The 270,085-nt window shown below is 42.5% G+C and overlaps 16 protein-coding genes across 18 annotated transcripts; 12 read left to right on the top strand and 4 right to left on the bottom strand.

Annotated features, from left to right (window-relative positions):
* Window positions 1–5,979: 5,979 nt before the first annotated feature.
* LOC139209482 (protein Wnt-7a) lies at window positions 5,980–12,521 on the bottom strand. Its single transcript, XM_070839204.1, has 4 exons — window positions 12,451–12,521; window positions 11,585–11,811; window positions 8,654–8,925; window positions 5,980–6,462 (listed from the first exon to the last, which is right to left on the bottom strand). The coding sequence occupies exons 1-4, from the start codon at window positions 12,519–12,521 to the stop codon at window positions 5,980–5,982; spliced, it is 1,053 nt and encodes a 350-aa protein (XP_070695305.1).
* A 1,055-nt stretch (window positions 12,522–13,576) lies between these two features.
* fbxw12 (F-box and WD repeat domain containing 12) lies at window positions 13,577–17,862 on the top strand. The gene is made up of 10 exons (XM_070839203.1): window positions 13,577–13,703; window positions 13,805–13,842; window positions 14,394–14,560; window positions 14,646–14,770; window positions 15,271–15,477; window positions 15,565–15,729; window positions 15,891–16,101; window positions 16,717–16,898; window positions 17,040–17,170; window positions 17,314–17,862. The coding sequence occupies exons 1-10, from the start codon at window positions 13,593–13,595 to the stop codon at window positions 17,411–17,413; spliced, it is 1,437 nt and encodes a 478-aa protein (XP_070695304.1). The 5' UTR covers window positions 13,577–13,592; the 3' UTR covers window positions 17,414–17,862.
* A 119-nt stretch (window positions 17,863–17,981) lies between these two features.
* ptpdc1b (protein tyrosine phosphatase domain containing 1b) lies at window positions 17,982–21,365 on the bottom strand. Its single transcript, XM_070838954.1, has 9 exons — window positions 21,326–21,365; window positions 20,758–20,923; window positions 20,490–20,570; window positions 20,270–20,388; window positions 20,055–20,192; window positions 18,928–19,943; window positions 18,399–18,581; window positions 18,205–18,315; window positions 17,982–18,116 (listed from the first exon to the last, which is right to left on the bottom strand). The coding sequence occupies exons 1-9, from the start codon at window positions 21,363–21,365 to the stop codon at window positions 17,982–17,984; spliced, it is 1,989 nt and encodes a 662-aa protein (XP_070695055.1).
* Window positions 21,366–25,359: 3,994 nt separating this feature from the next.
* On the top strand, window positions 25,360–68,991 carry LOC139209956 (protein bicaudal D homolog 2-like). 2 transcript variants are annotated; one of them, XM_070839888.1, is made up of 11 exons: window positions 25,360–25,859; window positions 43,186–43,398; window positions 52,299–52,451; window positions 53,376–53,590; window positions 53,678–53,924; window positions 55,713–55,970; window positions 56,107–56,310; window positions 56,421–56,957; window positions 57,509–57,660; window positions 63,252–63,483; window positions 65,170–68,991. In XM_070839888.1, the coding sequence occupies exons 1-11, from the start codon at window positions 25,620–25,622 to the stop codon at window positions 65,215–65,217; spliced, it is 2,499 nt and encodes an 832-aa protein (XP_070695989.1). In that variant the 5' UTR covers window positions 25,360–25,619; the 3' UTR covers window positions 65,218–68,991. The 2 variants fall into 2 exon arrangements, with proteins under 2 accessions (XP_070695989.1, XP_070695988.1); XM_070839887.1 differs by lacking the exon at window positions 65,170–68,991 and having other exon boundaries at window positions 63,252–65,010.
* Window positions 68,992–74,021: 5,030 nt separating this feature from the next.
* On the top strand, window positions 74,022–125,394 carry fgd (faciogenital dysplasia). The gene is made up of 19 exons (XM_070839762.1): window positions 74,022–74,318; window positions 105,218–105,388; window positions 107,094–107,295; window positions 107,477–108,083; window positions 111,206–111,295; window positions 113,765–113,901; window positions 114,670–114,826; window positions 115,037–115,175; window positions 117,080–117,138; window positions 117,680–117,826; window positions 117,920–118,012; window positions 118,114–118,193; window positions 119,140–119,170; window positions 120,060–120,164; window positions 120,651–120,704; window positions 122,027–122,128; window positions 122,300–122,428; window positions 123,474–123,614; window positions 124,700–125,394. The coding sequence occupies exons 1-19, from the start codon at window positions 74,297–74,299 to the stop codon at window positions 124,943–124,945; spliced, it is 2,712 nt and encodes a 903-aa protein (XP_070695863.1). The 5' UTR covers window positions 74,022–74,296; the 3' UTR covers window positions 124,946–125,394.
* Window positions 125,395–136,740: 11,346 nt separating this feature from the next.
* On the top strand, window positions 136,741–142,533 carry LOC139210360 (sushi domain-containing protein 3). The gene is made up of 5 exons (XM_070840394.1): window positions 136,741–137,179; window positions 138,842–139,036; window positions 139,839–139,986; window positions 141,113–141,280; window positions 141,376–142,533. Exons 1-5 carry the CDS (start codon window positions 137,095–137,097, stop codon window positions 141,707–141,709), a joined length of 930 nt encoding a protein of 309 aa, XP_070696495.1. The 5' UTR covers window positions 136,741–137,094; the 3' UTR covers window positions 141,710–142,533.
* Window positions 142,534–142,653: 120 nt separating this feature from the next.
* LOC139210362 (caspase recruitment domain-containing protein 19-like) lies at window positions 142,654–147,435 on the top strand. The gene is made up of 6 exons (XM_070840395.1): window positions 142,654–142,778; window positions 144,759–144,904; window positions 145,013–145,169; window positions 145,889–145,957; window positions 147,013–147,078; window positions 147,240–147,435. The coding sequence occupies exons 1-6, from the start codon at window positions 142,772–142,774 to the stop codon at window positions 147,362–147,364; spliced, it is 570 nt and encodes a 189-aa protein (XP_070696496.1). The 5' UTR covers window positions 142,654–142,771; the 3' UTR covers window positions 147,365–147,435.
* A 3,098-nt stretch (window positions 147,436–150,533) lies between these two features.
* On the bottom strand, window positions 150,534–158,410 carry LOC139209300 (ninjurin-1-like). The gene is made up of 3 exons (XM_070838950.1): window positions 158,369–158,410; window positions 153,017–153,254; window positions 150,534–150,676 (listed from the first exon to the last, which is right to left on the bottom strand). Exons 1-3 carry the CDS (start codon window positions 158,408–158,410, stop codon window positions 150,534–150,536), a joined length of 423 nt encoding a protein of 140 aa, XP_070695051.1.
* A 1,581-nt stretch (window positions 158,411–159,991) lies between these two features.
* Window positions 159,992–202,042, top strand: LOC139210081 (serine/threonine-protein kinase WNK2). Its single transcript, XM_070840046.1, has 30 exons — window positions 159,992–160,639; window positions 174,972–175,144; window positions 175,395–175,615; window positions 175,705–175,862; window positions 177,656–177,744; window positions 178,206–178,425; window positions 180,370–180,646; window positions 180,732–180,847; window positions 181,186–182,100; window positions 182,744–183,826; window positions 183,906–183,944; window positions 184,467–184,661; window positions 184,845–185,276; window positions 185,722–186,021; window positions 186,234–186,277; window positions 187,324–187,483; window positions 187,575–187,691; window positions 188,554–188,724; window positions 188,995–189,046; window positions 189,313–189,411; window positions 189,821–190,629; window positions 191,085–191,142; window positions 191,247–191,320; window positions 191,492–192,156; window positions 193,401–193,627; window positions 193,820–194,044; window positions 195,342–195,440; window positions 198,322–198,366; window positions 198,887–199,191; window positions 199,330–202,042. The coding sequence occupies exons 1-30, from the start codon at window positions 159,992–159,994 to the stop codon at window positions 199,678–199,680; spliced, it is 8,367 nt and encodes a 2,788-aa protein (XP_070696147.1). The 3' UTR covers window positions 199,681–202,042.
* A 427-nt stretch (window positions 202,043–202,469) lies between these two features.
* Window positions 202,470–214,939, top strand: brpf1 (bromodomain and PHD finger containing, 1). Its single transcript, XM_070839374.1, has 16 exons — window positions 202,470–202,655; window positions 203,956–204,737; window positions 205,069–205,258; window positions 205,359–205,646; window positions 205,998–206,515; window positions 206,710–206,899; window positions 207,021–207,152; window positions 207,617–207,745; window positions 208,292–208,883; window positions 210,159–210,467; window positions 210,583–210,861; window positions 210,957–211,104; window positions 211,831–211,964; window positions 212,690–212,805; window positions 212,925–213,079; window positions 213,775–214,939. Exons 2-16 carry the CDS (start codon window positions 204,001–204,003, stop codon window positions 213,956–213,958), a joined length of 4,101 nt encoding a protein of 1,366 aa, XP_070695475.1. The 5' UTR covers window positions 202,470–202,655; window positions 203,956–204,000; the 3' UTR covers window positions 213,959–214,939.
* Window positions 214,940–216,880: 1,941 nt separating this feature from the next.
* On the top strand, window positions 216,881–223,571 carry LOC139210192 (uncharacterized). The gene is made up of 17 exons (XM_070840188.1): window positions 216,881–217,009; window positions 217,269–217,284; window positions 217,378–217,485; window positions 218,283–218,371; window positions 218,508–218,588; window positions 218,686–218,785; window positions 219,220–219,368; window positions 219,460–219,528; window positions 219,633–219,699; window positions 220,629–220,810; window positions 220,894–220,941; window positions 221,038–221,083; window positions 221,189–221,340; window positions 221,450–221,515; window positions 221,602–221,653; window positions 221,772–221,879; window positions 222,082–223,571. Exons 1-17 carry the CDS (start codon window positions 216,923–216,925, stop codon window positions 223,041–223,043), a joined length of 2,382 nt encoding a protein of 793 aa, XP_070696289.1. The 5' UTR covers window positions 216,881–216,922; the 3' UTR covers window positions 223,044–223,571.
* A 1,471-nt stretch (window positions 223,572–225,042) lies between these two features.
* On the top strand, window positions 225,043–232,693 carry LOC139209672 (interleukin-17 receptor C). Its single transcript, XM_070839474.1, is given in 15 exon segments — window positions 225,043–225,305; window positions 226,514–226,541; window positions 226,634–226,768; window positions 227,016–227,135; window positions 227,246–227,358; window positions 227,974–228,217; window positions 228,408–228,541; window positions 228,647–228,709; window positions 228,808–228,865; window positions 228,965–229,197; window positions 230,311–230,358; window positions 230,466–230,517; window positions 230,710–230,805; window positions 230,888–230,926; window positions 231,204–232,693. Coding segments are annotated over 15 exon segments (2,274 nt in total). The 5' UTR covers window positions 225,043–225,182; the 3' UTR covers window positions 231,992–232,693.
* Window positions 232,694–234,589: 1,896 nt separating this feature from the next.
* On the top strand, window positions 234,590–238,995 carry LOC139209911 (protein disulfide isomerase CRELD1). Its single transcript, XM_070839810.1, has 10 exons — window positions 234,590–234,706; window positions 234,803–234,885; window positions 235,301–235,411; window positions 235,699–235,790; window positions 235,967–236,146; window positions 236,255–236,350; window positions 236,447–236,530; window positions 237,059–237,154; window positions 237,245–237,385; window positions 237,490–238,995. Exons 1-10 carry the CDS (start codon window positions 234,590–234,592, stop codon window positions 237,708–237,710), a joined length of 1,221 nt encoding a protein of 406 aa, XP_070695911.1. The 3' UTR covers window positions 237,711–238,995.
* A 3,344-nt stretch (window positions 238,996–242,339) lies between these two features.
* On the bottom strand, window positions 242,340–246,072 carry mbd4 (methyl-CpG binding domain protein 4). 2 transcript variants are annotated; one of them, XM_070840004.1, is made up of 8 exons: window positions 245,910–246,072; window positions 245,442–245,766; window positions 244,600–245,357; window positions 243,655–243,720; window positions 243,413–243,547; window positions 242,964–243,113; window positions 242,701–242,804; window positions 242,340–242,619 (listed from the first exon to the last, which is right to left on the bottom strand). In XM_070840004.1, exons 2-8 carry the CDS (start codon window positions 245,750–245,752, stop codon window positions 242,545–242,547), a joined length of 1,599 nt encoding a protein of 532 aa, XP_070696105.1. In that variant the 5' UTR covers window positions 245,753–245,766; window positions 245,910–246,072; the 3' UTR covers window positions 242,340–242,544. The 2 variants fall into 2 exon arrangements, with proteins under 2 accessions (XP_070696105.1, XP_070696103.1); XM_070840002.1 differs by having other exon boundaries at window positions 245,926–246,072.
* A 104-nt stretch (window positions 246,073–246,176) lies between these two features.
* Window positions 246,177–265,335, top strand: ift122 (intraflagellar transport 122 homolog (Chlamydomonas)). Its single transcript, XM_070840052.1, has 29 exons — window positions 246,177–246,274; window positions 247,068–247,134; window positions 247,228–247,312; window positions 247,399–247,477; window positions 247,571–247,647; window positions 247,768–247,834; window positions 247,923–248,069; window positions 248,918–248,993; window positions 249,855–250,046; window positions 250,464–250,602; window positions 250,989–251,191; window positions 252,177–252,314; window positions 252,557–252,721; window positions 252,961–253,158; window positions 253,431–253,571; window positions 253,947–254,000; window positions 254,462–254,623; window positions 255,448–255,614; window positions 256,811–256,982; window positions 258,265–258,367; window positions 260,107–260,247; window positions 260,355–260,452; window positions 261,554–261,654; window positions 262,816–262,981; window positions 263,114–263,231; window positions 263,321–263,449; window positions 264,069–264,145; window positions 264,272–264,436; window positions 264,611–265,335. The coding sequence occupies exons 1-29, from the start codon at window positions 246,231–246,233 to the stop codon at window positions 264,695–264,697; spliced, it is 3,558 nt and encodes a 1,185-aa protein (XP_070696153.1). The 5' UTR covers window positions 246,177–246,230; the 3' UTR covers window positions 264,698–265,335.
* Window positions 265,336–266,120: 785 nt separating this feature from the next.
* Window positions 266,121–269,381, top strand: LOC139210085 (rhodopsin-like). Its single transcript, XM_070840050.1, has 5 exons — window positions 266,121–266,481; window positions 266,717–266,885; window positions 267,082–267,247; window positions 268,516–268,755; window positions 269,253–269,381. Exons 1-5 carry the CDS (start codon window positions 266,121–266,123, stop codon window positions 269,379–269,381), a joined length of 1,065 nt encoding a protein of 354 aa, XP_070696151.1.
* Window positions 269,382–270,085: the final 704 nt, after the last annotated feature.

The raw sequence follows: 270,085 nt of genomic DNA, 5'->3' as shown, positions 1-270,085 counted from the left end.
TTTGTCCTATTCTTTATCTCATTACCATCACTGAGGCTGACCTCAGAGCAGAGCACCCAGCTGTGTTCCCCTGCCCTACAGACAAACCTCTGACCCTGTGCTGAACTGTAGGATCATCTACCACTGTCACAGCCTCATCTACCACTGTCACCGAATGACCTCCACGACTCTGAGGTCGTTCGGTGCACATTACCTATTCGCTTTAGTTCCGTTTAGTTTTTTAAGTGGATTAGGAGCTTAATAGTGACTGTGCATGCGTTATAGGGGAATAAGTGACGAATGGAAAAAATGAAATATATTTAGAGGAATGAACAGAATGACCTGAGATACCACCTGTCAGACATCCCAACAGAGGCCTTTACCTTGTTTACAGCCAACACTGGCTATTATTTACAGGGAGCCAGAGACATAAAACTTCACACAAGTGGTTATTATAGTTCATGACATCAGTGACATGAACTGTGTAGAAATTAGCCACTCGTGAAGGCCACGTTTTGAGTAACACAAACAAATTGTAATGCAGAACAATTCTTTGCCTGTTGTTACAGCAAAAATCTTTTTCTTTCAGTCTGCTGTGGGATATGCATTGGAAAACAGAGTGAAACAGAGATAACATGATTGAAAGGGTCTGTGGCACTGACTTCAAAACACTTTTGTCACCTGCATTGTGGGATACATATCAAAAGAAGTACTTTCAGGTATCTCTTTACCTCTTTTGGGTTGAAGGTGAGGGTGTTTCCATATCTTGGCAAAGCATGAGTGAAGAGAGGGAGAAGATTAATGATATAATAGCTCTGACCACACGGTTTAGTTATTTAAACTGGCAGCATCTGCTCAAATTGTTTCATAGCTTTCTGCAATGATACATTTAGGAACGTGTCTGGACAGGTTACAAGATGCTAGAGGAAAGAACTCATTGCAACTCCCTCTGAACTGTTCAGCCAAGAGACATGAGCGTGGAAGCTATGACACCATCTGTAAAGTACACGCAGAATGTTTACTTCCCAGCAACTTGTTTGTGCACTTTCCTTTGTTGACAGTCGAAGAAATTTAAAGTTGAAACACCAGCAGCACAACTTGATTGGGTAATTACCTGATATGTAAATGGAAAAGATCATACTTGGCTATGTTTCCATTTCAGTGTTGTTTCTATTCTTATTTGAATGTTGTGTCTTGTTGAGGTGAGCAATTGCGTGGAAAAGGTTTCATAGTCAGGAGGTAACCGAGGAGCAAAGCCTCACGAGCAATACTGTGGTTTATCATAAACCTGCTGTCCTGCCAAGCCAACAAAAAAACAATAAAATCAAGGAGAGAAGATGCCAGTTTCTTCTTTTAGTCAGAGTGAGAATCTGGCTGGCTGTCATGACGCTGGATGAAGATCAGTGATATTTCCTAAGCGTCTCTGAGTCTTACGGGGTTGTAGTGAGTTTGGTGTTTTTGTTCAAAACATCCCGTGTCAGGACGCTCGAGACGTCGGAGGATTACTGTAAGCTTAGCTCGGGTGACGTCTTGTGGAGGGGGGTGGCTGGGGGGGCAGGTATGAGGGCCCTCCATAGCCCTGTTCCAAACCACTCCAAAAACAAGGAAAAGTATCATATGGGGTGCCCAGATCATTTGAAGATACAACACTACGCACCATCAAAGGCAGCGTTTAACACACTCACTCAAAGTTCTCATTACTCCATTTCTCAGATGCATCACTGTTCCATGATTACATATTTCAAAAGCTTTCAAAGGCAAGTTAAGTGGGCTGGTATGTTCATTCAAATCATTGTAAATGGCTCCTTCAAAATCCCCCCAAAGAGCTGCAGCCTCCAGCCTGTGTTCTTACCTTAATGCCGCTGACAATGCCTTGAAGCTATTTGACCACTGTGTTTACCTGTAAAAATCAGATAGGCCATGGGAAGTCAGATAGACCCTGTGTGGGCCAAACAGTTGTGGATCTCTCTTGTGGGGAGTGGATATTGTCAGCTATCTCTGGCTTCCATCGCAGAGTCTCAAGCAGTGCGCTGTTAAGAGAGTGCATGAATGAGTTCTGCACCCATACAGTATCTCTGGAATCACATAAAGACAACCTTGTGCTCTGCAATTTACTGTGCAGCGCTCAGGTGCTTGTGCATGTCTCAACCAGAGGAAAAACAAAAGTATGACTGACATAATCATGTGTCAGAAGATTTATGGTCAGAGAGAGCGAAGGGGAGAGAAAAACTGGAGAGCACATTTTCTCGCTCCTCCTCCTCCTCCTTCAAATTATTGTCTTTAGTGCTGTCCACTTGTTTGAGTGAAACGTTGGAAGTTGTTGAAACAGAATGGTGCACACACACACACACATAGACACACGCACAGCCTTGTGTGTTAATGAAGGTGCTTAAAAATGAATGATTCACTGATTCTTTTACTGCGAAATTGTGAGCCATTTCCTTCTACACCGGTGTCATATTTTCAAGTCGTCAAAGGTTTATTTCAGCAAACTAAACACAAGATGTTATGTATTAGAGTAGCTGTCTTGCACACAAAAAATAGAACAGAACACCCAAAGAAATATAATATTTGTATATTGTAATTAGGTTTGGGTTCATAATATGAATTGCAAATAAACCCTGAATTCTATCACTGTTTTCGACAAACATCTGCATCATCAGGTAGATTTTTAATTTCAGCTATAAATCTGATCACCGGTGCAGACTACTCAGATCTAATGATAAAACAGAAAGCAGGATGGATCTTGCTTAAATACGATTTAAAAGGCTCGTTGTTGGCTTTGACGCTAATTGCTGGCTGGAGCACACGGCTGGGCCGCCCTGATGTAACAGGTCATGGGAGTAGATAGGGAAGCTGTGGCAGGTCTCCAGCAATAACACAGGGAGTGAGCCAGACTACCAACTATAAATCTGCTGCTACCGTCAATTTCCAACTACTGCAGGTGACGGGTGAGTGCGTGTGTTTGTGTGTCTTTGTATGTGTGTGTGTGTGTGTGTGTGTGTGTGTTTTCATAAACAAAACTCCAAAGGGTAACGCAACCCCACTTCAGATCAACATGGATATTACACCCCAGAACATCTTGGCATGGGCCAGGTCCTGTTTATGGAGAAACACAGCTAAGAGTATAATTAGCATTTCAGTGATCCTGCAGGGTGTCTGACTTAGCCTGCGATATCAAAGAAGGTGGTATTTTGTGCTTGTGACTCAATGGGGATGAGGTGACTGAGGCCTCTGTTTTGCACCTGACTGGAAAACACTGCAGGTGGATTATCTGGAGCAGTAGCTAAACTTCATTGTTTGGTTTAAAAAAAAAAAAAAAAAGGCATGTTGTGCTGTAAATAATAGCACCGAAGGTTTGATGGTGTAAATCCTCATGATTAATCCGCATTAGTGGAACCTACAAGGACACCTTGTAACCTTAGAGCACCACATTCGAAGTATCCACACAAACCTGGGATTTTGCCCTTGTCATTCAAATGGTAGATCACTGCAAGCAATAGGAAATAAGTGACACACATAAAGGGCTCTGAGATATAAGTGTTTTGTTCATTAGGTAATGTGATGTGCATTTTACACACAAAACCCTAGTTTAGATTTAACCAGGGCTTTTTCAGCAGCTTCCTTTTCTTATGCGTGAGTCTTTTGTAACAATATTATGAAAGCTGAAAGCTTTTGTCAGACAGAGAGAAGCCTTTCTTATGATCCCTTTACGCCCTTTTCTCTTTATTCTGGACAGACTATCACTGCCAATGATACATGATACGGCTAATCTACTGTAAATTAAACCTGAATTCTCTTGAGTCTCTGCTTTTTAGATTTGAAACAGGAAAATGGAAGAGTTTTAGAGGGAAAATGTCCACGTGGAAATGCTTCTAAAATACAGAACAGGTGAAAACTTTACAGGCTACATTTGTCAATCCCAGGAGATTATTGGGAGCAGGTTTCCCGTCAACACCTTGGGCCCGTCTCCCCACTCCACTTCCAGGCCGATGAGAGTGGAATCCGTAACGACTGTGGGCTTTAGCATCGTTAACATTTCCCTGACACGTCGGCCGGCCTCTCTTGGAGACCGACCTGCATTTTCTCTGCAGCGCTGGAGTTGTTGTAGCAACTAGTGGCCCAGGAGTGAATGAAGCAGATGTGCGAGTCATCTATCACCTGACAGCTCCCACTCCCCCGACTGAGCAAGTCATCTCCGTGACAGTCTGCCCAACCAGTCTCATCAATTACACTGGTACCCTACCATTAGAGCACAAACACTTTTCTCCCCTGACACATTCAACTGCTTCCCAGTCGGCGAGATGGGCCCTCAATTAAGCCTGAATAACTTTCCCCTCTCAAAGGACGTCTCTCTTTCTGCGGCTCTCCTTACTTGTAGGATAAGCACTTTGAAAACTGATTTATCTCCATGGAGACCATATATTCGAAAATTTGTATCTCTATTTCATGACTTTACGATTGCTTGATGATGATGCAAACCACAATATAGCTACCATTAATAAAGATTTACTTTTATGTTCACATCTAACTAATGACTTAATTGAATCCTATATAATGAGCAATTAAGGTTATTTATCTCCACTGTTGCTTTGCTTTATGGTAGGAAAATGTTAAGGTCAGTATTACTTTTCTTCAGCTTTGTACACTATGTCACTTTTTACTAATATCTAGCCTTTTACAGCACATTACAACTGTTAGTATAACATAAAGGTATGGTTTCTACGTACGAAACCATTTATTCTCTTGTCATAATTAGAGTGATACTGACTGTATGAGGAAGCAATAATGGAAATCATGTCTTGTTAGTGTTATTCTTTTCCTGTATTCCATCAGTAGTAGTCATGAAACGCAGTAAACACAGACGTTTGAACACAGACACATATAAACAGTTTCTATCACTTACAGTATACAACTATGGCAGTGACAGCAGGGGCCAACTTACATATATCAGCTTTTTTTTCCCACAAGGATTTAAAAACATGTGTCGGGGTCAGAACATTGAATATGCAAAAGATATAAATAAGACATTCATATAAAAATAGGTTTTTACAAAATATACTCTATTAACCAATATTTACCAAAAGTGGAGAATGTGCCCATGTTTTTGATGAGTGAATGACTCCTGTTAAGCTAAATCGGCTTGAAGTAAGCAATGCCATTGAAGACAGTCAGTAGAGCGTACAGCCTTCTACCTCAACAAGTGGGATTCTCTAGACTAGCAGCAAACAGAGGGAAGACAAACTCATGAGCAGGTCAGAAGGTCAATGTGAGTAGCCTACAGCAGTTTCATCTGGAATAACATTATTCTAAAACACGACACATTATTCCAGGCAAATTCAAATCCAGTGTGTTAACAGTGGACACGTTTTGATTGCTTTAATAAACTAAAACCTCCCAACATTTAGTTATTTTTTGATCCATAATGGACAAAATCAGTAGTTGTTTTATAGAATAAATTAATATTAATTATTTTAATTCTCTAAATACAGTATGTTAAATATTCCAAATGGCTGTGTCATTTCATCTGTGCACAGAGTGAGAACTACGGCAGCGTGTCCTGCCCAGCAATCACATCCGCCATAATTCATCTGCATTGGCAAAGTCCATTTCCTAAATGTCACAACGTGTCCGTATAGCTTAAAGTCTTGACATTTCGCTTCACTGACTCACACCGTGGTCACCCAACATGTCGGGGGGCAGTTTTTCCCTTAACGCTGTTTAGTCACACCGTTTCGACGCTGCACCCCCAACGACCACAACAGTCCGAGAAGAGGTGTGAAGAGCTGTGTGTGCAAAAGAATCACGACGCCCCATCTTCAGCTTACTGCATACACAGTACAGTAGCTCCTCATTGTGTATGAAAATACTGTAATAACAGCCTTCTTGTAACGTTAACAGTTCTAGTTTGTCCATGAAAACACAAAGACATGAACCCACAGGCTCATCATCATCATCATCATCATCATAACTCACACACAACATATCCAATAAATATTCTCATTTGCATGTGTACACCTCTGTCCTCTCACTGCAGGTGTTGCATTTCACATAGCAGCACCACAGAAACTTGCAGTTGCATTGCCAGACGCGGGAGTACTGGTGTGTGTTGTATCCCCGGCCACAGCACATCAAGTCACAGCCGCTGATGTGCTGCATCATAGTCTTGTTACACACCCTGCCCTGTGTCCCCAGGCTCCCCGTCACAGCGTCCGCCTCACAGTAGTTAGGCGACTTGTCTATGTACACCAGGTCTGTATCCATGGGCTTCCGGTAAGAGTAAGGCTTCTTAATCTTGAGGAATTTAGGGCGCTTGTTGCGGCTGGCTTTGACTGGCTCCACATGCACAGCGTGGGCATACTTCTCCTTGAGAATGTAGCCGAGCTCGCGGAACTTGGGAAGTGTAGTCCAGCAGGTTTTGGTGGTGCAGGAGCCCGAGACACCATGACACTTGCATTCCAGTCGCATGTTCTTCTCCAGGACCTAGACACACAAAAACGACTTAGTCACGTATGAACAACCAACAACTGTTAAAACACGCCAGTGATGAGTGATAGTCGGTTAATAACAACCATACTAGAGTATTAAAACCAATTATTGCGCAATTTACCAGAATAATGATTTCACAGTTTTATCTGCTAAAGTTATATTTTTATATATAGTTATATTTTTCTGAATTTAATTGTTTAAATTACAATCAATGCACTGTCTACATATCATGAATCTGTGGCCTCTTTCAAACTGTCTCAATTCAAATTTCAACTCCCGCACTTCGAGCCAAGTGACAAACGTGCAACTTAATAACAATGTGACTGACAAATACACTACTGTTGGGGATTAAATACAGCCCCACCACATAGCTGTGCGATACCATATACACAGAAGCCAAAATAATGTATCAGATTTCAGGCTCTGTGTGTGTAGTCACCACACACAACACGAAAATGTCAAGAGTGACTGTACAAGGCGCCGAGTGACTAGGATTACTGCTAAACCCTGAGCTGATGACAATGAGAAGTGCCATTGACTGAAACTGGAATTTTCTTTAGCAACAAGGTCAATTGCCATTTCCTTTTGCTAAAATGCTGGGAGTTTGGTATTCAATATGGTCTCCCAAAGCCATTGGCGAGATATTTACGCCTCTGAGTTCTTGGCAAGTAAACTGTAACAGTAAAACCCAAATACAGACGTGTGAACAAGAACTGAAAAAAAAAAAAACTACTTTTCCTTAAGCAAACCACTTCATAAAACCCTTGGCTTCAACTCCCTAATCCATCAGTTGTCCTGTGACCAACACTTGTGACAGCCTTTGTCTGCACGTCTTCAACCAGGGAGCTGTGAACGCGCTCCTGCTCAGTATCACTGCTTTTGATTAGCATAAATAAAGGGGGAGGGGGTGTAACTATCAAAACAGAGAAGCCATTTATTAGCAGAAAGAAGAGAAACGAAGTAAAACCGTGCAAAGTTTGAATCCACAAGTGCAGTTTTTTTTTCCCTGGGAGGCAATTTAGCTGTCCAGATAAGCCAATTTGAATTCATGGTCCTGAAACGCACGTAGAAAATGATCTACCGAGTACAATTGTGTGTGAGGAGGCTTTTCAGCCGTTGTCAGGATGGATGTGTTGGTTGTGTGAATCAGGCTATTTTGGCACAGTGAGACACACACAGAGAGCGAGAGGATATGAGTTAACTTGGGCAAAGCTGCTTCTCTATTCTTGACTAGCTCCTACCTCACTTTGGCTGTTTGGCACATCATTCCACTCAGTCTCTAACCTCTAGACTTACTGGAGTCTCTTTGTCACTCTGCAGTGTTCTGCAGCCATGCATGCAGAAAAGCCATCTAATGAACAGGTTGAAAAAAAATCATGTAAACCATCCTTTCCCTAATAAATCTGTATCTTATCTGTCTATGCTGTATGGTAACTTTTTGTGTGTTTTATTCTTTTATAGTATATATAAATATATATAAATAGAATTGCTTGACAGTAAGCATGGCCAAATGCATAGAATACTAAAATTAAAATAGTTTTTGACTTGATGCATATCCAATCTGGACTTTATGTCTGAGGTCTGAATTAAAACTGTGGATTAGTATTATGCAGGTGGAGTTTGTATAGATACATTCCTGTGTAGAGACACATACTACTCAAAGAAAATCGAACCTAGTAACCAAACAGTAAACATCTCTGTGGTGCATGTACAAGCACATTGCACCTGATGTGGGTTTATGATATTGGTGAAATTGTGGGTTGAGGATTGTCATAAAGGTAACTGTATACTGTCCCAGTGGCGCAAAGCATGGGGGACTGGGCTAATGCCTTTTTGTACAGTGTCAATCTGTTTTCAGTGCAGAGATCTGGGTTGTAATCAAATCCTGCCACTTAGACTGCTCTTCCCCTAAAAGCAGCCTTTTATTCCACTGCTTGTTCAATCTTGGCCCCACTGCCTAGATCTTTGGCAAGGTTCGCCCACCCCACATCATGGCAGAGGCTGTTAACACTTGCTGAGACCAACCTTAAACTAGTTAACCACCAGTTAACCATTACATTTAGTTTTCTCTTATACTGAAAGAATTTACATTTGGAGTCGGGAAAACATCTTTTGCAGTGAATTCTGTGATCCCTGGAGTCACTGTGCAGAATAAAGAGACATAATCCTATCGCCTGTCACTTACCTTGCGTCCCACCTCATTATTATGGAGGTTCATGAGTGTCCTTGCGTTCTGTTTAACCTCCCGAGCGTCAATAAATACTTTGGAGAAGCCCAGGCCGTAGCTGATGTCTGCTGAGCAGCCTCCCCACTTCCAGCCTTGGTCTTTACTGTAGAAACCCTGCTTCTCCTTGTCACAGCTGCAGTCACTCAGGTTACCCTGCGTACAGGCCGCTGTAATGGCGTGGGCCACCCCTGCTGCAATGATGGCGTAGGTGAACGCAGCCTCTTTACTGCCTAGGGGAGCAGAAAAAAAAGGTGATGAATAAAATGTTACTATATTAAGATTTTTTTAAAAAGAGAATGTCATGGTGTTTCTCCTCCACTTTAAGGCAAATACAATAAGTACAGGTTTTTAAAAAGGAAAATGAGATTAATTATTAACAGTGCGTGTGCTTACATCACAGTCTTTTTGACATATCACTCAAGGGCTGCACTGTTTTGAAACCTGACCAGGAAACTGTCCTGCCCGTGAACCAAAATGGCTGCAGGTGGTATAGTCAACAAAGCAGTATGAATAAGAGGGTTGTCGGCAAAGGAAGGGCTATTGATCTGCTCAGAAACTGTCACATTCTGTGTAAACTCATAAGGCACTGACATCAGAATCTTCATCCTGCCGTTATCTCGTTCTAGTCCAGCTAACAAATCATTGACACACACACGGAAATATCGACAAATCACTAAAGGTTAATCTGACAGGAATCATATAGACAAAACCCGACACAACGTTCTCAAATCAAATAATAAGCCCAGAGCAGAACGCCACAAAGAGAAGGTCTAATAAATCTTATTCAAAGCCTTATACAATGCACACAGAGCTATGCCCTTTCCTTTTAATAAAATGTGAAAACAGCCCATAATGTAATAATTATGCATATTCATAACAGTAGCCTTCGTTAATGTTCAGATCTGTGACTCATTATGCAAACAGGAAACTCCTGATAATAACATCCATCATATCTATGTGTAAATAAACTCCTCTTGTCTCTGTTTGTTCAAAACAAATATCATCCTTTCTTTGTGCTTCCTCCTGCCACCCGGTTCACTATGTAAAGATGCCATGTTTTTGATAAACATCTTGGATGTGTGCCCTTGCCATTGAAAAAAAAACTCATATTGAAGCATCAATTATGTGGACGTTTTTATAGACTTGATGGGCTCCGAGCCAAAAAAGAAGGTGTGTCAGTGCAGTCAGCCAGTTCTGACTGCACCGTTGTTAATTTTTCCCCTGCAGTTCTGAGTGCATGGGTTCACCACAAGAGATGGCATGAATTCCTTATAACCTTGTAATGAGAGGTGAAGGATATTAAAAAGAGAGTAGAATTCAAAAGCCAGCGTACGTTGAACTAGAAGTGCCAGTTCACTGTTCTTCTGCCATGTTTGTTTCTCTTTCATCTCTGCAGAGTCATGCACCTCTCAGTATCCAGCCTCTTTATATGGACCTCTTTTCTTACAGCTTAGTGTAACTCCAAAGTTCAAGAGCAAAAGTGGCTGAGGCCTAAAATGGCTCAAAGCTGATGCATTACCCATAAGCATTATGTCAGTTCACTGGTCATTCTTCCTTCGCTTTAAGAACAATTGAACGCTACACAGCTCCACTCAGCCTGGGCATCAACAATGGCATTCATTTACAGCCATTGGCCTTCTACGTTAATCCGATCAGTGAAACCAATCTATTTGGTATGGCTGTCCAAGCCATAGACTTAAACTCCTGTCTTGGAAACACAGACCAAGGCTCTTGATGAGCTAAAAAACATTCATTCATAAAGGAACAGATTGTCACCACTGTTTTCATTTCAACAGCATGAGGAGATAATCCTTTCTTTCCAGCAGCAGCCGGCAAGATGGCCTCAAACAGCTGGTCCAACCTACTGACCATTGTATACAAGGGCATTTGGATTTTTTGTTTTATTTCAACAGTTCTGGCCCAGGACAGGGCTAAAATATATTAAAAATTCGTATTATTTTAGGTTATCGTGGTTATCAAACTCTTTACACCAACTGTAGCAATAAAGGCATTCTTAGACAAATATCATTATACTTCATTAAAGCATGTTATGTCTTCCTGGTATTGGTAGCCAGCAGTCTTAAATCCATTTTATCAGTCCACAGTAGCCGACAATAATCCAAAAAAACTCCAGCCGTAATTCCAGTATCCCCTGAAGTTCATCCAATCTTCAGAAGATACTTTTGTCTCAGCAGTAGGAACATCGATTTGAACTAATTTGTTACTTTCAGGTCTTGCTACCCTTCTTGGCTTTGCCCCGCTGTAACTTATACCCGTGGTAAGATCTACGTCCTTACAGTGAGAGCCACAGCACCCATCACTAGACAGGATAAAGACCAGTGAAAATGTGTCTCCAGAGACTCTGCCGGGCTGAAAAGAAAGGCTGCAACATTCACAAGAGCTTTGTTACAGTGCTGGCTTCAGATACCTTTTATACATGCTCAGAAAGCCCCGCTCAATGAAAAGTCTAGAGCAAAACTAGGCCTGATGTAAATGACACTGTCTCCTTATGGGATGCTCCTCATATTATGGATGCAATGATGCAGGGCAGGCATTCATTTATGAGCAGAAGAGGTTTATCTGGTGCGGGGTTTGACTGGTGATCAAGAGCACCAGTTGTTAGATTACAGTTTGTGAGAAAAAGGTAAAGGTCATGGATGCATGACAGGGTAATAACTTTGAAAAACGTGTTTTTTATTTTTGCAAAGTATCATAAATTAACGTCTTGACTATTTTTGAGGGGAATCACAAAACAGCCAAAGGTTAAGACAATGCGCATTTTACGCACAGCGCACACAAATGCGCATCTAGGTGACTGATGAAATCATGTTTACTGCTGGAAAATAAAAGTTTAAACTTGTAAACAAACGTTAACAGACAGCAACATACCCACTTTCAACTCTTTTCCGAAGACTGTCCTCTCTCCAAGCGCAGAGCAGTTCCAGCGCCCGTTTTTGAACTGAAACTGACACTCGTTGATGCCCATTTGGGCTCCCTCTCCGATGACGATAATGGCATCGGGGCGACTCTGGCAGATAATCCGTTGTCTGGGAGCCAAACCGGGGATCTTGTTACAGATTATGCTCGCACCTAGGGCCACCACCGACGAGAAGCCACTGTGAATGGAATACGGATATAACTGAGAAAAAGTAGCCTTCAACCATTTATTTCTCCCATTCTTAAAAATGGTTGGTTTTAAGATGAAGTTTTTTTACCATAAAGAGTTTACATCACCATTTAAAATTAAAAGCATCACGGCTGTTTAGTTTATTAAATACTGGTGGATGGTTTTAGACCAAATGTTAATGTATCCCTGCGGAAAATAGGCAGTGTTGCTCGGATTTACGGGAATAAATTACATTTTAATAGTATAAATTATGACCACAATGATTTGTTTCACTGTAGAAGAGATTCTTCAACATGTCTGGACTGAGGTGCATCACTGGACTAATTCTGTAAATTACAGACTACAATAAAGTTGGAGATGATTTTGAGTTTTATGCCGGTATGAGTTAACATTTTAAGGTAAAGTCTAATGAAGGAAATGCCAGTGACAAGGACGCAGCTACGAGTCTGACTGAGATAAGTTTATACGCTCTTCCTTAAATGTTTTATTTATCATTTATACATTCAGCTGCTTTTTGGATACAATTGGAGATTTTTTTTATGTATTAATAGTTATTGAAGTAGGCTGTTTTGAGTTTGCGAATAACCAACAACAAACTAAACTCTAAAGAGAAACAAACGCAGCTCACCCAATTTTCAAATAAACAATTCCTAGACAAAGTAAAACTCTTAAAATCCAGCGTCGTGTTCTCCGACTCATTGCGGCCCCGCTCTCAGTTTCATGCAACGATTTGTAGAGCTGATGAGTAACTCGGTTCGCTTATTCTCCGATCGATCACAGCCCAGGTAACTCCAGAGGAACTCCAAAATGAGCACACGCAAAAAAAAAAAAAACCCCACAGTACAAGCTCGAGAAGTTTTACAAATTGTCGGCTAGGGTATCATCCAAACTCCTTTTACGTGGCCCCCTTTCGCTGGGCGCTCTTGTCATTGCGAGGGTGTCACAGGTAACCCTTGGGGTGAGCAAGTGCGATTATGTCTTTCTCACAGTTCCTCTGCTACCCGCAGGTCTTGGCTATATATCTGGCTCATCTAACTGGGGCGTGTTCACAGGAGACATGGGGCCCTGCTGAAGAATCCCGCCAGGGCTGAATCTCAGCACACACACACACACACACACACACACACGCACATACGCACACACACACACGCACACACACACACACACACACACACACACACACACACACACACGCACACACGCACATTTACGCACACGCACTCCTGTTCACTACTGTGAATCCACCTTGACTGATTGGGATGACTTTCTACTTGGTTATTAAGTGGGTCAGGGCTCAACAGAAATAAAAGATTTTTTTTTTCCACATGTGCTAAAAAGAAGCATTACAAAATTATTATTTTAAGTAGATGAGATGAGTTACTACCTGAACACAGACCCAGACTGAATGATAGGCATGCTCTGTCAGGTAACAGTAGGCTAAATGACACATTTATGAGATTTAACGCGTGCATTTATGTCCTGTAGATTCATTTTATATTCAAAAGCAGGAATCCGTCCTCTTCTTGGTTTTTTTAATAATGCATCTGGTGCCGCTTTACCTGCAGCGCGCGTCTGCCCTGCACACCTCTGTGGACCCCCTCCCTTTTACAATGGCGACATCTGCTGGCGCAGTGGAGACCTTGCAGGTTGAAAGCTAAACAAACCGCCTCCCCTTGTCCCTGCAGTCTTTCCGTAGCTTTCTAAAAACTGAACCTCTGCTGCCTACACATATCTATAGTAGGGAGGCAGTGGGTGAGGGGGTGCTGCATTATGGATGACAGTGTGGACCTTCATCACCCGCACTTGATCGGTGATTGCCTTATTCATATTTTTACATTTCTGCCCGAGGACGGTTTAATCAGTGCCTCAAGTGTGTGTAAGGTAAGGAGTGTCCAGTTTGCGGAAGTAGCTGAAGAGCAACAAGCGCGACCATATTATGAATCCAACATTTGTCTGACTTGATTACATTGATATATTTTCAGGACTGGCGTGAAGCTGCGGAGACTCCTTGGTTATGGAGGTGAGCTTAGTCTGCACTTGAATTTCTGCCTTTTTATGTTCATGTCGGTGCTGGAAAGTAACTAAATGCTTAATTTACTCAAGTACTTAAGTAGAAGTTGCAGGTACTCGTACTCGTTTTTTGATACCTTTAGTTATTTGTTACTCTGCAATTTCAAGTTAATAATACAAAGTATAATTAACAAATGAATGATGATGTACTAATATGGCTGAAGATGAGACTTTATTGATTACTATGTGAAATTCACAGGATGACCTGCAATATATATATATGGTAGAAAAATAAGGTCTACACTTAAACCATACACACCTCCATGCTTCTAATATAATTCATATTCTTCTTAAATTGGCCATTTTGCACAATGAGTGTTACCTTTTGTACATTTTGATGACTTTTGTACTTCTACTGTAGCACAGAATTTATACACTGTGGTGTTGCTACTGTTACTGAAGCAAAATATCTGCGTACTTCTTTCCCCACTGGATGATGCACCTGTGACTGATATTTCAAATTAAAACATAATGTTAAATCCACCTCTGTGTTTCCCTCAGGAGGATGTGTCTGCAGCGCTGGAGTTTCTGTAACTTTGCCGACTTGCGGAGTGAACATGTGAATCACTCATGGAAGAGATACTTCTTGCGACGTTGCCATTTAGAGGCGAAGATGACGAAAGGCCGATCAGGAGGTTACACCTGCAAAAGCCTCAGAGGACACACAGGTATGCTGTCCCTGCCTGGGATCTCCTTTGTGTGAGTTCATCATGCCTCTCATCTCATTTGTATTTCATACGTGCCGTCCATCAGGCAGGGTGGTAGGCTTGGTGTACCTGCAGGGGAATTCTGCTCAACGTCCTGACCTCTGGAGCAGCAACGCCACAGTCTGCAGCGCCTCTGCTGATGGTACAGTCCGAGCGTGGAACATCCAAAATGTAAGTGCAGCTCCGTCAGCACGTCATCCTGCATTCTCAGCATAATCATGTTAAAAGTATTTTGTACCAGTGAAAATGTTGTCTTGTTTAGAGGCAGTTTGATTAAATGTGTATTGGCATAATCCAGATTTTCTGTATATTTATATATATTTAAGTTTTAGATTTATTTTGTACCCATTGTCTGAAATTGATTGTATGACTTTCTTACAGTATTTACAGATAATGCCTCAGAAAACATGTAAAACTGGGAGTGACAGTGTTTCAATGTGGGTATCATACTGCATTCTGCCGTTTATCTTCACTAAATCAATATGTAGTGCAGTCGTGTCACACACACGTGCCACAGCAAGCCATGTGTATGCAGGTTTCATTCCAGCAAAACACTACTGACACACATATTCTCCTGTAGTTCCCCCTCCTTGGTTGAAAGCTGTAAAGCCACTAGAATAAATTGCCTCACCAAGGCATTTACATGATGTTGCAATTTTGTTTTCTCCCAGGGTGAACTCCTGTGGTGCAGTCCTGTGCAGAGTCCTTTGACGGGGATTGTAAGTGATGAGCAGCATCAAGTTGTGGTCACAGCAGACTCCACGGGACTCATCAAGACGTGGCAGGGTCAGACTGGCCAGGAGTTGGCCTCCTTTTCTACTGCATCCCCACACTGTACATTACTACCGTACAGTATCAACAACAACTGGTTTCTAACTGTAAGCAACCTCAAAACTTCCTGGTTTTGTAAAACCAGACACGAGTAATTTTTAATGACATCTGCATCTTATTGTGTTATCTTCCAGGTTGGAACCAGTCAGGGATCTGTGTGTACACTAGCTGATTCAGCTTTGACTAAACAGTCCAGCGTAATGGTGTGTGACACCTTTAAAGTCAACACACTGCTAGTTTCACCTGACAAGAAGTGGATCACGGCTGGAACCAAGGACAATGATGATTTAAGTCCAAAGGTATTTCTTGTTGTCTTTGACAGCCTGACTTCATGTTTGTGTTTCCTGCCTGTTCTCGTGTGTTTTCTTTAACCACATTACGTCTCTGCGAATGACACAGTGGGAAAAATACCTGTTCACAGGTAAGAAACAGAGATTTCTGTCATTTGGTCTGTTGGCAGGTGATTCATACTGAGAGTCTGACCTCTCCCTCTGAGGACGAAGATCCTCTGTGCCAGTCTGTGCCAGTCACTGGGTGCCAGGCTGCTGTCTTCATACCCACCCAGCCTGCCAGACTGGCCGTCATCCACCACAACGAACGCCCAAACAACAAAGCCCTCACTGTCTTTGATGTCAGCATTAAAAGGACTAAGTACAAGTCAGAGATCCAGGGTGAGGACTGAGATGTGTGCAGGTTGACTTTAATATGCTCTAAATGTGATACTGAACCTTAAAATACCCAGTTGCAGTCTTTTGGTTTATCATTCACGGAAAATCCACTATTAAGTGCAGATGTTGTTAAGTTGTTTGTATGGATGCTGCTATGAGATCCATTTGTCATTGTGTTTTGCTTATTCCTGTTGTTGACTGGTAAGCCAAGACTACAAGTTCTAATACAGCTATAATGGAATTTAACAATAGAAAAATAGTCACCCATCTGATTTTAGTGCCAGCTACTCAAAATCAGAGAGCGAGAGCCTGTTACTCGAGTATTGTACAGTGATGTTCAATAGATACTGAGAGAAAATAAAAAAAAAACAGGAAAGAAATATAAATTTCCCCAGTGACAGCAGCCTCAATAGCCCAGCCTGCAGTGTACCTGCAATGTAGGTAAATATGAATTTCCGTAGAACTGGAGTTGGGTAGCCCAGAAAATGTGCATGACAACTGCATAAAAAAGAATTAAGTAAAAATCCTGAAATGTATAGTTTAGATGTTTAAAAGGTGTAGTTGTCTTTAATTCTGTAGTCTGCTTGTATAATTATTTTGAATTTCTTCTCATCTTAGTCCAGCAGGTGGAGTCCTTCCCCTTGAAACTGAACAGCTGGTCCTCACATATCCTTTTAGAGGCCAAGGACAGCAACTGCTTAGTGCTGGCACACGGCCAGGAGCTGTGGGTGTACTCTCTTAAAGGTGCTCTGCTCGCGAGCTTTAAAGAGCATACAATGCCTATCTCCTCTATGAGTGTGGTAAGCTGTTTCCTTATTTGGATTTCAAAGAAATATCCCCTCAACTGTTAAAATTCCTTGTTTTATACAGTACAGCATACCCCCTTGTGTGAAGTATAAGTGACTGAACCAGACCAGTTAACATTGTCTTCACATTCACAGGATAGCTTTCGCGTGGTGACGGCATCCCAGGACCTCTCCTTACGGGTGTTGACGTGGAGAAATGACAGGGATCATGGACTGACCCTGGAGAGCCGATATCACTTACTGGGAGGCTCTCACACAATGTCCAGGTACTGGATGCTGTATACTTGTGTATGGCTCTACTGTGTCAACAACAGCCAAGTTAGCATCAACAGTTCTCTTTGTGTCTTCGCGTTGTCTTGACACTAACTTCCTAATCCTGATCATTTATGCTTTGTGCTCTGTGTCCTAGAGGGTTGACTCATGTCGCCTGTGACTACTCCAGCATCGTGGCTTCAGCAGAAGGGAAAGACGGGAAAGACGTCTTAAAAGTGTATTCTTTCACCTCCTGAGCCAAAGTACCTACAAGCAGTTTTCACAACATAGGATGGAGGAACATTTGCTTTTATTATGAACTGTTTAAAATATATGCCTATATCAGGATGCTCTTTGGTAAGTCTATGCATAAAGAAAACAGAAAGTAACACTTATTACAGAAACACTATGTTAAGGGAAAGGCAATGTTACACTGAGTGAACTACATGCTTGTCAAGAAACAAGAAGCCTGTAACGGTTTACAGATGATGTTCTATAACTACTCTTGTGGAGCTGAGGTATGTACGTGTTGAATGTGACCTGTCTTAAGGCACAATGCAGTGCAAAATATGTGTCAGTCACCCATTCATCAGTATGTTACCTCCACTCATTACTGATAGATACTGGCAGAAAATATTGAGGTGTGTTAGTTGTGTATTAGTTACACTTATCTACATACCATAAATAAATATTAATCCCATATTGACAGAATCAGTTATTACATATTAAATGATTTTGTCACAAGGCACAAAAGCATTTCTTTTCTCTTTCATGCCCCCACATCGAGGTACAGGCCGTGCACCACAAGTCCATGACTAGTCGTACCTATGTTAAAGCGAAAGGAGACACAGGAGCCTTGTCTGCTTCGATGGCCAGACTTCTCATGTCCCAAAGGACACACCGTAGGACTGTAGTCATGGATTCGTACACTTTTCTTCCATCTTCTGAGTTATTCTCCACCTGTTTGAAGGCAAGCAGTGCTCTTAAGTTGTTGAAGCAAAAGTTGTTGAACTGAATCCCAAATAATCAGATGTTTTGGTCGTCTTACCCTGGTAAAAGCCTTAATAGTACGATTCAGGAATGCATTTTCAACCTCTTCTGGTATCACCAGCATATGAGCCATACAATCTAGTATGCACATTAATGTTTGTTTAGAGGCCTGCAAACAGATCACATAAACTTGTGAGCTTAGTTTTCCAGGCAATTCATTGTAGTGTTGCTATTGTTTCAAATGTGAATCACCTGCTCAAGTGTATTGAGGACAGTCTGAGCATCAGTGTCGTTGGGATTCAGGGATTTGGCTTCTTGGATGGAGATGACCGGCTCTTTAAGCTGCTCCAGCCACGCCCACATGAGCCCAGTGAGGATGAAGGGATCCCGCTCCATACACAGCCTTTCCCAGCCACCACCTTGGTTCAGCTCTGCCTGCACACATTGGGACAGTCATGTTAAACCCTGTCTGCCTGTTTGTGACTGAGGCAACTTATCCAGACACATTCTGTCAAGCTGCGATGTGTAGAACCTTTAGGTCATTATACCGTCTTTGAAATTATTCTGGACATGGAGGGTCTTCTTTGACACTGCACTCTGGAGTCACCAAGAACAAAAGCATTTAATAGTTCACATTAGTTTGGACTAGGGTGCATGCAGTAATGTCTCTGTTAGGGCTGCGTTGTCATGAACAGTTGATGTTACTGACACTTTAGCATCAGCCATTGTGATGGAGAAGTTCAAACATTTAAATAGCATACCACTAGTGTGGGTCACTTACCTGCCAGGCCAGGACTTTGACCTTGTGCTCCTCATCCCCATCAAGAAAAAGCTCCACTGCCAGGGCCTGTGCCACAAGCAGCCTCCTGGCCTCTAGGGACAACTCTGACTGCAGGGTGATGAAGGGCACCTCTGACTGCTCCTCTTCTTTTTGAGACTTCGTCCCATTCATGGCCAACTCTTCCCTCTGCACTGCCTTCCACCTGGACAGCATGCTACCCTTATTTCCGCGTTCATCGTTTCCCACAGACTCGCTGCGTTGGATGGTTTTCCGCTTGACTCTCCTCAGCAGAATGGATCCACCTTTCTGATTTTCTACGTTCTTGATTTGCCACAGTGAGCCTGATGAGCTGTGTGAGATGTCGGACATGTTGCTATTTGAACCTTGAAACTGGGTTGCAGGTTGAGAGGCCTCATGTGCGCAAGTGGGCATGTCAACGTTACTCTGTGACAAGGACCCGAGAGGTTGTGTGAGGAGGTTGAGCTGCGAGCCCAGTCGTCTCAAGTCGGACTCACTGTAGCTCAAACTTTTGCGATGGTAGAAGATGGCCGGCTCGTTGAAATGTCTGGGTAAGGTAGGAATACCTGGCAAACGGGGCTGCTTTGCAAATAACTCAGGGCCCATCTTCTCAATGACACTGAGAGTCATCTCTATGTCATGAATGTCAGGGGCCTCCAGAATGTCTTCCTCAATCACTTGCCGATTCTCTGCGATGTCCAACAGCAGCCGAGGCACCACCTGGACAATCTTTGGCTGGTGCCTCAGCTCCTTCCTCTCATAGCCGTGCAGTATGTGTCTCTGGCGGTTCAGGTACTGGGTCAGGGTAACTGGGCTGTATCGAGGCTCAGCGCAGGAAAACACACTCCTCAAAGGGGCAAGGAACTGAACGAACTCTCTGACACAACGCAGCTGACCACGGGTCTGGATGGAATTGGGGCGTTTAGCGCGTACATATAAAATAGCCTGGTTAGCAGTCATCCTGGTTGTAAAAGCCAAGAAACATGCCAACAACACGCCTGTGGGGAAGAAGAGGGGAAGCCTTTCATTGTATGTCGGATTGTACAGCTGAACGATCAGACTGTCCTGAAAAGTCAAAACACATTATGCAACGTTTCTCACAAACCTACCTGTTCTGCCGAGACCAGCATGACAGTGGACTGCAACTTTTCCCTCCTGCAGTGCGAAGGCCATGACCTTCACCATGTCCAGAATGGTGGTGAGGTTGGCCACCCCATAGTCACTCCAGCCAAAGTTGTAGAAATAAACTGAAATGGTAAGATGCTTTTAGTTAAACCAGACCGACAATACTGATTTAATGAATTTTATTGTATAAAACACTCACTGTTGTTTTCCATGAAGACCTCTGGGCGGTACGAGAAACCGCTCTCTGGCTCCAGAGGGTTTCCGCAGCTGGCGTGTTCACCGGGTATCTGTAGGTTGATCACTGTTTTAATACCATTCCTTGACACACAAACACACACACCAACAGAGACATGAACACTTCATTATTCTCATCTCAGGCAGGAAGCTGTTGAAAGACATTGAAACGAAGTTGTGTTTACCTTCTGAATTGCTCAATGACATTATACTTCTCAATGATTTCTGTTGAAGGTCTGGACATAGCAAGAAGATGGTCACTAACCCTGAAACAATAGAAAATCATTACTGCTGTGCATACTGCGTAGTAATCCACACCCTTCTCAGTCCATGTTAACTGGACAGTCCATGTTTGATGGACTGAGACGAGAAGATATAAAAGCTCCTGGCTGATGTAGATCATCTGCTGTTTTGCTGTATCACAGACTACTAAGTTAGAACAAGCATGTGTACCAGGATGAGTAGAGGCCTTTTATGGCCTGTTGGTCTTCACTCCAGTAACTTGGGTTGTCGTACTTGCAGGCTTGACCTCCACATCCAATTGAGCATTGCATATCTCCAGGGATGACATAGCGTATTGCTTCTCCTATTATTGTGTACTTTGCCCTGGGGGCTCTGACTGCAATTATTATAGAGGGAGAAGAAGAAGAAATAATGATATCGCACAAAACGTATTCAATCTAAAATTGGTAAACAGGTAAAATACTATTAAAGTCCTATGAGAAGGTGTCACATCCTTAGAAACTATATCAGCACAGCACACCAAATGTAGGTGGTTCTTTAACAAAATAATAAGATCATCAGTGGTGAGTGCTCACTTAGAGTCTAATCCTGGTCTTGCATTGTGAGTATGTCATCAGAGCATTGCAGTATAGATAGCCACTCATCGAGCACAAATGCTTTTTAAGAAGCATTTTGGTTGCGTACAAATCTGTAAAATATGATAGTAGCTGAACACTTAATTGACTTTTACTCTTTAACTAGTACATTTTACTGATGACCAATTACCATCCTCACTTACTGTATTCCATCAGAGTTCCACCTTTTTCATGGAGTGCCATTATCACTCAGGCTGTCATCCACAGTCATAGCAGAGTCTGCACACACACACACACACACATCTACCTTATTATATTATACACTTTAATAATATGCATTCTGTAAAGAATTGATGGAAATATAAGAAATGTAGTAGCCCACTGCAACCAGTTTTCTACTGAATCGCAACAGTTTGAGACAGTTGAGATGACAAGACAGCCTACAAATAATATTCTAATCAAAGATCAACACCATACATCATATTCAGTCAAATGTAAAGCACACATAATCCATTTTAAAGGATTGTCAAGCTGCTATTCTTAGCTGGTAGCTCATCACAGTACAAACTTCATAATCACTCCTCAAGACCAATGTGCAGAATCATCAGCTTTGAATTAGCCAACAAGGAAAGAAATGCAGCCAAACCAAAATAAAATCTATCAAAGACAGATTTACCTGTATCAAGTGAGACGAGCTGCTAACCACCATCCCAGAACGCAAGTGGTTCACAGCTGCAGTTGCCAAAATTTCTGACATCAACCTCTCACAGCCTGACGCCGTCCTTCCCTCTTCGGCTCTGTGGAAAGTCAATCCTGTGGCCTCGCTTGATTTGATTCTTATCAGATTATCTCTGTGTGGAAAGTACACACAGGATCCTCCTTTGGGGAAAGCTATCTATCTCACAAGGATGACAGATCAAGTACGGGGGTAAATTAACCTGAAGGATGTGTCAAAAAGCAGCAGAGACTGTGTCCTTTGTAATTACCGCCATGATTCCTCCTGTCTGCGGCTCAGGGGGTAGTGCCGGGCTATTCCTGACTCCTCCTGGATTATGCTCCTAATCTTATTATTGTTCAGGTGTAAAACAGAGCACCCACTCCTCAACAATAACTGAATAGAATAAAACAAAAAATTAAAAAACACTGTAGCCGCATCACTATTCCCTTCTGATGGACTGTTGAGATACAATGAGCTACAATACGTCTGTGTGTTGCACATAGTAAACCTGTCCAACTGCTCACCTGACCAGATACCATGCATACTGTGTATTTTAATAATCATATGCATGTCAATTGTGAATAGGTCTGTAAAGATTTAGGATTTTTTGTCATGACAGTGGTCAGAGGATTTCTGAACTCACCAAACTAGAAGTGTCCTACTCTGCTGCAGGGATCTTAGTGACACAGCAAGTAGATAAAATCTGATTGGCTTATCTTTCACCTCGCTAAAGCTGGTTACTTTTAGGTTACAGCGGAGAGATCAGTCGATGATGTACAGCATTTGGCGAGACTGCAAAGCTAATAATCCTAATGCAATCCTAAAAAGCTGCTCTCCTTATTATATTCAAAAGGGACAGAGACCTTCTCTGGATTTCCATACCTACAGTGCCGGTCAAAAGTTTGGACACACCTTCTCATTCAATTAGTTTTTCTTTATTTTCATTATTTTCTACATTATATATTCATATTCAAGACATCAAAACTATGAAGGAACACATCTGGATATATGTGGTAAACGAAAAAGTGTTGAACAAACCAGAATATGTTTTATATTTTAGATTCTTCAAAGTATCCACCTTTTGCTTTGAGGACAGCTTTGCACACTGTTTTTATTCTCTCAGTCTGCTTCATGAGGTCGTCACCTGGATGGCTTTCCAACAGACTTGAAGGAGTTCCCAGAGGTGCTGAGCACTTGTTGGCTGTTTTTCCTTCACTCTGTGGTCCAACTCATCCCAAACCATCTCAACTGGGTTTAGGTTGGGTGATTGTGGCTAAGTCATCTGACGCAGCCTCCATCACTCTCCTTCATGGTCAAATAGCCCTTAAATAGCCTGGAGGTGTGTTTGGGCTCATTGTTCTGTTGAAAAGTAAATGATGGTTTCACTTAGTGCAAACCATATGGGATGGCATGTAGCTGCAGGATGCTGTGGTCGCCATGCTGGTTAAGTGTGACTTGAATTTTGAATAAATCACCAACAGACCCCCAACACCATCGCACCTCCTCCTTCAGGCGTCACACATGTAGAAACCGCTCACCTTTTCTGTGTCTCACAAAGACGTGAAGGGTGGAACCAGAAATCTCAAACTTGGACTCATCAGACCAAAGTAATGATAATGGGCTGATTTATCTTTTTATCACAATAAACTTTGTTCTCTAAAGCTAACGTTAATTTTTGTCTCCGCAGTCAACCTAGTTGTCACAGAATGTGACAGAATTGCGCTGGCATGTGATTCTTCCTAACAGCACCCATTGTGCTTACTTTATGGGTTCTAAAAGTTTTTTGTGCTTTAAAAAGTTTGTGTCCATCAATCATGTGTGTAAATACACCAGTAAAACAGGCTTGAACAGTACTGATACCTAAATCTGCACCTCATCAAGCTGCAGAAGTTAAGTGACAATGTGCAAATACTACTACTGGCTCATTTCTGGGTGAACTGAATATGCAAGAGCAGTTTTCTATGTCACTGTTTATTTTATAACACATGGCGCTTGTCCTTTGCTGGATGGGATGCTTTGAAAAAAATCGGGAGCTTCAATTAAGAGCATAACCACTTCTCCAGGCACCCCAACAACAATGATAATCAGCTAAATGTATGTAAAAATGTACTTAAACATATCTTTAAGTAGTAAAATGGCCCATGTGAGTGTTATATTACATAAATCACTAGATAGCTAATAAATGCATTGATGTGTTAATGCGATTTAGCTTGTCGAGGTGGAGCTCATCTATTTTGTATGGTGTTAGATAGTTCAATCTTTAACAATAACTAAATGTATCATATCTTATAAATGTATCATAGGTTTTGTACATGAAATATTAATCTGCAAAGCAGCTAGTAACTGTAGTTGTGATATAAAAAGTTCCAAATTAACATATACAAGTTTAAGTCTAAAGTAAAGTCCAAGTCCTGTATGTCAAAATTGTTTGTTTGCAAGTAGCCTACTGTACTCGCGTAAATGTACTTGTAATGTCATTTCATTACCATTGACAATAGATCTTTTTCATAGCAAACATTTTGACTTGCCACAGCAGACAAAGCACAGGTGTAGCAGATAACATTAATGATGACCCTGTTCTATTTAAGTGTCCAATAGGCAAAGCCAGTGAGTAAGCATGCACAATACCAGGATCCAGAGACTACGCAGCCATCTTTAATGTTATTAATTACACCTGTGGTTGTTGCTCTGCATCAACATGTCAAAAGGAGTGAAAATGGTCTAAAGCATTGAGCCTATCATGTAGGCTACACTGCATTTCTATATATAGGGCATGCAAATCATAGCAATAATAAGCAACAATTCATAAAAGCATACATTTAAGAATAAATACATAACTATAAATAAAAATATTCACTTATGGTTACAAATTGATTTAATTTAGAGTGAATATATATACATATAATATATACATTTTTCCGACAGATGGCAGCAGATATTCATGTGGCAGCTGCCACAGAGCAGCCATTAGCATGTCTGTTCGTTCTATTTCTATGACAACGAGCGGCCGGGACAGAGATTTCCGCGCTCCACATAAGCAAAGACACAAAGCCTAATGGGAAATGAGTTAATTCCTGGCCTTGGCACACCCTGTGCGTTGACTTTACGTACTATATGTACCACATTTCCCGACAAGCACTGCGGCCCGGTAGGAGCTGCCCCAGCTGGTTAAACGGACCATTCAGCTGTTTCAAACAAGCCGGCGTTGATACCGTGCGCTTACCGGAAGTTAACTGACTTTGCCTTCAAAATTAAAAATATGAGCGCGCTGAACTCTTAGAAAATAATCAATAGCTTCTCACTCGCTGCGTGTTCTTCCTTAAATCTATTCTATTATAATTTCTACACGTGAACGAAGCAAACTAAATTTACAACCATCCATAGCCTGGGACCTGTTTTGTCGACAGGAGTTTTATTTTGAAAGTAGAAACCAGAAGTTGTACATCCTCTTTTTTCAGTCTGAGCAGTTGGTAGTCCAGCTCCGGCGCTTTTGCCCCGACAAGCCGGGGGAGAGGAGAAGAAAACGGAGGACCTCAACGATGGAGCGTTTTTAAGAGATAACTGCGAGCTCCCCCGTCGGAGATAAATTGAACAGAGTCATCTACATGACCAAAGAAACAAGACCGGCAACGAGAAACGCAAGCGTAACAATCATGCAATTTAAATACAGACGAATTTAAGCAACAGCTTCATCTTCAAGGTTACCACGTCTTGAAGACGCCCCATCACCCCCGTTGTCGCAGATCAGCTGGCGTACGTTGTTCGTCGCCGGTACCGACATGTCCGTGGAAGAGCAGGGCTACCCAGACGCTATGCTGTTGCTGGAGGCCGGGCCGGAGTGGATGCGGGCCGAGATCGAGCGTCTCTCCCGGGAGCTGACTGAGACCACGAACGAGAAGATCCAGGCGGCGGAGTACGGACTGGCGGTGCTGGAGGAGAAGCAGCAGCTCAAACAGCAGTACGATGACCTGGAGATCGAGTACGAGGCCGTCAGGCAGGAGGTGGACCAGCTCAAAGAGGTAGGCTGTATTTGAAAATCACGAAATATGTCTGAGAAAATATAGCAATATCATCTTGTAGAAATGGGCTCTACGCAGCAACTCTGAAACCATTAGCCGAGCACGTATTTAAGGCCATCTACCCATTTGTCACAGTGTCAAGTAGTTCCATTGACATTTAAAAACATTTTTATGATATATGGTCTCATTAATATAATATTCCATATAAGGACTTGGCTTGCTGTGGCATTTGGACAGGCAACAGCATTAGAATAGCGAGCTGCTTTTCATCCTACAAGGTCAAGATGCAAGATGAGGAGAGGATGCTTCCTCAGTAGGCAGCTCATCACCCCACCCCCTCCTCACTCAGGGTGTCCCCCATTGCATTGCCACCTTTATTTATTTATGCAGCTTCTTCAAGGCATTCCTGTCTGACTCATAGCTAGTCCAGGCCTGGCCTGTTTCCATGCCGTTTTCTGCAATGTCTTAATCTTGAGTAGATCTGCCAACTGTACAGATATGACCATCATTACACGATATGATGTACAGTAATTGGTTTTTGGTTCAATTCTGTTCTTCAGGTAGTTTAAGTTTTTAAAATGACATTTACATGATGAGATTAAATTAAAAACCAGCTCTTTTAGATGTCTGATGGGCTTTAGATATCTTGTCAGAGTGTCTCTCGGCTCAAAAGGGGAACGAGAATTACTAGTTTAGTCAGAGGGGCGGGTGTAGGTTTGAATTTTGAACCTTCCCGCTCAGAAGGGAGAGATGAACAACTCTCAGAGGAGACCAAACGAGTTACGACCGTTTGGGAATGGAAAGAATGTTGAGAGTGACAGTTCAAGCTGCACCAGAGAGGGAGATAAAGGATGTGTCTGTTTGTGGCCGGACACACTCCCTACTGTTGTATCACACTGTGTCCGATTTTCTTCCCCAGAGCAGGAGTTTATCGCTGTCCTGTGATTTAGAAGGAGAGAAGTATGGCCTCAGAGTGACGTTAGGCAGACAGTCCTGCCAAAGGCTGCGGCTTTTGGACTCTTTCTGTACCCACAAGTTGTCATGGGGGGAAAAAAAAGCAGATTTCTGCTTTGACGCATGCTTGTTCATGGTTGCTCACATCCTCATTTGAGATGTGGGCTTTTCCTGTGTCTTCCCACTAGGCCTGACAACCAATAGCTGAGAAGGCTTAATGGCAAACCCCTTCTTTCTTTGCCAGAAATCTGCTCATCGCTCCCTTGGGTTTTTGTACAATTCAGTAAACACATGCAGGGAGGTTTTTGCTTCTCCCTCTTCTCTGTCAGTCTTCCAGTGGCCTTCTCTCTAGTCACTGTTGTTGTTGCTGAAAGGAGGAGATCTCATGGCTTTCTCAGCAACTCTCGCTCAGTTTCCCATGCATGTCTTTGGCAAGAAGGCCTACCTCTGCCACAGAGGAATGACAGCAGAAAGCTCTGAATAGCAAAACAGGCTGAAAACCCCCTCAAAGAGTAACCATGGCAGCAAACTAAAGCACCTAAAAAGGAGAGGAGATATTTGTAGAGATTTTTCTTGGTTTTTCGGAAGCACACCAGTTTTTAAGTCTTGTTTATTGTGAGTGTGGTTGGACTCCTAGGCTGTGTCTGAGCTTTCTCTCCGTCTCATAATGGAACACAAACATCCATCTGTGAGGGCAATAAACTCAATTGTTTGCTGAAAGCTGCAGCAGAGGTTCTTTCTTTTGCCTCTGGGTTGGGTTATACTGGTTGTAGATCACTGGTCAGATGTTAACCTCTGAAAGACTATAGCTATGCTCCCTTATCCCTGCACCCAACCCCCCAACCCAGCCTGTGTATGAGAGGCAGAAGTGATGCTATCACAAGAGTAATACAAACACATTCTTCTGACATCCCTCTCCACTTCCTCTTTTTTGTCTGTAGGGAGCAGACGGTAGTGGGGAGCAAACACAAGATAAGCCACAGTCAGAGTCGGGACTAAAATTAAAGCTCACCAGTTGTCAGCTTCCAGAGTCTTAATTTATAATTCAGGATGTTATTGCAGTTGTGAAAAGATAAATGTCATATCAATCACCCACACAGTCTTCTTCTGCTGCTCTGATTTGTTGGACATTTTGAAGTAGGTAGGTCAAACTGACAAGTGTGGCTTTGTCTGCAGCTGTTACAAAAGCACATAAGACAGATATTTCTATGGTCAGGTATAAATGCCACGACTACTATTTACACTGACTGTGGCAATGTTTGGTCGTCCCTTTTCTTTTCGAGGACTTGGAATAGATGGTCTGAGAGATTTACGGAGTAGCTGGACACTGAATCCTCTCCAACGACCCCAAACTCCTCCTCGAACTCACTGGTATGCACAAAAACAACGCGAAAAAGAAAAAAGCTCCGATTTATGTGTGTTCACAGTGATTGTAAATGCTCAGATGGTCACATGCATGACAGCCAATCAGAAATCATCGTGACAGTAAGCAAACGTCCCCTGCTCTGTAGCCAGTCGTCACCTCTTCACCAACCCTTGGACGGGACACTAATACTCACACCCCCACGTACTCGGTCGTCTTGAGGCAGGAAGATTGAGGAATTCTGTGCACCATTGTTGCTTAGTAACGGCACAGCTCTGGATCTTAATGTGAGCAGCCGTGCCGCCTCCTCAGCAGGTGCTGCTTTCCTGAGTGAGTTTGTGGGTGACTGCGGAGGGATCATCTCACAGCTAGCTAGAGGAATACATGCACACACTGTGATTGGTCATAACTATGCTATGGTTAATTGTATTCATAAGATGTTCCTCTGATATTGCTGTCGTATTTGCATGTAAAATGTATCTCATGGTCTGTCATTGGCGTACTCCTGGCGCACAGATGGGACAGGGTCACCCCCCTGCTTTTACCCTCCAACCACAAAATTATTCTTCGCCCATTATTTGCTTGCCTTCATCACTAGGGACAGACTTCTATATATATGTTGATGTGCCCATATATCCATGTCCATCTTCTCCCTCTTTCACTTCACTGAAAACGAGGTAAAGCACTAAGTTGACTGCGTTTAGTGATGGTCACCATTTTCTTATAGCACACTGGCCCACTATTTGCGGTGTACTAGCCTAACAACACTACTAAGACTTTCCATGTCCACTTGCTGATCGTTTTTATGAACTTTTCCTCAAAGAAATTTTTCACAATGAGTAGGCTGATATTATATCTTAAGTCAACATCTGATTTGCACACAATAAGCAGCTCACCCTTCAAACAATGCTCTGATGAAGGCCCCCATGCATACTAGCCTGTAAGTGACGATATGATTAAGCCACCTGGACTTTTACCCTGTTATCATTCAGATTGCAGTCTCAGTCACAAGGTAAAGTAGTTAATGACATTACACTACATTCTAGCAGTGCAAGAGTGTGAGGCGGTGTTTCCTTAGCTGTTGTTGATATTCTTAAGGTAAGCCACTCACAGATCATGTGCCACACCTCAAACTGTTAATGCAATTCCAGGTGACGTGCTTGGTCCTCTGGAGGGCTTGATGTTAAGTTCCTTTCTTAGGTCTTTGTAAGTGTTCTGAGATGGAGCACAGTGGCCACAAAGACATCTTCTGTCTAAAGACACCAGACCCAGAGAGCATCCCAAACTCCTCACTTCTTATTTATTTTTTCTGATACCGGTGCTTTCCATTTCAGACAATGGACACTTAGACCATGGCACTTTATAAAAGTTTAGAGCTCCTCAGGCACTGGCGCGGGTGTCAGAAATCACACAGAAGTCATTCAGTCGCACCCAGAGCTTGTTCCTCCCCTGCAGCTCTCCCATCGGTGTAGCGGCAGCTGTGCACTGCGTTGTGGAATTCAACCAGACAATCAGAACCGTAAATATTGTTAAGCTCAGTCAAACCTGGGTTATCTGTACTCAGCTAGCTGGCCCTTTGTGCGTTTGAGCCAACTGGGGTTAACGGGTCTTGGGTGTCACATACGAAGAGAGGGTTAAATGCCAGCAGAACACAGTGTATGACAAAGGAGAGATTGAAAGAGGCGACCCATTGTGGTTACATTTGAAAGGATTGGTCACTTTTGTCCCTTTTGAAATGGCAGATCACTAAAGGATATATCCCAATGTCCTTAAACAAAGATATCTGGTGTGACTCTAAGCCCTTTTTGTGGTGTTAAATGGGTTGGACGCTGATTGGACGTCAGTAGAAAATACTAGGACACAAAACCCATCTGGTCCCTTGTATGAGGAGTCATAAATAAAGTTTGTCTCATATTATGGGATTGCCAAACCAAGCTATGTTTCATCAACAGCTGCTCATCTCTCCCAATCTTTTTTTCTTTTCTCGCTTACTTCAGCCATTTTTGTTGCTTATCACAGCTCCCAACCCTTCTTAAGAGTTCATTTAAGGCACCATACTCTGTTGTCTTTTTTTCACCGGGCTTACAGTCTGTGTTCAGTAATATTTTTTTCTTCTGTCTGTGACCTAGCATATCCTAAACCTTTCAGCATTGTTTGGGGTAGTCCGATCGGTCCTTTTATCCATAATGTCTTTTGCTGGACAGCAAGTCTGCAGTTAAGGGGTAATCTTTTCTAAATGGCACTAAATAAAGTCCCAAATCCCCTACCCTCTAGGCCTAAGAGGATGAATCCCAGCCGCTATGCACAGGGCTTACGGAGGTCTGGGAGTCTGCCAGGCCCAGGCACACTCGGCAGCCACCATAGCCAGGGACAGGTAGGAGCATTTTGGGGCAAAGCTGCACAGAGGGTGTCAGGCTGTCTTGGGAACCTGCCCTGTCCTTCCTGTCCTGGCCCATTAGCCTATTCTCGTACCTGCCAAGCCTAGCCGTCTGTTCTCAGAGTGCTGTTAGGTATTTCTGCATTCTGCTATATGAATCAGCCAGGATGTGCAAATTATTTCCTTGATCAACCACAGAATAATTCTGTGAAGAAATATTCATTGTAAAATTTGTAAAAAAAAAGTGTCCAGACATGCTGGTCTATCCACAGGATCCACTCACATAGACTAATGCTGCCCCCGGTGTCACAGAAGGACAACCATATGGTATTGCAAAGTAATGAAAGAATCATCCCACCCAGTTTTAGGTAAAATGGCCAGCTGTTAATCTGTAATGATTTTAAAAGCTTTTGTCCTTAAGTCTGATAAACAAAATACCATCAGCACTCGTCCACAGTTCAAGTAGAGGCCACAGTTACTCTGGTGCATTTGTTGGAGGCTATTTCAATTGTTTGGGCCTCTTGGAATGTTTTTGGTTTCATGTCTAAAGAGTGGAGTGTTTGCACAGTGTGTTTGATTGAAAAAATACTTGCAAGTCCTGTATTAGAAGAGGACTGTGCAGAAAGAACATATTAGGTACTCTTGGTCCGAACGAGTTTGTTGGCTGTTTACTTAACTGAAGGTCCTCAGAAACTTACTTCAAGTTTTCCCCCCCAAGCTGCCTGAAGTTTGCTGCCTACTCATAGAGGAGCATAGCTTTGCGACTGCTCATGTGAATATTGTGAAATCTAATTTTGTGTGCGTCATCAAGTCACACTTAGAGACACTACCTTCTGGCTGCAGGAAATATGGATGAAATGTGTTTATAAACACAGCAGCAATTAAGTAAATTATTTTATTTTGATTTATTACTGTACTTCATCCCCCATATTGTGAAGCCCACAGTTACAGTTATCATACACAACATAATCAAAGAATTGAAACGTGTATAAAGATTTTCTAAAACGTTCACACAAGTCAAAAGTGCGTGTATAGAAGCTGTATGGTAGCCCAGCAGGGTCATGATTCTAGCAGTGTAATCCAATTATGGAAGACTAGGGCCAGATCAGGCAGCAGTCCAGGCTAAAAGCAGAGGATGAGATCATACTAATGGCTGTATTCCTTCCTCCAACAATACAACATGGTTCACTAAGGCCATAAGCCAGTCTCCACCGCATGACGACGATCAGCTATTAGAAATCTGTCAACAAAGACGCCAGTGTGCACGCACATGACTGAGCTAAATGTGTGTGTAAGAAACGCACTGGCTACTTATCCCTTCTGTCCAACATGTCCGCTTTATTGTGTAGTTTCATTGTATCTCTTGCATCGCGTTCTGTACTGTCACAAACTGATTAAAACCAAACCAACCCTCAGCTTTACTTCTGTCACCATGAATAGCCTATTTTAAATATTTAGTGTGTTACATTTGTAGTGTTGATTAAAGGTATTTGTGGGCTTTTTCATAGCTGTGTTCTCTATCTGGAAAAAGCACTAACCTTTGTGTTGGGTAAGTTTGTTCCGCAGTAATACTATCTTGCTGTGTACGCTTTTGGTAACTTGAGATAAAATCTTATGTAATATTTGAGATAGATACTCCATTTTCCCATTGACTCACATGGTCCAGTTATCTTGGACCATGTTCGACTTAACCTGTTCATGGTAGGGCCATATTTATTTGTGTTGAGACGCAGGTGTCTTATATAAACAGATGAATCAGCTTGGCATGTGGGCAGAGTGTAAGTTTGCGACTGAGTTTCAGGATCAGGACCACAGGTTGTATCAGATTGCCCACAGACCTTCCTCAAGCAACATGATCGACACAGAATGACGCCATCACATGAAATATGTCAAAGGCCTCTCCAGAATGCTTGTTTATGGTTTGGATAATAAATCTTGAGTATGGGCTTCCTGTAACCATACAGGAGTCCTACTGAGCAAAGCTCTTCTCAATCAAACCTTTCGTCTTCCTCCTATTGAAACAAAGACAGAACTCCCCTCCGCTGCCCCCAGCTCTGCATCCTGTTTACTTGTGAAGAGGCGGGCATATGAAAAATGGCCCTGTATCAGTCCGGATATGTTTAAGTGAATCAAAGGAAATGACCACATGGGGTTCATCTGGCAAGTCACATCTGTCACCTGTGTTCAATACAATACAGTTTTTTCTAATGAGAGGATTGTCCTCGTCCCTCACTATGCTGCATTTCCATATAATGTTCTAGTCATTACCACGGCAACAGAGACAGGAGGTGACATTCACTAGTCATGTAGAGTCACCTAGCTTCAGATCGCACTTATTAAAGCATCTTGTGCCGCAAACACTGGAAAATTGAAATTGGTAGATTTTTCCATGTGTGTGGGTGTTCAAAATATGTGCTGAATCAAATAGTTGGCTTAGTCATCAGCAGACTTGATTAACATCCCATGCAATGAGATCTTTTTAAGATGGTTAGATGTTTATGTATGAATTTATAAACTCTTAAACACACAAATGTTCTTTTAATGACTGCTGGAAATCAGAGGTCCGTTTTTTCCACATATTGTGGGACACTTTACTTTCCTCAACACACAAAGAGTATGCCTTTATTTAAATTTTCCCCAAGGGGTATTTTCATCCCCTTGAGATGAAGACAATTTCCCTATAAAATAAAAGATATGATATGGGCATGCAACACCCCACATTTATTAGCATATACGAAGAGCAGGAATAAGCTTGTGGTAGCTATTAGTGGACAGATGGTGGGTACCCCAGCCCCACCCCGAGATATACACACACATGCACACATATCCAAAGGATGTGACTTGCCCCACCCATATCCTCCAACTAAAGAGGAGTTTTGTTGTGCAGTTTCTTCTCTGCTGTTTGTCCCAGGACATTCTGTGGTTTGGTGCAGCACATGAAGAGGTCAGGGAAGAGATGGAGACAGATAGTGCTCTCTGTTTACACGAGTACACCCCTCTCTAGTTCCTCTGACATTCTACATAGTGCACTCATCTCAATTATATCCTGACTGGCAGAGTGCTGCCTCCCACCTCACCTAAATTAATTAAACCAGAGGACAGATTCTGAGAAGCATCTCCTCGTTTTAATGGGCCATCTATTCAAACATTAACAAACCCTATTTTAAAGGGTTGTCCCTTTGTCCTGGGGATCCTTTTAACCTTAGCACCACAGTGCAATCAGAACAGCGGTATGTCTACATTCTCCCCACATACCCCACTCTCCACCACCTTCCTCCTTTCCTCCTCCTTCCCCAGGCTCCTATTGTAAATAGGCTAGTGGGTCTGGGTCCCCCTTTTGCAGTGTGATGTACCCGAGTCTCATGGAGCCCACGCTTTGAAACCCTCAGGCATGGTTGAACAGGGCAGAGAGGGCAAATGGGAATAGAAAAGAGGTAAAAGGGAGGGGTGATAAGAAGACTGTTGTATAGTTAGGCAGGGGGCTGCCTGTACAGCATTAACAACATTAGAGTTTGGGCTCAAAGAGAGCAAGGAGAGGAGGGGTTTTAATTGGATGTGTGCCAGTCTCTCAGGGGTCCTTGAGAAATGGGGATAGCAGACAGAGAGAGGCAGCGGGCTTTGGATGGGAGGGGCAACGGGCAATGCCTGCGTTTCCTGTGGGACCTAGCACATTCTCTTTTTAGGTGGTTGAAGAATAGAGGTTCCTCTATCAGCTGTCACAATGAGTTTAAAGTGCTGGCATTGTAGATAGAGAACAACCAGCCATCTTTTTGTACAAACATAGCTTAAATATGTATCTCATGAAAGAGTTGTAGGCTGTTTTCCAGCTTTTGTTCAGCACTGACTTTAGAGCTTTGTGTTTTGGCTTATCTGGCATATTTTTATTATTATTTTACGAGAATGCTCTGTTGTTAGTGAGGCATTATGTATTGTACAGTAGAGGTTTTTTTTTTTTTAACCCTGAATGAAAGAGCCTATTGTGCACTGCAAACCAAAGACAATGATTTGTCTGCTGTATAGAGATGCAGTTTTCTATTCAACCTTCAGTACTTTATTTGCACACAGATATGATCCATTATGTGCACAGTGGTGGTGAGGCTACAGAGCCCCCGCCTCATTTTTTTTACCTCATATGGAGGGCTAGCCAATCTGACCCAGGATTTAACCTCAGTGGCACAGAGCATGTGAACACACAGTCACATACAGGATTTAATTACTGCAAATGGTGGAGGGAGGTCATTAGTCTCTGTCTGGCTGGGAGCAAGACCAGGACCTGCCCAAGACACCATCCTCTGGGGTTTTGGAGGGTGAACGGAGAGATAGGAGAGGGGAGTTAGGGACAGCACATCACAAGAGACTGGGAGATACTTTTAGCCTTGTTTGACAGAGTAAATCAGGAGTGAGGGCTTGTCGTCTTCAAGTGGCAGCATATGAAGCACCTTAGATGGAAAACCTCAGGAAGAAGGCAAATCGAGGTTCTGCAGTCCCTCCCCCATCCTGTCAGTGCCTCCCCCTGATTGATTGGACATGTCTCAACACTGCTGGAGTCTAAGATGATGGGGGGTGCATTAGGGTCTCAAACACAATACTAATCAAATAAATGATTATTGGTAAAGTTATCACTGGCAGCCTAAGGGTTTGTTGAGAAAACTGCTTCAATTAACTGTGAAAAAACACACAAACAACTAGATTAAATGTCTACTTCACCAACCCCCTTCTTCCCTCAAACCCGACCTTGGACTCCTGGAAGGAAATGTAGTCACATGTGTGTATCTGAGTATACAAATGTATGCATACACGTCTGTGTGTGTTTATGTGTGTGGCTGGCCCCAGCTGTGGCCCCAGCTGCTCCCCTCCCCTGTCATTTATGTCAGTAACAACAAGGGGCTGTTCAGCGGTGGAAGTCACATGTAAAGGGTTCACAGGGAGCGGTGTCTTTTGGGAATCATTGCTGAAATACACACTAAATAGAGACTCAGGCTTGGCCAGATAGCAAAGAGCAAAAACAAAAATACTTCAAAGCAACCAGCATGCTCTTTGTGCAAAACAAATCTCATGTAGGACAGGCATGGGACACGGGTAAGGACTGTTGCCAGAGAAAGAGGGAGGAGAGCAAGCTGTGGTAGGCAGAGCTCCGAAACAGCCATCTGTGCCAGTGGCGGCACCCCCCCCCCCCCGCCCTGCCTCTACTGACAGCCCCTCGCTCTGTCACTGTAATTGGTATGGTAACCATAACAACGGCTGTTCCCCTGGGGTGTGGGCGCGTGGACCTGGGAGATCTCATCCAGACATCCAGAGTGTCAGGCAGAAGGGGAACCAACAGGCTGACTACAGGCAAGCACAGATAAGGCAGTCTTTGCATTGCAAATGATTGAGGTTGTGAATGCCCAAAGCTGGAGCTGGTATGGAACAGAGCCGTGATATGGGCGATGATAAAGAACCCAGACTGCAGCTCAGACGCCGATATGGTGGTGCAGTATATCAGCCCTATTGAATCTCTGCTCTCCCTCAAGAGGCCGGCTTTTCCCTCAATTCTGTAGCAGATTTAGCTGCCGAACAATAGACCCATGAACAGACAGGGATAAACAGATGCTTCCTTGTGGTTAATTCACTGCTAAGATTATACACTGAAGACAAAAGTAGAATTTAAGACCCTGTGCGTCTCCTCCATCGCACAAGACAGAACAGATCATTTTTCATTGCTTCATACAAGAGAGAAACAAAAACAGTAACTTGAGTCAAGACAAATGTTCTCAGGAAACACTTCACTAATACTGCTTTTTCTATAAATGTTGATGGTGGAGCTTGGTTTGTTTTTAAGCTTGGCTTCTATTTCACTCACAATCGGCATCAAAATGACCTTTTCTCATTACACTACCTACCCTGTAGCACGTAAAGCCACCTTCATCTTATATATCATATACACTGAAGGCTAAATAAACTGTGCTCAGAGTAGACCCAGTTTCTTAAGCGTACTGCTTTGACTGTTTTGACCCCATAATAACAAAGGAGCCAGTCCGTTAACACCCACAGTAAAAAGCCTCAGGTCGGACTCAGACAGTGTAATGACAGTGTGGTGCTGGTTTTCCTCCTTTTGCAGGTGTTTCACCTGGCGTAAAGGGCTTCTATATTTTCTCTGAGCCTCTGCCTGAGACGTCTGATGAATTTAGATTAGCGCCATGTCCGACCACGAGTCCTGACCTGATCAAAGGCCGACTTCACACAGAATCTTTAACGCTGACTTCAGATTAGTGGCCTATGTAAGTCGGAATAAAATATGAACTGCGGTTTCCCCCAGCCAAATCTGATGAAAGAACTAACTAAGGCTTAATCATTACAGCTTGATGTAAGCAGGGAGAATTTATGTAGAGATTTTGTATCGCTGAGCTCCTGCTGCCCAATTAGGCTATTCTGATATTTATTATGGTTGAGGAGGACTTCTTCAGTGAGGCGTGTAAAGGGCCTCATGAGTCTGATTAGTACATAGTTCCTGTGCATAGACCTGTGTGTGTGTGTTGTGTGTGTGTGTGTGCTTTAAGTGCATGTGTCTACATTCTCCCAATGGCTCCATCCCCTCTGGCGTTCACTCGTTCTCGGTCCTGCCCTGCAACTCGGGAGATTCACAATCTGGCACAGCTTTGTGGTTGTTTTAGGATGCCCACGCCCCCCTCATCACGAGAATATAACATTCAGCCAGTCCACTTGAGGCTAAATCATTTCACGGGAAAGTGTCTTGTAAAATCGTATATGGGTATGTTTCTCAAACCTCTGCTTTCTTATTCTCTGTAGTGTATTCCTTGCCTTTGGGGTGCAGTGTATCCCCTGCATGTGTTGAGCACATGAGTTGCATGCAGTGTCAGTGGAACCCCCACACAGCTTTGAACTCTCACCTTTTCCTCCTTTATCTCAGAAAGGGAGAGCAAGCCTCAGCATGGCTGGAGTACCAGGTGCTGCAGCACGGCTGACTGCAGGGCACACTGAGAAAATTGGAAATGCGATGTGTGTATGTGTATTGAGTGTATGAAATTGTCCAGGCCTGTGTGTGAATAATAGCCCAACAGCTCTGTGCTATGCAGTGAATCGATGTGGCTCTGTGCCAGGCAACAGCTAATATCTCTGCCTCCCTCGCATTTCTCTCCCTTTTTTTCCTCTCCCTTTTCTTACTGCCTCACACCTCGCACACGTCAAACTGTCGAATATGACACTTTCTTCTACATATTATAGAATTACTGCTCTTATGGTTTTGACATAGAAAATCCCTGCTTGAAACGTCCGAATTTAGAGGTGCAGATGCAGTGATAATTCAAACCAGTGGAGAGTTAATCATAATGTCTGTGGATTTGTCAAGAGTTGACAGCAAGTCCTTGTCTTTTTCATTTCCATCCCACTCCCACTGAAGAGTAAAGTCTGAAGTAAATAATTAGCGTCTCTGTTACTCATTACACGAAGTGTCATTGGCTTTGGGATAACCTTCAACCTAATCAACAGCAGTGCTCTCAGTGAATTCAGTTAACTAAAACAAGCATACACTGCCACATGACATGGTTTGCATTCCTCACAGAACAATGTTAGACAGCCTGTTGACGTGGAAATAGCACAGTATGGTAACAAATGCTAAAGAAATGAATATAGTGCACTGAAGCTGTTCAGTGTAGGCGAGTAGGTCAAGCTGTAGTGCTGGGTCATACTATGTATGTGTTGTATGAAGCCACTGGTTCACCAGATGCCTTTTACTGTGATTTCCAAAGAGATCTGTATTATGAACGGTTGATAGTGGGCAGCTAAATATAGAATCTGAACACACACCTCGAAGCAATCTGTCTCTTCGAGGTCGCTAGCTGCGCAGTGGCCTGCAAATGGAAACGGAGAGACAGACAGAGGTAGAAAGACAGCATGTCTCTGTTTATTATCACAAACTGTGGCTCCACGTGAGCTGTGATTCACGAGGCAGGCGAATCCATTCAGTGTGTGTGTGTTTTTTTTTTTCTTTTTTTCTTCTTCTTCCTGCTCCACCGCTCTTCCTCCGCAGCCTCCTACAGTGATAACAATGACCAGTCTTCAGTGTTGCTGGAACACCGCTTTGGCATCCAGGGTCAACCTCAACACACTCACCATCTGTATGAATAACTAAACGGATCGAAATGACACAGTGTTATATTGTTCAGCAATCATCACAGGCTGTCTTTGTAATAATGCAAGAATGCTGCTGAAGAGACTGAAACTCTAAGCTCATCATCAGCCCACTCTGGTCCAGGAGTCTTGCCAAATGCATTCTCATATCTCATTTCTGCATCTCGAGGTTATCATCTATCGCACAGCAGGCATGTCCTGCTATGCTCTATCTGGCATCATCCGGTGAGATTATCATGCCGGCATTATGCTTCAAAATCGGTGTTTGGATAAGGAAAGCCCTCTCTCTGTGTTTTTTTTTTTATTCTGTCCTCTCAGATTTAAATGTGAGCTCTACCCCCCACTGCATGCAGATTTTATTTTCTATAGCTATGCAAAAGTTATTCTCATTAGATGAGACTGGGATGTTAGTTGCCTGTCATCATGGGTCTGGTTTTACTCTCCCCCAGTCTGGCTGTCTCTGGGTTTGTGTTGGTGCATGTTTTTCTTTTTATTTCATCTGTATCTGAAGGATGTATCAACCTGCTTACAGCTAAGCCAAGGATAACGTTAACTTCACTATTCCAAATGCAGGAATGGAAGGTGCAGCTTCTTCCAATCTGGCTCAGCAACATTAAAAGCTCCTCTCCCTGTCTTATCCTGTTTCCATTTCTCCATTTCTGTCTGCCTCTCCTCCTGGTCTTTGTGTGACAAGCTTTACTTTCCTATTAGATCCAGGCTGTGAGACCACAGGGGGGCTAAATGGAAACTTTACCAAGCAGATCCAAATCCAGAGAGTTTTATAATTAGGTATTGGTCCTGAGGCAGGATTTTTAAAGGAAAATAAACTCATTCATATTGATTGAAATACTCTTCCTGAAAGTTCTGTGTACAGATCATGTGTCTGTGTGTGTTTTAGCTTTAATGGACCCACTGGTTTTGTCTCCACTCCAGAGGGTCTGCCGTAGCTATATCACTGGAGACGCCTCCACCGGCTTACTATTCTCACTTCATGCCACAGAAACACTATTCTCTGCAAGCAGAACCAAAACTGAAAATAGAATTTTAAATGTGGTTTACTTCAGCTCCACAGGGCCTCTGAGACTCAAAGTATTGATCTGCCTGTCAGACCCAAAGCCCATCTCCCCTGTGCTCTCGACTCACCGGATCAGAGAAGGATGCGCAGGAGGATTCAGAGCCGGGGAAAACCAGAGTGAACTCTGTGACCTACATTCGCTCTGCTTTAACTTCCTCTACCATGGAAGGTGTTGAACATTAGTAACAAAGCTATAGCCATCAAAACCCAGTGTTTAGCATTTCCCCTCTGTTACTTAACAGGGATCACATGGCAACAACGTGTGATTGACTAATCAGCAGACTTTGCCTCTGAAGGCTGTATCTTTGGTCAGCTTAATGGGCCAAGCAACAATCAGACCAAATGCTTTGAAGACATACATACAATAAGTCTTTATTAAATCCAAGACTTTGCTGTCAAACAACATGCTCTCATAGCAACATTTGTTTTGCTGAAAGATAAACTTACAGTGGGTGTTAAATAGACTTAGTTACCCGAGAAACCAATGTTTTGACAGGCTTAGCATAAAACTAAAAGCAACATGGTCCTTCCTTAAATTAGTCTGCCTTCATACACCCACACAAGAGTCTTTATTTATACCTTTGAAAGTGTCCATGTGTTAATCCAGTGACTAGGGTAGTCAGATCCTCTATTATGGTGTGAGCAACAAATAAGGAAGAGATGAAAATAATTCTGACAGCGGAGAAAAGAAGAACTAAGATCATAGGTGACTCGTCTCATTTTATGAACTCCTCAGTCACATGGTGCTTTTGATCACAGTGATAATGTACTTTGATCTTTTCGCATGGCCTAAAGTATGAAGAGCAGCTCAGCAGGATGTCTCACCTCAGCCCATAATGTATGCACTCAACTGGAATCAGAGATTCGGTTCTGGAGACGGATAAATCTCTTAAATTATTGACTTTTCCTCATATGGCGTCATAATGTTAGCCCTAGCCTTCAGCGAGGAAAATCTGTGAGGAAATCCAGTCCAGACAGCGTGCTAATGACTAAAGATCTGCCTTTGATTAGCTTTACAAGAGAATAATCCATGCTCACATGTCTAATGTAAAACTGCAACATATGGCAAGCTAAAGATGAATTATAAATTGGGTGGGCAGCTCACTGTAGGATTATAGCCTTGGTCGCATGCGCCCCCAATTTACCCTCCCCTAAAAGTAGCCTAAACCCACGCTTTGGGAGTTGAGATTAAAGGCAATGGGTCAGTGGGTTTTGGCTAGGGACTCTACTTTATGTTTGAAGGAAAGGCCTCTTAGATTGGATTGATTGGAGCCCATTTGATATCCACTACGCACCAAGATTATAATGATGGGATTCCCCTGGTTTCTGACTGGGTTAATCCCATCTCTTGTAATGACTTTCTCATCAAATACAGTCTCCTGCTGATCGATGGCGTGTTTTTTGGAGTGGAGGGAGGTGGTGGGGAAGGTATGAGAGGAGTTACTTAACAGATACTCTGTATGTAGAGTAACTCACATTCGTTGTTTGAGAGAGTAGAGTAGAATCGTTGGCCATGTGAACCTTGGTTTTAAGATTGCAGAAGCACCTTCCAGTAGTGTTATTCTTATTTGATATACTAAGTGCATATGGTCCAGTCAATGTGTTGAAGGGTTGCAACTAGCTATTGTTTTCATTCTCATTTTCATTTTTTTTGATGAATTAATTGTTGACCAAGAGTATAAAACCAAAAGATATTAAGCAAATCCTGACATTTGAGAAGCAGAAACAAGGCAATATTTGGCATTTTGCTTGAAAAATGACTTGCACTTTTAACTAATCGTCAAAATATTTGACAATTGATTTTCTGTTACTCAGCTAATCGATTATTCAGCAAATTTGAGCTCCACTGTGCAGGCTTGTTGGTATTTTATCTAGTGTAACTGGATTGAAAATGCATGCAACTATCTGCTCATCTAACCAAGTGATAAAGCCTTGTGACATTCTTTTATCACATTAGCACAATCAAATATGTGCTAAAATGCTGAGGTTAAAGAGGTTAGCCAATAAAAAGTCATGCGATGAGCTTCCTCATGTCACTGACAAACGTAGCACCATTTCAAACTGCTGTTGCTTCTAAAGAAAGCACATGGTGCCTCAGCGTGAGAGTAGATCTGTTAATCATTGCCATCTCCCAGTTTGGATCTTCCCTGAAATGTGAGCGATATTACAGCCACCCTGCACGAGACATGATGTCATGCACTTCTGTAACCCATTAAACTAGTTTTTGCGCACTCACGTATTCGTCCTGCAAGTAGGCCAGTTCGACTAATACAAATTTTCAGATTTTCCATTCTCTAAAGGAATTACTGGGATTAATATGATATGCAATCAAACGGAGAAAATCCTGTGGCAGCCAGTCACGTGCAGATGTAAGAGGGTAGCAGGTCAGAGAGAAGAGAGAGAGTGCTCTGCATCTGTAAACAAGGTCAGATTCAGGGCCTCAGGTGATTTCAGATTACTGCCTGCACTCGAGCTGTGAGGCAAGATGAGAATCAGAATTTCCATCGGATCGCTGGTGGTTACAGGATTGGAAATGAAATCTGTAATCAGGGGGTGATTATTTTGAGAAGGGAGAGTAGCCTAACCTAGATTCTGCTACAGTTAAAGACTCGCTCTCTCTCTTTCTCTCTCTCTCATCCTGTCTCTCTCTCTGTCTGTCTTTGTTTGTCTCTCTGTTCATATTCTGCTGCCTTGCAGGCCATTAACCAATTAAGGTCAAAGACAGCACTAATAATAGTAAAACAGACTTTCATATTGCACAGTCAAACTACTGTTCTTAGCCTTTCGCCAGAGAATATCTCCCTACAGAGGGGGGAAGCCTTCGCCTGTATGTTCTCCGTAGTTTTTTAATCTTCAGAAATTTCATCCCCTTTGGGCAATCCGTAAAAATCAAATAATATCTGCTGACCTTTCATCATCAGCTATGATCTCCTAAAGTATTAAGAGCATTAGAACACAGGCTTCTCTTGATCACCCATGCAGACACCAGTCCATTTGCTCTACTTTTCATGTTTGGTTTTCCCATCTGTGGAGTCACTGCCGAGCACGTGCAGGGGAAGCCAACGTCCTGTGGGTAGGGGAGGGAGAGCGAGGGGGAAGATGGGGATAATGTAGCCCAGATGGAGCCTAACTGATTATCTCCAAGGGGCAATGGCAGTATTTGATAAGGTTTTTGAGCCCTAGACCCCAGCTGAACCACCAGAAACGGATATTAGTGTCTTTGTAAAATGGCTGAATCACAAAGCAAACTTTTGTCTGTTACAGTTGTGATTTTTAAAATTTTAATAACCAGTTTATTCCCTGATTTACAAAACTCTCTAGTTTGGCTACTTAATAGTATTGAAAATGATGAACAAATTTTCTTCTTTCTTCTTTCCAACACCACAGCTGCTAAACAACTACTTTTCTCCCTTCGTTGTATCTCCAGGCCTTTGGACAAGCCTACTCCAACCACAGGAAGGTGGCAGCGGATGGGGAGAGCCGTGAGGAGTCTCTTATCCAGGAGTCGGCCTGTAAGGAGGCCTACTACGAACAGAGGGTCCTGGAGCTGCAGACCGAGCTCCGCCAGATGCGCAACGTCCTCGCCAATACCCAGTCTGAGAATGAACGCCTGAACACCATCTCCCAAGAGCTGAGAGAGGTAAGAGTGGGGGATGCACAGCCAGCGCACGCTACACATTTCACGTTTGAAACATCAACACAAGAGGACGGGGTAGAGTCACTTCTAAGAATATTACTGTTCATCTGTAGACGCTGTGTTGTTATGGTTGTGTTCCCTGCGTCAATACTTTGAAAATGAACTCACTTCTGAGTGGAAGCAGAGGGTTGTGTCTGCACTCGTTTGCCCGCAGCTTTTGAGAACAATGGGTGTATTTGTTGAGTTATCGCTTGATACTATTTATCTGTCTGAAGCTGCAGAAAAAACAGATATTCATCACAGGTCAACGTCAAACCTCATGCAGTTGAGCCCAGGTGGAGACTGGAGCATAGAGCTTTTTACTTTTTATTGAGTGCAAAGAATGCAGTTTCAAATAAAGAGGCAAGTGAGTTGTCGTCTCAGAGCACTGGTCCAAAGGCTGTAGGGCACTGCATAATTACTGCTCAGACTGGTGTGTTGCTGACATGCTAAGGCAAGACTAATCACACTGTAGGACAGAGGCCAAGCTGATCGAAGCAACACCCTAAATCAAGCCTAATGTGATGTCCTCCACTCCTATTGTGATACAGGGTGGAGTTATGGGAAACATGCTCTATTTCACAATATGGCATGATCCCACATGAATAATTAGTCAATTAGTGTCTTAAATTTGTGTTAACAGTTGTGTGACATGCCTCATTATAAAACCCAACCTTAGACGAGCCCTTTACCAGCCCTCTGTTAACCGAAATCTGTTTTGCTGAAGCATGACCAAGCCATTTCCCTAAATGGGAGCAAACCCTCTACAAGGGCTAAACAAGTAATCCAAACATTATCTTGAATATCCAAATCGCAGGACCTGCCATTTTTTGATAAAGCTAAACTGTGTCACAACATACTTATATAAATGAAGCATTGTGGTGCTACAGAGATGCCCTGAGTCTACAAATCATATTCTCCAGACATAAAGGAACATTCTTGTTTGGCACAGTCCCAAGGAAAAGTCACATACTCATTTTTATATTCTTTTTAAGTGAAAATAAAATGCAATGATTACCATCCCCACCATTGTGACTCATATTGTTGTATGAGTCACATATTATTATTATTACATATTTAATGAATAATTTAATGAATAATTAAATAATATGATTTTTTTGCATATTGCTCAGCCCTACTCTACTGCAAATTCCAGCAAACATTTTTCATATTCTACTCTCTTAAGCTTCCCTGACTATCATAATGTGAACCTTTATTGTCTGCGCCCCACTTTGGACAATGTCTGACCTCTTCACTGCTTCGATTTACATGTACTCACAGCTAATTGACCTCATTCGTAGAGACAAGAGGGCAGTGCAGAGCGTGGGTGGTGTGCCTTTGCCAAAGGCCGTGCGTGTGTGGTGGAGCCACAGATGATGGGACTGAATTAACAGGAGAGAAGTACAAGTTGAAATCGCACTGACTGAAAGAAGTAGGAAGCTTCGAGGAAGATTGCTTGACACAAAGACAGGGAGACGCAGAGACATGAACAGAGTCTGACAGGAGGGCAGAGAGGCTCTTGCTAGAATGATAAAGAGGGAGTTTGAAGTAGCAACCTGTTTGAGGGGTTTGGGTATAAGAGGAGAGAAGGAACAGACTACACATTCTTGGTAGAACTTGATTTGTTTGACACTTGCAGCTCTAGGTAGGGGCATCACGTACAGGAGCTCCATTTTCTGGACGTTTAAGTTGTTACATTTTATTTTGTTTCCAACATTACTTGTCATTCTTATTTTTTTTTTCTGGTCTCCATTCTCTCATCTCTGTATAATGCTCTCACTATGTGGTAGTTAAAGTCATCAGTATTCCAAATCTTGCCGTGTTTGTGCACACCAGATTTAGCCGATCCACTGTTTTGCAGGTCAAGTTGGTAATTCCAGCGTAATTGGGAGGAGGGCGAGTTATAAAGGGGGCCCCCCTCCTGAGTGAGTCTTAAGTCTTTTGCAGACAGCGGCAGGAATCACTGCTGTTTTCTGAGTCGCTGCTTGAGACAGATGTAAGCAGCGTTTCTTACTGAGATTAATGAAAACGACTTAAAAATGGCATGTCCCTCACAACGACTTAGGTTCCGGAAAGCTCCAAATTCCACTATAATTAGGTCAGCTGCTACTCAGCTCTACATCTACGTTGGTATAAGTTGGTTATTATGGAAGCCAGATGTCCAGGCCAGGCATGTGTTTGTAACAGAACATGAGTTCCCCTGTTACTGCCTGCAGTCATTCAAGAGTCACCTTGACCATGATTACTGTCCACGCAGGCATTGTGTCTTTTAAATCTCCCACTTGAGGTTAAAAAACTTTATTTGTATGTATATATTCATCATAGAATTTGAGAGAAATAGGAACACAGTGTTTGTTGCATGTCTGATCTACAGCTCTGTAGAAACTGGTGTTGCACTGGTGGCCTGCATGATAGTTATTCTGCAGGTGTCATCCCCATTATAGTCGCCCTGATGCAGCACCATGGGCCCCAGCCAGCTCTAATTGGTTAGATAAAAGGGGCTGGAGTGTAAATCGCACCATGTATGGCAGATAATGACACCCTTCTAATGGTACTTCTGTGGGTGCGAGGAGGAGTGTGTGTGGCAGGCAAATGGAGGAAGCCTGGGCACTGAGGCTGGCATTGTGACCAGGCCGACAGGACTGAAAGAGGCCATTGTCTCCTGGGTTTCAAATTAGCCCAAAGGCTCAGGCAGGGAGAGAAGAGGGGGGCACTAGGAGGCGATGAGAATGGTGCGAAAGAAAGCGAAGGAGGCCTAAAATCTGTTGGAGAAGGAGAAAGGCTTAATGAGAGTAAATTCAGCACCAGTGGAGGACGGTGGTGGTTTTTCTCAGACTAATCATACAGAGTCGGGAGGATAATTGGATGACTCAATTTCAACATGGAATGCAACTGACAGTTGGGCTGTAATTGTTGCCTATTGTGTTTGACTGAAAGGGAGTTTTTCTTTGACCCTGCGTGTCCCCAAGGTGCCTCAGTACAGCCAAGATATGTTTAGAGTGAGAGCTTTCATCACATCAATACAGCTGAAGGAAGGCTTGCGAAATACGTACAAGATGTAATTAAACTGTTTGTGGCTCACAAATCACTCTAGATAATGTCACCATCCCACTGTTTCACAGATCTGGAAGCTTCTGTCAGTGTAAAATGGCTTATGTCTCTGTACAGGCCAATTCATTCACAAGCATTTAGTTACAGCATTTCAGCGTAATGCTTTTATCACATTTGAACCTCCCAGGCAGTCTCCCATGCCAGAAATTCAAATGTTAGCCCCAAGGAGTGATAAGACATATTTCACTGCAGTGATATAGTCTACAGGATTAAGCCTCCACAAAGAGCCAGTAACACTGTAAGGAGGCGCGCTCTAATAGGCATGACTTCATTAAATTCAATCTCATGGGTTTAGAGGAATGTGATGGCTGCCATTATCCTCACAGAATGGGGATCCCCATTGCCTGCCTCTCAGGAAATTATCAAGCTAAGCCAAAGATAAAAATGCTAAGAAACGTTATTGCTGTAGGTCTGTCTATCTTTACTCTCTAGTCACACTCATAGAAACTGTAATGTGTTTCCACCTCAGCATCACCACGATTGCTTGTGGCACTCTTCTACATTTGCGTCACTCTGCATGCTGTATTGACACACTAACTTTATTCAATCACCATAATGTGGGGCCCATTCAAATGTTAAACATGATTGGTTCTTCCTCACAGTGGATGGAGCTGTCGGACAGGCAGCCCCATTAATTTAAGTGCTGTTTCAATTGGCTGTAGTAAACACCTGACAGAGAAGTGGGGCATTGTGAGAGGGGTGTATCTGCATTGATGGGATGAGTTTTAAAAGGGTGGAGAAAAAAAACAGAAGTTTAAGCTCGATGAGAGGACGGCCATTGTCGTTATTGCAATCAAAAGAAATTGGAGTGCAAGGCTGCTGTTGGCAGTGTCTGGATCATGGATCAGATTGATGTGAAAGCAGAATGTCAGTTTCACGTCAGTGTAGAAGCTTCACTTTGATTAGTGAAAGGTCAGAGTTGAGTGGTAAAGGGATCCGAGGTGGTTTGCTCTTTGTTCCCTATTATCTTTGTCTGACGTGATACTAATGTAATAAGACTTCCAGAAGGCTCTGGGGTTTTGATGTTGAGTGCCTGCTAATTTCTTGCGACATTCATGCAAAGACAGATCACCTCCTGCTCTATGCTAGTTGGAGGGAGGGAGTAGGTTAAGGAAAAGATTGAAAGATTGGTAGGAAAGGTGGGGAAAAAAGGGACATATGCTACTTCAGTTTCCGTTGTTGCAGCAGCCATTGCTACCACTGCTGTCATGAGGGGCCTTAAACCCACTCCAGATGTTATCTGGGCTATCTGGCCACAGCACCCAACATCACTTAATCTTATTTCCACTTCAGCTAACTGCCTCATGTGCCACATGTCTCACAGATTGGGGCTATTTTTAGCCCTTAAGAGGGGCGTATTTTGAAATACATTTAGAAGATTTGCAATTGATCCCTAATAATGTTTGTCTTTGGGTATCAGCTTTAAGGAAACTCTGAAAGCAGGTCATTCTTGATTTAAACCCCTGGCTCATAGCACCAAAGAGGTTTTTCATGTCGGATCAATAGATGCTAATAAATCAACAGCATCCATACAAACCAGCCTACACATTCACTTAGACTAATGGCTGTAAACACGCTCACATGCACATTTCTCCACTCTCATCCAAATGACCTCAAAATCACTAATTCACTGTTAAGTGCATGGAGGCACACTTTCACCCTGTGGGCTTTGCAGCAGTCACACACTGAGCTAAATACCATCAGCCACACACTCACACGGTTCCTTTCACTTTTTTTAATTTTCTCATTGTAGCGTGCGACCTTGACTTTGGTTCCTCTCCCTGATGGAGCGATGGTAGGGTGAAAAGAATGACAACTGCTCGCAGCGAAGGGGAAGATAAAAGTAGATCTGCTTTCACCCACATTCTCCGCTCTGACAGGAGCAATAGCCCCCTGAGCATCATTAGTCCTTTGCTCTGCTCTGCCCTGTCTGAAGTTATACTGGGGGCAGGTTGAGTTGTACTTCATCTGTGATTCATGTCTCGTCTCTCCAGAAGATGATCCTGGGATGTTGGCCTTGATAGAGTCAGATTTAACTCAGGCTGACGTGACCTTAACATACTGCAGAACATATAGGACATATAAAGTGTTTTTTTTTTCTCTTTCATTAGCTCACTGAAGCCCAAAAGTGCTCCATTACAATATCACTAGAGCTCTACAAGCAGATGTGAATATGGCCATCCGAGTCCGCTTCTTTTTATCTAACACATAGATGTGATGGCACTAAAGTCCGATATGTGGAAGGAATTCAACTGTGACTGATACATGGCCTCTAAAAGCACACTTACACACTGGGAGGGGAGAGGGGAGGAGGGTGTTGAGAGCAGTGATGTTGGAGAAATGGCAAAATAGAGGTCAGTGGTATTAGAAAGAGAAGCAGAGAAAAGGGGTAAAAAAACAAAACAAAAAGCAGTATTGACCTGCACTTGGTGTGATACCATCTGGAAGCCTGTCTGTACTTTGGAGGAATAGTAATTTAGGAAAAAAAAATCCAGTGCAAGCGCATTTTTACTAAAGTGCAAAGTGTGCAGGATGGAGAGTGAAATGGAGGTCAGTGGAGTGAGAGAGAGGCAGAAAGATGATAAAAAAATATATATTTATATTCAGCCTGTCTGTGCTTTTATATCAGTAATGCAGTACTGTGCCATCTGGGATTCTGGGCAGCACTTTCAAGGGAACCAAACTAGGGGTTAAGAAGCTAGAAAATATGGATTTTGCGGAAATGCAAGCTGGATTCCTTGAGAGTTATTAAGCGCAGAGCAAAGCCTATAACAAAGAATTAAAACATTCCTAATCTACACTTGTGTTAAGCCTGAAACTTTGCCACCGTGGCTTACTAAGTGATGGAGCTATTTCCCATAGGTTATAGCGGCTCAAACACATTTAGAAATTACTCAGAGCTTTAGTGAGATTTAAGCTGGCTCAGCCCCACTGTGCTGTCAAAAGCATTTTAATGGTGAAAAGAAAGCCTTAGAGTTGAAAGTGAGAGAGTTCATACGGTATAGCTGGAGGAATCTGTGACCCACAGAAATGTGTGCTCTCGTGACATTTTTCTCAACACTGTACGACCCAGAGAAGGTTCACTGGAGCAAAAACCTGCTCACGCTTTATCGTGCATATACACACGCACTCACTAGTCCTTACTCTGCTTTTAAACATCAAATATATCACGCCTATCCTGCAAGTTGATGGTATGGCCGTACAACTTGGTGTCTTCACTGCCACCCACTGTGCATGGAAGTGACACATTTGTGTGTATGTGTGTGGGCGTTTTGAAGCAGCTGCTCAGACGTCACCTGTAGTGACAGCAGGCAGGGGGTCACCACTAACTACACATAGGCCTGAGGTCATGAAAGACGTCCCGCTGATGAACTCCATGTTGGTGGCACCTCAGATGGCCTTCACCCCACACACCGCTGTTTCTAAACCAGCCACCCCCCCACACACACATTATTACCATTTATCCCAGGAGGGCCGCGTGCTCCTCATATGATTAAATGTCATTCAGACTTGCAGGAACGCACATGGCCACCACAAACCACTGATGAGTTTACTCAAATCAACCTCTGTCAGACGGCGGGGCAGCAGTCTCTGAGGGGCTCAGTGCGCCAGAGGATGTGGAAGCAAGGTGAAAGGTCACAGCCCTGAGATGCATTGTAATCAGATTGGAGGAGGATCTTAATCAGGTTCAGCGGTGTCCTGTATTCACTGGGACCAAGCAGCACTGACCCTCCAGCTGAGGCGCATAACCCTGGCCAGGAAAAGACCTGAGCAACCAGCTGGCACAGCTTTGTTGAGTGAAAAACAAGAGATTACTCCAGCAGCGTAATGATTATGCAGAAGGTCTTTGTGAGATAACTGTGTATATGCTGTTTGATACTCCAAAGCTGACAACTATAGCATTTGAGTCTATCAACTGACTTACTCCAGCACTTTTTAAAATTTTTGCCTCAATTCAGCTCTCTCTCAGAAGTCAGGAGCCCTGTATCAAGGCTTAGAGGTGGGACTGATGTGTATTGTGAGCTCATGCATTATGCAGTAATGCACTCACATCAGGGCCTTCGCACAGCAAACACCCACGCTCATTAGACATGCGCAAAACCCCTGATGAATATTAATGCACCTTCAAACGTCAGCCTCAACGCAGCTCTGCACATAGTGATTAATTATTACGCAGAGCAAACGAGGGGCATGTACTCTTCATCAGCGGGGATTTTGCAGCATATTTGTCCATGAATTCCTCCCTCAGTAAGCTAAATAAGATAATTCAAATTACAGAGCGTGATAGTCTCCTGTGTCACATTAGTGAGATATTTTGGAGCGTGAATTATTGTTGATTATTACAACAGCTGTATTATTATGTAAAAATGTTACCATCATTGTATGATTAGGAAATTGTCTGTAATGCAGACTGAGCACATAACTGTTGAATCACAGCAATGATCCACTAGTTATTAAAAGGTGTTTCTCACCGTCAGGGTACCTGTCACCACCAGCTTATTACCCAGTCATTAAATTCTGATGAGCATTCTGAGAAATTCTGCGGAGCGACAGTCTCCAGGATTGCCCTCCTGTGATCTAACCCTAACCCAGACAGAGAAACGAGCAGCACTGCATTCACCTGCACACACTCTGAAAGTTACATGCTCGCTTGCACACATGAACATTCAAGGTCAGTCCAGACAGTGCTGAATACAAAGATCTATTTCACGTGTGTCTACCCCCCACTTTCTCACGTTACATACACACACATGTGCATGTTCATTTATTCAGTTCAAAGAGGGAGAGGCCCACCCTCCTTCAGCGAGTATCCCCTTACTTCAGAGCCTTTATCTGCTACTTCTCTAAGAGCCTCCGGCTAAGATGTCCCCCACCCAAATGTCCTGTGGGGCTCTTATGTTTTGGGACGAGTCAGACAGCAGGAGTCTGGGGCCGTGACAAACCTTGAAAGAAGAGTGCGGAGGGTTAAACAGGGCGAGAGGTAGACAGGGTAGTAATGGACAGGTGGCTCAGTAGGGCTGATCGGATCCTTCTGGCAAGTGGGGGAAGGGCATGTCTCTTTCCTCTCTAACCTTTATATAATTAATGATGCCTCTCCTGAGCAGCAACAGGAAGCAACTGTACTTACTGAATATGTACTTACACCAGTGCCAACAATTTCTGAGAGAACACAATGTTTTTGTGCATTACCTGTAATAGCATCACGTCACTGGCACGCAGTTAAAATATCACGTCAACTAAAAATGAAAAACCAAAATTTCAGATTTGGGATTCCTATTGGCATTCAGAGACTTTTTGCACATCTTCTAATTCCCATGATATCCGCACTTGTGCTCATTACCTGTATCCAGTGAACCAAGCCTAATAGAGAATCCGACCATTATACAGTGCTACCTGGCCATTGAACACCGGTCACCATGAGAGAGATAAGTAGGCTGCAGTCTCTTTGGTGCCATCAGAGCTGGCAGGCGGGCACACTTGTGGCCCACTGCCCAGAGAGACACCTGGCACCTGCCTCCCAAACGTAAGCAGGCACACACAGCAAACACACACACAACGGGTTTGGCCAGATGGGAGCCTTTTCTTATCCAGCGAGATTTAGAGTGTTAAAGAGCCAACATGACACAAACAGTTACACTAGAGCAACAATATCTAGTCAATCACCGTGTCTCCTACGATCAGTCAAACAAGATTGAAGTAGTGGTCACTGACAGCTCTTCCTCTTCTCCCTCTGTCTACCTTTGGCCCCACAGAATAGCCAGATGGTGGAGCTCCAGAGGAATCAGCTGCGCGATGACATCAAGGAGTACAAGTTCCTGGAGGCTCGTCTGCTGCAGGACTACACCGAGCTGGAGGAGGAGAACATCTCGCTGCAGAAGCAGGTGTCCGTGCTCAAACAGAGCCAGGTGAGGACAGAGCAGTGCTGCAGCTCTGCAAAGTTTGAATCACGTAAACAGTGAGAGTGTTGGGGGTTGCCATCTAAAAATAAGAAGAAACTGGTAGGAGAATAAGTGCAGAATGGCCACTTCTTGGTAAACTGATAGTTTCAGGCAACTCATCCAAGTACCTTTTTTTTAACACACATATATTTACTATTTACTGTCATACAGCTTCTTAGCAGCCTTACAGGCCCTCCTCCTCCCACACATCATCTGTCTGTCTCCTTCTCGCGCTGATTAGACTGCAAAGAGAAGGATGAGCGCTTTAATATTCAGATTTAATTATGATAATGAAAACATCCTCTGACACAGTAAAGGGATAATCAGCCTCTGTTTTTTAATGCCTGGAGCTGCCTACTGGTTGTAGAAGTGTTTGCCAGACTCCTTAACAACTCCAATTCTTCAGACCAGAGATTCTAACACGTCATGGTAGAAATAACACTTCCTGGGTTTAGTCACAAGAATGGAGAGGAAAAATAAATCCCTTTTGCACATCTGCCACTATAAAATAAAGATGAATTTGTGAGTTGTGAGTTGTGAGAAGATATTTCCATTTGATTATGCTTGATCTGTTTATTTTCTCCATAGGGACGTGTCTTCTTGAATGATGTTTTCTATGTTCATCACAGAGAGCATGAAACACACAAAGGCGGCTCGCACTTTTAAACACCCACTATAAAAAGGGTTCCCAAATCCAATTAACTTAAAATTAATTAGAAAGGGAAATCAAATGCATATGTTCTTGATTAACATCATCTTGAATAATGCCATTCTGTTTGATCAGCATGTGAACCAGCCTGAAAGCTCCATTTCTTTGAAGCTGCATCTAGTTGTATCTATTTCTCTGAATCTAAAACTCATTAAAGGCGCTCCCTCTCCTCCCATGCCCAGGTGGAGTTTGAGGGTTTGAAACACGAGATCCGCCGTCTTGAGGAGGATACTCAGTTCCTGAACAGCCAGCTGGAGGATGCCATCCGACTGAAAGAGATCGCTGAGCGTCAGCTCGGTGAGGCTCTGGAGACCATCAAGACTGAGCGTGAGCTGAAAGCTTCCCTGAGGAAAGAGCTCTCCCACTACATGAGCATTGGAGACACTCTGTGCCACAGGTAAAAAGAACACAAACAAGGTGCTCACAGGCCTCAGCAGACACTGAAAAGAACACCAAATAACACCGTTCCCACCATTTCCCTCAGCCCTCTCAGCATTTCTCTGGACGGTCTCAAATTCAGCGACGATGCCGCCACTGAACCTAACAACGATGAGGCTCTCCACGGATTCGAGAATGGCTTCACCAAACTGGCCAATGCCATCACCTACGACAACCGCATCTCCACACCCAAGAAGGAAGAGCTGTTCCATCCTGCGCCCAGCCTCGTGGACGACCTGCTGAGCGAACTCAACATCTCTGAGATCCAGAAGCTCAAACAGCAGCTGATGCAGGTTTGTTCTTCCCCACCATGGAAAACTGAAAATTCATCTGCAATCGAATTTATTTAGTGAATAAAATGCATTGATTCTGCACACCATTCATAGTTGATTAACTGATTGCAGAAGGAGCAGATTGCTGTTACAGTTTGTGATGTGAATGACTTTTTTCAGCTAGATATGTGTTTACTTTGTAAACATGTATTCCGTAAAGACAGAATCGATAGCAGGCAAATCAGAGTCAAAAGAAGTAAAGCACTTTGTTCCCTTATAGAATTAGATTGGTGAGATGCCTTTTCTTGTTTTCTATTGTAAAAATTATTCATCATGTTGTTCTCAAAACAATCTAGATTGACAGTAGTTACTCAAGACAAAATATCTCAAGACAGCAGGCTACGCATTTAAGTAGGTCGGAGGTGTGTCTGAAAGACTGAGTAAGTCAGTGGAGTCTTTGGGCCACATCCTGACCCAAGCTGCAGTAGGCATCTAAATCCCCCTTCTAGTAAAGTTAATCCAGGGAGACACACACCCTTTAGGCTCCACTGGGCTGCGAGGCAGCGGGTGGTGGCACCAGTGAACCTGCCATCTGCTTGCTCATCACCCCATGAGTCCAAGGCCACGCCTGATTGTGCACCATGGTTACCAGAAAGTACTGTGAACCTGTGGATAATGATTGTTTTGAGGTCTAAGGGATTAAGGATTTTTTCTTACTTCATCAAACACGAGCACAGTTGCTGGATTAATGTGTGAACTAGAAGTCAGCTCAGGTTCTCAACCATCGTGGTGAATTTGGCAGGCTGTGACAAAGCCTTGTGTTTGATATGACCCAGAAGCATGTCGTACTGTATGCTGAATCTTCCTATCAGGTCATTCCACAGATTCCAGCCAGGAATCAGAGCAGAGGAAACAAAAAGCTTCCTTTACTTATTTAGCCATGCTGTGCCGCCACACCTACCCTCATCTCATTTTATTGACCAATGCTAGACATCTCCTGAGAAATTACCCCATTAGTCGCTGGTAATTTGAAACAACATCCAATATGGATTCTGCAGGAGTAGGATGGGCAGTAATGTCTGTCACCTGCCCACAAGCCCCTCTTCAAATTTAAGTTATGTTGTATATATGAAAATATATGAGGTCATCAGTGTGAGCATTAACTTATCTAAAATAGTTATTTTTTAACTGTGACACTGCAAAATGTGTTATGCATTATACAGTTTCATACTTTTTATACTATTGTAACACGCGGTATGTGATACAAGGGAATGTTAAGAAGAGAGCTTTTTAACATGACAAAACATCTTAATCAAACTTTCCCTCTATTTTTGAAATAAATCATAATTGAAAATTCTGCTTTGATTTAAAAAAATGCATGCAGATGGGCATGACTGTGATACTTTTGTATTATTTACAGATCATCCTCTGAAATAGCTCAGTGCTTATATCAGCACAACTGCGTGCATGTGTGTAAGACGACCCGTTCAGTGTCTCTGCCAGCACTGAGCTGAGCCCAATCCAGCAAATTGTCAAGGTCACCCTGACGCTGATGCTGGGCTACTGCCTCACATACCTTGGCATCTCAAGCCTCATAGTGGGTAGAGTTACCACATGACAGATAATCCATTGATTTCATATGATCTGTTTTCTAGACAGGAACCATTCACGTGGTCAAGTTACCAAGAAATCTAAATGTGAAATAACATGTGCAATAAGCCAAGCAGAGAGTACTGTATTTTCATGACAGACATCCAGTATGATGACCTTGTGTCTTATTGCTATTTGTATCTCTGCCTCTCCCCTCAGATGGAGCGTGAGAAGGTCAACCTGCTGTCCACCCTGCAGGACTCCCAGAAACAGCTAGAGCAGGCTAATGGTGCTCTGTCAGAACATCAGGAGAAGGTCAACCGCCTCACAGAGAACCTCAACGCCATCCGCAAGCTCCAGGCCAGCAAGGAGCGCCAGTCTGCTTTGGACAACGAGAAGGAACGTGATAGCCATGAAGATGGAGACTACTACGAGGTGGACATCAACGGACCCGAGATTCTGGAGTGCAAATACAAGGTACCTGTCTTCTTATAGTTGAGGGTGGACAGGGCTAATTGTCAGATTAAACTCAACCCAAACGTCTTACAAAGCATGCGGTCTTTGTTTATACCCAGCTTTTATATATTGTCAACCATTGCTCTTGCTTCGCTAGGTTGCTGTCTCTGAGGCAGGAGAGCTGAAGGAGGAACTGAAGACTCTGAAGACAGAATACCAGGCCTGCCAGTCACGTTACGAAGAGGAGCGCGGCCGTCTGGAGAACGATGTGACAGCTCTGGGAGAGAAGCTGGCAAATCTGGAGAAGACAAGTCACACGGAGAGACAAGAGAAGGCTAAGCTAGAGAAGGAGCTGCGCAAGGTGAGATGTTCTTTATACTGACATTGTGACAAATGGTGAGTTTGGTGTTTTCATAAACTTTGTTAAGAGAAAAACATGCCTAACTGACATATTTCTCTCCGTGTCCTCAGTTGAGTGATGTGGCAGGCGAGTCCCAGGGCAGTCTCAGTGTAGCACAGGACGAGCTGGTCACCTTCAGCGAAGAACTGGCCACCCTCTACAACCACGTCTGCATGTGCAACAACGAGACACCCAACCGTGTCATGCTCGACTTCTACAAGGAGGGTAAGGGTGGTCGGAGCAGTCCAGAGGGTCGTGGCCGCCGTTCTCCCATTTTGCTCACCAAGGGCCTCTTCCCTGAGCCTGGTAGCGACGGAGCCCCTTCACCAGTCTCCTCACTGCCTTCTCCTGTGTCTGACCACCGCCGCGAGCCCATGAACATCTACAATCTCGTGGCCATCATCAGAGACCAGATCAAGCACCTGCAGCTGGCAGTGGACCGCACCACCGAGCTGTCACGCCAGAGGGTGGCCTCCCTGGAGCTCGGCACTGTGGCCGACAAAGACAAAGAAGCCTGCATGGAGGAGATCCTCAAACTGAAATCCCTGCTCAGCACCAAGAGGGAACAGATTGCAACCCTGAGGACTGTCCTCAAGGCCAACAAGCAGGTCGGTTGATCGGTTTTCTCGTTTATACACTCAGAATGTCTGTTTAACTAGCTGTGTATCGCTCCCAGACATTTGTGTTTTTTCCTTGAAAGACAGAAACAGAGGAAGAAGGTGTGAGCTATTTGAGGCCTATTCAGCTGTTGCAGCAAATGTGTTGGAGACGAGATCTATAACAAACACTGGTGGGGACAGCCTTATGATGGCAGCTGTCCAGAGTGTCTGTGGGGTTTGGTTGGGAGACATAGCCCTCCAAAGCGCAAAGAACCATAACCCAGGCACACAGTGCAGTTTAGTTTTTCTGGTAGCCCTTTATAGTGTGTGTGTGGTTACCCGGTACCATTGGTGCACAGACATTAAGGCCCCTCATAAACCACACACCTATGGTCTTTAAACTAAATATAGCAACTACAGGCTGCTGGCCTACCTTAATAACGAGGAAAAACAGAAGAAAATAGGCCATATGGTCCATTACGAGACTTCTTATGACAGGAAATACACTCCCGACGCCTCGCAGCTGCTCTGACCCTTTTGTTCTTCTCGTCCACCCACAGACAGCTGAAGTTGCTCTGGCCAATCTGAAGAGCAAGTATGAGAACGAAAAGGCCATGGTGACTGAGACCATGATGAAACTGAGGAACGAGCTCAAAGCCCTGAAGGAAGACGCTGCCACCTTTTCCTCTCTCCGAGCCATGTTCGCCACACGGTAAGAAACGTGCCGCCTTCTGCTGAGAGGACATCACTGAAAAATACGTCTCAATCATGACACAGAAAGTCATTTATCTGACATACCGTTAAAACCTCACAAAATATTAGTCCTCTTAATATTTATATATAAAACGAGGCACGATGCAGTCCTTCTCCTTTTTTTCCACTGCATGGTATGGCTCAGCTCAACTTGGCTCAACTCAACTTGGTCTTTGGTGGTTTTCCTCTAGCAAAAGCAGTGGATAACACCTGGTACATTTTTGGTATCACCTCCACTGAGGATCCAAGTGAGCTGAGCCAGTACTAAAAGGTGGAGTGAAAATACTGCAGACCACTGATTGGTCAGTGAGATTTATCACTAGAATCATCACCTGCTCAACATGTGAGACTGCATACAAACCCAGCATTTTTAATCAGCCAAAGCTACCATCGATAGCAACTGCTTTTTAAAAAATTTGCATTCACTCAACCCTGTCTTGGAAAAAATGGCAGCCTGCAAAACCGTGCTGTGATCAAACAGCCGCATATCAAGAATCAAGAGCACTTCGGTATCCTCCATTGTTCCTGTGTGTTTGTGTCACGTTGAAGATGATGGATGAAGATCAAGCGGCGTTGCTATGACAGTCGGCTGAGTCCAAAAGCTAGCTGAGCAGAGTAGAGTAGAGCCGAGCCGAGCCGAGCCATACCATGCAGTGGAACTATGGCTTTTGTTGTTTACCCATGTGGTTTGGCATGAATCCCAAATGCTGCCAGCTTGCTGTGCTGCTGTAGATTAGCAGCAGTAACACACCAGACTTTGTACTATTCTTAAAGCTATTGCACATACACCATACAAAGACCATACACAATATACCAGGTAATCTTAAAATAAGATTATCATCATAATGCCATGTCCATATTTACCACATGTTGGCTATGCCTCTGTGGTATTATTGTAACATGACATGTTTAAGGAGGCTATTGTTGAGGGCATTGTTTGTTTTTGAGAATCACGGTCAACAAGGGATACTAGCTTTGATACTGACTGTAGAGCACAGAAGGTGCCTAATCTGGGTATCATTTAAATATGTCACTTAAGTAGTGTTTTTGACCAGTGATTTAATGTGTGTGTATGTGTGTGTGTCAGATGGGCTGACACACTCACTAATCTTTTCTGATTCCGAAGAGAAGTCGGTCAAAGGTTCTGTGCATAATCCCTCCTCATCTTGAGTCTGGATTACACATTCACCCCTCAACACATGGTAAACTAAATGCTCACACACTGTTTATTTGTTTGTTTGTGTGCATGCATATTGGGAAAGGTAAGGAAATGAGTGCTAATGCACTTGTAGTATATATTTTTAGATGTGATTATCGGGATTCCACGGTGGATGCACAACTGAATTTCTCAGTTGCTTTTCTTCTCAGTGATTTTTTTTTTTTTTAAAAGATCATTTTTAAAGATCTTTATGTCCACTTGTGTGCTAAACATCAGCTCTGGTCCAAATGGCTGCGCTGAGATGCTGAGACAGTCTTTCCTTCCGCATTTAAGACTCCACCAAAATCTACAGCAAAGCTCAAGCTGTGCAGGGGGAGGAGAGGTAGAAGTGAAGGGTGTGGACAGGCAGCATTATAGAACCGAGGTTTGAGAGCCTGCAGGGAATGTGTGGGCAGCTCAGCACCCCTCATCTTACCCATACAGTAATTCAATACCCATCCCTGAAGTGCACTTGCTGATGTAACTCCATATACCTGCAGTGTCTAATCAATTAGTAACAGGAGGAAAACTCCTCTGTCTGCAAATATGAATGTGTGTGGTGTCATGGGTTTTTGGCGCACTGCAGAGCCACATGGTAAGAGGATGGAGGTGTAATTCTAAACTATTTGGACCAAAAGCAGCCACGGCGAGAGAGAACCAGATCTCCAGAACCTTCTAATGCCATTATTTTTTACCCCTTAGGGTCCATGAGTTGTAACATCATATTCGCTATGAAGAAGCAGAGCCATTGTGAAGTGTCTGTGTTTTTAAGCCTCTCTTGCTGGAGAGGCTTAAGATACTGACAACACATTACAGCTTGCTATTCACCGCCTGCATCAACGCATGTGTTTTCCTCCTTGTGCACAAAGCACCTTCCTTGATGATGATGTTCTTGAGGCTCTAATCCCAGAGGCCTGTCACTGTTCTGGTTGTCTATGCATGAATTGCATTCGGTCTGTTTATGGGATTTCTGTATTGGTATGTAAATCCTGTCCTATACTGCACAGAGTTGGGTCAGGGGACTCTTTGAGAGCCTGGGGGACTCGCCTGAGCGAGGTTTCCCACACTCCCCCCCCCTTTGTATCGCCGTACTTCCTCAACGCCAGACACCCGGTTCTCTAGTCATCTGGAAAAGAAAGAGAGGAAGGGGACAGGCCTTTCAGTTAAAGCCCACTACAGGAGCCTAATTTGACAGTCTTTTCATGGTAATCACCACTCTGACAAAGTCTGTAAAGGTGGATTTCTGAGACGTGGAAAACTCTCAAATACAAATGTGTGGTCTTTGACAAAAGCGGAGAATGATGGGGTTAAAATTGAAAGAATGTTTGAAGTTTTGTGGGAGCCTTTGTGATGCTGTGGTCTGTGCCTCCTTATAGATTAGAGTTACTTGAGATTTTTTAAGTGCGTTTTGCTCTGTGGAAATTTCATGGGAGAGACACAGGGTTGAATTATCTTCTATAAGTATCTGGACATGCTTTTCTCATTGTTAATATATGTGTGTGTGCCTCTCCAGCTGCAGTCTCTGGTGTCATGTTAACAGTAAGCTCCTGCCTCTAACATTCCTAAGACATGCCTCGACATGCTCTCGGCTCCCGCTCAGCATAACAGTCAAACCATTACCCCAAGTCACATTTTCTCCTCAAGCTACACCCTCAGTCACCTTGTTGCTCCGTTGTTAGTCATATTCCCTCGCCATCACTCTTTCTTTCATTCTGTTCTCGCCTCCCCCCTCTCTGCTCTCTGTGTGATATCCATCCCACCATGACCAATCAAGCTCCAGACAAGACCACAGCTGAGCACGCTGTGAGTGTGTTTCTGTGTTTTTGGAGACATTATTGATTGTGAACCACGTCTACTTGAATGTTCTAGGAGGTGAGCTTTCCTTATGCAACCATAAATGCCACTGGCTTCTGTTAGCAGTCACAGCAGACTGCAGATAAAGTGTTCGTTTGTCAACGATGTGAAGCTGATGACTATTCATCCCCAAAAGACTAGCAGCCAACTCCCGGCCCCCCTCAGCCATTGTGACTTCTATTGTATCCCCTCCAGTCCCTGGAATAGACTCTTCTGTTTTTCTCCCGGGAAAAACGCACGCCCTCTCACCCCCCATGCAAGAGGGGCTGAACAGTCGCACCAGCCCACCCTCCTCTTCCCGGGTCGTTCCCCCATCTCATACTAGGTTTAATGAAGCCGAACTGATCCCTATTGTCTGGGTGTGTGTCCCACTGGGAATCAAACTGCATACACAAGAGGGGGGGTTTTGGTGTATGTTTATATGGTGGTCTGGAAAGGCCAGAGTTCATGTGGCGCACAACCACGTTCAGGATCACACACAGCAAAAACATCTGCGGCCACTGGTTCTTTTTGGCCTCAGATTTTGCATCCAATAATCACATTTGGTGGGGGAATGGGGTGGCCCCCAGTGCAGCGTCTAAAAATAGCAGTCCATATCACTTAAATCAGCCAGATTTTCTGCTTGTTTTCGGAAAATATTTCATGACTGAACCATGAATTCATATCTAAGTTGGAGGTTTTTTGTACAGTGCAGCAGTTCAGACAGCCAGTAAACACTGCCCAAACAATAACATTAGATCGCATATACCTACTGGGCAAATTACAGGTATGGTTTGCAGACATCAGAATACAATAGATGGCCCGACATAATTAAGATTTCTACATTCTTGTGGTTTTTTTAAGCCTGCAGAGTTTGTTATAAGTGTCACCACAGGTTTGGGTGTTCCCAAATAAAGTAAATGCATTAATACCTCGCTGAGAAAAGGAGTGGGGTGAGGCTACCTGTCAGTTGAATTCTGTCTGAATGGTTTTAGTGTGCACGAGGCGCTGCATACTAACATAACCAACCCCTCCCTTCACAGAGGTGTGTCGAGTCATTACTGGAGAATGTCTCTCAGATTGCTTTGTCAGCAACACAGAAAGTAGGGATGAGAAAGATGGGGAGTGAGAAAGTGACTGATCCAAGCAGACAGGCGGAGACAGCAGCAAGGAAGCAGCTGAGGGGAGAGAAAAAAAAGGCTTGAGAGACAAGATAAGAGCGAGGAGGACGTGATTGAAAGAGAGATGAATGTAAGAGCAAGGTAATGAAAAGGGGAAAAGCATGAAAATGAAAGGCTAGTGCAACGATGGCAGACCCCCATCCTACACAAACACACACACACACACACACACACACACACACACACACCTCTCAAAATCCCTTTGGGGTGACACAGTTTTAATACCTATTGAGCCTCATACACACACACACACACACACACACACACTTATACAAGGGTACAGGGATACGGGTGATAATGTCGCAGTGCAGCACCCAGCAGTAGGCAGTCGTCATATGTTGTGCAATTTAGCACATAGAGATGGGAGAGATGGATAGATGTGATACCGTCTCACTCCAACTGGAAAAGTGGAGAACAGGTGTGAACAGCTAACCCCCCACCCACCCACAGCTTGTTCCTCATGTGACGCAAAAAGGATCTTCGCAGCGACTCCCTAGGTTAATGCTTTCATCCTTTGTTTATGTGATCTATTCTTAACGTCCATGCGCTGTGAAATTATCCGGAGAAGCTGTAAGGCACACTCGGATGTCTCAACAGTTCATGGATGTTAGTCAAACCCTGTAGCAGTAGTCATATAAACCCCCAAAATATTCATTTGTATGTTTTTTTAAATGTAGAAATCAAAGAAAATTTAAAGGTATCAAGTAAATTTTGAAGTTGTCCTTGAAAAGTGGAATAACTTTTCAAGGAGGGCACAGATCAAGTTAACTATGTAGCAGTATTTACATATGATGTGTATTACCAGTGTATTACAGTGATGGCAGCTGTGGACAGATGCAGATTGTTACTGTATCTTACTGTAAAATATCTGCTCAGATTATTCAAAATGAGCTGAGAATATTTACTTGGATGAACTTTGGTGGAGGGAACAGAGAAAATCATCAGATATTGATGCAGCTCTGTAAGTCTTATAAGGTTTACACTGTGTGGATCAATGGCTCCACCTGGTGGTGGCAACAAAACAGTCACTGCGTCACCAGGGGAAAGGTGAGGATGAAAGTGCTTCAGCTGTTTTGCTCATGATTGTGGGTGTCAGTACCTCAAACATGCTCAGATATGCATATCACACATGCAATAGCTTTAAGGCAAGCATAACAAAAAGCTGGCTACTTCTTTGCTGCATTGGGGCAAAGACTGTTTGGTATTCTTTAAACTGCCAGTGCCCCCTTGTGGTAGCAAAGCACTGATGGTGTAAAGACATCTTGGTTCTTCAAATCCAGTGAGCAAATGTGTACCGATCTTAACAGTTTTCTCTCTCTCTCTCTGTCTCTTGTGCAGTTGTGACGAGTATGTCACTCAGTTGGATGAGATGCAGAGGCAGCTGGCTGCAGCAGAGGATGAGAAGAAGACCCTCAACTCCCTGCTGCGGATGGCTATCCAGCAGAAACTGGCGCTGACTCAGCGCCTGGAAGACCTGGAGTTCGACCACGAGCAGGTCCGCAGGGGGGGCAACGCCGGGCGGTCTAAGACCCGCAGCAGGGCCACCGGCGGCAACTCCAACAACCCCCACGTAAGTCAGAGTCTCACCTGCTCTGGCTCCGGCCTACCAGAGCACAGCAGTGCCATGCCCAATGGCATTCTGGGAGGCCCCGTGGTCTTTTGCAGCGAGAAGTACAAGATCTACTGCGACTGAGGCGGCTGAGAAGTGCGCAAGGGACTGCTGTGTACAGAGGGGAGGGGGCCCACGGGCCAAACCCTCCCTGCCTTAGTGTTAAAGAGCCCCACTCGCTCGCTTAGCTCCCTGGCCAGCCTGCGCTCCTCTAGGGACTGCTGTGTGACTAACCGGCTGCTCATGTGTGCTATTGTTAACGCTTAGGGGAATGCAGATGTATGTACAGTATGCACTAGACGTTTGGACTGTAGTAGACATATATGGCATGTGGATCATAGGGCCCTGGTCATATTGGGGGTTTTGTGGATATTATGGAGTGTCTATTCTTTCCTCTGTCATGGTGCTGTACGTATGATGTAAAAGGTGGCAGCTTTCGTGCTTGTTTGTTCCGGCCCCCTAAGTGTATTGCCTGATAACAGTAACACATTGTGGGGGTGGGGACTTTTATAAAGAGGATGTCAGTCTGACAGTCTTGTGGCTAAATATGACATCCTCTGCTCTTCAGCTTGTCTGTCGGCATCGGTGCTCCTTTAAGAAGAAAAAAAAAATGCCCCTTCTCACCCTTGCCTCTCCGTCCTGGTCCCCCAGGACTGACCTGTGTCCAGCTGCCCACTGTTTAATCAGGTCACTCTTTCAGAAAAAGAAACTTGAAGAAAAAAGAAGTAAGATATGCAATCTCCCCCTGCTTTCTCGCTAGGGGAGCACCGTACGATTCTGCACAGAAATTCAAATCTCATAAGTGGGTTGGCTGCCGGTTTTATGATGGAAATGTTTGGGCAGAAAAGGAGCACCTGTGACCGCAGGTGTTTTATTTCAGGATCATTTTGAAGCTGTGATGCTAGCACACCAATACAATAGAGTGAGAAGAATCGCATGGCTTTGCAGCTGAAAACGCTTATTAAGCTTTTTTACTGTTGTTCTGTCGTCAGGTGTGTGGTACAAGAGAAACCCATGTATAACAGGGCTCTACATTGGTAAAAGAGCGAGTTATTTGGTGTCTGGTGAAGTACAGGAGGGATATTCCATGTAACCCATTATGTTGCGATGGATTCTTTCAGAGCCATATTATAAGAGAGACAAGAACGTTTGACAAATCGATCTCCACACCCAAATTAAGTGCACTTCAGCACAGGTGCCTCAGGTTCCTAACTTCTCTTAAAAAGGAATAATGATTACTGTGAACAGAGATACAATATAGTTTTGATCAAAGATGATTTTTTAAACATGGAGCAAATTCTAGAAGAGCACAAATCAAAAAGGCACCCACACGTGGGTATTAAATCTACAAACGAAAACCAACCAACCAACCAACCACTGGGCAAAAGTGCCTGTCACCCAAACACTTGATATATTCATCTATCTGTTGATGTAAAGCCCTGTCCTCGTGTCTCAACTTGAGCTATCACGGTTCTTTTCCTTCTCTTCCCCCACCTCTATCCCAATTCTCGATTTTTTTTTTTTTTTTTAGAAATCTCTCAGAGCTCTCAAATCATTTCTGTGTGGTTATGTGGCTGAAAATCCTTCCCTCATGTCTCTAATCTGTGTCTTGTTGCTCGGTCGCCATAACGACCTTCTCTCTTTTAGATTGTCAGCAGCTTGCTCCCCCAGCATCACCACTCACCCTTTAACTAGAATGAGGAATTGTGGGGAAAATTGCCCTCTGAATATTTTTGTCAGGTAACGTCCTCACGTACATTGTGCTCCTGATATTTGCCTGTGTGTGTTTATGAGCGTTGCGAAGGACCCTCATGTTTGTCTTATGTTTTTAAACTTTGCAAATGGAGGGTCACTCATTTCTGTTGGTTTCTTTGTTTTTTGGTGTGTGAGGACAAAGCAACGTACTGTTTTAATACCCACTATAGCTTTAACCCCTTGCAAGCTAGCATTACGCAAATAGGAAAAAAATATAAGTGGGGCTTGTGTTCAGTAAATCCATGTACTGCTTGTGGATCATAGACACATTAGCTTTATGATGCTAAAAGCAGGGTTGATGTGAGGAAATCCTGCAAGGTTTATTAAAATTTCTTCTACGACTAAGCTATATAATAAACTCTATATTCCTAATATGATCATGTTCAGGTTATAATCTTGCAGGATCCTACTACAGTATTTCTTCCTCTCAAATATGAAGAGATGAAGCTTAATAATTCTTCTGAAAGCGGTCAACCCTGCTTGAGTGTGCATCCATAAGGCACAGCACACAGCATGGAGACAAGGCTATCGTACACATTAGGGGAAAAAAAAAAAAAGAAAAAAGGAACCTCCGTAGAGGTCAGTCACTCTTAATTTTGAGATTCACTTAACTTGCAAGTGTGACATATTCTGTTTCTATCAGTTTGCGCTGACTGAGGAAAAAGTTTGGGGAGTAGAAGAGGGAGAACTACTCATGTTGTAAACCAGCTCCTGAGAGAGGAGATAAGAAAAGTCAGACATGCTGGTGAAGAAAGACAGGTGTCTGGCTTAGAGCAGACTTTGATACTGTGGAGAAATGAGTCCAGGGGTTTCCTGAGGGAGAAGCTCCTGGTCATTTTTTGGAGGAAAAATTAGAAAAAAAAACTGAACACTGGTTGTTCAACCAGAGGACATTGATTCAAATTAGTCGAGCCTCTAACCCTTCCCCTTGTATAGGCTGTGCGGAATCACAGAGCAGATAGATAGATACCCAGGATGTGATCGTGACTAGGCGACCCTCTCCGTAGATAGATAGATGGATTCCCACTTCGCTCCTCCTAGTTTGAAATCAATGTCTGGCTTATCTGGTGTCATAACGGCATGCCACCTAAAAAGCTCCTCCTACCTCTGCTTGCAGGCTCCTCCCACGTCACCTTTAAGTTTTACCACACACAATGCATCTAGTTTCTGATTTATAGTAAGCCTGCATGTCAAAAACATAACCCATTTTACATTAACTTGCATGGCATATGAGAAGCACCCCTCAGCTTTGACCTGGGTGGTGGGATATGGCTTCAACGAAAGGTCGTAGGACTCGTGAGTCACTGGCTTCCTAACTGCACCCGCAGGACTATTGGTGGTGAATGAGCTCTCACATCGGCTCCTCAGAGACATATTGACAATGTCAATATGACAGAAAAGCTTCTGACATAACATCGGCTGCCTCAGGGCTCCTAACATGGCTCCCGTTGCTTTGACTAACTTCAGCCGCCGTCTACTCTGTCTGTGTGGACTGAGGTGCCGAACATGTTAACAGTCGCTCTAAATCGACCGGTTATGCTAACGCTGATCATTTGTTTGTTTCTCCATTTTGCAGTAATTACAGTAGTTCTGCACCGATGATGAGGTACCAACACAAGGTCCATTCGCACTGCTGATTGAGCTCGTCGAAAAAGAGTTAGCGCCAGTAGGCCATTTGGACTTTAGAAAAAACAAAGCGTTAAATGAAAACACTGATTTCCAGTCAAATCAACTGTCCTGCTTCATCCTTATCTCTTCTAACATGTGATGTCTATCAGAATGTCACTTGGTCTCACTTTTGCGTGCTGCTGCTGGAAGCCAGTTTCTCACAGGTTCGATGAACTGATTGGCTAATCTGACCCTCCAATGAAAAGCCAGGCGACATGGGGTTGTTTCTCAATGTCAACAAGCTGTTTTGTCTGGTTTCATCTATATATATTTTTTTTTAGTTTGTTTTCTTAATCTGTGCACTTTCATTATATAGGACTATTATAGACTATTATTAACCTATAGGAAAGCGTGGTAGTACTATGGTTTGTGAGTAATTCAGTATACATTATAAGACTATAGGATTATACGTCCTCCTGAATCAGCTGAACTCAAGTAACAGAAACTATTTACTCTAGTAAGCGCTCCACAAGCCACAGACCTACTATTATGACTTTATCCTCAAGATTTTATCCATCAAATAATCATTCTTGAATTATTTTGTTACATCATATGTTATGCTGTTGGTTTTCTTTTGTGTTTGTTCTACTGCCATGTTCTCTACAAAAAAAAAAAAATCCAGGGTGATCAAATTCTGGGGTTTTTTCATGTATTTATTATTCCTAGGAATAGTTCAAAATAACGCAATGAAACTTGACAACGCTCTGACTCAAATAGGTAAGTTGTGTTTTGGGAAAATTTTGAGTGATATGATATGCTTTTCCTAGCTTCTTACCGAGGGCGTTCCACTGAAACGGGATCACTGGCTTTCAGAATTCTCTGCAAGTGCGACAATTAAATTCCAAATTGGAATTGTTTCATTCTCTCTTCGTTTATCGTGCCAAATCTTGGTACACCGTTTAGGTTGAAAAGAATCAAGACTGGGAAATAAGACAAGCCGTCACTGAGAAAGACGTAGTGCGGGCCATGGCTCTCCGCGCAAGCGCCAGGGTTTTGTTTTTGGTTTGTTTAGTTCTTCGTTTCTGACCAGTAGTGCCTTTCATTGTTTCAAGGGAGAATCTTAGACTAGCATTTTATGTTTTGTTTTTTATAGGCGAGGACTTTGGGTTCAAAATGACTGTGAGCAGCAATAAGTGCAAAGGGAATTTTCCCCCGTCTGCATGAGTGAGGTGATAGTTTTGAAATTAGCTCAATAAAACTGAAATTGTATTGAATTCTGCAGGTCAGTGATCCGCTCAATAAATTCAGGGGTATTGAGAAAAGGTTGTTTTTTTTTTATCAAACTTTGGGAACCAAAAGAAATCCCTTTGGCCTCCTGTTATTGAACAAAATGCTCCAAGCATCTGTAATGTGTTGGGGTACATCAGTGTACTATTGGAAACATCTACGTATCTCTAGCTTTGTTTGGTGAAGGTAATGTGATATCAATAGTATTGTTGAAAAATGTGCAGAGAGCGCATTTTATCTTTCTTTTTGTTCAATTTGAGTTTTGTTTGTTGTTTTTTTTTTTTTTTTTTTTTTTATTCTTGAATCTTTTTTTTTTTTTTTTTACATCATCTTTGAGCATTATGTTTTCAGGAAACAGAAAACAAAATAAGCATCAACAAGCTTGAATAGTGCCATTATAGCCAATGCTTGTTTGTTGAGGCGTTAAAGTTACCAATATGGACGAGAAGCTAAAAACACATAAAAGTGCAATTCAGATACTGTTTTACATTTTTCAAAAAAGAAAGAGGTTTTCTGTTTGCTGGAAGCTATAGCATTGTGATAATAAAATTAGCTGTGCAAACTTTATATTGTCATATTGTGTTCCAGTATTGATCCATAATGAGAGTTTGATATCTTTATATGAAATAACAACTTCACCTGTATGTTTGTATTTATTTGAACTGTCATGCAGTACTGTATTATTATCAATAATGTGCATTATGATTAGTGGCATATTGATTACAGCTAAATGTCATATGCATGTTTCTCAGTCATGGAACCTTTACACAGAGTTGAAAACAAACATGTAAACTTTTGTCAGGGTATTAAAAAAAATGAGGAGAAAAAAAATTAAAAGACAAGAGTTAAGTCTGATGTATTACTGCTGAACTAATCCTATGAAAAGTGTTTTGTTTGTTTTCCAGTAGAGAGGTGGTATGTCTGTGTAAAGGTAGTCATACTGGCTAAAAATCAATAAATGTGACTTCAGTTCCAAAGCGTTTCAGCGTTGTTATTTATGGCTCCGCCGCAGCAGCGGTACGTGAAGGGTTAACCCAGGAAGTATATGGTCTGCAGCCCCAGTGTCTCCTCAGAGTGTTCCCAGCTGGAAGCCAGGGGCAGGGGAACTTCCCAGCTGTCTGAGCGGCTCCAGGACATGATCACATTTCACACAATGCAGAAAAACACTTCCACCACCTACCACCTACCCCCCTCCATCCCATTCCTCTCCCTCTGTCTCTCCATCTTTTCTCTGCTGTCTCGCTTAAAACTCGCTCCTCCCTCCCTCCCTCTCTCTCTCTCTCTCCCTCCTCAGCCTTTCTCCCATTTCCCGTTTCTTTTCCTTTCCTCCCCTCTCCCTGCCTCCTGGAGATACACCCACACACTGATCAGAGCCAGTTTCTGTTGACCTTTTGGTACACCCAGCACTTCCTGTCCAGGCTCTGGAGGCCAGCGCTCTGCCCAATTAATGCTACAGTGAGTTTTTTTTTTTTTTTTTTTCTTCTTTTTGCGGTCGTTAAAAATGGAGGAGAAATGCTCTCAAAAACAACCCATACTTGAATTAAAAAGAAGCACATACATTTAGAAAAGAAGACCCAAAGTGATTTTTAATGATACTCATTAAGCCAAATAAATTGTTTTTATTTTTAAATGTTGGAGGAATTCTTTTCATACAGGGCAAAGTGAATATGGGATATCTGACTCTTTTCTGCTGTAGGTTTGATCAAGTCTGCATTCATACCGTTTGGAGCTGAATGTTTCAACCATTTATCCATTAACTTTTGCAATCTAATTTGAATTTTCTGCTCACTTGCTAACTAGGTTTCACGCACTGTCAATCACAGCATGTGATGTTCAGGTGTTAAAACTGACTGTTTAGTAAGAGGTGTTTCCTGTGCTGTCAGCTTGTATAACTGCTGTTACTGTGACAGATTAAATACCAAGATTAGCCGAGCGACGCCACAATTTTCCCCCATACCCTCAGCCAACTGCATGGATACACCCTGCTTGGGAATTATTAATTTAAATATTATTAAAACAAGACTGAGTTGATTTGCTCTGAAAGCTACAAACATTGCTCTGATGAAGGCTTCGCCGACACAGTCCCAGCACCATAAAAGGGCAAGTGTGTCATACTGATAGAAACCATTTCAACAGTTTGGCCCCAACAGATAATTCCTGTCCAACTCAGAGAGGCAGTCATCTTTAATTTATCACAGAAATGATCAGATCAGTAAGGTAAGGGCGGAGGGGGGTTCAAACTGTTCTGATGGAGGGTTAGGGTTACAATGGCCCCTTAAGAAATATCTATCAGAGATATACTTGAGAAATGAAGTTCAAAGCAAACCCAACGACTTCCATCTTGACTGAGCCGTAACAGCAAAGTGGCACAAGTTGGATCTAGTTCAAGTTGAGGTTACATGCAAGTGACATATTTAAAAAGAAGTGCAAACTGAATCAGTGGAGGCTGGGATATCCTAACTGTTAGTCTCTGCTATGGGTCAGTCGCCAGATAATGATAGATACTACACTTCCCACAATGCAGCTCTATAGGGTTGGGTTATTTTTCAAGTCGGGAAAGCTCCCTCCAGATCTACAGAACAAGTACTTACATGTGTAAAATCTGTCGAGTGCCCCTTTAAGCGAATGCACAATTTTGTGATTTCAGAATGTGCTCGTAAATATGTATAAAACAGCACTTCAGTCACAGTAATGAGAAAACTTGTACTCTGCAACTTTCAACCATTTATCTGGAATCAATTACATTAATTATCATGACACCCACACACCGCTGTGATTCAGAATAGAGAAAGCAGTTGCTGTCATTTACCATATGCCTCGCTGATTGAATGTGAATGGCAGAGTATTAATGAGAGCCAGAGGCAAGAGGTCATTTCGCTGACATCACTGTAGCAACAGTGGAGCCTTTGTTGGTGCCAGTCTCCTCTTATATCCTCCCCACCCAGGGCCGCACTGGCAGTGGAAATATGGGTCAGTGGGATTCATTCCATGGCATCAGGCCTGCTCTATTAATATGCAGGTGCTGTGATTAAGGGGGATTCATGCAGCACAGCAGCTGTTTCATATCTCAGCTGATGCACTATTAGATTTCACCACTTGGGGTCCCTACAATACAGTTGTTGGCTCCTTCATGAGCAGCCTGGAAGCTTAAAGGCTGCCTTAAGGTCTAGCGCTGGCCTTAAAAGAGAGACAGAGTGAGTGTTCGCACTTACAAAGACTCGTCTTTATGTGTATCAGCCAGCGCTGTCATGTGATGAATCCATGTGGAGCCTAAAGGGACTGAGGGTCGTGATCAGCTGGTCTGGAGAAGCAGCGCAGATCAACAACACCACACACGCCTCACATGGATTCGCTTCAAACACACACACAGTGATGCGCACATTTCTGAAGAGGTCTACTGGAGCAGTAATTATACCACTGAGCACGTGAACATATTTATGACCTGTGGAGCGTGAGCTCAGCCGCATGATACATTAAAAACATTCCTTAGTCCTGACACTGGACGCAGGGTGTGAGTGTCCTCCCATCTGTGACTCATGCATTAACCGTTAGTCTCAAGATGTCACTATTGTCAGTATTGTCAGTACTGTCAGTATCGTCTGTGGCATTTAACTGATGACGTGTTGATTCAATCAGTAAGGGTTTTTAATTTACACCTGAAAAACAGGAAAGGAAGAAAGACTGACACCCCAGGCTAGAGTGTGATTAGTCATATCATTGGGGCATTTACACCACAAGCGGTTCATATAAGTGTTAAAAGCACTATGTAGCTCATCTCACACTCATCTGTGTCAACTTTCGCACCTATGCTTCGGCTTGGCTGCTCGTGTGCCACTCTTCTAATTGTCTTTTTTCATATATCTCACTCTATCCTCGCCTTTCTCCCTCTCCCTTTAATTCCCTTCCCCTCTCCCCCTCCCTCCCTGTGAATGCTGTTCTTTCTCTCTGCTCTGTGGTTATGAGTGGAGGAGCCCCAGGGAAGCGGAGGAGAGGATGTATCCCATGGGGCTGTTTGGTGCTCTGCTTTCTGTGGACCAGCATGCCCCAGACGGGCTGACAGGCACTCGGAGGCACTAGCAGGGGCACCGGGCCCCTGGTCTATTTAAAACACGAGTTCAGTCATCCACAAAACACTTGGCCTTTCAGACTCTGCACTGACATGTTCAGAATCATTCTCTAAAGCAAAGAAAACGGCTAAAGCAGAAGGAGGAATGTGTTCGCTATTCTTGCTTGCATGTGCTGTGTATTTGCCAATTATGCGATTAGTGTGCGGTGAGTGAGCTGGTATACATGTGGGGAAGAGGTGATATATAGATACGGCTTCTCAGAGAGGAGCGCAGGTCAGTGAAGTGGTCTATTGCCTGGCAAGCAGCCAGACATGGAGCCATTATCATTAGAGACCCTGCTGTTGTCCATGTTGATCTGAGGCAGATGAAACACGTGCAGCAACAGCTCCAGCCACAAAGGGGGTTAATGATGCGTAGCTGAGTCGACACGGGTCTCAAAAAGACGTGGGGCTGCACAGATAGACTGACACAGAGGGGTAAGGAAGGTTAACGGCCACACACTGAAGATTGGTTGGAAAGCGTCACAACAGTAAGGAAATATAGTGGCACGACTGACACATTATCACATATGACATTATTAGATTAGACCCTGTTACTCATGCATCAGTGTGTGAGGAGCATTTTACTGTTGCAGCTGGTTGAGGAGGAGCCAGTCAGGTAGTTTAGTCCAGTTGTTCCCAACAGAGGGGTCACAAGCTAAATCTAAGGTGTCATGAGATGATTAATGAGGGCGGAAAGAAGAAAAAACAAAACGCTGCTGCTCAAATTTCTATTCACGTTGTGGACTTAACTCTAATCCCGGCATTTTTGGTGAAATATTTTACATTAATTTGACCACGCTGGCCCTCAAAGAGTTATTTAAATGAGCCAAATCTAAGAGATTTAGAGGGGAAATCACTTTTTCATCACTCATAGACATCTGATAAGTGACAAGGGGCCCCAGCTTGGCACTTTGTAAGGGTCACAAACCAAAAACACTGGGAAACAGTCTTTAACAAAGCACTGTATTTTATGAGGGCGTCATGAGTTTTTATATGTTAAATGTTAACCTGAAAACTGTACTTAAGTAAATGTGCAGCCACCACAAGACAACAAAGTCATAATGACCTTTAATGGCCACAGCACGTGAGGAATTACACTGCTTTCAAAGAGTAATACAACCAAATACTATCAGACTTTGAACTTAGGAGAGTACACTTTATGACCATGATGATCTGCAAATCCAAGATTTGTTTCCTCCATCTGTCAGTTTTTCATAACAATGATTCACAGAGGCAGCTGACAGCATCCACTCAGCTGGCTGGAAACTCAAGATAATCAATTAAAAGATCAGCAGAGAGCCTGAGCAGTGACATGGAAACGCAGTGCCACTGAGTATTCGTGTTCCCGGCTCTTTTTCCACGCTAATAGGCAGCTGTGGACTTTTTTCAAAGCAGAGCTATCTCTTGAACTAGGCCTCATCCTGACTTCACGTGACAGCCCATGTCATGCCTCTGTGCCGATGGGCATGTCATGGCTGAAAATGCAACATCACTCAAAGATAGAAAGCTGCAGTTTAAGTAATGGAGTGAAAATAGAGTAAGCTACCCAGACTGCTTTACAGTCTGGTGGTGAGTTAACGGCTCAAATCAACTTGGTTATTGTTTTTTCCACTGCTGATGTTTCATTCTAACACTCAATGAATGGGGTTTGTCGGAGCGCGCCTCGCACCGTGAGCGCGCATTTTCTTTTTTCCAGCGGCACAGAGGAAAGAGTCCTGTTTCTGGAGAGGGAGGAGAAAGGACTACATGAAGGACTACAGCGCTCTTATTCTGCACAGAAAATGACCCCGGCTAATTCTCTCGCGTCCGTCAGGAAGCCATGAAGTGTCTTTAGTCTGTACGTGGGTTTTTTTTGTTTGTTTTTTTTTCGGCGAACAGGAAAAAAAAAGGGGGGCTCTGAAGTGGAGGCGCTCCTCCGAGTTCAGTCCACCGTACGCTGGAGCCGCTGCTGTTGCCAGTTTCTCCGAGAAAAAGACGGATTCAGCAGAGAAAGAGCGGAGAAGAAGTTTGTGCAAGATGCAGGGGGTTTCGGCTACTGGTAAGTCAACCTCTGTGATAAATAAAGGCGGATCTCCCTCTCTGTCTTCTTCAAGAACTCTCTGCGGTTTTCCGAAAGTTGTTTCCAAATGGCCACGGCTTGTATTGCGCACAGGGTTTGAATTCCGAAATGCTTTTGCCAGCTGTCAACGGGGCAGCTGCGGGCCTTCATCAACTCCAAAACAACTCAAAGAGTTGTTTTGCTCGTTCGGCTGCTTCACAGACACCCAAGAGAGGAGCATTAATGGTCTATTGGAGGCTTGAGCTGACATGGCAAGAATGGGAGCAAAGTCGTGCCAAACCCAGAGAGAAGGAGCTCTGACCTCACAATTGCCCCAATCTGACGCAGCTCCCTCACACACACACACACACACACACACACACACACACACACACACACACACACACACACACACACACACACACACACACGAATACAAGAATATCTGTTTAGTAAGTACTGGAAATCAAATGCTGGTTGTTATGATGCTGGTTAGAAGAGGAGTCAGTCAGCCTCCTCCTTTCTGTAAGTGTGTGTTTGTGAATGTGGCCATAACAGCTCCAGTGTCTCTGTGTGAAATGGGATTTGAGTGGAGGAGAGAGAGTGCGTGTGTGTGTGTGTGTGTGTGTGTGTATGTGTGTGATGCAGGGCTCATGAGATTAGAGATGTGTTGAAAGTGTCTGCGAGTCTGTCTGTGTGTCCATCTGTCTGGGAGGATGGTACGAGGACTGTTTGGTGTTTGAGGAAGAATGTCTGTGCCTGTACGTGTCAGTGTGTGGTTTTCCTTTGCAGTATGCGTAGAGATATTTTTGATTATGAGAAGCATCTCTCAAGTGCAGCTCTGCTCCACCAGCACCGCCACAAAGAGATGGGTACTTTTTGTTATTCTTCTGCTTTCTTTCTAGATTGGCTGTTCATTAATCGCCGTGTCCAGATCATTGTTCATGTGCTGTGTGTTGGACTTTGCATTGTCTTGAGGTGACAGATCTGGGGCATTTGGTTTAATATTCCTATCAACGAACCACAGTGAGTTACAATGAGAGCCAAACTCCACAGAAAATTCAGCTAAATCTTGAGATCTTTCAGAGAAGCCTCGGAATAAAGTGCGAGCATGCAGACAAAGAAGGGGGAGGGTATAATAGAGAGAGTGATAGAGATGAAGTGCTGATGGGACGATATCAGGCTGCAGCAGAGGTGAGCTATGCAGAGAGAAAAAGAGTGTTTGTTGTGGGACTCGGGGGAGGAATCGATCTGCCGTCCTCCTGGCTGACTTTCTTTTTCCGGCAGTCCAGCAGCGTATCGTCTCTCTCCCACACACACTCTTTCCCAAGGCCTTGCTCCTTTTTTTTTTTTTTTTTTTTTTGCAGTTCCCTGTTTCTCTCCCACACTGTCCCAGATCGATCTCTGCCCCCTATCTCTCTGCCTGCCTCAATCCCCCTCCCCAACACACACACACACACACACACACACTCAGGGCTCTAGTGCTCACTGCAGCCGCCATCAGATGAAATATATCTACTTTTTTTTCCTCTTTTCTGAAGTTCCCTCAGCTCTATTCCTTCCACATGGGAGCCCAACCAGCCTGTGCACTCTCTAATGCTTATTTTAGTGTTTATGATGGGAGGGTCAAAAAGGGTTGTAGGCTGCTTGCATCAAATCATCGGAGAATCTATTAAAATAAACCACATCACAAACAAACTGCGGTGGGATAGATAGCAATGCCTCTCAGTTTGAATTCCACCTCAATCCTCTGACTTGTTTCCAACTCCATAAAGCTCTGTGACAGACTTCACCCCCAGTCTCGCTCTCTAAACACTGTCTGCCTCACACAGAAGTGGGTGAACGTCTCCTCCACAGGGGCAGAACAATGGTGGCCCTCGTTTAGCAGCGAGATGCTCTAGCGTGGATGTCCTGGCTGCCTGTTTAGGTTATTTATCATTAACAAAAGCTATTGGGCCTGACTGTGTTTAACTAAGCCAATGTAAACATCTCCCCTCAGAGTTAGATAAACACAGGAGCACAGGAGTTGGGGAGGAAGATGGTGAGAATATTATCTTCCCAGCTCCCCTTGTTCCCACTTTCTCGAGCTCGGATGTCCTTGCTGTTGCTCTCTCTCACTTTTATGATCTTGGTTGACAGCCAACAAGCCTTTGCAAGATTGGCCCATTGGCCAGTTTATCTGGTGAGGACAGAAACACAGTAATAGTCCATGTAATTCAGACCTATGCTTCTCCATGTTAACAGTTACTACTGGTAAGAAATGATAGGTGATTAGTAACGTGTCTGGACAGGAATTTTAATTGCCATAGTTATCGTTATCTAACTCCTTGTGGGATAACCTGGTCCTGATTGTTGCAGTCTTTAAGGGTGTGTGTGTGTGTGTGTGTGTGTTTTGTTATGTCTATGAAATGTACCCAAAATACAGTAGTATGAAAGTTGAACTATTTTGAACTACTAGTAAGAAGTTTCCCTTTCCATTTAAGAAGTAAATGGGTGCTGATGGAAGACACATGTTTTCCACTTGCTGTATGCATTCCCGCTAATATTACCAGTGCTAGCTGTTTTGTGGTGTGTGTGTGTGCAGCCTACTGGCTATTTTCAGACATTAGGTCAGGAGCTCAATAATACAGCAAATGTGATGTGTTTCAGCTTAAACTTTTTGGAACAATTTCTTTGCCGAAGAACCACCAGGCACTGCCTCTGCCCACAGCTGGTGGAAGTCTTGTCGTCACAGTGTCGATGGCTTCTATGGTTTGGTAACATCCCCTTTACAGAGACCACAACCATCTGGCAACCTGCTCGATAGATAGGTGGATAGATGGATACTTTATTTATTCCCTAGGTGAAATTCAGGTATTCAGTAGCTCTCACAGTCAATTGATAAACTGTAAAATGGAGAAATATTAAATGAATAATAGTAAATAATAAGTCTGAGTCGGAGATGCTGCACAGACACATTGGGCAAATGGCAAAACACTTGTTTGCTAAGACATGGCTCCAACAAATACCTTCACCTGCAATCACAGATTGGCATTTTACATAACTCTTTATGTACAGATTAAACGCATGACATACGTCGCATTAGCTCGTCAGCCTCAGAGGTGTTGGTAGGCGTATTTTTTAGCTTCAGACGGAGCCAGGCTTGTTTTCCCCTGCTTAGAGTCTTTATACTAAGCTGGGCTAATATTATATAATATATTAGATCAGCCCTGCCAAAGTCAAGCTCCAGTCTTTACCTCTGAAACGATGAGTCTATCTACTTAGGATAGTGCGCGTTGGCTACAATCACTTAACGTATTGTTAACACTGAAACAAGTAATATACTGTCGTTCAGTTGGATGATTTTGGTGTTTACATTCTGGAGGTGGCCAGCAGACCAGTCACCCAACATCTGGGTGTATTCCCGTAAGCACAAATCTCTTCATCCCCCTACATTTCTCTGCTCCTCCATCGCTCTGTCTCATTCTGTTTGCATGAGTGTGTGAGACAGCATGACTCAGTGCCAGGGTCATTCAGAAGCTTCAGGCTCGTTCCCGGCCTGCCTGGGTGTCACATTGATTTTCCTAATGGTGGTCATGTGTGGGTCCTGCTGTTGCAAAGGCTTCAGCAAAGACGGCACTGCAGTTTGTGTGTGTGTGTGTGTGTGTGTGTAGAAAACGGGCCTCTGATGTGATTCGCCCCTTTTCTGACAGGCAGTTTTTAGGTGTTTTTTTCTGCACTGCTTGACCTGAAGGAGTCCCATTTGAAAGTTTTTGATCAAGCTTTTGAATAGACTATAAATGTCACTCATCACGTTAAGTTGTTTGTGTTAAATGGTTACATGTCTACCTGTGCAGAAGATAAGATGGTGCTTTATTAGGCTTGCTGGTTTAACATTAGGCTGATGAGGCCCAGAAAGCACACGCGAAGCATGTTCACAGTGTGAATGACTTTACATAGGATTTAAAGAATTAAAACTTAGCCAGGTGTGGGATTAGAAACTGGTTTGTTCTGATGTACTTCCCACCTCCTATAGCTGCAGTGAAAAGTGGTAGTGGTGTTACACTGACACTCCTGTTCAACAGGTTCCTTTTGCTCATTGTTTTTGTTCATTTGGAGGCACGCTGCTTTGACAGGTGTGTTTTCAGTTGTGCTGTAGAATTGTCACACCATCAATATGCGATTATAAAGCGAGTGTAATTGTCTGCTATTATTAATTAACAAAGAATACCAACACACTGACAGTAAATTTCATCACATCCAGCTGTTTTCTTTGGTTGGAAATAGCACCACAGTACTTCCTAACCTTTTTGACTTGTGCCCCCTAAATGTGAATAATATCTGCTTCTTGCCCCTGATCATTTGTGACTCTAATAATCTGTGTTACAGTCGTAGCCACAGTTGTGAGGCCTTGAGTTGTAGTATTGGAATCCCTGTGATGCAACAAGCAAGTTGCTGTTTTAAACAACTGACTCATCTTTCAACAGAAGCCTACGAAGGTTTTTAGGGCTGAGCTTAAGTATGCAATGAGGCAATGCTATGAAATTATCTATTTTATTTTAGGAATGGGTGCAAGCGCAACTGACTTTATAGCCACATCAGAGGACCACAGCACCACTCAGTGTTTTGTCAGATTGATAAAAGTGAGCTGGAGTGTGGCGGCAAAGATAGCGCTAGTTAAAAGCCACATAGTGTTTGGTATTAGGATGTTTCTGTTCAGAGTAGCAGTGCTTCCTGCACAATGTGTTTATACTGGAGGTCTCTTGGCTTATAGTAAGGTCTGGCTGACACACACACATACACACACAGAAGGCGGAAGTGACCTAGTTTTCCTAAATGGTACCAACTGTGGAGGCCTTCTAGAAATGGACAGAATTACTCGGTGTCACCGGGTAAAGGGACTGACATGTTAGATGCTGAACATTACCCCAGAGACTAAATCAATCTCATCCTGGTCGTCTGGACAGGGCACATTGTGTGTATGTGTGCCAGATGTCTGCGAGCAGGAGTGCTTATTGAGGATCACTGACTGACTCTCTGTGGCCAGTCTAAAAATGGCAACAAAAAAAAAACATCAGCAATTTTTGCCGTAAGATCTGATAAATCAGAACGGAGAGAGGGTTCACCACAGAGGCCGTTCACACTCCAAAAGTCTTGATTTTTGTCTCAGTCACAGGATGAGGAGGTCAGTTTCCCCCCAGCCTTCTCTGTGTGTGTCTGTATCTCTCTTCTCCAGTCTGCTGTCTGTCTGGATTGGACCTACCCTGATGAGGGGGATTTTCCTGGGAAAGTCATATGGAAAGAAAAAAACAGCCTTAATAGTAAAAGCATGTTCCATTCTATTTCTCTCCCTTTGTGTGTGTGTGTGTGTGTGTGTGTGTGTGTGTGTGTGTGTGTGTGTGTGTGTGTGTGTGTGTGTGTGTGTGTGTGTGTGTGTGTGTGTGTGTGCATTTTATGAGTTGAGCTCCTTTCTAAGCACACTGAAGGCATTGTGTTTTTCCTCTCTGATCATCAGAGGAGCAGGCTCTCTGGAATCAGGGCTTCCTGTTCACACTGGGGTGAGGCAGGGGGATCTGGAGAGGAGGGAGGTTGGGAGGTAGGAAGAGGAGAAGGGGAGAGAGAGACGGAGAGACAGACAGAGACAGACAGAGAGAGAGAGCGAGCCAGGTGGAGGTCACCTCTAGGTTAGAAGGAGAGCATCAGCATTCTGATTCACAGCTTTAACACCAACACAGAACCCTGAATGTGACGCTTGACCCTTGAGAAATTGTACATATTGCATTTCATTCACAACCACATAGAATAGAATAGAATAGAATAGAATAGAATAGCCTTTATTGGTCATTACACATGGTACAATGAAACGTTGAATGGCATCTCTGTAGCAATAAAAAAAACAACAGGCAACAAAATAGACATGGGACATACAGGACAAACAGTAGCATACATGTAAATAAAGGTCTCTGATGAAAGGGCTGCAGTACTTCAGGTGTAGTTTATTACTAGACAGCTATTATGGATGTTATTTTGAGTGGTTTAGACACACACATACGAAAGATAGATCTGGTTATGTTGTTTCTTATATGAATTTATCTCTGTAAGTCAAAAACACCAATGGGCTACACTGTTGTCCTGGGTGACTTTCCTGGGTGATTCTCTTGTGCACCAAATCCTGAAACTTGAAAGTAGTCCCTAATAATAAATACACGGTTTTCTCCTATTTAAGTAAGGTTTGCACAAAAGTGTTTATCTGAAAGCAAACTTTGCTTCTTCAGTAGGAGTTTTCTTGGCCTTCATGCCATAGACAAGCTGGGAAAGTCAGACAGTATTTCAAGAATGACCGTTGTGTTGGTGGTTTTGGTCTTTTCATGTGAATTGTTTAAAATAACAAAAAATATATATATTATCACTAAGGCCAATTATTATCAGATTTTTTTTAATGATCACATATTTATATTGAAATCTACTATTAGTCAGGCTCTTGTATTGAACATTGTCCAAAGCATGTAGTACGTTTTTAGATTTATTATTTATCATCTTCCAGGCAGATTGATTTCTCTATTGATTGAAAGTCTTCCACAAATGCACATTAGGCTTGTTATTTTCTGTCAAGGTTACTTTATTTTATGTGGCTTGCTGTTTATGAGCAGGAGCTGCTACAAAAACTCCCTATGGTCGTGCTTTCAAGGACAAATTTGAGGGTCAGCTGCGAAGAAATTCAGCATTAACAAGCCAAACACTGACGCTGTTAAAAGAATAGTTTGCTGATTTCTTGCATTACTTGTTGTCTCCACAACAAGACCAACAATAAGCAGCCCCCACTTGCAGCAACATGTCCACATGCAGACGATATAACTTTGACAATGAAGTCGATTGCACATCTTAAATATCCGGAAGTTGATTTTTATACCACAGTGTGAAATGAAACCAGTGGCTGCCTGGAAGAAACTGACATGATAACGTAATGATAAAGTAATGTAAGCTATGCGTGATTTGCAGAAACGTGCATGTCCCTTTTAGACTTTTCATCCTGGATATCTTTCAGCTAAATTTAGCCCACCTCCCTCTCCGCTCTGCTAATCACCACACACACTCCACCATTCACAGTCACTCACCTGATGGAGCCATAAACCATGCCGTAAATGTCTTCCCAGTCTGGCTGATTGCGGTCAACAAAGGCGGCCTGTGTTGAATTCTCCATGCTGTCTCCCCTGGGTGCCCTTCCACCCCCTGCTCTGCCCTTCTGTTGTCATTAACCATTGTCTCCCGCTCTCCCTTTCCTCTTCCTTCCTCCCAGCTCGTATATTATTGTTATGGAATGAATCGCACAGAGAACTCGATTTTGCAACTCAGACCCAACACCAATACTTTCCTTTTTTTTAAACCTTAATGCTTTACACTTCACGGTGGGTTACACACACACACACACACACACACACACACACACACACACACACACACACACACACACACAGACTCGGGGCCTGTCGGTCAGCAGGAAACTCTTCCTCGCTTTATTCTCCTCTGCTCTGACACAGATTAGCTCCCTTTTTAATGACACGGCTGTTTGAACACTCATCGCCAGAGAGTCAAAGTTTTATTGTTAACAGCCTTTCTGTATTGGATGCACGCATTTCATGGCCACCATTGAACAGTCCTTACTGCTACGTGTGTGTTTTTGCCTGAGTCTGAGTTAGCATGTGGTATTACCGCTGTAATTTGGCGTTTTGATGAGGAGGCCTGCTGCTGTCAGTGGAAAAGCTTTGCATTATGATTTATAATGGCTGCAGATTTATCCACCCTGACTAAACCCAGGCGCTCTTGGAGTGATCCCACAAGCCTGAATCTCAGCTCTTTTTTAGTCACTCATAAAATGCTGACTCATGAAATAAAGCAGAGGAGACAGCTTTCCCTACACTGTCTATGAACTGCTGTCCTTCATTTATTCAGACATGACTTTATAAAGTCACAGGCAGTGATTTTACTGGCCACGTTTTTCCCAAAAAATCTGTGCCGCACTGCTGCTGTGCTGAGTGTGCTGCTGTTATTTCACCACTAGATGGCACTGTTATGTCATTTAGTTCTGTATTTCACTCAGCAGCAGTTGAAATCGTGACCTTCTCTTTAGCATGAATTTGAACAAATAATCACTAGACTTCTTCCTGTAGGAGTCAGCTCAAAGCAGCAGCTCCCAGCCCGGGGGTAGGGACTCCCACAAGCACAAAAATGTATTCTTGCAATAAAAAATAGGATTATTTTTCAGATTTTACTCAAATCTTAGTTTTTTTTTGTCTTTTGGGATACTGGGTGATTCTTTTTTTCATAGTTATACCCATAAAGGTCTTTGGAAACAGCTGGTGTTTTTTCTTTTTTAGTTTTGTGTGCTCTTTTGTGTCATCTTCACCCCTTTCTGTTCTGGCTTACCAGACAGATCTGGAGCTCAGCGGCCGAGCTGCTCTCATTCTGGGTGACATCGAGGTGTTTCACACTGAAGGTCACCCTGGCAACAGCAGGCTGACTCTCCACTGTCTCCTCGCCTTTCTCCTATTATAGTCTGCACTGCCTGTCAGCCATTTATCATGTTATACTACTCTACCTCTGTAATGACTTTGTGAAACAGGATAGCACCATTTTATGGAGGTGAGATCTGGACTTACCACTGAAATGGCTGCAAGAAAAACATCACAGTAAGATGACTTGCGTTTTTCTTCTGAAGTTGAGAATTTCCCCCCTCCCCATGCGTCACCTAGATCCTTCTTTTGTTTCAAACCATCACCAAGGGAGTTGAACTTGTGAGTTTCTATGGCCCGTGCACTGCGCCGCCCTCTCCCAGCATGCCTTGCACCAGCCCCAGCTCTCATCACAGGACAGTCATAACACCCTGCGCCTAATGAGGAGATGAGAGCTACATCCACACAGATGGATCCTTTTCCTGTGGCCCGTTGTGGATTATCTTCCTCAAACAATTATTTCAGGCTTTCAGCATTTTTTTTTTTCATCTCATCGAGGCCCTAATTCACTAACAAGCACATTATTAGATTTATATTGATTCTTAAAGGTCAAAATGCAATAAAACAACAAACTGCCCCAGGCTGCTTGGCATCTGTGCCTGTGTGTGTGTGTGAGAGAGTGTGTGTGTGAGTGTATGTGAGTGTGTGTGAGTGTGAGTGTGTGTATATGCATGTCAGCTGATTCCTTGAAAAGCTTGCTCTCAGCTGATTCACATGCCCAAAGGTAAATTGTGTTCCCTCTGAAAACATCCTTGAAATGTGAAATGCATGTACTGTAGGTTGTTAAACTGCCATCTATCACTGTGCAGCTCTTCAGAGCTGAATGATGAGTCTCATTAAGCAAAGACACACACACACACACACACGCTGGCCCTCTGCAGCATGACTCTGCTGCTGTGTCTGTTTGTATCCAGTAAGTGATAAACAAAAATAAAAACGGCTAGACGACTAGACGTCATCCTCCTCCAATCTATTTGACAGTTTGGAGAGTGTGCCAGCAATACACTTATAGGTGAAGCACTCATGACTACAACAAGCTTCAACCCCATTACAATAAGTAGCTTGTGGGTTTGCTTCTCTGAATGACACTCGGTGAAAGATTGCATCATTGTTGTATCTAATCCAGTGGAAGAAATATGATCGGAGTGCTCCTCTCAGTTGCAGTGTTTGAAATAGCCAAGCTGTCGGAGGTATGAATGCGTTGACTCATTCACAACTGGAAGCTTCGGATGTTTTGCATTCTGTCTTCGCTCTATTATTTTTCTAGTTTTTGAATGTTTGAATCACAAGCATGCCACTGCAACTCCCCTTAATGGTGACTCTAGCATGAAAGTTGTTGATAATGTACTTAAAAAGCCCACCTTTCGTTGTTTTATGTTTCTTATCAGTTCTGTCTCCAGGTAGGCAGCCACCTGAACTATATCACTCAAACAGATTCTACACATTTCTCTCCAGACGGAGCTCTGCTAGTAAACACAATGAGAGGTAAATGGTGTTGGTTCTGTGAAGCGTTGCTCATTTTTCACACCGCTCTTTTGGGTGTGCTTTACTTGCCAATGTGTGATCCATCATGTCACATCGCTGCTGGTGACAAATGCCCTCGTCTGTATCGCTTGCTAGAGACAATCGAGTCAGTCACACACACACGTACTCGAACACTCGAGCATGCAGACCTTCGCCATCCATCACCTGCTACCCCTCTGCACACCATGTCGTCTTAATCTTGACGCAACACATGAAACCCGAGCTTATAATCGTGGTTGCAGGTGTTCTGCATCGAAGCTAAAAACTGAGCAAATTAAGTGGAAATGATGTGTAATTGAAAGGTTTTGTGTTTCCCTGCAGAAGGAGGTGTTTGTGAGGTTTCTCCGGGCAAAGCTAGCCGCGCTGCATCACTCTCGCTCTATTTCTTTGACCCCATGTAACTCAAATTTTCATTTCATTATGTGCCAACTTTTTCCTCATTTGAACTATTTATTTTTACTCCACGTTTCTCTTTCTATCTGTGCTGCACAGTAATCTCTACTGAGCCGAGCATAATCACAGGCCATCTGGGCGCTGTAGGGAGAGATGAGCCTGCAGCTCATCAGATGACCAAACCCACCGTGGGTGGACACACACTCGCGTGCACGCACTCACACACACACTCAATCACACCTTTAATAGTTACAAACCATCACATTTGTGTCCACTTCCATCACACCTTTGAAGACCATACTCAAGGACATTAACACCATCTAAATGAAGAAGCACATCATAACACAGTGGAAATAAGCAGTACAGCGTCAGAAAACAAATCGCACCTCTTTCAATGCCATGTTATGACATTAAACAAGCAGATTGTTGAGCTTTGAAGCTGGTCAAGCACAACGGAGTGCTGCAGAGAAAAAATACAGGCATTATTAACTGGATCTCCAAAACCCCAAAAAACAATATGTATGGGCATGTGAGTGGTTTATAATTTTACACAGTCTCTCAAAGAGAATATAAAGGGATCCAATGTAAATAAAACGTCCATGTTTATTGTCTGCTTTTTTATTGAAATTCTGACTGCAGGTTCATTGTAAAACATCCCCCTCTGGTTTGATAGAGGCAGCAATGTGAGAAAAAGATTTAAGAAGATTTAAGGTGTTCAAAACCATTGTAATAATAGTGTTATAATATGATATTGTGTTATAAAAAATATGACTTTCACATCATTAAAGCCACTCCCTACATGCCACCATAAACACCAGCAGCACCGCCGGTATCAAAGTCGTTTGTCGTGGTATTGGTAGTTGTTTGAAAGGATGTGGACATTTGTATACAACAGTAGGGGACAAAGTATCTAATTTTCTCCTCAACAGCTTTCTGCTCTGCACCCACCATCTTCACCGTGCCCCTGGGCTCAGACAGCATGGGACCAGTGTAGACATACAACTTCCAGATCTCACCACCACCAGCCAGCACTATTTTAACGGAGCGTGACAGCGGGTCTAGTGCATCGCTTTTCTGTTGGGGGGTAACATAGATACATGGATTATGCCAGGCTCCAGCCTCTTTGTAATTCAGATAAGACCTCTCTAGTCCCGCAGAAAGGTTTAAATATTAATAATGAATTAAAAGATTCTCCTCTGGGTGAAATATTAATGACTTCTTCTTTAAAGTGAGGCTTTGACTCCTAAGAGAGGGAGGATGGCAGTGTGCTAGTTAGAGTAATTTAAAACATCTCTTTGATTTTTAGCTGTGTGAGGAGTTAAGGTGTGGATGGCTGTCGGGGTCAATATTTGAGAAGCAGATGTTTGGGAATAACCATTAAATATACTTAAATTCAAGAACAAAAGAGTCATACCAATTAAGTCTGGCACATAAGACCACCTGTCTACATTCATAACTATTTATGGCGAGGCTTATTTCCTTCTGAAAACTCTAATTGATCCCCCCCTTGAATCTTTGAGACTGCAGTTCCCCTCAGAGAAAGCTGATCTGTGGCCTCAACGTGAATGTGTGTCAGTAACAGTGGAAGACTGCTGCCGTGTTAACTGTGTCCTTCCTCAACCTCTGACGTCCTCTGAGGTTTGTCTGGATGTTGTGTCATGCTGCCACTCCAGGACCTTCAGAGACGTGTGAATGTAAAAGATATTCATTTCCTAGCTTAAGCTTGTGTATATCTGTCTTGTGTGTGTGTGTGTGTGTGTGTGTGTGTGTGTGTGTGTGTGTGCGCATCAGCCAGAGCGCTAGTGTGTAGATTTATTCATATGCATGCATGCATGCATGCCTGCGTTGTCTTTCTGTGTGAGGGCTTTTTGGAAAAATCCTGCTGTTGGGTCAACATGCTGTGGAATGTGAATTGTCTCCATGACAACAGCCCAGTGTCCTCCTTCCGGCTTTCATCCGCGGGGTGCGTACCGAGGCAACCAAATCAAGTGTGCCATGGCACCAGCCCACTGATTGATCTGAGTTATTGAAAAAAACACATGCATGTGTTTATCTATGCAGATTTCTGTACCAAGTCCCCACTGACTCTAACTGGGCTAAGTCCTCAGTGTCCCCGCTGTAGGCCACGACTAGATGAAGGGAGGAAAAATGTGTGTGTTTGTGCAGATCAAATTCTGCACAGTCCTTTGAAAGCCAGTTGACAGAAATCAGGCAGGCATTCAAACAGCGTTGAGGCAGTGTTTTTCATATTTTGACAGCATTGTTGTGTGTGTCTCTGTATGCGCTGCAGAGCAATGGACGCTGGTGGCTGATGAACTGTGACATCATGAGCTTCAATTTCTGATCCACTAGAGGGGTAAACATAGACACAAGATTTGTTGACTCTGTCTCATCGTCTGACCTTATTTTTTTGTCTTAAATAGAGGAAAAACCATCTTTGAGTCGTATTTTCCGTTCCTGCCCAACTGTCTGAGCCACACGTGGATGGAAGGGAGTGTGTGTGGTTGGTGATCCTGTTGGGCAGATGTGTGACAGATGCCGTCCTTAGGTCAGTAGAGCGAAGAAGATTTAGACTAGTGTTAGTCGTCAATATTGCAGTGAGTTTGTGTGTGTGACAGAGGCTGCGAATAATCAAAGTCAGTTCTTTGCAGACAGATGGAAAGAGATCATTGTTGTAATTAGTGAGAGTGGTAAAGGGTGACAGAAGGGCAGAAGAACCATGCCAGCGTGATACATTTTCTTCTATCCTCTTGTACCAGTCATCTCTATCTCTGTGGACTCATTCCAGGCTATAACATGGAAATCAAAGGCTTCCAGTTGCCCCCTTTTAGAGACGAATGCCACTTTGAGCAGCGATCTCTGCCTTACACGAGATAAAAAGAGGTAACAAGATGGCGAGAGGTTCAACATTCCTCCCTAACCCACAGCTCACATTCCTCTCTTTGGTGTAAAGAGGGTGCATGAGCACCATGCCTCATTAGATAACCCACAAAGGCGAGGCTCTATTCTTATTTGAAATTGGTTTTTCCCCTTATTTGGATTGCCCTGCGGGGTGGCTGCAGCACAGATTCTTTATCTCGTCTTTCCCTCATGTGAGAATATTTCACCTCGGCAGGTTTGCCGGGTTGAGCAGCGAGCTTTATTGCTGTGGAGAGCAGCACCTGTTCCCCCGTCTAGTCCGATGCATAATTCACTGTGTTGAGAATTTCAATCAGTACAGCGAGAGGTGGCCTATAACACGCCGCTGGAGGTGGACGTTGTTATTGTCGCCACTTCAACAAGAAGATCAATCGGTACCCATTTTAACCCAGTCCCAACCACTCTCAACTCGCCTCAGATTTTAAAGCTCCTGCGCTTCCTGAATCTAAATCGAACGCAGCTACCCATCCCCCCCCCCTTTACATTCTCCCTCTCTTCCGCTCCTCTCCTCACACATAGCTTTAAAGCCCCGTTTCCTTTAGGAACTGGGGATATTCCAGCAGTGTTTCCATGGTTATCGGTGGCATTCGTCTGTGGGTTCAGAGCTGGTGTCGGGCAATGTCACCCTGTCTTTCAGGCCGATGTCACTCCAGCTATTGAGTGGGAAGAGGGGGAACGGGAGAGAGATATGGAGAGGGGGGGGGTGTTGTTGTTGTAATTATATGTGCATATGAAGAGGGCTGGAGCAGCTTGGGCGCGTCATCCTGGCAGCTTTTGTGATCCACATGTCTGTGGGGGGAAGTCGCACAGAGACACGGATGTACTCCACAGAGACTTGTGGTAAAGTGGCTCCCCGAGGGATACAACAACATTTATTATTTACACATGAGGAATACAAATTATTTCTAGAAACAGTAACTGATGAAATGATCAATCGATTAGTCAATTGACACAAAAATGACTTAACAGCAATTTTGATAATCATTTAATTGCTTTAGTCTATCGATCGAGTACAAATGCCAAATATTCGGTGGTTTGGATTTGCTTCTTTTCTCTGTTGTAAGCATCTGATTTACAGGGAAGAACTATCGAAACAGGTGACCTGACAAGTTAATTGGTTGATTAACAGGATAATAATCAGCAACAATTGTGATAATTTAATGTTTGAGTTATTTAACAAGAAAAAGAAGCTAAACATTTGCAAGTATTTGCTGCCTTTCAGTGTTTTAGATCATAATAAATTAAATCTTTTGGGTTTTGGGCTGTTAGCTGGACAACACGATCAATCGAAAGCAAATGGTGAAAAGCGTTTTTCACTAATTTCTGATCTTTTACGTCGAGAATAATTAGTTGCAGGCTTAAAAAGACCACTCCATGTTTCTAATGAATAACTGAAGAATTTCCTCCAAAACGGTCCCTCCTCTCCAGTTCACTCATATCTTCACCCTCACACTCATGCAACAACTGCGCAGGCACACTCACTGATACTCACACACACTTCCCCCATCTTTCATTCAGCTACTTCTTTCCCTCTCTCCCTCCTCCACTCTTCTCTCTCTCACTTAACTCTCCCCTCCCTCTCCATCTCCCCCCTTTTCCCCCTCCCTCCTCCCTTCAGTGGGCCGTCATTAGTTTCCATGGTGACAGTTGGGCAGCATTATTGCCGGCTGAGAACTGCTCCTGGGTTCCTTTCAGAGCGGCGGCGGCTGAGGCATTGTTTAGTCCGCTGCTCTGAATGGTGCGGGGATCAGGACGGGGAGAGCGCAGGACAGGAGGAGCCCTTTTTTTTCGGGGCAGGGACAGTCCGTTTGTAGAGGGTGGGGGGAGGAGGAAAGAGGAGGAGGAGGAGGAGGAGGAGGGGAGGAAAGAGGAGGAGGAGAGAGAGCGAGAGAAGCAGCGTGGTGGTGGTGGTGGTGGTTAGAGAGAGCCGATGAGGGAATAGGAGTAGTAGCAGTAGCAGACTCATGCCGTCTCCCTCAGAGCGCTGCTAAAAAATCCAGGCCCCTCAGACAGCCTGCTCGTGGCTCAGTGCTGGACTAGATCGGACTCTGCTTTTTGTGTTCATGCTTGTGTCGCACAGCAAGAGACGAAGGGACCTACTGAGATTTCAGACAGAGAGGGAAAACAGAGGAGACATCGAGGACAGATGGCAAGCTGAGTTTAGCTGGTGAGTTACTCGTGACGCTCCATCGACTCTAAATTGTAGATTTAAATGTATATTTACGTGGAAATGAACAATTTGGAGCTTTGACAGAGATGTGTTATTGCTTTTGATTTAAGGGTTTGTAGTTTGTGTGTGTAGCAGGTGCTGCTGCTTTACGAAATGCAAGTGTTTTCTAAGCCAAACCTCTGTCTGGGTTATGTTTGGGTGGGCTTGCAGATGTCTGCTGAATGTGGGCTAATTCTCGCTGCCCTCTGAAATATACATGCCAGTCTGCATGTTTTATTGAGGACGTACATTGGGGGCAATTTTCTGCTGCCTTGATTCCTGGATTCCCTGCAGTGCTTTTTCATGGAATTTCTTAGTGGGACAGCGTACATGTGTTTCGGTTCTAGTTTGTTTAGTTTTCTCTTTCATCTATAGCACAGTGGGTAATTAGGAGTGAGAGCTGAGCCCTCTGGCTCCTTGAACAAGTGATGTGTGGTGAGTAATGTAGTGAGCAACGAACAGTGCCAATGTTTTTTTAGTTCATGGCTTCTGTGCTGTCTCTCCAATAAACAGCACTCAGACTATTTGCTTTTGACAGTTTTGAGTCAATACAGGATCAGTAAAGGAGAGGTCGAGGTGCTGTTGTATATATGTGTTACAGTGATGACCACTTCTAGCTCAATGATGTCATTACTTAACTGTGACTGCATGACACTGACCTCAAAGATGATTTAAAGCTTAGCGCAGCCACTACTCCTGTATTTTGTCGATTCAGCGCTGGTATTTTAGTGTTTGCATTCAGTCTCTTAGGGATTTTTTTTGGCACACTATAATTTAGCTGACTAGGGAGTTGTCTTAAGGAGCGGGGAGTCTGAGTGTTTCCATGACGACCGGCAGCAGCTGTGTGAGCCGAGTGTGTGGCAGACACTGTGGCATTGCCTAGAGACTGTGAGACTCGGTCTAATCAACGACCTTTTGACCCAGATCAATGCAATGTTGCTGAGCCAAGCAGCCACAGGGTCTGGCTGACATATACACTGTAGTACAACGCCAGTGCTGCGCAGCTGTACGGCTGCTTACATTTCCTGGAACATCGCAGGCTTCACTGCCGTCAGAGCGGTCTGATCCTCTTAGATTGGTGGGAGTATTAGAGTAGAAACAGGCCTCTCATATATCAACATAATCATGTCCATTAGACAGATTTATTCTAAGTGTAATTAAAGTCTGACCTCTGAATATCCGAACCTCTGCTGGCCGTGGATTCCTAATCATGCTGTCCTTGAAGTGGGGTTATTTTACATCACAGAAACCACATGAAAAAGGGCTGAGGACAAGACCACAGTATAGAGGGGAAAAGGCTGCACAAAATACAAAAGGTTATTAACAGTATGTTTTAGTTTTACCAGTGTCTCACGATCATTATCGGCTTTTATCTGAGTTATCAAAGCATTCCTAATTGTCAGTGTTCAAATGTGTGATGCTTTGCTTCAACAAGTGCAAACGTCTTAAACGGCTAAAGGCAAACAGACGTAAAATAAGTACATCAGCAAAGAAAAATGCAAGTCAGAAGTGAAAAATGAACTGAATCAGCACCTTTGTGACAGTCTCAACAAAAACAGTTTATCATGAGCTGTCAGTCACTAAGCTGGTACTAATGGTAAGGCTGCTGTGGAGAAACTCTCTGTGCTCAAGGCCAACACACAAAGACTCACACTGTAACCTTGTGTGAAAGGCAAAATCCTAGAACCCCTGGGCAGTGGAAAAAGTGGTGAGTCATGTTTCACCCTTTTTCCTGCGTCTGGACAGGTTTACTTTTAGAGAAAGCCAAAGGAAAGGATGTCTTTAACCCACAGCGTCCACAAGTATTTAATGCAGGGTGGGTCTGTAACTGTGAGGGCAGAAAATTCTGTGGGAGTCATTAGATACATCTGTACTTCTGCATCCGTACCCTTCATCACAAACTCTTTTCCCTGTCTTTCCTCTAATGGGATGAGGGCGTTGTGAGGGCTTTTCGATGATTTTGTCCACTTAATGTGCTTTTCAACTCCTCAAAGTCATTCTGGTGGTTTTTCGCTTCATTCCTTGGTTGAATCAAGAGGAAGGAAGAGCTCCATATTGGTCAGAGATTTTGGGGAACTTGTGGTGATGCTGACCAAGTCACACACAAACAGAAAAACACACACATGTGCAGATACCATGTTAAACAGTCACCCTGATTAGTGTGCTCCATCATCCCCGTAATTATACCCACAACTTCCTCTTTACCCAGGGCACCTGGGGTCTTCCTCCACTGAGAGCTGGTGATGGCACTTCCTGTAGTGTTGTCATGATAATTATAGGAATCAGCAAAAAAAGAAATGTCAAGTGATTAGATGATGATGGATCAGCACACGCTGCTGTCGGCTGCAGCGTGTGCTGCAGCTGAACCCGCTAACCGCTGTCTTGCAGCCGTCTAAATACAGCATAGTTCCTGTCTGATGATACGCTATCAGTTTGAACTTTCACTTACTTTCTTCAGGTTGGACAGTAAGACGTGTTTTGTCTTCTAGCATCACGTGGGTCCTTACATCTTTGTGTGCTTATGCCCGTGTGCGTGTGTCCTATACCTCTCCATTCGCCCTGTGCAGGCAGTCGGAAAGTGTTAAGAGCTCTCTTGTCTCCAGTGAAGCATGTGTGTTGTCTTTGTAAAGAGACATTGGCACCAAACAGGAGGAATAGAAAAATCTCACGCAAACACACAGCACGTTCACAAACACTCTCCTCCCGGCAAATTTAATCTCTAGTAACATCTTTTAATTTGACCTACTTTTGCAGGAGGGGCCATTTGCCTAATCGTCGCCTCCCGTTTTAAAACCACTGCTCACTTCAAAAGCTTAGGTTTCCAGTGTAAATGCTGGAACTGTCTTTGTAGTTGTGTCCTACTGCTCTGGAGAGGATGAGGGATGGCTTCCAGAGGCCAGTAACAAGATATTTAATGAATTTCTGCTGCAGGGCAAAGTGTGAGTGAATGTACGTTGTGTGTGTGCGCGTGTTGTTATGTCTATGTGCTTGTTTGCATGCTTTCGTGCACATGAGCCAACAGACAGTTTTAAAAAATATATTTTCCTTTAGGGATGTTTGTCTGGATAATTATTCCCTGCCGTATTCACTTCAGGGGAGAACTTTAATGTCTCCTCGTAAAGTGGAAAGTCGGTACCTGTGCACACATGGAGCTGCTCGCAGAAACTGGGGAACTACCATAAATGGTAAATTTCAGGACAGTAAGCTGTTCTTAGTGATCTCACAGTTTTTGTAGTTCACAAAGCTTGTCTGATGTTTCTCTGCAGCAAAAATGTGGAAATTGGGAAACATGGAAATGGGAGAGAAAGAAAAAAAAAATACGATTATGAAATATGATTAGAGGATTTATTTGTTGCTTGTTACTGAGATCAAGCCAACTGGGGCTTAGCACCACTTCACAAAACTCATGAATTGTGTTTTACAAATCATGCTGCATTTTTAAGTCTCTCCACTTCAATTCTGTGTAGAAACTGCTGTTGCCCGGGGTTGTTTCCATACATCCCTGATGGATCCTTGACGCTGGCCGACAGACACCAAGTGGCAGCAATAACGATGCGCCTGTAATTGGGCCCTTTTCGATAATTCCTTGCCTCACCCTTCAGACCCCCTTGAGAGACAAGCTGTTAGATGACAGGTGGGCAGAGCTGCCTGCCGCAGGCGAGTGTGGCTCTCTGCTGCTCATCCTATAGAAATTCAGGGAGGGCTATGATTTAGCCCAATGGTCACGTGAAAGACGATATGAAGTATCTGACTTTGAAAGGAGTGTAATCAGACTTGACAAATGGTATAACAGAAAAACAGTACTGACTGCATAAAAAGGCAATTTGCAGTAGATGGAGATTTACAGGCTGAACAGAGTGTAAATAGATCTTAGCTTCACTGACATGGTAAGTTTAATTTGTGTGAGGATTTTTTATTTATATTTTATTATTAAGTTAGCTTTTTATTGCAATTAGCCACGTAAAACCATCTTAACCAATAAAATAAACTGTATGAGTCACTGTAGCTCACAAGGCAGTGGTGGACTATAACTAAGTACATTTAATCATATGATTAAACTACCCAACAGTATATTGTAGTTATGATTAATTGAAATTATACTAACCCTAAACATCATGGATACAGTAATATTAAAGCTTCATATATAACAGTAAAACACTGACAGGGACATTTATTCTCCAGAATGAGTCCTGTTACTTTTCATACTAAAGTAAATGTAGCTGATAATACTTTTACTAGTGGAGTATTTTCGCAGCATGGTATTGCTACTTTACTTAAGCAAGTGTCTGGATATAGTTCTTCCACCACCGCAGCAAAGACCAAATAATAATTTAATACATCATCAGACTAGTTTCAGTTTCAGTTTCAGTCAGACTCATTTGCACAATAGATGAAAGCGACTAATCTCATTGCACATTTAGTTGGTGGTAATTGATCAGAACAGCACAACACAAATTCAGGTTTACTGTAGTATAAAACATCAGTATGGTGTATTTAACTGCATAGAACCTGCTAAAAGGACATTCTGTACCTTTACTTTGGTGAAATCTTCAGACTTGAAATGGTTTGTCAATGTATACATGGTTAGAAAATTAATTGGCAACTATTTTGAGAATTACTCCATTATTTAAGTGAGAATGCCAAACATTTGTCTCTTCCTGCTTCTCAAATTTGAGGATCTGCTGCACTCAAGTGAGAGACATTTTATAGACCAATCAATTAATGGATTAATGGAAAAAATATTAAGCAGATGAACCTAGAGTTAGATCTATATTTCATACTTATAAAGGCTACAAAAGGATCGTTTGATGTCTTGTCTGTACATGAGTACAAACCGGTTTGTAATAAACGCAGATTTTATTCCCAGAGGAGAAAATCTGTTGTCTGTGAATTGATGCAGGCTGAGAAGGTCGGCTGGATTATAGCTCAATCATGTTTAACCATTTTGGTTCAATCTCTTTACTCCATATACGGTAGCTCTGAAGACAATTTGCATGCAGCAGCATCTCTATTTTGGGTTTTAGCAATGAAATCAGCTTCCTATATTTGACTAAGAGTATAAGACGGCTCAGGCAGTCCTACTGTCTCTTGTGTGGGTATACTAACAGGACTCACTGCAGTGTGGTGCTGTTAGGGGAAATACTGGAGCCATTAGAGAGGAAATAGGAGCCTTTATTAGTCTGTCTAGTGTACACCTGGCTTCTATAACAGGCCTCTCCTTGTACACACACATCGTGTGTGTGTGTGTGTGTTCGTGGTTCCTGGTATGTATTGGCTTCTTGCTCTCATGTCTTAGCTAATTCTGTGCTCCACAAACTTCAGCTTGAAAAAGTTTCAGTAATTTAGGTTTCCATTCAAGGTTCTTCCTACACAGAATGTTAGTTTGCATTTTTCCCTCTTTGGCATTGATAGGTACTCTCAGTTTTCAAGAGTGACTCATCTAACAAATTGCAGTGAACAAGAGTGTCAAACACTTTCTCTTGACGTTTCGACAGACTGACGGGAGCTGCTTACCTCAGATGCTCCTTGCTGGAGAGTGCCCATTGCTGACACTGCCACTCGGGAGCCAAGTGACATTTTGAAAATGATTCTGACGTCAAAGAAGACGCGTCGGTGTTGAGGGCACAGTGACCTTTTTGTGTGAATGTTGGTAAGAGTCCAGTATGTATCAGCACAGAGGAGCAATGAGAGGGGAGGAGACTCCCCTGGTTCCTCACCCTCAACCTTTCTTTTTCACCAGCCCAACACACCCTTTCTGGATTAGACCAACCAGACTGGACTGAACTTGACTGGAATGGGTAACACATTGACCTGTACTGGGTAGGGCTGTCCCGCTCTGGGACACTTTGACTGTCAGCAGCCTCAAAGACACTCCCCTCCACATGCTGACATCCATCCTGCCTGGAACAGATGCAGGGTGGTGCGGTGGGCACCCTTCCACCTGACCCAGTACTACCACACAGTCCTACGAATGGAGGCTGAGTCGGGGTCCACAGGACAGAAAAAGCATAGTTTTATACTGTATAAGTAAAAAGTGAATGCTTGTGGCTGTATGAATCAAAACTGTGAAATATCATCAGCATAAAGAAAGATAATGTAATGCCCAAATAAAAGGGGTTTTAAATGGACATTCACTGGTATCAGCATAGAAAATTAAATGACAACAATTCTGACAGTTGATTTGGGCGTTTCTAGACATTTATCAGGCAAAAGTGCCAAATATTGACTGTTTTTCTCATTTTATTATTAACACTGTAAATTGAACACAGGGCATTTGGCTTATGGCATGTATTTGGGTGAAACAATTATTTTTTTAATCAATCAAATTATCCAGACATCAGTCAATAATTGAAATAATCATTAGTTGTAGCCCTGAACACAGAACAGAGAACCTGCCCTCATCATAATTTTCCTCTCAAGGCAAGAATGAAATGATTTTCCAAAACACGCGTATATACACTGGAAAGGCTGGATTCAGTTGTCATGCTCTGCATACACCACTTCCCTCTAGTCTTCTGTGGGGGAGGTTGGCTTTTCCAGAGGTGTAATTCTGTGGCCATGAGAGGTGTGATTTAGTTGCCTGTGAAATGTTCGCTCACTATGGGTTGCTTTTTATTTGGGAAAGGGAACGATTTGGTCGGCTGTGTTTTTGGTAGCTGCTGAATGTTTTTCTGCAGTCGCAGTGGAACACTTTGCAGCACGCTGTAAAACAGATCACAGCAGTGAAATGTTTGCAATGTTGACATGAGTTAAGTGTCAAAGTAAATTTGTGGGCTGTGGCGACCAGGCTTAGCGACGAAACAATGTATGCATGTGCATGTTTATGTGTAAGTGTGTGTGGTTCTCTCCAGGAGACACTCTACTCAACATCCTTTAATGTCTAATTCATCAATCAATCAACAATTAATCAATCATGTGGTCAGTCACATGGCTGGTTTTTAAGTGGTCCTGTCCTCCACAATGATTGGATAAGTCCATCTATCAATATATGGTAAAATAATCAATGCATTCACGCTTCGGAGACCTTCAGTCAGCTTGAAGACTGATCAGGCATTGATCCAGAAGATTAAATTGCATAATACTCATTACAATATGGCCTTCTTAGGACAGGGAATGATTGAAATTTGTTTTGAAAATGCTATTTCAGGCTTTGGGTGCTGATGACTCATGGAGCAGACCTGTGTTCGTTGAGACCTCCCCCACCCCCGGTGGGAATGGAAAGAGCTGGAGTATTTTTCCAGCACCAGCAGTTAGAAATCCCCCATGCTACTGAAGGTGCGTTAGTGTTTAGTAACATGGACCAAGAGGAAAAGATTCGCTCTCCTGTTCAGCTCTGACCTGATTGTTGTGCAAAACGGCCAGTTGGGTTTCAACGTTACACAGTGAAAGCCACTATTGAGGGCTGCTACAGTAGGCTTCAGTAGTTTCTGGGACACTTGGGCAGTCATCTCCACAGGCAGGTTTGTAAACCCCCTTGTTCTCCTGTGTGTGTGTGTGTTAGTGTGTGTGTCGCCCTAATTGCCAATCTGTGGCTGCTTCCTTTACAGTAATGCTCTGGGCTGCTGTACCGCACTGCGTCCAGACAAACAGAGGCTTACTTCTCTGCGCTGTGCCTCATAAAAGTCCTCTTGAAGCGTCTGTGGTCGAGGGGGGAGGCTGTGAATAAGAGTGGCCAGAGAGCAACCGTGCTGTCAGGTCACGTGTCTGATCATGACTATGAAATTTTAATCATCCTTTTGTCACGTCCTCCCATCGTTGGGCTACTTACTGTAAATTCTGAGTGTTCTTCTGTGAGTTTCACTGTGCAGCTGACGGCTGAATTAAATGGCCTTGAGTCACACTGTAGGAAAAAGGTCTCAGGTCAGTGACTGTGTGTCTTTTTTCTATGATGCATCCAGTCTGACCCACATCATGCAGAATATTCATGTGTGCGTTGTCAGAGTATTACATTTCCTGGCTCTGGCTAAGTGCTGGCTGGTGTTTCCTCCTCCTTCTATGGATGTGAAGGACAACAGATGCTTTCTGATTTATTAATATGTCAAGACATTTGTCAGTCTGCTTTTGTCAGGATTGCGTGTCAGCTGAAAGCAAAAGTAGTTCTTTATAGCTCACCCTGACCTACCTACTATATTAGCAATATAGATCAGCATTGTTGCCATGGCGATAGCCTCATCTTTGGTTTTCTCCGTGCACAGTGAAGGAGAATCCTTTCTGGAGTGACTTGATTTAGTTTGGGCCTCCACAAGAACGATGCCTCGCTGATATTGACTCATCAGTCTTATTTATGTTTAGTTTGCTCCACTTGTTGACTTGTTAAAGTGTATCATCTTAGGAAGTGAAACCAGATGGGCCTATTTTGCCTACTGCTAGCTTGCCAACGCTCCTCATCATCGTTCTTGCCTCTGTCTCTGACTTTCTAGCAAAACCACTCAACTGTACTTTATCTTATCCCCCTATATTTTTACTAATTTGTGCTCTGTATTTGCTATGACTTTCTTCAACACTTTCTAGCCATCTGCTGCCTCCTCATCCTCTTTCCCAACAGTCTCTCCCTGTCTTATCTATCCGAAATCTCATGGTCCTAATCTGTGGGAGCTGCTGAAATCCTCCCACTTACTGTGGGAGACATGTCAGTGTGCCTGCTGTGCCCACTGACCTGATTTAGGAGGAGAAGACAGACCTAACAAGATGATTTGCCCCCCACCCCCTTTGCCCCCAGCCCACGGGAAGCCGCGATACCAGTGAAACTTCAGGCGCAGCTAATTTATTAACACAACAAATAGTCTGTGCGGAAGGTTTTGCACTATTGGAGGGTTTGACAAAGAGAGCGTGATTGGTTATGACAACAAGGCATGATAGGAAATAGATGAATATAGATTTGTAATCTGGGGCCAGATGCTACTGTACGTGATTGGATAGTTGCTTATCCTTCTGTATGTGTGTGTGTGTTTGTGTGTTACTAAACCCTTTGGTGAGGTGGGAGTTGGAGCCTTGTTATTCTGTGAGGGAAATCTGCTGATTGTCAGAGATTGAGGATCTGGTCTATTGTAGATCCTGGAGCAGCTGTTGTTGTACTGACACCAATAGTTCCTCTTTAAGCTCTGTTTCCTTTCTCGTATGTGCATTTAGATAGATCCACTTAAAGTGATGCTCCACCCAAACTCTCGTTTCCTATCAAACACTCATGCACACAGACTTGTAAGGTGTTGTTAAAGATTTGTCCCTTGTTGAGCATGTCGGCTGCAGGCAGCTTGAAATCATGGTGGTTACAATCGATTTTAGTATTAGTGGTTTCATGGCTACCAAAATATTTATAAGCTATAAAATATTATATAATATAAAATAAGCTACCAAATATTTACAGAAACTTTTCAAGCCATCCTTCTCTGTATCACACTTTTGTAAATATAATTTCATTGTCTTTTATGTGATTAAGGAACCTGTTTCTTTTTAATATCTACACCTTTTAAGGGCAGTTCACTGTCCTTAGGTGTGACACTTGGATAAAGTATTTTCGTCTCTAGATAGATTTCAGGCTCAAGGTTTTAACCATTGGGGTGATATCTGAAAAGTAGATCAAGGTCAGAGCACTCATTACTGTCTCCTGCTGCACAGCGAGGGAAGAAACGGGGCGAGGCGAGAGGATAGAAGGGGTTGATATGGAATAGTAGATGGCATGGTGTTAAAACTAATGGGGACGGTCGACCTCTCTGTCATCTCTGCTACCTTTTCCTCTCTCTGAGCTGTTGGTTTGTTTCTGCTTTCTTTACTCTTCACCCTGTGTTGCTCTTTTCTCCTCGTTAAAGGAAACCAGTGTCGAACCATATATTTGTATTCATGGCTCCTACTTGTACTGGCCACTAAAAGACACACTGTCCTTGGAGTGATAACAGCAAGCAAAATCTACATTGTTTCTTAACTTGTAAAACTCCTTCTTCTCCTTTGAACTCCGTAGGTCGATGGCCATTATAAATCTAAGAGCCATTAGAATGAGACTGCCTCTATATCACTCAGTCTTTTACAGTAACAGACTGGAGAAACCAGATCAATATGATCCTGGGTGGACGGGAGAGAGAGTGAAGCACAGACAGAGCGAACGGAGCAGAGGACGTACAGTATGTTTCAGGCAGAGAATTTGATGGTGATATGAGAATAATGAGGTGCCATACCTGGAAAAAGTGTCATTGGGATTCAGCTAGGTCTTGGTGGGGAATCGGGGGGCGGCTGTGGTGGGAGCGGTGTTGTCATCTCAGCCTCACCAGGGGTTGGTTTGAGGGTAGGAGACCTGATTGACTGGCTGCCTGACTGGGGACATCTGAGTGATCTGTCTCCCAGACAGCACTGGGGCGAGAGGACTGTACTCAAGGGATGATGGGTAATAAATGACTCTGAGGGGGTCGCCTCAGGGCAGACAGTGACTGACAACCCGCTTGGGTTGTGCAATTTTTTTTGAGTCTGTGTGTCTCTTGGGTGTTTGAAGAAAAGGAGAAGGAACAGGAAGTTTGTTCCAAAATTTCACTATTTAAGATAAAATGACAATAAAAAAAAATAACAGCAAAACTGATGAATGAAATAAACAGTTTTTCTTTAGAAAAAGAAGCATGCACATGTCTTGTAGCATCTGATTGAAATATAATACTCCTTCTCAAAAATAGGAATAAGCTTGAACCAAATATAGAAATGGCACATGCAGTCAACATCATCCTCTGATGAAAAATGAGCGTGTCTGCTTTCTCTGGGAGGATCCTAGATCATCATCTAAAATTGATGAGATGAGAGAATATTAATACAGCATCCATTTTCATCCAGGTTTTCTTAGTCAAAGAAAAAAATCTGACCAATCTGCCTGCCTGCGTAGCGCTAATGTCATTACAACATAGGACATTCATCCTCAGTAACAGATGTGATGCTCAGGGACGCTGTGGCACTAGTGCATAGAGTGTCAAATGCACACATTAAAGCCCTTGTTGCATAAAAAGATGTTTCAGCATCTTGCTTGTGTTTCCACACTTACTTGAAATGATCATTTTACATTACATTACAACTAGCGCCGTGTTAGCCTTTCCTGCTCAGCTTCCAGACCAAAGTCGGGAAGCACAGGGGAGATGTTTGTTTTCTTCCAGGGCCAAAGTGAAAACGACACCCAGCCATCATAATGTGACTGATTAGCTAAAAGGCAAGGAAAGTTTATTTGTATAGCACCATTCCGACACTAGGTAAGTCAAAGGGTATACATTGAAAATACATAAAAATTGCATATAAAAGACAGTGAAAACACAAGGTGAAAAGAGGTTAATAGATGCTTAGAGGTAGAGAGAGAGAAACTGGACGTACTGGACCACAGATTAAATCTGAGCTATGCATCTAATCTATATTTTAAGACCTGATTTAAGTGAGGTGAAAGTATTCTCAGGCCTCGGGTCTTCAGGAAGCTTGCTCCACAGGTGGGGAGCATAGAAACTAAAAGCTGCTTCACCTAGCGTGGTTTTGATCAGCGTAGACCTGCATCGGATAGATTTCGAGGTCTGGATGCCTCATAGTGTGCAAGTAAATCAGACATGTATTTGGGAGGCCAGTACAGTGATGTAAGTATTAAGAATTTGCTAAATTATTTATTTATTATTTGTTTATTAATCATGGCCTTTCCTAAAAATCAGGGTTCAGGAAGAAGCTGTCACTGCAAAAAAGTGAACACACTGAAACGCAGACTCGTACATGTGGTGTTTCGCAGTGACATGAGAGGAACATTCCTTAGGTTTTTCTCCTGTGACAGCATCACAGTGTCACCAGAGATTTGTTGGGACGTACAGAAAGAAGGCGAGAGCGCCTTGACGTTTCCAGCATGTCCCTGTCGAATACCTGAAAGTATCTGAATATTTCTGTGAGTAGCATAGCAGCCCTCCACTATGTTTAGAAATACACTGTAATGCAGTCTTTCAGGTTACGACCCAACATTACCGCTGTGCTCTCCAGGGGTTTAGTTCTTTTCTAAGTGACACGAACAGGCAAGATACACATCCTATTTGGAACCTGGTTTGCCTTATTGAAGTGATGCGTACTGACTAATAGGGATTGAAATTGTTTCTGTAGAAAAAGGTTGTCACGGTAACCCACAGACCACAGGGTGCAGTGATGATAATGTCCTCGGATGTGTAATTCCTGTCTAATTGTCCTATTCATCCGTCCCTCAGTAACTGGAACTGAAATAGAGGAAATTAATGAGCTCAGATCAGTGTTCTCCTGTGTGTTTTCACAAAAGCTCTCTTAAAATTACACAGTTACAGTATTAATCTCATCTCTTGGATCCCTCAGAGTCCAAATCAATTAGGTAACTGACTCAGAGCTTCAAACGTTGTTTTAGTTGTTGTCAGATTTGGAAGAACAGCCTGGCATAGTGAGTATTATTATATTACGGGCAAAGTTACAGACTGCGGCCCAGTTGTAAAAGTATGCTGGGATTGCTGGCTTCCACAGTGACACACATGCATGTCACTTTGGCCCCAGGAGGAGGTACTTGGATCAGGTTTGACAGGTGAAAGGACAGGTGCAGCTCCTCGAACACACCTGGGAAAGGACTGGTGAGTGTGAGTGTGTGTGTGTTTGGGCGTTTTGCAGGACCGAGCTTTGAAGAAGTTTCTAGGGTGTGTTTGTGTGTTTGTTTGCAACAAAGACTAGTCTCTGCTGCACACGCGCACTTTGGCAAACTGGGAGGGCAGGATTTGTTTTGATTTAGACTGGGTTGTGGGGGAGATTTTTCCACTCAGTTGCTCTTTGGACTTTGGATATGTGAAACTGAACAGTTGGAGGCAAGGTAATGCTCTTTAACCTGCTTCTCTCTCAGAACATATTGTACAGTTGATTCATTTAGGCTGTATAGTCTTCCCAGTTCTGTGTTAATGTAAGCTTTATTGTCTAGATAACTTTGATTAGAAACATTTTAGAGATCACTGTAATATAAATAGTAGGTTAGAGATTTAATTTACTGCTTCTTTTATTTAATTTCACAGTGTATTTCTTGGGCACTGGTGAAGGATGATGTGTTGAGGTGTTTTTATCCGCAGTTTGTGAGATTTTAATTAAGAAAAACTGTGAGTGTCAGCTCCTCTCTATGCTGTGTCGTCAAGTTCCTGCTTGTTGTCAGGCAGTTTCATATGAGGGCCACGTTTTGCTCTCAGGTAACCATGGCTACAAGGAGTTTCCATAGGTACCAGCCCCTGTGCCCTGTCTTCCACTCCTGTCCTGTTTGTTTTTCCCAGGAGCGACCCCGGCCCGTCTCTGGGTCAGTGAGTTCTTCGCTAGGCAGTCGTTTGGATGAAGGATGTGCCTTGTTCACTTGATCATAGGTCCAGCCTTTCCTCTGACTCAACGCACGAGTCATCGCTGATTTAGAAATCATGTTAGCTGAGACCACAGCAGGAAGCTCACCAATATCTCTGTTGCCAGGGACCAAATTCAAGGAAAGTGAATAGAGTGAATGTAAAACCTACCTACTGTAAGACACTTTTTTTTCATCTCTGTATTCAGTGGAGTTCAGAGAGCTGTTTGCAAGCCTCATCTTTTCCCCTGCCTGCTCTTATTCCGCTGTGGTGCAGCGATGATGGGAAAGCCTGCAATGTGCCACATGGGGCAGACAGCGTAACAGGACTCATTACTGACTGATTTCACTCCTTCCACTGCCTGCAGCACGGCTGAAAAACACCAAATTAGATGTGCCGGGACTCTAGTGGGGGACTTGGTGCAATTTTTCGGGCTGTAATCCAGTAGAAAAAGAGATGGGGCGACTTGATCAAATCCGTGAGCCTGAAGGAACTGAGATTTTTATCTGTAGTTTGCATAGTTATTAAAGTAATCTGCTGAGGATCATCGCTTTATTCTAACGGATGGACACATCAGATAACAACTAAAGCTGCCAAACACACAGGCTGCCACGGTATCCACAATAAGTTTCTCTAGAGCACATACAGTAGACAAGACACACACACACACACCCACAAAGCATTGTTATTGTTACAAAAGCCGGCTTTCTTTTCCCTTGACTGGACTTCAAAGCCGCATTCATATTATAACGTCTATCATGCATGTTGTCTCTCTCTGTGTCTATGTCAGTGTCAGTTGGACTGTGTTTACTATAGAGCTTTATCATTTTCATAGTTTTTATTTTATTTTCCCTAAAAATCTTTTAACAGTGTTTACTTTTAACAACTAAACATAATAAACATTCCAATAAAAACATATAACACATAATACACTAATCTGTCACTTTTTTCACCACCTCCTCTAACCGGAAGATTCTTATCACAAGTGGATTTCTTGCAGCAGCCTATGGGTGCATCGGGACATTTTCTTTTTACATTTTGGTAATATTCCATGTTTTTGTGACTCATCAAATCACAGGAACAGACCAAAACCAATAATGAATTGATCTTGCCACACACAATAATTGTCTGTACAGCTAAAGCCTGATAAAGCTTAGTCCAGTCAAAACACATGAACCACATCAACCACACACATAAAAGTAAGCACTTATGTTTTACTTTGAAATCCACAGCTGAAAATAGTCCCTAAGAAATGCATGTTTTAAAACCAGTTTGCATGATGTTGGCTAAAAACTATAGCTCAGTTTTTTCAGGAACATATTTGGCTGTTTTGATAATGAAACTATATATTTGTGACCTGTTTTTCAAAGCAGTTATTATCAATATTTTTTATTTCTAAAACACAAAGCGTAAGACATTATGAAAATGTTGTGACAATGTTAAAGGGGTCTCTCTTAATGATGAAATCGCAGGGAATTTTCACCTGAAACTGCACCTCTGCTTCTTTACATTGCTTATTTTTAGGTATAAATCAGTAAAAGCTACTGGAAGGAAATACCGCCCAGGCTTTTCCAGAGACGGTAAAGGTCATATGATCTAACCAAAATCAGCCGTTCCCGTCAGAGAAACTTTATTGTCCAATGGAAAATTGTCTTTGTTGTGCCTCACACATATTCTACATTATTGAGCGACTCAGTCTATTTACAGACAGTGTCCAGAGAAGATTAGATGTAGTAAATTGGATACAGACCTATCAGCAAGCGTGAGAGGAACCAATATGCAGCCTGTGCAGCTCTGTGCTGCCTCAGGCCTGGTGTCAGGATCGATGGTGCAGAGGTTCTCTTCTCCTCTCTGGTCCCCCTGCTCTCTGTCAGAGGGCGACACCCTGAAACACACACTGGGCTCAAGGTCGTTCACCTAGAGTATTATCACTGTGCACCACTGCATCACTGTAGCAGGATTACGCAGGGTCATGTCGTGTGTTTCGATGAATCTCATTATTATTGATCAATGCCTGATATTGCTTTTTTTCACATCTCTTTTCTGCAGACCTCCCTGCCTCCTCTCTGCAGTACCAGTGTGGATCAGTGGACTATCTGTGTTCTCCACGGCTGGTAAAGAAAGGTCCGACCCCCAGACCATGTCACGACAGGCCTGCCATCAAACCTCGGCCCCAGCCCTCCACCTCACCCAGACCACCAACCGCACAGAAACCTCAAGGTAAAGTTCTGTGACAAAGTGTGGCCCCTTCAGTGCCAGTTTTAACATCAGGGCTGTCATCGTAATTGAAAGGAGCAGCAAGATCAGACCTCTGATAGTGAACCGTCAATTCATTCTGCTCTGACAAACACTTCTCTGTGACATGGTTCGTGTCCGCTGGCCAGCCTCACTCTGCCACTCACACAGCTCAGTAGGTCACCTCTGCCAGAGCTGCTAGTTTAAAGCAGGTCAGTGGCTCCCAAGTGTTTACGATGGGCATCATTTGAAGGATGCTAAATATGAACAACATGTGTTCTGCTTTGGGAATCACTGAAAAACATTGTCGGACATTACACCATAGACATGGCCCCATTATTTAAGTAGCTCACATATATTGTAAGGTTTGTCAACCATGATCATTTGATCATGATTAGCATCTTCACATATACGGCTAGGTGACAAATTAAAACCAGTGTAATTGATTATTTTCTTTACAAAATGTCAGAAAAATATGAAAAATTCAAAGACTCAAAGTCAAAGACTCAAAGATATTCAAATTACAATGACACAAAACGGAGAAAACCAGTGGATCCTCATATTGGAGGAGCTGGAACATGAAAGTGACTGAAACAATTAAGATTTTATCAGAATGGTTGATGATTGTTTGATGAAATTTTCATGCTTATGCATCTGCATTCATTATGTTTCTGTACTTGTTGAATCCCTTAGTTTTAATGATGGCCACATGCGGTGCTGCATCCAAATAGATCCTGGCCAGTGCTCGTACAATGTTAGCTGCTCTCTCAGGATGAGTTACCAGTAGGATGAGTTACCAGTAGAATAAAAGTGATATTTCAAAATAGAATACCAGTAATATAAACAGATCTCTTTTTAGTATATAGTAATTTGAGATGGAAAATGTGTGTTTTTTTACATTTTATAGACGAAAAGATGAATCAATGTGTGATAGAGCACACATTTTTTTCTTTGTTGAACTGGGAATGAATCATGATCTAAACACAACCCTAACACAAGTCTTTCCAAATGACAGTTGAAAAATTTTGAAAATAATACATCTCCACTTTCAGTCTCAGAAGAGATAGGATCAGTGCTATCATTTGCACGTACTTTTATCATTACTTGTTTGTCAAGAAAAGTCTGCTCAGCTTTTCTTTCCCTATTAGTGACGCACACAGACAGAGGAAGGGTTTAAGCTAACAACTGTAACATATCATTGTCACATTTCCTGATTTGTGAGACATTAAGTCTTCCGAAAAAGAGATGTATGCAAATGTACAGACTTGACTGAAATAGTCAGACCATAGTGTGCAGGCATGCATGAGTGCAGTGTGTATTCTAAAGACAGCTTTGTCATTTCTCTGTCTGCTCTTTTTTTTTTATCTAACTGGAACCGCAGTGACTTACGCACGCACCCATCTCAGCATCCTGTTCTGAAATAAGGAAGTTGGTAGAAAGCTGAAGCTCAGTGTTGGTGTTGCTCTGCACCACTACTCTATGTTTCTAACTTGGACTGCATTTTTTTTTTGCCTTTCGGAGTTTTGTCTTTTTTACAAGAAAACGAGCAGTCTCCACTCACGGACTCAGCCATGGAGGTTTTCTCACACGGATTTATACGTGTTACCTGATTTTATTTGGTAATGTCTGCAGCCTCATGCTTCTCTCTTCCTCTGCTGTTCTTGCCTCGTCTGGATCTCCGCTTCTGTAGTGCCCCCTAAACCTGCGCACCTGCTCGCCCTTGGGCAAGACAAGAAACCTAAGAGGATCCCTCCAGCACCCTCCAGGCCCCTGCCAGCTCCCCCTCCTCCGCCTAAACCAAAGCCCAGCGTGACCCCTCCTGGCTTGGGAGCACAGCCACAGAGAGACGCCCAGAAGGTGGGGCTGCTCATTGAGAGGTTCGAGAATTCAAGGTGAGGCCTTCAGGAGGGAAATTTCACCTGAAATCTTGCTTTTGTTGCTCATCAGATTCATATTTTGCTCTGTGATGGTTTGGCTGTGTGGATGTACTAAGAGAAGTTTCATTATGTTAACTGGTCTGGCTGAATTTTAGTGAAAAAGGAGTAGGTGTAACAGTATTTCCTATTTTCCCAGGGTGCCCATCCTGGGGGTGCTCCCACGGTCCCAGCTGCATCTGTGCCTGAGAATGGACACTGCGTCTGACATCACTTCTTCCTGTGGCCAGGACACCACGGCGAAGGTTGCAGGAGACTCCTCCCCTGTGGACAAACTTGCACTTGGCACCTCCGAACGGACTGACGAGGTATCTGAACTTTCCAGCCTGGCGTCTGTGCACATCGATGGCTCAGATGACGCCCCACTGGACGAGGATGACATCACCCACAGCGTTCGTTGCCTTGATGGCGTGGAGCGGGAGGAAGGCTCCTCCCATGAGCTCCTGGACAATCCGGACTCCTCAGAGCAGAACGGGAAAATCCCTAACCGGGACAGTGGCATCGACAGCCCGTCCTGTGCCGCAGAAGGAGAGGTGTTCCCCAACGAGGACGCCATCGACGAGGAGGATCATTACGACAGCGTCACTGAAACGGAGAGCGTGTCCTGCTGCGTTACCCTTGGCAACAAGAGGGATTCAACGCAGGATGAGGACAGTGACTTGGATGAGGGGAGCAGTGGAGAAATACACTCTCTGACAGACACCCAGACTGGGTATTTGACAGATGCACACTCAGAGGCGCACAAAGTGAGTACCTCGCATGCTTAAGCCTCATCAAATCGTTACCATAAACCTGAACAACCATAATTTAAAGCTGAAGTGGTCATTAATGTCTCCCAATCTCTTCCGCCCTCCCACTGCGGTACAACTATCACTTTTCAATTTGTATTTCATGTTACATAACAATAATTTTCAGGAATTTTCATGGCATGTTTAAATTGAGCACATCCTGCTAGTTTAAAAGCTTCATCTCAGACAGTCAGACTGCCTTTCATGTAGTGGAAAAAGTAGCTTGTTTCTATTATTATCTCAGCCTGGGTGAACAATTTCAAAGAAGACTTCTGCATGAAAGAGACACTGTAGACACTGTTGCAACCTCAGTTTGACGGTCACAAGTGACTGACTTGTATCCGAAAGCAGCCTCTCCGTTGCATAAAAGGACGAATATCTGCTCAAAAGCTGTAACAGGAGCTTGTGATGGCTGCTAGATAAAATAGTCCAGAGACTGATATCGCCCCAATAGCTGAGCTTAAGTTTCAGTTTTCTCTTGTCCTTCAGTTTGACTATTGATTGTAAACAACACTGATACCTCAAGGAGTGCACACACTCTTCCAGATGGCCTATATGTGCTGTCAATGTTAACCTGTGTCGGAAAACAGCAGCATCAGAATAAAGTCGTAAAATATACCGGCACATTAAAGAAAAAGAGACACTGGGGAAGAGATTTGAAAAGCAACACTCAGATAAAAACATAAAAAATGTCAAGCATGTCAAAAAAAAAATCAAGCTTTGCTGTCGTGGTTATTAGGAGAAGGTATCTTTCGCAGTACGGTGTTAATGCTGTAAAACACAGCCAAAGCTCCAATGACTTTCGCATGAATACACAAACACACGGCCTCTGCTGACCGCCCACACCCGCAGTCTTTTGGGGAAAGGTATCTCTGCTCTCCAGTGCTTCCTGATCCCAACCCTGCTGTGCAGATGAAGGGTGTGTTGTTGTGTGTGTGCTTCTGTGTTCGCATGAATGTTTGTGGCGCTACAGCTGACATGTTGATGAATATATAATGACAACTGTGCCACAGAGGATGTGGGTTTTCAGTGGTGTGCGTTGCGAGAGGTTAGGAGACTCAAACGTTGTTTTTGCTGTTTTGTTCCATCACCTTTGCAAACAATGAAAATTTTATTTTTGTTAGCATATTAATACTTTATCATGCTTGATTTTCACACCATATTCATAATGTATTTCAGTACATAAGCTGTGGTGAAAGTTTCACCCTCCCATCTCTGGTGTGTGTGTGTGTGTGTGTGTGTGTGTGTGTGTGTGTGTGTGTGTGTGTGTGTATAAGAATGCAAGTGTGTGTGTGTGTATTTATGTGGGAGACGGCTGTTGTGAAACACCCACATTGTCGCAATAGCCTAAATGCTTCGTGAGCCTGATGGGTGCTTTACGCATTGGGATGAACTTTCTGAGCAACATCATTTCTAATGTTTGTTCATGCATTTTTTATGTCGTCTCAGACTCAACAAATCGCAACAAGAGAAAGAGACAGATCTTCATTTTCACCACATCAGCTATGATGTTTCACATCAGTTTCATAGGTCAACACAGCTGAACTAAAGCAGTGACAAAAATAAGGCTTTGTGAATTATGTTTCCAGTTATCTGCTCTGGATGCTGCTGACTGTTGCCTCAGCTATAAGCTTTAAAGGATAAAGTCTACTGATACATTATATATAGTATATATTTTTCTTCATTACCAACTAATCCCATAAAAAAAGACCAATTATGATTTGATCCCACGACACACAGTGTTGTGTGTGTGTGTGTGTGTAGATAAACCTTATTATAGCTCATGTCTTTGTACCATTAAGCTATATTGTCGCATGAACAAACATCAGTGAGCCTCACCATTTAACTGGGTGATGTGTGCCGTCATTATAAGGAATGAATGGATTGCCAGCTGCAATAGTCCGTAATATTTTAAAGGTATAGCTTTGTTTGGTTAATAAATAAATGTGCATCTGCATGAAACACTAGTTTTTTCTTTAGTATTATATACAAATTTATAACGACTGACCTTTACTAGCATTACTTAGAGAAACATATTTCAGTAAATAAGTTTTCTTATGTTTATCATATTTAAATCGTAATAACAACATTAATGACAGAGGAAAGAAAAATGCTAGTTCAAACTCCCCATGTTTAGAGCAAACCATTCACACAGTTCAGTATCATATCAATAATACAGAGGAGTAGGAGTGCAATGCAAAGGATTCAAGGATCAAGGCTACAAATATTTTTAACTTTTACAAGCAAAGATAAATTAATGAAATTAAATGGTAAAGGCATAATTTTAAAAAAAACACAAGTTGTCGGCAATCGGAGGTCAAAATGTTGACTGACATAACATTATGATGTCAGAATGACATTAGCAGTCAGTTTTATAACATCTAAGTGATCCATTTAAAGTGAACCTCAGTTTCTCAACCTGAAAACACATCATGACTCAAATCTGATGTATAAAATAGGGATGATGGGCATCTGATGAGAATCAAGCTAACAGTGAAACATATGGTATATATTGACTGATATGAAGTGATGCTTTGATCAGATATTGTCATAATTAGATGTGGGACTACAGCATAAAGGCTGCGCAGCTGAACAAAATGCTTCTCAGGGATAAAAACCAAAACAATCTTGTGATTACTTTTACGGCAAACTTTTTGTTTAAATACAGTGTAATATACCCATTTCATTCTTGTTTTACACTGATTTACCAACAGACCTTAAATATTTGACAAAACAAACTAAATAGTTCCTTTTTAAAAAGACTTTGCTATAAGAAGTAGTACCACATCAGGGAGGAAGTGTTCCGATTGACTGGCGAATAATGTGTTGATGTGTAGCTTAAAATGACATGACTGTGGACTTAAAAGTCTCTCTGACTTTTGTTGTCTAGATTAAGTCAGTCACATAAAGCAATTCTGATAGTGCCTTTCAATGTGTGCATGATCTTCAATTAATTATGTGGGGCTATAATTCTTAAAGAACTCTGTGGATGCTAAAAAACTTAATATGTACTTAATATGATGTCTTTTCATGTTCTCATGCCTCAGGTGTAACTCTTGGTCTGTGTCTGTTTCCCTCAGTGCTCAGAGGCTCAGAGGCTCCTGAACATTGCCAAAGAGCTTCTCCACACTGAAGAGGCCTACGTCAAAAGACTCAACCTCCTCGACCAGGTAAGAGGTCGTGCCTTCATACGCGTCTCTTTTTCCGTCTGTGTGTTTCAGAGTGTGACAGTTTGGATGCCTCCGGCCCAAATTTCAATCTCCTAAGTGTGCCAGTGGTTTTAGTGATTGAGATCAGGGCTGAGCTGGATTAAAACTGGCACTGTGATCCACTGAACAACAACCCTTCCTCTGTTGACTGGATTAGTCAGAGCAGTGTGAGCACAGTCATGTGAGAAACTTCGTTGAGTGTGTTTAAATTTAAACATGTGCAGCATAAATACAACTTTGCCACCACGAACCTGAGCATGTGCGCTAACTGTGTGTGTCTATAAAGCAGCACATATTGATGTGTGTGTTGCAGTGTCATGACCTCACAGCGGAGTGTGTAAATCCTATGGATTAAAGACGTGTGTTTCCTGATTCTTAGCTGGGTTTATAATAAGAAATCTCTTTAAAAAACATTTTGGGCTCAATAATGTGACCCAGCTTTAGCTGTTGTGATTTAACCAACTTTTTTTTTTATTATCAAATTCACAAATATTACTAGAAATCTATTTTTACTATTCAACTCCACATTTATTTTGCACTTTAACTTTTAGAGAACGTATAGAGAACTTTAAACAGTTCTCTAAACAATACAGAAACATACTAAGGCTTTTAAGCAGCACTTCACTTTTTTGTATTAATCGCCACTGACAAAGGATATGAGATCATCATTGTGCTGCCATTCAAGGCCAATAATCAAATCGGTGAAGCCTCCAGTTTATCCAGATTCGAGGTGTCTGGAGCAGTTTAGCACTGAGCTCAACTTCTCTCAAGGCTCATTTTTACAGGATTATTTTCTCAATTAATCTGTTAGTCATTTGGTCCATAAAATACCAGGAAATAGTCAATATTGCCAATTACATTCCCAAACCAACATGTTGACATATTCAGATCCCTTGTTTGATATGATCAACAGCCCAAAAATTAAGTTATAACACTGAAAACAAGTAAGTAAGTAAGTAAGTAAGTAAGTAAAGCATTTGAGCAGCTGGAACAAGGGATTTGTCATTAATGCTTGGGAAATTATTTCAATGATTACGTTCTCATCAAAATTATTACCAATCAACTACTTGTTTCAGGTCTAAATCCAAATCAATTTCCTGTATTTTAAAAGCCTTTAGACCCCGATTTCCATTTTCCTTTCTATCATAGATCATGACCACCTCCTGTACTCTGCGCTCTTGTTTGATCATCATCATTTTTTGTAAATGGGTTATTGTACTTTTTCAGCCTGTCTGTGATGAGAATTTACTCCTGGTGGTTCAGCCTTCTTCCTCTTTGTTAAGTTCATGTGGTAGAGGAGATGCACTGCCAGCGTATCACAGATCAGTCATGGTGTATTTGTTATTGAAGGTGGAGAAGCCTCACAGCTAACTTCCTGTTTTTGTCTCACCACTTTCATATGACAGTGACATCCATGTAAACAGTAGCACTGTTCTGTCGCTGTAACTTGGAAGCGAAAGGCAGTTGAAGTGATGGGTGAAGCGATTTATCAGAAGCGAGTTATGACACACACCAATTTCAGAGCCGAACTTGAACATTATGAGACTGCTACCGCCAGATTAGATGTTAATCCCTGCTGGCATCAGTTTATACTGGTGCTGAAACAATTTGTCGATTCATTATTGCTATTCCATGGACAAATGATTGATCACTAACAGTTATGGTGGTGATAATTATGTCAGTAAATCATTTAAATGGGTTCCCCAGAGCCACAAAGGACACAATACAGCTGTTTTCACCCGCTGAGTAGATCTAACCATGACTAGTAAACTGATTTTGACCATTTTAAAGATTACAGTCATTTATTAATCCAAAAATGCCAAACATTTGCTGGCTCTAGCTTCTCAAATTTGACGATTTGCTGCGCTTCACTGTTTTTAAATAATTGTAAGCTGAAAGCCTTTGGATTTTGGACTGTTGCTCAGAAAAAAACAAGCCATTGGAAGCTGTCACCTTGGACTAATAGTGATAGATATAATCTTTCCAATGTTTTCTTTACTAAACAATTGAATTGAATAAGTAATTCTTAGTTCCACTAACAAAGATCATTAGTTACAGCTGTCATGTTTTGTATCAACGGTTGTTTGCCTGAGATCATGAAATTATTTCTAAAATGTCAGTTACAAATGTCTAAAGTTGTTTTTCTGTCAAAGTGAAATCAAAGTGATCCATTTATATTTTATAGTTTATCTAGTATACAGGAGTGCTCCATAATGGTCCATGAGCAGTGAAGTTATAGTCCGCCTATATGGAGTTACTGGTTACACTTAAGAAGCCAAAGCTGGAGAAAATGAGTGTTTGTGGGTAAAAAAAAACATGGAAATTTCTCTGTCTTTGTTTACATGCCTGCTGAATGAATAGGAGCCAGATTTGGAGGGTTTGGAAACATTTGCATGAGTTTTTGTATACATGTGCTTGTTTCCTCTGCAGGTATTTTGCACTAAGCTCACAGAGGCTGGAATCCCTCAGGACGTCATTACAGGGATCTTCTCCAACATCTCCTCCATCTACTGTTTCCACGACAAGTTCCTGCTCCCTGAGCTCAAGACACGCATTACTGGAGAATGGTGAGGAATAAATACTTGGCAGTTCTACGGCTTTCCGACAGCTTTAGTGTAACGTTATTCTGGAGACGGTTTGGCACTGTGGTGGTCAGTTAGGCAGTTGGTGTTGGCTGTGAAACGCAGACAGCTGGGCAGCAGTGGACAGCGTTGCTGTTAGGTTTTCAGTAGTGTCGGGTTCCTAGGTGGTGTGTTTTTGGTGTGTTTCAGAGTGAAAAAAAATGTTGAAGCAGAACGAGGAAGCAGAAAATCTACCTCCAGTGTGTGTTAATGTGCCAACATTAGGTTCATAATGTGTTTGTGAACAGTGCTACTGCTATTCTCCCAGCAGGTTTTGAAGATCTTCTTCTAAGTTGTAATTTCTAGCATATGCATTTATAAAAACTGACATAAACGAGTAGCTTAATGTTCAGTGGCTGTCAACAAATGCTTCTGAGATTTACTAGAGCTTTCTAAAATGGTAGCTTGATGTTAAGAGACAAAATGAAAATACTGACAAGCTGAACTTGCCTTCAGAATGGATAGCAATACAATGGCAATACTTTAAAATGATCTTTAGACATGTGAAAGATACCTGAAAGTTAAAAAATAATTCTTTTTAGGCATAAAACATACAATCAAGATTTTTTCTTTTCTTGTCGTAATCAAAGAGACATATAATACTACATCAGAAATATGAAGTTCTGGAAGAAAGTAGCACCTACTATGAGAGTTTGTTTTTGTCCTGAGAAGGTGTTTGTGTGTTAATCGGTGTGTTTGTTGTGTTCGCTGCAGGGACTCCAACCCTCGTATTGGAGACATCCTCCAGAAACTGGCTCCGTTCATGAAGATGTACGGAGAATATGTGAAGAACTTTGACCGAGCCATGGACTTGGTCAACACCTGGACGCAGCGGTCTTCACAGTTCAAGAGCGTCGTCCAGAATATACAGGTAGGTGCTTGCATGTGTGGTCTATTGCCAGTATATATCAGATACATAATCAGTTTTAGAAGCAGATGTTTTTGTTTTTTTTCTATTGCTCATTTAACACATTTAGTGGATTGCAGCGGAGGTATGCCATCTCTGAACTCCACATTACAAAACCTGCTTTTCTGTGCGATTAATCAGTTCAAATCTTTGTTTCTGTGTTTGCACCAACAGAAACAGGATGTGTGTGGGAATCTGACGTTGCAGCACCACATGCTGGAGCCGGTCCAAAGGATTCCTCGCTACGAGCTGTTGCTCAAAGACTACCTGAAGAAGCTGCCTGATGATGCTCTGGACCGAAAAGACACAGAGAGTGAGACACTGAACCCACACACGCACCGTTCAGTCACGACTGAGCAACTGCAGTTCGCAGAGCAATCTCCCAGTTACAGTTTTCCATCTTCTTGTCAACCGTTTCACCTCTGCTTCACCTGTGCTGGTGGAATATGTGATTTACTTTAAACTCTAAGCTGTAATTATTTTGATCACCGAGGTGCTTTTTCATGGTGTCACGTCTGTCAGAAAACAAATATTGGTGTGCGAATGCTGTCACCCCACAGTGCTCAGTAGTTCATGATTTAATGCACTCACAATATTGTTTATTATTTATAGTATTTAATGAATTCTTCAATCCTAAAATGTCAATGACGATGCTTTTAATTTTCATCTTTTTAGTTTGTAATTGTAGTTTTCTTTATGGATTTTGAAGCAAAGTGGAAATAGGCGAAGAATAAGAAATGTCTAGATGACATTGCCTTCAGTTAGATAAAGAGCAAATGTCTGAACTTGGTTGGACTGAATCTCCATTGCAAATGCGAGTGAAGCCATTCAGCTAAAAGTGATGCAATAATTAGAGGTGACATGAACACAAAAAGGTCACTGAAGAGACCAGAAAGGAGGTGAACTGATGCTGATGCAGATTCACATTCCGAAAAGCGCTGGTGAAGCACATACACTCGGGTTGATAATGCACAAATGAAGATGTGTGGTTATCCTGAGTTATGTGGCAACATGGCTGTATGACAAACCCTAAGGGCAGGAGGACAAGGAGTAGAAAGTAGGAAGCTGTAGAAACTGGAGCTCCTGATAAGCTTTAAAGCACCATGTCGATATCTGTCTTCACTGACAGAGTGATGGTTCGTGGCTAAAAGACTCAAACTATAAGCCAAAAATGAACACTAACCCTCCACGGATATCGCTCCTTGATGCTGTTTACACAGCTAAAACCTCATTTGTAAGCGACTTCATGAGATTTAGCCAACATGATACTAGAATTCATGATGCACATCATCATAAAACCAGTACAGAGAAACTTAATGTGCCACATGTTCCTGATAAGACAGAGATCAGTTCAGGTTCCACAAACTGGCTCTTAAAACAGCTATAACTTCTTCATGCTTTAAAGAATTTGTAGACCCTTGATTTTTGCCAGAATATTTTAGAAAATGTGGGGAATCTATGTGATTGTGAGTACAGCACAGAAAGTAAAATATAAATGTGCTCCTCTTTAAGATGAACAGTTCTGAGGTCGTGTGGAGACCATTACAATTAAATCTATCATGAAGATGGCAGGACATTCAGCAGCTCCACTGCCTCCTGTTACACAATTGTTTGTATGACGCCTGTTTGACAACTTCATTTCACCCTGGTGCTTCGAATAGGTCTTAGTGCTCTGTGTAGTTTCATCCACTGCCTGGTAGAGACATATCACACACTTTATGTCAGTGCGTCACTCTTATGAATTACATTTCGCATGAGCTAATGTGCTCCCACATCCCTGCGTCCATTTACCTGAACATTAACCTCAACACACTGTGCTGTTTGGAGTCTATGAAAGGGGTTTCACATCCACTCCTGCTGAAAAGCACTTCATCACAGTAGTTTTGGCCTCATTTCCCGCGGCTGTGTGTCTCTTCTGTTTATGTAGGCCATGATTAAGATGGCTGACTCAGGTGCTCACAGGCCTTAGTACTAGGCTCTCTCCTGGCTACAAGCCAGCCTAATGCATGCAGCATGCTCAAATGGAAAGGGCATGTTTAGCATTTCATCCTGTTGAATTTAACAAATCTTATTTTCCAGTGAGCAACAAACATATTACTTAGCAATTTGCAGTTTAACTCTTTGATAATTTGAATGCCAGTTTTACTCAAACATGATCTTATCGTTGTTATTTCTAGGTTTTGTGCTTACATTTGTGTGTGTGAATGCTTGTTACAGAGGCACTGGAGCTAATCTCTACTGCAGCTAACCATTCCAATGCAGCAATCAGGAAAATGGTAAGACTTTGCTCAACACTACACCTCACAATTTTTTTTTGTTTCTTTTTGTTGTCATCACTTCGTAAACTCTTTTCAACACACCGTCTCATCGAGCTTTATAAAAAGCAGATAATGTGTTACGCAATCAAAGAGTTGCTGATGCTGTATTGTCAGTCAGCAGCGTTGCAAGAGTTAGTCTGAGGGAAGGAACAAGTTGAATTAGTACAGACAGGAAGTTGCCGTTTCCTGCCTCGAGTTTCAGAGCTTGAAGAAGCCTGACTGACTCTTTTGACGCTCATCCTCTTTCCTCCGCCTGGCCATGTTACTCAAATTTCTCATCTTGCAAACAACTTAAGCAGACAAATGTGTTTATGAATCAATAAAGAAATATAAAACCTGCTTTCTGCATTGCTGGAAAACCAATTAATGGGAGTCTTAGCTGATAACGACCCCCTCTAGTGGAGCTTGGCCTGTACTGTAGCTCCATCTGTCCTCTCACTCCATCAGTCTCTTCTCAAGGGTCTGCTTTCCTCATCCTTCTGTTGCCTAATGTTTCCAGGAGAAGATGCACAAGCTGCTGGAGGTTTATGAGAGGCTTGGAGGAGAAGAGGACATAGTCAACCCAGCCAATGAGCTCATCAAAGAAGGACATATCAAGAAGATGTCAGCCAAAAACGGAACAGCACAAGACAGATACCTCTACTTGGTGAGAGGCCCGAAGTGTTAATCAGAGAAATATCATACTGCGAGAGGATCTTTGTAGACGTGATTATGTGATATTTTTCTGTCTCCAATCTAGTTCAACAATATGGTGCTATACTGTGTGCCTAAACTCAGACTGATGGGACAGAAGTTCAGTGTCAGAGAGAGGATCGACATCGCTGGCATGGAGGTGCACTTCTTTTTCTTATGCTGTCGCATCTGTTTTGTTTTCAAGCCTTTTATTTATTCTGGTTGATGCAAATCCAATTGTCCTCTGTGTCTTGACCTCAGGTGCAGGAGAATGTGAAGCAGAACCTTCCTCACACGTTTGCCATCATCGGCAAGCAGCGTTCACTGGAGCTGCAAGCCAGGTAGAGACATAATAATAAAAAGTATTATTATAATGATGATGATGATGATAATAATAATAATAATAGCACTTTACATAGAGAGCAAAGAAGAGGCATGTGAATCAGCTATCAGAGGAAAATTCTGAATGGAAATTTGAAAATGTGCTCTTACTGTATAAAATGCAGTTCCCCAAAGTGTTTATTATTAAATAAGACACTATCATTAAAATACATTATGTTAAAATCATATGACCAAATGAAAATATTAATTAAACTGGGAAATATTTAAGGACTCATTATAATTTAGCAAATTCCTATGAAAGAAGAAAAAAAAAAAAGAAAAAAACCCCAAATACTATTCAAGTGATGGTATTTTTTTCCAGGTGACGCTTTGAATTAATGTCTTTAATGATGTTACTTTTATTGCATAAAGTCACTTTTCGTCACCTCTGCTGCCCAGCAGCATCACCAACAGCGAGCTAATTAGCTAACTCCTGCTGGCCAGAGGAACTAGTGTGTTTTTGCTCTGAAAAACAGTTTTGAAAATACTGCAGAAGTAACTCAGAATTAGACAGCAAACTGTTGCTGTTAAGGCTGGCACTTTCCATAATTATAATTTCCGAGTTCACAAACTAGCTTAGCTAATTAGCCGACTAGGTAGTTAGCATGCTGCACCACCTCTAGCTAGCTAGCTAGCTAGCTTCTGTTAGCTGCTGCTGTAAGTAAACACACACACAGTAACTCATCTCTCTTTTACTCACCCTCAAATATCTGCCTGTTCTGAAGCTGGTGTGTGAACTCAAGTTATGATTATTTATTTCATAATATGAAACACTTTGGGGCTCCATACATTACAGTTGTGAACTGTGTGTGTTTGAGGTGAATATTGGATTATAGTGCTAAATCATTTCATAGTGATGGTCTGTATTTTTGGTTGAAATGAAATAATCTTTTATTTGCTTTACAGGACAGCTGAGGAGAAAGAAGACTGGATTCAGGCAAGGATCACCCACGTGCTGGCATACATATAGTAGTACACCCACGCACAGATGCAGACTCTGTGTCTCATGCAGCATTTTGGGCCTTTGGTAGCTCTGCTTTATTAGTGAATGGAATTAGCTAAGATTTCCTCTCCACACTCAGTCAGTGTGTTTGGGGAATTATATTCTCAAATAAAGCCGCTCATTATTGCTCATTTAGCCCATTACAGCAGGGTAAAGCTGATTAAAACATTTTGCAGACTGGAGGAGGGTTTGAGTGTTTGACAGAGCGGGTTTGGGAGGTTTTATGTGTTTTTAGACTGTATGTAAGCACGAGAGAGGGGTTGAAATAAATAGAGGAGGCATTCAGAAAAGTGTAGGAGACTGGAAAGTAAACACAAAATATTTTGGAGGGAGAAGGAGAGGTTTTTGCACACTCCTAGTCTGGCAGGGCTCAGGACTCTGACACTGGGCTCGAGGCTCTGGCAGTAGGAATATGATGCTTTTGCAGCCCTAATAGTCATTTATTTCATGTATGATCAGGCCAGTAAGCATGTTAGAGACAGAGATAGATGCTGTCTGTGTTCCCTAGTCAGGCAGGAAAAGAAAAGGTGGTTTTCTACCTCCTATCATCCTCATTTTTTCACTTAAATCCTTTGAAGCTAAGTTACAGACTCTGTAGGATACATAAGATCAGACACTTTTACATCATGCTGTCATTCTGCAGTATAGCATATTTACTCTATCACTCATCTCATGACAAGCACGAAAACAATAAATGCGCTCAAATGCAGACGTACCCGATCACTAATCCATCTCTTCTTTTTGTTTTCCCCTCACTTTCTCTCTGTGGTCTCTCCCTCCCTCCCCGTCTGTCCTCTAAATCTAAATCTCTTCTGACTCTCAGGTGATCCAGGCCACGATCGAACGGCACAAACAAAACAGCGAAACATTCAATAAAGCTTTCAACAGTTCCTTCTCCAGGGAAGATGACCACCCCCCTGAGTCACCGGTCAGTCTCACACACACACAACCCCCCCCCCTCCCCCCCCCCCCCGAGTTCATTGATCCGTCAATTAGTCGTCATCCTGTGTAATGAATCACGGGAGGCTACTGGTACACCAAATGAGCTCGTCATAGTCTGGTCTTTATCTGCCTGAACAGCCCTCCATCCATGGATGAGGCAGTTTCATACACACAAAATGCACGCATAAAGAAGCTCTTTCTCTCCATCGCTGACAGCGTCTGTGAGTCTCTTCTCCCAGAACTCTCTCATGACCTAATAGGGAAAGCCCAAGTCAAAGTGTATACAAAAGCTCTTATGGATCTGCTTTGACCCACTTTGGGCTGGCTGGAGATGGACGCTGGCCAAATGTAACTTGACACAAGCCAGTGGACTACGTTCAGAAGGTCCACTCTGACATCTAGTGGTAGAAATATCTATCTGCAGGCAGAAGGTGCTGGTGCTCAGTTTGTTTTGTTTTTTTCTTCTCCTCAGGGTCCCTGGTGCAACACATCCATCGACTCAGATGGTGAGAGACTGCATGAAAGGGTAAGACACCTGGCATGCTGGTGGTACTTATAGGAGCACTGGTTTACACTGCACTGTCTCTGGGGATCACATTTTAGAAATTTTGTTCCCTAAAGCCTTAATCCTCCAGTGGGGCTCAGGCCCCTGGGACATTTGCCCACTTCGCCTTTGGTTAGTTTACCCTTTTAGGTATTATGAGTATTTTATGGTTTATTTAATTTGGTTATTGAAAATACACTCTGCAATGTAAACACCTTTTTTAAGTGCATAATCAACTGCTGATTTGCATTTTATTTCAATTTTCTCCATGATTTTCTATCCCTGTAAAATTTTTTCTGAGCTGCTAGAAGACTGCATTTAAAGTTATTACAGGGCCAGTGTCTTCAGATTAAAGATTAAAAGACATTTTATGTATATATATATAAGTTTAGGGTTACTCCAACAAAGGACCAAGGCATTTCAAGCTTTGGTTTTATTTTAACATCGATTGTCATGAAGGTTTTAAAAGTTGGGTGAGGTATTCTGTGAATTATGTAAGGCTAAATCCAATATGGATGTAAAAGGGAAAGCTGTCCTACCGTAACAGGTTCAAAAGAACACTACACGGTCCATCAGAACAAAATTTGCTGCCCTTAATTTATTTTTTGTAAGGATAATAGCAGAAGTTAATGAGAGTAAAATGTTTGATAAAATGCTGTAAAATTGACAACTTTCTGGACTGTTGTTAGTCCACGAGCCATGGTAGCACCTGCAGGTTATGTTTTCAACCCAACCCACACAGATTTCAGCTGAATATGCCATGAGAAGAGGCTCAATGCGGCTAATTAAGTCAATGCACGTATGTGGGTGAACTATGGGAGTTTGCAGGCTAAACAGAAAACAGAAAGCTTGAAACTGAAACAATGCCTCTGTCTATTTTTGAAATAACCCCCCTCTTAATGAAACAGACAATTTGGCTGATAAATGGACTCAAAGGATTCACACAAAAAACACACAGCTCTTGTTTTGTTTTGTTTGTAAAACTCAGTAAGGATAATGAGCTTATGTTTTTTTTGAGGTGCTTGTGCTGTGAGGTTTTGTGGTTATCCTGACAGATATGTTGATGTTGTGGTGATGATAATAATGCAGGGTCGACAGTAACAATGAATGAATGATAGCGTGTCTTTGTGGGTGTCTGTCTTTGTTAAGAAAAGGAGAAATGAACAACAGGCAGCCAGACAAACAAAGGATGAAGCAAGACGAGCCGTCAGACATTCCTTTTGGTGCAGTTGTGCTGAAACTGAACAGGCTGAAGACCTTGACACATGACTCCTGTGTTTTTTTTTTTTATATATATTTTCCAGAAGAGTTCCAGGAAAAAGGAGAAAGAGAAGCAAACGTGTAAAGGCTGCAACGAGAGCTTCAATTTCACCAAGCGCAAACACCACTGCAAGTCCTGTGGAGCGGTGAGCACAGATGGAACAAGAAAAATTTGAACAACGTTTGGTCGGGTTTAGAAATGAAGGGATGGAGGGAGAAGTCAGGGAGCAAGTGGAAAATTTCTCTCGGACAATTAACTGCTAACAACTGCGCGGCCTCTCAATGGCGTCTCTCCTTCTCTCTCTGTCCTTCTGCAGGCCATCTGTGCAAAGTGTTCTAAGACCTTGGACAACAAAACGAGCCGCGTGTGCCCGGAGTGTTTCGAAGCCAGCCTCAGCCTGGAGAATCTAGGCGTTAGTGAACAGAAAAAGAAAGCTGCGCCTGAGGTGAGACATGCACGTGGAGACAGAAAACACACACACACACACACACTGAAGATATTGAGGAGCATAATAGTTTATTTTTCTGCCTCAATTAATGCCAGTCCAATGAGATCCACATCTCCCAGTATACAAACAGTCAATGTCAACCAGGGTTCAGCAGCCAGACTGCACTGCTGGCAACAAAAAGAAAGACAGAAGCACAGTAGTGTATTTACTGAGTCCAGCACACCATCTCTATTGCACACTATGTCATTGTGTCGTCTGAAACCATTGCACACACATATAAACACGTTGTACACTTGCAGTACATGTGCAATAATGAATTAACACCAATTCACATTGAAAGATCAACTAATCCCTCTGGATGACTAATGTTATAATGAGATCTCAGCTTAAGGAGGACCTGCTGACTCGACAGTCTGGCTGCCTCAGGTGTCTGTCTGGGTTGTTGTCGATGGGTGTACAGTCTACTCCGATTACACTGACACGCTGACAACCACACCACTTAGATACAGTATGTCGTTTTAATTGTCCAAGGATTCTGAGAGTTCATTCAGGCCACTGTCTCAGTGGCAAGACCCCCGGGAGAGAAAAAAAAAAGCTCATCTGCAGTAAAATGAGTCACTACACGGGGGAGCTGTAGGCCACACACGGGGTTAGACAAGGGGCAGCAGGAGCTTGAACACCTGTCCATGTTCAAATCTCACTGTGTCCTACATTGTTGTTACGTAAGGCCGAACAGCGGAAGACCTGCGCTGTCATTTGCTCATCAAATTCAAATCCCTAAATTCTGATGCTGGTGGATTTCAATGACAAGCTAATTGAAAATTAATAAATGCTATCTTTAGAGCACCTTTCAAAGCCGGCTCACAAAGTTATTTATATGAAAAACAAAGTCAGTTCCATATATCATTGACCATTGGACTGCCAGATCTTACACTGAAGAGATGTGTTTTACAGCTATCTCACCTGCACACTGGTGTTCTTTACTATTCAACAGTAGTTGGCCTCTTTATGTTATGCGTCTGTATTGTTGTGCCTGTTGTAGAAACAGACATCTCTACTGGTGGAGAACTGCCTGCTATGCAGTCACCTTCAAGTGCAGGAGAAAGGGAAGAGCTGGATCAAGATGTGGGTGGCTGTCACTAAGGCTGAACCGCTAGTGCTGTACTTGCAGAGCAGTGGACAGGTAAGAGTGCTCACACCTATCTCCGCACATTGGAGGTGTTTATGTGTCGTATTTTAGCTGTTAATTACAAAATATACCACATTTTCCATCACTTTTATCTACAGTATTTTATGTACTTATATACTCATCCCTGTATTTTCTTACAGTATAAAGGTGAATTCACATTTGGTTCCCCTGTTAAGTTAACCTATGTACAAATAAAGGACAGTAAACATTGCACAATTTGCCCCACATGGCCACACAACCATTGTGTCTCAGTCATCGCATTGCATTTCCGCTGATCCACTTGGTACAACTGTCTGGCCTCTCTGTACATCCTGCATGCTTCCTCTTTTTGAAGCAGGACATCTGTACAGTGTAGCGTCTGGGTACATCAGCGAGAACGTGTAAGTCAGATCTATCCAATCCTGCCCGTGCCAGGTTGTCTGTGCACTGTCTGTGCTCTGTAGATTTGGGCCAGGAGGATTTGGCTGTCCTGAATCTGACTCCAGGTATAGCTGTTGCTGTCAGTGACGCCGCTCCACTGTGTGGCTCGGCTTTGCTTTGCACTGACCAGATGAAGCAACTCCTTACAGCAGTCCCTTGAAGTCTTGGCTCTGTACGTAGCAATAAATCTGCTGAGAACATCCCAAGGAGATGCATATAACGAGCGGTTTACATGATTGCTGAAAATAAAGATTCCCCAAAGCAATCATGTTTGGAAAGCCTTTCGCTGCAGACTGTGATGCTCTGTCATTCATAGCGGATGGCACAGAAGGGAAGTCAGCCTGTTAAAGCCTCCCCGGTTTCATTTCCAAGACTAATATTCCAATCCCACCGCAGAAAGCTGCCATTCCAAAGATTAGGATTAATGTGAGTTGGATGAGCATTTCCTGATTATACAGAAAGAAAGAGGGGGAAGGGAGAGAGGCGGACAGGGTTTACTATACATGCCCGATGGAACACATTCTCCTGCGGTTGAACAGACAAGCTGTCACTTGCTGTTTTTACTGTGTGTTTCCTCAAAAGAATGCTTATTCAAGGGAAACCCAATTTTAGGTATTACCTGTTTCCCTCTGTTTGACTTATTCTACTAATTTCTGCAGGACTCCAAGGGGGCGCGGGCAGTGCCTCTCCCGGGGTTCGAAGTGAGCGCGGTGCCGTCATCGGCGGTCGAGAAGTCGGAGGTCAAGCACGCTCTACGGCTCAGTCACACCCATCAAACTCTGCTCTTAAGTGCCCAAGATGCAGAACTTCAGGCCAAGTGGATGGACATCCTCTCCAAAGCTGCCCGCGGAGAAACGCCCACAGATGCATCAACGAGCCTGACTGAACACAGGAAGAGCCAGTAGTGGCCCTGCTGGAGCCACAGGACTCGCTCCCCCCTCCCTCCCTCTCCTGTGTATAGAGCACACATTACTTGAATTCACTTTACCTTGGCACTTTTTGTTTTGTTTTTTTCCCTTTTGAAAGGACCACTCAATCCTTCCTACGCCACTTAAATCCTATCCTCATGACCACACGGCTACTACTTCTTCTCTCCATCTTTCTGTCTCTCTCTCGAGCACACACACAAACAAGAAGAACTATGCTATCAGGCCATCAACGCCACTGTATGTATGTGTGGTTAGGATATTTTATTTCTCCCAGTGTTTTCAACAAGCCGGCGAGGACTAAATGTTTTATTTGTAATATAGCTGAAGAAGGTTCCTGTATGTTTTTTTTTTTTTTTTAAAGATGAAGTTTCTTGTACATTATGAGACTGTGTTGTGAAGCATTAAAACTTATATGTCCGTCTTTCCATTTGTGCGAAAGTATGTATGTGTGTGTTTGAGTGCGAGTCCCCTCCCGTGTTTAATAAGTATTGAATGTTAGTGTAAGAAACCTGCGCCACCTCTACGTTCTCTTCACTCCTGCAGGGGACACAGTGGCAGTTCAGTGGGTATTGTACAGTATGTATACTATAGTGCGATGTAAGGAAACAAAGAAAAAAAAAGACATTTTAACTTAATAAGACACAGAGATGTGTACGCTTGTGGCTGGCCACCTGATGCTCCCACTGTCGGCTCCCTTATTACAGACCCTTCCCTCATTCTTCTCTCTGCTATACTTGTAATAACTCCCCACCATCGCTGTCTGTGGACTCTGAGACCTCTAATCTGAGTCAGATCCAGCACATTTCCCCCCTCTCATTGTTGTGACTTGTCCAGATGAGAGTACACAGCCAAAATGGGATCATGTGGCCTCAATTCTGACCCTGTGATGCAGGTTCAGTCCCTCAATATCTCCACTAGTACACATGCTAAATAAATCCTGTCTCTTTTTCTCTCGCTCTTTTTCTCTCTCTCTCTCTCTCTCTCTCTCTCTCTCTCTCTCTCCCAGCATAGCAACTGTTTGCCCGCTTCTCTCCCTTTGGTGATGTGATGGAAACCAAGTACTGTACTGTAAAACTGTTTATTCTGCCTTGCCCCCCGTACCCTGCTCCTATCAGCACCAGCCTTGAAGCAAAAGTAGCAAAAAAAAACTCTTCATTGGATCTCTTTGTGCATGTAAACTCACTCATATTTATGTACCGTGCTATGAAATCTTGCCCCTGTCCCTCTTTTTATGCTCCAGAACTCATTTTGTCGTACTGTAAGTGAGCAGAGTCAGCATTGAGTGTTTTAAACATGGATTGTGCACAGTGGAAAAGCAGTCAAGCATATCATCAATAAACAGACGTTGTGATTCATTCAGTACCACGCTGTCCAACAAGATTTTCAGGTGTCATGAGTTTCTTTCTGCAAATGTGTTTCTCTTTGTGTTTTACTTTGTGAAACACACGTGAGCACACAGGCTACAGATGTTATATTTTGTCTGGGAGTAAGGGGAAGACCAGTTACAAACAGAGGCATACAGTAAATTGAATGTTCATCCGCTCCAGCCACTGATCTCGTACTGATATCACGCACGAAACAGCATATGAAGTAATGCCAGCAGATATTTGATTTAATATGCAGAATGGATTTAAGAGGATTAATGGCCATGTAGCATATACTGTATGTGTGCAAATATGGCCTCTGTGGGCGTGTGTCATTTAGGGTCACTGCACTGTAGTTGTAGTTATATTCCTTTTTATTTCATATTCACTTCCAGTTTTCATTTCAGTTTGCTGACTGAAAATTGGATTACTTTGATATTCAGTATTTTGCCTGAATAGCTCAACCTATTATAGCAGAACGAGAAACTAAAAAAAAACAAAAACAATGTTCATTTACAAAAAAACACTATGCCAGTGGCCCTACAAGGCTGTGCTTTGGTGCAGTGGTAGGCCTGTGCTTACAATAGTGACAGTCCTATAGTCCTGCAGGCTTGCTTACATTTGCTATTTACACCCACACAAACACATAGTAAAGCTGAGGCTGATGGGAATATTTTTAGGTTTATATATATATATATATATATATACACTAACATACTGGGAAACACCAAAGTCAGCTAGATTCATCCTCTGAGGATCATGAACGTATGTAAAAGAAATTCCATCGCAATCCATCAAATCGTTTAATGATCTTTCTTATTTTCCACCTCCCTTTTTGCTATTCTTCCTTGTTCAGGTATTTGCAGCTGTGTATCAGCTGAGTGTTATGTGAGTGTTTGGATCTGAATTCAGGCTGCTGCACCATATAACATCTATAGCAACTGTGGGTACAAAAGCCACTGTGCCTTTTGAAGAAACACGTTGCCCGCTGTGTGTAGCAATGTGGCCAACTGCCACCATAAGAACAGCACTGAAACTCACACACTGTGGTGTCTTATGACAAGCTTCTCAAAACACAGACAGAGCACTTCATAGTCATCTCATTACCGCGGTATCAATCTGATGTCAGAAGATAAAACTTCCACAGAGGCACAGTTTCATAGTAAAAAATGTGCTGTTCAAGATATCTAAATGATACAATATCAATCAACTTTACACACAGGCGTTCATGCTGGTGATCTGCGTAGAGAGTATTTGTATGTGCGCCCATAGTTTTCATCGTGTATAGTGGGTGGAAACCTCACACTTTAACTTCTCTCTCTGAAAAGACAGAAATGAAACTAACACAGGATAGCTATAGATTAAGAGAGCATCTGATTCATCGAAAGGGTTGGGTACTTCAACTTTGGCTGATTTCAACTCTCAGATATGTGTGTGTGTATAAAAGAATGTGTGGGTGGGTGTACCTCTCTACATCTTGATTTAATTCAGTTTCATCCTCCCTCCTCTCTCTGTTTTGTCTGCCCTTTGCAGTCATCACACTTGTTTTTGCAGCTCTTGTGAGCATAACCGCACTGATGTACATTTACAAAGAAAAAAGGACTATCTATTGATAGGTGGTATGAACCATAACTTCTTTATTTAGCACGTCAACCGGTGTCAAAATGATGAATTGGAAGGCTGGCGTTTCTGGAGTAGAGCTGTGAGCTGTGGTGCAAAGATAGAGAGCAAACTGCTGACTGCTTGCTTCTGTCATAGTTTTACATGCTGTACATCCAGAGCAGAGTGGGTAGCGTGTCTACTGCAGGATAGAGACCATGCTGAGATAAGCCTCTCTTCATCTCTACAGACTCTGCTCTTAGAAAACCCAAGTCTATGTTTTTGTCCAACTAATTTTTGGCTTTTTTTCTTTGATGATTTATCTGAGCAGTTGTTTTCTCAACTGTGGAATTGGGGGTGTAGTTGGTTGACACCCTAAGTTTGTAGCAGAATTTTTTTCTTCCTCCTGATTGTTTGAGTGGATGTTTTCTCATTGGGAACTGCAGAGGTTTATGCGCCTCCGCCTCACGCCTCTCTTTCTTGCTTTCAGTTCTTAATGTGCGTTTGCTGGTAACAGCTGACTCTAGCAAGGCTGCAGTGCAAATGTAACATGTCAAACTGACCTCTATCAGAGCCCTTAAGGCTTCCTTTAATGGCTCTATTCATCAAGGGCACAGACCTTTTTGGATGAGCAAAAAAGGCAGGGCTGGTTGAACTTAGCCACTGCTGTTTTCAGGAATACAATAAAGAACAGCTGTAGGTGAAAAAGCAGAAATGTTCAAGTCATGAGGTTTGTAAAGGATTTCAGATTGTGCCCATGGTTTTGCGAGGCTTGTTCCTCTCCCACAACAGCTGAGGAGAATGGTTTTAATGGGAAAGCTGTCATATGCCACTGGAGCGTAAGCTTCTTACCAGCTGTTTGTGTGTATATGTGTGTGTATGTATGTGTGTGTGCGTGCATTTTTGTGGCCCAGAAACATTTGCATTTTGCATTCCCAAATCTCCAAGTGCACACCCCTGCTGACCCACCTATTTGGGGAAAGTAGGAAGAACAAATCACCACAAATCACTGCCTTTCACATACAGTACCTCCAATTTCTCCTCTCTTCTTTTCCTCTCTTTTTAGCCACACAAGCAGCATCTTATGCCAGTCGATCAGCCCGTCTTTGGTCCAGGGTGACATATCACAATAACCAGAAATGACATGACATTTGGTACAGACATCTTTGGTTCCCTGAGGATGAATCATAATAACTTTGTTGTTACCTTGACTTTTTATAAAGCATCAAAACAGCAGGTTAACATTTCCTCTAAAGCTATGAGAGCTGCACAATTTATCGGGCATGAAAGTTCATAAGTAATGCAAGAGTAAAACAAAAGTTTCACAAAATAATTTAGTTCCAATTACTGACATTTTCTAGAAATTAAATCATTCCGTCATGACACCTGCTAATAAAGACTATGAGACCATGAGATAAATTTCATAAATCTGACTTTTCTCTAACATTGTTTTTGTTTTTCACTTCTCCCACACCATGTACATTAGGAGAAACAATTTAATCACTCTATATCAATTTTTCCCTTTAAATCCATCCATTCAACATTTTTATTTAGTTGGGTGTTTTTTTTTTATCTGGGTTAAATTTTCAGTTGCACCATTAACCCTTAGTTAAGGACATGATGCATTAGATAACCAAGGGTCATACATACTATTTAGACATCGTGCTGCCCTTAGCCATCATATCTGCAGCAACAACCATGCGTGAATGCACATGCTGAAACCTTTGCATTCTGTAGGCGGACAAGAACATAGTTCTCCATTCCTGTAAAGGAAGTGGTTGCAACTGCTTCCTCCCTGTTTTCTCACTCTGTGCTTTGCACATAAGATTCACTGCCTATGTGTGGTTAATGCAAGTTGGGCTTTTGTCTCAACAAACTTAAAAAAAAATAGTTTCCAAGAAGTGAGATCATAGATGAAACAGAATTTCATAACCATTGTTCTTGGTGGATTTTGAACACATCACACCCTGGCCTCAGTGCTGAAACAAAAATCCACCAGATGCCCTGGGGAACAGTTAATCACAGAATTTGAAAGTAGATGGTGGAGATTTACTAGATGATGATGATGAATGACTGTAATAGTAGCAATTGATCACCAGAGACAACATCATTCACATCTTTGTATCATTCACAGAGTGGAGGTTGAGGGGGAAAAAAGAAATCTCATCCAGATTCACAGCCACTGGATGGGGGTGAATCCTCCCTTCATTATAGGCTAATTACAAATCATTAAGCTGAATTTGATGGTGATGATTTTAGGTCTATTTAAGTAAATGACCAGAATGGCCTCAGAAAGGCTGTATTATCTACGGTTCTATTAGTTAGAGCACCTGTGACTTTGCCTTTCCCCAAATCTTTCTAGTTACACCCTCCCACAAGACAAAACAGCCTTATTTCATGGAACAATAGAATTATATTTTCCCCAGAGCTTCACACCTTTTCTAATTCTGACAGATATGTAAATGTGTGTGAACTCACATGCACTTACACTAAATTAAATTATGCTGCTGCCTAAATGAGCACATCTAATGCCAATCACACCGTCCATAACTGAACATTGTTTACTCTGGGCCATTGAGCAAATGATGTTGGACGTAAAAAAAAAACCCACCAGACTTGAATATCTTGTTATACAGAACATCTAACATCTCATCAACTTGTATGGAACAGTGGTGGAGCAACGTGGCAGCATGTAAAGCTCACTGAGAGAAACGAGGAGTCATTTAGAACAATAGCACTCATAACAGAATGAGTCCATTGGCAGTAGTGTTCAAATAAAAAGTCAAGTAAGGTGCAGCTGAACAGAATCACAGTGTGCGCATACACAAGCACAGTCTGGAAAAAAACACTGTTTACCTATGAAACACAAAAAAGTTTCTTATAAGACTGTATCCAGTGACTATTTGAGCTCAGCTCAGAAAAGGCACTCAGGGTGAAGTGGTTTTTGAAAAGTAGTTCTACTAGACCCAGAGACAATGTTCAATGCTCGGTTTAGAAATCTGTATGGACGTTACAAACTGCAATAAAAGGTCTGCCGAGGTCATGTTCTTGAAACGCCCTCAATAATAATAATAATAATACTTTGTCCTGTGAATGGAAGAAGATGAATGTACAAAGAGACAGACCCAAGATAAGAAATGGTTGAGCTTCACAGTGGAGCCATCAGACCGTGGCAGTCCTGATATGAAAAGCAGATTTCTATTTTCTCAAACTCAGTGACTTGTCTTTTTTTTTTTCTTCTGGTGTGTCAATTCATTGCAAAACTGTAGAAAACTGATAGCGCTTTGCCGGAAATTAACAACTCAGCACTATACCCCTTCACTTAACCTTAGAGATGTCCATTTCTCCGTCTCTCTCTCTACCCTCAGTTCTCCCACCTCCTGTGCTCGAGCTGAGACACCGTATCGGTTTCCTTTCTCTCCAGTTTTCCCTCAGCACATCCATCCTGCCACGCTTGAGACTCTCATCTTTTCATACGTTACTATCAGCACCGTCGGGTTGCCCTGCTGTTAGCTCCCCGTCAATACCTCAGTGGGAATCGTCCCCGGCTGAACCACTCATATCAACGCTGCTTGGCAGACATGGATATGTACAAGCACTTAAGGAACCTGCAGGGTGGCTCTGAAACAATGAAGATGATGCAGTGCCCTTGCTTTTTTCCCTCTGTGCTTTTGTATCTTCTTTTCTTTCATGCATTTCTCTCCCTTTGTGGTGACAGGTGTGTTTATCAGGTGGAGGGCAGTAGGATGATGTATGGATGGAAATGCTGGTCGATCCACCGCTTTGGTCAAGTACCTCAACCACTATGAGACGAAATGCCATGAAATCTGGTATAAACACTCAAGCTTTTGTTATCAGGAATCGCAATAACTTTTGTTGTCCCTCAGCTTCATTTAGCACAATCTTTAGGTCACAATTTGAAATTGTCAAATATTTTTTTATGACAAAATACCTGCAAAACTAATTTCAACTAATTCAATAATTTCAACTTCAAAACTAATCCATGACATTCCCAATAGCCTCAGCTACACTTTCTTTTGCGCTAATTAACAATTAGCTACCATTAGCATGCAAAGATGCTAAACTATAATAGGGAACTTGGTAGCAACAGTGACAATTAGCAGTGTAGCAATTTCTCAAAAAGCTATTTCTTTTAGTGCTTCTTACATTATGTTTCCAATATTATGCACTTGTGTGATGAAAACCAGTCTCCAGCTGGATAAGAAATTCTGTGTCATATAAGGTTATGGATATTACAGTACAGGTGCTTTTCAATCTGCCTTACTAAACAAATCCCTAAAAGAAAAAATAAGTAACTGACTCAATTTCTCTTCCCAGCCCCACTGCCGCAACACTGTCCCTCACCTTCTGCGGTGCCACAGAGATGCTGTGCATCTGCAACCCATGCCTTGCAAGCTGTGCACGTCTGAGGTAACACTGTGGCAAAGAAATGCTTGATCAACTCAATTTCCTCCTAAAGTCTCATTCTTCTTACCTGCCACCCGTTTCCCATCTCCTCTCGCTTCTATTTCTCGCTCTCTCTCCCAGCGAGTGTATGGAGGTGCAGATTTATGGAGCCATCCAGTCGCTGGTGGCCACAATCCAGCCTGAAAAAGTTATTTGTTCGGAGATTACGGAAATAGAAGACAGAGAAGGGAGCATTAATGATGTTATGGACAGATCGCCGAGTGTGTGTGTGTGTGTGTGAGAGAGGGAGAGAGGAGAGAGAGGATGAGGGTGTCATTTTGGAAGTAGTCTCTGCTTTACTTTACAAGGGTTTTCATATACATTTCAGTGTAGAGCCAGTCCATCTTTAATGAGACTGTGATGTTGACATTAATTGGTTTCTGGGAAGTATTTAATCGTGAATCACTCTATGTTTTAAAAAAGTGACCTTTCAGTTGTCCAGAATAGATCTTTTTTTGCTGGTTTATGATGGCTCTTACTTGTAACAGTGACCCATAGTGGGCTTTATTTTCCAATCACTCAACAAATCTCTTCATCCCCTTCGTAGAAGAGGCCTTTACAAAAATGAATTCCCTCATTGCTGTTTCTGGCAGTCAAGCAATTAGCATTAACGTCTCACTGGATGTTTGGTTTAGCACTTCAGGAACTTATCAAGGACACTTCGGAGAGGGCACCTTCAGCCTCCTCCACCCAGACCTCCAGCCATATGTGGCCTGGTTGTTGGCAGTGTGAGATGGTGCCCCTCCTGCTCCACTTAATTACCTGCATGATGGAGTGGTCCCTCCTCAGCAGAGCCACAGTGTCACACTGTGTCAGGGGCAGCGCGGACACGCCGAGCTGACCAGTCTCACCCGCCTCACCTTTTCCCTGTCTCTCTTGTCACATCAGATTAATAATGTAATAGCAACAGCCAGAGAGAGCGTTTTCATTTTGGTCTGGTTTGGTGAATCTTTCATTGTCTGTTTCTGCTTCTTATTTTGTCCTTTCCAAATTCTTTCAGTTTTTTGGGGGCATGTTGCCACTTGATAAGCAAAACTCAATATCAGCTGTATCACCTTTAACTATAGTAGAGAGGTATTATTAACTGTCCGGTGCTTCATTAGCAAGCCTCCTGGTTATCTATTGGATTGCAGAGCACACAGACCTGGGCAGAGAATAAAGTGGAAGGCACTGAGAGTCCAAACTGTACCCGCTGAGACTATGCCAGACCACATTAACTGTTGCTGTAGCAACCATCTCCAAATCAGACGAGAAAAGTCGAACACTTTAAGCAGAATAATTTCTCAAAATGTCCACTTCCACTGCGTCTCTTTCCTCTATCTTCCACCTCCATGTCCACCTCTAAAGGTGAAGTAAAATATTCTTCAACTCTCACTTCATAGAATCAAAAGTGGTAAAACTGTGGACATTCAGCAGCTGATGAAACTTTTAGGGAGAGGTGAATATTCTGAGATTCGGCTTGGTTTTAACTATATCTTCGTTAAAATTCAATACATGAATTTAAAGAACAAATAGTATAACAATCAGTGGCATCTGGAGCTGAAGTCCAGCTTCTCTATCAAAGACAAAGCATACACTGAAGTAATGTTTAACTAATGTATGAGTCATGATGATTTAATGCAGTAACTAATCGCTCTCACCATTAACAAATAATCAAGTCCTACGACTTCATGTGATCAATTCACACTTCATAGATCATCACTTAACAACTATTAATTAACTCTTAACGGATCCGCGACCAAACTAGATTCCTCCTCACCAAACTCACCTAGCAGGTACCAGTAGACAAACTATGATTTTATGAATTGTGATACACCTTTTTCTGTGGTGCTCTTTCAGCAACACAAATATAATTAAAAACAACAACAACAACAACAACTCATGTTCCACTCCCTTGGTTGTAAATGTGTCAAAGATGTCCTTGGGTCATGCATCATTATGAAATGTTTGTATCTGGCACCCAGTGTAAAGTGGAGCAGTACCTATTCTCATAGAAATATAAAGCTTTTTTATCCAAGAGGCTGAGCAAATGTAAGATCTTAAAATAAACATTTTTGTAAGAGGGATCCGGCTGATTTGGTGTCCTTATTATAATGTGTTACTGACTAGTTTCATGGCCATAGAAGAGTTCAGTGGAGACAATCAGTGGTGGAAGAAGTATTCATGTAACGTTAGCTCCTTCCAATAAAAAACTAAACTTGTTTTCTTTCTTCTAGATTCTAATATATAGATATATATGTTCATTATTTTAGCCTGTAGGAATACTGTATTGTTATATATAGTAAGAACCAAAAACAGCAAGGTGGAGAAGTAGGAACTAGACTGACAAAGTGAAGCAGGCAGTTACAATTCAGAGCCTTAACTCTTGAAAATACCACATTACACACAAAATACCTCACTACAAGTGAAAGTCCCACACTTAGCTTTAGTAAAATAATAGAAAAATACTCATTCTGCAACAGAATGGTCCTATATTTTACTGGTGTTTAACTATTATATATGAAGTTTCAGGATCAAAATGACTGGTGCATGAATGTGCATGCTGATCACAGCTGTAGTATCATATTCATAGTCAGATAATCATTTCATAATATAATCATACGTTTTTTTCGGCATCGCTGTCCTGTGAGACCTAAAAAGTGAATTTTTCACAAGCTAAGAAAAACAGTCTTTTTCAGCTTTATGACAATCCATTTTCCAGCTAATCCGATGTCTGTTTATTTATCTTAATAAGTAGGGGAGCTTTCTCATTTAGGAACATTTAATCCTTCATTTTATCAGACGAATTAAAATTTTAAATCACAAGATTTGGAGATATGTGGTTTTCACTGGAAAGGAACGGAATGAAAAAATGTATCTGAAAAGCAGACAGTGTAGTGGAGTATTTTCCTCTGATGCAGTGGAGTAAAAATATAAGTTTGTACTTCAGTACTGTACTTTAATTAATGCACCTAGTTACATTCCATACCACAACACAGACATCTGCTTCCTAACTCCTAAGTTTTTAAGTGTATCCTAAAGAACAGTGTCACAGTGGAGGTTACAATAAACAGCATGCTACAGGACAAGTCTGCACCACAACTCTCCTGCATTTACATATTGCTTAAGTCTTGAGTATGAACACTTTTAATCAGCTATGCTAATATATTCATGAATGATGAAGCAAACTGCTGTCTGAACAGAGGCTCCCAGTGTGGCTGAGGTGGTGCTGGGGGGTTTGCTCAGGTGAACAGGGCTGCGCCTGTGGAGACACTTATCACCCACAGCAAAAGCAGTCTCATGCATGCCCAGAATCCTCAATGACGTTAGACTGACGTGCAGCTTGAACAAAGGGAAAGTGCAGCTTTCAGATGTGAAGGCAGAGTGAGAACAGGAACCTTTGTATTATGTGTGTAGAGTGTGTGTGTGTGTGTGTGTGTGTCTAGATTTTCTGCTCTATCTAGATTTTTTCAGTGTTAAAACAGAAAATGCTTCAGATATTTTTTTCTCCTCGTGAATGTTTTTAGTAGCTTTTGCTTCATTTATACATGTACAAGTCAATAAACTAAAAGAGTGAAACACAAAATAAGTGATTCATATCCTCCAGTCATATCACCAGTTAACACATTCACCACAAGACTGTTACACAGTGAGACAGACAGGGAAGTGGTAAAATACTATCTGAGATGTAAACCATGTCAGGCATATCAACATTCAGCAAGTGTGGCTACTTTCAGAGAAGCATAAGACAGTGTACAGTCAAATGGTGTCCATGCACACTTCATTTTACTGTAGAGATTGTAACTGTGACTTTATGAGACCCTTCTCCATTACATTATCTGTCTTTGACTTTGCTTCGCTTTGTATTTACTGTTACAAACCTGACCTGAACATCTTCTGTGTCCTACTGTGAAGCTTATGCTGAGCATCACTTTCTAAATATAAACGCCTACTTGATGGTCTTAGACATGCTTTAGAGGTTATCAAAAGCCAGTTTGCAACCAATAATGATATCATATATATCACAATTATTATCATTTTAATTATAAAGCAGCTCTCTTTGAAACTCGATTAAACCTGATTATGTGTACCAACAGGGACGAATACTCGTGTCGTGATTGTAAGCTGACCCACTCATCTCTTAATGGGCCTCATGTTCCTTACAGATGAGCTCTACGTCACTGCATGTGAGTGTTTTGCACATTTTCAAAACCAGTCTGAAGCGCCCCGTCGCGACAGGCTCCAACGGAGCAGCGGTGCGACATCCTGCCAGCAAAGAGCGGCTCATTGCTGCTGTAGTTACTCGTCACTGTCCTGCTCACAGAGCGCAGCGCTGACACCCAACTTGACCTGACCTGGCGTAATCCACAAAGTCATTTTTACTTCGGTCGACAAGGTCTCGTCACTTCATCTCTCTTCGTCCTCTCGAGGGCTCATCCGCCTGCGCGACCACGGCGCGCTGTCCAAACCGCGCATTAGGAGAAGTGAATGGCGCGGTGAGAGAGAGAGAGAGAGAGCATAAGCATTGTGGGAGCACTCGGCGGATGACAAGCTGTTCACTGAGAGGTAGAGAGGCGAGCAAAACCGCCCTTAGAAGCTCACGCAAGACTCCAGCGACGGACTTGTTTACTCTGTACCGGGCACAGAGGAGCACCGCTACGCAGCCTTTACGCACAACCAGAGAGCGGACCAGGGGCACGTCCGTCGGTCACCACCATGTCAGCGGCAACAGCCTCAATAGCAGATGTGTCCAGGACTGATTTTACAAACAAAGATGACAGCCGTGACCGGAATAAATCAGGTAAGACAGACAGGAATAGCAAAGCAGACAGTGTTTAATTCATCCTGGAGTTGACCGTGTAGGGTGTGTGTGGGACGGAGGTTTGTTTTTGGCACTTTGCACTTATTCCAGGTCTATTCTGAACATAAACGCAGCCCGTTTATATATCTACAACTTCATACGTCATATTCAAACATTAACCCATGAAAAAGACACAACATTTATGGAGACTTAATGTGTGCTCATGCTTTACCCCTTGATGCTAGACCTACATTTCCTCTTTTACAGTGCATAGAACAATTTCTCTTGGATTAATTGTCAGGGTGTGTAATTTGATGCATTTGCAAGTCATCTTTTTTATTGGTGGATGTGTGATCATTTATGAGAAGTATAAATTGCATCAGTAAATACATTTTATATATTACAGTAAGTGTTGTTTAAGGGACATTTCCGCACTTTTCATCCAGATCTCAAAATGTATTTAAAAAAAAAAAAAAAAAGAAAACACAAAGAGGAAGTGAAAAGGGGATTCAACTTTGGTGGTCAAAGAAACGTCTCGCACCAAGGCACAGCTGGGCGTCTCACACACGCGCACACACGTGTTATATAAAAGTGATGCTCTCTGCTTGCAATGAAGTGTGTCCTTGTGTTATATAAACTTGAATATGGTGAACTGATGTTAATGGCCTTCAGGGGAGTGTTTATCCCAGTTGAGTCTGACCCAATGCCATTGTCAGGTTTCATCAGAAGCCTGTTTCTCAGAGAGAAAATGGATAGTTTTTACTTAACCTTTTCTTTCTTTCTTTCTTTCTTTCTTTCTGCCAGTGCAACCCCAAACTTTTGGTGGGATTTTATACTAGGAGTGCACAGGTCCTCTCACATTCGTGGATAGTTTCCTTCATTTAATAGTTACAAATAGGAACATTGCAAAATCTCTCCTATGTCACGCTGCCATTGTTTTTAGTGTAAACCAGAATCAGGTTTCCCTCAGTAAACAAGCTTTGACTTTTCTCCAGGGGTTGACCATACTATCCATATCACCCATCCCAGTTCTGGTGGAAATCACCGAATTGATGTGTTTATTTACATTCCAACAGCTCGTGTCATGATGAGGTGATACTCTGATGTTGCAGGGTCATCACACCAGACTGCTGGCGTACTGACACAGTGAGAGACCTCCCCTCCTGCAATATGCTGAGCACTGTGCTGTGCTGTATGATAACCGGTTGTTTAGCATAGCTCCAGATGGCCTGTGTGTTTCCACCAACCTCGCAGGCCTTTTGTTTAATGATTTATCACATTTCCTGCTTCGATACAGTTAGAATTCGATGCGGCACAGCACCAGGCTGTTACAGGGGGACAGTGTTTTGTCACGCAGTGTAGTTCAGCCCTACAGGGGTTCTGCACTGATAGCTGTGGAATGGCTGTCCTCTTCCACTCTGATTCTCATCTTCGGTGCTCCATTCTTCTTTGTTGTTCACCCTGAATTGTTGCCGTGCTACTTTTGAATTCTGAGTTGTCTGATCGCCTCTGTAAAAACAAATTTCTTTTGAAGATACATGAATTAAACATGTATTCAAACTTCGGTTGAACTTTTGGTGATTAATGCACATCTAACATCTGCAACATAATTTAATCACAACACCCTGTTTTTGACGCACACAGTCTGACTCTCTCCCTCAGGTCCGTCCCAGGCTCAGTGCACACCCAGACCCCTGCCAGCCCTGGGCACCCAGAGGATCATCCAGGGCAACGGTACCAACGTGGGCACAGTCATTTCCCTGCAGTGTCCAGCCAAACACAAACTGGTCGGAAGTGAACTGATGTGTGTCATGGGCGCCAACAGCACCCATTGGGTGGGGGAGAACTACTGTAAACGTAAGTGAGAAGTGAGATCTGGAAATGACAGCTAATATAAAGAATGGCACTGGAACCTTTCATACACTTTAAAACTGAAAAGTGTTTGTATGCAGATTAAACGTTTCTTTTATTGGGAGAATTGAACTGGCTACAAAACTTCCCCTGAACTGTCTGTCAGCTCATTATCCTGAAGATTCGGAATATATATTAAACATTATGTGATAAGCACTATGGCTATGGGCAATGTTACATGAAGACTGTCAAGGTATTATTTGGCTTGCAATAATTAATGGTCTAAATTATCAGAGAAGACATTGGAGAGAAAATAATTTGTTGCTTGGGGATAAAGCTCATTAAAGGAGAATATTAATGCTAATGCTGGTAAAGGGGAATCATTTCAAGCAGGTGCACACTTAGTCATTCTTTTGGTGAGTGAGTGGAAAAAGTGAGAGCAGGAGCTTAATTATGTTTCAGGATCAGTCATCATGGGGGAGAGGAAGCTGAAAGAAATTAAAAATGGACTTGTTTGGAAATGTTTTAGCATCCTTTCCATGATGAGCTGGCATGTGAACTTGCAAAATATAATATATGTTCATTTCTGCCAATCTCCTTTGGTTAAATGACAATGAAAGACTTGTTATATAGCTGACTTTATCTGTAAAGCCTGAGCAAGGTGGCAGGGCTTTGTGTGGTACTTGAGTCCGATTAGTCTGATTGTTGTACTTTGATTTTGCAGCATGATGAATAGAGATATCTAACACACTCAGTGCATGACATGGAAGCAAAGTCGATAAATCAGCCTTCTTCTCTGACTCTCCAGCTCTGTCTCCCTTTGAGGACTTTGGTTTCCGTGTGGCTGTGCTGGTGTCCATTGTAAGCTCAGCCATAATCTTCCTCATGTCCATGGCCTTCATCATCTGCTGTTTGGTCGACTGCATCAAAGAAGACAAAAGGAAGAAGCAGGAGAGGTGAGTGAGAAGCAAACAGAGGGGGAACAAGCGCTTAAAACGCCAATCTTGACGTGTTTTAAATCCAGCAGTGTTTACATCCATGTTTGCAAGCTTGCAGTCTTCTTCTTCTTCTTCTCTGCTTTTGCTGGCTCATCGCTGCATATCTTGGCGTGTTCCCGTAGATCAGTGGAATAGTGTGAAACCACTGGCAGGAGTGCATACAAGTAAACACTCCTCATTTCGCATACATGCGTGCATGTGTGTCCTTGTGTGCCTTCGTGAGACAAACAAAACAGGGAACCAGTCATAGAAAAACAGCTTCATAGCTACTGAAGGGCAAAAACACCACATGGAAACCTTTAAGCATTAGATAGATTCCTTTATTGTCATTTTTATGTAGATACATAAAAAAAAACGAGATACTGTTTTGCATTCCAAAGACATTTTAAAAGACAGTGCAGCATTTAAAAGTACTGTGTAATTTACTAAATATTATCAGCAAAATGTCCTTAAAGTATGAGGATTAGATTAGATTATTAATACTGACGTGTCATCCAGAGCAGATAAAGTCAAGGTGGAGCCAGTTTTAGCTACTTTATAAAGCCACATGGTTTGGTCCAGTGATTGCTAACCTGAGGGTCAGGCCTCTCCGAAGAGTCACAAGATAAATCTGGGGTGTCGTGAGATGAATGCTTCGGACTTAACACAAGTAGTGTAGCCTTTATGTAACCATCCAGAAAGTTGTAAGAGAAACATGCTGCTTTGATGGAACCAACAGCTCATAGACAGCTAAAACAGGACAAGAGGTGCCTGGTAAACAAGTTCACAAATGAAAAAACTTGGAAGCCACTAGTTTAATCTTGAACAATATATTTTACAAACTCAGCATGTTTCAAATATAAAATCTTAATCTGTAAAGTACCTAATAACAATAGCTGTAAATAAACGCAGCGGAATGACACCTGGAATGGAAACACTCCAGTCAAGCACAAGTACTTGAGGAAATGTGCGTGGTTACTTCTATCACTTCAAAAAAGAATAGAAAAAAACACGGAAGAGAGGCATCAGTCAGTTTCCTGTTTGTCATTTACAAACTGAAATACTGACGTGCAGGTGTGAATTGATTTTTTTTTTTTTTTTACAGGGAGTCAGATATGTGGCAGTGGGAAGAGCAGGCCCAACGTCAGGAGGACAACAGGTTTCGCTACAGCCACAAAGGCAGGAACAACAACAACAACAACGCCCAGGAGAAGCTTCTTTCACTATGGGACGCTGGTAACCCGCCCATGTGCGACAACATGCGCGCCTGCAGGTGAGGTGTGGGCTGAAAAGGTCAAAACGTGTCTCTGAAGACATGCAGACCAGCTGAAACATTAAGGAAACAACTTCCTGTCTTTTCCTCTACAGATGTCATCAGCAGTACGCCTATGCTCCCGGCTACACATACGGCCCCGCTCCCCCGCTTTCTGCTCTCCCCGGCCACGACTACGACCAGCCTCTCTTTCCACAAAACCCAGAACCAGCTCAGATCTCTGGTCCGCCTCCGTACTACGGACATGCTCAGTCCACGACTACGAGCCCAGGCATGGTCCAGATTTCTGCAACAGGGCCAGGTTTGGTGTGGCAGTACGGAGGACAGCAGAGCGGTGTGTCAGGAGTGAACCCATCAACCACGGATGAGTCCAACACGAGGAATATAAACTCTGCCAAAGAATTTTCCATACGGATTATATCAGTGTGAGGACATGTTACGCAGGAGGCGAACACCATCAGTTAAGAACTTGTTTACTGACCAAATATGTGCATCAGTGTCGATGCAGATCGCAGCAAGTAGTAACTGAACATTCCTGGTTTTGCTGAAATGATTATGTCTGCAGGTCTGCACAGTATGAAGGCTCTATAGGCATACTGATCTGACAGATTTATGTGCCTTTGGTAAACTGTAATGGCACACTGCCCTCTGTCTGACAAGGGGAGCCATTGCACTTTCAGGACTCCAGCCTTGTTGGGTGATGCTCCCTGTAATTAGAAGGTCAAGCTCCTTTCATGCCCTTAATTGAGCTTTTCAGAAACCAATTAAATCGTTGTGCTGAGGTTAAAGTGAGTGATTAAGGTGTTAACTGGGACGTAGTTTGCAACACATTGTAGGCAGCTGAGGAAGATCTCTGAGAAAGTCATTTCTGGGCAGGAAAGCTTGTCGGGTGAGGAGCAGCTGCACAGGACAGGTCAGTATGTAAATAGAATTTTTAAAGAATGTAAATAAAGGCTTCTGCTGGTTCTGTGGGAGACTGAATTGCAATGGAAGAAACGATGTACAATTCCCTCTGAGGGGCAATGCAAATGTTTACAAGTCAACATGATCAGGCAGCAGTACACTGTTTTGATTGAATGTGTGATAATATAGTTTAGATCCAGGAAGTGACTTGATAAAGAATGTATAATTGATAAGAAAAACTATTGTTATTATTGTTATTATTATTATTATTATTATTGACAAGCTTGGTTGACCAGGCGCAGTCATTAGTATAAATGGAAGAAGGGAATGAAATAAAGTGATAAATGACACCTCTGTGGCTCAGTGTTTGCAACAGAAAGCTTAGGCAGATCCTGGTAATCTGCCTGTCAGCTCAGTCCACCGTCCCTGTCTGTGGATTGATAATAATCCTGAGGTCAGTCATGTGGCCGGGCGCGGCGCTGCGTGCTGACTGGACCGCAGAGCCCGTCACCCCGGGGAGGACAGGAAGTTTCACCTGCAGGCCGAGGTCCGGTAGGAGCAAGCAGCACACGCCGTGTGTTTGTCAGTATGACAGGTTTGTGAATCATTGGTAAAGTGTTTTGTCTTGTTTTCTACCTGTGGCTTTAATCCCCGCGCGCTGACTGCTAGGACACACAGCGGACCGCACGCTGCGCAGTGTGGGTGCGCCACTTGTTGCGTAAAATGTGTACTGTTTTAAGTTTAGCCGTTGCTATGACAATATGCTATTTAATCCACTGGTTTTGGCTCCATGTGAAGACGTATGTGGGCGTTGTTTCACACCACTTGAAATAATCTGAAGAGTCAGTCCATTTATCCAGCATATAAATAAAACATGAGCTGTTTGATGGGCAGGTCTGTTTACATTTTTGTTCAATAGATTCAGTTTAATACGAGATGGAGGGCCATTTTCATCAGAGCTACTCAGACCTTCATTAAAATAGGCATTATGAATCTCCTTCTTATGTTAGTCCAAATGTGGATTGAGAGTCAAATAAATGTTCATAAAGAACTGACATGAATATGTCATTGGGATGAGGTCATTTTATTTAATCCTGCTGAAAGTATATGCATGATTTGCTTATGTCAGGATATTCTGCCTCACTGTTTTAAAATGTTGCCAGTTTTATTATAAAACTAAAGAAGTGGAATGACAAGTGGAATAACTATATAGATTTGAGATTAAATGACTAAAACGCTGCACAAACTATTACATTACCAACTTCTTACTTACATAGTTTTCTTGATATTACTGTCCAAGGTGGCAAAAATAGTAACCTGTGAAATGTGACAGCAGATAATCTTTCAATGACAATGATAACAGATATCAAACACACAACTGCACAGGAAAGCTCAACATAGATTTACTGAAAGACACTTAACAAGAAAATTGTCCCTTAGCACTGCCTTTATCTCTTAGCCTCCATTAATGCTCTCAAACCGTGGTGTACTCAGGCAAAAGAAAAAAGAAAAAAGGCACCAGCTACATGTGGTGAAGCATCAGCACAAAGAAAGTGGTGATGCATTTATGGTGAAACCGTTCCAAATCCTGGTAAAGATTAAAGCACCCAAGTTCATACTTGTATTTGGAGGTCCAACTAGAACAGGTTTATACGGTTTAATGTTCAAAAAACACATTATTTTTCTCATAGCAGACGTGGCTGCATTCTGCATGCTACATTTTAGAGGAACAGAACAATCTGCATGTTTCACTTTCGCCTTTGACATCTTCATGTTACTAGGAGCTGGAGTTAGTGAGGAGAGAACAATGGCGGACAGCGGGGTGGACTCTGAGGTTTTCAGTCTGCCTACTGAAAGGCTGGAGGAGGTCACATGCTCAACAGATCCCCTTATGATATCATAAAGGAAGACAAATCTAAACGGCGAGTTTTCAAGTACCTTTATTGAAAAATGGAACATCCAAGAGGCCACTTTTTCTACCAGTGCCCTCAAATATCCTCACTGCTCAATAAACTTAGTGTTTTTTTAACCTCACTGTTGATGATTTAGTTTTAAAGCATCAGAAGTGAGCCTAAAAAATTACTGCTGCATTGAATCAGTGCTGTATTATAATGTCTTTCAGTTATCTTATGCATAGCATTAACTCAGTAGACATGTTCATCACCATACATAGCACTCATACTCATACATAGTTATTTGAATTTGAATATGAGCATTAAGCTATTCAAATAAAGCGTGGCCAAATGGACACTTTTGCAGCAAGTGTATTCACCTTTCTAAACGAGACACTAAACCTCTTAGTCGTGTATTTTCAGAACAGGACTGATGCCAAGACCAGCTAAGAAAGACACTACTTAAGACTAGACATAAAGTCTACAGGCCTTCAATTAGAGCTTTGTAGCATACTTTAATTGTGCAGGGTCATAGCATGTCTCTGACCCGACCTTCACACTGTGGCATATGCAGCTTTCAGCTCACTTATGCCTTCAAGAATATGATCTCAGAAATTAGGGATAAAAGCGCGTGTAGTAGTGTACATTTTATTTAACATGGTCTTTTGCCCGGCCTTGTCTAGACATCAGTGATTACCATGAGCAGCTCCAGAGGGACGCCCAGTTCCTGTGCTCAGATCAGAGGATGGACACTGGACTGGTTGACAGACTGGTGCTGCAGCTGAACAGGATCTACCCCCAGATACTCAGTGACAAGGAAGCCCACAGGGTCACTACAGATAATACATAACACCCAGTTTTAACACTCTGAGCTAAGTTTGGACAGTGTGCATGTATACAGGTTCAGTGATTAAAATCAGCGCACGTCTCCCTGCAGTTCAGGAACCTGAGCGTGCCCACCAAGGTGCGGTTAGCTGAGCTGTTGAAGCACCTGCATGGGAAGGGCGAGGAGGCCTGTAATGAATTCTACCGAGGACTTCACATCCATGCTGAGGACGTCTACTCCAGCCTGCCCACCAGAGTCATACAAAGAGGTAAAAACGCTGCGCAGGGCTCATCAGACAGAGTGGAAGATTGCTGGTGAGAGTGCTTTCTTATCGAAGACGTGGTCCTGCAGACTCACATCTGTATGTAATTTTTAGATGTAATTTAGTGCAGAATCTGCCTTGCTGTAGTTTAGTGGGTAGATGAAGTTAAATGCACAGGTTTTATATATAACACACTACCTTTAACAATAAAAAGGAGGTCCTGGTAAATAAAATGGGAGTGACATGAATTTCCAGAAAATGCCAGAAGGTGTTTTATTGTACACGTATGTGGTCTAGTCATGTGTCAGTATTCAAACATATCATCAGGTGGGTTTCCGAGACTTTTCAAGTTTGTTCATCATTTTCTAAAATTCCTGTGCATAAAGTCATTAAATGTAATTACAGTGACGCATTATCAGCTGGTATTAACCTGAAAAACTTCACTCTGGTTACACCAGCTGTGTGTCTGTATTGGTATATCTATCCATAAGTGCGCCCCTCATGTTTTCTTTCATTTTATCAAAGTTATTTTGTCCAGTGTACCCAAAATGCTTTAAGTCAGGTGGATAAGGGTAATCTCACTGGCAGCTCCCTCAGTGTCACATCCCTACCTGCCTTTATGTGGGCTTGTCCTATTCTAGATACGGAGAGAAACCAATGTGCTACCTGGACTGTAGTTCAAGTTGTGGGTTTTACCCATTAACCATTTTTACTCTCTCTTTTAGAGGTGGCAGATCCAAAATGGACTTACAGTGTGGCAATTGACCCAGAGCGACATGTGCTCAACGACAGAGGTAAATCTAATCATCTCACACTACTGCAGAGTAACGTAGAGCATTTTATTTGTTCTCTTTGTAAAATTGTAAATATACAGCGACTAAGTGTTGGTTCAACATAAAGGACCACATTAGTGTGTTTGAAAGTATGTACTATCCATGTATACTTTAGATTACAGTAAACAACTATTCAAAGAACACCATTGTAAATTTATTTTGCTGATTTTTTGTTAATTTACAAAAGGCAACACAAGAAATTCTGATGGGTTAAAGGTGCTCATTATCTGCATGTTGATTTATAATCTTATAGTGGTATGAACTGAAACCAGAGGCTGCCTAGACAGTAGGAGGTCATTCTCAAAACTAATGTTAGACTTTGGGAAAGTTTGGGCACTAGTGTTATGTGGTGATTATTTGTAATTAAAGGGCTAAAGGTGCCTTTAATAATCTGCAGTTGTAGAAGTTTAATCTGGCAACATGACGACAAGGATTGTTTTAAAAAATATGGTGGTTTTACAGTTTGTGTCCGAGTGCTTCTGTACCCCACACTGATCCAAAGATAAGCCCCTTAAGCTCAACAAAGCTTTGCTCTTCAGCAAATGTAGTTGTCTGCTGAACCTTTTAACCCCAGGCATCAGAATGTGGGGCCCACCGCTGTGCACTGCTTCACCATTCATCATCCCAGGGCTTTGGTTTTGTGGGTCAGTTAAGCTCACGTGTAAACCCCCATCCAAAACAGCTTCCTCTGTCCTGCATTCCTTTGAACAGTCAGGGGTGCATCCACTGGGTCAAAGGTATGTCAGCAGGGAAATGGGTCATCAGTGACTCCCAATCATAAGTTCTACAAAGAAATGGTGGCTTGTTTAGACTTTGCTAGCTTTGCCATATGCTAGTGTACATTCCAGTTTGTCTTTGTTTTTTATTATTTTAGTTCATAACATTTATTTAGAAGACATGAACAAACCATGCACATTTAACATACCCACCTGCTGATCACGTATTCATATGTGCATAGGTGTTATTGGTCCAACAATCGCTGATGATGACTTTATTTGTTCTCTCTCCTACTGCAGGACCAATGTTCTTCCTGAGCTGTTTCAGTTTTGTAGTTGGTGTTGCAATTCTCTACTACTACAGAGGTAAGTAATACAGAACCCGAATATCAATAATTATCAGTGCAAATAAGCACCCAAAGCCCCTTTAACTGTTTCATTTCTTATTTAAAACTTCCAGCTTCCTGTTTGTGTTCATCACTTCTAAACCACTCTCTCCTCCTTGTTGCCACTCTTTCTGCCCACAGAGGGTGAGACACTGAGATGTACTGGTCCGTTTCTTCACTGCTCTGCAGCGAGACTTAGTAAAGGTGCTAAAGATGTTTTATTTTCCTGTGCTGAGGTTGGAAAACAGAAAAAATTAGGCCGTTGAGGTGCTGAAATACTTAAGAACGAGCCCTGTGAGACGAACAACCCATGAAATTGCCACTTTGCTGTGCCAAACTCATACACACTTTGAGAGCTATTGTCTAAAGCTGCATGTATTTCGAAGCACTTTCCCTGACATGAAATGAGCCATTAGATCATGAATTCCCACAGATGAAATCTCTTTATTGGAAAAAAATTGTGTAATTTTCTACAATAATACGTGTCTGTACGAGTCTTACCTGGATTTATTGTGTTTACAGAACTAATAATTTCAAATACATTTTCAGCTAAAATGAAGCGTAATATTAACTGGGTGGAACTGAGTAACTGCACACCCACACAGGTGTTTTCAATCATTCTGGCTGATTTAACCTCTGCTCGTGCTGAAGCTGGGTGCAGCCATGCTGGGTTACATGATGTCACCAAACGCCACGTGCGACTACGAATGAATTTGTCCCACCGTAATAGGTCCAAAAGAACCAGCAGATGGGTGAGGGGGATGTAAATCAGGCACAGTTTGTACACACCCACACTGTCCTGATAAAGTGTCTAATTAGGCAACATAACCTGTGATGATGTGCAGGAGCTCGACTTTGAGTGAACTATAACAACTTTCAACTTTTGCCCCAATAAAGCACAACACATTTTGACATCACCTGGACTTGTATCTTATTTTTAATGTAGTATGACAAAGAATTAACTTAGAAATGTATCCAATTATATTAATTAATATTCAATAGCGTCAAATACTCTACGGTATTGCAGTCAAGACAAAAATGTTACAGTCGTGAGCAGTACAGCGATAAGCTTCTCTAGGTTTGTGTCTGGCACTGTTAAGTCTGCTGCCAGAGTAAGTTTCTGCGTGCACTGAGAACGTGAAATGGAGATGATGATTAAACATTGATCTCTCTGATTGAACAGCATTGATAGATACACTAGAGGGCACTGCTTCTTCAGTCAGTGCACCGAAGTGAGAAAGAAGGATGATGGAAAATGTTCTGGTGTGCTATAACAATGACAAGTCGAGGGCAACAGACAGTCCACATGAATTAATAATGACAATCAAATTGATTGAATGATTTAAAGGCAACTTAATTAAATGCTACATTAAACGCTGTTGACTGCTTGAGACAGACTTATGTACAGGGTGGATGTATTTCAGACTACTCAGGCTCACATCAAAGATGGCATATACAGTGCAGCTCTGGAGGAGAGCTCAGGTGTCTGATCTCAGGAGATCTGCAACACTTTTCAGTATTTTCTGCAAAAAGAGCAGCAGATGAGAGAGGGGAGTCAGACAGAGGAGGCATAGGGAGGCGCTAAAGGGGGTTGGAAGTGTCACTAGGTGATTGTCCAGTTTGAATACTGGCATCCACAATCCCACGAGAGAGCTATTAATAGTCAGGCTTCACGTGACCTAAAACCCCCTCGTCGATCATCATCTTCATCTGTGGATTTTAGATCATACAGAGCCAGTTTGTCAGACTTCAGGACTGAGATGGAGCCAGAAGTGTAGGAGCTGTAGACATACATTATGTATATATATCAGTCTACAGATCTGCCCTGAGTGGAGCTGTGTGTGTCACCAATCTGGCTCTCAGCTCAGTCTGGCTGTTTCCACGGTTACCAATGATAGTTGTGGAGGAGGAAGAGGATTACATTGTGACGTTGGTTTGTCATCTGAAAAGTGCTTTGTCATAATCACGTTGAAGAAATTATAGGTAAGAACATGAATATTCTTCAGGCGTTTAACAGGTGATTGATGATGATGATGATGATGTGAAAGAGCCTCAAACTGCTTATATGTTCTTGTCTTAAACCACTGAAGTGTATAAATTGAGCATTTGCTTGGACTCTAATTGGCGTTTCAGCGACATTGCTGAAACACAGTCTAATTAAGGGTTCCATTTTAACAAGCAGTTCTGCTGGGGTCTGTGCTGTGTTGACTCTGACTCACCACTTGCTGGTCTGGAGAACCACAGACATACTTCAGCTTTGCTCACAGCACAGAGAGTCATGGCACAACCAAACATTGTTATAATTGAATGTTAGGCATGACGACTGTAGTTGAGGACAGATAGTAATAATAATGATGATAATAATCCATCCATCCATCCATCCATCGTCTATACCCATTTATCCTTAAGGGTCGTGAGGGGGCTGGAGCCAATCCCAGCTGACATTGGGCAAGAGGTTGCCAGTCGAGGTCGACAGCCAATAATTATAAAAATAATCATCTTTATTTATAAAGCACTTTTTAGCAAGGTGACAGAAGAAAAACAGCAGATAAAACAGCTCAGACAAAAACAACAAAGATAAAGAACAGCAGATAAAGACGAAACAAATAACAACACTAGGAATATAAATAAAACATTGACTGATAAAATAAAGTTTTAAAGAAATGTAAAATGGAAAGACAGGAATGATAAAAAAAAACCCAGTAACTTGTAACTTCTATTTCAGATGTGGAAGTGAGTCAGAGCTTCATCAGTCAGATGAGGCACACTGTGCTCTGCACGAATCAAACCTCCTGGTCTGAGCTGTCTGGAAAAGAACCATGACATCTTGTTCGAATGTCAACAGTGCAATTAAAAATTTAAGCCTGTCCAGCACTCAGCATTTGTGTGTGTGTGTAACGGTGTTTGTGCAGTTGTGTCTGGCCAGTGCTTGGGGTCACTCTCGGGCAGCAAAGGAGACAGACAGTGTGAGGTCACGTGTGCCTGACTACTGTTGTCTCCACTTTCCTGTTTGTCCACTAGGAACAAATATTGTGTTGTTTATGTACCAGACCCCTTTGTCACTAATACTGTTTCTCTTTTTTGCTGTTTTCTCTCCGTGCCTTTAGCAGTGATGGACAATGATTTTCTGGTAAATGAACAGTGATTGGGCTTTGTTTATGAGTTGTTTTTCCGGTGGAAATTTCTCTGAGAGCCTGGAGAGGTCAGTGTGTTTGTAGGTCAGGTAGGGGGATTGTGAAGGTTAGGTGAGGTGGGGACCAAAAACATGCTGACTACACGAATGTCTTTAGAGGCAAACTGCTCAGTAAGGCAGGAGAGAGAATGCCCGTTTGTATAGAGAGGGGGGAGCAGAGAGAGACGATGAACAGAAAGAATATATGTGATTAGCAAAACTTCAAAGAATACCTGTGTGCGTGTGTGTGTGTGTTTTCTTGGTCAGTCACTGCGGTTTGGCAGGTGAACACCAAAGGCTGTGATGAAGACGTTGACTACCACAATGACAAAAACCAGGCCCGTGGCCACGTTTTCCATAGCGTTCAGCCTCCAGTGCTTCTGCTCATCATTCAGGTTCCATCGAACTGTGGACAAAAGTGGAAAATACAATTTAACAGCACACAAACACACACTCAATGAATGTCTAATCCAACATCAGCAATCCACTTTATTCTGGGATTCAAGCCAACTCATTATACACAGATTTGCTGTCAACTATAACTCAATATATCCTTAACTTTGGGTGCACGGAGCTCACATGCCAATGAGTAAACCCACAAAAACGCAGTGAATCAAATATTTAATTTTGACAAAAGCTTATGACAATTAAATAATAGGATTCAGTTGTTTGGTGAGGGCAGGGACGAAACACTACTTTCATTCTATATAACTGACAGAAATGCAAACCACTCGTGAATTTCACATATTTTATCATTACCAAATGAAAATTCTCAACAATTTCTTTGAAAATGAATACTTTTATACACAAGTGACTGACATTCTGTATTTCGTTGCGGTCATCATATGCGCAAGCTCACTTGGGAAAAGAAAGTTTACCATTTCATTACTTGGGTTTTCATAAGGTCAGAAGGTCGATTTCACAATTTATTGTGAAGCAGTGAAATTAGACAGACCACAGTTGCATGTACTATTGTATGTAGTAGTGGTAAAGATAATGTCAACAAAACATAAATGGCTCATTATAAACATTACAATTTAGAGCTTATACTAGTAGGTAGCATACAAGAAAAATTTCAGAATTTCAGAACATTTTCAGAAATGTTGTATATGGTACAAAATCAAACTTTCTTTCTGGGTCTTTACTTTTCATTTAACATTCAAATACTTATTTTGGGCATCAGTCTGTCATTGTGTGTGTGTGTGTGTGTGTGTGTTCAAAGCACACAGAAAGATCACTGCAGGGAAGAGTGAACTCATCAAGGGAATAACACAGCTTCATTTCATTTGTGCCTCAACAACTTAATCCCAACAAAATGCTAAAAAAACAACTAATTCATGTGATAAAGACATAACCACTAATAAAAGGTGTCATTGTCATCGTCACAGGGGCTGGCCTGTGAATCATGATGTGATTAGGGAAATGTGTGTTTAGGAGGAGTACACAGTAGCTGGGGCTCTACACTCACATGTCATGTGTACACGCACGTATGCGTGTGTTGGTGGGAGATTACCAAAAGTTAAATGTTGTAATGACCCCACCTGGCTGTGTGTGTGTCTGATCTGCCAGGGGGTGGGCTGGAGTGGGTTGAGTGGGGGGTTGGGGGGGGTTGGCGGTATGTAGGCCACTCACATCACGCACCACTGGCTACATTAGACAGAGCTGGATCCACGAGTGAGGAAGGGGAGGACAGGGCAGGGGGGTTCAGAACAGTCAAAGAAAATGAAGGAAGAGGAATGAAAAGAGCGATGTGAAGAAGATGCGTTTGATATTGTGGTGGAGATGGGGGGGGGGGCTGAAGGAGTCAGAGGATTTGGTTAATGCTGGAGGTCAAAGGGGGCAGGCCTTCATGAATGTGTGATGACTCCAACCTGCTGACTGACCTGCTTTCTGACATGTGATCCTTCAGAAGACAAAATAGATGGAATAAAAGCCAAAACATGCAAATCTTATTGTAATGTTAATTGTGATTGATTATTGATTGATTGACGATTAACCTATTGTGATTTTGAGCACAGAGCAAATTAACAAACCGATAAATAATATCACTGTTGTAGAAATACATAGAAAGAGAGACTCAAGTAAGAAAGAAGAAAGAAAGAAGATGAAACATTGTAGGCGGCTACTGAGATAGGAGCACAAGAGACATTATACCAGTAGGATAGGTATATTTCAGGTATGGAGAGGATACTGACAAACAATATTTTATTTACTTCCTCCTGCCAAAGCTGAGATGAGTCAGCGCGACTTGGCTAAAGTTCACTGACCTGCTGTTCAGTCCGTCAGTGGTAAATATACTGCAGTGTAACCTGCACTGCCACATCTCACCCTAACTCATCGCACCATTTTAATGGACATGGTTTTCCATCCCACAGATATGGATATTAAATGCAGACATCCTCAAATACTCTTTCTGTCTATTTACTCAAAGACATGAATAGAAGTGCACACTGACATGTGCACACAGCAAATTAATGAAAAGACCTCCCTCCCTGGACTCCTGGCAGCATTAAAACCTAGTGAACTATGACCTGGTGTCAGGCCTGGTTGCCATGGTTCCAGCTAGAGCCCAGCTGGTAATGGGTTGTTTGTCAGGAGTCGGTGGACTTGACATTGGTGAATTTGGCTGAGGGATATTGTGGAGGGGGTGAAACACAAAGGGCAAATGAAGGTTGTGAAGCTTGCCAGACGACAAAGACACATCTGGTATACACCAAAAGGGCTCGGGTTCTGTTTATTTTCTCACCTATGAAGATAAGCAGGACCCCGACTGTGACTTGTAGACAGAGGGAGATGCTGATTAGGGTGACGATGGGGGCGTAAAAGGAGAAGTTTGGCCCCTGCTCCAGCACAGCCTTTAGCTGGGAAGCATTGGCCATCAGTAGAGCCACATCCAGCATGCTTTCAGCTGCACTCTTCTTATTGGCATAGTGGTTCATGTTCAGAGGGGCTGGGCCGCTGGGCCAAGCATCTGGATGGGAGGCCTGTGGAGAGAAGAAGCTAATTGGCACAGAGATAGCATGTTTACGGCTTTGAGATAACGCCCTAAAGAAGAATACTCGGAAATAAACAGAAAGGCATGCTGTGTGCTGCGCTGTGTTCTCCCAAAAGAGCGACACGGTAGCATGTTGATGTGACTAGCAGTAATCTTGTGCTTCCTGTGCGTTGATGGTGAGGATCTGGTTATCATTTTGACCTAATTAGCACAAACAAGCAGCCATTACAGAAGAGTGACCTTTGAAAACAGAGCCATTAGAACAGGGAAGAGATACTGACACACTGGTAACAGATCCATTAAAACATGGTGAACAAATCAGCATTGTGCAGTGTTCGTGGCTTCCCACTAGCTATGCTATCAAGTGATCATATTCAATATGCACATTTGCTAGAGTTCAGCGAGCTCAGAGTGTGTGTTTCTCTGAGCCTGCTACTGTAACTTTTTGGTCATATCCTGCTCATAAATCCTTGTCCCTTGAAGCAGGATACAGAGTTAACTGGATAACTGAGCAAAACCCAGAACAGCTCTTTCTGCGAAAGTAGTTTATTTCATTAATTCTGCTCTCTGAGACAGGCCCTTTTTCTGGGTAGCAACATTTCATTTATACTATATATTGAGCAGATAACGAAAAGCATCTAAGCACAGTATATCATTTCATTTATTACATCACATGTCCATATAGGAGGGACAGGAAATAATTTAGGCTGTATCCTGCCTGTGTGAAATCAACAGGTGTTAACCAAATGCATTAAAGAAAAAAACTAATTCTATAACCTACTGATTCCTGGGAGGGTGATGATTATATAACAGAAGCTTAGCTAGGCTTCTTTGTCTGTGTGTCTGCTTCATCCTGGTGGACTCTGAACCATAAAGAGAAAAACACATAGTGGGTCACCAGGTGCTGGATAAACAGTCTGCTTGTTGATAAATAAGAAATCACTCTCTTTTCAAATGATGAAAATCCATCTTCCTTAGGAGCACTGCTGCTGGATGAACATCCACTTGGACGCACTATTCAGTGATCCTTAGCCAACACCTGAGTACTATCACGGAAGATTCAGCCGCGTCAAGGCCAAAACCTGCACACTCGGTCACTGTCTGCGAACATAAAATAATCAGCAGTGCTCACGGTCTCTTCCTCGACACTGAAGCCTTCCCTTTTTTTCTCACAACACACCCCTGCAGCTGCAGAGAGAGTACATTTTGTTGGGGATTAACCAAACCACAGTGCTGGTACGAACTGTCTTCCCTCTGCTCCAGGGATAGAGACAAGACGAGAGAAAAGAAGAGCTGCACCCTCTAATTTGCTACAGGGTAGGTTACAGCTGAATTACAATGTCTTTAGCAGATTCACAACAATCAGCTGGCATGGTTAAGTTGATGTATGAAGGGGAAGAAGAAACTGCACAGAGGGTGTGGTTGTGGGGGTTGGAAAAGAGCTAGTGTTCTGTTTGCAGTAATTATTTTGATGAGTTTTTTTTTTTTTTTCAATCCTCTGATATCCACTGGACAAGCCACGTTTAATTCTCTTAATAAGCCATTGCTTTTTAGGACACGGATTACACATGTAACTGGCCAAGTTCTTCTGGCAGCATAGATTTTATAATTTGGCATCTGAATACCGCAGAGACATCCTTATAACATCCAGAAACCCTTCAATAAAACGTCTCAATGGGCTTTCTCCAAATCTTTTTCACTCTGAGCCATAACACCCCATAGTAAAACTCACAACAAGGAATTAAACAGCTCTTCAAAACACGTTTTCCTACATTCCACGGGAAAAGCAATGTGGTGAGATGCAGTGCCCTTGTGACTGCAATTTGCCACAAATGGCATGCTGTCATGACGTGTCAGGGTCGGCCATTCTGCTCTGAAACACCAACACAGGCTTTTCAAAGGCAGCCCTTTATCCCCGAGTCAACAGACCACAGTGAGATAATGCTTATTGTGAGATCACAGGTTGGAAACGTGCAGTCAGTGTGTCTAGAAACACAGCACATGAATTTTCTCCAGAATTCACCATCAAACAAAAAGAGTTCCATTTGACGTACAGGATATGCTGTAGTTCAGTGTAGGCCAAGACTAAAGGCCGCCTCCTCAGTCAGTCCAGTGTTTTTGTCAGGATAAATCCTGCTGTCCACTCATATCACATGGCTGAGAACATGTGATAACAACTAATCACAGCAGAGGAGGCCGTGTACAACAAAAAGATAGTGAATGTAGGCCATGGTATGTCACACCGTGCTGTTATGACGAGGGGGTTGCTACACATGCAAAAACCCATTTTACAGGATGCATCTGATCCAGGCTTTCATTTAGATAACACTTAAAATTGAAAAACAAGGAAGACAGCCAACATTTGCATATTTGTATTGACTTGTCTTTTCCCATTTGAGAAACAGAATGCTTGTCAGTCACCCAGTCATTACAGATCTATTGTTATTTTGCACAGTCTAAAACGAAAGGCTCTCATTAAGTCAATCGCTCTGTGCTGGTCCTAGGTTTCAATGCTTATTTTTGTGATGAATAATTCACACTGCCTCCCTTGTCTGAAATAGACTCAAGGGACACACCACAGTGAGTGAAAGGGAGGAGAATGTGGAGGGGAGGGAAGCCAGAGAAATAGAAAAGTTATTTGAATCTCTATCAACTCTCAGTTATGTGTCACTGTGGAATCGCAGATAGATCCACAGAATAATATTCAGCATATCTCTTAAGATTATTAATGTCGAACGAATGTTGTGGAATGAACGAACAAGCAAAATGAAAGAACAAACAAAAACAAATAAATAAGTCACTACCACCCAAACAGCATGGACTGCCTGACCATAGCATAACCTATTTCAACATTAAGTTTGACATATAAAACAGATAAAATCAGGACAATCATAGTTACTTAAGATTTATTTAAATTCAGTAACATAAGAGATCCTCTGAGCAGTAAATATACTGGAGAAGAAAATCTCATGGTGGGTATAGTTAACTGTTCTACAGGGAAAAATTGAAAATGCACGATCACTGTTAGACTTCACCTAAACAGTTGGGCTGAAAAACTCAAGGGCCTGTAAAGTAATTTAGTGAGAGATCAAGCAAAGCGAGATTTACATCATACAGTGTCTTAAAAACAAATAAGAGATTGTTTCTTTATATCCACAGCTTTCCCACAACTCTTTCACTCATACATGAATAAAGTTGTATCCCCCTGAATCGGCTGCAATTTCTAAATTCTTGAAACTGAACCTAAACCTTAAACCTAATTGAACCATAAAATAGTTTTTCAAAGGCCAACTAAAGTTCTGGCTTTCCTCCAAAAGAAATGAACTCATTCAACTTGCACACCTAATCCTAAACTTTTCTCCCTTTCCCACATCGTCACACTAACTGATTACAGCTAAGCTAAATACCTGCATGTCAGTTACTGTGAGCGTATGTCATGACGATTACTTTGTACCATTAAGTTCTGCATGTGGCATGTACAAAGCTCTTTGCAGGAACAATGCAAAAGACCACTTAGGACATGGTGAGACCCCACATTTATTATTTAGTTAATTGAAGCAAATGAACTTGCATTTGTAGCTGCATGGGTGTGTGCTTCCTTTCCTTTTTTTTCTTTTCTTATACATCAGCACTTCTCTGCTTCCCATCCATCACGTCCTATCAGCGGCCTCCCTCTCCCGTGCACCTCAAACTGGCCCTCCTCCAGATTAGGATCGACCCAACTGTAAATCTAATTTCCATGATTCTCCATAGGGCTTTTAGTTTTACAGCCTTACACAGTGCAAAGCAAACATCGCTGTTACAGAGCGATCAGGCCTGTCCCGCTGTGGCACTCAGGGAATGAAACACTGTCTCACTCTAGAGAAAGTTGCAATGCAAAACCTACTAATTATCAGAAGAGACAAAAGGATAGGCTCAAGAATGTGACTGTGCTGTCCTGAAATCTGACACAGAATCTGACTGGTCTAAGATATCAGTGTAACACAGGCACAGATATTAAAAGCCTGTGGAAAGTCTACATGTAAGATCTTCACTCCACAAAACAACTGGGGATTGATTCCTTTCCTACTGACTGACACTGCTGGGAGACACATTGTAAATGGGATCAATTGCTCATTTTATTGAGCGTAAGGGTATGACATTCTGCATCTGCTGGCTGAGCTCTGACAGTCACAAGGAAGTATCTCTGGCTGCCAGGGTCCCTCTCTCTTCCTCCTCCCTTCTTCCTCAAACACACACACACACTAACGCATCTATCTGAAATTAAATGGCGCCATTAAGACAGAGACTATATGGAGATGAAATAGTGAAGCTCATTTCCTCGCCCTGTAAAACTGGATGCAGTTGTGAACTGCGGTATATTCTAATTACTAGTCAAATGGCAACTTCAATCGCCATATAAAACACAATAAACACGCTTTGTCCTGCAACAATATAGCTGTGGCATGAAGCAGCGTGACATTATGTGAAAGTAAAATTGTGTGTGAGCAATTTGGCTGGTGAAGTGGAAACAAAGGAGGGCTTTCATTATTTATAAGGTCACTCAGGTGCCAACAATGCTTCACTCCTCAACCGAACCAGACTGTCATCTGACCCAGCATACCTGAAACAGACGTGAAGATCTCTATTTAAATGTTTTCTTTTATTGAGCTGTTTCTGTGTAGAAACATGCAATCTGTCACATTCGGCATCATTTAGGTCCTGCAAAATCTACATATAGCTTTTTTTACCCTCACATGTAAGAACAGAGGGTATGTCTACATCTCTTTGACAAAGTCCAAACAAAAATGTAACAATACAAGCTCCATGACTGTATTATGTCTTGGGTGCATTGAATTCCATTCATTTTTCCAGGTACTCAGTCTTGGCACTTGCTTCCTTAATATATATACATAATATTAATATATATATACAGTTGTTTGCAAAGAAAGCAAGAATGAAAACCCTCCTTGGTGGGCTCATTCCTTCAATTTGAAAGTTGTGCAAACCACAAATGACCACACCAATCTATTCTACATGAAAAATCAATCCAAAAACACAGCCTATCGTGGAACAACGCAGGATTCACCCGTCTCCCTAAGAAAATGGTTTCAAACATCTTACCTCAGCCCCACTTCCACTGTTGCTGCTGCTCATGTTCATCATTTTCCATACGCGTGGTGCTGCACCTCAGCTGCAGGGTGCAGCCCAGAGAAATTGAGCTGCAAAGTGTCCCGTTGTGGGGGGGAGATGGGACGTGCGAGCACGCTGCTTACTTTACAGATAGCACATGCAGTTATCTATATTATGTGCAACACCAACAGATATAATGATATAATTATTTTCTTTTTTTTTTTTTAGAAAATTGTGTTATACAGCAAGCTGTTGAGCGCTGAAAGAGAAGCAGAGTGACACGTGATTGAATGAGTTGGCGAAGGGCGTGAAAGATTTATTTATTTATTTATTTATTATAACATACGGCAATTTTTATGTAAGAAATAACAATTGAGGCGCTTTGCCTTCCACTTGCACTGGATGTGAGCGATCTTTGTTGGTCTTTTCATGTGAGGTGTGTGTGGCCGGTGCAGCAGTGTGAGCAGCCTCTCAGAGCTGTCCCAGCGTGCCGTGTTATTGGACGCTCCCTCCGGTCGTTACCAGGGGCGTGGAGCCCAGCGAGCTCAATGGGAAACACATTTGTGCGCCTCGCCGTCGTGATAACCAAACGGGGTGAGTCGGCGTCGAGCGAAAACAGCCGTCCGTCGTAAATGAACAGACGAGGGGACGCCAGGAAAGTAATATTTCCCGTGTGTACAGGCGGTCGGACTGGTCTTTAAACTGCACGCTCCGCACACGGAGGGACGGCGGCATCGTCAGCGGCTGTGTCTGCAACACCGGAGAGGGATGCGGGGACCCGACAGGAGATAGATACAACATCTATTTGTCTTTATTTCCCCTCGTCAGTATGGGGTCTGCGTTCAGTTAGCAGAGCCTGAGTTTAGCCTGCATGTGTTTGCGGTCGCTCGGACAGCTCCTGCCTGTGAATATGGGGATTATTTTCAGATAGGGCGTTTTTAAAGTCCACCTTTTTGCCGCGGACAGTCGGCTAACGATAGCGAGCTTTCTCTAATACCGGACCCGGCAGGTCCGCCTGTCTCCTGTATCGCTAGCGTGACTTCAGCCGAGGTTGTTTGGTCGGTTTTCCCCTCTTTTTGAACAAGGTAAGTCGTGTCCCGTCCTGGTTCAGTGTGAATAAAATGTTTGGAGGCCAGCTAACCCATTGTTATCTGGATGTTAGCTCTGTTAAACGTTAGCTAGCTCTGAATGACCAAACTTAACGTTAATGTCAGCTTGCTAGTTTTTCCTTCACCTGGTCGACGATGGTTTCTGCTAAAAATGCTTGTGTGCTTGTGTTTTCATCTACCTGCTTTTATTGACACCAACTAACTTAAACTCTAATACTGACTGACACCCATAAGCTAATGTATAGCCTCAGCATTGCTCTAACGTTACACACCAGGAGTGGTTGGGTTTTGTTTCACTAACACGCAGCTTTTCTTTTGCAGCTCTTGAGATCTATCGGATGAAATCTGGTCTATGTCATCCATCCCAGTGTCGTTAGGGGCCTCTGCTGGCAAACTGCGTCACCGAGTGGGCGCTGCAGGTACTCGACTCTAAAGCTGCATGTTGGGGATTCAAGCCATGGCAGGAGTGACCTGGAGACCAAAGTGACTGAACTTTTAAGTCATCATGGAGCCGGAGGCCAGCTCAAACTCCGAGGCCCACCAAGAACTGAAATACCCACCTGTACCCATCTCCCAGCGTGAACAGGGCATGAATATGTATGAGGCCATGGGTGATGGTAATGTCAACCTTGTGGACTCAGTGGTGAGAGGTGGGAGCGACCCCAGTGCATATCCTTCCTCCAGTTATCATAGGAATGTGCATCAGAGATTCATCAGGAGAAGTCTATGGTTCTCGGACACAGACGAGCAGGCCTTTGAAGCACCCGAATGTGACAACAGGAGTAAGATCCTGAACATAAACCTGCGAACAATAGTGGACAGAACGAGGGGGACTAGTTGTGGGATACAGGTAGGCTCCAGCACTGAAAGTCAAGGTGGGCAAAAAGACAGTGCAACAGAGAGCGCCAGTGCTGATGAAGAGAAAGACAAAGGTGGGGATGCATTAAATATTACATGCAATGATGCTGGTAAAGCAGCAATCAAGGCAGCCAGTGAAGAGAACGAGGAGGAGGCGGAGATGAAAGCAGTCTCCACATCTCCGGGAGGAAGATTCCTTAAATTTGACATAGAGCTGGGGAGAGGGTCCTTCAAGACGGTCTACAAGGGCCTGGATACTGAGACCTGGGTGGAAGTCGCCTGGTGTGAGCTGCAGGTAAAGTACTAAAACTGTTCATCTGATTCACAGCCAGTCTCTCTGTGACACCCAAGCGCAGTGTCAGTTGCAGTGTGAATGCATATCAGCCACATATGCCAACCTTTTTTTTTCAAATTTTTATACTCGCAGATTGGCGTGGGAGACACTTTTAAACAGTAAATTTAATTTGGTGAAAACATCGTCATATTTTTGTTCTGTACAAGAAATGCAGAAGTTGTTTTCAATCAGTGGTTTATATTAGTGCAGGAATGCCTGAGTCTCACAGGAAGCCCTCGCTCAGGGCTCCCCTCTCTGTCAGTGAAGGTTCACACATCATGATAGCATAATGGTGATGTCTTCAGGGAGCTGTCAATCTGCCAGAGTCTCGTGAGGGAGTCCACTAAGTTGCAAATGGGTTACCTCTAAATTTCTTAAATGGTTTAGATAGGAAAATTGATTGATGAGCATTAACTGCTGACATAGAGAGACATACTACTGAAGTGTATGTAAGTGATCAGCAGTTTTCCAAATGCACAAGGAGAGTCTATCTTGTCTTGCGTTACACAGACACAGGAAAATCACCGGCTTAGACTGTGCAAAGGTATTAACTAATTATTTCCGTCCTTTGGAGACTACAGCAGGGATTATCTCTCTCTCCCTCTCTCTCCCAGGAGGCTTAAGGGGGACTACAGTAAGCATGACTGGCCCCTTCGAAGAAAGAAAACTTGTGCTGTGATTTGCAATTCTTTCACCATTCAGATTAAAATAGTTAAGGATTCATTTCCAACAATTTAAGTTCAACCATCCATTATTTTTACTTTCGCCATTCTTCCTGTTGATAACGTAACGACACTGAGCGCAGTTATTAGATCGGACAGCGCAGGAGGTGTTTCTGCGTTCTCTCTCCCAGCAGTATGCCTGCATGTTATGAACTGTGCTACTCGCTGCCTCCCTCCCTCTGTGCAACAGGAGGTAGGCAGACAGGAAGCAGCTGAAGTGCGTCGTAGCCTGCTGGGAACCGCGTGGCGGTCCCGTGGCCTCAATGACTACTAATGCCTAGGGTACTGAAAACTTGCTGCGTCAGTAACCTGAGAGACAAAAAATGCAACCTGCTGAAAGAACTAAACCTGTTTTGTATGCCTGTAGCATCACAAGGTACAAGATAACATGCCATTGGCAAGGGATGAGTAAAGATACAGTAGAGCTGAGAGGCATAATGACTTCACTGGAGTGATGATGTCGATGTCGATTGATAGTAGTGGTGAGCAATCCCACATCTCCCTCAACTTGACAACAGTGAGCTGCAATTGGACTCGGCTGATGATAGGATGTGGAACAGGAAGCAATTTACTGTAGTTTATTTTCCCCTAGTGGCACATATTAAAACTCCCTCTAGTGGACAGTCAATAATGGATGTTAATCACTATACAAATTGTCTTTTCTCAAAATCATACCCTCATCTAGTTGCTATCATATTGTAGCTCTGAGCCTCCATTTAAAACTGTTGGATAAACAAAATACTACTGTATCCTGACACATTGTGTTTCAGCAGAGTGCTCCCTGGTTTATTTGTTAACTGAGCGGATCAGAGCCATTAATTTAGACTTTGTGCCGGAGTCAAGAAGGTGCTGCCTTTTATTAAATTGACCGTCCACCAAGTTGGACCATCTAAGTTATTTATGACAAGCAATTGACTATTAAACCATTAGAGTGGTGCTGAATTGTGGTAAATAAAAATGCAGCAGAAGAAATTGTAATTTTTAGGGCATCCACTAGCCAATATGCCATTCATTTTTGACTGCAGTTGGCATGTGTTTTCATAGTAATTTTCATTGTAAATTAATCTGTTTATTTTCGCTTAATAGTTTTCTCTATAAAATGTCATAAAATAGTGAAAAAGCCCAATGTCTGCCATGATTCTTACGTGATATCTTCAGGTTACAGCTGGGACTATTTGTCGATAAATCAAATGAGTACATGGAAAGTATGTGATCGTTCCAGTTTCTAAAATGTGAGAAGTTGTTGCTTGTCCTTGTCCTGCATTACAGTAAATCTATTTTCTTTGGATTTTGCACTGTTAGTTGGATATAACAACATATAATGTGTGTTTCATAGACCAAACAATGAAAGCATGAAAATAATCGGCAGATTAATTGATAATGAAAATAAAACAAAGCCCTACATTAGATGTCTTGCCTTGTCCAACATTGAAAAGGTATTCTGTTTATTATTATCAATACCCCGACTCTAGCTTTTCAGATATTCACATTTGAATATTTTTGAGGTGGATTTAAATTGACAGATTAATCTCCAACAATTGATTAATCAATTAACCTTTTCATTTCTAGTCATTACAGATATTTTGAAGGTACGTTAATCTGTGCTGTAGTAGCCCACACAAAGCCAAAATTGAAGTGCTGTTTAATGGTCAGTCATTTGAACATGGTTTAGAGTTGCTTCGCTGATGGTACACTGTACACTTAACACATCCTAAATCTGAGTATGTACACTAAGCTCTTCCAGCTGACTCTTCATCTAAGTGCAGCCTATGAGATGCTTTATTGACCGTCTTAAAGAGAAACTTAGTTTATAGCTCCAGTGGGATTTATCAGCATGCTTAATGCTGTTTTGTGGCATTTAAGGAGTCACTCTAAAGCCTGGTGGTCCAGGCCAAGGACACACACTGCCCACAATCACTCCACATCGTCTTGGTCATGTTCACAGTGCAAGTACAGGTATCGACTAACTCTAAAGATAGGCATAAAATCATCACTGCTTTGGGTGCTGTGTTATGCGTGTTTATTCTTTAGTGTTGCATGTAGATGATGCCAGCTTTGCCAGGAAAGTGTGGTGGAAACCAGGGGAGGACAGAGCAGCTTTCTGTTGAAGATGGAGAGAGGGAGAGATATGACTCTGTGATTTTCCACTGTTTTCTCTCCTTCCAGTGGTCACATGACTTTCTTGCCTAGAAATTTTAATCTGGTCCTGTGTTTATTCTTTCTGTCTCTCTTCCTCCCCCCTCTCTTTCTCACCCCCGTGCCCCTTTCCTCCCATGCCCATCTCCCCCACTTCTCTGTGTCTGTGCCAGGCTGTTGGCATAACACAGATGGCCCTAGCTCTGGCAGGGATGTTAATCCAAGAGTAAGATGCCTGTGAGTTTTTCATTGTCATGAATAAACACTTCTTGCGTTTCTGTTCATTCTATCATCACTCGCTGGAATATATTTTTTAAACTTTGGAAACTTCCCGTTTCTGCCAATTGTGGTTCTGTGTATTGATTTTTATCTTGGTGTTGAATGCTGCGTGCACACTCCCAGACAGAGTTTACTTCTGACTTTGTGCAAACATCTCTGTGGTATTTGGCCGTGATCTTGTTGTTCTGTAGATTAAATCTGGTTCTCAGCTTGTGAATGCAGAGCTGGTAATGATACAAAGCCGCCTGTCTGAGTGTTTGCTGGAGATTTGGGCGTTCTCGAACCAAAAAACCCAGCAAATAATAGATTTGACCCATGTTATAGGGTGGAAGCATATTTCTGAGTGTCGGTTAAGGCCGTCTCTTTGGATTAACAAGTAAAGCAACCCCTTCTTGACTGTTCAGATTGCAAAAGGAAAACAAAGTTGGAGATGCTTAAGTGGGTCATTGATTACAGCCCATTTGGCATTAAGAGGCCCAGGGAAGCAAGGGCAGCCAGACCCAGTGGCTGGAGCTAACAATGCCTTGTCAGTGGCCTCATCTTCAGGCATGCCTGAGCCGCCGTGTCACTCAGCCAACTGAAAACCCTGAGGGAAGGAAGACAAGCCTGTCAGAGCCACAGCCATGTGGCCTGGTCCAACGGGCTTGCAAGAAATAGGCTAGTTATTGGAATCTAGATATAATACATGGGAGACAGTTGTTGGTCAGAAAAGTGAACCATTAAAATGCTTACCTGTCAGTGTCATGTTCTCAGTTTATATTGTTTTTGAGAGGTAAGAGATGAGACAAATTTGAATGGCAAGCTCACCACAAACACAATTGCAGAAGTGTGTGTAGCGTATTAGTATCAGTGGGAAATGTTCTACCTTCTCTCCCTTCCTGGGGTGGCAGCCTATAGTAAGAAAAAGCTATCAAAACAATGTAGCTTAGGGTTGTAAAACCAGAGAATGTACTGACTGTTGAAACGCAGCTTACAGGGAAAAGTATGACCTGACATGTTGGTTTAGTCTGACATCTTAGTCCCACATCTAAAAAGGATGAATGCCAGGCAATAAATGCACAAAAATAACAAAATTATGCTTTGTGCAACCATGTTTTCTAGATCTCAATTTTCAGCAAGGGCCGTTGTGAACATTCACACACACACACACACACCATTTGTTCACACAATTGCAGCAAATTGCAGATCGAATTTCTGTTGATCACTTCATAAAGTTGTTGCCACTAATGCACCAGCAATCTGACCTTATGTGTCTTTGTGCACTACCTTATTTTCACTGATTAACTTTAATGGACTTTGATTAATACATACAGGTTGCAGTTATGTAAAGTGGTGAAAATATAAAGTTGTGCTTGCTGTGCCTGCACATCTGACTGGTTGTTGTACTGTTGCCTTCATTGATCATACCAAGATTCAGTGAGCAACAGCCAGAGACACACCTTTAGCACACAAACAATCCTTCAGTCCAACCTTGAACTGATGCAGATTTAACTAAATGGCCTTTGACCTCCCTCGTCCCTCCCACAACAAGAGAAAGTGTCACAGCAGTTCATTAGCACTAGTAATCCCTTTTGGAATTTAAGATGGTTATTTGTATGAACGAATCTAGAGCGCCCCTGTGTCCCGTTAAGACCTCCTGCTTAGGCTCTGTGGTATGAAGACAAGGGTTACTTTTAATACACACTCCAGTCGACCTCTGCTTCACTAAGCTATTTACGTAATAATTAGTGAAAAACAAATTGCCACACAGTAGCAGTTGTGCCGTAAAGTGTGAACATTTGTTTTGACAGCTCATTTTATATGTAAAGCCTCTTAAGTTCAAAGACTGTTGGATAGATTTTTTTTTTTTCTGTGTAGTTTAAGTAACATTAATGTTAAAACTGTGAAGTTTGTGAAAGTTATTTTACCTGCGCCAGAAACTGCAATTTCTGGTGATGTTGCACTGGGGTGACTTGGCCTTGGGATAAATACTAGAAAAATGAGGAAGAAAGGCAAGATATTTAATTCATCTGGCTGTTTGTTTATATATGAAAGGTGGGTGTACAAATTATATGTGCAACACTGCAGATAAGTTTAGGTCAAGTTTAGCGTAATAATCAGATGGATATATTTATATATATATATATATATATATATATATATATATGATCTATTTGAAATTGTTAACTTAAAAAAGAGACTTCAGTGTCCATGACGACAGCTTCTGCAAAGTTATCTTTCTGTGTTGAAATGTGTCAATAATTAACCGGAAAACCTTGACTCTTACATTTCTGTTCATCTCTAGTTCTCTCCTCCTGCAGGAGTTATCCTAAGCTTTTTTTCTCATATGAACACATGAGTTGCCCTTTCTCATACGTACAGCACATTGAAGATGGCACGGTGCTACTGATGCATCCATATTGATGACTACGTTTGTGTTTATCAATATGGCACGTGTTTAGACATATCTGTAATATCAACGGAAAAGTGGAGAAATGAGTATGGATGTTTGTATTCTTCCAGTTTCGCATCAGTCACATGATAGCAACATCATCAACACAGCCACTCGCTCGCTGGGAATTCTCCAGACAATGACATGCTGTATTCACGCATGGGCTCAATCGGCCATTACACAGACACAGTACTTGGGAGCTGGCAGGGAAAAGCCTGTTAAATGTCCGGTCCAACTGATTCAGATGTCTGCATTGTCACAAACGGCTCCTCCCGGCAATGTCTAGACAAGTCCAGGGATGCATTGAATGTGTGAAAAGGACGCTGTATTCTGTCTACTGTGAAACCTGACAGATTTAGGCCATCTTTTTAGTAATGTTAATTATGATTTCATTAAACAGCAGTCTTAATATAACACATCCTGCTTTTATGCTGTTTTCCTACCTACGGCAATCCTGGAATAGTTGCAGTTACAGTTGGCAGTGATGCATTTAACACAGTGTTCTTGAAATTGGCTTTATTATTGATGACGTGGACGAAATTTGGTAAAGGTGCCCCTCAGGCATTAAGAAAGAGCGCTGCTTTTAAATTCTATGCAGGAAAAACCCTTGCTTGTGTTTTGCCTGTGTGGTGTTTAGTCTGGGTCAGGGTATTATGCTGAATCAAGGCTGTCTCTCTGGCTCTGTGCTCCCACACTGCAGCGGCTGATAAAATGGTCAGGGGAGGGGGGTTGGCCAGGCTGCCCAGTTCAATTCAGGACACATCTGCCAAGCACACCACTCTACCTCGTCTCATTTTCAACCCTCATCATCAGTGACGTGGGAAAAAGGGCACATGTGCCGGACTGCCCACCCTCTACACGCTCACTCTCTGGCCTGCACCAGTCCACGCTGGCTTCATTAGGCTTTATTCATCTACATGGGCTTTGAGCACATTTGTGAATGTTTGTCTCAAGCTCAGAGGAGCTTGCCACCCTGAGTATCATAGCACCTCAACTATTCGTGCCTAGCTGTATTAGCTACTGTATGATTTTTACAATGGGTCTGAGTATCTGTTTGTTACCATTTAGTGTGTGTGTTAAAGATGTCACTACCAGCTGTCATGCCTCAGGTTCTGCTGGATACAGTGGTTAAGCCTGTGCCCTGTTTACTGTGAAGATTTGGAAATTAGAAATGAAAAAGCTAAGAAAACATGGCTTATGTGATCCCTCTTTGCTAGACTGCAGTGTCACAATAAAGGATACATAAAGTCAGTGATGATTATGCTTCAGTATTAATAGTCTGATGAAGCATTTATTAGTTTCAGCACTACTGAGGAGTGCTTAGGATCTATTAACCTTTTCTCAGACCCTGTGCATTGCTAGGGAGAGCTTTGCTTTAGTGTTTTTAAGTGGTGAGCCACTCAGATTTGGGGTCAGGGTGTGAGCATCTTGTCTTGTAATCAATTTAGTAGATGACAACCACAACAATAACACTCACTGAATATTTGGCATTTGCTGTATGAATTAGTGTCTCTGGTTTTTCCCCGGAGGTTAATTTTCATTTCATAAATTCTACCTATTTTAATGGACAAATATATTTCTCTGCTTTATTTCTTCAGCAGTTATTAGAACAACATGGGACCCTCTCTCTGTCTCTTACTCTGTTTCACCATGTCTCTAATTATAGAAGATTGGACCCAGACAATACTTGAGCGGGCCCATCTTATCATGCGATATTGGCGTTAGTGCTGAAAAGATGAGCCGATTAATCAATTAGTCAAAACGGATTGAAAAAATATCAAACACTGAATGGAATCAGCTTCTCAAATGTGAGGATCTGCTACTTTTCATTGCATGCTTGTCTTTGTGAACTGAATATATGTGGGTTTTGGATTATTGGATGGACAAAACAAGCAATGGGAAGACATCACTATGGGATTTGTGAAATTGTTTTTTTTTTTCTCCCCACTTTTTAAACTAAATGATTAACAACGGACAGATTTATCAAGCCCCAATTGGCTTATCACTGTATTATGGCTGTATCCAGTATCTATGCATATTATAAGATATACAAAAAGAAACTGTAGTGCACAAACATTTTCCATTCTGCTTTTTTTTTTTTTGTTGCCTCTACACCAGTGAGAGCCGAGGCTAGAGATGAAATGTTCTCAGGTTGTCCATCCTTTCCGTTCTCGTGAATGTGATATTTCGGGATTTCCTTAAGGGAATTTCTTTGTATTTGGCACAAACATCCACTTAGACTGAAAGATGAAACAAGGAATTTGGTTATAACTCAAGAATTAATAACTCAAAACACTAATTATGATAAACCTTCACACAACTTTTAATAGGACAGAGTGACAACATTATATATCCAAAAGTTCAAAGGTCAACTTCACTGTGACGTCCTATTGAATGGCCAAGCATGTGGGGATATTCAAGAAATTCAACTCTGCCTTTTGTTTCTCTCAATAAACTTAAACACTAATAGACATACAGCAGAACATGAACAACAAAACTTAACAAAGTAAAGTCAAATCAACTTTATTTATACATCCCTATGTAGAAAATAAAAATGTTGCCTCAAGGGACTTCACAATCTGTACAGCATATAACATCCTTTTTTTTTTTTTTACAATCATTTATTTAATTTCCAATTTGTGTGTATGTAAGAAATATAATATTACCAGATTGTTACAGATGCTTATCTGATTTTTGAAGCAATACTGACATCAGCATTGACCTCAAAAATCCAGCATCATTTAGGCTCTAAACAAAGATGCGATCAGTCAGCAGTCGTCATGGCTGTTGCATAAGCAGCCTTAGTCTTTTTTTAGGAGCCAAGTTTGTAATCAGAAATTTTTGCTTCTTTGTCTGTGTCAAAGAACATTTTGTTTGTCAGCCCGCGCGTTTAGTCTGTGACAGGAAAGAGGTTTACAGGAGGTTTGTATGCCCTAATCCACATTGGCTAATTCCCGGTCACAATCAGCCAAACACACTCATACACTTAAACTCCCCTGGAACAAATATAAGTGCCTTTCACTATAGGCCACCTGGAGTTCATTTTAGTCAAAAGTGAGTATGTGTTATTTTCCTGTCAACTAAGGATGCTGGGGGTGTGGTGGTATCCGTCATACATCTCCTCCTCCTCCTCACAGCTTCTCCTTATCACTCTCCACCTGCTTTTATTTCTTCTCAGCTCACTCTCTTCACAGCCAAACAACAAAGTTGCCATTTGGTCATAGGACTAATTCTAACACTACCAGACTAGGCTGGGCAACACGTGCACATTTTTTCTCTCCTCTTAGCCTTTCAGCAGTTTCACCAGATTGTCTTGTTTAAAATATTATACTGTGCCTCCCTGTGTTCAAGTGTACCAATTAGCAGAACTTGGATATAGAGTGGCTGCATGTCCGGGTATCACTGAAATATGGCTAACTGAGTGACCGGCGCAGCTGCTGGTCAAATTCTCCTGCAGTCATGATGGGATACAGTTCAGCTGTGGGCAGTTTGCTGGCTCACGCCTCGCCCTGCACCAGCTTTTGTTACGGCAGCAGATGCACTGCAATAGTCTTCTGTTATTGAGAATGGGTGCAGAGGGTGGCAGTAGGGCCAAGTAATTTAGCATTCCTTCTTCATCTTGGCAACCAGGTTTTTTTGTCCCATGATTCCAACTATCCTCATTGCTGAACTGTCTAAATAAGCTACGGAATAGACACAGCTTTAGGGGTGGTGTTCTGTCTGCTCTGACCTCCAGCTATGAGAATCGCCCTGTATGGATTATGACACTATGATTGTGACTAAGCCTGCACTTTTTTTGCAGCATTAAAAAGCTATACTAAGGCCTGGTTCCAGTGTTGCCTTGTGTGTGCGTCTGTACAGGTTTAACTTTAAAGGTCATAATGATTTCGGTTTTAGCTTGTTTTACAATCATGGGGTAAAATATTTTCTTAATCTCCTTAGCCAAATGTTGTGACACTCATCGAGTATGCAGGGTTAAGCTGTCTTATAGTAAAGGTTGTCGACTAGTTGTTTGAATATAAATCCCTGTGATGCTATTGTTGCTTAGTCCAAATTGTGCTGATCTGTTCCTTGTTAACCAAGGATCAAGATGAGGCCATGCTAATAGGAAGAAAGAGGAAATTATGATTCAGAACACAAAGCTGTGGAGAGGAACCAAATTTAACTTGTGTTTTTTGTGAGCATGTAATTTGGCTGCCATAATTGGGAGTAATGCTGAAACCTGTTGGTCTCCTAACACTCCTAACTCATGTTGTAGATCTCACTGGTTTGCTGAGCTTAAAATATTAGGCAAGAACCTACAAACTATTCTGTTCTCATTAAGAGTAATTTGTGAGTGAGGAGCACTAGATAAGACCAATTAGATGGTGGCGGCTTGGGTCAACAGGTAGGTCACTTTATATGTCCAAAACATTATGGTCCTAAGATTTCTTACTAGAAAATAAAACTTTTATGTGGTGTGTTTGTATGTGTTTTGAACTGTGAAGGATTAAGCCAGAAGTAAAATACTAATGGGTAGTGATACTAATATATAGAGGGTTTTTCTCTGGGGTTGAAAGTAATGATCCAGTCCCATACAGTTTTGTGTGAGTGCCAAAAAAATATTTTACGGTGACACGCAAACAGATACAACACCAACTTTGTTTTTTGAATTATGGGTATCTACCAACCACTCATTAAGGCCCATTAATACAGGGGACTAATGAGCAGAATTATAAGAAAAAGCAGAACGTTTAGTCTCTCCCGAATTTCAGAGTATCACAAGTGATCTTATCAGCTCTGATTCAAATATCTAATAAGCAATTAGTTTTTGTTTCAGTCATTTGCTTGTTATATACCAATGACATTTCATAGTAAGTATTCAAATTTAATAGAGAGCGGTTATTGTCTATTTTCCTGCTGTAAGACAACTGAAATCTGTCTGTATCTTTCTAGGCTAAAGGGTTGTCTAAGATTATTCACACCCTTAATTTGTGGTATGCAATTTCAGTGATTAGATGTTAACGATCCATTTTCATAAATGTCATGGTTCACCTTTTATGCATTTCTAAAGCAATTTGTATGTGACACTGTGTGTGTCTTTAGTGTATGATGGAGGGATAAGTGTTGGTGATAATAATACACTACCCAGGTTTACTCTGCTTGAGAACGCCATTAGCATCTATCACTGTGTGTGTCAGACATCTTTTAGGTTGATGCTCCGGCGAGGTCGTCTGCCTCAACACTTTAGCTGGACAGTCCCCCCCCCCTCCCCTACTAGGGGCAGTGTGATTCTATTAGTGGATAATCAATAGTGGACACTTACCCTGCCATACCCCCTCAATCCCTGTGACAATTCACAACATTTTTTATCAAGCGGAAACTAGCCCCTGTTAGAAAAATTGGCTGCATCATTCCTTTGTCAGTGAAACAATGTTTTGACTCACCTGTCTACACAATTGTGTATTTGCACACCTTGTTATTCTTTGTGGTTTATGAGCATAACAAATTGGCTTTGTTTTTTTTATGCTTCTGTTCATGGCAGAAATACAATTGAAATGGAAAATAACTGCTTGCTTGCTTTCTTGCAGAGCTCTATACTGTTTAGTACTTAGCTTAGCTGGATATTTCATATGAAGTATTTTCATATGAAGGAAGCTTATTGTTGTTGTTATTTGTTGTTTGTTTTATGTTGCATTGTGTGTGTTTTTGCTGCTCTCTGCACGAGTTTGATAGGCCGCCAATTAAGCTTAATAAGCGATGCTGATTACACAGACATGCTTCCAGGCTTGTTTTTTTTTCTTTAAAAGGGCCATATCATACTCTTCAATAACCTGATTTTATATAAAAGGTTCAATATCTGACAGGTATTCCTTGTCAGATATTGAAATAATCAGCAATAGTACAGTATAGTATAAATCTATAGGTGGGGCATGGCACATGGCCTTAGTTTAGAGTTTGGATTACACTTGGGCTATCTATGCTACTGAATGTACGGTATGCACTGGTAGATGGTATCTCCCCAGGTGCAGTACAGTGCCAGCAAAGTGGGCTTGTTTAATAGTTTTTACTTTACTTTTTCAATCAGTACAGCTTGTGGCCTCGTCGTTTTTTTAAGTACCAAATTTATTTGGACCGTTGTTAAAAAATACATTCTGAGTTTCTAAGTGCAGCATACAGGATTAACAACCTTTGTTACATAAATATCTTAATTATCTCCTCTAACTTGGAACTATTAGTGTCGATACAGCTTAGCTGTATCACACTGAGATCCCCAGGTAAAGTAGCTGAGCTGATAACCATCTCTCCACAATAAGGGGCACTTTCTTCTTAAAAGGACAGTATGCCATAAAGACATGTGACATTAGGCCAGGAATTTCACTTGAACACATAGTTTTGCAATTACATGGTATTTTAGCATGCCAAGTTCCCAGGACTAATGTTTTAATCTATTACCTGGCCCCCTGTTTTGGTATCTGATTCTGATATGTCTGTGTTGCTGAATGAGCTACCAGAGCTGTGGAACTAATACAGTTCAGCACACAGATGTAGTGGGTGGCAGCAGAGTGGAGCACAGCTTCATAGATTGCTTCCTGCTAGTGTCACAATCTATTTTTCTGTCCCTGTTGCCTGGTATGGTTTTCTTTATGTGTGTTTAATCTCTCCTGGGTGGGTCCACACTCTGCTGTGGCCAGCTGAGCGTTCTCCTCAGCCAAGCGTACAGTACAGGCTTGGCAGGAGTCTGGAAACATACTTGCACTTGAACACTACATGATCTGTTTGCAGTACTGCTTGGATTTAAAATGTGATGGAATAATGAGTCACGCTTGTTTAATAGCTCATATCCCTCACAGTAACTATGAAGCCATTAATGAGTCTCCTATATTGATGCTTATGTGATGTGTGTGTGTGTGTGTGTGTGTGTGCGCGCACGTGGGCATACCTTGAGAGTAACATTCTCCTACTGTCTCAGTTTGCACATGTATCCATCTGTGTATCTCGCCATGCTGTGCACAACACCTCTGAGCTTACATGTGGCTTCTGAATTATGCAGAAGCCTCAATATCTGTTGAGAGGGAAAGCAGAAGTGGGAGAGAAAATGGAGGTGTGTGTATGTGTGTGTTGGGAGTGTGATTGGGACTGGGGGGAACACTCTGTGGTGGGGTTAGGGGGGGTTATTTAGGAAAAGCAGCAGGATTCCTGAAAGATGAGAGCAGAGACGATGAGGGGAGGAGGGGGCAGGGAGGATGAAGCAGTAACGTGGGGGGAAGAAGGGAGAAAAGCTGCAGTGCTTAAGGGTTCAAATCTTCCTTCAAATTCTTTGTCTTGTTCCTCCCTGTCTCTGCTTTTAGACCTGTGGTTCAGGTAAACTTCAGTCCATTTGCAGCTCTTGTACAGCAAAGAGCACTTGGGGATAACCCAGCCCAACTTGCACAGCCCCAGCCCCAGCCTTCCATTGCTCAGCTCGCCTCAGTAGAAGGGTTCTCTGCAGAACTGAATTATTCATGGGACTTTAGAAGAGTGCAGTGAAAATCCCCACCCCCCACACACTTGCACACACAACCTGATATGCCACACACACACACACACACACACACACACACACACACACACACACACACACAATGCTTTATCATCATATTACTTTACTCTTCAACACATTGCATCACAGCACATCTTGCTTTATTGTTGTTTTTTTAGGTTATTCAGGGTGATTTTATATTTATATATTATATGTGTTCTGCTGTTTCATCTCACAGGGAGTTCACTGTGCTTGAATAATTGAGTAGATTAGATCTCGCTACGTTCTGTTCATTGCATTCCACCATCAGTGTTGTCCGTCTCTGTAAGGGGTGGGGTCATGCTTCTAGTCTGTGCTCAGTGCTGACTGCACGTGTGTGTTTATTACACAAGATGTTGCTGTGGTGGTCGAAAAAAAGAGAAATCGCAGTAAAGAAACCCTGTGCACTACGTAGAGCAACATGCTCTCAGAGTTGGTTCAGCCTTATAGAGAATTGGAGAGGGAAGGGACTGAGAGGGAACGGTTACTGAGGATGCGCTTCTGAGTGTGCGGGGGATGTTTAGTTATGGAGTAGGGAGTGGTTGGTGATAGGGGTGCAGAGAGGGAGATGGATTGCAGATGGGGGGGAGGGGGGAAAGGAGCAAAAGGTATTGGGCGAGAGCGTGAGCAAGCAAGTGAAGGAAATGGAGAAAGATGGAAGAGATCGATGACACATAACCTTTAGCAGCAGTGTGTAGTGGGTGTGACCATGTTACCGTGTGGATTAATTCCCCCCTTCCCTCCTCAAGTCAGTTTGTCACCTTTTAATGTCTCTTTACAAATCCTCTATATATATTTATTATGGATAAATTAACGCTAACAAATGAGAGGTCATATCTGCCTGAAATATACTATATTTAGGGTGAATCTTGTTACTGCTTGAGAAAACAACCTGATCTGGATTCTTCCCACACACACAAACTGCTGACTATCATCAGCTTTGATATACATATGGTCCAATTAGCGATGTGTATATGGCTCAAAGACTGACACTAACCTCCATCTCACTCGCTCTATTTTTTCCACTTGCAAAAACATACTGGATGCATGAATTTGAAATGCAGGGAGTGCCTCAAAGGTGAAGGCCTCTTCCATCTGGTAGTTCCTGTGAAGTAAATATGATATAATAAGTAGGTAATAAGTATTAATTATTTCTTTCCACTGCATCTGTCATCTTTCCTCCAGGATCGTAAGCTGTCAAAAGTGGAACGTCAGCGCTTTAAGGAGGAGGCAGAGATGTTGAAGGGTCTTCAACATCCCAACATTGTCCGTTTCTATGACTTTTGGGAGTCACCCCTTAAAGGGAAGAAGTGCATTGTTTTAGTAACAGAGCTTATGACGTCAGGAACACTAAAAACGTGAGTACTGATGATGGCAAATATTGTGCAGACTGCCTCTCTGACAAATAAGTGGAAGGAAAACATGACTCATTCAAATAACTATTTGTGCTTTTGACAGATTCTTACACAGGCTAAAGTGAACTTATTTTTTCGCTTGTGATATTTCTGTAGTGTGTCCCAAAAATGTCAGACTATCCATGTTTTACTGAAAAAGTATTTTGAAACTCATGTGATCATCAGGTAAAGTGTTTCCCTCTGCTTCTCACAGCTATCTAAAGCGTTTCAAGGTAATGAAGCCCAAGGTGCTGAGGAGCTGGTGCAGACAGATCCTGAAAGGACTTCACTTCCTCCACACCAGGACCCCTCCCATCATCCATAGGGACCTCAAATGTGATAACATCTTTATCACCGGACCCACAGGCTCGGTCAAGATAGGGGATTTAGGACTGGCAACACTCAAAGCGGCTTCCTTTGCAAAGAGCGTTATAGGTAGGTGACTTTTAAATGTAATTTAGCAGATTAGTGGTTCTTACAGTAAAGAAACAAATGATATATTCATTGGCCGCCTCTCTCCCCAGGCACCCCAGAGTTCATGGCTCCAGAGATGTATGAGGAACACTATGATGAGGCAGTGGATGTCTACGCCTTTGGCATGTGTATGCTAGAGATGGCCACCTCAGAATACCCCTACTCCGAGTGTCAGAATGCTGCTCAGATATACCGCAAAGTCACAAGTGTAAGTCCAGACACTGTCCTCCAGTTTGTTTCAGAAATTAGATGTTTAGAGAAAATATTTGACTGTAAATTTGACATATTTAAGTCTATTAGCCCAAAATGATTACAGTTTAAACTATAAAAACCTCCCAATAACAGCTGTGACAGTATACTAATAATAAATTGTGCTATTTTTGTGCAGACAAAACGGGGACTGCACTAATTGTACTTTAGCTGGTAACCATACTATATACAACTACTTTTAGCCAATACTTTCATTAATAATTCAATCAAAAGTGTTCAGTCTCTAATTTCTCTATGATAACTTTTTGTTATAATTTTGTTTGTAAAATTGTCAGCAAAAAAGCTTGTTTATGCCACTGTTTTCTAAATGAATATTTTGTAATAATTAAGACTCATTCTTAGTGAACCTTGACGTTGGGACATAGTAAAGTCAGGGATGTTTTGGCTGCTTCACAACATACCGTTGTAAGGAGTAAGTTCCAAGGAGTTTTTAGATGCAGAAATGCAGCTTTTTTTGGAGTGCAAGATCTGCTCTGTTTCCAGCTAGATGGATCCTCAGCCTTGAATTTATTTCTTGGGTGAAAAATCTAATGAGCCATATGGAGTCACAGAGGGAGTCCAAATCTCCTTTGTTTTTTAGATAAAGCCTAAAGGCTGTATTCCATTACATTTCAATGAGTGTGCCTCTGCTAGCAAAGTATACTGCAAACTGTTTTTAGATAAGAAAGGCATTATAAGATTTCCTTCTTTGAAGAGTATAGATTTTCCACTCTTGAGACTTGGCAGGGTTGAATTCTGACTCTTTCACCTGCTGAAAAGATTGGTGGTTGGGCAGCATCAATGCAGCTGTCTCTCGATACTGTTCTCTGCATTGTTACCGTATGCATATTTCAGTGCCCTGCAGGGACCACTGCAGGATATTAATAGGGAATTGATCAAAGAGAAACCCTGACGGCTTTATACTGCTTTCAGAGCACATGCAGCATGCAGCTGCATAATTGGTAGGAATGTAAATCCAGAGAATACATACACTTTATATTTTAGACACAAAGTGTCCCTTTTAGGGATTAATGATCTCACAAGTTATGTCCACATCACAGATCATACTGCACCATGGAGGGAATAACTCGGGAATAAAATATGCCTACCTCTCTTCCTGTAACTCGTGCTATGCTGCAGTGCTGTGCAAAAAAATGTGGTATTGCCAAAAAATTCCACCATTTTGAAAGTGATACTCTGATCATAATTGATTGTCAAACTCTCACAGGTGAAAAAGTATGAAAATGTCTTTAGAAACTTCTCGAACCACTCCTGCTGTCACTGAACTTCTACATGAACAAGATGCCTTAGGAAATAAGGCCAGCTGTGCTCTAATAGTTTACAAGTAAAACAAAATCAGGAACCAGAGCAGACTCAAGACAGCTTCTCCTCACCAATAGAAGACCACCAAGCTTATGTCTCATAATGAAGTTGTGCTTTAAGCTATAAATTAATTTGGTGACCACACTGCACTCTCGGATGAAAATAAGTTTACTGTACTGCATGGATGGTTTGAGAGGTTTCTACGGATGCTGATGTGGATTAGAGCCGACCATAGCTGTCGTGCTCTGTCAAGGTCGACAAGCCTACAGGGTTTGAGCATGTTGTAGTTAAAGGAAAAGATTTGGGGTGGATCACAAACACATCCCTGCACACTCTTTCCTTTGTTTTTCCTTCGTGATCATTTTTCATCAACACAATATCCTTTCATTTCGTGTCCTCTGCATTTTGTTTATATTTCCCTTTCCTCAGGGAGTGAAGCCGGCCAGCTACAACAAGGTCATGGATCCTGAAATTAAGGAGATTATTGGGGAGTGCATCTGCCAAAAGAAAGAGGAGCGGTGAGTGACTGTCCCCATCATTGTCCAGTGTCCAGCCAATAGAGCCCACAAGGTGCCCTCTCATCTGTCATGCCTTGTCTCACCTCCCCCGCTTCATCGCTGTGGCGCTGACAGTTGGGTTCTCGGCTGCACTGCAGTCTCCCACCATATCTGCAGGGTCTCTTTCACTTCTGTTACATAATGGGAGTGTGTACAGAGGGGAAAATAATCCTCAATTAGCTTCCAATGTTTTTTTTTTTTTTGTAATATAGCGTGATTGGGTTCAGTGCTTTACTTCGTCTTGGCACCACAGGTTATCCATGTCCATGTCCATTTTACTACACAGGACTAGGACAAGATCTCCTTTTCACCATTAACACACCAGAACGCTGTCTGCAAACATGGTTCATTAGATAAGTGGCATCAGTGTATGAAGTATAAATGTGTGCCAGAGTCATCAGTTTTAGTGTTCCTTCTCCCAGGTACACCATCAAGGACCTGTTGAACCATGCTTTCTTTGCTGAGGACACGGGTGTCAGGGTGGAACTAGCTGAAGAGGATGATGGGAAAAAGGCCTCAATAGCCCTGAAACTGTGGGTGGAGGACCACAAGAAGTTAAAAGGGAAGTACAAGGAGAGTGGAGCCATCGAGTTTGCATTTGACCTGGAAAAGGAGATTCCTGAGGTTGTGGCACAAGAGATGGTGAGTGAATAATTGAAGTTATAGTCAGAGTAACTTCGTACATATATTGAAAAATCTAAAAATATTTGGAGATAAATCAGGATTTGGAATCATGTGACTTGTCTTATGAATTTCTTTGTTTTCATTGTATTATCTACCTTAATAATATTGTCATCCAGACATGGTTCAACCTTTTCAAAATCCTTTGTATGATTTCATTTTCAGTAATGAGTTAGTGTTAACCCTTGCTAGTGATGCAATTTATAATGCTTTGCATATCTTTGTGGCTTGCTGTGTTCTAGCTGCTCATATCTCATCATCCACGAATGCTCTCAAATGCAGATTGCTGGTGATAACTTAGCCTGCTCTTCCAGGAATTCACTGATTGCGGTTTTATTTTTTCCTTTTGTTTATGTGTTTTTTTCCAGTTTTTCTGGGCCAGATTTTTTTGCAGGCCTTGTGTGTGTTTTATCTGATGGTCTTCACTTAAGATGATTTCTCTCTGTGTGGCAACCATGACAATACCAACCTAAAGCTCAAGCATTAATCATAACATTCTGCAGCTCCATGAAGTTATTTATTGGTGTAATGGGGTATAGGATTAGTAGAGACTGAGCTGATACAGCTTGGCTTCGACTGGAGAATGTAAACATTGTTATTGTTGGGATTTGTTCTTCAGCAGCCTTACGGATTTGAGTGGAAAAGAGAAAACTGGTAGATATGATCAAGAATACTAGAGAGACCAAATCCTAAGGAAAAAACATTTACAAGGAGGATATTCTTTTCAGAGCTTCTCTTTTGTGTGGGACTATACAAAATGGCCTTGAACAAACTTGCTTTCAAACAGAATTATGTTATGGCCCATCTTCTATGTCAGAACTGAGGAGCATCTGCAATGTGGTATCAAATATTGCACACAGTTAAATGTGTCTGCTGCAAATTAGTTAAGTAAGGTGGGCTCTCCCTCAGATTATTTAAAAAAAAAAAAAAGAGGAGTATTGCATTTAATACTCAGCCAACTGATCCAATGACAGTGAGTCAGGACCTGCTTTCCTTTCCTTGTCTTTTATTTTAACCAGTGACTTCCTTTTTGTTATTACTCTCTCTCCCACACATATCCTTCCCTCTTCCTCGTCTGCTCTCTCCCTCCATTTGTCTGTACTGTTTTGGCTTTGACTGGGCTGTGAAGCTGGGAAAAAAAAAATTCAAGGCCTCTCTGTAACAATTGTGTTTGCCGTGAGAACAGACATGTGGACCAACAGCACAATGAGATTGTATAGCCAGTATGATCCCATGTCAAGTCACTCCTCATCCAGTCCAATGAGTGATGTCTCTACAAACATGAGATATATAATTTATCTGCATTGATGGACCTGGATCCCCCTTTTTTGTTCAGGCCTTTGTGTTAATGATGCCCAATTAGTCTCACATGTTTTGAAAGACATTTTATGCTATGCATGCACATTGTACTTTATGCTGCACAGTAGATGAATGCTTCAGTTGCTGAACATGCTTTATTTAAATGGCATTAGTTTTAATTTGCACAGCATTATTGGCCTGACTAGTACTGCTATCTTGTACTGCTGAACTGACCCTCATCATGTCTCTCCGATGGTGTGGAAAGGGTCTAAAGCTCTGTAGCCAGTTTATAGGTGGTTCTATGTTGTCTTCTCCCCTTTTGGTGTTGAGACAAAGCTAGTTTTTCTTGTACAAAATATGCTCTATGTATTGTCTCTTCATTTGCAGATGGCCAGACAGTTCTGTTGTGAACAATGAACCAAGCTGCCTACAAAGGGAATAGTTCCCCACTGCTCTGATCCCCTTAAAATAGATTTTCTATTCCTTCCTTTTCTTGCTCTTTCTCTCTCTCTCTCGCAGACTCCCTTTTTAATGCGCCCTCTCTTCTCTCACATGCTCCTTGCTAAAAATATCCTGGAAGTCATGCTCTTCCCTTTACTTTGTCAGGTGGAGTCTGGCTTCTTCCACGAGAGTGATGCTAAAACTGTGGGAAAGTCGATCAGGGACCGCGTGGCACTGATCAAATGGAGAAGAGAGAGAACAGTGTCTGCTGCAGTTGCAGTGGAACAAGGTGAAGGGGGACACAGGGTCCAGATGACACCATCTCAGGGCATCTCTGCTGGGGCTGCACATGTAGGACAGGCTTTGCTGGAACCCGAAGAGCCAGAGGCAGACCAGCACAACAGGCTGCGTAACCTACCAGCCAGTGCCACCTCAGTGACATGTAAGATTCTGTTCTCCACCTCTCAGACACACATGAGCTTAATATCTGACTTTTTTATGAGTGCATGATTTGTGTGTCTCTGCAGCAGACAGCACACTTGACAGTGGCATGGGCTCCACTGTGTACTCAGACTCCCACAGCAGCCAGCAGAGTGTCCTCTACCAGTCCCTGCTGGAGCCTATTACTATGGCAACACAGCAGGTCTGTATCAGGAGCATACACACACAGGTGGACCATATACATTCAGATTTATTAAAATACGCAACCTTTGAAAGCAGTCATTGATCACATGGCCTCGGATCTGAACGCAGGCGCAGTATCCACGCGCTGATCTGCACAGTCAACATGCGTACACATTTTTGAACATTTGCAGATCGGTCATGCACATTGCATGCAAATGTATTTCTCATGCATTCATGTGTTGTTGCAGGCAAGCTTGTTCATCCGCATATCATCATATATCATATGTTCTTTTTTTGGTTTATGATCTCTTCATTTTGAGTAACGTGTGTTTTTCTTTTGGGTTGCCCTTCAATCAGTGCCCGAGCAGTAGCCCTTTCCTGACAGATCGACCTCACTCTTGTGAAAAGGGTGAAGTATGGGGGGCAACGCTGAGCCCAGAGCTCAGGATTCGTTCAGGAGCTGCAACCCGGAGAGGAAGTGCCCCTGTTATTGACACTCGCAGCGCAAACCACCTTGCTCAACTCCATGAGCTCATTCAGTCTCAGAGATCAATCAGTCCCACTCCCACAGTACCAGAGAACAAGTCAGAACTCAGCCCCTCTGAGCTTCATTCAGAGGCTGAGAATGAGTTCCCCTCCCATAGTGCTCTGCCAGAGCCGCGGGTCTCCCCTTTGTCTTCACCTTCTGAGTACCGCCGCTGTAGTGACACCGGCATCAGACCCTCATCAGAGGTCATCAGTGAGAACTTAACAATGCCGGTGCCGAGTGGACGCAGGCACTCAGACCTTAGTAGTCTTCTGAGTCTAACCTCTCATCATAGCCACCATTTTGCAATGCATAGAAGCCACTCGTGCCAGGCCTGCATCTCTTTGCTACTTCTAAAGTCACGAGAAGGAAGCCATCGCCATCCCTCTGTCATGCCAACACATCTCTGTCCATGTGACTTAAGACACCAACCGTTCTCTGGTGGAACATTGACTCCCCCTGGTTATGGACGGTCAAAAGGATCAAGTGATTGTTCAGATTTTTCACTGTTTCAGCAGTCCCTGTTCAATATAATCAGCCGCAAGCCAGCCCCTTGTCACACCACACCCACCCAGGCCTCTTTGCTGCACTCCTCAGCTGCCCGCAGGCCTGCCTGCAGTGATAGAGATGGCAGCTTGAAGAGTCATCTCCTGAGTGGCAGTTTGGTTGGGGACCAAGAATCCCTCCAGGACTGCGGGGATAGATTCTTTGCCGAAGAGCAGCAAGTTACCAGGGCTGTAGGAGGGGTAGGTCACATTAGCTGACAAGTTGCTTTAGTTTCCCATATGGGGACAACGCCTGCTTAACTGAGTTCTCCCTGCCTGTAAGAGGCACAGCATTATTCTGCATGGAGCTGGTCTGATCACCTGTCCACTGTCTTGAGCCTTGCTGGCTACATAGGCCTAGAGAGCTGATTGTCCTCTTAAAAATCATAAGCTTGCTCCTGTCGAAGGATAATAACGCAGTCTCTAACAGATCACATTTCCCTGCTGATTAATCTTAATTAATCCCTTCTAGAACTGACTGATTTCAACATTTTCCTTTTCTGCTTACTGGCCCCATGCTGCAACAGTCTTGCTCCTTAGCTTGCCTTGGATAGATGGCCTCTAATTGAAGGAGAAGGGGTAGCTGTCTGATCTCTCTCCTCTCAGTGTCTCCTCCCATTTCTTCCTTGTGTCCTTATTTTAGCGCACACCTGTCACTGCTTGCTCATTGTTGAAACAGATGTTTCACTCATTTATTTTTGTCCCTCATCCTCTCATTATATTTCATCCGGTTTGACTTAATGTAATTGGAACACTTAATAGCTGTGTGTGGGATTTTATGCTTGACCAGTAAAATTCACTCCCAAGAGGGTCTAATTATAATTTTTGTTCTTTGTGTCGCCAGGCCAGTTCGACAGGTCACCAGAATCAACAATCTGTCCAAGGCCTACCTTCCTCCAGCGCAGCAGTACCATCACCACTGCAATACCTCCAGCCTGGACATAGCTACCCTGCAGCTCCATATGCTGGCCAGCATGGTGCTGCAACACCAGTACCAGCTAATCTATGTTCAGTCAACAGTGTGCAGCAATCCCAAGTTGCAGCAAGCATTCCAGCATCAGCTGTGCCACCACATGTTGCACAGGGCTACCAAGCACCAGGCCACCAACAGCAACATCCAGGAGCGAGCTCTTCAACTTTTCCTTTGAAAGGTCAACAGAATCAGAACTGTGTGGCCCCAACTCATCAGGCTCACTCTGCATCAGGATATCCTACTCCAGTTCAACAACAGACTGCAGCAGCAGCAACCACCCTGCAAGCACCGCAGCCAGCACAAAACTACCCTCTTGCATCTGTAGCCCCAGCTATGGCAGCCACGGCCCAGTGTCTTCCTGCACAAGCTCCCAGCACACTACAACAGGTCCAAGCCACAGTGAAACTGCCAAGTCAGCAGCCTGGTCAGAGCCCCTCCACACCAGCACTTTACAGCCAACAGATACCCTTTCAGCAAGAGCACCAACAGCCCTTACTGCAAAATACTCAGTCCAGTATACAACTAACACAACATACCGGGCAGACTTATATTCAGCCTCTACTCCAGCATGGCCAAGAAATTCTGCATACCATGCCCCAACAAGTGGCACAACAACTGTCTCAAAGTCTTCAGTCCAGTAGTCAGCAAGTACACACCTCAGCTCTACAGAAGCACAGTCAGCAAGCCATGCAGTCAACTGTTCCACAGCAGAACCAGGATGTGTCCCAGTCAACAGTCCAACCAACCTCTCAGCCTCACCCTACATTAACCCCAGTTGTGCAGGTTCCAGCCACTCACCAGAGTTATCCGACTGCAGGTCTAACTGACGCTGCCTCTCAGAGCTGCGCACGATCTGCCCTGAATGTGCTGCAGCAACAGACTGCTCCATCTCATATCACCCAACAGGTGAGTGTATGCCACCTTGCTACAATGTACTATATAGTGATAACCAACGTGGTACAAAGTGCCCAAGTTTTGAATTTTATGTTTGTGTTACCTCCTCTGACCTCCCCCTGTTTTCATTTTTCATCAGTTTCAACCCTATCTTTGCATCGCTGCTTTCCTGAATCAGGTAGAATGCCTTTGTCTCAACACACCTTGTCACTGTGGGACTCAATGTTGGAGGGACAGAAAGAAATGCATTTGAACAAGTTAACCTTATTTATGGCCACGCTCGTTTGAAGGTACTCTCTATTATGGTGCCTGGTTTTATGTGGTGCAGCTGAAGTGGAAGCAGCTGTCTTGGTGGACAGTAGGTTGGATGAAAAAATGAACAGCCCAATATACAGGAGTTTCCTCGGACAGCAGCCAACAGAGAGATAATGGAAACAGTAATGAAAATAATAAGTGGTTTTAGCTGCAACATCCGCCAGCCCTCCCAGGCTTGCTCTGTGTCTGTGGTACGCACTGCTCCAGTATGTGCAGCAGATTCAGACTTATTCCAGGCTTAGGGACAGGATGGAAAATGTGAGCTATTCTGATCTGGGTCAATAACAGGAAATGCAGATTTCCAAACTGAGATATTAAATTGGAATCCCTGGCGTTATTGAACTTCCTCCCTCTTTTTGTCCATATTTTCCTTATTCTTCTGTAGAATATTCCTGCTGGTCAGAGCATTTCACAGCTTGGACAGGATGGGCATGGCCATGGGCAGAGTCTCAGCCAGTCTGCTTCCAGTGTGCCAGCCCAGGCACTTCCTCCTCAACAGTCAGTGGCTCAGGCCGCTGTCCACCAGCAACTCCAACCTCTGCAAATTTCAAACTCTCTACCACCAACACATTCATCCCAGGTATCAGTTTGTTGAGTCAGTCTTCAGTTCGTCTCAGCAGACTTTTTTCTAGCTTGGATCATATAGACGAATAACAATATAGACTTAAAGCAAGTTATCTTGATGCACTGTCTTCCTATGCTTGAACTTTGTTCCCTAGATTATTTGATTTTACTCTATTTCCTTTTTTCTTTTCCCTTCACTTTTCCTTCACAGTATCCCACAGTCCAGGTGATGACAGCTGTGACTGACTGTGAATCCTCCTACCCTCACTCCTACTCTGCCCCTCACCCTTCAACCTCCTCTTCTTTTAATCACATCTTCCTTTCTCCTGGACACGCTCTGCCTGTGACCCCCTCTGCCTCCCCAGTTTCTCCTCTGCACATTGAAAATGCATTAGTTTCACCTATCCCAGTGTCCCTCATACCTTCCCCCACGCCCATGCCAGTTAAGGTGGGACCCACTTCCCCACACCACCAGCCCACAGCTGCTCTGCAGCAGAGTGTTAGATCTGAAGCTCCTCACTCACAATCAGCATTTATATCGGCAATAACCACCCACCCCATACACGCACACACTGCCCCGTCACAGAACACACACCCTCCCATAAATGGCATCAGTCAGCCTCTCATACAGGTAATTATGATGGCTGCACTGGAATATAGATGTTTACCAAGAAGGTGTGAACTGGAACCTTTGATTGTGATAATATCCCTGGCACTGTTTTTACATCATCATAAAAGAGCTTTTAGCTTTTAACTCACTATGCTGTTGTTCTATTGCTGAATAATAATGAATGTTTATATGTTAAACCATTTAATTTGCATTACTTAATTATTCTGACTTCAAGTCCTTGTTGTTATACACACTCCACTTCATAGATGTAAATACTGTAGTATTAGAGTATTTTTGGAGGAATTCTTATTAAAAAAATATGCATTACAGCCAAAGGTTTAAATATCTCTAAATGTCTACAAAAGATTCATAGTCCTCAAAGATGACATAATTATGTATAATTAGAAGAATAAGAATAATAATAATGTGTTCTCTTCATTGTCTTTTATAGCAGGTTCCTCAGCAGGCTCAGGCCAGCCATCCTGAGCTTGTCCAGGCTGCTCTGCCCACCCAACCTACAGTCTTCTCCTCACCTGGGCAGAGTGTGTCAGACCCTGGCACAGCCACCGCTGCTGCCCAGCTGGACAACAAGAACCCATGCCAGCTGCCCCCGCAGGTCCATGCCCAGAGCCAGGTTCCTGTGCTGCAGCACTCTGACTCTCTTAGAGCATTATCAGGGTCTGCCAGTTCCAGTATGACTCAGCAGAAACACCTCAGTACTCTCACAGGAGCTGCGGGTCAGGGTCCAACAGAGACCAACATGGAGGTATAGACACATGACTCAATTCACACTTTTTGGTTGTCACTGCTTATTTCTCCCCTCTGCCCACCTTGTTTTGCAAAGATACCAGTGCACTCACATGTCGAGCCACTGTACTTCCTTTTCACTGTGGGGAACATAATCTAAAATGAAGTACCTGATACATGGTACTCTATTTTATTCAGTCCCTCTGTTTTTCTTTATTTTTCTGTCTGTAGGATCAAGCCACAGAGAAACACAGCGGAGGACAGAGCTATGACAGGTACTAGTATATTTCCACTCAGCCATTTTTGTAGGGAACAAGTCAGTGATTGCAATTCTAAGAAATGCATATTGGATGAGAGTAATCTCAGCCATCTCTCAGGTGCTGTCAAAGGGATATTAATCTCTAGGGCAACACTCTGCCTGATAAGCAGTGACGTGAATGTTGACAAAACGCATTTAGTCTCAAACAGTTTTTTGTCCTTTCTTACTTCAGACTTTGAGAATCAGAAGCACTATGGTTTACACAGTTGAAGAGTGCCTAGGAGAAGCTTGCATTGTTTGTCTACCTTGTATTTTCATCTCGAATAGAAAGTGTTATGTGGACCTAGTTGAGAGCACTCTCTGCTAACTTTCTCTGGCATTGTGTTGACCAAAGGACAGCTTTCCCAGCTAGATGCAAACATGTCTGTAAAACCAGATTGCTCTCTGATGAACACATCTGTTGATCTTTCGAATCATGTTGAACAAGCAACAGCCAAGACTCCTTCAATTTCAGAAAGTTCAGATGTTTCTTCGTAATGGATAGCAGATAGCTAATCCACCACAAATCTATATCTCCCTTAAGATCATGTGAAGTTCATCATCACCCATGGCAGATAAATCTGACTTTGCCAAATCCTGCAGACATTCCAGAGCAGTGATACATTTTACAAAACCTTTTCACCGAGGTAAAGACCATTAGCCTCTTTCCATATCCAATACAAGATTTCTTCCCATTGCACCCAGAAGATTGCGGCACGGTAGAGATTCTTATCTCAAATTTCACGTATAGAATTCCTTTTTATTTAACAAGGACTAACCGTAAATAAAGTTATTTACAGTTACTCCCTTTGTCAATCCACTATTTCTGTTTGGGCATAACAGTTTTGAACATGTTTATGTGTATTAACGTGTTATTTCCTGTTTGGTACTGAGTACAACTTTTGATCTTGAAACCACAATAGTTAACCTACAGTAAATGTAGACCTGTGTGTTCGGTATTCAGGTGTCCACGAATAAAGCAGTAATTAGACTGATGTACTTGCCTTTTCTAACCAAAAGCAGTGTCAACTCTGATGCCACGTCAGGGAAGGAGATGAGTGATGGTTATGAGGGGACCCATGGCAGCAAAGGTGAAGGGAAAGTCCGCAAACACCACCGCAGGTCCACGCGCACTCGTTCCCGACAAGAGAAGATTAGCAGGCCAAAGCTCAGCATGCTCAATGTGGGTAACCAAAATATACTACATAACAGGCACATGTTCAGCAATAATGCAACAGCAGACAATGTGTTTACTGTGTCCATTCTTGTTGCAGGTATGTAACACTGGCGATAAGATGGTGGAGTGTCAGCTGGAAACTCATAACCATAAAATGGTCACTTTCAAGTTTGACCTGGATGGAGATGCTCCAGAAGAGATTGCTACATACATGGTATGACAAAATGACTGCCATGTGAATTGATGCAAAGGTTTTTGTAGTGTGCTGTAAGCTGTGCATTGCCTGAGATGCTTTCTTACAGCTTACAACTGTGAAACTCCCAGTGTTGCTGTTCTCAGCTGCAATGCAGCAAAAATCTTGTGTCAGTCTCTCTCTTGCTCATTCTCTCTCCTCCAATCCCAGTTCATATTATCAATACCTACTAGTGAAGCTTACTAAAGCAATATATTAATGACCTTTTATGGTGTGAAATGCTTAACACGTAAGCACTAAATAAATCTAACAAATGACGCCAATGTATCAATCAATCAGTCTTTATTTATATAGTGCCAATTCACAACAGTGTTATCTCAAGACGCTTTACATAAAGAGCAGGTCTAGACCAAACTCTTTAATTAGAGAGAGACCCAACGATTCAGGAATTCAAAATTAAGGATTCAAGAATTCCCACATGAGCAAGCATCAGATATTATATTGAGCAGCAGTGGCAGGAAAAACTCCCCTTTAACGGGAAGAAACCTCGAACAGACCCAGGCTCAATGTGGCCGGCTTCTGTCAGGGTCCGTGTTGGGTGGAGGTTGGACAGAGAGAGAGAGAGAGAGAGAGAGAGAGAGAGGGACAGAGAGCAAATGTAGTCCTTGGATTTACTTAAGCTTTGAATTAAATAGAGGAAACATTTGCTATATGTTGGCAGCAAGTTTCATTAAGAGAATATATCTTGAATTCAGTCATTTTGTTAACTCTTTACAGTGTTTTGCCCTTTAACATCTCTGCTGTTCCTGTTATACATCTGTACTTTGCAATAAAGGTAAAGCATTTCATTTTTGGCCGCCTTTTTCTCCATCGTGCTCCTCAGGTGGAGAATGATTTCATTCTGCCTCTAGAAAAAGAAGTGTTCATTGAGCAGCTGAAGGACATTGTGGACAAGGCTGAGGACATGCTGAGTGAGGACACGGAGGGTGAGAGGAACTCTGACCAGGGAGGCAGTCCCAAACAGAGTGAAGGAGCTGGCACACTGGGAACAGAGGTGAGAAAGGAAGTGTCGACAGATAATAGTTGCAGTGGCGCAATCTGTCCACGAGTGTCTCTACCTCTGATACATCATCCTGACAGCACTCTCAAGATGACTTTGCATGCAACGCTGCCAAAAATCCCATTCTTGCTGATGTGGCAGTTTGATCTAAATGAATTTATTTCTGAGGTATAGCTCTTTTGCTGGTTGGAAAAACCTTTTTAAAAGTCTATTAAATTGATGCACATGTATCAAATCTGTGTAGTAATCCTTCCTTTTCTTTAGGGATTGAAGGCCTCCACACCCAGCACCCCACAGCTGGTGTACCAGCAGAATGGTAAGACTATGAGCAACCTGGAACTTGCATATTTGTTCAAACAAAATTCACTTTTCAATTCTTGTTGCTTCTTTGCAGGTGTGCATTCTTAAGAGGCATGTTATGGTGTGATGTTGGAATGAAGATGATTTAATGAATTACCATGTTTGTGTTTTCCCATTTTTTAGAATTTTGCAGTCTGTAGTCTGCCGGTACATTTAGTTCTTCTACTAAATGAATTTTATAGTAGATGTTGATTTATGAGTTTTTCTTAATGTCCTTGACAGTCCTCCACACTGGCAAGCGCTGGTTTATTATCTGCCCTGTGGCTGAGACGCCTGCGTTGGACAAAGAGAAGACTACATCTCACACCTCTACAGCCCAGGGTATGTGGAGTATCCTCAATGCTTTGTTCATGTTTTCAGATTCACTGCTTACTAAAAGAAATTCTTTAATGTGTGGATTTGTTTTCTCTGCCAGGAATATATTGTTTATAGAATAAAGTGAAACATATGTCTTACTTGCTGCTGTTGATTATGAAGGCGCAGCGCATGCATTAGACTGTGCGTCTATGCAGTTCATCCGTTGGGGTCAGTTATATAAGAGCACTGCTGCAGTGGTTCTAGGCAGAAATGAAGGGCAGGATTTTATACTCCAGCTGACAGAGCCTGATGGGGCAAGATGCGCAATGATGTAACACTCTGGCACCCACAGGACCTGGCTCCTCCTCTTCATGGCCTTGGCTGTTTAACTCCCCATCTTTCCTTCTCCTAATTAACCTTTTTATTTCTCCAGAATCTGAAATGTCTGCCTCGTCATCAGTCAGGGCCAACAGCAGCACGGCAACGGCAACAGCAACGGCAGTGACTACCCCAGTCACATCTTTATCTTCCCAAAGTCGGTCCTCCTCCTCCTCTCTGCCCCCTGCAGCTCAGACCTCAGTGCAACCTCAAGACCAAACCATTGACAAAGCTCGGATCCAGCAGCCTCAGCCCTGTGTAACTAAATTTGCTGCTGCTGGTGCCAGCCATCACAACTCCCTTCCTGTGGAGGAGCCTTGCATCTCCGCTGTCTCTATGGTAACGGACATGCCATGCTGCGCTATTGTGCCACCTGTCTCGCTAGAGGTGAATGCTATCGATAAAGGAACAGCTGGTGGGTTGGCTTCCTCTCAAACTCATCAGCCCAATCAGAAGTCCAGTCCTACTGGAGAACTACCCCCTCAGCTAGCCTCACACCAGTCTGTGGTCCTGCAGCAACCCTATGCTACACCCATGCAGCCTGGGACAGTCACGTCCCAACCCCAGAGTCCAGCACATCAGACCGCCCAGAACTCCCAGTCGTCAAGCCACCAGCAGCCAGCGAGTGGGGGGCCCGGAGAGTCGGACAGTGAGGGACCACGCAGGGTGGAGTTTGTTGACCGCACCATCAAGACTTTGGATGAGAAACTGAGAAACCTATTGTACCAGGAGCATGCTCCCTCCCAGTCCTCCAGCAATGCGTCTGATCTCCAGGCCTCCAGTGCAGAGGGTGTCTGCTCACCTCCAGTCTCAGACGGCCAGAGCACAGAGGGAGCACTTACAAAGAAAAAAGGGGAACCACTGGTAAAATACACTGTGTGTGCGTGAGAGAGGGAGAGGGAGAGGGGGAGGGTGGGGGGATCTGACATTAGTTGATTGGTGACAGACATTGGTTAAGAGCTAAGTTAATGGCAGCATCATTGAATCATTTCCCTGCACTGTCATTGATTTGACCATTGACCAAGAGCGAGACCAATACTGTGTTTTGAAGGAGGGGAGGGTAACAACATTACTGCTGTCATCACGATAATTCATCATGAGCTCTTCTTCAAGCAGCTTAATTTTGTGTGTGTATTTCTGTGTGCTTGCTTGCTACCAAAAACAAATCAGGGTCTGACTCATTCAGACAAAAGTGAGGTCAGGAGAGGATAATGGTCAGTCTTACCGCACTGATCTAGCGCATCTAGCAATTTACCACTTGCCATTATTCAAATGATTGCAACCTCCCACACACATACCCTTCTCTTTTTCTCTGTTAGCCTCAGATTCCTGAGCGCACAGATAGTGTGGGAGCACTAAGTGACTCTGCAGTGGCAGGTAGTTAACATTATTTATGTTATGTCCAAATACCATAAATACTGCATGAAAGTTTGAGAATCATTTTTGAAAAATCTTCTTTCTGTTTTATTTGTTTTTTTTAGCCACTAACAGGATTCTAAACACAAGAGATGTGACCACCAGCTCCAGTTCATATAGCTCCAAAAGCCGTTTTCAAGTAAGAATACACTTTAAAAATGGGCAAATCTGCTCATTATAAATGCCAATTACAGGTCATGACTTAAACCATTGTTTGTCCCGAGTCCAGTTTGTTGCCTAAAGACTGCATTAGTTGATAATGTTTACGGACCCTAATTTTGTTATGAACATGGGCTTCTCTTCCTTCCAGATAATCCCCACTCCACCGGATGTCATTTGTCGTTTGGAGAAAAGCAAGGCGAGCTGCAGCACCTGCAGTTCCCCAGCACCCTCCAGTGGCTCTGGAGGGTCTCACAGCCAGACCCAGGCACCATCCAGGAAAGAGAGAGGCTGCGTGACTGTGAACAGGTCCTCTGGGACAGCTGCAGCTGATAATGAGAATGCAGCGACATCCAAACCCCACAGTAATAAACGTTACTCTGCCCCACCAAACCTCTACCAGGCCACCCCCACCTCCAGCCCCGATGTCACCCCACACCACATCCCCCGGGCCCAGACCATTGACACTCCAACCCATCACCACTACCGCCAGTCATGTCACCTCTACTCTGATTCAGCAGATGAGGACAGCAGCAGCATAACCCTTCCTCCAGCCCACCCCCCTCCTCCAGCTCATGCCCTGTCTGAGCACAGTGGAAGCGACCTCATGAAGAGGGCAGTGGCCTTCCTGCGGCGTTCTGGTAGGAGCAAAAGTGAGCAGAGCTCTGATTCACCATGCCGACAGCCCGTGGCAATGAATGGTCACGCTCCCTCGCCTTCGGCAGGACATGCCCACTCGTCCTACATGAGCAGTGACAATGACTCTGAGTTTGAGGATGCAGATATGAGGAAGGAACTACAGAAACTGAGAGAAAAGTAAAGTAACATACACACGTACGCACTCACTCACTGCTGCACAAATTGCATAGTCTGACAGCAGTGATACATTCACTTATAATTCTAAACTGCACATTTGACTTTACAGTGTGCTGCATCTATTTAAAAAAGAGAAGTGATTTTTCATTTTCCTACAGTACTGCATGCTTACATTTTAATTATCATGTTTTGCCTCCTCTAATTGCAAAAGTGTTTTAATTCCAAAAGTCAATCAACATCAGTCACCCATAGCTGCAACCAAGCATTAAGTATAACATTATTAGTTAAACAACTGGTAAATAGAGTGTGAATTTAAATGGAATCATTTATGTTCTCCATAAAACCAAATAGTGCAACTGTATCCACAGTTCTCTGGTAGCATATGTGTAGGTTTGCCGCTCTGCATAGTCATCAGAAGTGCATGATTTAAATGAGTCTGTCTGATAGTCAGGAGACTAATTGGGAGACAGATTCTCTCCCAATTTATTTGATTATTAGCTAGGTATCACATTACTAAGATAACATCACACTTAAAAATAAGTGTGATGTAAAGGTTTTGTAACATTGTGTCTCCCACACAATGTTTTTCTATTCTTGTTGCAGAGATCCAAAAGTAATGGTTTGAAATGATGTGAAAAGAAATATCAACAACAACACAGGTCATGCTAAAATTGTGGCATTCGTTTTGTCACAATAGTAAAAATAAGATGAGGATTAATTGACTTTGATACACCTTTGATGCACCCAGGAACAACATGTTACTCATTGCTTTAACTCAAAGTCGTTTTTGGCTGCCGGAAGCAAATGCTCAATGTTACTGTGATCTTAGTAACAGTAAACTAACACATTTTTACATTTTCTTAATATAATATAATATCACAAAAGTTTATTTTCCTATGCACAGACCTCATTTAAAGCTTCAATGTTTATTTGTGCATTTTGTTTTTTATTTTCTACTCTCAGTATTTTCAGTGAATTTATCATGTAGATACCACTAAGCTGAGTTTTGCTGGTCAGGTCAACACAGCACAGAGTTTTTTGAATGACTCAGAAATCCTGAATCAGGAGAGCATGTCCCTTGATGCAGGTATAATAACTACAAGCCCTGATGACGGAGGTCTATATGGAGAATAAATTACTAAAGGAATACTTGAGAAATAATGATGAAACTGACTAGCAGGCTGTCAGAAATATTATAAGATCTCTCCCTGTTTTTCCTCCCTGTACCTGTACCTACCCACCAGGCACATGAAGGAGATCTCTGAGCTGCAGGCGTTCCAGAGGAATGAGATTGAGCATCTGTACAAGGAGCTGGGCAAAACACTGCCCCCAAATGTCGGCCTCCTTCATGCTGCACCCCCAAGCGGCCGCAGGCGCAGGGCCAGCAAACACAAGCTGAAGGCTGGAAAACTGCTCAATCCGATGGTGCAGCAGCTCAAAAACAATCTTAACACCTCCTCGGAGAGGAAAGGTATGTGGGTTGGGATGCTGAGGTGATAAGTGGTTTATGCAATGATTTGTGTGTATGGGAGAGCTTTTTCAGTCTGAAGTAGAAAACACAGAAAAGCCGCCAGGATCAGAAAACTGTAGGAGTGTGTGATTCACAGAATGATTCACTCTGACTCACACTTTTTTCTTTTTCTTTGTTTTTTTCTGCACCAAGGTGAGAGTGCTGCCAGTTCATCCGGCTCCCCGGCTAAAAGTTCAGTTCTGTCAGATGGTTCTGCCCACTCCAGTGGCAGCGCCAGCTCCAGCAATCAGCTCAGCACCGCCCCAGAGCAGGTCCACACCCAGCAACCCTGTTCCCTGAAGGGCTCTTTCTCCTCAGACAACATCTACGCTGGGCTACACAGTGACGGAATGGCCACCCAAGCGCCACCTGGCCAAGGTACACATCACAGGTTCATGTGCATGCTGATGTGTGTGTCGATTGGACATACTATCGACAAAATGGCCACTAGGGCCAAGGTAAATGCTTAACAGTGTTAATGTTGTCCATACTGTCCATGGACAACATTTTGCAAATTGAGGGATCAAGAGTCTCGCCCTGAAAGATAACAAACACAAAGAGGACAACCTCTTTTTTATTGTTACTAAATTCAGTGTTTAAACATTTTAAAACAAGTTCACTTTCTGAATTCACATCTTCACATAAATTCAAGTCATATTTTGCCATATTTTGCCCCAGTGCTACATAAAGAAAGAATAGTGAGATAATATTAAGTTTATGTCAAGAACTTGATGTAAAAATGGCACACACGCAGGTGCTAAAAATAAAACATAAAATAAAGGAAAGCATGGAAAATGATTGTTAATCTATTATAATCCACAGTAAAGAGGTAAAGGATTTGATGATAAATAATTAAAAATAAATGTAAATAAAAATATGTATTTTTGTTATAGTTGTTAACCAAGTTGTGTTTTATGTCACTGCAATTGTTCACAAGTAGAGAGAGATACATTGTAAAACTATTTTAAAAACCAAGAGCTGTGTTACTCTGATAGTCAGTAACACCTGCTGACAATTGACAGCTCATTTTGTAGTTTGCAAACAATATTTTGGAGATGACATTGAGAGGGAAAATACTGGTTTGTGACCACAGCCTCATTATAAATGAAGCAGGAGCAGTTTGCCTTTTTTTTTTTTTTACTTTGAACTGTTTTAGTTCAAACTATCTTTTTTTCAGCTCTAAACCTCAGTCGAAGTCGAACCTTTCATTTTTTGTGTATAACTTGCTGATTTCTTGCATTCAAATGTTTCATTTTATTTTAATTTGTTTGAACCGTTATTATTTAATGATTCTGATACATTGAGTAAAATAACTTAAAATTATTATTGAAGTGATTTTCCATGATAAAGTTACTTCTAAATACATCTGATACCTTCAAATAAACAATAATTTAATGAGCAGACAAAGAAAACTTAAGGTCAAAACTTAAGCACACAACCACAATACCTGATAATTATTTTTTTCCCGGCTCCCCTAATAAAGCTGTCTATTATCAGTTGTAATTATTCCCATTAATCAGCAGATAAGATAGTGGGATCCTGCATATCGTGCACTCCTTAGTATCCTTTTGCTGGTGCTTTTGATGGTGGGGGTTTCTCATCCGAGTCTCTGTGCACTTTTACAAAGTGTCTCTCTTGTTTCTTCTCTTCTTCCCTCTTATATTCATTTTTACAGGCTGGACGGTTTACCACCAAACGTCAGAGAGAGTCACCTATAAATCTAGTAGCAAACCACGCACTAGATTCCTCAGTGGACCTGTGTCTCTGTCCATCTGTTTGTATTTGTTCTTTTCTATTTCCCCTCACTCATTTCCATCTTCTCTTTATTTAACCTGCCTCTCTCTTCTATCAACCTTTTTTTAAATTTATTTATATGTAAAGTAGTGGATCTTCTGTCACCCTCCTCACAGGCTTCCCCACCTGACATACATCCCATTTCCTTTTCCTGCCACTCGCCCCTTCCCTAAAAGACCTCAAAGCTTGTGTCCAGTATGATTTTGTTTTTCTGGCCGCCAGAGGACGTCCATCACATGTACACACAATGTTGGCACTCAAACCTCAAATATACAAAGTCAGCTCAACCTAGCTAACATGACACACACCACCAGTATCAAAGGCTTGTACAGCCAGGAAGTGTTTCCTTTTCATCGCCATGCCATCGATGAAGCAGGGTCATATTTCTTATCATATTTATTAACTGTGGCACATAAAGGCAGATAGTGGCACTGTTGGTTGCCAGTCTTGTCACTTTCTGCAAGAGCTCAGTAAGTATGCCCTCCATTAGTAAACTCTGAGACCCCCTGGTGCTATAAGGTCTGGATCAGCTTTTATTTAAAACCCTGGACCTACTTGATCTGAAAAGGCTATTACAACTCTTAGTTTAACATCATTGTATTTACATTGGACAGGAGTAAACATGTGATCCCTTCCCAATATAAATAGGGCTTTTAGTGTGACACCATATTCTCACCAAGTTTCTGCTAAGAAAAGATACTATTGGCATGATAAACTCATCCTGTTCCTCTGATATAAGATATCTGTGGACAGTTATCTCCATTGTGTGAACTTGATTAAAGCAGCTACATTTAGAATTTGAAATATTCGATACAACTTTGGTGTCCTCCAGTGGTGGAATAGAGAAAGACACTGGTAGACAGCAATCCGCACATGTTTAACAGAATTGCAAATTCAACACAAAGTGTTAAATTTGATGCTGACAGCTAAATATTTTCAACTTTAATCAGCATTTTTTGACCTATTTGCATTGTCTTTAGTTGCAGGACAACCTCAGACCTGCCACACCTTGTGCAGGCATTTAGATTTACATTGATTTTTTTTTTTTTTTTTTAGCAGTCTCATTTGTTTTTATGTCACGCTCAAAAAGGAGGGAATGCCTCATCAAAACACTGGATTTCCAAATTGAATGTTAAAAATATTGTTCATGACCACAGCTCCAAGAGCGTTTCCACCTCCTGGTCTGCATTGCAGGGTTGTCCCGTTAGATAGTTATGTAACATCAACATTTGTGCACTGAAACAGTGTAATTAGTGTGTGCTCACCTTACTGACACCCTCACAGTGTTCTGTGAGTAACACTTCCTTAAATTTTTTTTCCATTACTCCTCTAGGTGGGAGGCACAGTTAATGGTGGTCAGGAAAAAAACACAAAGCAGACCGAATGAAGTAGCACAAAAAGCGTAGCTATGGCTCTATGAAGTGGCCACCATTTAGTTTTTTTAGGCACGAAGAATGAAAAGGAAACATTTCCAGCGTGTGCATGCCTCCTACAGATTCATGTGTGTGGCCTCCAATACAGAGGCTGCAAGTGACCTTACACAGTCTTCCCTCTGGCAATCATCCACAGTTCACAGAACCACAGTTACATTCATAACCATTCATTTGTGGGCGTAATGCCCCCTCCCCCTCATACAAACGCTTTGTGCCGTGCTTCTGGCTTAAAAGAAAAAGACCCCACGAGCACATTGGGGCTAGTTCTCTCCAAACATGGGCCTGAGGTCAGACCTAAAATAAGACAGTGTGCCTGTTTGTACAAGTGTGTGTGTGTGTGTGTGTTAGAGAGAATGCCAACGCCTTTATACCCTATTTATTTGTTGTGTGTTTCCACCCACTGTTAATTTTGGTTGTATAACATCTCCCAAGTCAGGGCACTTTGCCCAATTCAGTAAATCCTCTGTATACTAACACAGAGAACCCCCCCCCAGCCCCCCAGCCCTTCCCCTCCCCGGTAGGCAGGGCCCTTTGCTGTGGTAGAGGAGAGCTCTCTCTGTCCCTCATGTTTGGACGGAGAAGACGTGCATGGTGCAGGCGCCAGGCAGGGCACTGAAGGACACTTGCTCCGCCACATGAAGGGCTGTATCATCAGTATTACTACTTTTTTTTTTTTTCCCTCCCTTCTTCCACCTCTCCTGAGTTACCTGCATGTTTCTGACAAGTGCTGACTCTGATGAGTTCCAGCTAGTATCTGTGTGCTCTTTCAGTTTGAAGTTTTATTTTATTTTGGTTTCACGTTTTATTTCACAGGCATTCTCACATCGACAAAGGGATCTCTTTTTAATCCAGGCTCCAGTCTTCCTTTCTTAGAAAACACTAGTATCTCGTCATGGTCTCTCCCTTTCAATCAGTGGACCAATGATTCATACAAACAAATGCATCGAAATTAGTAGACTCTTTATTTGTAAACGTGATGAAGATGGTAACAACTTCATTTTACCAAATTCCATTTAAACACTGTTCACAGAACAACCGACAAGAACAGTTGTTTTCAGTAAGTCAGTTTACAAGGCAGCATAACATATGATGGTCTTCATCCTCATAAGGTTGCTAGAAATGCAGAAACCAATGAAAGGGCAACATCTCAAACCATGGCTAGGTGTGCTCTCTCTCTTTGAGCTTGTCAGGTACACCTCCTAATAGTCAACTTTTCAAATGATTGCCCATTTTAAAGAGAACACCTAGGCTCTCTCTTCCAGTCCTCCTCACTGATTTTTAAACCCCATGTCCTCCTTTTCCTCTTTCTCTCTCCTCGATTGTTTTGATAGCTGAATGTGCTTTTGAAGCAGCTTGTCCACATACTTGTGGTGTGCAGTGTGTCCTGGCCTAACTGTTTCTGTCTTGTGCTGTTTTACCTTTTTATAGGGTCCACTCTGAAACGACTATGTCTAGGCAAAGAGCGCAGTAGTAGTAACTATCTCATTTACTTTCTTACTCTCTGTCTTTCTTACTCTGTCCTCACTATTTCAGTCTTCTTTATGTTTGTATGTGCACTTTTTCTTTTTTTTTTGGTTTTGTCACTTTGAAACTGTGGCAGTTACTGTTGAAAATGTGGGTGCTCTACCGATTGTTGCATTCATTTTTGTTGTTTTGCATGGCGGTGTCGATGTCTCGATTGCTGAATTTTGTCATTGCTTGCATATCAAACATTTCATTTGTCTATAATTACTCATGAAAGTCATTTATGTTGTAATCCTTTGGCTGCTCTGTTGGCAAAACGTGTCACAGTAAATACGCCGTATGAGCATTTACACTGGCCTCAACAAAACAATTATTATTATCCTATTTAAAGCTGACTTTCATGGAGGTGACATTATAGGTTAATTGTCTCAAAAGTCCCTTAAATTGCGCCGTACAGCAGCCAATTGATTTGACTGTCAATTTTTTTTTTTGAACTGGCCAGATTTTTAAGACCCCTGTGTCTTTTCAGGGTCTTCTCTCAGCACCACCACCACAGCTCAGACAGCCGCCAGCCAGACACAGCCGTCACTCACCACAGCCACGCCCTCACCATCTCCTCAGCCAATCACACGGCTTGCTCAGGTCCAGACCAACAACAGCAACAACAAGAGAGGCACGTTCACTGACGATCTTCACAAACTGGTAGACGACTGGACGAAGGAGACTGTCGCAGCAGCTAATCAGCCACGCCCCTCTTTGAACCAGATCAAACAGCAGAGGCGCCAGCAGGACCTGGAAGGAAAAGCGGCACCCATGGGAGCCGCTAAACATGAGGTATGTGAAATGTGCACTCAGGGATGGATGATTATGGACCAGTTTTTGGTTGTACTGTGATCTGTGACGTACTTATGAGGCAGTCTATGGACATTTTTTTTTTTTTTTTTTTTTTACAACAGCTGCCTTCTGTTTCAGATTAAATGCCATGTTGGTCCCAGCAAGTTCCAGCTGCCTCTTTCCTGCCCCCTGACCGCTGCTTTAGGTCCTGGCATGCCCACAGCCCTAGCTCCCAACTCCTCAGCAATGCTCCCTCCTGGGTACCTTTTGCCAGCAGGCTCCTACGGCAGGATGGTTCCTGGTCCTCTTTACCCCCAGCAGTGGTCTGGCATGCCCAGTCCTGTAGGCTCCATGGGTCCTGTAGGCCTGCTTGGTGCTGCAAGAATGATGCCCTATGCCACAATGGCAAACCCAGGGATCCAAGCCTACCCTCTGGTCATGCACGAGCCAGAGAATGGCCCCTGTCCGAAAACCACTAGGACTACCTAATCTGCTAACTATAATTTGTTAGTGTCTGTGGGCAGGATGGTCCACTCTGTTCTGGCTCTTTCACACGTGTACATAATCTGATCTTGTAAGAATAATGACGCGAGTATTGATATTCTATATCTGTAGTTAACTGTGTGAGAGTGTGTGTGAGAGAGAGAGAGTGTATATATGTGTGTATACTATACAGTACATGTTAAGTATGGATGTCTGAATACCTAATGCTTTTTTTGGCTTCTGTCTTGACTAAACTCAGCCATACAAGACATTTTGTCTGTAGTCACAAAAATATATTTCATTTATTTCTTTTAGTCTATTACTGCAGTTTTCACATTGATTTAGCCTTTGTCTGTGTTACGAACATGTTAAACACTACATTGGAATCCAAATAGCCAGTGGTTTGAGATACAGTAACAGGACAGTATTTATGATGGAGATATTTGAAGGAATGTAGTGCCTTGAACATTGATTTATAGATTTTTTTTTTTTTGGATTTTTTTTCTTCTGTGAAACAAAGCATGTCTGCGTCCAAGTTATTTTATTTGATGGTAGCTTGAGTGCAGTCTTTTTTTTAATGCATTACAGACACTTTTGTTTTTGGTTTACATATGAATGCCCTTGTAGTACTGCACTATTAACATATGCTCTTATTTAAATAATAAAATCATGTTTTAACCCTTGTTTACTTTCCACCCCTGTGACAGATGGAATGCCATAGTGGGGAGATGTACCGTTGCCTTGCAGAAACAAATGGTTGATGAGAGAAAGGAAAAAAAAAAAAAAAAAAAACTACGCCAGCAGCCAAAATCCACTCTTTCAGGTCAAATGGTTCAGTTGGACACGGCCTCTTTTTGATAGAACTGACGCGTTGGACAGCACAAGAGCTGGCAGTGTCGTAGCCTTGTGCTCGGAGGAAAAGGCGGTGTCCAGAGCCATGCAGTATATACTGTACATAGGTCTTTCTACAGTATATGCCTCTGGTAGTGTTCTGATCAGAATGTAGCAATTAATATGTGAAGGCTTGAGGCTTAAAAGTGCAATTTAACCCCTCCACAAAGCTTTGATCGTGGCCTTGCCACAAGCCTTATCTCTGATGTGTGCAACAGGAGCAAGCTGAAAAGTTGAACAAAGTTACAAATCACCAAGCAACACATAAAAGTTACCGGGCAAAGTATAACCATTACAAACCACCAAACTCTGAAGTCACTACGGCTAAATGGTCTTTCAACTTGGCTGTCCTAAACACGGCATACACTGTATGTAAAATGTTTTGTGCAATCACCAGTCTGAGTCTGACGTTTTTAAATTATTTGTTGTGTAAAGCTTGATTTTTGATGCTGCTATCGTCTGAGGTGGTTCCACTGTACAGTAAAGCATTCTTTTCACGTAAGATGGTACTTAAAATAAAGGAAAAAAAACCTCCTCGAATTCAATTAACTGAGAAGCTCACAAAGCAGTGTTATTGCCTTGTTGAAATTTTGATGTTGTGTTTATTTCCCAGGTTGCTTTTGATGACAGCCTTTTTTTTTCTTTTCATTAATATATTGCAAAATTCAAATGATACTTGGTGTGGGAGATTTGCACAACATATAGTCTCCCTTAATTCTAAAATATGTTTAAGAGTTTCCTACACTGTATATAGTGGGTTTCACCGCTTGTACTTTTTTTTTTTAAATCACTGACAAGCATGGCCAACTTTTCATGTTCCACAAAGCAAAGAGAAACAATACAGCTAACTATGGTTAGAAATTTCACATCTCCACAACACATTTGAAAGGTTTCAGCACCCCAATCCTGCCAAGCTGTGAACTGTACAGTTTTCTTGTAGTTTATATTTGTACATTTTGTTTGTTTGACTGTTTCGGGGTGTTGGCGGTGGTGGAGGGGTTGCTTTAATGTATATTATTCCATCAATTCGGTTTGAATTGGACTTTTATAGGATATTATGCAGAGTCTTCTGCTTTGGTGAAATACTTCCAGTAGTAAGAGATTTCTGTTCTCTGTCACTTGTACCCGGTATGTTTTTGTTCCACCTCCCTCGTTGCTAACTCATGAGGAGCAGAGGAGGGAGTAACTATTGTTGGCATATTCATGTGGATGCGGTGATCAAATAGAGAGAGCTGAAATGCACAGAGGAGGAGCGGCGCTGACACCACCTCCTCCTCATCCTCCTCTGATCATCTCACTCCTCTCTGGACAACATTGCCCCCTGGTGAATATGCTCTGACTGTCAAAGGCTTGTATTTACACTGTGTGGGATTGCTTCTGCCTGCTGTATGTCCCACTGCATTACCCCACCCTACCCTGCTGCACTCTAATCACAGACTGGATGTTCAGAGAGAAATAAATATTATTTTGTGCTTGATGGTATGTGGCATTGTTTTTATTTCTAAAGACTACATATTAAAAGCACATTTCTGATTAATTATGAACTTATGTAGCATGGAGTTTAGATAAACAATCAGGATCATTTTCATCAAACACTAAATCAGGAGTGGTTAACGTTTCTGAGTGAGGCCACACTCGGTCCTGCAGACATCTTTGAATCAAGGCCACAGATTCGCTACAACACAACATGCAGCCTGTGGTCGAGCAGAAAGGAAAAAATAAATTACCTAGTAGACTTTACGAACAGAATATTGTTTGTGTTACTGTGAAATCGCGGATAAAACGTGGCTAAGGGCTCTATTTTAGTGCCAAAGCCGAGAAGTAGATCCTGCTTTGTGTGGCGAATGTGTCGACGCGCGTCTGCGGCGTAGCGTTACAGCAACGGTTACCCCTTTTGTTCAGCCGAGTTCCTGAATTATTCCCAACACAATGAAATGATCGGGATATTACACTGTTTCACAAAAACATTTCACTGAATCTGCGCCTCCCGTGATCTCACCTGGGACTATCCAATGAGTTAAAATCGATCTGCGACCCGTCCGAGCTGCTGTGAGGTGTCCGAAGCACGCAGTCTTGAGGAACGTGGAGTAGTAAGTGTTTATAACATTAGTCCGGATCTGTGGCGTTAAACAGCTCCGGGCTCGATTTTAGGGACAAAATGGGTCACATTTTGACAATTAAAGCTAATTGTAGAGAGTAATTAAAGCCTTCCTTCTTAACCCACTGTGCCCTGAAAACACGGAGCAGTGAAGCTCTAATACAATATGTGCATGTCTGGCTATTTCCTTCGCATCGCTCATGATTTCAGAGATTTTTCGCCACAGAAGATGCAGAAATAGTTGGCTCATCGACCTTGGCTGTTTAGTAAAGTAACAGACCTGATCCTAGATGCTGCAGTATTGCGGTAACCCCATGAAATCAGAGATTATACTGACATTTTGCTGCTCAGTATGTGGGATTTACAGGGTGAGGTCATTGTGGAGGGAAACACTAGAGGGCTGAATGGTCATCTAAGTTACTGTCAGGCTACAGTGTGTGCAACTTTAACATTACAGAGCGTTTTTAGTCAACAAATAATAAACAGAGGAGTGTCTAAAGTGACACTTCTCTTTGTGTGGCCACCGTCTGCCCTGTGAGTACAGCTACAACTGGAATAACACTAACCCAGTTAGCCTCACTGAGCTCAATGAAACACTGAGCGTCGACTAAGATGAAAAATCGTCGGAAGCAGCCAGATGCTAGTTTGCAGCTTTAACTCGTGAGTAGTAGCTGGTTATTTTCTCTGCAGCTTCACTGTTTGCGTGGTGAATTGGTGGTGTTGTTTGCTAGCTGCTGTTAGCTTGCTGGCTAACAGCGTCAGGCTGCAATGTTCATTGTTTGAGGAGGAGGCATCGGTAAAATGCTAAGGCTAACGTTAGCGGGATAAAAAAAAAAAAACAACAACCCTTAAACCCTTGTGGTTAGCGTGGGGATTTTCAAACTAAAATCCATCCTGTTGCTTTAGCCACATTTCTTTCTAGCTCACGGGTTGTAAACAAGCTTCACATCACTGTCAGCTAGACTTACTGTTAACCGAAAACTACAGTTGTTAGCAAAAAAGCGGAAGCACACACGTTGACCTAAAATGCACCTGTTACTGGGCAACTGAACATAAAAATTTGTTTGCTACTGGGAATGGGGGGCATGGTCACGTGACTGCACCATAACAGGTGCACGATGTGCAGGCACCACTTGTCTAGACTGGTGACTGAACCATTCTGCAGTCCAGTGTCAGCAGCCTCTATCAAGCCATCATGTGTATTGTGTTTTGAAAATGCAACACACCAATCAGATTTTGCATCTCGGGAACTGATGATCCTCACGATCCTCCTTTGTGTTTCCCTCTCGCAGATGTAAACTTGAACAGCATCTGTCCCAGCAGTGGCTGTTGGCACAATGGGGCTGGACTTTGATGTAAAGACATTCTGTCACAATCTGCGGGCCACCAAGCCGCCTTATGAGTGCCCTGTGGAGACTTGCCGTAAGGTGTACAAGAGCTACAGCGGCATCGAGTATCACCTCTACCACTACGATCATGACAACCCAACTCCTGCACAGGCTGTCCCACAGAAGAAGAGGAAGGGACGGCCTCCTCGCGTCTCATTGGCTGGGTCAGGGGACACGGACGATGGTGGAGGTAACGGAGGTGGAGTGCTGGGGCACGGGGGCAACACACCTGGTAGCCCCAACCGATCAGAGCTATCTCACTCCCCGGGCAGAGAGACAATGACCTATGCCCAGGCACAGCGCATGGTGGAGCTGGACATCCAAGGACGGATCCACCGCATCAGCATCTTCGAGAACATTGATGTGGTGTCAGAGGAAGACAGTGATGCGGAGGATGCTCCGCCATCTGGTACCGGTGGTGGAGGGGTGTGTAACGGTAGTGATGGTGGAGGTGGAGGTAGCGAGGTAGGAGGTAGTGGCAAGGACCGCCCGGATGTCCCATCTTCTAATGGGGGCAAATCCACCCCAAAGTCTGGGAAGCATAAGAGTAAAGAAAAGAAGAAGGACGGCTCATCTCATCATCACAGCCTTCAGTCCGGGCCTGCAGTCAAGCTCCCTGAGGCAGTTTTCAGAGAACTGGACCAGGAGAGACCTGAAGCCCCCCCTCGGCCGTCGTCTTACTACAGGTCTGCACTGACTATTATAATCTGGTTCACTGATATTTACATAGCAGGTAGAAGAATTAGAAGTAGGATGAATGTCAAGTACACGGCAGGCATTTAAAAAACAAAATCATTTTGTATTGGGGTGCTTCTATAGAGGAGCCATCTTTTTATACAGAAAATAGTTTTCACACTCAGTCATCAGTTGGATTGCAGTCGTACATCTTATAATTATGCCTGATTCATGAAATTAATTTGACTTCAGATTCCTTGTATTATTCTGTCTTCATTTCCTCTTTCTACAGAAAGCCTTTCCTAAACACATCTTCCTCTTCTTTTCAACTCTGGTGCTCAGGTACATTGATAAGTCTGTGGAGGAGCTGGATGAGGAGGTAGAGTATGACATTGATGAGGAGGACTACATCTGGCTTGACATCATGAACGACAAGCGGCGGCGTGACGGCGTGACGCCCATCCCTCAGGAGGTGTTTGAGTACCTCATGGACCGCTTGGAGAAGGAGTCCTACTTCGAGAGCCACAACAAGGTAACTGAACTTGGAAAGTGAAGGAAAAATAATATTTCAACACTGAAACGTAAATAGAATGCATCCGACTCTGATCTGTCCTTATCCGGCTCTCTCGCAGGCAGACCCCAGTACCCTAATCGATGAGGATGCCGTCTGCTGCATCTGCAACGACGGGGAGTGTCAAAACAGCAATGTGATCCTGTTCTGTGACATGTGCAACCTGGCGGTACACCAAGAGTGCTACGGCGTGCCCTACATCCCAGAGGGCCAGTGGTTATGTCGTCGTTGCCTGCAGTCGCCAAGTCGAGCTGTGGACTGTGCTCTGTGTCCCAACAAGGGCGGCGCTTTCAAACAGACAGACGATGCACGCTGGGCACATGTGGTGTGTGCCCTCTGGATACCAGAGGTAAATTCATAAATGTTAATCAGATCTACATAATCATGCAAATATTGAGGCGCTCTGCATTGTTCATCTGTGGTGCACGCAGCTTTTAGCATGCTTACACAGTCCAAGGCTGTGAGGATGTCAGAATATCACACGTTTGTTTTGCATGTTTATGGATGGCTGCTCAGCTTGTTAAGTTGCCTCTTAATTGCAAGTGGCTCGATTTAAAAGCATTAGATGCGTAAATTACAAATGAATGATATCAGTGTTTATGTACAGTTTAGCAAGGCTCAGTCAGTCCTTTATTTGATTGTTACCCCGACGCTGTTATTAAATTATTGGCATGAAACTAATTTTGCTGCCTTTCCTCAGGTCTGCTTTGCTAATACAGTCTTTCTGGAGCCGATCGACAGTATTGAGCACATTCCTCCTGCACGCTGGAAGCTCACCTGCTACATCTGCAAGCAGCGGGGTTCAGGCGCCTGCATTCAGTGTCACAAAGCCAACTGTTACACCGCCTTCCACGTCACCTGTGCCCAGCAGGCGGGCCTCTATATGAAAATGGAGCCTGTCAGAGAGACCGGGGCCAATGGCACCTCTTTCAGCGTCCGCAAGACGGCGTACTGTGACATCCACACGCCCCCGGGGTCAGCCCGACCTTTGGGAGGAGTGGGCGGGGCCAGCATGGGGTCGTCTCACAGTGAAGGAGAGCTGGAGGAGGATGACGAGCCCAGCATTGGCCATGACGATGACTCCAAGGGCTGGAGCTCCGAGCGGGCCAAGAGGGCGAAGGCCAAATCAAGGCTGAAGATGAAAAGAGCGAGGAAGATCTTAGCTGAGAGGAGAGCTGCTGCGCCTGTGGTGTCTGTGCCCTGCATACCTCCCCACAGGTATGTACACACTACATGTTACACTACACTACAAGACTGTATGTGGAAGTGGTTGACCACAAGCAAAATGATCACTTATTAGGATGCTGTTCAGTACTGATGCTTTTCATCTCTACCTCCTGGAACAGGGGAGGAAGTTTTTCATGTATGATGTGGGAGCACATGAGTTCAACTTGTGTTTGTTTCTTCTCCAGACTGAGCAAAATCACCAGTAACTTGACGGTACCCAGGAAGAGCCAGTTCATGCAACGACTTCACAGCTACTGGACCCTGAAGAGGCAAAGTCGTAATGGCGTACCTCTTCTACGCCGGCTCCAAACGCACCTTCAGTCACAACGACATATTGAGCCGCCCCCTCCGCAACCTCCATCACAACTCTCCTCGGTAACTTGTGTAAAAAAAAAAAAAAAAAATGTAGCAACTCATTTTAGTACACGTTACTGTCATTCTGTTCTTTCCTCAGCTGTCTAACATGTTTGAGTGCTTTTGAATGTTGGTGTTGCAGAGGGACAGCGAGGAGAAACAATCTGCTTTGAAGGAGCAGCTGAAGGCATGGCAGAGACTGAGACATGACCTGGAGAGAGCCAGGCTACTGGTGGAACTCATCCGCAAGAGAGAGAAACTCAAGAGGGAGACGGTGAGAACAAATGAGCTTTATTTCTGTCAACAGATATCAAAAACGTTAACGCTAGCAGTAGCACTACTGTCCTATAGCTGTGAGCTGTCTTCTCATTGGAATTAACTTGCACCCATGCAGGCCCTGTAAAAGACTATTTATCTAACCTAAAGGCCATTTTTTAAAATCGTTTTTTATTGTTACAATCTTTGATTCCCGTCACTTTCTCAGAGATTAAGGCTCTGACACATTCAAGTACATTCGACAACAAATTCATTAGGTGCTTCTTAAATGAGTGTGCACACACCAACCCGCTTCGTAAGCAAACCACCAGTTACTCCAAATACAATCTGTACATGTAAAACAACACTTCATTTTGCTACTGGCAGCTTAGTGCACATAAACCGTTCTTACCACTCATATTCCTCCATGTGTATTTATTCAGTCTGCAGGTGTACTTAGCTAAAAAACGTGTCTGTGTTCAGATTAAGGTGCAGCAGATGGCGCTGGAGATGCAGCTGACGCCCTTCCTGGTGCTGTTGAGGAGTACGTTGGAACAGTTACAGGAAAGAGACACTAACAACTTTTTCACTGAGCCTGTACCGCTGGCAGAGGTAAATACACACAAACACACATACACACACATACACACATTCAGGATGTATGCATAATCACGTCAGTGATGTGTCCTCATATCAGTATCATTTTTGAAATCTGATCACATTGGCACATTTATATTTGTGTCCTCTATTTATTTTTTGCATATACTGTGATGCATGTTAAATTACATGTCACCTCTTCCTTCTTTGTGTGTTTGCTTGCTATTTTTATGTTGTTGTGATATGCTTGTTATTTATCTTTATAATATTCTTGCAGTGAAAAAAAAAAAACAGCAATTTATTTATTTGTACAATATGCTGGCTCAGTGTCTTTGGATACAGCTTGTTAATTTTGAGGGATCCTTGCCAAAAATGTCAGTGTGTTTGTATAGAAAACAAATCTTGGCCGTTATGCTGCCTATTATCTCACATTATTGCCAGGCAATACAACAAGTTTTCAGTTATGTATTCACTGTGGCTTCAAAATTCATAGTACAAACAGAAAAGCTTATTAGAACGTGCGGGTCACCCCTCTCCTGATCTCTACCTTCCACCATCCAGGTGCCAGACTACCTGGACCATATTGACACTCCAATGGACTTTCAGACCATGTGGAACCTGCTGGAGTCCCATCGCTACCTCACTTTTGAGGCCTTTGAGGCAGACTTTGGCCTCATTGTCAACAACTGTCTCAAATACAATGCCAAGGACACGGTCTTCTACCGTGCTGCCCTGCGCCTCAGAGAGATGGGCGGAGCTGTTATAAGAACCGCCAGGCGCCATGCTGAACGGATAGGCTTTGACTACGAGACTGGCATGCACCTCCCCCGAGAGCCAAGCCCAGACAGTCAGCGTGACCAGGAGAGAGACAGAGAGAGGGAGCGGGAGAGGGAGCGGGAGAGAGAGAGGGAGCGGGAGCGGGAGCGAGAACGAGAACGAGAACGGGACAGGGACAGGGACAGGGACAGAGACAGAGACAGAGACAGGGACCGGGACAGAGACCGGGACAGAGACCGAGACAGGGACAGAGACCGGGACAGAGACCGAGACAGGGACAGGGACAGGGACAGAGACCGAGACCGAGACAGGGACAGGGACAGAGACCGAGACAGAGAAAGAGAAAGAGATCGGCTATTATCCTCTAATGAAGACGGTAAGTGAACCTCTTTGACTTTGGTTGGGGGGTTTATGAAAGCCAGAGCATCTCAAGCATTGAAGTGAAACGATAGATGAGAGGCAAATTATCTTTGGCGAATGGAACTTCCAAGTCGCCCAACCACATTTTGGAAAATCAATACCTTTCTTTTGGAGGCTATGCAACATGTTCTGAAATGACACACTCACAGTTTAGAAACATCTGGCAGGCTAGAGGCTCAATGAAAGTTTACACCCGTGCCTCATTTCACTGTATCACACAAGTGTGATTGAAATACTGGATGGAATTAGGCTGGTAGAGAAATTGGAGGAGGATGAGAGGCTGAGTGTTGGGATGACACAAAGGGATAGGATGGAAAGGCAGCAGGGATATATTACAGGGGTTTTTTTTTTTTCAGTGATTGAATGTCAGTTATAATACTTCCTTGTCACAAGCGTTGAGCTCTGGAACAGTATTATATGTGGTGTAATATGGTGAATGAAATGTATTATAGACAAAAAATATATATTTGCCACAGTAAAGCCTTTTGACCAGTGGGTGGCGCATGACATCAACTCAGGTCATCACAAATTGTTTTTGCTTGTAAAAACAAGGTTTCTTTCTTTTCTACTTCTTTGGTTTAAACCCAACCTGTATCCATTTTTGGTAATTGATGAAATGGCTTGTTGGGCCCTCTCACATATTTCATTTTATCTACCTTTAAAACTATTTTTGTAGATCCACAGAATAAATTTGACGAATCTTGCAGACATGCTGAATTTGGTACAGCACATACCAGTATTACAGAAAATAGCATAATCTGTCTGGTAGCACAGTAATTCTACTAAATATATTGTAGTACAGTTTCCAGTCATATTTGGCTTCCTTGTTTTAACAATAATAATGATATTTTTCTCTTAGGGTGTTTTAAGATAAGATAAAATGGACTTTATTGTTCCCTCATCAGGACAAATTCACATGTTACAGCAGCAACAAAGGCAGGGGCAAGATAAGCAATAGTAGATAAACATATATTGTAATAATAATAAATATTTACACTATGTACACCTTTCATTCTTAGTGGAAACACACACGGTGTGCAGGATTGTTGATATGGTTGTTGATGATGATTAATTATTGCACATGAAAATTTTGTTGCACAGACATTTTGAAATTATGAATGAAAAACAGTGCAAATTAACATCAGCCAGTGATGCTGCTGTTAAAGAGTCTGATGGCTGATGGGAGGAATGACCTGCGGTTTAACAGCCTTTCTCTCCCTGCCCCTCACAGACCTGCTCCTCCCAGAGAACAGGCGCCGGCTACCACTGGAGGAGCAGCTACACTACCTGCAGGCGCGTCTCGATGGTGTCAGCTCGGGAAAGCACAGCATTGGTCAGTCGCGAAGAGCCAAAGCTCTGAGAAAGGAGATCAGTGTCATCAAGAGGAAGCTGGCGCACCAGCGGGAGGGAGGCTCCGGTTTGGGGGGCCGGGATTTGGTGGGAGGAGGAGACCGGGGTTCTTCCCTTCCACATCACCCGTCCTCTGCTGGACACCACGATGAAGGGGGAGAAAGCAGCAGTCAGGAGATTGGAGGAAAAGGTGCGTCTAGGAAGATGTAAAATATCATTAATATATTAGATAAAATTGATAATATCAAAGTGACATAATTAACATTTACTTGCATTTTAATCTATTAACCTTTCTCTCCCTCAAGATCTGAGTGTGTCCTCATCTGCCATGGCTCCAGAGGTGGGCCGACGGACGTCTGTCCTCTTCTCCAAGAAAAACCAAAAAATGACTGGCCCCCCCAAAAGGCCAGGACGCCCCCCCAAGAACCGGGACGCTGGCTACGCCGGGGCAGGGGTAAGCCAAAGCCCCATCGGTCCCCCTCAGCTGCCCCTGTTGTCAACAGCCAGGCCGAGGAAGAGGCCCCGCAGCCCCCACACCAGCTCCAGCTCTGACAGCGACAGTGACAATGACGACCTGCTCCCAGGTACAGCAGACAAACGCTCAATAAACTTTAACCCACAGTTTTTGAGTCAAACAAACTCACCCCCTCCCCCCCTCTCTCCTTTTCTTTTTCCCCAGGTTTGCCAAGTAACGGTTTCGATGGAGGAAACCAGCCGGTAACGGAGAGCTTCCGCGTGTACAGGAGTGAGTCTCGTCTCCCTCGTTCCAGCTCAGACTCCGAGTCCACAACCAGTAGCAGCAGCAGTGCAGCCTCTGACAGGACCAGGTGATTAGTGCGCAAACACACGGGATGTTCATTAGACCCAAACCAAGTATGGTTTAAAACAGCCTTGAACCCACTGTACAGCAGACTAGATTAGTGATCAAAGTGTGAATAATTAGATGTACCAGCTTCATAAAGGGATATTATGTCAAGGGGTGAGTCTCTAAGCTTATTGTGGAGTTCTTCTGCCTGCAGTTAATGCAGTGTTTATGTATTTTTCTGAAATACGCTCATTTGCTTTCTGGTGACTTCCTGGAGTCATGTCAGCACCTCGTGGTTGCCAGGCAACCAGAGGAGACAGTTCCAGTAACTTCGTCTCCAGCTGTAAATTGTCGTCTTTACGTATGATGATTCAGACCAGCACCAAACTAGACTGTCCAATCAATAGTGTTGTCTTTCTGTTTCTATGGGCCAGTCAGAACTTTGATCTCGTCTGCTACATGACATCAGCTTGAAGAGTAGAGGGGGGGTCCAGCCAACCCGAGGGTAGAGAGCTTTAATGCGGTAGTTAATAACATGTAATAATTGTTTTTAGTAGCTGATTAATACAGTGTGATACAAATATAGTGTGAGGTTATGTGGAACCTCTTGTTTACTACAACAGTTACTAGTAAAGCCTGGGGAGCTGTATGTTATGGTGTCAACATTAACAGTCGATAAGATCTTTGACCTGTCAGGTTGTTGTAAATTTCTATGCGCGTTTATAGTTCTGTCTCTCTTCCCTGTCAGTACAACCCCCTCCAAGCAGGGCAGAGGGAAGGCGTCGTTCTCTCGCTCTGCCTTCCAGGAGGACAGCAGCGAGGAGACGTCAGGCACCGAAAACGATTCCTACTCGGTCGGAGGATCGCGCAGTGTTTCACATTGTAAGCAAGTTTTCACATTCACATATGCATACATTTCGCAGTACGTCTTCACAGAATGATCTGGACCATTGCTACCATATTGCTAATTTATTAGTCGCTTTCCTATTGTCAGTGCTATAATTGCTGTTAGTATATTGGTTGCTGTTTGTTTTCTCTCTCTCTCTCTCGCTCTCTCTCTCTGTTCGAAGGTTCCTTCCCGTTAAAGGGGAGTTTTTCCTGCCACTGCTGCCTAATATAATATCTGATGCTTCCTTATGTGGGGATTCTTGAATCCTTAATTTTGAATTCCTGAATCGTCAGGTCTCTCTCTTAATTAAAGAGTTTGGTCTTACCTGCTCTTTATGTAAAGCGTCTTGAGATAACACTGTTATGAATTGGCGCTATTTAAATAAAAATGTATTGATTGATTGAGGACAGGCAACCAATATAATGAAAACACTGAGAACAACTCATGAGCAGCTGCACAGGAAACAAGACATTTTCGCCACTATACATAGAAATGGCATCTGCTGTAGCTGTAACTGAAATGCCACAAAAGGAAAACACCAAAAAAGACCATTTATTTAGGAGCTGGGTCTTTCATAATTATTCCAGTTGCCCTGATACATTAAAAAGGGATGTATCTTACAATAATCACTTGGAGAAGGGTAATCATTTACATAAACATTGTTAGGCTAGGAGTGAGCTTGCACAATGATGACTGTCTTCCTGTTCCTTACTGTCAGTGGTGCGTGGCCGGGCCAGGTCAGGATGCTGGATGACCTCTGATGACTATTCTTCTCTGGAAGCGCTGGACCTGGTGTGGGCCAAGTGCAGAGGCTATCCTTCATATCCTGCCCTGGTGAGCCACAAGGACTCTGCAAATAGCAAGGAGCAAAGTCAAGAGAGCTGTTCACTCGAGGGCATGCTGCAGGTTAATGACTGTCTATCTAACCCTCCTCTGCCACTGTTTGCCTGCAGATTATTGACCCAAAGATGCCCAGGGAGGGGGTGTTCCACCGGGGTGTCCCAATTCCAGTCCCGCCTTTGGATGTGCTGAAACTAGGGGAGCAGATGACCCAGGAGGCCAGGGAGCACCTGTTCCTGGTCCTCTTCTTTGACAACAAGAGAACATGGTCAGTGCTTTAGTTACTTCGCCTCATCTTTTTATATTCACCAATTGTATTGTCACTACAGATTCTTAAAGATTGTCTCTCCTTTGTTTGTTCTAACTGACATCCTTTCTTTTTGCCTCAAAATGATGGATTGCAGTAAAAAAACAAGACGCAAGCAAAAAAGGCCTCTGGTGAGGTGTGCACACGAGTAACTGTTGAGGCAGCGGTTCAAAAGAAACTGCACTCCTTGTATTGCAGCACAAGACGACTGAACATAGCAGAAATAGGGCAAATGTGGTTTTTGAAATTGGAGGAGGGAAAAAACGCGTCGTGTTATCGGTCATCATGTGCTGCAAGTTTGCAGGAAGTGTGAGAAAAAATGATGACAACTGCTACTGTCATTCTTAACCTTCCTGATGATTTCCTTAGATGGCATTCAGCAGTTAAATGCTTACAGGTCGTAGCCTTTGAAAGTACCTAAACTCAAGTGTTGAAGAACCAGGAACTCATTTATCCAATTAATTTTCCACATAAAATGCCTCCTGTTATGGCCTCTTAATTCTCATTTTTATGTTACGTTGACAAGCTATTAACTCTGCCTGGACTCACTCACTGATGTCTGTAACCATTTCACTGTGCATTTGCTTCTACTTTTGATGCATTGCACCTCTGATTGGAAATAATTTAACACGTGTGTGATGTATGTGTGCATCCAGGCAGTGGCTGCCACGCTCTAAGCTGGTGCCGCTCGGGGTGGACCAGGAGCTGGACAAGGAGAAGATGCTAGAGGGCAGGAAATCCAACATCCGCAAGTCCGTGCAGGTCGCCTACCACCGTGCCATGCAGCACCGCAGCAAGGTGCAGGGAGACCCCAGCAGTGAGACCAGTGACAGTGACTGAACACACACCCCCCTTATGTGTTGGCCCTTTAGCAGGTGTTGTGGAGTACATGTTTCTCTATTGAGAGCTCGACCCTCCATTACAGAACAGAAGAAAGAGTGCCCGTAGCACAGAGTGGGGAAAAAACCAACCACAACATTGGCCCCCGAGACACACACAGACACACACATGCACACACACACACTCGCACGCACACTAAGCCGTATTTAATCTGACATGTAAAATATTGTATTTAAGAGAATTGAAAAAAATGTTATTAATAATAATGATGGAAAAATATGCTATGTTCAGAATCATCAAAGTATTCCTTGTATGTGGTCGGTATATGTTTAATTACAAATGAGATGATGGTTTACAGACTCAAAAAAATGAACATAGTGTTACATTATGATGCGTACACAACTCTGCCTCTCCCTGTCATCCTTACACATACATTCACACATTTGATTTTACATTCGAACAGGGAAATGCACGTAGGGTTCAATAAATGCACACACACTGTGGGTGTGGCTGCGAATACCATCACCGCAGCACATCACCTTCACATCAGTCGGCCACCTTTCCCAAAAAAAAAAAACAGGCCTGGTGCTAGTGTCCAGTCATTCATCAGTGGAGCACAAAGAGAGACTGTTGCAGCCTGAACTGTGGGTGAACCAACGATAATGTTATTTATTCAGCTTAATTCTTCTTAACAAGGTCCACAAGCTTGTTTTATCATGGACTACTTCTAATCACTCCGGCCACACAGGACATCGCTGTGTGGTCCCCTTCGTCTGTCACTCTGTGTTCATCATGTCTCATGTTTATACAGTTTTTTTTAACATACGTCTGTGTCACACAGGCAACGAATAATGAGGACTAAACGGAAACACATGATCGCCTCACTGTCTGTCTTAGTCTCAGGCTGAAGGCTTTAGAACTTTTATATATACAGATTGCATAAAGATAGAAGTTTAATAAAAAAGAATTGAGTTTTTTAAACTTGTGGGTTGTGTTGTGGTTGCTGCGTTTGTTTACCCTTGGTGTTCTGCGTGGTGTCCTTCAGGGTTCCTGGAGACTGCCGTGGAAAAGCCATTTGCACTTTCCAAAGAAATTGTGACTCATAACTTTTTTCAAGATTTATTGCTCTGTGTTTATGTTACTGATTCACAGACTGATAGCACGCAACAGAGAAGCGTCTCTGTGGAAGTCAGGTTAAAGTTACATTCAGGGCTTTATCATAAGCCCCTCACACTGGTTCTGCAGGTTTCTTGTGCTGTTTTTTTTTATGGTACATAAAGCCTGTGCTGTACATATTTACTCACTGTACACTGGTTCTACAGGTCAAACAACCATTACAAGGGTGCCGGATGAACCTTGTATGGGTGTTTTAAATGCCCAGATGTTAAGGCAGTGTTGTGGTTGCCTGTGAAACTGAAAAATGAACGTGCCCATTATAATTCCAGATCATATAATAACCTGTAAAATCATACAAAACTGATTCAGGATCATGGGCCTTTTAAAAAAAGATTACATTAACCACCAGTACTTTTTACTGCCATTTTAACTCCATTTCCCATAAGTTGACTTTCTGTTTACATTATCTGTTGCTCTATATCGGCTCATCTGCCTGTGGTGACAGATATGTCTTATCAACCATGTGAATTTCCTCTCCCCAAATCAGGGTTTTTGAGAAGTCTTTCCGCATGCACTAAATGTCCCCCACCCAACTGGAACGCCCACTCACCACAACATCTACATCTTCAGCTCTGCAACCAAAACATCACCCCTCTGAGTAAAGACGCCTGCTTTCCTGTGCTGAGCAATGTGCAGAATGTGAGTGGAAACAACCGGTAAGAATCAGCACAGGAAGTGACCTTATAGCGTTGTGGGAACCTGTTTCTTTCTACCAAAGCGCTGTTTTTGCTTTCCACTCTATTTGTAACTACTATGTCTACTGTACTTTATCACTACACACACACACACACACTGCACATCTGTGTGAGTTTGGTGTGGTTATGATGATTTAGCACCAGATTTGGTTGAAATATGGTTGAAAATGACCACAGATCAGATTATTTAGGTCATACTGCTGCAAAGCATTCCTCTAAACCAGAGCGGTTCTGTATGTACTCAGGTTTATATGTAGCTGTACCTGAAGTGTCCACTTGGCTGAAAGGCCAATCAGACTCCACTCACATATTGACCCTCTACACACCAGCTTGCAGACAAATGCCTTAATTAACTTAAAACAGATTTAATGTGGCTACAGGACTGACGTCAAAGGGAAAATAGATCTCTAGAAAGTGAGCTAAAGTAATAACATAGAGCACATGGTGTTCATTTGCTCCAGTATTCACCTCCTTCTGTCACTATTTAGTAGATGCACCTTTGGCATCTCTGTTGTTGTCAAAAAAAAGTTGGAAAAACACATGAGCACTTTCAAGAGGAGTAATTCATTTTTAGAAGCACTGACTTAAGAGGTTTCAGGGTGACACACACACACACCAACACTTCCTGTTGGGTGTTATCTGACAAAAATGATTAACATGTTTACAAGCACGTCCGTGTGGGCTTCAGAGCACTACAGAGTCCCTGTGGGAATCTTATTTTCTGTTTGGATGGACTTCAACTCATGAACGGGCTTTTATTCAGAGCTGTCGGTCTCCGTAATGAGAGGTGGAGCTGTCGGTGACCCCGGCTGCTCTTAAAGAAACCACAACAGTAAAGCAAATTAACAACCGCCTCCGTGGCATAGTCACCTAGCACGACCTCACATGTGGACTGTTTTGGGGAAGCTATACTAAACAGTTTTCATGCGTTGCGCCTGTGGTGTCTCCGGACTCTGCGCTCTGACGCACCCGGTCAGCAGCTCCAGGTTTGGCTCCTAACATCAGAAGCCAGCTGCACGGACCAGGGACAAAACTAAGCTTTCGCGGAGTGACAAAATCCTGGCTTTGTTTTTGTAGCTGCAGATTTATGTAGATGTTTATAGGGCGCCTCTGTGTCGCGGCGGCTTTCATTGCCGCCGTGGTGTCTCCGCTGCTGCTGGAGTGCTCGACGACATGTCGGGTGAGTTTAACACTCTGTTTATGGACCATAGAGGAATTACACAGGAGAACAATGTTAGTATTTAGTTCACTTCTATGCAGAGTTGCGGAACAGTTCATCATTGTTCATCAGAATGAAATGTCAAATAAGATCTGTCTTCATAAATTGTTTGATAGATGGATGGATGGATGCATGGTGGGTAATTGCGCAAATCTTGTCCAGTTTTGTGAATGTTTGATATTTCCTAATGTTACGTTTCTCTCTCTTGTCCCTGCTTTAGAAGAGCAGTCAGAGAGGTAAGTGTTGCACTTGTTTTCTCATTACACGCCCTAGCATCATTTCAGTGACACAGTGGAGGCTGATGCTGATGCTGTCCTCTGTCTGGACAGGTTATGATGAGGGACACTGTCCTGTGACTCTGTCCTCAGTCCTCCCGCAGGGGACTCTGGGGACTTACTTTGAACGTGTCACTGTCCGAGTCTGGATGAAGATTGAAGGTACAAAGTCGCATCCAAGCTGCAAAGCCCACTTTATTATTTTTGTCATCATGTATTTCATCATTTTTAAGGCTGGGTTGTACCGATAAGGATTCATTTTTAAATCATGTTTTAACCGTGAACTATGTTGCATCAAACTTTCAAACTATTTTAAAATGAAGATTAAGATTAGATTTAAACCTCTCTTTAGTCATCAGCTGAGTTTTTACTCTAAACTGAGATTCAATTGAATTGTGTTGCAACAAAACTTTAAACTCCAATTTAAAATGTGATCCTGAGGAGGTTTAACTTTTAAAAACAGCTGCCAGTTTGAGATTGAAATTCAGCAAACAAACTGTTGTGGAGCTGATGAGGAAGACTGGACCAGCTGTCAAACACCAGTGCTCCAACTCCTCCAGATGTTTCCAGAGGGTGGGTGGGGACGTGTTTGGCCAACACATTAGTCCAAAGCGCCATTACATTTTTCTGAGGGGAAGAAAAAACAAGAAATAATGTCAGTACAGAGGAGCTGAAAATGAATGGCTGTGACAGCTTTCCTCCCTCTTCTGCTCAGTATGAATACATTTATTTTTATTTATTTAGCCTTTTATTCATTTCAATTTGGGTAAGCAAGCATCTCCATATTAATCAAAGTCGATTTAATGTCAGTTTGAATTAATAAACGTACAAAAAGAGATAGAAATTTTTAACCTTTGCTAAACATCTTTTATGATTAAATGAATCTTTGTTGGTGCAACTCAGTCTAAAGGTGTCACTGTCTCATCTGACAAAGCGCTGCTTTCACTGCTTTCTTCCAGACCTCATTAAGGCCCCGAAGATTGAAATCCTCTCCCCATATAAAGAGATAATTAGGCCGTTCATGAGTAAAAGGAAAATCATAAAAAAGGTTGGACTTATTCACTTTCCACTGCCTCAACTATACTAGTACACATGTAAAATGTCATTGTGAGCCAACAGTTCATACTAGTTCAAGAAGGTGTAGTTCAATGGCATCATCTTTCTCAATTCTTTGTCTTTCTCAGAGTCATACTGAAAGAACACAGCGTGAAACCCGAGTCAAATGTGACTCACGGCGGTCACACAGCAATGCCAGTTTAGCCCTGGTGAGATGAAGTTTCCTGTTTTAGGCTCGAACATGATACAGGTGGTTTGCACCTATGGTGATGATGATGATGATGGTGTATTTTTTTCCCTTTTCAGTGGGAGCTGGCACATTGCGTCGAGGCTAAAGCAGAGAGTGTTGTTTCCGTGTCTTACAGCACAACATCAGTGAGCTGCAATGTCAGCTACAAAGTGCCAGGTAGTGCATTTAGGATTAGGTCTCCCATTTCCTGCCTTTTTCTTGCATTCCGCCTTTATTCTGTCTCCATCAGTGCAACCTGTACAGCACAAAGGGAACGTGAGAGCCTGCTGTGATGCTCATCTTCTCTCAGATGGGTGACAAATTAAAGGAAAAGACTAAAATGAAGTGTCTTCGGAAGGTGTTGGGCTCCCTTGAGTGCTTCTTTGCTCCTTGGTTTACATCATACAAGAATCTACTGAAGATTTCCCCTCCCTCTAGTGGGAATCTGGTGATTGTAGCATAATGATTCACTTTCACTTTCATTCTAAGATGTCATCTCCTGTTTCTCTAAGTGAAGATTTTCCCTCATGTGCCACCAGTCTGTAAGTTTGTGCTTGCCAGGGGTGGTGATCATATCCTACAGCTGTTTTGTTTTTGTCTGTGTGACTAAGATCCCGTACCGGACTATGATCTGTCTGTGGATCGGTCGTCTAAGTCCATCACTGTCACTGTGGAGCCCGGACCCAAAGTCTACACCCGATGGTGTTACCAAAAAAATCCCCAGGTCTGCCTGGACGGGGAACGTTCCCCCAAAATTACTGTAAGGATCAGTGGCATATTTATCTGCATGTTTTGTTTGTACACACTAAAGAAAGTAAGCAAGATTCTTTTTTTTTTTTTGGCCATTTTAGATTGATCCATCTCAGTCACGATCAGCTGTTCTTAACATCCCTTACCTGCTGCCCTGTGTTTGCGTGCAGGTACTTTCAGCTCTGAATTTTTTTCTTTTGAAACAGACAATATCATTTTGTTGAATCTGTCTGGTTTTGTTGTCTGTTCATGTCTTGCTTGTTCCCACTGACAGGTATACTACACTCATGAAGATTCCCGTCGCCGTAATAAGTGCCCATTTCGGAATGAAAGCCTCGCAGGTGAGTGTGACAGAGTCAGGGTGAAAACAAAAAAATCTTGGCAAGACAGCTCATTGCTGAGGGACTTTAACACTGTGTCATTATTGGCAGCTGAGATACTTCGGAATTACAAAACAGGGGTGTTCTTGTAGTCTTTCACAAGACCAGCAAACAAGAGGCTCTGTTTTAGTTGTTGTTACACTTCATAACCCTATCATTTATTGCATATGTAATGCCTTTCAGTGTCCATTTTAACAGGAAACACAACTATAACCTGTGATTTAGGGGTATTTCAAAATATGGCTAATATGATGTCAGACTGGAGTGTGAGATGTTATCCCACCGTCCACATCTCCTAATATTCTTCAAGGGTGCTCCACATTTGAGGCGTTACAGGAAACACGGGAAATGAGCACAAAGTTGCCTCACTGCAGCAACTTTTTTTTTGACTTTTTCAGGCAGTCTTTGCAGCTTTTAGGGAAAAAGATTTGGCTAAAAACCTTTGATGTAGCACAGTCTAATCCATCAAAGCAGCATTGCTGATCACAGGGATCAGGATCTGTAAAAATGTACTGTAAACTAAGACAAGCTGAAGTTTCTTTTCCCATCGCTACATCACTCCTGTTATGCGCTATTAGTTTTATATATTTAATAATCGGATATGAAAGTGGTATAGATTTCCTCATCTAACTCTCTGCGATAAAAAGAATGAACACTTCTCGCAAGCTGTTGAACTGTTCCTTAAATTCCATTCACCCTGACTGTACTGCGATGATGGGTGACGCTTCAGTGACAAACATCCTCAAACCAAAACTATGTTGAATTATCAGAAGTGATGAGAAAAAAATGTTAGTAGATTGTAAAGCACACACGCATCCCTGGATATACCACAATCGGACACGTTGTTGTCACAGTGTCTTAAAACATCTGCGCCTGCATTTCCTCCACAGACCACAGAGATGTGTGGCGCTCCTCTGCTGTCGCTCTGTATGAGTCTGGTTTCATGTGGGGCTCGGAGTGTCCTGCCAGTGACCTGAATGTCTCTGCCTCCCTCTGCTGGCGACAACACGAACACCTCTGCATACCTGTACTCAACTCCACGCTGGAGGAGGAGGAAGATGGACAGAACCTGGTGAGTTTGGCAGGACTGTCTGTGGTTTTGCTGATAGATTGCTGCTCAAAACAAATAAAACACCCACTGTGTGTCCTTGACAGATGTACAGCACATCTGCAGTGGACAAACACCCTCAGATGTGTGTGAAGGTGAGAATTCACCAAATTTGCTTACACTGAAGCATATCCAGTTGTCTTCCTTTTAGTTGCACATTGACATTTGAAATTGATGTTTCATTTTTGCAGTTTTCTATACAAGGCAGCCATAATATCTCTTGCCCCTTCCAGGCTGGTGAGTAAAACAGGTGGAAAAAAGTTTATTTTGCTTACAGCTATAATAAGTCTCAAATTATCCACGTATTTCCCTCTCTTGGCGCCTTCTCTCCTTGTCCTTCAGACATGTCTTCATGGGAGGTACATATCGGACTGGGCAGGCAGAGCGTCTTTTTGTATCTCACCTCTTTTGTTGCAGCAACTTTCTCAGCCCAGCTGTGTGTCCTTAATGAGAGGGGATGTACACCAATCGGGCAAGTCCACTCAGTAACAATGGTAAGCATACATATGTGTTTGTGAGAGAAAATGAGCTAAATAGAGACAGAAGATTGTAATTTAATGTTAACGGGAGTAAATATGTGACTTTTTAAAACCCATTTTACAGGAAGGGAATACTGAGGCAACCTTAAGTGTGCCTCTTCACTCTCTTGATGAGAAGCTGTGTGTGCAGGTGAGGTACATGCTGAGGTACAACTTTTGGACATGTGGTGCATTGTCTTTCCTCTCTGTTCTCACTTTCAATCTGCTTTTCTGCAGGTGTGGCAGTCAGATCCCTCTCTTCGTGGTAGCAGAATTCTGTGCCCAGACTGTGAGTGTACTCAGCATACACGAACAAGTGCACCATGGCATGCGCTTTGGTTTGTTCGTCAGTGCAACACACGACTACCTACAAAGTTAATATACACGCCTTTTCTGTGTTTTTACAGACACTCACTACAGGTGTGGCATGTATGCTGTGGCAGCTTTGATATTTGTTGTGGTTGGTGCTTTACTGGGAATTCTCATGCACCGTCTAACCAAGGTTGGAGCTGCAGGTTAGTTCATTTCATTTGAATAATAATTGTTTGTGTCTTTGAATAGTTGCATGCTTCCATCTTCCGATTTCAAATAATCTTAATTCCACTATTGTCTTGCATCAATTTGTCTGTAACTGCGCTAATTTAAAAGCCTTAAAGGAACAAATGAAATTCAGCCAATGAATAGCAATAATAATATCTTTTTTTCCCACATCTCCAGGTTGTCTCTATATCCAGAGGCCGGTGTTGCTGGTGTGCTCATCGGAGCGGTCAGCCCATGTCTCTCCTGTGTGTGCATTAGCCTCAGTCCTGCAGGGGGAGCTGAGTGCCACAGTGCACATGACTCTGTGGGCCCAAGGCTCACAAACGGAGGTCGAGGCGGGAAATGGAGTGGCAGATCTGGGTCCACTTCCCTGGCTGTACGGGCAGTGGGAAGCCATGCGTGAGGCTCAAGGAAAAGTGCTGATTATCTGGAGTCCTGAAGCCACAAGGATGTATGAGAAATGGAGGGAGGAGAGGGCAAACTTTGATAAGAATGAAGAAAAAAAGAAAGATTGCAAGAAACCAGAGGTGGGACGTGAAAAAATAAGAGGAGAACTGGAAGAGCATTTGAAACTACACGGAAAAAGACTGGGAAAATGCAAAAAAGAGAGAGCTGGAGGAAAAAAAGATTGTGCTAAGTTATGTGATGATAGAGACTGGTACCGTGAGAGGGAGCCCTCCACTGTGATAGCACCAGTGTTTACGGCTGCTCTGGCCTGCCTGGAGGCGGCGATGCAGGGGTGCAAAGGTCCAGGGCTGGCATTCGTCCACTTCCAGGGCCTTTGCCACAGCAGGGACATCCCAAAGGCCTTCAGAGGCATCCCTCGGTACTGCTTACCGCAGGATTTCGGGGGTTTAATACAGGAGCTGGGAGGGATGAGAAGACAGACAAAAAGTGATAAATTCAGGTGGCACTGCTGGCCCAGACTCCTGTCTAAAGTGCTGTCAATGTGGATGGCACGGCAGTTAGCCAAAAGACTACAAACACTGCTGTCTCATACGCAAGGACAGAGTGTTGCATCATCGCTGCATATGATGTCCGATAAGGCACAGAGCGGGCTCAAGTTGCCGTGGGCAGCCAACATGGCAAGGCCAGGAACTGCACAGGAGCATGAGCCTCTCCACGAGTCACCATGGTGAGCAGAGAGGCTTTAATGTTTAAGAAGTTTCACGTGTCAGATGAGGACAGACTTTTGTCCTGCTGGAAACACGATACGCACACGAGACATGGGAGCAGGTGTTCCATTGTGAGCGCCTCAGAGATAGTCACTCTATAAAAACTTGTCATTACTCGACACCATCATGTTTAAAATGTTACCACTTGTTTTGCGTATTAAGAACAGAAATACTTTGCCCTGTCTCCTGCATTCAGCCCCTAACAGAGGCTCTTTATGTTGCTTTCGTGACTGGAGCCATAGCAAACACCTGCCATTTGTGTAAATATGCTAATCATTATGAAAATCTGAATGCAAACTACATCTCACTTTCTCAAAGCACAGGCAGCATGTAGGAGTGCTGTTTACAGGAACTTGCTTAGGATTTTACTATATACTAACTATTTGGCAGTTAACTCATATGGTCTTTTATGGCCATTTATCAAGTGTTTTTATCCTGCTAGCGTTTAAAGCATTACAGGTGTTCTACTTTTTCAATTAGCATAGGAGACTCTGCTTGTCTCCAGTCTTATGCAAACTTTGTAAACATACTATCTCCTGAAAACAAAGTATGAATCAATTGTTTTTTTCCCTCAGTCATGCTGCACTTGTTAACTAAGCAAACTTAATTTCCCCTTGAACAAATGTTTTTTCAGTGTCATTGTCCATCATTTGTTTTTCCTGCTTCAATAGACAATGTGGATGAACAGTTATAAACCAGCCTGTATAATGCAAACACTTTTGTAAAGAAAACAATAAAAAGTGTTTGTTATTCTTGAAAAAAACGATGAATGTACGAGTACTGAAACGAGCGCATTTTGTATTTTCTTAAACCTGTTTATTCAACATGCACGTGTATAACCAACAACCAACAAGACTCCTGTATTGACTGACTGACACGCCTGCTTGACAGGTTAATAAGGAAGTAAATAGTTATCTTACCTCATCAAGTTCAGGATGTAAAGACACTTAACTCTGACATGGACACTGAAGGAAGACAGACTTCTCATAACTTGTTTCTTAAGTAGACTGACAAAAAAAAAAATCATGATCTATATTCTAGGTGTAAGTCATAAAAAGTAACACAACTGGGGTAAGTTAATACACAAATAATCGTACGATAGAAAAGAAAGCCTATTTGAATCTGCCAATAAGTTCCCCACAAAGATAACAGTCTGTAGGTCAGTTTGGCTATCAATAGCTTAATTCTGTAAAATAAACAGCTGAACCGCAGAGTCTGAAATTATGTCTTTTAGGCACACAGCTATCGCTTAAACAACCAAATCCATGATTTTGCATTTTCCTATTTGCACACATTAACCAGACCTAACTGAGGGTCCAGTGCACCGTTAACACAGGTGCCAGGGCTCCATAATGTGTAGCCAATAAGCAAGAATACAATGTCTAATCTACATCAGTGAACTAAAGTGGCCCACTTATTTGAATAGAGGTTAGTGATTAAACTTAAAAACCGAAAGCATTCACACCAAGGTGCCACACTAATAACAACTGAGGTGAAAGGAGGTGAAGAGTGAATGAGGCAAGCCTGTAACCACACGATCACAGTTAGAATTCCTGCCAGAACTGGTAATATGATGATTAATAACCTCGTGTAATAGAGCAATACATTACACCACTACCAACTATAAGAGTTCACTGTAAAAGCTTAACTTACATGCTTCTAAAGAACTACAGTAACCATAAAAATGATGGCGCACTGATGGTCAAGTGAAGTGACATCACTGTCTGTGAGATAACCCAGACAATAATTGACTTCTGGTGAGCCTGTCATTAACAACATACACCTCATGATCCGATTCCTCGTGCTGCTTGGGTCTGTATGTTTGTTGCTGTAAACTAGGTCGTGTGTATTTTGTGCTTTCTGTTGAGTGATTCACCAACCAAGGAGGCACCTCTGAGACACGCCCCAACTCCCGAGCTGTCAGTCACCGGGAAGGACGCGCGCCACACGGGCACAGGAGAACCGTGATGCTGCGCAGCTGGGTGGATTTGAGGGTAGCAGCGGGCGGCACTCTGAGTGTTCACGGATGAGAGGAGTGTAGGCGAGGGGCTAGAGAGGGACCCCCCCACCCCCTGTGCCAGGCGCAGAGGCGCTTTCCAAGAAATGGCTCTCAGGCGCCTTTGGGTGCCACGTTTTTCCCTGCTGCTGCTGTCACTGCTGCGCTTCCGCCTGCTCACGACGCTGGAGGTGGTTGATCAAGACGCGCCTGCGGTCATCTGTAGCGAGGTAACAAGGCACCATGATAATCCTCTGGTTTGTTTAATAACTTAAGAAAGGATAGTGTGGAGTGAGGCTGTAACGGAGTGACTGCTACCTGTTTGTGTATTATTAGGAGTCAGTTTGTAACTTTGATATAGTCTAATACCACCTTCTCATTCTAAGACAGCAGGCAAATAAAAAAATTCAATTATAATTCAGATGATCTAGTTTTACTTTACAAATATTGTTTAGACTCTGTTAAATTGAGTTCCTTTATTATTGTTCTCTTTTAAATTGCTTATGAAAAATGTAGGCCTATGATAAATGATACATGCAGAATAACAAAACTTAGTGTGCAGGCTTCAGGTGAGAGATGAGTCAGAGAGAGAGAGTGAGAGAGCGACAGAGAGAGAGGGATCAGAGTTTAATGTCCATTACTTATTTACTAGTGTGTCTGAGCGTGACATCTTACCCCACTGCTCCATTTCTAAGGAAGGTTGTTGTGGCTTGAATATTCCCTAAATTTTGTGTCAGAGAGGTAAATCAATCAGAGGAAACATCATAAATGTAGTAACAAATACAGCCATGACAATCAAACCTTTACCACAGCCGAGTAGATTAAGCATCACAAAGGACTATGAGACTGTGTTTGATAGTCTTTGTGATCTATTTGGTTGTGGAATTTGTAACAACACTGCAGTGTATCCTTAGATTGAACAAGAAAGGTGCTTCTGGGGTTTCTTGCACTTTACTAGAAGGCTGTAAAGGTTTACACATGTGATCTGTGTGGATTCACAAGTGACAAAAATACCACTATAATTAACTCTAATGTAAATCATACTTACACACTAATTGATGCACATTACCTCCTAAACTGCCAGCAGGTCAACGTTTATCTCAAATGTGTGTGTGTGTGTGCTGTGGACTTGAGTAAATAATCAAATTAATAATAGCCGAGTCCCAACTAGCTGCTTCAGTTTGAGGTTTCTGGTTGGCTCACTGCCACAGCTCACTGGGACATCATTATTATTACCAGTAACACCTGTGTTTTTCCTACTATGACAAGTCTTCCTGCTGTGTAAAGAGCTTAATGATTAAAGTAAAATTGTTCTTGTGGTACTTATGTAATTCAGTGTAAATACAGTGACAGTTACAGTACTTAAGAGTTGTGCTTCATTACGGTTGAGTGGGATTGCTGAACACTGAATTCTCACAGCCGACTTTTCTTTGTTCAGGGTCTGACTGGCTGCCACGTGAGCTCAGGTAAACGCGATCAGCGCATCTCTCACGGTAATAACATCAGGTTAGAATGAACCTGCAGTCTGTCTAAAGCAGAAACACGTTTCTCCCCACAGCCTCTCCGTACACTGCTGCCCTGCCTGATCCAGACAATACGGTGAATGTCATAAATGTGCAGCTTAAGGCGATTCTGTGCTGTTCAGCCAAACGTGACTGTGAACCTTGCCTGCAAATCATCATCACAATCCAAGGTAGTAACCATTAATCTTGTCTTGGATGTTTTCAGCTAGCGTGACATACTTTAATCAATAATCATTCCTAATTTTTCTTCTTTACAATGAATAGCTTTGTCAGTGCTACCCTCATTTTTACTGTTTCCTGAATTCTTATCATAGTTGTTGAACTTGTCAATCACATGGCTGTTGTGGTTTGAAATGAATGCGCTCTCTGCTGTAGTATTTATTACCAACTGCGATTGCTTTGCACCTGTCGATGCAGTGGTAGATAAGGAAAAGCAGGTTTCCGAGGAATCTGGTGACAGCAACGATCAAGAGGAGTTCCTTAGCATGACTCAAATGGCAGAGGGAAGTACTCAGATATCGCTTCCCGAGCAAAGAGGTATTAAAACCACAAGATCAACCCAAAAAGCACACAAAGTCTACACACATTTTATTCTATGGATCACTTTTTTTTATGGATTAATTTCTTCTCTCTTCTTTGTGTTACAGCTTTGGTCAAAGTGTGTCACAGCTCCCCAGGCTTCAGTGAATTTTGCAAGACAGTCGAGTTTAAACCAAGCTATTCTGGTTTAGACCAAGCCTCTCCGCCGCCCACTCATGAGGTAGCCAAGTTTGGGCAAGTGTGAAGGAATTAACTCATGTAGTTGTTGTTGATTAATTACTTAACTCATCTCCAGTGGTGGAAATCAACTAGATTTACTCAAGAACTTCACTGTGTCTCTAAGATTTTGAGGTATTTGTGCTTTACTAGAGTATATACAATAAAATGTTGTACTCCTCCACTGCATGTGGTTTACAGATACAGATACAAGTTACTTTACAGATAAAGATTTTACATAAAAACCCATAAATGTATAAAATACCTATATATAATTAAGATTAAATCAGCAATTCCCAACTATCCAACCTGGGACCCATTGCACAAAACTACTTAACTGTATCTGAAATAGATAAACTAGTTCCAGCTTGACCAGCTACAATGGAAAAATGTTTATTAAACTTTGTATCATCAGCAATAAAACTGTAAGAATACAATAATATATCAGTCACAGGGTACATTTTTACTTCAGAACAAGTTCTTTTACTTTTGACAGGTAACATATATTTTGATGGAAATACTTGCACTCAAGTAAAAATGCTCAAAGACTAGTTTCCATAATATCTTTGTCTTTTATAGTGTGCTTCTTGTAACCGATTGATATTTCCTGTAAATGCAGCTGCTGTTGACAGAGAAAGCGATGTTTGGCATTCCTGTTGTGGTCCACGTCTACCCACATTCAAACGGAGCACACAACGTTCAAAATATCACCATGCCTTCCTTAGAAGAAGGTGAGATTAAGTGCTGTAATGTAGGCAAAGACGCAGTGAGTTGCTGACTGCTATTGTCACTGAACATCCACTCCTCCCTCTGTCTTTCAGCTTGCTCAGTTGACATAGAGGGAACTGTAAGGGAATGCGATGGTAAGACATGAAGTAAAAATGAAAAGAATTTTTCTCTGTCAGATGTATCAAGAAAACATGCTGACTTGCTCTGCTCCTACCTGTTTATCAAGACTAGCGCGTAGACTTTGCAAAAAACTGTTTGCCATCCATGTAAAGTGCTATATTACATCTCTGTCTCATATTGTGTTATTATGTGTCTGCGTCTCAGGTCCCAGCCTCCGAGCTGTGGGGGATCCTAAGAGAAAAGTGGTCGTCCTCCAGCTGGAAAACTCTGATGGCAGACAAGGCGAGCTCATGTACCAGATGGTTTGGAATGAAATGCCGGGAGAAGTTCTTGCATGGGTCAGTCTGTGCTGTACTATTCATTTTAATCTGCTCTGTCAGTCAAGAGTTAGTCAGTATTATAATATATATATATATATATATATTTTTTTTTTACATTTGCAGCCCAATGGAATGAGAGAAATGGTCATTTCGTCAAACATCGCAGCACCATGCCTGTGCTTTCGGGTAGCTGACATTTTATTTGTAATGGAGAAGAAAAAGACCACTAGAAACATTTGTTGGAAATGAAGAATATGTAAATATAAAAAAACCTTTGTTTGCAGGTGTGGTGGAAGGGAGAGGAGCTCCGAAGAGAAAGCTGCCCTTTCAAAAACCAACAAGGTAAAGGCCACCACGGTTAACCTGAGAGCAAGGTAAATTTGCACAGTAAATGACTTCACAGCATGGCAATGTTTTTTTCTTCTTTTTTTTGGTTTTTAGATGCGTTGGAAAGAATGCAGCACAGCGTGTCTGTGTCTGTGGTGAAGTCTCGGGTGAGGGAGGGCGGCACAGGGCTGAGCTGGAATGTGACTGCCCCCTGCAGACTGGAGGCAGATGTGTGGCTGTGCGAGAAAGACGTAGCAGGAGGCCAGTGTGAAGAGGTGACGGGCTCCAGACAGGCTCTGCACAACCATGTAGACGCTGGGTGGAGAGCAACACGCTATGGACACTGGGTAAAAACATCAAGAGACACTTGGCTTTCTTTGCAAGCTGTCACAGCCTCAGTGTGGAAGTAACTAAGTCAGGTGCAGTGCTTACTTACGAAGCACTCTGAGGTTCTTCTACGTTACTTAAGTAAATCAGTTTTGCATCAAAAAAAAAAAATGATTAAGCTACCCAACAGTATGTACAGTAAATCAGTAAAATGTAGCTCCATCTTGACCGGATAAAACATTAAATTGCTGCATTAAATTATGAGTAACAATAATCCAATTTTATAATAATAGTAATAACAACACTTACCCTTAACAGTAACATTTTTCTGCCTTGAGAGTGACCTTACTTCTAATACTATAAGTACATCTTGCTGACAATATTTTTGTACTTTTACTTTTTATACTGTGGCTTTACTATTTTCACTCAAGTAAAGGATCTAGACCCACCACTGTACATCCTAACTGCATTCAAAATTGTACTTGCTAAAAATACAAAAATATTAGCATCATATACTTCAAGTGCCAAAAGTAAAAGTACTCATTAAGCAGAATGGCCCATTTCAGAAGATTGTATATTATATAATTGTATTATAATTACTGATGTATTAATTTGTGCATCACTTAAATGTTGCAGCTGTTGAAAGGGGACAATTTTAGTTAATTTATTTACTGCTGGGTTGCTTGTGGATTTCCACCAAGGGATCAATAAAGGTTATTTTAACCCATATTATACATCATAATTTGTTTGTTAATCTATATTTTATATTATTAATCTGAATCTGCAAATTTACCAAGTAACTAAAATTGTCAGATAAATACAATGGAATAAAAAGTACAATATTTCTCTCATAAATGTAATGAAGTATAGAAAAGCACTTGAAAAAGAAAAAAAATGTTAAAATTGTACTTAAGTACAGTACTTTCGTAAATGCACTTAGTTACCTTCCACAACTGACTTCAGATATTGAATGTTGAAACATTCTTAAGTGAATTCAGACAAATAAATGACATAATCTCAGTTGGATTGTTTTAATGTAATTTCTCAAAGAGATGTGCTACACATTCTGCTTGATGATGAATGTTCGCTTTCTTTTTGGTCATTATTTATTCATTTCTCAAATTGCTTTTCAGAAAACAGGAGACTTCAATGTGTCCTCACATCCTCTGCTTTGCGTTCAGGTGATCTTTGTCCTGATATATTAAATATAATCATATAGTGTACTCATGTTTCATTGTGTCCTACAGTGTGTACTGTGCTAACCTGAATTCTTTCACTCCTTCTTTAGATAAACATACATGGGATGAAGTCGCACTTAGAGCCCCAGTGTCCATTTGCAAGTAAGACTATTAAATGTAGTGCAAGTTGTTTAATGATTAACTCTTATCAGCTGAAACGAGCAACGTTTTTTGAATTAGTGGAAGATAAGAAATTGTTACACTCCATTGTTTTATAACATTAGCAGTGTCTGTGAAACTTCTTTTTCATGCTTTTTTAAGACTTTTGAGCTCAATGGTTTATTTATTTTCCAGCATCTCGATGGAGATGGAGCCTGCCTCTCTTCATTGGATTCCTTCTTGTTTGTTTGGCCATACTAGGAGCCTATTTCATACGGGGGGTGCTAAAAGGTTAGTTTTCTTTTTGTATGTCAATGAATATTAATAGCACTTTAGCAGCATATGTCAATGTATTCTTCTGTGTTCCTTTTAGGCTACATGTGGAGATGGTTGAAAGAAGATGATGTTAAAGGTACAGGAAAGCCTGACATCTGTTTCATTCTGATCATCCACTATTTTCCACGTTCCCTTTTTACTGTCAACATTACATTTTCATACCTTTATTCATACATTTGTAGAGCTGTATGAATATTCACGTTCTTGTGTTTAAATATTGACTTGTATTTATTACCCTTTCAACCTAAATTCTTATGTATATTCTGTATCTTTTCTAACAGCAAATGTTAGTTGTGGCTCATCCAAAAAATGATTTCTGTTTATCCTATCTCATATTCTTTATTCTTGTTCAGGTGCTGTGGGTGGTGGTCATGTGGTGTTGCTTTACCCACCGGATGACCACCAGGCTTTGCCAGAGCTGATGAGCCACCTTGGCTCGTCCCTCCAAGTCCTGGGCTTCACCGTGTCTCTAGACCTGTGGAGTCGGGCCGAGCTCAGCGTACTGGGCCCCATTCCATGGCTCCACTCAAGACTGAACCGACTACAGAGGCAGGGGGGCAAAGTGGTGCTGGTCCTAACCCAGGCCGCCTGGATAAAGGCTGAAGAATGGGGAGCTCTCAGGGAGAGGAACAGAGATGTGGAGGAAGAGGAGGAAGGAAGGAGCCACGCCGCCTCCTCTCCCTGTATGGATGTTTTTACTGCTTCATTGAGCTGTATTCTAGCAGACTACTTACAGGGCCGTGCTGGTGAGCGGTTCATGCTGGTGCAGTTTGAATCACTTCCACCCGAACCTCCGGGTGGTTTCCGGCCGCTGCCAGAACTCTTCCGCGGCCTTCATGTCTACAGCCTCCCCTCCCAGAGCCTGGGCTTTCTGACTGAACTGGCCGGGGCTCGGCAAATGGCTACCGCATCAGCCAGACGGAAAAGAGCAGGGGGGCTCAGGATGGCGTCCCGAGCTCTGGCCAGGGGGCTGTCAGGGTTCACAGCAGGTACTACTGTGTTACGGCTCGCTGTGTCCCAGAGTTGCGCTGGGCTAGGAGCTGAAGACTCTGGGGAAACGGTGCCCTTGCAGCCATGTCTTATTACACCTCCCTCCAGTCCTGACACAAGCCCCAAGGTCAGTGAAATGGAGTGGGTCTGACAGCAGGAGAGGAAGCCTCAGCTCTCGGATGAGCAACATGCGATGAGTGGAAGACTCTCAGATAAATCAGTATCAGTCTACAGCTTTTTCATTTGCTGCTCTGAACATCTGGGGGTCTAGTGGCTGTTGAAAAGGGGATGAAGTGTTCATGTCTCTGGCAGCGGAAACAGTGGCTCCCTTTTCAAATAAAAGAGGGGGTTGTTATAGCTTGACTTCTTGCTGCTCTACAGTAGTGAAAAAACTCACAACATTAAAACCTCACACTACTGCTAAAAGTAAATTCAAGCAAAAATACATAAATTGATACACAGTATTATCACAAAGTGGGCTGTTACGACTATGTTTAAAAAGAAAATGACCTTAGTACTACCAAATACAATAATTAGAATAAAATGCACAACAAAAATCTCAGTAAATTGCACTATTGTTTTTGTCCTGACACTACAGTTTGTGTGCCATTGTGTGTGTTTGACATATTTATTTGACATCCTGCATGCACATATATTGAACACGAGAGTGCTGAGTTACATGAAGAAATAATTTACAAAAATAAGCTTTTTTTCTCTCTCTGGGTCTATTCGTGACTATATTCAGTTGCTTTCTCCAGGCATGGTGAGTCCGTTTTATACTGTGTTTTTGTTTTTTCTTACGGTTTAAAGTGGGATTGAATAAAGAATCTGTCTGAATCATGCGGTCAGGAAAATGGTCTTCTGACCACAATAAAACATCTTTATGTGTTTAAAATGCAGAAAAGAAAAAACATGACCATGGTGTGATTAATTTTAAGTTGGATATTCCAGTCATTCACTCTGCCCTGTCAATAATTTACTGTTTGATAGACACAAAAACAATGCTTTTACAATACCTTCACGTTGACCTGCCAATACTAGTAAAAACAACTATTTATTGTGAAATATTATCTTTGCTAAATTAAATCATCACTTTGTGAAGTCAGTTCATAGATTTGACAAGTAAAAAAAAATAATTTGCACATATTCTGAAAGATCATTTTTAATTGATTGCAGACATCTTAATTTATCTGCATGTTTTGACATACAGGGATCAAAATGCATTCTAAATACATATAGACTGTAGCAATGGGCAGTCAGAGCAGAGTCACATTTGCTGTGGACAAACATGACTGGTTGATGGAGGGGGGTCCCAGCGGGATTGGGCGGTGCCATGTCCTCACGTTCTGATGTGTGTCTGCGCCGCGCGGCGGAAATCAGAGAACCGACTGGAAGCTGCTTATTGATCCATCACAGTGTAGCTTAGCAGCTAGCAGCTCATTCAGCCGGCTGGGCAGGATCTGTGGCTCGGCGACTACAAATGGCACACCTGAAGCGTTCAAAGTGACGGCGAGAAATGTGAAACTGTGTCCGCATCGTGTGAACCAGCGGGGAGTCAGACAATCATCAGTGGTGCAGCGGACGTGGTGGCTCTACAACAAGGTAAGAGCCACAGAAGCCAATTAAAACAGTGCGGCTAGCTAATTTCAGACTGAAATAAACACGACTTAGCACATGTGTGAAGTTAAATGTCGCCAGGAGGACGCTATAGATGACTTAAACAGACTTTAAAGACACACCGGACAGATTAGCAGACCGTGATGGACATCGTTAGCTCAGGCTAGCAGCTAACGTTGAATACTGACCTTAGCCAGTAGCTAGCTGGTTAATATTGTGTGGTGCTGATGTTGAGCTAGCTAAGCTAACAGTGAAAGAGGAGCATCCCAGCGAGGTGTGTGTTTCTAAAGCTTCTCAACAAGACTGAATGAATAGAACAACAGCAGGAGTGGCTGGGCTGCTTCAGGACCGCATTGTGTGTAGCATACTCAGTTTAAATTCATCCTAATCATGAAATTTACATAAATCCGTATGAAAATAACACCTTTGGCGTCACAGAGGATGAACTAAATAACAGGACAGCGATATAACGCAGTCCAGTTTTAAGTACTAACACTACAGCTTAAAAATCCCATTAGAAATGATCACCACTCTGTCACAGTGTCAGTAAATACTGAACATTATGCTTCACAGTATGTGTGTAGTCGCCAGTTTATTAGGTACACCGAGCTAAAACTACTAGTCTAATTCATTAAATAATCCCTTCATTAAGGTTCAGGTTTTGTTCAAACTGTTTTAGAGAGTTTGTAGTTTAGTGTTGAACTGTACTGTTCAGGTGTTTCTATTGGTTTGTCCACCCCATTTATTTTAATGAAGGTGGGCTAAATAACAAACACCTCTCTGTGTAACTCAGTGCTAAAATAATCACACAGTTGAATCTACACCTCCATAACATGGCGTAAACAAAAACTGGACATCATAACCTTCATGAAGGGAGGATTTATTGCGGGGATGTTGTATTAGATTACATTAGTTTTAGCTGAGTGTACATTTTAAGGCATTTTGTTGGATTGCTTTAATGTTATGTCCGCCCCCTCTGCACACAGTAGAAGTACATAGCATCCAATTGATGCAATATGTCAGGGTCTCAAAGGAGACATGATATGAAAAGCTCTTCTCAAAGCGTACAACATGATAGTTTTTATTTGCCGTGCATTAATCATTTGTGTGTGTGTGTGTTTTCTGAAGCATCATGTGGTGGGCCTGGCCGTTCCTGCCTGCTCTGGTGCTTCTCTCAGAGCTCTCTGTGGTGAGAGTCCAGACTGCGCCATGCCAGACCTGCCGAAAACTCACAGAGAGTTTCATTAAGGTGCCGCGTTTGAGTTAATGCACCATCAGTTCATGTTTATCTTCTTTACCCGTGTTTTTCCAGTATTATTGAGCCCTGAGATGTCCCTCTTTTTAGGGTTTGGAGAGAACAGCCAACAAGAACTTCGGAGGTGGTAACACTGCCTGGGAGGAAGAAAAGCTGGCCAAGTATGCACGCAGGTCAGAGAAGGTTTTAATTGAAGTCACACCTACACTTGATTCTTAAAAATCTTCTCACTGATGTAGTTGATCGACAGGGATTGTGCAGTCAGTCAATATTTGGTATCAAATGCCAAACAGATGCAGCAATGCAAATGTATCAACTCCTATTTTGATCCTTCTTGAATTTGTATTCAGTTTCGGACGTCCTTTGTCTTCCCTGCACATTTATATGATATTTTGTAACATGAGAATGATTACATAAGCCAGTCTATTTTAAATGTTACCTTCCACTGAGGGGAGTGAATCCTCTCAGTGGACCAGAGCAAGGCTCCACTATTCATTTGGGGGTGGGGGGGAGGACTGGGACAGCATCTGCTCTGTGATTCTACTTTGGTCTCCAATTGATCTCGAAACTGTTGTCCTCTTGTTTCAGTGAGACTCGGCTCCTGGAAATAGTAGAATCTGCTTGTGAGAAAACAGATTTTGAATGTAACCAACTGCTGGAGCAGATAGAGGACCAGGTGGAGACGTGGTGGTTCCACAGGTAAATGTGATATGTGCATCCTGTATTAGATTTTTGTTTTTGATGAATCACACAGAGGAACAGCTAATTCTAAATAAGCTGCAATCTCGTGGAAAAAAAAATGGGAATATCCTCATTTAGTATTTACGTAGTGAGAGTGTCATGAAGTACTCTGTTTTAAATTTGGGTATTCTGTAATTAGATTTGTTTTAATCCCACATTAATTTTTTAAATGGAGTCTGTGTGTGTGTGTAAGATTTATTCACATGCCCCCGTTTTAACTCCATGATTGGCATGATGTCCTGTAGGCAGCAGGAGGCACCGGACCTGTTTGAGTGGCTGTGCATAGAGGAGCTGAGACTCTGCTGTCCACCTGGACGCTTTGGACCTGACTGCAAAGGTGTGAAATAAAAAATGGCATTAACCAGAAGCCTCCTGATATCTGTATAGAAAACCTCACCATGCCAAACCGTATTTATCCTCAGGTGTCCCATGTGAAGAATAATTTAGACTTCATAAAGATGTCAAATTCATCTCACCAATGAGTTCCACTAATGCCATATTTATCCAATACAGAATGTCCATCCGGCCCTGGTGGTGTGTGTGGAGGTCTGGGCCGCTGCGAGGGGGAAGGGACTCGCCTGGGAGATGGAGAGTGTGTCTGTGATCCCGGATATTCGGGCCATTTGTGCCAGAGCTGTGCTGATGGCTACTACAGAGAGAAAAGCTCTAATGACAGCATAGGAGCCTGTGGAGGTACCTCAGATCCAAACAACGGTTTCAACCCTCTACATGGATTTAATCCTGTCTGAGGCCATCTAAAATTGACCTCCTCACTGTCTCCTTGTCTGTTATCCCTTATAGCTTGCTACCACTCGTGTAAACAATGCTCAGGGCCGCAGGACTACAAATGCCTCGACTGCAAACCCGGCTGGATCCTTCATGACAACAAGTGCGTGGGTGAGTGTGGCTTTAGAGGTCATGTGGTAACATTTCGTTGACCCTGTGCCAGTTGTCTGGATGTGTGTCGTTTGACTGCCATTGTGTGTCTCTTAGACATCGACGAGTGTGGTACAGAGCTGGCTCGGTGTCCTTCGAACACCTACTGTCACAACACAGATGGATCATATGAATGCAGAGGTACGCTCTCTTGTGCCGGTACTGTTTAAGTTACTGGTGTCAGCACATCGTATTGTACCTTATGAAAGCATGCAAGTACACTTCTCTTAAGATTTCTAGATTTTTGCAGTTTTTAAAAAAATATGTTATGAGGCAGGCTTTTAAGTTACACTTTTAAAGTTGGATAAATCATAATGAAAAATGTACTATATCTCATCACAAAATATGAATGGTTTTATTGGTGTATTCAAATTGCTTGTTTTATTCAACCAATCTTTCATTACCCAAAAACATTCAGTTTAGAAAAGAAAAGCAGCAAATCAAAATAATAATAATTGTTAATAACAGTTGGTAAGAAAGCTACAGCACGAGAATGGCTGCAGACCGAACCTCCAACTTACTGGTGGTTTTAGGAAAGTTATTTACTATCAGGTTTCCTGTGGGACCACATTTTCCACCGTAGGACACATCCATATTCATTCATACTACATTATGCTTATTGCCCACGTTAGTAGGTGATATTGACCACTTTGCATCTGCTGTATCCAGGCTGTGACCAGGCATGTGTGGGCTGCATGGGTAGTGGTCCTGCCCGCTGTAAGAAATGTTCACGTGGCTACAAATTGAAAGGAGCCAAGTGTCTTGGTAAGGATCCTTATTTACTGAATTTCTATGCCACGCCTCTGGACATTTTCCTGATTTCCTAGAACTGTTTTTCTTTGCTCCCTCGCACAGATGTAGATGAATGTAGCGACCATGCAATAGCATGCCCAGGACTCAACGAGGCCTGTATCAATGAGGAGGGCTCCTTCCACTGTGACTGTGCTGATGGATTCATCAGAAGAGACAGCATTTGTGTTGAGAATAAGCCTCCTGGTAAGAAGACATAACAGTAAATGCACAAACACTGTTAATATACTGGTATGAACAGCTTCTCAGTGCTTTTAGCTAAGTTTTTATTTTCCCCTCTACCTCCTCAGCTGGCCCAGAAAAGGGGCTGTTTGACGACATGACAGATGATGAGGTCCTTGTGCTGCAGCAGATGTTCTTCGGTGTCGTAATCTGCGCCCTGGCTACGCTTGCCGCTAAGGGTGACATGGTTTTCACGGCCATTTTCATCGGAGGTGTGGCTGCTATGGCTGGATACTGGCTGACAGAAAAGGGAGACTATATGCTGGATGGATTTCTGAAGGGACGCTAGACTTGTCTGGGGCCACGATTTGAGGAAGGACCTTGGAGTACCAGCCAGTTGGGGTGAATAAGGCTCAGCTTGAGACAGGAAACGATCCATACACTGCTAGCCTTTCAGGGATTTATTTGGGATTGGGGAGTTACTTGAAAGGGCTCGGGTTAATTTATGTTAAAGAATAGGATAATGCAGGAAAAAGGGAGAACTTGAAGGCCATGAAGCCGTGAATTTTGAAGAGGATTAACAAAAGCAACACTGCACTGACATAAAGGAACTGAATATAATCCCCTACCTCCACTTTGTTGGGAACAAGGGTGACACGAAGACCACTACTGATTGTTAAAATCTATTATGCATTTGGATGTCTCATCTGGCTGTTGCTAAAGAAATGATGTCGTTTTCTTCCACACAATCAAAACCTCCAGTCATCATGTCCATCATATTTTTTTTCTTCATTTTGTCACTACTATGAAGCAGAGGTTTTTCCCATCGACTGAATGGTACGCAAGTTTGGGCCGTGTCAGGTTAGTGCAACATCTAAGCTTCTTGCAATGGGCATGAGTCGGGATAAGGGAATTTTTTGAATTTCCTCAATTGTCTCAAAAAACAAAGCTCATCGAAACTCTGGGATATTTCCATCATGACTCACTGGTTATTTATGTTCACAGAATGACTTTTTACCTCCTTACTTACTGAATGATTCTTTTTAGTAATAATGCATGAAAGTAGGATTTGAAATGAAAGTTACTACACTTAGTAATTTATTGCTTTATTTTGGCATGGAAGATTTTAACAGCTGCTGGATCACCAACATTATTGCTTTTGACCATTTGAGTGTGTGAGGGAATGTTCTTAGCTAAATACCAGCTCTGATCTGGATGATTAAAGCCATTTTGTGTTGCCTCTAATTTATTTTGAAAGCAATATTTATTGGAAAGATGTTTATCATGTTTTGCTTGACATTTCTTCTGTGTATTTTTGTGTGAATTTTCAACGCACTTTTTTTTTTTTTTTTTTTAAACATGTTCAATTGTAAATGTAGCAGATATGGAAGCATCACTTTTACCTGTCCATATAAATTATTTTTGGTTTTCCTAGTGTGGAAATTCGTCCACAGTCATTCAGTGTAGATGTTTGCTTTACAATAAAACGTCTGTCACCCCTCATGTTTTTAAAAAAAATGTTTTTTAATTTCATTTTGTCAAGGTTCTACTGCTTTTTATATAAACAGAATGAGGAAAAACATTATAGCTTGAAGAAGAGGATTTTCTACAATTGAATTTTGCAGCATAAATTACAGGACATGAAGGAAGTCCGTGCCTGAGAGAAACCCTTAAAGGGAGATTCCAACAATTTTACACATCAAAGGTTTGCAGGTCTTGGATAGTAGTACTGCATATGTGGAAAAAGTCACATGAAGTCTTTTGTAACTCCAGAGGGATCCCTGTGAATGTTTTAAATTTTATAAATTGTAGTTGAGGGCTAAATAGAACTTGGAAAATGGAAAAAAAAAAAGTGGAGGTGTGGAGTTGAAAAGAAGTGAGGTCACCACATCATGTCTGCTTGAGGGTTGTGGCTTTTGGACACATTTTCCACTACCTGAATTTCCAACAGAGCTGTTGGCGGTCGAGTTGTATTGTGGATAATGTAGGCACCATGTTTTGACAGGAAAAAGAATGCATGACCATATTGCTATCTCCTGCACAAACTTAAAAAAAATCGTGAGACCCAACAATGTTATAGGAGTGTAATACTGAATTGAAGGAGCACTCTTAAGCTTTAAGATTTACTGTACTGGAATTCACAGCAGTGGAAAAGAGAACCTTTGTAAAGTAAGACTGGAAATATATGGGAATTCTTATATAATCAGACAATTCTGAAAATGGTTATCACTAATTTCACATCACTATATATGTTTCATCCCATTTTCATCTGACACATGCATGTCTATGTGCTACAGCAAGACCTGAGTCTGAGGACCACGGTGAAGCTAGTTTTACAAAACATAAACAACAAACATTACAGACCATACAAAAACAGTGTTATTTAAATATCTTCATGATGACTTTACAATATTAGTGAAAATTATAATTACAAAATTATTATTATTATTACTAAACTGTGTTCATTTAGCACACATATTTGTAAAGTGTAATTTATTTTACAGAATTATTTTATCAAAAAAATAATGGCGTGTTTTCAATAGCTTCCACATGTACCAGAAATGTATACTACACAGGCCATATATGACACACCTCTTAATAATGGATTACGAGTTTTTGTTTTTAAATTCATGATGTCTTTTCAATATCTTCCATGTAATGTGAAACAGTGACTTCAAATCAAATGAGTCACTAAACTGGACAAATAGGACACACCTCTTCACATTAGATTTCAATGGTTCTTAGTTTGTATAAGTGTTTAATAGAAAATCCTTGATTTCATATAAACCAATGGAAAAAAGCATAAAAGACACATCACATTGATTTGGAGTCACTGCTTCACATTACATGGAAGCCACTGAAAAAAATCATGAATTTTCCATAGAAATATTTAAAAAATTAAATCCAATATGAAGAGGTGTGTCCTATGTGGCCCGTGTAGTGAAACATTTTGGTCCAGAGTCGAATTAAATTATACAATAATAATAACAATAAAAATAAGCGTGCTACATGAAATTAATTTTCACTAATGTTGTCAAGTCAACATGAGAAAAGAACATATTTTTGTGATAAACAGTAATTTATTGAGGCTGGGAGCTGAGCCCACCTTCCTCCTGTTGTCAGTACTGGAGAAACTGAGCAAGAAGATCGCGCCGGGTTTGGGGTCTGTTGAATATCCAGCTTCAAACTAACTTCACCATGGTACTCTGAAGTTTTGAGGATGTTGAGGTTCAACCTATTTCAGTGTTCCACTCCAGTTAATGGGGTTGAGGCACAGCAGCTCTCTCTCCTTCAGGGCCTCCTGGGAGCGTGTTAGTGCTCTGTCCTTCCAGCTCTGCTCCATCAGCTGCACACACACACACACACACACACAGCAGAGACAGACAGGAAAACCTCAAACACTCCCTATATTGTTGTAACCTGAGAGCAGCCAGCATGTTCAACCACATTCAGGGCATTAATGTAAGGGATTTTAACACAAAGGCATTAGCAGCGGATACATAATGTATGTGTGAGCCGTACCCTTTTGTTCTCATCTCTGTAGGCTGTCATTGCTTTGCTGTGCCGGATCCTTTGCTCTCTGTCCTTGGACAGGGCGAGGTGGTCCACTTCTCGGAGATATTCTGCTTCCTTCGTTTTACTGGCCAGATGCAGCTTCAGCGCTACACATTTCTCCTCTATCTGCCTCTTTAACTGCTCTCGCAGTTCCTTCCTATGGGAAAGAGAACGACTTTTCTTTGTCATCAATGAACTTTAAGTACTGCGTATGTGCAGTATATGATGCAATCCCCATTTTGGAGAGATGCAGAGGATAAGAGAAAAAGACTCTTCAGTACAGAAGGTGAAGTGAAAGTGTTCAGTGCTTTACCGGTACTCTTCCCTCTCACTGCTGCTTCCATAAAAGGGTTTTCGCCACACCTGATGATACCTGACACATCAACAAACTAAAAGTCAGTGACATTAAACTCAGCCCTCCAAAGCAAAGATGGCAATAGCGTCTCAATAAAGAACCTGCTACTGTGGGGTATTGGCCTACCTGTAGTGCTCTCTCCTCTGCAAGATGAGTGTCCTCTGGTGGTTGTGATGGTGAACAGCTGGTGTCTCCAGACTGACGGTGCGTTTGTGGACCAAAGGTGGATGTAAAGGGTTCAGTCGTGGAATACTCTGGATTAATGAACAGATTAATTGTTAACCTCAAAGCAAACTCCACCTCTGACACAGGAGAGCAGTCAGTCAATGAATGAAGTATCAATGAATCTCTGCTCACCTGATTGCTTGTTCGCAGCCGTGCAGAGTCTGAGATGATGGGAAACGTCATGGGAGTGACCACCAGGCAGCGACTCTGTCGGACAGGAGGTGTGTCGTGAGGAACACACACTGGTGTGGAAGCTATCGAAATGGCCGCTGTGAAAACGAAGATTGAGATAAACAGAATCACAGCCCATGTTTAACATGTTTACTAGCAATAATAAAATGGACAAAAAAAGGAAAAACAAAGCTGTTGTCTTACGTAGTTTCATTTTTGTTGTTGAGGTTCTTCTGATCGCCCACCAGAGAGGTCCAGGGTTTGTGGAATGAAATTTTCCAAAGTGTCAAATCCTGCGCTCTAATCTAATTATCTTCTTAAGGTTGCAATTAAAGTAAATCATAACACTACTCCCAGTGTAAATTTAGTAAATTATTATACTTGTACTAGTTAGGGATTAAACCGTGACATGCCTTTGCTTTCACTGAGTGTTTTGCGGTGGCAACAGTTGCCTTGGGAATCAAGTTACCCCCCACAAAAAGAAAACTGCTGTGTGGAGAGTGAGGTCATGCATCAGTGCACTCAAAAAGAAAGATCATCAGCCTGTGACAATGGAAAAACCAGATACAGTCAGAAGATATCTCCGGATTGGAACAAGACAACCAGCAAGAAGACTGAATGAATAATGCACTCGTGAATCATTTCAACTTTTAAACCACCTAAAACGCTTTATTAAACATACTGACTAAAACTTTTTAAAGAAAGGCTAACACTGATGTCTTGCATATTTTGCATAATTTTAAAGCAATTCTGGTTTAACATTGCAAGTTCATCATAATCCTGCTATTTTTAGATAATTGCGGTGTTTGTGTCATATAACTGATTTTCTTTTCTGTGCCACAACAGATCTTCCTCGCAGTTCCTCACACTCTCTGGTTCAGATTCCAAGTGTTTCGTAATTCTCCCAGAGCCAGGCGTGGTATTTGTTTAACATGTGATCTTCAGGTGTCACCTTCGATAAAAAAATTAATAATTAATTAATAATCACTACAAAACTAATGTAAGCCATTGAAATAGTTGGGATTCCACTCACCTGTCTCCATTCTCCCACACAGAAGATCCTGTAGGAGTCGTTGCCGTACTTCCCAATACCATGCAGCTCGATGGGATAATGCCACTGTTTAGTGAGGTATTCCTCTACACACGAGACAATAGATTGTGAGGATTTCTTGGCTGCTGATTAATTGCTTCACATATTCTGACTACAGTGACAACAAATGAACACAGCAATAGTACTGCAATTACTGTGCACAAACATACATACATCCATTACATGCAGTGGAAAAGCACTTTTACCTGAGAAGCGGACGAGTGTTTTGGCTCTCAGCTCATACAGGCCTAATGGCTTCATGAGTTCAGACATGGGCTTCCAGTCGGCCTCCCGGGTCACCTCTGCAGATGGGTAATGCTCAAAGAACTGCCACAGCACTGGAATGGCCATCTTGCCTGAAGTATTGTTAACAAAAAAGGCTATACTTGAGCACTGGTTGGTGCACTACTGCTGCACTGCAGTGTGTCCATGTCAAGTAAAGTTAATCTAAATAGCACATTTCATAGGACAGGCGTAGACTCAGTGTGCTTCAAAATAAAACGCAAACAAAATAGATAAAGATCATTCATGACAAAACATGTAAGATAAGAATGTATTATTATCATCATTAATATTATTATTAAAAAGGGAGTAGGGGTAGTATTACTACCAATAATAATAATAATAACAATAATGTGTGTATGTTGGATCTTACCACTGGTCTTATTCAGAAAAATGGTTGCCACCAGGAGCTTCCAGGGGTCGTGGAAAAGGGTTTCCTGTACGAGGTTGTAGGGAGAGCGAGGAGGTGTCCACTTCTTGAAGACCTTCCTCCTGGGTGGGCTCAGGCCTGTGTACAGACAGTGTACATTTCTCCTTAAGCCACATACACTTTTAGTTCATTAATGTTGAGTCATAAAAAAGTTTGTTGTATTAAATGAGCCATTTTAACATTACCATCTCTGGAGGGTTTCCTTCTGAAATACGGGCTTGTTTTCCGTTTGTCTTCCATGCTTTTAGACTCTGGGCAGACAGGAAACATTTATGTATTAAAAAAAAAAAAATAGCTATGATACATATGTAATGGTAAAACAAAAAAAAACCCGATTCCAATCTGGAAAAGAAAATAGAAAATCTCTACTTTATGGAGATTACTACAATATTTCTAGTTCATGAACACAAACAACCTACAAATAATGCGGAAATTAATGTGGAGAGGCACAGATGGCGACTATCACAAATACTTAGTGGGAATTTAAATGCAAGGTAATCACAAAATAATTCCAGACATCACAGATAAATCATACTCATACCTGACATATTTGTCTTGATGAATGAAGTCAAGTAACAATTTTGAAGCATGTTTTGCATGATTTGTCATTAGCTAAAAACCTGCTCCTGCCTCATACAGCACATGAATTAAAAAATTATGGGAACTTTATGAGGTAGAACAAATGGCATATATATTAAGGCACCACAAGCCCCAGTACATGTCATGTATTCGGTAATAATTGATCATTCATTAATAACAACAATTATAGTATAGTATGACATACAGTATCTTCTCCCTTCTCTCTTTATCACACGTCTCTATTCCCCCTTTTCTTTTTTTAGGCTCTTTGTCCCTGGTATATTCAGTTTGTTTAAACTGTGTATTATTTACGTATTGTTTTATTTAATTATTTTATGTATGTACTCGAAAACATGAAGGCAGCTGAAAACTGGATAGAGAAAAACTGACATGTTTGACTGTGAAGTTGTATGGAAATTGTACTGCACTGCAAAATATGCTGAAATCAAAATAGAAATAAGTTTTTTTTTTTTTTTTAAAGAATAGATGCAGAGGAAACTAGCTTGTATTGCTGCTTTTACAAGCTGTCAGACAGTGTAGATCATACTTACTATTCTGGGAATCTCTCACCGGTGTGCAGCTCCCATCAGTGATGTCAGGTAATAACACCTCCTCTTCCACATCCTGGTGACTGTCAGCATCAGCCACCAGTTCAGAAATAGGCTTGTTGTCACCTTTGCTGTGAATCTGCGTCTCATCTCTGCTTCGCTCATCTTCACCCTCATTCTCGCTCTCAGTGGCAGGTTCAACATTCAGAGTCGGGACGGAGGGTTGCGAGAAAGCCTTTCCGTCCTCGTGAACAACAAAAGCGTGTTGTTGGTTTGTGGAAGGAGCCAGTCTGAGTAGCTTCTCTCTCAGCAGACCCACTCGCTGAGGGCTCTTCTGTAGTTTGACATCATCTGCTGTGGATGAAGGTGCAGTTTGTGTGCAACACTTGACCGTCTCATCAGTTTTATCACTACACACCTCCAGCACATGTTTGATCTCCTCTAGTACAATGTCATTATCAATATGGCTAGTGTCTTTTGCGCTCTTTACTTTGTCTTCTTTAGCACTTCTTGGGGATGGAGATGCTCTTTTAGATTTATTTGGAGGGGGATCCAGCATTTCTGTTGCATCCTCTGTGTTTACCTGCTGTCCATCTGCATGCTTTTTCCTTCTTCTCCTCTGTTTCCTTTGAGAGGGAGTGGCAACATCATAACCTTCGGATGCAGTGAAGTCAAAAACCTTTATGTCTGTGTTCCCTCCTCCATTTTTTAGGAGGAAAGCGTGCAAGGATGCTCTTGACCGGAACTTCTGCCCTTGGGGACTTAAAGAACAGAAAGATCAATTAAACATTGATGCGACCAAGGTATGATTACATACAGACAAGCTTCCAGGAAAACACAGTCACCTTGTAATGTAGACATCCAGTTTCCCTGCTGTCTTTCCTGCTTTCCTCTGCCTCACCTCTCTGATCCAGCCAGGGGGCATTGTAGAAGTGCGGCACGACTCATCCTTGTCCTTGCAACTTTGGTTATTTATGTCTCCACTGGTCTGAAGCTGGATTTCACAGTCTGTAGTGTGCATTTTGGGAAGAGTGTTGCTGTCTCTAAGCCCAGATGACACAGCTGTAGATTCTGAAGCGGTGGAGTCTTTGTTGAAGCTCACTAAATTCATGTCTTTCTCCAGCAGCTGACTTTTTACTCCCACATCAGCAGTCATTTACCCAGAAATACCTAGAATAACAACATATACATGGCATCTCTCCGTTATACAATACCACATAAACTATCAACACACCATGGATTTTACTGAAGACAGCATGTGAAGTACAAACATGTTAATGTAACAGACTTGTTCAAAGGCATACATGACATACAAAAATATTGGTAAACCTCGAACTCTTCCTTCCTTCCAAATGTGTAGGACAGATGTGGAGACCGACATTCTGTACTCTGTCACTTTCTGATGTCAACACCTGAGTGGGAGTGTGGTTGTAGCACGCAAACATTCATAATAGCTCCTTTTCATGGATGAGTCCATGCTCGTTCTGCAGACAGGAAGTAGCGAGCAGATCCGAGTCTGCGCAGTAAGAACGAATCATGAAAACGGAGCTTAGTATGAAAAACCGACCGAAAGAGTAACAACCTGTTGATAAAAAAAAAACACAACCGGTCATATTTGCCTTTAAGAACTGGAAATGAGAGCTCTTCTAGCATGGAAAGAAACAATTCGTGAACAATGGTGAGAGTCTGAATGTTTGCGTTTACGCTGCCAGGCTAGGCCCTGTGCTGGGATGTAACGCTAGGTGGTTAGCAACGGCGGTTGCTATGTAAACTAGTGTTAGCCAGCTACTTTAGCTAGCATTAGCCCTACAGCATATCGATAATTGTACAAAAATGACTGAGAGATAGTGAAGCTGGGGTATACTTTTTGTATGTAAGATGTCATGCAAAATAGTTTTCTTATCAACAGAGAAGCATGTCACCTTTCTTTTGTAGCACATTAGGTCGGAACTAATGTTAATGTTAAGCTAGCTGTTGTTAACGGCCAGTTCTTGGCTGCTGCTGCACGTCACTGCTTGTTGGGAAATGTTGATTTAAGAAGCTACCAAGCTAACTGTGTCTGTACCCCTACCGATCCAAGGTGACAGATTTATAAATCGACAGTCGAAACTTTATTACAATCCTAATATTGTTTGCAGTGATGAAGGTCCTCTGACTTGGTTGTCTTCTGCAGAGCTTTCAGCCTTCAACTTTGAGCTTTTTGGCTGAAAGCTCTGGGAAAATCAATCAAGTAAGTGAACATTGTGATGGGATTTTGTTTTGTAATTCTGACATTTCCAGTTATAAAAGAAAACGTGAAAAGCAGAAAATAGAATGATGAATAGAATAGAATAATGAGACGCTTGAGCCCTTGAATGTTTGGCATCTCTCTCATAAATGACTTTCAAAATGGATGGATGAAATGAAAATAGCTGTTTTTATCGACTACTTGATTAATTGTATCACTGATTCACTATCATTCTCTTTTGCAGTGTTTATGATCTTGCCTTCAAGCCAGATGGCAGCCAGCTCATCATTGCTGCAGGGCTTCGTGTCCTTGTAAGGCTTTCCAGTTTTCTTTGGCTCTTCTAGGCACGCATCAAAAAATACATGCATTATCATTACATTCAATGAATTTCGTTTTTGTTGCAGGTTTATGACACAGCAGATGGTTCTATTGTCCAGCCTTTGAAAGGACACAAAGACATAGTCTACTGTGTGGCCTATGCTAAAGATGGTACTCAGTTGACTTTCTGTTCGTACACTGTATTGTCTTTTTTCAGTCATCATCGTTATCTTACCAATTACTACATTCTTCTGCAGGTAAAAGATTTGCCTCAGGGTCTGCAGACAAAAGCATCATCATCTGGACGTCTAAACTGGAGGGTATTTTAAAATATACGTGAGTGTCATTTTTTTCTCATTACATTAATATTAATGCACCTTCTGCTGTGCATACTCCCTCCTCATTTTTTTTTCATCTGTTTATCTGTAGTCACAATGACTCGATCCAGTGTGTTGCCTACAACCCTGTCACTCACCAACTTGCCTCCTGCTCTTCTGGTGACTTTGGTGAGTCTATACTGGACTTTAAATCTTGTACATAATATATTATAAACCTATAAATATGTTTAAAAAGAGAGGATGCTCCCATGGGGTGCTGGACATTTTACTTACCTTTTACATTTTTAGGTCTGTGGTCCCCGGAGCAGAAATCTGTAAACAAACATAAAGTGAGCAGCAAAATAACATGTTGTGGGTAAGTGAAGTCTGTAGTTATAACTGCCTGCAACACTGGTACGCTTTAATGTGACACATTTATGTTGAAAGGTTTCATTTGATTCAAGGTGGACAAACGATGGCCAGTACCTTGCCCTTGGCATGATGAATGGAGTGGTGAGCATCCGGAACAAGAATGGAGAGGAGAAAGTGAAGATAGAGCGTCCAGGAGGCTCCTCCTCTCCTATCTGGTCCATAGCCTGGAACCCCTCAAAGTTAGTCTTTCTTCATTATTGCAGCATAATATTGTAGACAAAATAGATTTTTATTATTTACTCTTCCACATGTCCATACATGTTACCATGGTTTTAAGTTTTGATGTGTGTATGAGAGTACATTGCACTTTAAGTAAATAGCTTGTGTGGGGCCAGCAGGTGGCAGTGGTCATCCAGCGAATGGTGGAACTGCATCTGTGATGGAGCGGATTATGATGCCTTTGAGCAGCTGTCTCGGCTCTTTGATGCCCCCTACAGCCAAATCCAGGAGCTCAGCTGTAGCCTCAGCACAGGGTTACAGAACAGGTTATTTGAGAGGAACAGACAATCAGGAGGATGAAAATTTTCAGGAGGAAGGGTAAAGAGGCCAGTGATGAGAGACAATGATAAGATGCACCAGATATATTATTATTGGTTTACTTTGTGATGTATGATAGGCCATCACAGGGAGGTCAGAGCATGAGTTCAGGCAGGGAATAGCTTCTCTTGAGCTGCTAGTGTTTTAGTGTCTTGCCCGTGGGCGATTTGACGGGGTGAATTGTTGAGCGCAAGAAATTAGATGGATAGAGATACATGGGTTCACTGTACATGACAATAATTAAGATAAATATAGTATTCTATCTTGCCATGCATTTGAAATTGGCTGAACCAAAACATTGTAAAGCTAAAAGTTTTCCATTGATTTCCATTGTCAGAGGAAAAGGCTCGACCATATGTCCTCTAGTTGAAGGGTGGCCTCTCTGCTTTTATTAACACTGTCATAATTACCTAAACAGGCAAAGCCCTGTCAGTACCGTATGTTGACAGGAGTACTTAAGCCTAAAGTCATTTTTGTTGTAATTTCACAGAGATGAGCACAATGACATTCTGGCTGTGGCAGACTGGGGTCAGAAGCTGTCCTTCTATCAGCTCAGTGGAAAACAGGTGAGTATCACACATCTACATAACCAAAAATCCCAAATTACATATATGCTTAAAAACAAACAACATGCTGACTTGGCAGTTTACTTCTCCTATGTCACCTACAACTGTTTAAAGGGGCATTCATATTACCAAATATAGGCAGCCTCATTAGCTTGGATGGCAGTACCAGAAGACTTATAGCACTTTGAATCACTATCAGCTAACTGTGTTATGTGCTATTACTTGCTATAGAAATAAAAATCATACTTGAGTCTGGCTATTGGTCCAAAATATATGCTATTAGAATGACTTTACCATGTTTCCTGTTGTAATCAGACTGTCAGGGTCTATTGAAACCATAACAGTACATTGGACGTGATCCTGCTATACTCAATGTCCCTTCTTCCTCCTAAATTCCCGGGGGGCACTACCATAATTATAGACAAATATGCGCTGTTCATTACTCTGCCGTTATGCCTTAGGCTCATATATTGTCATCGCTCTATTTACTTATTTAATTGAACATTCTGTTTTGATTACAACACCAGGAATTGTTCACAGTGAAAGAAAATAACTATGGACTGTCAGACAGCTTTTTCCACAGTGAGGAGAAACAGATGCACAGAGTTGGGGAACGGATATGATGCCGTACAAATGGACTCTGAACACTAATACAATAGAGGCTATTTAAACCAGAGAAACACTTTCTTTTTTGTCTGTCTTTTCATCAAACACTCAAAGGGATGGTTGAATATACTACAGACTTTGATGTGTTTCAGTCCAGACAGTGGGAAGTGTTGACCCAGGTCCCTGGGCAATAAATATGAGAAATACTTGCTGTACTCTTGGTTTAATGTCCACTTCTCTCTTTGTCTCTCTCAGATTGGAAAAGACAGGACTCTCACCTATGACCCTTGTTGCGTCAGTTACTTCTCCAAGGGCGAGTATATAGTCATGGGCGGCTCTGATAAACAGGCCTCCCTCTACACTAAAGACGGTGTGCGGCTGGGCACCATTGGAGAGCAGAATGCCTGGGTGTGGACGTGCCGGGTTAAGCCTGACTCCAACTATGTGGTGGGTCCACAGCTTGTGAATCCATATGTCTAGAGAATGTATCCCTACCCTTAAATAATCATGTGTGTCGGAGTGAGGGAAGACATAGGAAAAAGTAATGCAAGACACTGGTGACGTTCAGACATGAGATTCAGAGTGCCAGTCTGCATTTGATACATTGTCTCGATTTGATATCACAGTGCCTCTTTAGAAACACAGACACACAAGTCATTTTATATTACAGTAACACCTTAACAGCTTTTACTTTCACCATATTTAACTGAAAGTGATGAGGCATACAAGAGAGAATTGGTTGCTGGCAGTTTCTCTCAGTTCTACTGTGTAGATGCTCTAACAACAGGAACATTTTCCCACTCTCACAGTCTTTTCTTAGAGGTGTTAATAGGATGTACAGTTACATTGTTATCTCTTATCTAGGTGCTGGGCTGCCAGGATGGGACCATCGCGTGCTACCAACTTATCTTCAGTACAGTTCATGGCCTCTACAAGGATCGCTATGCTTATAGAGACAGCATGACTGATGTCATTGTCCAGCACCTCATCACTGAACAAAAAGGTACATGTTTGCTTTAGCAGGACTTATAGAGATGCCACTCCAAATTATAGGTTGGATGTGTCTTGAGGCATCACAGTTAGTGGCTTGATTAAGGGTATAGAGTCAGTATTTTCTGAACTGAAGTTTCAACAGTGACAATAAATTTAAATGAATAGATTATTTTTCTGTTGTCATCAACAGTCATCCAGTTACTATTTTGTAAGGGTAGACAGTCTGCTATTCAAACTTTGTGTAAAAGGCTTTGTTTTTATAAAGGAGATGAAGAGCAGCGTGGGCAGCAGTCAACCCTGAGCAGACCTATTCAGCAGGATACATTGACAAAGAAAATTAAACTTGCGACACCCTCCCAATAATTCCACTCTCCCTTGATTTCTTTGTTTCCCTAGTGAGGATCAAGTGTCGTGAGCTGGTGAAGAAGATTGCCATCTACAGAAACCGTCTTGCTATCCAGCTGCCTGAGAAGATCCTCATCTATGAGCTCTATTCAGATGACTCCTCAGACATGCACTACCGCATTAAGGAGAAAATTTGCAGGAAATTTGAATGCAACTTGCTGGTGGTCTGCTCCCAGCATATCATCCTGTGTCAGGTCAGTGGAAATAGATTGTGCAGTGTAATGCTTATAAAAACAAAGCATCCAAAACACTCTTTTAAATTTGTTAACATAAAAATTCTTGCTTGCTTCTTCCAGAGCCTGTTTGTATTTTAGGTCCTCTCTCACATAATGAGGCAAACAGTTTTACTCTAGATGCGTCTCAGATGTAATTCTTCTGACCTGCACTGACACTCTTGTTCTTTGTAAATTACACTAATGCACACTTGACAGATTGCGCGAGAGGCTGTAGAGACATTTGAACACTATTAACATGATGGAAGCAGAGTGAATCAGTGTTTAACCATTCAATACTAGCCCAAACAGCCCAGAGAAAAATGATAATATCATGGAATTGCTGGTTTCCCAGATGTTTCTGCCTAGTTTGCAAAAGGCTCCAGCTGTGCATATGCTCTGCAGGCTCTGTCTCTCTCCCTCTCTCAACCCTTTTCAAACTGCATAAAGCAAGACAGTTGAATGAAGGGGAAGGACCACAGTCTGTTGAACCAGTGGGTGTCCCTCGGGGTTCCTTTCTGCTTCTTGTCTCTATGTGTTTGACAGAGGCTGGTAGGGAGGAGGAGCAGCCATAACACAGAGGTTATTTTCTTTTAAATCTGTCTGTGTGTGACAGAGGTGCTTCAGAGCTCTCTCTAACAGGCATGCTCGTGTTTCATGCCTCAGACAGCTTTTTGACCATATAAATGGGCTGTGCTCATATGGGCTGTGTATATCTGTGCCAAATCAAATCATTGTTTATCTTTATAGCGTTGCTTTCTGACGTTGAGCCGCACTTTGCAATGTTTAAAAGAACAATGTGCTAAGATTTGTTAGACAGTTATGAGTATGTTTAAATAACGTAGATGATGAGATTAACTGACTGTGAAATAATAAAAACAGGATTATTTGGTCATACAGAGCCAGTCTGTGTTTCACTTGTTATATGTAATTGTGATCTCACCATTCCCACTGTGTTCTTATGCAGGAGAAGAGGCTCCAGTGCATGGCCTTCAACAGTGTCAGGGAAAAAGAATGGGTGATGGAGTCTCTAATTCGCTACATCAAAGTGATTGGTGGTCCACCAGGCAGAGAGGGCCTATTAGTAGGGTTAAAGAATGGAGCTGTGAGTATTTTGAGAAAATACATGTCCACAGTAAGTAACCTTAGAACTGGCACTTATACGGCTCATGCTTATACGCCAGTAGTCCAAGAATTTCAACATAAAAGAAGCCGCTTTCTTCCTGAAGAAAATGAGAGTGACGAGATGCAAATCACAGCATCCACTCATGCAACTGGATCTAACTAGCATTCACAGTGGCATTCTGTTCTGATTTGACTCCGATGGTCATTGTTTTTCTGATGTAGATCCTGAAGATATTCGTTGACAACCCGTTTCCCATCACGCTGCTGAAGCTGTCCACGTCAGTGCGCTGCCTGGACATGAGCGCCTCCCGCAATAAACTGGCTGTGGTGGATGATCACAACACTCTCCTGGTCTATGACATCAACAGTAAAGAACTGCTTTTTCAGGTCAGGAGGGTTAAGGGCACAGCAGAGGGGAATAACTTGGCAGATTTTGAAATACATTTCAGAGGTGCAGTGGGATGGCATTAAACAGAAACATGCATGTATGTGCAATTATTTGCATCAGGCACAGGCACATATTTTGCTCATGTGCTCCCACCTGGTCTGTGTTCCACTGTCACCTCTAGACCTTATTTTCCCGCTACCCTCTTTTACCTGCCCCCTCTCTTCTGCTGTCCCTGTAGGAGCCTAATGCTAACAGCGTGGCCTGGAACACCCAGTGTGAGGACATGCTGTGCTTCTCTGGCAACGGCTACCTTAACATCAAGGCTAGCAATTTTCCTGTACACCAGCAGAAGATGCAAGGCTTTATGGTTGGCTACAATGGCTCAAAGATCTTCTGTCTCCACGTCTATTCCATGTCTGCTGTGGAGGTACCTCAGGTGCGTCCCATGCTGTCAGCCAATATTAGTCTCAATGCACTGTTCCATGTCTTAATGTAAAAATGAATGACACCATTGCCAGTGGTCAGTTTATGTTAACAATTATGATACGATAATGACAACAAATGCATATATGGACTGCTTTTGTATTAGTTTATTACACAAGTATGAGAGGACATAATTATGTTGGTGGTCCCTTTCTTATTTATTGATTACTTTGCTGCTGTTTTCACAATGTAAAGTTTGGAATGCTTTGTTGTTGCTCTGCCCAGTCAGCACCCATGTACCAGTACCTGGAAAGGAAGATGTTTAAGGAGGCCTACCAGATCGCCTGTCTAGGCGTGACAGACAGTGACTGGAGGGACTTAGCCACAGAAGCCCTGGAGGGACTTGACTTTGATACTGCCAAAAAGGCCAGTCCGACATACACAAAAATGTATAAATAGCAACAACTCCTCCAAATGTGGCAATGGCACCTTGTGTGTACCTTAGCCTTACCTTTAGGCTTTTTGTCATCTGCAAACACTCACCACCAATTTACAGCATGTACATTACTCAGGCAGCCAAAGAGAAACACACGCAATGTTCAAATAAAATCTTTGAGGCAGGATTTTTTTTTTCAAAAGAAAACACAAAACATCAGGTTCTGAGTTAGCTGAGCTGAGCTGGATTTGCAAGATGAATGAAGAATCATGCAAGTATGTTCTGTATAATAAACCATCTGGCCTGTCAGGTTAGGTTCTATGAGGCCATCCTCTAAAGTTTTTCTCGTCTTCTCCCATTTTCAGGCCTTCATAAGAATAAGAGACCTGCGTTACCTGGAGCTCATCAATAGCATTGAGGTAATAACCTGCTCTTCAAAGAGGGAAAGACAATCCTTCAATACTGTGTGAAGTCAAGTTCACATTTTCTGTTTGGCGATTTCTGCTCAGACCAGAGCTGACATCAAAGTTAGACAAGGCTTTTGTGAGACTGGGCCAATCACAGTTATTATGGTCATCATACGTTTTGCATTGGACATGTTGACAATATGCATATATGAGTCTGTCAGAAATGTCCCCTTTAATAAGGGGACATTTCTGTAAGTGTCCATTGTATTTTTTAGAAGTAGTATTTATTTTCTAATTTCATTATGGGCTGAGAGTTTAGTGTGAGTTCAAAAGTGAGACTGGTTGCATCCACCAAGCCCATCATTTTTAGTATCCACTGTGTTGTTTGACTCGCGTTGTGTGTGATTGTGTGTACATGCATGTGAGTATTTATCTCTGCACACATGCTCGTGTATTTGTTGACTGATTTGCAGGAGAGGAAGAAGCGGGGTGAGAACGACAATGAGTTGTTCCTGGCAGACGTCTATGCCTACCAAGGGAAATTCCACGAGGCAGCCAAGCTCTACAAACGTACTGGCCACGAATCCAGAGCTCTGAGCATGTACACTGACCTGCGCATGTTTGAGTACGCCAAGGTGATAAAGCCATTGATTGACAAAAACACACATATGCATGTACAGCATACCTTTGTATCAATACGGACAGAACGACCCGAAAGCACCGCATGTTTTAGGGGTGTAGAACATATGTTTTTCTTCATCATGTGCACTTATGCCAAGTTGGGGCCCTGCACTGTGTTCAAACGGCCCCCCTTTACCGTCTGTCTTTCATCTCCTCATATATCATTGGAATCTCCACATATATCATCTGATCAGTACACACATACACATACACATCCATGCACCGTGCTTTTACACACATACCCCTATACAACACAAGGGTAACTTACACACGTAGTTACACTTGGAAATGGAGCACAAATGGAGAGAAAGAAGGCAAGCGTCTGCTTTTACATGAATACTTTGATGAGGAGGTCATTGGGAGTTGAGGCAAATTCATGCTTTATTATGTTTACATGTGGGGGGACACTTTGATCATCAGCGTTACATGCACATTGCTGGAGCAGATGACACAGCCATGACTCGTTCATGTATATTTGTGTGTGTGTGTGTATCAGATTCTATGTGTGTTTGATGTGACTGCTGTATATTTATGTGGCTGTGTCGCCATCTGGTCCCACAGGCTGTTTGTTTTAGGTAGGATGGACACCGGAGGGAAAGGCCTTCGAGCTGCCTGCTGTTTGTGTGACTCTCTTTTCCCTGTCTCGGTCTCGACCTGCATGGTTCTGGCTGTCTGAACTTGACTTCTCTTGTTCTCCTTCCAGATTAGTATTAGCATTCTAGTTGAAAAATCACCATTGGTATGTTAGTAAGTTTGTAACTGTGTGTCTTTTCTGCAGGAGTTTGTTGGAGCCACAGACCCTAAGAGCTCTCGGATCCTGATGTCCAAGCAGGCAGACTGGGCTAAGAGCAGCAAGGAGCCCAGGGCAGCAGCAGAGATGTACCTGTCAGCAGGAGAACATCTCAAAGCCATAGACATTATAGGCGAACACGGCTGGGCAGACATGTAGGTGTCAGTCACTGTCTGAAACCCTCCACAATAGTCTTCTGAGATGTTTAACCTTTTCAGAACCATCTTTTAAGATTTGTGTGAATAGTTTTCTCAAATCTATGTCTATCCATCCATCCATCCATCTATCCAATCCCAGCTGACATTGGGTGAGAGGCAGGGTACACCCTGGACTGATCGTCAGTCAATCACAGGACTGACACATAGAGACAGACAACCACTCATGCTCACACTCACACCTATGAACAATTTTAGAGTCAATGTTTAACCTAACCTGCATGTGCTAACCACCGCACCATCGTGCTGCCCTATGTCCATCCATGTTAACCAAAATACTTCTTTGAATATAGTAAATATGCACATTTCCTAGCTCATAACTTGGCAAAGGACAGTAATGTCAAGTTAATATGCGTAGAAATGTTCACACTCTCAATCTGAAATATGTTAATTTTACTGTCAGTGGTGGAACTCTCTCACTTTGACTGTCAAGTTTTTTAGACATTAATTGAATATGCTAACATCAGTGGAATGACAATAATTCAGTTTTTATTTCAAATTGGAGAGTGAACTAAGCTTGGCTCAGAGAGAGGGCAAAACAGAGTCAGATTTAAACCCTGATGTAGATTCAAACCCGGAACGTCAGGGTTAAATTCAGTGACGTGGGACACAGCTTGTGCCCAGTAGTTCAAGTTTTGAAATGAAAATTAGTTGCATATTCATATTTTTTGTGGATTTTTCAATGGGAGAGAAAGATTAAATGTCATTTAAAGAAATTCTAAATAGGTCACTAAATATGTCTCTGACAGAGTAAAAGCTATGATTGCTACTAAAGGAAATAGGGAATGATAACCTTTCCATTAGCTTTCACTCATACATGCATAATAGGAGTGTGGGGTGTGAGTGCGTGTAGTTGAAAACCAGGCAAAGTGATAAGGCGGTGTCTGGTGGTCATATCAGAACTCCCCACTGACTCCATCTGACCTATTGTCGACATGCTGTAAGCCTCCTGTGGTGCTACCAGTGGGTCAGCACAACAAACACTGCAGCTGAGCAGAGACGGGGCTCTTTAACCTGAATCTGAATTCAGTTAGTGGCCCTGACTGGTTCATATTCATTTTGGGATCATAAGCATAGTTTGATACAACAAACCCTCATATAAAGGATTGTGCTTGTTCCCCTCCTCTCCTATCCAGGCTGATTGACATCGCTCGCAAGTTGGACAAGGCTGAACGCGAACCGCTGGCAAAGTGTGCACTCTACTTCAAGAGGCTGAAGCACCATGGCTTTGCCTCAGAGACTTATTCCAAGATGGGAGACTTGCAGGCTCTTGTGCAGCTGCATGTGGATACCCGGCACTGGGAAGAGGTCTGACACACTTATATTCACGGGAAGCACACCTGCTTCACTCATCATGGCTTATATATAGAGTGTACTGAGACAATCACATAAATATAATGTGAGCCACATAGGACTGTGCTAGAAAAACTGCTGAGGTACTCAGAAACCCATATCATAAACCATTTCATGTTCACAGCTTGTTCAATTTTTGCAAGGATCTCTAGAAAAGTAAATTGTATTTGTTAAAGTAACCACAGCTGAATGAAAACAATAAGACAATACATCCTGCCTAATTTCCTTATACACTGGCAAACTTAAAGCATGCACACACTCCAGAGCTTATCATCCAGCTTTGGATTTCTCTGAATCCATGCCCACACGATGATTAGAGAGTGAGAAGCACAAAACACTCTACTGCACTGAAAGAGTATCAGCTTAAAGCTCTGCGCTGCTTCCAATCAAATTCCTCCATCAGGGTGGATCATGGTGCTCAGACAAGAAGAAAATATTGCATTTCTTTAATCCATCTGCAGTCTTTAATCGAGTTAAAGGCGTTACTGAGATGCACATTTGTGATTTGCATGCTGAAACAGAAGAGCCAAAAACAGAACATGAAATCATGATCACATGGTTCTGCTATAGTGTCTGAAGAAGTCTTCCTGGATATTTATTTGATCCTCAGAGAGGAAAAAAGAATGAGCAGAATGGGGGAGGCAGAGGTTGAGAGAACTATTAAGCTTTATGTGCTTCACTGGGGGAGGTGGACACCAAGACGGGACAGAGCACAGACTAGAGTTACAGCATGGGCCATATGGATGCTATTCACTGCACCCTCTGTTCTAAAACCAAGTATTTCTTTAAATGACTTTCGACTCACAGGCTGGGGACACACACATACTCCCTTTCTCTCCTTTACTGTATGACTGGTGTGTGTTTCTTGGCTCAGGTTTTGCTACAGGACATTTAGATTAATCAGTCACAATGACAGGCAAATATGTGCCCACAGGGCACTACAACAGCTCTTTATATCCTGTCATTCAAACAGTGTAGGAGCTGCAGTTGTAGTTCTAATTGAGTGTGAAATCAACTTAGCTCATACACTTTTCTTTGTTCTCAAGTAATTAAAATGTAGCAATGTTTTGACAGGAAGTAATGTGTGTTTCTCTGAATAATGCTTGGCAACTCGTATGTACTGAATCAGTTGATTACCCAGGGCAGTCTGATGCTCTTTTCTATACCATGTTACAATCTGTGGGACTACATCCTCATCAACTTGTCACATATACTGTATTACATCTCTCTCTCTCAGGCCTTCTCGCTGGTGGAGAAGCACCACCAGTTCAAAAATGGCGTTTATGTGCCTTATGCCCAGTGGCTGGCTGAGAACGACCGCTTTGAAGAGGCACAAAAAGGTGAGTTTGCATCACCACCAGGGCTACAGCTTCACTTTGAGTATGTTTGTACAGGTTGCACCAGAATTATCTCAATGAACATTAAAGTCTACAGCCACAGCTAGTGTTTGCATATGGAAGTGATAAAGCCTGGCCAGCTCTGGACGCAGACATTTTTTCACTACTTCCTTAAGATTCTTTGTATCCACTGTAAAACATGATCCTCTTTGCTGGAGCAGAGCAGAACAGAGCTGGGCTGCCTGTTAACTGAATGACATGCATGCATGCCTCTAATCACCAGTACTACAAGCGGCTCTGATGATGATTACCAACTGTAACCATAGTTATAATCAGCTCATAGATTTATAATTATGATCTCAGCAGGCATATTTCCTCCTCTACATAATCCTCCTCTGCCTGTCTCGACATGGGATACACGACTGAACAGGCCTGATTGTATTGGAGCTTGCCTATGGTCATGCATTTTGCTGATTGTGTGTATTTTAGTCCGGCGGTGACTCAGTATTGTGTTACTAGTGATTGCAATTGAGTCTAAGAGTGGTTTGTCGCCTGTCCACTGTGCTGGCACTGTGCTGTACACTGTGCTACAGCCTGAGAAATTGTAAACACTAGGCTGAATTGGTTGGGGATATTCAAGCTTCAAGTGAAGCTCAGTTGTTCCAAAATTTGGTTCTGGACCTCCAGGGGTCCATCAGGAGTTTCTAGTGGGTCTACAGTATTTTCACCATCCCCTGTCTTTAGTTTGAAGATATACTCTAACAGTTGCCATATTTGTTAGTTTCATTCATTAAAATCCTGGCAAAACTGGATCACTCTTACAGTTTCTAATTGATTGATAAAGGTAATTCACCTCTGTAAATGAAAAACAGGCTCATGTTTTGTTTTTCTGTGAGAGGAAAGGGGTGTGTGCTCCTTCCTAACATTAACCAACAGCAGCTGAATGTGGTTTTTATCCAGTTAGGTAGACTGATAAATATTTGCCACTAATATGTTCTGACCCCTGCTGTGGTTGCAGGGGCAGGGTCACTGGTTGGGTCGACTCCCCAAAGCTGCTTCTAATTACCCTCTGATAGGAACATGGAGCATGCAGCTCAGCTTTATTAGGGCTTTAACGTCAACATGCTTTAGTGCTTGATATTCTGGAGCAATCTCCTTGTTTGGAAAAGACGGATGTTAGTTGTTAAAAATTAGGAACACTTTGTCTCGTGTCCATTAAGTACAAGTTGATCTTTGCATTTAGGCACAATACATTAATTGAACATGCATCAGGCATAACATTCCAACTTTCTATCAGATCTTCATAAACACAAAGGACTGTCTTTGTACTTTCTGTCACTGATGTAATGTAATAGATATTTCAGAGTCAATTCATGAAAGCTGTGTTGTTCTTAACAGCGTCTGGTAGCTCTGTCCGGTTAAAATCGTTTGCCAAATAGGACACCATTGCTGAACAGTCAAAACAAAGAGCACTACCTATTCAAATGGAATAATAGCTTCATTATAAGAGACAAAAAAAACTTGTCATAACACTTTCCTAGTGTTTGATTTTAAAATAATTTCTGAGAAATCAAGTGAAAAAACACCACAACAATGTCAACTTCGCACCACAGATGTCACCCTATAAATAAATAAATAACTAAATAAAGAAATAAGGTGTCCTGGATTGAAAGACTAGACAGTGTTTCAAGGGCATTTACTGAAAATCTATCCATCACCATTTTCTTTCTTTCACTCTTTAGCATTTCACAAGGCGGGCCAACAGAACAAAGCTGTGAAAGTCCTGGAGCAGCTTACCCACAATGCAGTGGTGGAGAACAGGTTCAATGATGCAGGGTACTATTACTGGATGCTGTCTATGCAGTGTCTGGACATCGCTAGAGGTGGGACTCTTCTCTTGCACCGGAAAGCAGCATTATTATTTTACTGTAAAGCTTGATGCATTTATTGATCCTTACTAAACCTTTTGTTGTGTCTGTGACTGAATCAGAAAGCGAAGACCAGAGGGCTGAAATGCTGAAGAAATTTGAGCGTTTCCAGCATCTTGCTGAGCTCTACCATGTTTATCGCTCCATTCAGCGCTACACGGTGAGACCATGCTACTGTTGTCAACCCTAATCTTTCATAGCCAGACCAGACAAAGGTGGGTGGGGGCCTTAGAAATCACGATGCAGCCATATGATTGGCTGTCAGATTGAAACAGTACCTCCTATGTGGTCATATTTCTGTTTGGCTACAAACACATTTATGTTCCTAATATAGGTTCTTTTCACTTGAAGTGTACTGACAGCCTCTCTGCCTCTCTGCCCACTTTCTAATCAATTTTTGTTCTCAAATTTCTTCCGACTGCTGTGAGTTTGACAAGAAGGAGGTCTGGCTCTGCAAGATAATGTCAATCCAAAAAAGAGACTCAGGGTAAAGGAGAAGTTAAGATATGCACAGAGGTTGTCAGGTAAAACGAAACAAAAGAGAAGTGAGGGTGTTCAGGTAGAGACCACTGACGTTGAATTTAATCAGCTGGTACTACTCAGGAATCACCCTTATTGGACTTTTTTCCAACTGTTTTTCTTCAAAGTTGACCGACAGGTGGACGTACTACATGTTAACTGCTCAGAGTGATAGATTTGCCCTTTATGCAGCAGACAAAACGGTTCGCTCCTGAGACCTCTCTGACCCCTTTCACCGTGGTAACCAGCTGCTTGATTGATCATGATAACTGCCTAATCAGTTGTCCTCTACAAGCCCTCAGCCCTAACCTACTTACAAACAAGCAATTCCTGGTTATGAGCACTATATGGGTGACCTGGCCTGTGTCAGTGTCCTCAGTTTGTTGTTTCAGCTTTATGCTCGGCTGTGGTCACACCCCTGCAACAGTGAGGCATCGCGGTGATCCAGACCAGAGCAGGAAACCTCTATATCTCATTTTAACTCTCCTGGACAGGCACTATAGATTTGAACTATCAACTTTTGGGATAAGGTGCTGTTAGTGATTGCTTTAGGAAATTCTTCTGAAGGTGGGATGAGGCACTGATAAGGGTTAGCCTGCTTTAAGACCTGGTGGAAAGATGAAAAAATTAAGAAGGGGAGTAGGAGGGAAGGAGCTTTTAAAGTATGTAAAAAATGAGATTTGTCTCATTCTATGATCCGTTCAGCTTCCATCTCTCATTTTTCAACTGTTCTTATCTTCAGGATGAGCCCTTCAGTTCCCACATGCCAGAGACGCTCTTCAACATCTGCAGGTTCCTCCTAAACAACCTCACCAAGGATATACCACCAGGCATTTCTAAAGTGTATCCTTTCCTTTGAGAAAGTAGACCTCACATAACTTAAGACATCAAGCAAATATCTTTAGAATAAGGTATTGTGGGGCTTTTTTCTCCCTGGGAAACTCTCAAGAACAAACATGCCAATCTGAAATCAAAACTGGCAGAGACGGTGATGATAAAGTGGTGGAAAAGAGATAGAAGTGAGAGAAAACGGAAGAGTTGGCGCCATGGCGGAAACCATGCTGTTGCTGAGAGAAAGAAAAAAAAAAGGCGTGATGATGGGGAGGAGGGGATGATTCCCGTAATCTAAACAAATGCTTTGATTGCTGAACTTTGTGCATACGTGTGCATACATAAACACACTAAACAATGTGCTTTAATTTGGAAAAATACACACAAAGCCACCCACAGTCACACAGACAAATCCATGTAGCCGCACACAGTGGAGGCAGAGTATGAGGAAGGAAAGCCCAACCTTTGAGGAGGAAATCAGGCTGAGCAGCTGGGCTCCTCTGTGGCCAAACGGAGGTGTTCCAAAAACTTTGAACTTAGATTTATAGACTTAGCTGGCTGAGTCGGACTTGGGTTGAACAATTAAACACAATGTCACAGAAAAGCTGCACTAAACAAGTTACACAATAGGAGGACAGGCATTTGTCAACAGTCCCAGCCGTGGAACAGAACTGGGTGTGTGGGAGGAGCTGGAGAGTAGCTGAGTGGAGTGGAAAGGAGAGGAGTGGTGGTAAGTTTTAGGTGATGGAGGAGTGCCAGCATAAATTTGTTACAGCTGCAACTCATTGACCTGTCATTGCCATTCTCAGAGCTGCTCACTTCACAATCTGTCTCCACAAAAATACAAATAATGACAATTTCCTCAACTCAAACACAAAAACAGGCACACAGACCCGTTTAAGCATACACACACACGCCTACAAACAACCTCACCAAGGTATTAATTCCAAAGCATTAAGCCAATGTTGCAGGCTCAGCACATGGCAGTTGTTCTGCTCATTAAGAGAGATGAGGAAATATACCATTATGCCTATTTATAAATGCACACAGGTGTATACTGTTCCACATAAAAACAACTAATTTTGAATAAAACATCTGGAAATCAATAGCTCTAAAACTATTTAAGCCACCAGCTATTCTTCCTACACTAGTTTTCCTTGACCTGATTATTAGTAACACCTTGTATGCTTTGGCCAAGCAGAGTCGAAAGCTGGGTGCATACAAACTTGCCAGGTATTCTTACGAGAAGCTCCAGGAGCTGCACATTCCCTCCCGTTTCCAGGAGTCCATAGAACTGGGCAGCCTCACCATTCGCTCTAAACCGTTCCACGACAGCGAGGTGTGTTTTAAAGTTGGATTACATGCTGGTGTATTGAATTTGTTCTGAAATATTGTCCATAAATACTCTCTGAGTATTAGAGCAGTTTTCTCTGCCCAGTGTATCAGTTAAACTTCCACGTGTTTCCCACAGGACCTGATTGAGGGCATGATGTGCTACCGCTGCTCCACCAACAACCCCCTGCTGAACAACCAGGGGAGCGTGTGCATCAACTGTAGACAGCCTTTCATCTACTCGGCTTCATCGTACGGTCAGTGACGCACAAACACACTGAGTGCAGTATTTGCACATAAAGGACTCCACTTGTGTTTTTAATGTAGCGTGTCTCCTTGTGTACAGAGGTGTTGCCTCTGGTGCAGTTCTACCTGGAGCAGGGCATCAGTGATGAAGAGGCTGTGTCTCTGATTGACCTAGAAGTTCCGCAGACGGATCAGAGGGATGCACGCTGGCACGATATGGACAATGGCGGTATCCTTTGGTCATCTGCGTTATGTAACTGCCCATAAATACATACACATGCACAGATTCACAGTCACAGATGATTCACATGCTTTGTATGAATTATTAACTCCTCTCACTCTTGGTCCAGAGAGTCTGCATCCCTGACCTAACATACTGCACATCTCTTTGAAATGAAGCACGTGACTCCCCTCCGCCTTGTGACAGTTCTAAGAAGCTGTTTAGTCTACGTTGGCCTCGATTCTGTGCTGGTGGCTAAGCTGTCAGAGCTAAGTCATCTTAGCTCTTGAGCTAATAGGGTTAGCGAAGCTCTCCTGTCTCATCTTAATGACACTAACCCTCCGAGAGCCGTAGCCACAGCCCTAGTGCAGGGATTAACCTGCATTAGCCAGCAGACACTCAAGGGCATTGAGGTCTGCTCTGTTCCTCCAGAGCCACGATGTGACTGACAGGCACGACTGATTGGCATTTTGAACACTGTCACTTTTAGAATAGTCTCTGAGGCATAGTTTTAAGGCTTTTCCTGTTTTGAGAATGTATAATTACAGAAAACACGCACAACAAGTAAAATGTGATGCTGCAACTTGTGCATCGCTTGAGCTATTTGTTCTTAATTAACACCAATCAGAGCTGCAGGCTTTGAGGATGGATGATGGCTTGGATGATGCAGAGGAAGATCCATTCACGGCCAAAATGAGCTTTGAGGTAAGAAAGGACAGAGGAGATTAGGTGATTAATATTCCACCAACTGGGCAAACCAGCTGGAGAGGGTGAAAGGACGGGGTCCATAATAGAATTTGGATGTGTTTGTGTGTGTGTGTGTCCCAACAGCAGGGGGGCTCGAACTTCGTCCCCGTCAAGGTGAGTCGCTTGGTGCTGCGCTCAATGAGCAGGAGGGATGTCCTGATCAAACGCTGGCCCAGGCCGCTCAAATGGGAATACTTCCGCTCCCTGCTGCCTGATGTGAGCATCACCATGTGCCCCACCTGCTTCAAGGTACAGCATTTATAAGACACACATAACCTGGTGTCAACCACAAAGTTTACCTGTCGCTCTTTCAGATGGGTTTTTTTTTCCTGACATTTTTCTTGTCTGTTACAGATAACATTTCTTTTCAGATCTGTTTATTCTGAGCAGCTCTAATGTTTCTGTCTCTATATTTGCTCTTAGATGTTTCACAGTGAGGATTATGAGCTCCTGGTGCTTCAGCACAACTGCTGTCCTTACTGTCGCAGACCCATCGATGAACCAAACTGATCTACTTAAAACTGGAGCAGCTATTTTAAACTATTCAGTTTTTGTACCCTCAAGCTTATCTTTTTGTCCTTTGGATTTTCTGACATTTCATCATTCTGTTGCATTGTAATATAGTTGTCATTGTAAAATACATAGACATATGTTTATGCCAGTTGTGTGTGTTACATGTTATTCGTCGACCTCCTTCCCAAGAGCAGTCCCTCCTCCTCTGCATGATGTGACTGAGGTAATACCTGCAATGTTTGTGTGTTGGTCATTATTGAGTGTAAGCAAAGTGCACCATCAGCCAATCAACCCATTTGGATTATTAGGATCAGATTACTTTGGCCTATCACTGATTACATCACCACTTTAAAGGGAACATGGGTGTATAGTGTAAAAAAAATATCACTATAATAACAAATTTATTTTCAAACAGCACTATTTTAACCTAAAAGAGAACATCTATTTGTTATGTAGAGATTGTAATTATTCACAAAGACCAGATACATCCGCCAACAAGTGCATTCCACATTGAACTGAAGTTGTACTGTCACAGTATGGGACATGTCATCTGTTGTTTCGTCATGAGAATGTATTTTTTATATTGTTACAAAGGAAAAACAAGCCTTGTCAATAAAATATTTTGGTATTTTTTATTACAGTGGGTTTTTTGATGATGTTACAAAGACAACTTTAGCAATATTAACGTCTTGCTCTTGCAGATTGAACTTTGGGATTTGTCTCTGTGAATGAGAGAACTGGAGTGTGAGTGCATGCTATGAGCGCTATGCCTCACTGACTCTGATTACACTTGAGGCTGTGAGTTGAGCTCTGCATTATGCAGTGGTTAAGGATTAGGCTTTCATGGATGCAAATAAGTTGCATTGCTCAAGAAATTTCATTTGTAGTTTGTCCACTCTGAACGGTTTAAATCACAGATAGGCTGGCTCCGTCTTCGCCTTCCCTCCTACTCTCATCTCAGTCTAATGATGCATTGATGCGCATGACAGTAATGATGGGGTTTGGATAGTCGTGGCTGTAACCTCTCACCTTGAAAATGCTTAACATACTGCATAGCTATTTCTGGAGATTTCTCTCTGTAATGCTTTATGTGTGTGTGTGTGTGTGTGTGTGTAGATGTGAGAGAGAGGGAGACTGAGCTTGAGTTTCTTAATTCCATCTCTGCTAACACTTTGCTCCATGCGCGTCCTTAATCCGACTGGCCTGTTAAAAGGTGCTGCGCAACTTCAGGGATCTGCAGAGCACATCTCACCTCCACAAGATCTATCCCTCCGGCCACTCTTTTTCTCCCCCATTAGCACTACGGCTGCACGACAAGACTCTCTCACGGTATTTTAATCTGAGAAGAGGCACAGACTGTTTTATCTAGTGTCAAAGTCTCACAGGGAGAAAAAAAAAAAAAACACCACCGACTGCAGCCATGAATGGCACAGAAGGACCCAACTTTTATGTCCCCATGTCTAACAAGACCGGGTTGGTTCGGAGCCCATTTGACTACCCTCAGTACTACTTGGCCGAGCCCTGGAAATACTCTCTCTTGGCTGCGTACATGCTGTTCCTCATCATCACTTCTTTCCCCATCAACTTCCTCACCCTCTATGTCACCGTCAAGCACAAAAAGCTGAGGACACCTCTGAACTACGTCCTGCTCAACCTGGCGGTGGCCGACCTCTTCATGATCATTGGGGGCTTCACAGTCACCCTCTACACGGCCCTGCATGGATACTTCTCCTTAGGGGTCACCGGCTGCAACATTGAAGGATTCTTCGCCACCTTAGGAGGTAAGAGATGGGGGCTGTGACATCGTTAATTAATTTACCTTGTGTGACATGCTTTCATTTAGATTTTCATGAATATGAATGTTGTCCTTTGTGAATGTTGTCCACTTGTATAGCTCACTTGTAATTGAGAAAATGTGTTAAAATCTAAAATAACATGTATTTAAAAGCGTGTGTGGTGTTTAATATCAAGTAATTGCTGTATTTAAATTTGCACCTGCTTTATTTTATGTCTTAGGAGAGATTGCTCTCTGGTCTCTGGTGGTTTTGGCCATTGAGCGTTACATCGTGGTCTGTAAGCCAATGACCAACTTCCGCTTTGGGGAGAAACATGCCATCGCCGGGCTGGCATTCACATGGATCATGGCCCTGACCTGTGCTACCCCCCCTCTGTTCGGATGGTCCCGGTACTGACTGTTTCAGTGTCTAGACTCTGCTTGCCAGGCTTTAAGACCACACAAATATTATACAGATCACCTGCATACTGAAGCACCTTGGAGATTATCTTTATTTACTTGCATCACATTCAGGCAAAGACACCAAGAACAGTTTGTGATGGTGATGATGGAAATTCTTAGATTATTATTATATGTGTGATTGCAGGTACATCCCAGAAGGAATGCAGTGTTCCTGTGGGATTGACTACTACACTCCCAAGCCTGAGATCAACAACACCTCATTCGTCATCTATATGTTTGTCCTCCATTTCTCTATCCCCCTCTTCATCATCTTCTTCTGCTACAGTCGCCTGCTCTGCACTGTGCGAGCGGTAAGAACACCACTGCCAGATGCAATATATAATAATAAGGATGTGATACCTTGTTTCTCCTTGGGGAGAAACGCCTCTTTTTTCTTCTTTTTACCTTTCTCCCCTCCACAGGGGAGGTTAGTGGCATCACAGGGCAGAGTCTCTGGAGATGAGAGGGATTTATGGCTCAAGGACACTTCGGGAGGGCAGATCACTGCCAACACGGCAGCTTATACCCAGGTCCTCCAGCTGGAGGGCAGTCTGCCTTCTCAGTGTCAGCCTGATGCCCTCATTAATAATAATATAACAACATTGATAATTTATTAGCAGTCATGAATAGTTAAAAAATAATGCTTAAATTCTTCATTAAAGCAGCTATATTTGACACTTTTAAACTAAAAAGTAGTGGTGGAAAGTAATTAAGTATATTCAATCAAGTACTGTCCTTTTTTTTCAGATTTATAGGCTTATAGAATTGTTTTGTTATTGATTAAGTACAGCTGAAACAATAAGTCAATTAATGATCAATTGACAAACAAAATAACTAGTTTGATAGTAATTTCAGTTATTTTTCACGTGAAAACATTTCACGGATCATACTTCACGAATTTGAAGATTTGCTTCTTTTTTCTTTTTTTTCTTTAAATTTTTTTTTTTATCTAGTCTGTCGCTTTGGGTTCTTGGTCATCCAGATGGCAAGTCTCTGTATTTTCATAATGTTTTTAACCCAAACAATCAATAGACAAAATAATCAGCAGATTGATTCATAATGAAAATAATCATTAGTTGCAGACCTATGTAAAGTAGTAGAGAACAATCCTACTTTTACATGAATGCATGAGGAATAATACTATAACCATATAATATGTAATAGTAACAGTCACAGGGCCCAATTTTCTGTATTTTAATACATTTATTACATTTTCCTGATTATACTTACATACTTTGATTCAAGTAGCATTTTCAAAGCACTTTTACTCATATCTGAATATTTTTACAGTGTGGTTTTAGTACATTTACATGAGTAAAGGATGTGAATACTTCTTCCACTACTGATAATAAGGTAACAAATGACAATGTGAAAACAATGAGAAAATGTTATGTAATGTTTGAAACCATTACAGATGTAAGAAAACCAGTGTTAGACCATTAAATAACACACCTGTAAGTCAATTTTCTGGTCTAATCCTGTGTTTTACAATAGTGGTGACGGGCTGGCCCTGTTGTTTGCATTTGGATCACAGATTAGTCCTTTAATATGTTAATAACCTGCATCTGTCTGTGCTCAGGCTGCGGCCCAGCAGCAGGAGTCTGAAACCACCCAGAGAGCGGAGAAAGAGGTGACACGTATGGTTATTGTGATGGTGATCTCCTTCCTGGTGTGCTGGGTGCCCTACGCCAGCGTGGCTTGGTACATCTTTGCCAATCAGGGAACTGAGTTCGGACCAGTATTCATGACGGCTCCGGCCTTCTTCGCCAAGAGTGCCGCTCTGTATAACCCAGTCATCTACATTCTGCTAAACAGACAGGTATGTGCCGCAAATTGGTGAAATATTGTATAAGCAGTGGTAGCAGTTGTACTGTACTACAGTACAATTACTTGAGTATTGCTATTTTAAACTACTTTATCTTTCCATTTTACCTGCTTTTAGAGGCAATTATAGTACTTTTTATTGCAATTACTGCAGTTCATTTTGCCCTGTACTTTTGACATTAATTACTCTTGTATAGTTTCTATTTTTACTTTTTTAAATCTTTTAAATCTCTCTATCTATCTGTATTTATTTCTGTTGCTGTATTGCTGCTACACCTAAATTTCTCCTCTGGGGATCATTAAAGGCTTACCTCATCTTACATTTTTCTGATTTTACACTTTAGCTACTTTTGCTCTTCGTATTGTAAGAACAGGCTAAGTCATACTTAGTTCATTGTGAGTAAAGGACTTGAAGACTTCTTCCGCCACTGAAATTGTGTAAAAGTGTATCATCACTGTGATTCTGATGTTCATCTTCTTTTTGGCCTCCAGTTCAGAAACTGCATGATCACCATGGTGTGCTGTGGAAAAAATCCGTTTGAAGACGATGAGGCCGCAGCCGCTGCTGTATCCAAAACTCAGACTTCATCTGTCTCCTCCAGCCAGGTGGCCCCCGCTTGACCTGTACCCCCTCCTTCCCCCATCAGTGTCCCATCTGTCCCTGCACACCTAGGGACCCACCACCGCCAAGCAGCACTGTGTTCTATTGGCCAATCCTCTTGACTTACCTCTCTATGTGTCTTCACTGCAGTGGCACAGCCGCACCTTTGGTGAGCCTGACATACTCAAGAGCCAGCATGTGTATTTTCAATCCATTTAATCATGGAAAGTGTTCAGCTGGCTTCACAGAGTTTAACCCAGCATCAAGGGGGTGTTGTCCATGTGATGATCCAACTGAACACATTCCCAGCTTCCAATTACCCAAAAGACATAATAGGTGAAAATGTAAATCAACAAACCACAATGCGTGATTTCATCCATGTCAATTGTAGTTCAAGTAATTGTTGCAGCTATAGATCCCCAGAACCCCGCTTTAAACAATCCATTTTATGAGTACTTAGGTGAAAATAGTCATGAATTTGTTTAGATACATCAGATGAGTTTTTAAGGGTTCAGACGGGGCTGTTCTCCGGTCTCTGTCTCACCTCTCGTCTTTATGGTGACAAAGCAGACGTTGTTAGTTTGCTTTTGGCATCGACTGAGACATGAGTGCAAACAGATGGACCTGAAAAGAGCCTGTGCAGGGAGAAGGCGCCTCCTGCCTCCTGAGAGTGGATGCGAGTGTGTGTGTGTGTGTGTGTGTGTGTGTGTGTGTGTGTGTGTGT

The sequence above is a fragment of the Pempheris klunzingeri genome, chromosome 11, assembly GCF_042242105.1.
Source record: "Pempheris klunzingeri isolate RE-2024b chromosome 11, fPemKlu1.hap1, whole genome shotgun sequence".
Classification (NCBI taxonomy): domain Eukaryota; kingdom Metazoa; phylum Chordata; class Actinopteri; order Acropomatiformes; family Pempheridae; genus Pempheris; species Pempheris klunzingeri.
The sequence above is the reverse complement of the archived record's forward strand: the minus strand, read 5'-3'. Positions and strand labels throughout refer to the sequence as shown.

Bases quoted from the DNA above. Each gene is read 5' to 3' on its own strand.
- LOC139210192 (XM_070840188.1), top strand. From the start codon at position 216,923: ATGTTTATAGGGCGCCTCTGTGTCGCGGCGGCTTTCATTGCCGCCGTG. The intron at 219,369-219,459 runs GTAAGGATCAGT...TGGCCATTTTAG, and splicing joins AACGTTCCCCCAAAATTACT to ATTGATCCATCTCAGTCACG. The intron at 221,516-221,601 runs GTGAGGTACATG...GCTTTTCTGCAG, and splicing joins ATGAGAAGCTGTGTGTGCAG to GTGTGGCAGTCAGATCCCTC.
- LOC139210081 (XM_070840046.1), top strand. From the start codon at position 159,992: ATGGAGCCGGAGGCCAGCTCAAACTCCGAGGCCCACCAAGAACTGAAA. The intron at 188,725-188,994 runs GTGAGAAAGGAA...CCTTTTCTTTAG, and splicing joins CTGGCACACTGGGAACAGAG to GGATTGAAGGCCTCCACACC. The intron at 194,045-195,341 runs GTACACATCACA...TCATTTTTACAG, and splicing joins CCAAGCGCCACCTGGCCAAG to GCTGGACGGTTTACCACCAA.
- LOC139209911 (XM_070839810.1), top strand. From the start codon at position 234,590: ATGTGGTGGGCCTGGCCGTTCCTGCCTGCTCTGGTGCTTCTCTCAGAG. The intron at 234,707-234,802 runs GTGCCGCGTTTG...CCCTCTTTTTAG, and splicing joins TCACAGAGAGTTTCATTAAG to GGTTTGGAGAGAACAGCCAA. The intron at 236,531-237,058 runs GTACGCTCTCTT...TGCTGTATCCAG, and splicing joins TGGATCATATGAATGCAGAG to GCTGTGACCAGGCATGTGTG.
- ift122 (XM_070840052.1), top strand. From the start codon at position 246,231: ATGAGAGCTCTTCTAGCATGGAAAGAAACAATTCGTGAACAATG. The intron at 252,315-252,556 runs GTGAGTATTTTG...TTTCTGATGTAG, and splicing joins TAGGGTTAAAGAATGGAGCT to ATCCTGAAGATATTCGTTGA. The intron at 255,615-256,810 runs GTAGGTGTCAGT...TCTCCTATCCAG, and splicing joins GAACACGGCTGGGCAGACAT to GCTGATTGACATCGCTCGCA.
- fbxw12 (XM_070839203.1), top strand. From the start codon at position 13,593: ATGGATGACAGTGTGGACCTTCATCACCCGCACTTGATCGGTGATTGC. The intron at 16,899-17,039 runs GTAAGCTGTTTC...TCACATTCACAG, and splicing joins CTATCTCCTCTATGAGTGTG to GATAGCTTTCGCGTGGTGAC. The intron at 17,171-17,313 runs GTACTGGATGCT...TCTGTGTCCTAG, and splicing joins GGCTCTCACACAATGTCCAG to AGGGTTGACTCATGTCGCCT.
- ptpdc1b (XM_070838954.1), bottom strand. From the start codon at position 21,365: ATGGCACTCCATGAAAAAGGTGGAACTCTGATGGAATACA. The intron at 20,193-20,269 runs GTGAGTGTTTTA...TTACCATTTCAG, and splicing joins GGTCTTCATGGAAAACAACA to TTTATTTCTACAACTTTGGC. The intron at 18,582-18,927 runs GTAAGTGACCCA...CAATGTGTGCAG, and splicing joins TCAAAGTCCTGGCCTGGCAG to GCAGAGCTGAACCAAGGTGG.
- LOC139210360 (XM_070840394.1), top strand. From the start codon at position 137,095: ATGTCAGCGGCAACAGCCTCAATAGCAGATGTGTCCAGGACTGATTTT. The intron at 137,180-138,841 runs GTAAGACAGACA...TCTCTCCCTCAG, and splicing joins CCGTGACCGGAATAAATCAG to GTCCGTCCCAGGCTCAGTGC. The intron at 139,987-141,112 runs GTGAGTGAGAAG...TTTTTTTTACAG, and splicing joins AAAAGGAAGAAGCAGGAGAG to GGAGTCAGATATGTGGCAGT.
- brpf1 (XM_070839374.1), top strand. From the start codon at position 204,001: ATGGGGCTGGACTTTGATGTAAAGACATTCTGTCACAATCTGCGGGCC. The intron at 212,806-212,924 runs GTGAGCCACAAG...GTTTGCCTGCAG, and splicing joins ATCCTTCATATCCTGCCCTG to ATTATTGACCCAAAGATGCC. The intron at 213,080-213,774 runs GTCAGTGCTTTA...GTGTGCATCCAG, and splicing joins TTTGACAACAAGAGAACATG to GCAGTGGCTGCCACGCTCTA.
- LOC139210362 (XM_070840395.1), top strand. The intron at 144,905-145,012 runs GTCACTACAGAT...GTCTCCCTGCAG, and splicing joins GTGACAAGGAAGCCCACAGG to TTCAGGAACCTGAGCGTGCC. The intron at 145,958-147,012 runs GTAAATCTAATC...CTCCTACTGCAG, and splicing joins ACATGTGCTCAACGACAGAG to GACCAATGTTCTTCCTGAGC.
- LOC139209956 (XM_070839887.1), top strand. From the start codon at position 25,620: ATGTCCGTGGAAGAGCAGGGCTACCCAGACGCTATGCTGTTGCTGGAG. The intron at 52,452-53,375 runs GTGAGGACAGAG...TCCCATGCCCAG, and splicing joins CCGTGCTCAAACAGAGCCAG to GTGGAGTTTGAGGGTTTGAA. The intron at 56,958-57,508 runs GTCGGTTGATCG...GTCCACCCACAG, and splicing joins TCCTCAAGGCCAACAAGCAG to ACAGCTGAAGTTGCTCTGGC.
- fgd (XM_070839762.1), top strand. From the start codon at position 74,297: ATGCAGGGGGTTTCGGCTACTG. The intron at 113,902-114,669 runs GTGAGGAATAAA...TGTTCGCTGCAG, and splicing joins ACACGCATTACTGGAGAATG to GGACTCCAACCCTCGTATTG. The intron at 118,013-118,113 runs GTGCACTTCTTT...TCTTGACCTCAG, and splicing joins TCGACATCGCTGGCATGGAG to GTGCAGGAGAATGTGAAGCA.
- LOC139209300 (XM_070838950.1), bottom strand. From the start codon at position 158,410: ATGATGAACATGAGCAGCAGCAACAGTGGAAGTGGGGCTGAG. The intron at 153,255-158,368 runs GTAAGATGTTTG...TTCTCTCCACAG, and splicing joins ACAGTGGAAGTGGGGCTGAG to GCCTCCCATCCAGATGCTTG. The intron at 150,677-153,016 runs GTGAGAAAATAA...TTTTGTCCACAG, and splicing joins GGTCCTGCTTATCTTCATAG to TTCGATGGAACCTGAATGAT.
- LOC139210085 (XM_070840050.1), top strand. From the start codon at position 266,121: ATGAATGGCACAGAAGGACCCAACTTTTATGTCCCCATGTCTAACAAG. The intron at 266,482-266,716 runs GTAAGAGATGGG...TTTATGTCTTAG, and splicing joins ATTCTTCGCCACCTTAGGAG to GAGAGATTGCTCTCTGGTCT. The intron at 267,248-268,515 runs GTAAGAACACCA...GTCTGTGCTCAG, and splicing joins TGCTCTGCACTGTGCGAGCG to GCTGCGGCCCAGCAGCAGGA.
- mbd4 (XM_070840004.1), bottom strand. From the start codon at position 245,752: ATGACTGCTGATGTGGGAGTAAAAAGTCAGCTGCTGGAGAAAGACATG. The intron at 245,358-245,441 runs GTGACTGTGTTT...CTGTTCTTTAAG, and splicing joins CTGGATGTCTACATTACAAG to TCCCCAAGGGCAGAAGTTCC. The intron at 243,548-243,654 runs GTAATGTTAAAA...GTCTGTACACAG, and splicing joins AAGGAAACCCTCCAGAGATG to GCCTGAGCCCACCCAGGAGG.
- LOC139209482 (XM_070839204.1), bottom strand. From the start codon at position 12,521: ATGAGTCGGAGAACACGACGCTGGATTTTAAGAGTTTTACTTTGTCTA. The intron at 11,812-12,450 runs GTGAGCTGCGTT...TTCCATTCACAG, and splicing joins ATTGTTTATTTGAAAATTGG to TGGCTTCTCGTCGGTGGTGG. The intron at 8,926-11,584 runs GTATGTTGCTGT...CTGCTCCCCTAG, and splicing joins CGGAAAAGAGTTGAAAGTGG to GCAGTAAAGAGGCTGCGTTC.